The following is a 267500-nucleotide window of genomic DNA, read 5'->3' as shown; positions in this document are numbered from 1 at the left end:
AGCTGAAATCTTTATTCATTAACACATATTGTGTCTGAAAACAATGGAATCAAACTGTAAATTATCCAGCACATGCACATTTTTCTTGTTAAACTCCTTGAAGGTTGCTAAAGCTCAGCTCTCCCTCCACTGAAACATTACATCATAGCGTGCTTTGGACAACAATCTGCCGCTGCACAGCTCCAGGGTGGACTTTGTCCGACCCTCGGCTGTAAAGCAAAGCCAGTGTGGCGTGCTATGCTGAAAGATCGCTGCCATGAGTGATTAAGAGGCTTCTAGTCAGCACACTTATAAGCGTATCAGGTATGAGTGACTGGCTCGACACGTTCGTTAGTTTGCTAATCAGGAAATTATGCCAAATCAGGATGGAGGAAAACAGGGAGGGGGATCAATAAAAGAGAGCATGAAGAATGAGGATTGTGCAGAGAGAAAGAACAGGAAAAGACGAAGCAAAAATGTGAAAAATGAAGAGATTGCATGTTTTAAAGTGACAAAAAAAGATGGAGAAAGATCCGAGGTAAGGTGTGGCATTTTCTTATGAAATCTCGACAGGCTGCACATTCTGCTGCCGGTCTGAGAGAAACCGGCTCTCCACTTCCTCTTCACCCCACTTCCTGCCTCTGCTGCTGGCCTAATGCCCTTATATGGCATCCCCGGCAGCCAATCAGGGCAGAGCAGGCAGCTCATTCAAACAGCTAGTGTGTGAGAGGAGGAGAAGGGTGGGAACAGCAACCCACCGTGCTAAACAATATAGCCTGCTAGCACACACACAGACACAAACCTGGGTTGAAACAATAAAAGGGTTGCTACAATGCAACAAAGCAAAGCAATGCATGCAAACTCAGGGATTCAGGGGCACCGGGTGCATGCCGCAGCATTGGGGTTGTTTTTTTGCTGGAAAATGGAGAGGGTGGGCTCTCGGTTAATATGCAGAGGAGAGGAGAGGAGATAGATTCCTAAATATGGGAGGAGGATGTGGACAAGGGTATGACTTAGCACATCATCTAGTATCATCATTCATCTAAAAAGGGACCATGACCATTAGTTAACATGATCACATGCGTACATCATGTAAATGTGCCAGATCTTGCCATAAAAGACATTTAATCATCAGTCGACACATGACTGATGTTTGAGATAAAGACAGGAAGAGGGTGGAGATAGATAGATAGATATGATTTCTGACAGTCATTGTATAAGATTTACAAAATCTTCTTAAAAATAGAATAAAATACAATTAAAATAAACATTCAAAGCAAATATATAAGAATTCACAATATACAGAATAAATTAGAATTCTCTCTAATAAACTAATTAGGAACAGAAGCATATAAACATTGGGTACTATATACATTAACACATTGTGCACAGTAGCTTTAAATACAAGTAAACTATATCCTGTGAAGTCGTGTGAATAGGTTACAATATGTATGTACAGTATGTGAAAAATGTTCCTTATTATAAGATATGAAGAGGAAATTGAGACAGAAAGCAGCGAGGCATGACGACCGGCTGTTTTGTTATGTAAGGAACGTCCAAACAGTGCCAATGACTGCAGAGCAAAGTGCATGGGCGTGTGTGTGTAGGTGGCTGACCTCTCCCTGTGTTGGAGCGATACAGCAGAGAGGGATGAGGAAGATCAGGAAGTAAAAGCAGCACTAGGACCACTCTGGAGGCAAGAAAACTCTCCAAGACAAGCCAATCAGAAGGCCGGTGCTTGTGATGTGAGCCAATGTGAGAGGAGGAACCCTCCCACCAGACAGAGACAGATGGTGGAGGATAAATAAGCTTCCCTGGGTTCATCACCATGCAGGGGGTGAATAACGAGTGTGTGTGTGTGTGTGTGCGTGTGTGTGTGTGTGTGTGTGTGTGTGTGTGTGTGTGTGTGTGGTGTGTGTGTGTGAGTGTGTGTGTGTGTGTGTGTGTGTGTGTGTGCGTGCGTGCGTGCGTGTGTGTGTGTGTGTGTGTGTGTGTGTGTGTGTGTGTGTGTGTGTGTGTGTGTGTGTGTGTGTGTGTGTCAGGGGAGATAGATTTAGATGCAGAGATAGATAATTATGTCACTCTTCTTAAGTTGATCGGTCTGCATGCAAAAGAAACATGATTTTTTTTCATTTTCCTCGTGTGTGCTCTGTTTTGTATTTTACATTGTGCATTTGTCAGCTGTGGAATGTAACTCACTACATTTCGTACTATTTTTTCGAACTTTTTGGGAGTATTTCCATTTTATGCCACTTCACTCCTACTCGACTTTATTTTGGAGCAAATTAAGTACTACATTTGTTTTAGGTAACGAGCGATTTTACACATATCAGAATCTGCCAAATGTGTTGCCAAGTAGGTTTACACATACAAATAATTTTCTTTGGTGTGTTCTGATGCAAATATAAAACACAGTAAGATAAGGAGAAATGTAAGAAAAGGACCAAAGATAAGACAATAATAGAAAACAAATATAATTATACAAAAAACAGTATCATATTATGAAAAACTGAGAAAAATTCAATGAAATATATGCAGTATGGGGTTTCAATTGGAATCCTGCATGTGCAGATATATATGAGGTATGTGCCCGATTAACAATATTAAAATGGGGAATGTTTACGGGGTATACAAACACATGTCTCTATGTAATAATATACTCCTAAAACATCCACTATTTAAAATTACTATCTGAAAGTATCCTAAATTGGCTCAGGTTTGACAAACTATAACTATTTAAAGTGTGTTTTTTAGTGTTAAAAATATAATAATATAATATGGTTTCATAATATATTTTGCTGGTTATATTTCTACTTTAGTACGTTTATATTGTTGAGACTTTTACTTGTATTTGACTGTTTTAAGACCAATGTATTTCTACTTTTACATACATTAATGATCTTGGTATTTATTCCACCTATGGCAATAATGCCTACATTTCTGTCTTTGTATGCATCAGGATGTTGGTGCTGCACGTTCAGTCCTGACATCTCTCCATTAAAGGCATTCATCAGCCCCCGACACCTGAGAGAAACCTCACAACCTTAAAAGGCACCTCAGCCTCTGCTCTGAGCCAATCAGAGGACAGAACAGCAGGAGGAAGTGAGGTTGGTGCACAGGAAGGGGAAGAGAAGAGGACACAGGGCCTGGTGTTTTCACATGAGGAACAGAAAAAAAAGTTTCAAACAGCCTCGAGCAATACATGTGTTTATTGCATTAGTTCAGCCATTATAGAGAAGCTCTCTTTGTCCGACAACTGGGTTATACACTCTAATAATCGAACAAGCTTTATTTGATACGTACGGGTATTTGTGTTTACACATCACTTTGGTTTCAGAGCAGAATGCCATAGCTGCGGTTAAACAAGAGGTGTGAAACATTTCAAGCGTGGGTGAAGTATTTTAGGAACTTTTAATTAATTAATTAATTTGTCGTATAAAATACTCTTAACATCTCAACAGCAGTAGTTAAACCAAATGCTCCAACAAAAGAAGAAAATCCTTTATTTGTGGCTTATATCGTCCGTCCAATAATTTGTGGCATCCTGAACTAAATGTAGCTAGTTTGATAGCTGTGAGTACAATAGCTAAATTCCTTGTTTATGGCCATTATAATATGTTTAAAATCAGAATGATAATTTTGGGGGAGGGGCATTAAAGGAAAGCCTGAAATGATTTGCTGTCAGTGTTGCCAATTTAGCAACTTTCTTGCTAGTTTTATTGACTTTTGAAACTACATTTAGAGACTTTTAAAATGAGTGCTGATAGCTACTTTCGTTCAAAAAGAGATTGCAACACTAGTCTAGGTTTTCTGGTTGGATCATTAAAAATGATTCTAGCCTCTTGCTGGCTTCTCCAATGTTTCCCACCCAAGCTTTAAACGAGGAAGTGCCAAGTCTGTAAGTTAACTAAAATGTGAAAGGATCATCACACCAATACGTGCTTGTAATAATACTTGAGGCAATAGATCTACATTTCTATGTAAAAAGACATGTGAATAAGTTCTTGAAGTAAGGAGCATTTCGTGGTAAAATGTGATGATTGACAAAAGATACTGGTCAAGAAAGCCACGGTGGGGCGTGGCATATAAACTGTGTGTGTGTGTGTGTGTGTGTGTGTGTGTGTGTGTGTGTGTGTGTGTGTGTGTGTGTGTGTGTGTGTGTGTGTGTGTGTGTGTGTGTGTGTGTGTGTGTGTGTGTGTGTGTGTGTGTGTGTGTGTGTGTGTAAGGGGTGGGAGTTAAGGATCCATTTGGGCCGTAAATGGGAAGCTAATCCAATTGGAGCACGAACAGGCCAGCTGGCAGGCACAACACACACACACACACACACACACACACACACACACACACACACACACACACACACACACAGCTGGTAACTGGCCTGTGCCTTGGAGTCAGACCATCACCACGGAGACCCACGGATCAATGACGCTGCAGACAACCCATCTATAGGCTCTATCACGGGAGGGGGGGAGGTAGAGAGGAAGAAGGGACAGAGGCAGGAAGGGGTGAATAGGGCTTCCCTCGATGAAACTATGACCAGTCACAGATGGCAAACAATCGGTCAGCCAGTCACTTTTCAACTGGCTGCAAAGACAAGAGAGAAAGAGGAGAGGGTGAAAGTGCCTGGCTAGCAAGATTGGGGGATGGATGAGAAAGAAAGAAAGACAGAAAGAAAGGGGGAGGAGAGCGAAATGTCGTTGACAGCCAAAACTTTGAGTCCCAGCATCAAAAGCTAAATACATTCAAGCAAAGGATGGGAAGTCTGCTTATTTGCAGTCTGGTGGAGAGTTAGATAAACATCTCATATCTGTTGGCTAAATATAAGGCTACAACCAGCAGGTGGTTAGCTTAGCTTTACTTAGCACAAAGACTGGGAAGAAGAGAAACAGCTAGCATATTTTCAAAAAGAAAACAAACGTCTATTAACATGTTCTATCACATTTGATTAGTCTCACAAAAACCAAAATGACACTACAAAAAGTGAAGAGCTGCTTACTAAGACCTATTTGCTGTTGCGAAATATAGCGCTGCAGGGATGGCGTCTTTTTAACGCTGATGTTAGCATCACTATTGATAAAAGGCTAACAGGATTTTTCCATTGGATTTTTTCAATGGAAAAATGCTCTGTAGGAAAACATGTTTATGATACTCAAAAGTCTTGTTCAGCAAGATAATCTCCACAAATGAACAATATTTTGATTGTTTTTGGAGTATAAATGCAATCACCAAAAGTAAACGGCTAACGTCAGGCTATAAAAAACCATTTCGCCACTACACACCGATTAAGACAAATAAAGCTAACAATGTAAGTTCCATTAGGGGTATTTACTGACATGTTTTTTTGTGGTACAGTAGAACTGAAGTGAAAATATTTTAAGCTTGTGTTAACCACAAACCTAATTTCGGCATCTCCCCATAAACCCATTGACTGATACGAGATGAGGGGACCCCAAATATGCTAAATGCTAACTAATTTCCGGGTTGTATCACTCATTCCTGCAGCACTTGATCTAGCACTTTGTTTGTATTTTTACACAGAACAAGATGTTAATTAGTGAGCTTTATCGGTATTGTAAGATATAGTTTGTTACTTTAGGACAGAGCGAAACATTGTGCTAGGCTAAGCTAACTGGCTTCTGTATTTCTGTCAATTTTGCAGTTAAAGGTGGGGTAGATAATTTTGGAGAAACCAGCTTGAGTGCGCTAGAATTTGAAAATACACAGCCGGGAAAAATCTGCCCCTTCCTTACAGAGCCCCTCCTCCAACACACACGAACGCGCACATGACCAATGAGGGCACGAGATAAGTTTGTGCACAGATGGAAGGCTGACAGGCAGGTAGGCCATCCAGTTACTTTAGCCGGGCCGGCTCAGATGATTGGTCGTGCTTTTTACAGCGCCACGGCTTCCACAGACGATATTTTTTTATGGATTTATTGTCAAAGCACTTCAGATATTCATTGCTATCGGGATGTTGAGAGCATTCCATGGAATATAACAAAAAGTGTATCTCGAGCCGGTTTCTCAAACTTACCTACCCCACCTTTAAAATGACATTATTCACTCGCAAAAGAGTGAATCATGTTGTTTTTTTAAATTGACTAACTAGTCCTTTAAACATCTTAGTAAGACGAAAGTGTGAAAATCCCAACATTGCTGCATTCATCTTTACGTCACGTGACTCAGACTTTTACATTTACACACACTGATGTGCAAAGACGCAGTGAAGCAAGGATGAAACTCCTGACAGTGACGACTCAAGTGCATTTCCAACATGACATAATTCTCATCATCTTCCTCTGCTCTCTCTCGATCCACATCTTCACTCCACTCAGATCCCATTGGATGGTTTTATCTCTGACTCTCATATCGCCCTCATTGTTTCCCAGCCCTCATCTGATGTCCACATTTCCAGGCTTCGCTTTTAGCCTCACTCAAGGCTAATTGCAACTAATGTTTTTTGTATTGAGTTGCAGCCTAGCAGTCTATAGTAGCGATAAGACTAGAGGCAGCAGATGTTTAACTCTGTCTGTATGTCTCTGTGTGTGTGTGTGTGTGTGTGTGTGTGTGTGTGTGTGTGTGGTGTGTGTGTGTGTGTGTGTGTGTGTGTGTGTGTGTGTGTGTGTGTGTGTGTGTGTGTGTGTGTGTGTGTGTGTGTCATATTCATGTCAACCCCCTATGGTCGGCTTTAGGGTTAGCCTTTAGCAACAGGCCTTTCATGGTTTTTCTCCCCTCCCCCTCCCCACACCCAAAAATGCCCTTGTTGTTAGGCTCCGCTTCCCAATGCGATGGGCAGTAAATATTAAAATGTACTCAAAATAAGAGCGACAGAAACAGACATAACAGGAAATGACATAAATGTAGATATAGAGAGAGGATATAAACCGTTTGTGGGAGTGAATTAGTCAATGATGGCCTTCTTAGGTTAAGAGAAACTTGTGGCATTATAGTCATTACAGGAACAGGAAGTCATGGTGGGAGGTAACGCAGGGAGTGGCAACGCTGCAACACAGACTGTTTCTTTTGTGGTGCTGCAGCCGGCTGACTGGTTACCATATTTGAAGAGAGAAAACGCTAAGCTAATGACGTCACATGAGGGTGTCACAAGGGCTCCAATTCACTGGTAAACATTGAGGCTATACAAGTGTTTGAAAAGCACAAAGTCAGACGGTCAGAAAACACACTTTCGAAAACATACACATATGCACTCACTCATATCATATCAGTATAAAGCTTACCACAGAGTTCTGAGTTATAACCGAATGCTATCTTTGATGATATGTGCATAAGTAAACATGTCATCAAAGATAGCATTTGGTTATGATTAGATTCATTTAGAGTTCTTTGACCCTCGAACCACATATACACATATAAACACACGTGCAACTGGGTTACTGATTGACTCATCACATGGCAAAGGTAATGCCTGAATTCAGCAGGCAAAAGGCAAAAAGTCAATGGGATCACCTGTCGTTTTGTTGGATGTCTACCAATCGGAGGGTTAATGGTTAAATCCCAAGCCCCTGTAGTCAAAGTGTCCTTGGACAAGATATTTAAGCCGAATGTTCTACTGTATAAAAGTCCATGTAAGTCACTTTGGATAAAAGCATCAGCTTAATGACATGAAATGTAATGATCTTTTAGGGGTGGCTGTGGCTCTACGTTCATATTGATATCTTCTAATCGGAGGGTCAGTGGTTCGATCCCCAGCCCCTGCAGTCAACATGACAACGTTTGCTTATAGATAATGAACCCCAAATTGTTCTATACGTATGTCTACGGTTTAGAAGTGCACGTAAGTCACTTTGGATTAAAGTGTCTGTTATAGGACGAAACATTTTCTGTAAAGAAATCTTGCTATCTATCTTTTAGGTGCAGCTGTGGCTCAGGGGATAAATGTTCATCTACTAATCGGAGGGGTCAGTGGTTCAATCCCTTCGGCATGAACACAGTATGGAAGTGCATGGAAGTGATAAAGAGTCAGCTAAATGACATTTATCATATATCTAAGCTTCTGCAGGTGCTAAACACCTAGCTGTACTGTATTTCTACTGGGCTGATGACTAGGACAGAATCATTCTTAGAAATAATTTAATATTTTGGGACGTATGCTTATTTGCATTAGACGAGAAGATTGATACCACACTTAAAAGTCTGTATGCTAAATTTGAAGCTATAGTTAGCAGGCGATTAGCTCAGCTTAGCATTAGAGAAACAGCTAGCCAAACAATATCCGCCTTTTAGCACCTCTAAATCTGAATACTGACTCACTGCAAACCTGTTCTTATTATTTGTCTCAGAACATCATAGAACAAGATTCAACATGTTCATGAGTGTCAAAGTCAACCGTCTTCTTTTGTTTTTTGGAGAGCTACTTTGCTTCTTTTGGGTTCGTCTCTGAGAACAAGTTGCTAGAGTTGGCAAACCTGTGCTATTAATCTCCTCGCCTAACTTTTGGCAAGAATGTGACTAAACTTATTTCACAAAACTATTTTTACTTTTTGGCAATTGTATCCATTAATTTGATTGTGAAAAGAGAAAGGAACTGTAAGGTACGTCCACACAGCAGCTTTTCAAAAATCTTAAAAATCTTGGAGCTGGGCGTGTCTGAAAGCTTGGGGATTTCGTGACCAACAACCAATCACATGAATCTCCCGCCCCCGACATACAAAGCAAAAAACCCCGGTTCTTCTCCACTATTTCTTTTAACATTTTGAACATTTATGAGATGAATGTCTATGGTGCTATTTTATGCTACATTCCATGCTGGCTAATGATACTGTCTATGCTTGCCAGCAACGAAGTAAACTAGCAACGAAGTAAACTGGATATAAAATCCCCAAACAAGCGAAAACCTACCAGTTTCACCCACTGTCTCTGCCACCTCCCTCCATGCCTGGTTCCTCCGGTTTGTATCCCGGTAAGTAAATAGGGACTGGTCATAAAGAACTGGGGGATTTTCTACCGCAATAACTAAGTTCTCCTCCATTTTTGTGGAATATAGAAATGAACTGCGGGTCTGGTTCTCCCAGCTTGCACGCGGTTTGATTGGCTAGCGCTTGAACTGTCAGATTTGCATAAACGGATCTGATTGGCTGTCGCTTCCAGCTCAGCCTCAAAAGTTGAACATTGTTCAACTTTGGAATCCTGAACATCCTGGAAATCCTGGAAATCTTCGCCTCGCCCCCCCACAATGCAGTTCGGCGACAAGCGAGGGAAAGTGACGTCATCCCCATTCAAAGTCAATGGGCGGAGACGCGCTGGAAGCGGTGGACAAATCGCCAAAAGCTGCTGTGTGTACGGGCCGGGAATGACGTGAAGCAAACCCAGCAAGCCTGAATTCTTAGACACTGGTCACAGAACTACACTGAATAAAAATATAAACGCAACACTTTTGTTTTTGCTCCTATTTTTCATGAGATGAACTCAAAGATCTAAAACATTTTCTATATACACAAAATAACCATTTTTCTCAAATATTGTTTACAAATCTGAAAAAATCTGTGATAGTGAGCACTTCTCCTTTGCCGAGATAATCCATCCCACCTCACAGGTGTGGCATATCAAGATGCTGATTAGACAGCATGGTTATTGCACAGGTGTGCCTTAGGCTGGCCACAATAAAAGGCCACTCTGAAACGTGCAGTTTTGCTTTATTGGGGGGGTCTGGGGGGGTCCGAAAACCAGTCAGTATCTGGTGTGAGGGGTAGGGTTAGGGTTAGGGTTAGGGTAATGTTGTGAATCGAGTGGCCTGTGTTCGTCGTCCATAACATACGCCTGCCCATACCATAACCCCACCACTACCATGGGCCACTCGATTCACAACATTACCCTAACCCTAACCCTACCCCTACCCCTCACACCAGATACTGACTGGTTTTCGGACCCCCCCAGACCCCCCCAATAAAGCAAAACTGCACGTTTCAGAGTGGCCTTTTATTGTGGCCAGCCTAAGGCACACCTGTGCAATAATCATGCTGTCTAATCAGCATCTTGATATGCCACACCTGTGAGGTGGGATGGATTATCTCGGCAAAGGAGAAGTGCTCACTATCACAGATTTTTTCAGATTTGTGAACAATATTTGAGAGAAATGGTTATTTTGTGTATATAGAAAATGTTTTAGATCTTTGAGTTCATCTCATGAAAAATAGGAGCAAAAACAAAAGTGTTGCGTTTATATTTTTGTTCAGTGTAGTATTTTTATAAAGGATAAATTATCTAAAAAAGGTGATAGATCACTAATAGATAGATGTTGTTGGAAGGGTAGCCCAGATGCAGTGCTTTACCAAAAACAGCTGTTTGTTTGTGCAGAGGCCTTCAAATGCAAAGGTTAATAAGCAAAAAGTGTGTTTAATCCATGTCAGTAGTCCCAACCACTGACATGATGTTATGATACTGACTGAACCCTCGGCCTCCAAACAGAAAAAGAACAACAAGCATTGAAAAGCTAAACAATTCACCTGGCAAAAAAAACACCTTTGTACCCTCTGCCTCTGGCCCCACCAGTGGCAGCACGCTCAAGCTGCCAAACATCACTTTTGCAGGAACATACCAAAAGGTGTTTTTGCAAAAAGGGCACAGAGATTTTACAACTAAATTACAGTAATTTTCAGACGCTCCCTTAGCTCTCCATGACTCTTAATGACAGGTTTAAACCCAGAGCTTCCACTTGTTGCTCACGTTAAAGTGTCACTTAGTTTGATGAGTGGTCTATTTAGACAACCGGTAATCAATATACAAAAACACAGTGAGTATAAACTCCTGTCTGGATGAAAGCTCCTCAGGAAAATTCATTAGGTGGCTCTTCTGCAGAGAGACCTTGGCAGTAAAGGTGCAGGTTCAGAGAGCCTGGATTTTACTGGCCGGCGAGGTGTAAACACACTCTGTTATGACACATGAGAGGAGTCTTCCCGGGACAGTATTCCAAGCACTCGGATATAAATTCCCACTGAAGAGTGTTGACAACACACCACTTAACCGGAGACCTCTCACTTACTAGCAGTAAGCAGTACACACAAACACACACACATGCGCACACATATAACATGATAACGTCCTGCTTACCAAGGCTGAGTGACAGCTAGTTTTACACTGTAGAGAAATACATACATTTGATCTTTTACGACTGTCAAAATATCTACTTTTCACAACAATAGTAGAGTCTCTTTATGCCAAGAATTTGTCAAATGTGTAAATGTATAAATGCTATGTTTCTTTACTTAAAGGTGGGGTAGGTAATTTTGGAGAAACCAGCTCGAGTGCGCTAGAATTTGAAAATAAACAGCCGGAAGAAATCTGCCACTTCCTTACAGAGCCCAAGTTTGTGCACAGATGGACGGCTGACAGGCAGGTAGGCCATCCAGTTACTTTAGCCGGGCCGGCTCAGATGATTGGTCGTGCTTTTTACAGTAGCCTACTACAGCTTCCACAGATGACCTTTTTTTATGGATTTTTTGTCAAAGCACTTCAGATATTCATTGCTATCGGAATGTTAAGAGCATTCCATGGAATATAACAAAAAGTGTATCTCGAGCCGGTTTCTCAAACGTACCTACCCCACCTTTAAGTGCATTAAAGTGTTTTCTAATTTATTCTGTATATTGTCGCATTGTGTAATCCATAGATATACATCTTTCTTTTGAAATATGTATTTAATATGCGATGCCTTTTTTAACATAAGTGTGCACAAACTCCCAATTTATGATGATTAAAGTAAATCTAAATTGAAATTAACTCCAACCCAGACACAAATGCGTCACTCTTCATTTTAATTGTGCTCTTTATTCAGGAGGGAAGCTGAATGGAAATGTTTTTTTACCTGAATCAAAGTAGGCTGGGCTGAAACAATGACTCACTCACTCACTCACTCATGTATGTGGTAACATATATAGAGACTTGTACTCTGTCAATTTGAAAAGCCCTGAGGCACTCCCTTTTTAGGCCAGATTAAATATTTCCCAGCCAATCCCTGTTTGTAGTGTGTAGAAACAGTCCTCTCAGCTCTTTTCTATTTAAATCTCTGTTAACACCTGCAGGACCCACCTTTTATTTAACTACCTCATCATAGATATGCAACTTTATTACTATAATGAAACAAATACGCATGATTAGACAAGACATGGGTCAGACAGGGATGAAGTAAGTTTGAGATTTGACCCTTAACAATGAGATGTTAAGCCTGTAAATCAATAAGTGGGCCCAGTAGACCTTTGAACACTTTAAACGTACTTCCTTTAATCTGTAAAACCTGTAACGTTGCCTGCATAAAACTCAACAGAAGGTCTCTTAAAGTCATGATTGAATTGACAGGTGTAAGATTGTTTATTAAATGTTTAAAGTGTAAGTAGAAAATCATGAAAAATGCTAAATTAAACCTTGACAATTTGCACGGTTTATGGGGAAGTTACACAAGCCATCGTCATATTTCCACATTATTGCATTTCCGCGTTATACTTGGAACTGAGCTCGCTGTGGCTGATTTAAAGGGGGAGATATGAGCCATGTGAGGGTGACAATAATGTCCATTTAAAGCCAACTTGACAGCATGAATGAGGAGGAGGAAGTGAACACGAGAACAAAAAAAAAAACAGGAGTTGATGCAACTGAGAGTAGGGGAAGGGGAAGTGGTGAAGGAGGAAGAGAACAAGTTGCAGCTTTAAATGGCACTGAAAACCGGCCATTGTATTAACATGTAAGATTGTCTTTTGAGAGCACAAAATGAATAAAAGTGTGCTCCAGATGTTATATATTAAGCAGAAGATTAAGTGGGGGGAGAGACATGATAAAAGATAATCACAGCTGTGAAAAAAGGGAAAAAGGCAGAGGCATAATTCAAGATAATATGTTCCCATGGAGTGTGGAGACTTAATAAATTGCACTAAATCAGGAATGGACATTTTACTAGCCTGCAGGCCCATGGCTAAAATCTGAGATTGTGTCACATGGGCCTCATTAGTCATGATGTGAATGGAGCAGAGGTTGAAATATTTTAAAAGTCCACCCTTACGCCAATGCAGTAAACCAGGAAGTAGATAAAGCATGGGTGTGTGGCTGTGCTTTATTTGATAGAGGAGAATAAAAGCTGGTTAATTTGATTGATTAAACTGGAAGACAGGAAGTCCTGGTGGTCTTTGAAATGACATGTAATGATTAAACAATGCTAAAAACAGCAATCGAAAACATCTACTTTAACTAGTCATGTATTTTTTTGTAATTATCACATGATATAACGTCTGAAAGCCGTTATTTAACTATCTTTTTGTCATCTAATTCACTGCAAGCTGCATTACAATCTGAGACTGCTAACACATCCCAGCATTTCCTGACATGACACACCTTTTTACACTATTGAATACCAAGCAGAGAGCGAGAGCAGCCACTGGCAGGATATTAAGGAGGAGCCCTAGAACATTTAATGCCACCATGCACAAATACTTGATCAATAAGTGACCATTATCAGCAGCAGTATGGGGAAAAGGTGTGTGGCTGACAAAGAGAGGTCTTTCCCCAGCAGATCAGTGTGTTATGTGTGTCATGTGTTTGACCCAGTAATGCAGGGACTGTGAATCTTACACAGCGTGGACAGCAATATCAGACTCCCAACACTATTTGTATTGTCTCAAATAATAATAAATATATTTAAAAAATAGTTGTGAAAGAGATAGGAAGAATTTGTCTGCACAGGGAGGAGTCCTTGGCTCTTTTTATTGTCATATAACTTGGCCCTGTGCCAGACAGATATGTAACCCTCCTGTCATGTTGGGGTCGAATCTGACCGATGTAATACTTTCATTAATCATAAATATTGTGTTTTACATTTGATTGCCATTAGCCCTAATGATATCCTCCACAGTAGGCATTTAAACATATGAAACTGCTTATCATTACTTGAATTTTGAGGGGTTTAGTCAACTTTGTAACACCTATGGTGGCAAAAATGACCTCCATAGGAAATAAATGAGTAACCCTAAGATTATGTTGACCCATCAGATAGTACACACCCACTACTCGACAACCATGTTCATTTTGGAGTGTCTTTTCAGCAGTTATTCATGTAAACCAGTCGTCTGAGTCACTGTTTACAACTCAAAAGGGTGTTAAATCACATTTGGTAATGATTAATGATTTTTGTGTTAATGTAAGGGCAGTTCAAACACACCGTTCAAATTTGACCCCAAAGTAAGAGGGGGAGAAGCGAACACGACATGAGGGTTAAGCAGATATTTTCCACCCTTGTAAAAGTTTATACATCATTTAACCTGCATATAAAACAGTATATCAAGAGATTAGGGCTTTACTAGGCCTCACAGCATCAATCCCTTCCCTTTTTATTTCTCCAATCCTTTTGCTGTTATCGCCTCCCCTCTCTCCAGTGCACCACAGTGTGAGCTGCGCGACGTGCCCTAGTGAGTGACGCTGGACCAATCAGAGGCCGCCATTCCGAAAGTTTACCTTATATGGCTTGAGCCGGGCAACTGACGCAGTATAAAAACCCGCACCCTCAGTTAACGGATTCACTCTGAGCGCCGTCACACACTTGTGCGGGATATCATTTGCCTGAAACCCGGTTCCCTTAAAGCGAAAAGCCCCCCCACCCAAAAAGGTAAGAGACTGAAACATTACTTCCATATTAATACTTTTTAAAACTTGTATTTCAAGTAAGATGGCATTGTTCTTTAACGCAATTGTTTGAAATGGGTCATTTTGAATGGTGGAAAAATGGCAGGCACCACGAGGTCTTTGTCCTGTCATGCACCAACTGTACTGCTAATTAAACTTAAGGATTTAAAAAAGTAATATTAAAAGACATCTACATTTTTGCATGGCTGAGAAAACGCAGTAGCGATCGCAACACACCGCAGACTCGTGATTCTCGCAGGTGCTTTATGGGTGAAGCCGGTTTTATGTTACCTTGGCAGTTAATTGTGGTTTCACAGTGTAATTGCGTTTCTTTTGTATTCCTGTTGGCTGGCTTACTTTAACATTTCCCAGCTTTGAAAAAGGGGGTTTGAGTTGAGGGTCGTCTGGATCCCGGCTGCTCCCTTTGTGCGCCTGATGCGGCGGGGTGTGACCTACTTTAGCATAGTAGCTTAGCCACATCATGCTATCACCGCCCTTCAGACTTACAACTGTTGCCATTTTAAAACTTGAGATAAAACTATTTTTTCCTTTGACACTTTGCTTCCACTTCCTGGGCGTGTAGCAATCCACTTTACCGTCGTTGTATTGAGGCTTCCTCTTAATGGAGGACAAGAATATTGGCCCCTGCAAGAAAAAGAGCATTCACTGATTAATTGGTTGTATAGTCTTATTACGCAATTAGTTCATGTCCTGCCAACTTGCACATGAGAAAAAGAGGAACTGGAGATTGACAAATCATGCACCGTTAAAAAGGCGTGGCCTTCATGAAATGCAGTCATTCATGAGTCAACATATGAGTTCATTATTAAACTTGAGATTTGTTTTACTGCCAATTAAAAACGGTTGAGTGAAAAATGTAGACTTTCCAGTACGCAGTCGTGTCAGATGGGCACTGACTATGACGCAGTAAATCAAATATGTTCTGGTGGCCATTAAAGCTAGTTTCAATTAAGCAACAATGGGAGAGGGGGGGGGGGGATTTAAACTGTATTGAACCGGTAGGGAGTGGTCGCTCGGCCCCGGGTCTCATAATGTCGAATGTTCCTTTTTTTTTTTGCCGTACTCTCTGGCTGCCTGCCATGGCGCCGGTAGCCGCAAAGCTGCTCAAAACCGAGCCATGTCCTTATATGGTAATACCAGAATGCAGAGCCACTTCCTTTTGTCTGGCACTCGGAATGTGGCGCACGGGCTCCACCTAGTGGCAAATATAGTTAACTCCAACTAGTTTGTTAACAGGAAGTGAGAGTGTCAGGAAGCGGAAATGCGACTTGTGACTGTTTTTTCTCTTCTCAAGAAAACGTATGAACATTACTAATACACAAACGTTGAGATCAGGGGTACACATATAAAGTAAACCTCAAATAATAGGTGATATTTCAAATATATATTTGTCAATTACAGTTAGTTTTGGTTCTTAATAGTAGTGCCATATTGCAATTGATACTTAACCATCGTTTCTTTTTCCTCAACAGTTCAGCCATGGATGATGAAATCGCCGCACTGGTTGTTGACAACGGATCCGGTATGTGCAAAGCCGGATTCGCAGGAGACGACGCTCCTCGTGCTGTCTTCCCCTCCATCGTCGGTCGTCCAAGGCATCAGGTGAGGCATTGAGCTCCAAAAGAATAGAGAGAAAATGTAGACTTGATAAGCATTTGCATATGAGATTTATAACCAGCCAGACAATCAGTACACAAGATGATCCTTTATCAGTCCCTATAGGGGAAATTCATGTGTTGCAGTAAAGACCTATATAAGTACAAATATATAAAAAAAGTAAACAGACATGCAAAGCAATACATCGCATGTATTCATGTGCCTGTACTTGGACTTGTAAACTGTATGTCTATCCATGTTGTAGTGCATAATATATATAATCTAACCATCTCTGATGTCTTGATTCCAGGGTGTGATGGTTGGTATGGGCCAGAAGGACAGCTACGTTGGTGATGAAGCCCAGAGCAAGAGGGGTATCCTGACCCTGAAGTACCCCATTGAGCACGGTATTGTGACCAACTGGGATGACATGGAGAAGATCTGGCATCACACCTTCTACAACGAGCTGAGAGTTGCCCCCGAGGAGCACCCCGTCCTGCTCACAGAGGCCCCCCTGAACCCCAAAGCCAACAGGGAGAAGATGACCCAGGTACACACCCTTAACTTTAGCACACACAGAATGTAGCATACTTAGCTTATCCCGTATTATTAGCTATTTAACTCGTAGCCTCATTTCTTCCTGGGTTTCCCTCCATTCCATTCTCACCTGCTCCTTCCTCCCCCTCTCCTCCAGGACTTCTCTCCTATAAGATGATCTATCATCAACAGGTCTCTCTTGACTGTGTGCCTTTTATCTGCACTTGTGTAGCTGAGTTATTAAATCAGCACTACTTTAATAGACATCTGACATGCACAAGTGTGAAGGAATGATGACTTTCTGCACTTTGTTTCTCTACTAACTTTAATCTTAGCCTCACACAATAATGCATGTAGTGAGTGCAGTGGCCACAGAAGTTAAGTACTTTTTTTTATTGTGATTGATTATTAACATGTTCTCTTTTCATTCTACAGATCATGTTCGAGACCTTCAACACCCCCGCCATGTACGTTGCCATCCAGGCTGTGCTGTCCCTGTACGCCTCTGGTCGTACCACTGGTATCGTCATGGATTCCGGTGATGGTGTGACCCACACAGTGCCCATCTATGAGGGTTACGCCCTGCCCCACGCCATCCTCCGTCTGGATTTGGCTGGCCGCGACCTCACAGACTACCTCATGAAGATCCTGACAGAGCGTGGCTACTCCTTCACCACCACAGCTGAGAGGGAAATCGTGCGTGACATCAAGGAGAAGCTGTGCTACGTCGCCCTGGACTTCGAGCAGGAGATGGGCACCGCTGCCTCCTCCTCCTCCCTGGAGAAGAGCTACGAGCTTCCCGACGGTCAGGTCATCACCATCGGAAACGAGAGGTTCCGTTGCCCAGAGGCTCTCTTCCAGCCATCCTTCCTCGGTGAGTCCTGTTAAGTTCCAACTTAACATAACCTGCACTACATCCCTAAAAATAAGGAAAAACCCCTTCTAGTTATCCTGCAGCGACACTTGCTAACCAGTGTTTTGATTCTGCCCTCAGGTATGGAGTCTTGCGGAATCCACGAGACCACCTACAACAGCATCATGAAGTGTGACGTCGATATCCGTAAGGATCTGTACGCCAACACCGTGCTGTCCGGAGGTACCACCATGTACCCCGGCATCGCTGACAGGATGCAGAAGGAGATCACCGCCCTGGCCCCATCCACCATGAAGATCAAGGTGAGCTGAGCCTCTGCCCAGCCAGCACAGTAACATACTGCTCTGTTTGAGTCGGATGAATGCAAAAAGAAATGGTGTCTAATGCATCTTCCCCTTGTCTCTGCAGATCATTGCCCCACCAGAGCGTAAATACTCTGTCTGGATCGGAGGCTCCATCCTGGCTTCTCTGTCCACCTTCCAGCAGATGTGGATCAGCAAGCAGGAGTATGATGAGTCCGGCCCCTCCATCGTCCACCGCAAATGCTTCTAAAAAAACAGACTGTTCCTCCTTCCCCCTCCCCAACCAGACGCCCAACAACTTCAGCTCTGTGCAAAACAACCACACACACATTTCTCATACACACTCAGGCGCAGAGCCTAGACGACCAACTCATTGGCATGGCTTCAGTTATTTTGGCGCTTGACTCAGGATTTTAAACTGGAACGATGAAGGAGACAGTAATGTTTTGGCTAGGTTAAAAAAAAATCACCCCAGGGTTCTGCAGTTGCATCTGGGGACTTAAAAAAAAATGTACATTTTAGTTTTTTCTTTTGAGTCATTCCAAATGTTTGTTAACTGCATTGTTCAGACACATGATTCCAAATGTTAACTGCATTGTTCAGACACGTATTCGCCTCTGTGAAGGCTGCCCAGTGGTTGGCGCATACTTAAACATGGTTGTAGTATCGCTTGTATGTAAATTATGTCTGGGTTTTTTGTACTTTCAGCCTTAAAAATATCTTGGTCCTGTTTAATTTTTTTTGTTTTTGTTATGCAAAACCCAGTCGTGACCTCTTCCCCCTGATGGAGGTTTCATTCCCTGGGGTGGTGGGGCAAAGGGGTCTCTCAGTGATGGGGTGCCAGACCAGCGGGGCCAACCTGTACACTGACTAAACAATCCCAATAAAGTGCACATGTGTTCCGACATGACGTCTGACTCTTGTCTTCCATTAAATTAGTTTATTTCAAGGCGAATGTGACTTCCAACTGTTATTGAAAAGCTAAAAGAGCATTTGAAAAGTACACATTCATTAATGCAGCACATTTTTAAACTAGTGAAATAAAGAATTTAAAATGGCCTTTAATACAGGTCTCATTTACTTTTGTTAAATGGCAGATTTCCAGTCAAGACAAAGGCTAACTTCAATGATTAAAAGTATCGACTAACCTAAAATCTCTACTATAGATTACTTTGAATCCTTAACCCTTGAAAATCCAGATGTTTCAGTCTATAGAACCATGTGTTAAACTCAAAGTGGTCAGATCACCTTTTTAGGCATAACCATTTTGATTGTATTCCATAGGTAGCTGCTTATTGAGTTAATACATTAATGAACCAGTGAGTCACAATACAAAGGTGATGACACCAGTGGCGGTTCTAGACCAATTTGACTGGGGGGGGCCAGTGATTTTCTGAGGTGCACAATAAATGCAGGACGAAAAAGAGAACTAGACAGTATGAAGTATAATAAGAAAACAATGCAATACAGTTATTGGTATTTGTTTCAGTACACTTATTTATTTCAGATATATCTTATAGTTATTACTGTTAGCTTCAGCTTAAGTTATAGTACAATTTTTGCACTAACACCATATTTATATAAAAATAAAGGAAATGAACAGTTACATCTCTACTTTACATCTACAATTACACGGATACAATAGTTTAACTCACCTTCAATTATCCTGGTAGTCTCTCGAAACGTAGGTTTCAATCAGTCTTTCTTGGATGCAACAGCCTCTGATGATCCGAGATGAAACGTGTTTGTTTTTCACGCTCTTCAGCCGGACAGTGAAAGTGAGTGCACCGCTCTAATGGGTCTGACTAGAATGACGAATAACATTAGTTCCGCCTATTCCGTCATTCAATAAATCGTGTAATAAATCATACATTTGTTTCACTTTTCATTTTTAGGGGGGTCAGAGGTCAGTGTTAGGGGGGCACTGCCCCCCCCTTAGAACCGCCCCTGGATGACACTATACATGTGTAATATTTAGATGCCATTACAGGCAGTCATTTGGATTTATTCCACAAAACAACATTCAGTAGACTGTTGACTTCAGCAGCTTAATGTCTCCCCTCAGGGCTTTTAAAATCTTGTTAGCAGTGAAGGATTTTGGACTTTAATGTGGAACTAACATAAGTACATATTCAGTTTACAGGGTATGAAGGTGCTTTCAAAACCTGACAACTCCAAACACACTGAACTGTAGGGATGCACAATTACTTGCATTTTTTTTGTTGAGAAAAGAATATGGACAAATGCAATATTCAACTTACAGTAAGGACAATATTTGGTAAAGGCTAAATATAAGAACGTGTTTTTTTGTGGAGCTGCAAAGAAGCCCTGTCTGGTACAGAAAATAACCCCATGATCATTTCAATCTTCATCAAATCTTATTGCTAGTTCAATTCCAGTCAAAATAATTAGAATTGAGTTAAACCCAAACTACAGAGATGCTTTAAGGAAGTTAGTGCAAGCTCATGCCTAAAACTAAATGTTCTTATATGACTTAACTCGAATGCAAATGTCTTTTCAAACGTTAGCAAATGATATAGCATAAAATCCTAAATGACAGAACATAAAATGCTGTAGGCTTGTCAGAAATGTGTCAACATGTACAAAAAGTGTCATATTGCTTCAGACTCTAACCAAACAGTGTCAATTGTTTATTCCTTAATGTGTAAATGCCACATTCAGGTCTATTTAAACTATTGAAGGGATTAGTACTTGGTAATTTAATATCTTAAATGACAGAGGCCGTTTCTCAATGTCGAGTATACCTGCTGCAGAGCCACTATTTTAGTGGGAATGCTGATGCAGCATTCCAACTATCTGTTATGCTACGCACGAAATTCTTTATTATTCCGCCGGGTTATTTTGCGCCACTTCTCCTTCCACATTGGACATCGCAGAAACTCCGTTCAAACATCAAAACGTTCAGCTCGGTCGGGAATCGATGGCTATTACTTGGAAGTCAATGGAGAAACTCTTCAGACTTCAACAATCTTCATGCAACTTCAACTGCTAACTGCTCCTTCTTCAACTGCTAACTGCTCCTTCATACTTTCATTCAGAAACCTCATTCCAACTTTAAAATGCTACACATCTTTCTGACATTATTCGTGTTACACAACTTTTGAATCTGATTCTTACTTTTAGAGATATTAAACATTGTTCAGACATTGGTAAAGAGGCCTTCTTCAGATTTTAGAGTGCGTGATGTCACAGCTAGAGTGGAGGACAGATTTAATTTTGCCTTCATGGTTTCTTTTAAACCTGCCATAATTCCCAAACCCTACATTCCTGAGACATAATTTTTCATGACAAACGTAGGAAAACCTCTCGTAGCTTGAAGTCATAACAAGTGGTACAGGACAGGTAGACGACGTGTTTTTCGGATGGAAAATGAGTCAAATGCGAAAACGCAGTGATGCACTTCAACCAAAACCCAGGCAGTGATAAAGCGCACCATTTGGCAAAATATCCTTTAAAGCAGGGTCAACAAATAATCTCCATCGCCACTTAAAAACACAGTATTGTAGAGCCGATGAACGGGAGTCAGAGGCGGTGTATTCAGAATGGACTTCCACACTTTACTATTCATTAATCAAGAAGACGTGAGTACATGTGCTGCTCTGTGTAACCAGCTAGCATGAAAGACGTCCAACCCCGGTACCCTCACTAACGGGTCCGGGTTGCAACACACACGAATCACACAGTGAATTATATACCAATAATGTGTCACCACACAAGCACCCCCAGAATTCACCCATAAACAAAGTCCGCGTGGCGGGGCGGAACGACAGGCCGACCCCCACGACTCCTGAGCACAGGAGTCGGAAAAAAACGACCTCTGCCTGTGCAGCCTACAGAAGAGGCGAGACCGGAACAACGGGTCTCAACTCAGCGACCGGGATCAAGACCAGGAGGCCTTCCCGTCGTGGAGGTCGAGCCAGCACCACCGGCTGGTCCAAGTCCAGGTGAGCAGCTTTCACCCGGTCCACCGAGACGTGCTGGGCCCTGCCACCCAGGTCGACCACCAAGTGCTTGTCCCCGTGTTCCAAGACCCGGAAAGGCCCATTGTAAGGGGGCTGCAGGGGGCCTCTGTGCGCGTTGTGGCGGATGAACACATTTCCCGCCGAGCGGAGCTCCACGGGAACCCGGGACATCTGAGTTCCGTGCCGAGCAGTGGGGATCAGAGCAAAGGCCTCAGCGGCGTCCTGCAGGAAAACCCGCTGGGCCGTCTCCGACCAGGGAACCGATGCGTTGGGGAGGAAATCCCCCGGAACCCTCAACGGCTGCCCGTAGACCATCTCAGCCGTGGAGCACTGCAGATCCTCCTTAGGCGCGGTCCTCAGGCCCAGCATCACCCAAGGCAGCTTGTCGACCCAATTACCGTCCGTCAGGCCGGCCTTAAGGGCCGGCCTTCATGGAGCGATGGAAACGCTCACAAAGGCCGTTAGCCTGAGGATGATAAGCGGTAGTCCTGTGAAGCTTAACCCCCAAACCACTCACCACGGCGTTCCATAGCTCGAACATGAACTGCGAACCCCGGTCCGAGGAAATATCTGACGGGTTGCCAAAACGACACACCAACGTCGCAATGAAAGCCCGGGCTATGTCAGCCACCGATGGTGAGGAGGTAGGAAAAACCCTGAGAGGAGGGCAATGGACCCACTAGGTTGATGTTGACGTGGTCAAACCTCCTCTCCGGCACCAGGAAACATTCCAAAGGAGCTTTCGTGTGGCGGTGCACTTTAGCACGCTGACAAGCCACGCACTCACCAGCCCAAGTCATCACGTCCTTCTTCAGCCCCCGCCAGACGAACTTCGCGGCCACCAAGCGCACCGAAGGCTTACCGCCGGTGTGAGACAGGTCGTGCACCGCCTCAAAAACGGAGCACCTCCAACTGGCGGGAACGACTGGCCGCCGCAGTCCTGTGGAGACGTCACACAGGAGGGTAACGCCCGCGTCACCGAAAAGCACGTCTTCCAACCGCAGCCCCAAGCCATCCTCCTTCAGGGCCTGTACGCTGGGGTCCGTGACCTGGTCCGTCGCCATGCCCAACTGGACGGCCCAACTGGACGGCCCCGACGACGACCCTGGAGAGGCAATCTGCGACCAGGTTCGACTTGCCAGCCACGTGCTTAATGTCTGTGGTGAACTCCGAGATGTAAGACAGCTGCCGCTGCTGACGTGCAGACCAAGGCTCTGCCACTTTTGACATGAGCGGCTTGTGGTCGACAAACGCCGTAAATTCACGGCCTTCCAGCAAAAAACGGAAGTGCCGCACGGCCAGCCAGAGTCCAAGGAGTTCTCGGTCAAAAGCGCTGTACCTGCGTTCCCTGGGCGTCAGCTGACGGCTGAAAATGGCGAGTGGCTGCCAAGCGCCCTCCACCCACTGCTCGTGCTTCGCACCAACGGCATAGTCCGATGCGTCTGTGGTAATGGAGATGGGAGCCGTGGGTGACGGGTGCGCCAACAGGGCCGCCTGAGCCAACGCAGTCTTGACCTCCGTAAAAGCAGACTCAGCTTCCGCCGTCCAGTCGATCGCCTGGATGGGGGTCGTACCTTTCAAAGCCTCATACAGCGGCCGCATAATGTGGGCGGCCCGGGCGATAAACCGGTGGTAGAAAGTCACCATCCCCAGGAACTCACGGAGCGACCGGGCTGTGAGCGGAAACGCCGCAACAGCCTCAACCTTCGCCGGCAGGGGTGCTGCACCACCTTTGGTGACGCGGTGTCCGAGGAAGTCAATGTCAAACACCCCGAACTGGCACTTTGCAGGGTTAATTATCAACCCGTGTTGGCTGAGCCTCGTGAAAAGGGCTCGGAGGTGTGACAGGTGCTCTTCCACCGAAGCGCTGGCGACAAGTATGTCGTCCAGGTAGACGAACACAAACGGCAGGTCCCGCAGCACCGAATCCATCAGGCGCTGGAACGTTTGAGCGGCGTTCTTGAGCCCAAAAGGCATCCGCAGGAACTCGAAAAGTCCAAACGGCGTTATCACTGCCGTTTTAGGAACATCTAGGAGATGCATGGGCCAGAGTTCCCGTTAGAATATTTTTTCACCGGTCAACATGTCCGTTAAAGTTTAAATCTTCCGGACAAAATTAGAAAAGTGCCGGTCAAAGGTCTTCTTTGTTATTTATTGTGCTTTAAAACAAATTGATATGATTCGATATTAAACAAACTAATTATAGTAGATTAACTATTCAAAAGTGTACAGTAACTTATAATAACACGGGAATAATAAACGGAGCGCTCTCTCCTTCTCCTGACAGCCCGTCAGTATCATGCAGCTCGCGGATCAGTAATGAGTGACCCGACAGTAAAACTAAACTTATCTATAACTAGTTACGGTAGTTTGAGAGGTCATTAAAATAGCTACGTGTGATATTCTAACCTGAATGAAGAAACACACTCCTCAATGTCAGTTTCGGTACTTTAATGACAAGGATGACGACACCCTGAAACAGAGCAATGCAGCAAGATAAGCTGACAAAGTACTAGATAGATACTAGATAAGATAAGCTGACAAAGTACTACATACATGCATGTCATGACCAATACACATATATTCAATTACATAGAGTAAAGACACACCAAACAATAGTGGAAACAATCTTACATGAATGAGTGGATGAACGTCTCAACTCGAGGCGGAGTGAATGAACAATATTTGAACTAAAATGGCCGCTCGGCACTACCGGGTCAGAGCACGGCATATCCAGACAGCGACAGCAGTGACGCTGCCCTCTAGTGGCCGGCGATAAACTCTTCATCCCCCCCAGACCGGAAAACTATTGGCCGGAATAGATTAACGGTCTAAATCCAGCTGCCGGACTCGGGCTCGTAACGTGCAGGCGGCCTCCTCACGCGGCCTGGCCGAGTAGGCTGGGGCAGCGTCGGCGGCGACTGCGGCACCGGGAGCGGTGCGCCCAGGTAGGCACCCGTAGGAACGGTGAGGTCAAAGGACGCCTCACCAGCAGGTGCCGGTGGGGAAGCGCCCGTAGCCGAGTCGGCCGGCTCTGGGCAATCCCCTGGAGCGTCGCCCAGCCCGGGTGGATAGGTGGGGGCTGATGGCCCAGAGCAGCGGGCGCAGGGTGTGGCCGGCGTGTAGGCACGGAGGAAACGCCGGTTGCGCAGTGTCAAACGTCCCGAACCGTCAACCCTGACCCGATACTGGTCGTGGCCCGGCGACTCCACCACGATTCCTGACCTGTCCCATTTGTGGGGGCTCGGGCCTTGCTGGTTCTGGAGAAATACCCTTTCGCCGAGTGCCAATGGGCGGAGCGGTCTTGAGTGAGTCCCCAGAGACATACGGGTCCGAAGGGCGTCCTCCTTCGCCGCCCATGCCTCGCGCCATAGCAGGCGGATATGCGGGTTCGAGAACTTCTCGAGGCGGTTCACGAAGGAGAGCGAGCCACGAAGGGGGCGGCCGAAGATGATCTGCGCCGGCGAGAGGTTGCAGTCGGGGTCAGGCGTGTTTCGCAACTGCAGCATAGCACGCAGGAAGCGGTCCTGATCAAGGCCGCCCGACGGGCGGGTGTTGGACATCAGGAGGCGCTTAGCAGTCTTAACCGCAACTTCCGCCCTCCCATTCGACTGCGGAAAGCTAACGGAAGATACACGGTGTTTGACGTGCCATAAGCGGACGAAGTCCTCAGTGTGGCTCGCCTTGAATTCCGGACCACCGGACCACCGTCGCTCGAGAGCTCCTCCGGTACGACGAAGGTGGCGAAGAACGAACAGAGGTGTTGGACCTGGCCAGCTGAGCCCGCCAGGGCAGTACCCGCCGTAGAGCTCAGGACCTCTACCCAGCCCGAGAGATGGTCCCCGACAACTAGGTAGTGGCGGCCCCCATAGTCGAATAAGTCAGAAAACACCGCCTCGAATGGCGTGGACGGGGGTGAGGACGGCAGGGGGGGTGTAGCCGCCTGTGACGGAGCGTTGCGGTTGCAGTCTGCACACCCGTCCCTGGTGGCCTGAATGTCCCCGGACATCCCGGGCCAGTAAACTATGGCTCGGGCATGCTGCCCCATCGCTGAGGTCCCCTGGTGAGCGGCATGGAGATGCCGAAGGACTCTCCCACGGAGGGATGGGGGGACCACGACGCGGTCCCGATAGAGCAGGACGCCGTCCTGTGTGTAGACGGACTCACAGACCGATGACAGACTCGCCAGGGCAGGGTCATTTACGTCCCACCCTCCTGCTCGATGAGTTGGATGAGGTGGCCGAGGCATCCGTCAGCCGCTGTCTCCCGTGCGAGGAGGGGCCAAGAGACGGCTCCGAGCTCCCGTGCGTCGTCGCGGATGGAGGCCATGAGTGCTGACTCCACGGCGTCAGGCCCACTCGGCAGCCCCAAGGAGAGGCCGTTCGCTGAGCCCGAGGGGGAAGGATGCCTCGACGTGGCATCAGCGGCATAGTTGCTCTTGCCAGGCAGATGCACAATGTCAAAGCGCCATGGGAGGGTGCGCTGCTTGAGTCTAAACAGACGCGAGTTTGATATCTCATCCAGCGTACGGTCGCCAAAGATCTTCACCAACGGCTTATGGTCGGTGACCACGACGAGGTTGTCGGACCCCTGCGTGAAGTACCGCGTCTGTTCCAGACCCCAGGCCACAGCTAGGGCCTCTCCCTCGACGGCCGCATAGCGCTGCTCCGCAGGGGACAGGACACGCAAACCCGCGAGGGTGATCCTCCATCCACCTGGACAGCAGTCCAGTATGCCCGAGGCACAGTGACAATGTTGCTGGAGCAGGAAGTAGCCAATGCCACGCATGGACCAGTCAGGGCGGAGGCAGGTACGCTTCTGCATGTCGTAGATCTCCACGCCCTCGCGGATGGCCTCCATTATGGCTTGCTTGGACGCCTGGAAGGCCTCCTCCAGAACGGGGGACCATAGGAACACACAGCGTGGGCTGAGGAACGGCTTAAATGGAGCCATCGTCTCACGCAACTAGGCGTAGTTGGCCACCTGGTTGACAAGGCCGAAGCAACTCCTGATGTCCGTCGTGGAGCCTGGGGTGGGGAAGTCCCGGATGGCGTCCAAGTACTTCGGGAGCGGTTCGATGGTAGATTCCGACACCCTGAAGCCAGCGAAATCGACGCACCTCTCCGCGAACTGAAACTTGTCTGGGTTCAACACGATGCCCGACCGGCCGACACGCGTCAGGAAGTCGATGGTCCTCCACCAGTGTTGCTCCAGGTCGGTGTCATAGTGGATGGTGTCATCCACACAACGTTCCTTGCGTTCATAGTCCGAGAAGACGGCATCAAACCGACGGTTGTAGCCATCCCCTGATGACAGGAAACCCTGTGGTGCCCTGGTGTAGCGCCAACGGCCGAAGGGTGTGATGAAGGTAGTGAGGTGGCAATCCGACTCACGCAGGGGGACACTGTGGTAGCCGTTCCAGGCTTCCGTGACGGTCTTCCAAGTGCCCTTCGGGACGCGGCGTGCAAGGTGGAACGGGGACTCAGTGGCGAAGGTCTCACGTTGGCAGAACTTGTTGAGGGGGGAGAGGTCCACGGTCCTAAGTGGGGAACCGTCGTGCTTCCGAGTGACTACCATACGATGGCACCACGCCACTGGCTCGCCGTATGGCACACGTTCAATGACCCCAAGGGCTTCGTCCCGCAGGAGGTCATCGTGGACCCTCCGCTGCCAGTGTAGAGGCACTGTAGCCGTGGTGTGACATGCCCTAGGCGTAGCTGCGGGGTCCACGTGCATCTCGATAGGTGGCCCCTCCATGCATGGTAGTGCTCGATGGGGGCAAGTATTGAACATCGACGAGGCATATCTCCCGAGTAGCCAACCTTTCATCCGGTTGTTGTTCTCTGGCGTACAAGGGAACGGCAGTGCTGCGGGGCGCGCCGGGGGGACCGTGCGCTGAGGATATGAGCACTGGGCGTCCCGAGGGTCACCTGGCCCCACGCAGCCGCCGTTGGCTGACCTCGTCGCATTGACGTACGCCTGTCCTTGGGCCCCCCTGCAACGTCGTCCGATGGGAAGTTCCCGGGCAAGAGGCCGAGGTTGAGCAACGACTCGTAGGAGAGGTACATGGCCCGGACCGAGCTGCTCACATATACCATGGAACGGCAGGATGTAACACGCCCCCCGCTGCAGGTCGTCGAGAGCCTAGCGAAGAACGCTCCCTCGATGGTTATAGGGGAGCGGTTGGCGGCCGACAGGCTGAGGCTGACGGGTCGCAGGTCGTCCCGCGAGAAACCGCAGGCCAGGAACTCCTCCAGCGACCAAAGGTCCGACTGCGCGCCAGTGTCCGCGACGGCGGATATCCGAGCTCCGTCGGCCGAGCCCCGGTTGCCGGTGCCATCCCTCAGCCCGACTGGCATGTCCATCGAGATGGTGATTAATGCTCGGGGGTGGTCTCTCAGCCTGGCCCGTCTCCATTCGCCCTTGGAGAAGATGTGGTGCTCGAGTCTGATAGGTGCTTGCCTGTTGACACATCCGTGCGACGTAGGGGCGCGGCGTCGGCGATGGCTCCTGTGACGTCGGCCAGGGCGGGCCCCAGCTTGCACCGATGAGACCTGGGAGACCGGCTCCGACCCCATGGCGTTCTGTTGACTGTCGGATGGCGGCTGTTGACGCCGCTGTCGTCGGCGGGCCCTGTAGCAGCCGATGCACACCTGGTGAGGCTTAGGATTCCACCCGCGAGGCCCCTCCATGAAGACGTTAAAGACGCTCTTACATTCCGGGCACGAGGTACATTTAGCCCCGTCCGCAGGGCTCGGGGCGGGGCTCGTCTGTGGAGTCATCTTCAGGCGCCGGAATGACGACATGGCTGATAGGGAGGACGACGGGAGAGCGTTACGGGCCATCTCTCTGTTCTCGACGAGTGCAATTACGTCATTAACTGGCTTAACCAGGACGTCAGGTGTCCCCAGCGTCTCGCGCCGTATGTCCGAGTCATAAATGCCATTGAGCAGAACATCACGGATGATGTGGTCGGTATAGTCCACGTCCTTACCACACTCGCATACCGCATTATATGCGCATGTCTCTGCTTTACCCCGCACTCTGGCAGCGAATGCACGGAATGTCTCATCGCGTTCCTGGCGGAACTGAAGTAGCTCGGTGCGCAGGACACATGTAGCGACTGGGATGACAGCTAGGGAACGCATGACGGTGATTAGGTCTGGCAAGGGTCCGGAAGCGGCGTCGGGGACGGCTTTCAACAGGCTGTCTCCAAGTACAGACCCAGCGCACTGAAACAGCTGGAAGGGGGCCTGGGGCATCCCCTATGCCTGAGCCGGCGCGGAATACGTCCCAACGGCGGATGAACATGTTCCATTCCTCTATCGACACGCCCACATCAACTTTGGGCCGATCGAGTCTCGGGCCGTGAGGGGCTGGGGCCTGGGCTGGCGCGGCCATGACAGGCGCTGCGTGCTGGTAGCTAAATCCATGAATCGTCAATATAGCAATGACGAGTGCTTCAGACAAGTCTTCGGATTCGAACTCGCAGCCGGGGACAGGGCTTCCAACAACGACCATGGTGTCGTCATGAAGAAACACACTCCTCAATGTCAGTTTCGGTACTTTAATGACAAGGATGACGACACCCTGAAACAGAGCAATGCAGCAAGATAAGCTGACAAAGTACTAGATAGATACTAGATAAGATAAGCTGACAAAGTACTACATACATGCATGTCATGACCAATACACATATATTCAATTACAATTATTTTAAACGGACGCTTTGACCGGAGAGATTTAGATTTGCCGGTCTTCAGCATATTTTACCGGTCGTAGTCCGGTAATTACCGGCTAACGGGAACTCTGGCATGGGCACCTGGTGGTATCCGCGCACCAGGTCCGTTTTGGAAAACACCAACGTACCGGCCAGATGTGCTGAAAAGTCTTGAATGTGCGGCACTGGGTAGCGGTCAGGTGTCGTGGCGTCGTTGAGGCGGCGGTAATCCCCGCACGGGCGCCAAAAGCCGTTCGGCTTGGGAACGACGTGTAGAGGAGAGGCCCAAGGACTGTCAGAACGGCGGACGATACCCCGGCGTGCCATGGTTGAAAACTCCGCCCTCGCTACTGCAAGCTTAGAAGGGTTCAACCGCCGGGCCTTGGTGTAGACTGGGGGACCTTCGGTGGTGACGTGGTGCTCCACCCCATGCTTAGTGGTGAGCGCGGAGAAGGTGGGTAGCGTCAGGTCTGGAAATTCAGCCAACAACCTGAGAAAAATGTCCGCCCCCGACAGCGAGCCCGATAGCCCGTACGCCGCCTTGCCAAGTGTACATACGAGGGAGAAAAACGTCAAGGCATCAACCAAGCGTTTATTTTTAACGTCCACCAGGAGCCCGTGAGCACATAAAAAGTCTGCCCCGAGGAGGGGAAAATAAATATCTGCCGTCGCAAAATCCCAGTTGAACCACTGTCCTCCAATACACAAACACATAGGCCTCACGCCGTACGTGCGAATGGGGCCGCCATTAGCCATTGTCAACCACGGTCCATGTCCCCCACGAGCGACGTCTTCCCTCGACGCAGGAACAACACTCCGTTGAGCTCCTGTGTCCACACAGAAACAAGCTTCCTGAGATTCTGTCGCTGACGAAGAGAAGCCTGCTCGTGCCGCCAACGCTCAGGGCCTCTACCGAACGCCGGCTCCTCCGTTTCCCGGAGGCTTGTAACTACAGGGAGCGACACACTTCTTCGCCCGAACCGCGCGTGGTAAAAACACTCTCCTGTGTCCCCACGCTGGCTTGGTACCGTCACGTCCAGCCACCCCCAAGCCTTCTTAACTGTAGAGGGGGCGCCGGGCGTCACAGCTAGCGCCTCTGCACCGGACTGCTGGGTAGCCAGGAAAAAACGGTCGGCCACTTCAGCCAAGGCACGGGGCTCCGTAATGGACGTGTTGGCTAGTGCCGTCTGACCCCGGGAAGGGCAAGTTGCGCAGGAACGTCTCCATGAACAAAATCCGGGGATCTTCCCCCCCCTAGCAGATTTAGCATTTTCTCCATTAGCTGAGAAGGCTTGCTGTCTCCTAGGTCTTGAATGTCAAGTATCTGGCGGGCCCTCTCCTTAGCAGATAAGCTAAATGTCTTAAGGAGAAGGGCCTTAATCGCCTCATATTTGCCACGGTGCGGGGGGTCTGCGATAAATCCCACCAACCTGGATGACGTGGAGCTTCCCATCGCTGCTACCACGTGGAAATATTTCAAATCCCTGTCACGGACTTGTCGGCAGGCAAAGTGTGCCTCCACGTGTGCGAACCACGCCGCAGCGGCATGCTCCCAAAACTCCGGCAGCTTTACAAAAACATAGCGATCAGCCATGTTCATTGAGTCTTCGGAAACTTTCACGAAAACGTCAGGGTCACCGGTGTAGAGCCGATCAACGGGAGTCAGAGGCGGTGTATTCAGAATGGACTTCCACACTTTATTATTCATTAATCAAGAAGACGTGAGTACATGTGCTGCTCTGTGTAACCAGCTAGCATGAAAGACGTCCAACCCCGGTACCCTCAAATTATGTATTGAAGTCAATGGAGAGAGAAATATTATCTTTCGATCCCGTTTGAATTGTGCCACGAATTACACATATGATGTTTGTCAATTTAAAAGATAATTTTGCAAGTCAATTTTTTTTAAATGTGTCGTAAAACTGTGAAGTAAGTAACACATTTTTTTGTGTGAAACGCTTAATGAACTACATCTCTGGTCTCGCAGACTCTCACAACAACACACGTCACCAAGATGGCCGTCACTACTGTCTTGTCAAAAAAGTGATTGACGACCCTCACTATCAACCATAGTTTACAAGTAGTTCCAGCAAACATCCACTGATAAACTGCGATGTTAACAACCGCATGATAACCTCATATTTGTTTTACTTAGGATCATACCTGTGTTTAGTCTAGAAAAAGGTAAATGTGTGCATTTTATTATAAAGTTGTGTATATTTACAGACTGTTGCAAAAACTAAGAAGCTTGTAAAAATGAGGTTTAAAACTAAAAGAGCTTTACAAAAAAGTAACACAATTACAGATGTTTGGAGTTTTATTTTAGTTATTAATTTAAAATGTTTTGTCTAAGAGATGCTGATTTGAAACCGTTGTTACTTACAGTTACGGCATTTCCTGTTTCTGCCGGAGAGAGGGGAGTTTGTCCCAAAGCTTGCCGCTGTATTTACTCCCTCCATCTGACAGGAGGAGCCTCGTTGAGCTGCGAGTGGTCCATGGTCACTCCACGGAGTTCACTCCGTCACGGAGGGGGAGTGTGTAGGGGTAGGGTGTGGTTTGGGATTGGGCCTTAAAAGGTCCTTCGGCGCCACTCGATGACGCAGTATACTTGAAATAGTGGCTCTGCAGCAGCAGGTTTATTCGACATTGAGAAACGGCCCGTGTCGTGTGTAAGGTACAAACAAACTAACGCAGCTTTGTTGTTTTAATAGTAGTGCCATATTGCAATTGATACTTAACCGTTGTTTCTTTTTTCCTCAACAGTTTCAGCCATGGAAGATGAAATCGCCGCACTGGTTGTTGACAACGGATCCGGTATGTGCAAAGCAGGATTCGCCGGAGACGACGCTCCTCGTGCTGTCTTCCCCTCCATCGTAGGCCGCCCCAGGCATCAGGTGAGGCATTGAGCTCCAAAAGAATAGAGAACCGCAGTGACGCGTCCTAAAACCCGGAAGTAAACTTCTTCCGGTTCCTTCGTCGAAAACCAATGCAATTTCTCCATAGGATTTTGGAAAATAGCTCGAAATAAGGTCTGTGGTTGACACACATTTAAGAGAGGGATCACGTTTTGTTCAGCCGGATAATCTCCACATGTCAACCCTAATTTTTGAATCATAAATCTAGTCGCCAGAAGCGAAATGCTAACGTTATGCTATTAACGAACTACAAGCCAGTACAGCAGCAGGGTCGCACGACTTCAACGTCACGCCAATTTAAGATCGTTTCAACTGACTTGCACTGAAACTGCACTTTGAACACTTTAAATATATTATTAACATTTAAACTGTATACCCCGGTTATCTAGGCCCTTTTTTTGTTTGTTTAATGTATACCACGTTTATCTAGACCCGTTTTGTTTTATGTATACATGTCACACCGTGGGAAACGATATTTCTGGATGTATAACACATGTAGAATTTGACAATAAAGCTGACTTTGACTTTCGCACGCTTGCATATTTTAACAAAGCTTTTCATTTTAGCCACACTGAATTTAACTAGAAGTCATGGCTGTCAATTACCAGTCTGATATCGTTTTACAAAGATGACAAGAAGAGTGTAGATAGAGGAGAGAACCACTACAAGTCAGGAAACGTCCAACAGTGCAGCCTAGATGAAGGTGTGCTTACCGATGTTGTCAAATCAAGGGCTTCTGTGTCAGTAAGGAAGGAGTAACATTCAGCCTGCGTGAGGAACATCCTTACTGGCACCAAGTGCAAGGTCAGCTTCACCTCATTGCAAGAAAGAAGAAATTGTGAATCGTTTTTAATTTACATTTACTCGTCTTTGCAATGTTGTGGTTGTTAGAGTGTTAGTTTTCCTGTCAGCTCGTCTGTTGGGAAGATATAAAATATTCGTTTCATGGAAGTCACACCGTCACATATAAGAGCATTAAGACATACAGTACATAGGCTAAAACAAAACATCTAAAGATATAACCTTGCACTTTGATAAGTCTCGTGAACATTTTGACATTTTTATAGATCAAAATTGAAATAAATGGTAGATTAATCCATATTGAAAATAGGTGTCAGCTGCTACACTAATTAGAAGTTATATTTCTTAATTAAGATAATATATTACTGTATTGATCCCAAATAGGGAAATGTTTGTGTTGCAGCAGCATAACAAGAAAAACAAAATATAAGTTATTATATATACAAAAGTATGTGAGGGATGGAATATTAAATTGAATATAAATGTAAAATGTACATGTGATTTGACGTCCAAGAGAAGCTATGGAGCAGAGAGTTCTCTGCCAGCCAGAGGTGATTTGTTATTAGTTCAATATGTCAAACTGATCTCCCTGACTACAATCTTTAGTTACATGGTGAAACGTTATGCTGCTTGTACTAATTAGATCATATAAGCCACACAGGTTTTAATAGGATGTATTCATTATCTTTACTTATGTTGCGGTCTTTTCAGCAGCGCCCCTCCAAGACAATGGTAGGGGAAACACTGCATGTGTGTAGTCTTTAATATTAAACATGATCGCTGGTAGATAGCCACAGAACATAAGTCGTATCACAAGTTAACCTGGGCGGATCACAGCTCCACAGCTGAAGACTTCTCCACGCTGCTTTCAAACTGAGTAAATTACGTGTGCTTCACTTGTAGGCTGTCTGAAGGTGTACACAGGTCTCTGATGGACTTGGTATCACATTAAGAACGATATTCAGTAATAAGTCTGGCAAAAATAACTGGTTTAAATGATTTATTCAAGCGTGCAATGTTTTGAACAGACATCCCCAGTCACCTCATTGTCATGTTGTAGTCCTCGCTGTACGCGTCCGGATATCTGCATCGCAACCACAACCTCCCACACTGGTACTGAATGTGCATCAAAGTCTTCCTATCCAGCCAAATATAGCAAAAGATAAATGTAAACGACAGAAGAAGCGATCGAAATGTGTATTTCCTGGTTATTCGACAATGGCTCCTCAAAGTACACGCCCCTGACACATTCCTACCATTACAGAATGTCACGAGTTCCCCGCGCCACCAGTTAAACAGTAACACCTGTACTTGGACTTGTAAACTGTATGTATATCCATGATGTAGTGCAGAATATATAATCTAACCATCTCTGATGTCTTGATTCCAGGGTGTGATGGTCGGTATGGGCCAGAAGGACAGCTACGTTGGTGATGAAGCCCAGAGCAAGAGGGGTATCCTGACCCTGAAGTACCCCATTGAGCACGGTATTGTGACCAATTGGGATGACATGGAGAAGATCTGGCATCACACCTTCTACAACGAACTGAGAGTTGCCCCCGAGGAGCACCCCGTCCTGCTCACAGAGGCCCCCCTGAACCCCAAAGCCAACAGGGAGAAGATGACCCAGGTACACACCCTTAACTTTAGCACACACAGAATGTAGCATACTTAGCTTATCCCGTATTATTAGCTATTTAACTCGTAGCCTCATTTCTTCCTGGGTTTCCCTCCATTCCATTCTCACCTGCTCCTTCCTCCCCCTCTCCTCCAGGACTTCTCTCCTATAAGATGATCTATCATCAACAGGTCTCTCTTGACTGTGTGCCTTTTATCTGCACTTGTGGTAGCTGAGTTATTAAATCAGCACTACTTTAATAGACATCTGACATGCACAAGTGTGAAGGAATGATGACTTTCTGCACTTTGTTTCTCTACTAACTTTAATCTTAGCCTCACACAATAATGCATGTAGTGAGTGCAGTGGCCACAGAAGTTAAGTACTTTTTTATTGTGATTGATTATTAACATGTTTTCTTTTCATTCTATAGATCATGTTCGAGACCTTCAACACCCCCGCCATGTACGTTGCCATCCAGGCTGTGCTGTCCCTGTACGCCTCTGGTCGTACCACTGGTATCGTCATGGATTCCGGTGATGGTGTGACCCACACAGTGCCCATCTATGAGGGTTACGCCCTGCCCCACGCCATCCTCCGTCTGGATTTGGCTGGCCGCGACCTCACAGACTACCTCATGAAGATCCTGACAGAGCGTGGCTACTCCTTCACCACCACAGCTGAGAGGGAAATCGTGCGTGACATCAAGGAGAAGCTGTGCTACGTCGCCCTGGACTTCGAGCAGGAGATGAGCACCGCTGCCTCCTCCTCCTCCCTGGAGAAGAGCTACGAGCTTCCCGACGGTCAGGTCATCACCATCGGAAACGAGAGGTTCCGTTGCCCAGAGGCTATCTTCCAGCCATCCTTCCTCGGTAAGTCCTGTTAAGTTCCAACTTAACATAACCTGCACTACATCCCTAAAAATAAGGAAAAACCCCTTCTAGTTATCCTGCAGCGACACTTGCGAACCAGTGTTTTGATTCTGCCCTCAGGTATGGAGTCTTGCGGAATCCACGAGACCACCTACAACGGCATCATGAAGTGTGACGTCGATATCCGTAAGGATCTGTACGCCAACACCGTGCTGTCCGGAGGTACCACCATGTACAACGGCATCGCTGACAGGATGCAGAAGGAGATCACCGCCCTGGCCCCATCCACCATGAAGATCAAGGTGAGCTGAGCCTCTGCCCAGCCAGCACAGTAACATACTGCTCTGTTTGAGTCGGATGAATGCAAAAAGAAATGGTGTCTAATGCATCTTCCCCTTGTCTCTCTGCAGATCATTGCCCCACCAGAGCGTAAATACTCTGTCTGGATCGGAGGCTCCATCCTGGCCTCTCTGTCCACCTTCCAGCAGATGTGGATCAGCAAGCAGGAGTATGATGAGTCCGGCCCCTCCATCGTCCACCGCAAATGCTTCTAAAAAAACAGACTGTTCCTCCTTCCCCCTCCCCAACCAGACGCCCAACAACTTCAGCTCTGTGCAAAACAACCACACACACATTTCTCATACACACTCAGGCGCAGAGCCTAGACGACCAACTCATTGGCATGGCTTCAGTTATTTTGGCGCTTGACTCAGGATTTTAAACTGGAACGATGAAGGAGACAGTAATGTTTTGGCTAGGTTAAAAAAAAAAATCACCCCAGGGTTCTGCAGTTGCATCTGGGGACTTAAAAAAAAATGTACATTTTAGTTTTTCTTTTGAGTCATTCCAAATGTTTGTTAACTGCATTGTTCAGACACATGATTCCAAATGTTAACTGCATTGTTCAGACACGTATTCGCCTCTGTGAAGGCTGCCCAGTGGTTGGCGCATACTTAAACATGGTTGTAGTATCGCTTGTATGTAAATTGGGTCTGGGTTTTTTGTACTTTCAGCCTTAAAAATATCTTGGTCCTGTTTAATTTTTTTTGTTTTTGTTATGCAAAACCCAGTCGTGACCTCTTCCCCCTGATGGAGGTTTCATTCCCTGGGGTGGTGGGGCAAAGGGGTCTCTCAGTGATGGGGTGCCAGACCAGCGGGGCCAACCTGTACACTGACTAAACAATCCCAATAAAGTGCACATGTGTTCCGACATGACGTCTGACTCTTGTCTTCCATTAAATTAGTTTATTTCAAGGTGAATGTGACTTCCAACTGTTATTGAAAAGCTAAAAGAACATTTGAAAAGTACACATTCATTAATGCAGCACATTTTTAAACTAGTGAAATAAAGAATTTAAAATGGCCTTTAATACAGGTCTCATTTACTTTTGTTAAATGGCAGATTTCCAGTCAAGACAAAGGCTAACTTCAATGATTAAAAGTATCGACTAACCTAAAATCTCTACTATAGATTACTTTGAATCCTTAACCCTTGAAAATCCAGATGTTTCAGTCTATAGAACCATGTGTTAAACTCAAAGTGGTCAGATCACCTTTTTAGGCATAACCATTTTGATTGTATTCCATAGGTAGCTGCTTATTGAGTTAATACATTAATGAACCAGTGAGTCACAATACAAAGATGATGACACCAGTGGCGGTTCTAGACCAATTTGACTGGGGGGGCCAGTTATTTTCTGAGGTGTGCACAATAAATGCAGGACGAAAAAGAGAACTAGACAGTATGAAGTATAATAAGAAAACAATGCAATACAGTTATTGGTATTTGTTTCAGTACACTTATTTATTTCAGATATATCTTATAGTTATTACGGTTAGCTTCAGCTTAAGTTATAGTACAATTTTTGCACTAACACCATATTTATATAAAAATAAAGGCAATGAACAGTTACATCTCTACTTTACATCTACAATTACACGGATACAATAGTTTAACTCACCTTCAATTATCGTGGTAGTCTCTCGAAACGTAGGTTTCAATCAGTCTTTCTTGGATGCAACAGCCTCTGATGATCCGAGATGAAAAGTGTTTGTTTTTCACGCGCTTCAGCCGGACAGTGAAAGTGAGTGCACCGCTCTAATGGGTCTGACTAGAATGACGAATAACATTAGTTCCGCCTACTCCGTCATTCAATAAATCGTGTAATAAATCATACATTTGTTTCACTTTTCATTTTTAGGGGGGTCAGAGGTCAGTGTTAGGGGGGCACTGCCCCCCCCTTAGAACCGCCCCTGGATGACACTATACATGTGTAATATTTAGATGCCATTACAGGCAGTCATTTGGATTTATTCCACAAAACAACATTCAGTAGACTGTTGACTTCAGCAGCTTAATGTCTCCCCTCAGGGCTTTTAAAATCTTGTTAGCAGTGAAGGATTTTGGACTTTAATGTGGAACTAACATAAGTACATATTCAGTTTACAGGGTATGAAGGTGCTTTCAAAACCTGACAACTCCAAACACACTGAACTGTAGGGATGCACAATTACTTGCATTTTTTTTGTTGAGAAAAGAATATGGACAAATGCAATATTCAACTTACAGTAAGGACAATATTTGGTAAAGGCTAAATATAAGAACGTGTTTTTTTGTGGAGCTGCAAAGAAGCCCTGTCTGGTACAGAAAATAACCCCATGATCATTTCAATCTTCATCAAATCTTATTGCTAGTTCAATTCCAGTCAAAATAATTAGAATTGAGTTAAACCCAAACTACAGAGACACACATTTGCTTTAAGGAAGTTAGTGCAAGCTCATGCCTAAAACTAAATGTTCTTATATGACTTAACTCGAATGCAAATGTCTTTTCAAACGTTAGCAAATGATATAGCATAAAATCCTAAATGACAGAACATAAAATGCTGTAGGCTTGTCAGAAATGTGTCAACATGTACAAAAAGTGTCATATTGCTTCAGACTCTAACCAAACAGTGTCAATTGTTTATTCCTTAATGTGTAAATGCCACATTCAGGTCTATTTAAACTATTGAAGGGATTAGTACTTGGTAATTTAATATCTTAAATGACAGAGGCCGTTTCTCAATGTCGAGTATACCTGCTGCAGAGCCACTATTTTAGTGGGAATGCTGATGCAGCATTCCAACTATCTGTTATGCTACGCACGAAATTCTTTATTATTCCGCCGGGTTATTTTGCGCCACTTCTCCTTCCACATTGGACATCGCAGAAACTCCGTTCAAACATCAAAACGTTCAGCTCGGTCGGGAATCGATGGCTATTACTTGGAAGTCAATGGAGAAACTCTTCAGACTTCAACAATCTTCATGCAACTTCAACTGCTAACTGCTCCTTCTTCAACTGCTAACTGCTCCTTCATACTTTCATTCAGAAACCTCATTCCAACTTTAAAATGTTACACATCTTTCTGACATTATTCGTGTTACACAACTTTTGAATCTGATTCTTACTTTTAGAGATATTAAACATTGTTCAGACATTGGTAAAGAGGCCTTCTTCAGATTTTAGAGTGCGTGATGTCACAGCTAGAGTGGAGGACAGATTTAATTTTGCCTTCATGGTTTCTTTTAAACCTGCCATAATTCCCAAACCCTACATTCCTGAGACATAATTTTTCATGACAAACGTAGGAAAACCTCTCGTAACTTGAAGTCATAACAAGTGGTACAGGACAGGTAGACGACGTGTTTTTCGGATGGAAAATGAGTCAAATGGGAAAACGCAGTGATGCACTTCAACCAAAACCCAGGCAGTGATAAAGCGCACCATTTGGCAAAATATCCTTTAAAGCAGGGTCAACAAATAATCTCCATCGCCACTTAAAAACACAGTATTGTAGAGCCGATGAACGGGAGTCAGAGGCGGTGTATTCAGAATGGACTTCCACACTTTATTATTCATTAATCAAGAAGACGTGAGTACATGTGCTGCTCTGTGTAACCAGCTAGCATGAAAGACGTCCAACCCCGGTACCCTCACTAACGGGTCCGGGTTGCAACACACACGAATCACACAGTGAATTATATACCAATAATGTGTCACCACACAAGCACCCCCAGAATTAACCCATAAACAAAGTCCGCGTGGCGGGGCGGAACGACAGGCCGACCCCCACGACTCGTGAGCACAGGAGTCGGAAAAAACGACCTCTGCCTGTGCAGCCTACAGAAGAGGCGAGACCGGAACAACGGGTCTCAACTCAGCGACCGGGATCAAGACCAGGAGGCCTTCCCGTCGTGGAGGTCAAGCCAGCACCACCGGCTGGTCCAAGTCCAGGTGAGAAGCTTTCACCCGTTCCACCGAGACGTGCTCGGCCCTGCCACCCAGGTCGACCACCAAGTGCTTGTCCCCGTGTTCCAAGACCCGGAAAGGCCCATTGTAAGGGGGCTGCAGGGGGCCTCTGTGCGCGTTGTGGCGGATGAACACATTTCCCGCCGAGCGGAGCTCCACGGGAACCCGGGACACCTGAGTTCCGTGCCGAGCAGTGGGGATCAGAGCAAAGGCCTCAGCGGCGTCCTGCAGGAAAACCCGCTGGGCCGTCGCCGACCAGGGAACCGATGCGTTGGGGAGGAAATCCCCCGGAACCCTCAACGGCTGCCCGTAGACCATCTCAGCCGTGGAGCACTGCAGATCCTCCTTAGGCGCGGTCCTCAGGCCCAGCATCACCAAAGGCAGCTTGTCGACCCAATTACCGTCCGTCAGGCCGGCCTTGAGGGCCGACCTTCATGGAGCGATGGAAACGCTCATAAAGGCCGTTAGCCTGAGGATGATAAGCGGTAGTCCTGTGAAGCTTAACCCCCAAACCACTCACCACAGCGTTCCATAGCTCGAACATGAACTGCGAACCCCGGTCCGAGGAAATATCTGACGGGTTGCCAAAACGACACACCCACGTCGCAATGAAAGCCCGGGCTATGTCAGCCACCGATGGTGAGGAGGTAGGAAAAACCCTGAGAGGAGGGCAATGGACCCACTAGGTTGATGTTGACGTGGTCAAACCTCCTCTCCGGCACCAGGAAACATTCCAAAGGAGCTTTCGTGTGGCGGTGCACTTTAGCACGCTGACAAGCCACGCACTCACCAGCCCAAGTCATCACGTCCTTCTTCAGCCCCCGCCAGACGAACTTCGCGGCTACCAAGCGCACCGAAGGCTTACCGCCGGTGTAAGACAGGTCGTGCACCGCCTCAAAAACAGAGCGCCTCCAACTGGCGGGAACGACTGGCCGCGGCAGGCCTGTGGAGACGTCACACAGGAGGGTAACGCCCGCGTCACCGAAAAGCACGTCTTCCAAGCGCAGCCCCAAGCCATCCTCCTTCAGGGCCTGTACGCTGGGGTCCGTGACCTGGTCCGTCGCCATGCCCAACTGGACGGCCCAACTGGACGGCCCCGACGACGACCCTGGAGAGGCAATCTGCGACCAGGTTCGACTTGCCAGCCACGTGCTTAATGTCTGTGGTGAACTCCGAGATGTAAGACAGCTGGCCGCTGCTGACGTGCAGACCAAGGCTCTGCCACTTTTGACATGAGCGGCTTGTGGTCGACAAACGCCGTAAATTCACGGCCTTCCAGCAAAAAACGGAAGTGCCGCACGGCCAGCCAGAGTCCAAGGAGTTCTCGGTCAAAAGCGCTGTACCTGCGTTCCCTGGGCGTCAGCTGACGGCTGAAAATGGCGAGTGGCTGCCAAGCGCCCTCCACCCACTGCTCGTGCTTCGCACCAACGGCATAGTCCGATGCGTCTGTGGTAATGGAGATGGGAGCCGTGGGTGACGGGGTGCGCCAACAGGGCCGCCTGAGCCAACGCAGTCTTGACCTCCGTAAAAGCAGACTCAGCTTCCGCCGTCCAGATCGATCGCCTGGATGGGGGTCGTACCTTTCAAAGCCTCATACAGCGGCCGCATAATGTGGGCGGCCCGGGCGATAAACCGGTGGTAGAAAGTCACCATCCCCAGGAACTCACGGAGCGACCGGGCTGTGAGCGGAAACGCCGCAACAGCCTCAACCTTCGCCGGCAGGGGTGCTGCACCACCTTTGGTGACGCGGTGTCCGAGGAAGTCAATGTCAAACACCCCGAACTGGCACTTTGCAGGGTTAATTATCAACCCGTGTTGGCTGAGCCTCGTGAAAAGGGCTCGGAGGTGTGACAGGTGCTCTTCCACCGAAGCGCTGGCGACAAGTATGTCGTCCAGGTAGACGAACACAAACGGCAGGTCCCGCAGCACCGAATCCATCAGGCGCTGGAACGTTTGAGCGGCGTTCTTGAGCCCAAAAGGCCGCAGGAACTCGAAAAGTCCAAACGGCGTTATCACTGCCGTTTTAGGAACATCCAGGAGATGCATGGGCCAGAGTTCCCGTTAGAATATTTTTTCACCGGTCAACATGATCCCTGACCTGTCCCATTTGTGGGGGCTCGGGCCTTGCTGGTTCTGGAGGAATACCCTTTCGCCGAGTGCCAATGGGCGGAGCAGTCTTGAGTGAGTCCCCAGAGACTCGGTGGTACGGGACATACGGGTCCGAAGGGCGTCCTCCTTCGCCGCCCATGCCTCGCGCCATAGCAGGCGGATATGCGGGTTCGAGAACTTCTCGAGGCGGTTCACGAAGGAGAGCGAGCCACGAAGGGGGCGGCCGAAGATGATCTGCGCCGGCGAGAGGTTGCAGTCGGGGTCAGGCGTGTTTCGCAACTGCAGCATAGCACGCAGGAAGCGGTCCTGATCAAGGCTGCCCGACGGGCGGGTGTTGGACATCAGGAGGCGCTTAGCAGTCTTAACCGCAACTTCCGCCCTCCCATTCGACTGCGGAAAGCTAACGGAAGATACACGGTGTTTGACGTGCCATAAGCGGATGAAGTCCTCAGTGTGGCTCGCCTTGAATTCCGGACCACCGAACCACCGTCGCTCGAGAGCTCCTCCGGTACGCCGAAGGTGGCGAAGAACGAACGAAGGTGTTGGACCAGGCTAGCTGAGCCCGCCAGGGCAGTACCCGCCGTAGAGCTCAGGACCTCTACCCAGCCCGAGAGACGGTCCCCGACAACTAGGTAGTGGCGGCCCCCATAGTCGAATAAGTCAGCAAACACCGCCTCGAATGGCGTGGACGGGGGTGAGGACGGCGCGTTGCAGTCTGCACACCCGTCCCTGGTGGCCTGAATGTCCCCGGACATCCCGGGCCAGTAAACTATGGCTCGGGCATGCTGCCCCATCGCTGAGGTCCCCTGGTGAGCGGCATGGAGATGCCGAAGGACTCTCCCACGGAGGGATGGGGGGACCACGACGCGGTCCCGATAGAGCAGGACGCCGTCCTGTGCGTAGACGGACTCACAGACCGATGACAGACTCGCCAGGGCAGGGTCATTTACGTCCCACCCTCCTGCTCGATGAGTTGGAGGAGGTGGCCGAGGCATCCGTCAGCCGCGGTCACCCGTGCGAGGAGGGGCCAAGAGACGGCTCCGAGCTCCCGTGCGTCGTCGCGGATGGAGGCGAGTGCTGACTCCACGGCGTCAGGCCCGCTCGGCAGCCCCAAGGAGAGGCCGTTCGCTGAGCCCGAGGGGGAAGGATGCCTCGACGTGGCATCAGCGGCATAGTTGCTCTTGCCAGGCAGATGCACAATGTCAAAGCGCCATGGGAGGGTGCGCTGCTTGAGTCTAAACAGACGCGAGTTTGATATCTCATCCAGCGTACGGTCGCCAAAGATCTTCACCAACGGCTTATGGTCGGTGACCACGACGAGGTTGTCGGACCCTTGCGTGAAGTACCGCGTCTGTTCCAGACCCCAGGCCACAGCTAGGGCCTCTCCCTCGACGGCCGCATAGCGCTGCTCCGCAGGGGACAGGAAACGCAAACCCGCGAGGGTGATCCTCCATCCACCTGGACAGCAGTCCGGTATGCCCGAGGCACAGTGACAATGTTGCTGGAGCAGGAAGTAGCCAATGCCACGCATGGACCAGTCAGGGCGGAGGCAGGTACGCTTCTGCATGTCGTAGATCTCCACGCCCTCGCGGATGGCCTCCATTATGGCTTGCTTGGACGCCTGGAAGGCCTCCTCCAGAACGGGGGACCATAGGAACACACAGCGTGGGCTGAGGAACGGCTTAAATGGAGCCATCGTCTCACGCAACTGGGCGTAGTTGGCCACCTGGTTGACAAGGCCGAAGCAACTCCTGATGTCCGTCGTGGAGCCTGGGGTGGGGAAGTCCCGGATGGCGTCCAAGTACTTCGGGAGCGGTTCGATGGTAGATTCCGACACCCTGAAGCCAGCGAAATCGATGCACCTCTCCGCGAACTGAAACTTGTCTGGGTTCAACACGATGCCCGACCGGCCGACACGCGTCAGGAAGTCGATGGTCCTCCACCAGTGTTGCTCCAGGTCGGTGTCAAAGTGGATGGTGTCATCCACACAACGTTCCTGGCGTTCATAGTCCGAGAGGACGGCATCAAACCGACGGTTGTAGCCATCCCCTGATGACAGGAAACCCTGTGGTGCCCTGGTGTAGCGCCAACGGCCGAAGGGTGTGATGAAGGTAGTGAGGTGGCAATCCGACTCACGCAGGGGGACACTGTGGTAGCCGTTCCAGGCGTCCGTGACGGTCTTCCAGGTGCCCTTCGGGACGTGGCGTGCAAGGTGGAACGGGGACTCAGTGGCGAAGGTCTCACGTTGGCAGAACTTGTTGAGGGGGGAGAGGTCCACGGTCCTGCGTGGGGAACCGTCGTGCTTCCGAGTGACTACCATACGATGACACCACGCCACTGGCTCGCCGTATGGCACACGTTCAATGACCCCAAGGGCTTCGTCCCGCAGGAGGTCATCGTGGACCCTCCGCTGCCAGTGTAGAGGCACTGTAGCCGCGGTGTGACATGCCCTAGGCGTAGCTGCGGGGTCCACGTGCATCTCGATAGGTGGCCCCTCCATGCATGGTAGTGCTCGATGGGGGCAAGTATTGAACGTCGACGAGGCATATCTCCCGAGTAGCCAACCTTTCATCCGGTTGTTGTTCTCTGGCGTACAAGGGAACGGCAGTGCTGCGGGGCGCACCGGGGGGACCGTGCGCTGAGGATATGAGCACTGGGCGTCCCGGGGGTCACCTGGCCCCACGCAGCCGCCGTTGGCTGACCTCGTCGCATTGACGGACAAGGGCTGGTCTGGCGTGTCAGCCGTGTCAGGGCTACGCCTGTCCTTGGGCCCCCCTGCAACGTCGTCCGATGGGAAGTTCACGGGCAAGAGGCCGAGGTTGAGCAACGATTCGTAGGAGAGGTACATGGCCCGGACCGAGCTGCTCACATATACCATGGAACGGCAGGATGTAACACGCCCCCCGCTGCAGGTCGTCGAGAGCCTAGCGAAGAACGCTCCCTCGATGGTTATAGGGGAGCGGTTGGCGGCCGACAGGCTGAGGCTGACGGGTCGCAGGTCGTCCCGCGAGAAACCGCAGGCCAGGAACTCCTCCAGCGACCAAAGGTCCGACTGCGCGCCAGTGTCCGCAACGGCGGATATCCGAGCTCCGTCGGCCGAGGCCCGGTTGCCGGTGCCATCCCTCAGCCCAACTGGCATGTCCATCGAGATGGTGATTAATGCTCGGGGGTGGTCTCTCAGCCTGGCCCGTCTCCATTCGCCCTTGGAGAAGATGTGGTGCTCGAGTCTGATAGGTGCTTGCCTGTTGACACATCCGTGCGACGTAGGGGCGCGGCGTCGGCGATGGCTCCTGTGACGTCAGCCAGGGCGGGCCCCAGCTTGCACCGATGAGACCTGGGAGACCGGCTCCGACCCCATGGCGTTCTGTTGACTGTCGGATGGCGGCTGTTGACGCCGCTGTCGTCGGCGGGCCCTGTAGCAGCCGATGCACACCTGGTGAGGCTTAGGATTCCACCCGCGAGGCCCCTCCGTGAAGACGTTAAAGACGCTCTTACATTCCGGGCATGAGGCACGTTTAGCCCCGTCCGCAGGGCTCGGGGCGGGGCTCGTCTGTGGAGTCGTCTTCAGGCGCCGGAATGACGACATGGCTGATAGGGAGGACGACGGGAGAGCGTTACGGGCCATCTCTCTGTTCTCGACGAGTGCAATTACGTCATTAACTGGCTTAACCAGGACGTCAGGTGTCCCCAGCGTCTCGCGCCGTATGTCTGAGTCATAAATGCCATTGAGCAGAACATCACGGATGATGTGGTCGGTATAGTCCACGTCCTTACCACACTCGCATACCGCATTATATGCGCATGTCTCTGCTTTACCCCGCACTCTGGCAGCGAATGCACGGAATGTCTCATCGCGTTCCTGGCGGAACTGAAGTAGCTCGGTGCGCAGGACACATGTAGCGACTGGGATGACAGCTAGGGAACGCATGACGGTGATTAGGTCTGGCAAGGGTCCGGAAGCGGCGTCGGGGACGGCTTTCAACAGGCTGTCTCCAAGTACAGACCCAGCGCACTGAAACAGCTGGAAGGGGGCCTGGGCATCCCCTATGCCTGAGCCGGCGCGGAATACGTCCCAACGGCGGATGAACACGTTCCATTCCTCTATCGAACACGCCCACATCAACTTTGGGCCGATCGAGTCTCGGGCCGTGAGGGGCTGGGGCCTGGGCTGGCGCGGCCATGACAGGCGCTGCGTGCTGGTAGCTAAATCCATGAATCGTCAATATAGCAATGACGAGTGCTTCAGACAAGTCTTCGGATTCGAACTCGCAGCCGGGGACAGGGCTTCCAACAACGACCATGGTGTCGTCATGAAGAAACACACTCCTCAATGTCAGTTTCGGTACTTTAATGACAAGGATGACGACACCCTGAAACAGAGCAATGCAGCAAGATAAGCTGACAAAGTACTAGATAGATACTAGATAAGATAAGCTGACAAAGTACTACATACATGCATGTCATGACCAATACACATATATTCAATTACAATTATTTTAAACGGACACTTTGACCGGAGAGATTTAGATTTGCCGGTCTTCAGCATATTTTACCAGTCGTAGTCCGGTAATTACCGGCTAACGGGAACTCTGGCATGGGCACCTGGTGGTATCCGCGCACCAGGTCCGTTTTGGAAAACACCAACGTACCGGCCAGATGTGCTGAAAAGTCTTGAATGTGCGGCACCGGGTAGCGGTCAGGTGTCGTGGCGTCGTTGAGGCGGCGGTAATCCCCGCACGGGCGCCAAAAGCCGTTCGGCTTGGGAACGACGTGTAGAGGAGAGGCCCAAGGACTGTCAGAACGGCGGACGATACCCCGGCGTGCCATGGTTGAAAACTCTGCCCTCGCTACTGCAAGCTTAGAAGGGTTCAACCGCCGGGCCTTGGCGTAGACTGGGGGACCTTCGGTGGTGACGTGGTGCTCCACCCCATGCTTAGTTGTGAGCACGGAGAAGGTGGGTAGCGTCAGGTCTGGAAATTCAGCCAACAACCTGAGAAAAATGTCCGCCCCCGACAGCGAGCCTGACAGCCCGTCGTACGCCGCCTTGCCAAGTGTACATACGAGGGAGAAAAACGTCAAGGCATCAACCAAGCGTTTATTTTTAACGTCCACCAGGTGCGTGAGCACATAAAAAGTCTGCCCCGAGGAGGGGAAAATAAATATCTGCCGTCGCAAAATCCCAGTTGAACCACTGTCCTCCAATACACAAACACATAGGCCTCACGCCGTACGTGCGAATGGGGCCGCCATTAGCCATTGTCAACCACGGTCCATGTCCCCCACGAGCGACGTCTTCCCTCGACGCAGGAACAACACTCCGTTGAGCTCCTGTGTCACACAGAAACAAGCTTCCTGAGATTCTGTCGCTGACGAAGAGAAGCCTGCTCGTGCCGCCAACGCTCAGGGCCTCTACCGAACGCCGGCTCCTCCGTTTCCCGGAGGCTTGTAACTGCAGGGAGCGACACACTTCTTCGCCCGAACCGCGCGTGGTAAAAACACTCTCCTGTGTCCCCACGCTGGCTTGGTACCGTCACGTCCAGCCACCCCCAAGCCTTCTTAACTGTAGAGGGGGCGCCGGGCGTCACAGCTAGCGCCTCTGCACCGGACTGCTGGGTAGCCAGGAAAAAACGGTCGGCCACTTCAGCCAAGGCACGGGGCTCCGTAATGGACGTGTTGGCTAGTGCCGTCTGACCCCGGGAAGGCAAGTTGCGCAGGAACGTCTCCATGAACAAAATCCGGGGATCTTCCCCCCCTAGCAGATTTAGCATTTTCTCCATTAGCTGAGAAGGCTTGCTGTCTCCTAGGTCTTGAATGTCAAGTATCTGGCGGGCCCTCTCCTTAGCAGATAAGCTAAATGTCTTAAGGAGAAGGGCCTTAATCGCCTCATATTTGCCACGGTGCGGGGGGTCTGCGATAAATCCCACCAACCTGGATGACGTGGAGCTTCCCATCGCTGCTACCACGTGGAAATATTTCAAATCCCTGTCACGGACTTGTCGGCAGGCAAAGTGTGCCTCCACGTGTGCGAACCACGCCGCAGCGGCATGCTCCCAAAACTCCGGCAGCTTTACAAAAACATAGCGATCAGCCATGTTCATTGAGTCTTCGGAAACTTTCACGAAAACGTCAGGGTCACCGGTGTAGAGCCGATCAACGGGAGTCAGAGGCGGTGTATTCAGAATGGACTTCCACACTTTATTATTCATTAATCAAGAAGACGTGAGTACATGTGCTGCTCTGTGTAACCAGCTAGCATGAAAGACGTCCAACCCCGGTACCCTCAAATTATGTATTGAAGTCAATGGAGAGAGAAATATTATCTTTCGATCCCGTTTGAATTGTGCCACGAATTACACATATGATGTTTGTCAATTTAAAAGATAATTTTGCAAGTCAATTTTTTTTTAAATGTGTCGTAAAACTGTGAAGTAAGTAACACATTTTTTTGTGTGAAACGCTTAATGAACTACATCTCTGGTCTCGCAGACTCTCACAACAACACACGTCACCAAGATGGCCGTCACTACTGTCTTGTCAAAAAAGTGATTGACGACCCTCACTATCAACCATAGTTTACAAGTAGTTCCAGCAAACATCCACTGATAAACTGCGATGTTAACAACCGCATGATAACCTCATATTTGTTTTACTTAGGATCATACCTGTGTTTAGTCTAGAAAAAGGTAAATGTGTGCATTTTATTATAAAGTTGTGTATATTTACAGACTGTTGCAAAAACTAAGAAGCTTGTAAAAATGAGGTTTAAAACTAAAAGAGCTTTACAAAAAAGTAACACAATTACAGATGTTTGGAGTTTTATTTTAGTTATTAATTTAAATGTTTTGTCTAAGAGATGCTGATTTGAAACCGTTGTTACTTACAGTTACGGCATTTCCTGTTTCTGCCGGAGAGAGGGGAGTTTGTCCCAAAGCTTGCCGCTGTATTTACTCCCTCCATCTGACAGGAGGAGCCTCGTTGAGCTGCGAGTGGTCCATGGTCACTCCACGGAGTTCACTCCGTCACGGAGGGGGAGTGTGTAGGGGTAGGGTGTGGTTTGGGATTGGGCCTTAAAAGGTCCTTCGGCGCCACTCGATGACGCAGTATACTTGAAATAGTGGCTCTGCAGCAGCAGGTTTATTCGACATTGAGAAACGGCCCGTGTCGTGTGTAAGGTACAAACAAACTAACGCAGCTTTGTTGTTTTAATAGTAGTGCCATATTGCAATTGATACTTAACCGTTGTTTCTTTTTTCCTCAACAGTTCAGCCATGGAAGATGAAATCGCCGCACTGGTTGTTGACAACGGATCCGGTATGTGCAAAGCAGGATTCGCCGGAGACGACGCTCCTCGTGCTGTCTTCCCCTCCATCGTAGGCCGCCCCAGGCATCAGGTGAGGCATTGAGCTCCAAAAGAATAGAGAACCGCAGTGACGCGTCCTAAAACCCGGAAGTAAACTTCTTCCGGTTCCTTCGTCGAAAACCAATGCAATTTCTCCATAGGATTTTGGAAAATAGCTCGAAATAAGGTCTGTGGTTGACACACATTTAAGAGAGGGATCACGTTTTGTTCAGCCGGATAATCTCCACATGTCAACCCTAATTTTTGAATCATAAATCTAGTCGCCAGAAGCGAAATGCTAACGTTATGCTATTAACGAACTACAAGCCAGTACAGCAGCAGGGTCGCACGACTTCAACGTCACGCCAATTTAAGATCGTTTCAACTGAAAGATATAACCTTGCACTTTGATAAGTCTCGTGAACATTTTGACATTTTTATAGATCAAAATTGAAATAAATGGTAGATTAATCCATATTGAAAATAGGTGTCAGCTGCTACACTAATTAGAAGTTATATTTCTTAATTAAGATAAGATATTACTGTATTGATCCCAAATAGGGAAATGTTTGTTTTGCAGCAGCATAACAAGAAAAACAAAATATAAGTTATTATATATACAAAAGTATGTGAGGGATGGAATATTAAATTGAATATAAATGTAAAATGTACATGTGATTTGACGTCCAAGAGAAGCTATGGAGCAGAGAGTTCTCTGCCAGCCAGAGGTGATTTGTTATTAGTTCAATATGTCAAACTGATTTCCCTGACTACAATCTTTAGTTACATGGTGAAACGTTATGCTGCTTGTACTAATTAGATCATATAAGCCACACAGGTTTTAATAGGATGTATTCATTATCTTTACTTATGTTGCGGTCTTTTCAGCAGCGCCCCTCCAAGACAATGGTAGGGGAAACACTGCATGTGTGTAGTCTTTAATATTAAACATGATCGCTGGTAGATAGCCACAGAACATAAGTCGTATCACAAGTTAACCTGGGCGGATCACAGCTCCACAGCTGAAGACTTCTCCACACTGCTTTCAAACTGAGTAAACTACGTGTGCTTCACTTGTAGGCTGTCTGAAGGTGTACACAGGTCTCAGATGGACTTGGTATCACATTAGGAATGATATTCAGTAATAAGTCTGGCAAAAATAACTGGTTTAAATGATTTATTCAAGCATGCAATGTTTTGAACAGACATTCCCAGTCACCTCATTGTCATTTTGTAGTCCTCGCTGTACGCGTCCGGATATCTGCATCGCAACCACAACCTCCCACACTGGTACTGAATGTGCATCAAAGTCTTCCTATCCAGCCAAATATACCAAAAGATAAATGTAAACGACAGAAGAAGCGATCGAAATGTGTATTTCCTGGTTATTCGACAATGGCTCCTCAAAGTACACGCCCCTGACACATTCCTACCGTTACAGAATATCACGAGTTCCCCGCGCCACCAGTTAAACAGTAAGACCTGTACTTGGACTTGTAAACTGTATGTATATCCATGTTGTAGTGCATAATATATATAATCTAACCATCTCTGATGTCTTGATTCCAGGGTGTGATGGTCGGTATGGGCCAGAAGGACAGCTACGTTGGTGATGAAGCCCAGAGCAAGAGGGGTATCCTGACCCTGAAGTACCCCATTGAGCACGGTATTGTGACCAACTGGGATGACATGGAGAAGATCTGGCATCACACCTTCTACAACGAGCTGAGAGTTGCCCCCGAGGAGCACCCCGTCCTGCTCACAGAGGCCCCCCTGAACCCCAAAGCCAACAGGGAGAAGATGACCCAGGTACACACCCTTCCTTAACTTTAGCACACACAGAATGTAGCATACTTAGCTTATCCCGTATTATTAGCTATTTAACTCGTAGCCTCATTTCTTCCTGGGTTTCCCTCCATTCCATTCTCACCTGCTCCTTCCTCCCCCTCTCCTCCAGGACTTCTCTCCTATAAGATGATCTATCATCAACAGGTCTCTCTTGACTGTGTGCCTTTTATCTGCACTTGTGTAGCTGAGTTATTAAATCAGCACTACTTTAATAGACATCTGACATGCACAAGTGTGAAGGAATGATGACTTTCTGCACTTTGTTTCTCTACTAACTTTAATCTTAGCCTCACACAATAATGCATGTAGTGAGTGCAGTGGCCACAGAAGTTAAGTACTTTTTTTTATTGTGATTGATTATTAACATGTTCTCTTTTCATTCTACAGATCATGTTCGAGACCTTCAACACCCCCGCCATGTACGTTGCCATCCAGGCTGTGCTGTCCCTGTACGCCTCTGGTCGTACCACTGGTATCGTCATGGATTCCGGTGATGGTGTGACCCACACAGTGCCCATCTATGAGGGTTACGCCCTGCCCCACGCCATCCTCCGTCTGGATTTGGCTGGCCGCGACCTCACAGACTACCTCATGAAGATCCTGACAGAGCGTGGCTACTCCTTCACCACCACAGCTGAGAGGGAAATCGTGCGTGACATCAAGGAGAAGCTGTGCTACGTCGCCCTGGACTTCGAGCAGGAGATGAGCACCGCTGCCTCCTCCTCCTCCCTGGAGAAGAGCTACGAGCTTCCCGACGGTCAGGTCATCACCATCGGAAACGAGAGGTTCCGTTGCCCAGAGGCTATCTTCCAGCCATCCTTCCTCGGTGAGTTACCAACTTAACATAACCTGCACTACATCCCTAAAAATAAGGAAAAACCCCTTCTAGTTATCCTGCAGCGACACTTGCGAACCAGTGTTTTGATTCTGCCCTCAGGTATGGAGTCTTGCGGAATCCACGAGACCACCTACAACAGCATCATGAAGTGTGACGTCGATATCCGTAAGGATCTGTACGCCAACACCGTGCTGTCCGGAGGTACCACCATGTACAACGGCATCGCTGACAGGATGCAGAAGGAGATCACCGCCCTGGCCCCATCCACCATGAAGATCAAGGTGAGCTGAGCCTCTGCCCAGCCAGCACAGTAACATACTGCTCTGTTTGAGTCGGATGAATGCAAAAAGAAATGGTGTCTAATGCATCTTCCCCTTGTCTCTGCAGATCATTGCCCCACCAGAGCGTAAATACTCTGTCTGGATCGGAGGCTCCATCCTGGCCTCTCTGTCCACCTTCCAGCAGATGTGGATCAGCAAGCAGGAGTATGATGAGTCCGGCCCCTCCATCGTCCACCGCAAATGCTTCTAAAAAAACAGACTGTTCCTCCTTCCCCCTCCCCAACCAGACGCCCAACAACTTCAGCTCTGTGCAAAACAACCACACACACATTTCTCATACACACTCAGGCGCAGAGCCTAGACGACCAACTCATTGGCATGGCTTCAGTTATTTTGGCGCTTGACTCAGGATTTTAAACTGGAACGATGAAGGAGACAGTAATGTTTTGGCTAGATTAAAAAAAAAAAAAAAAAAAAAAAAAAATCACCCAGGGTTCTGCAGTTGCATCTGGGGAGTTTTTTCCTTTGAGTCATTCCAAATGTTTGTTAACTGCATTGTTCAGACACGTATTCGCCTCTGTGAAGGCTGCCCAGTGGTTGGCGCATACTTAAACATGGTTGTAGTATCGCTTGTATGTAAATTATGTCTGGGTTTTTTGTACTTTCAGCCTTAAAAATATCTTGGTCCTGTTTAATTTTTTTTGTTTTTGTTATGCAAAACCCAGTCGGGACCTCTTCCCCCTGATGGAGGTTTCATTCCCTGGGGTGGTGGGGCAAAGGGGTCTCTCAGTGATGGGGTAACATGGGGTGCCAGACCAGTGGGGCCAACCTGTACACTGACTAAACAATCCCAATAAAGTGCACATGTGTTCCGACATGACGTCTGACTCTTGTCTTCCATTAAATGAGTTTATTTCAAGGTGAATGTGACTTCCAACTGTTATTGAAAAGCTAAAAGAACATTTGAAAAGTACACAAGACATGGTTCTTCCAGGAAAATCAGAGGTATATAAACATTCACATCTTGTAGGAAGGTGAACCAGATATTTAAATGTTTCTAGTGTGTGTATACATTCATTAATGCAGCACATTTTTAAACTAGTGAAATAAAGAATTTTAAATGGCCTTTAATACAGGTCTCATTTACTTTTGTTAAATGGCAGATTTCCAGTCAAGACAAAGGCTAACTTCAATGATTAAAAGTATCGACTAACCTAAAATCTCTACTATAGATTACTTTGAATCTTTAACCCTTGAAAATCCAGATGTTTCAGTCTCTATAGAACCATGTGTTAAACTCAAAGTGGTCAGATCACCTTTTTAGGCATAACCATTTTGATTGTATTCCATAGGTAGCTGCTTATTGAGTTAATACATTAATGAACCAGTGAGTCACAATACAAAGATGATGACACCAGTGGTGGTTCTAGACCAATTTGACTGGGGGGGCCAGTGATTTTCTGAGGGGGGCACAATAAATGCAGGACGAAAAAGAGAACTAGACAGTATGAAGTATAATAAGAAAACAATGCAATACAGTTATTGGTATTTGTTTCAGTACACTTATTTATTTCAGATATATCTTATAGTTATTACTGTTAGCTTCAGCTTAAGTTATAGTACAATTTTTGCACTAACACCATATTTATATAAAAATAAAGGCAATGAACAGTTACATCTCTACTTTACATCTACAATTACACGGATACAATAGTTTAACTCCCCTTCAATTATCCTGGTAGTCTCTCGAAACGTAGGTTTCAATCAGTCTTTCTTGGATGCAACAGCCTCTGATGATCCGAGATGAAAAGTGTTTGATTTTCACGCGCTTCAGCCGGACAGTGAAAGTGAGTGCACCGCTCTAATGGGTCTGACTAGAATGACGAACATTAGTTCCGCCTATTCCGTCATTCAATAAATCGTGTAATAAATCATACATTTGTTTCACTTTTTACACTTTTCATTTTTAGGGGGGTCAGAGGTCAGTGTTAGGGGGCACTGCCCCCCCCCCCCCCCCCCCCCCCCTAGAACCGCCCCTGGATGACACTATACATGTGTAATATTTAGATGCCATTACAGGCAGTCATTTGGATTTATTCCACAAAACAACATTCAGTAGACTGTTGACTTCAGCAGCTTAATGTCTCCCCTCAGGGCTTCTTAAAATCTTGTTAGCAGTGAAGGATTTTGGACTTTAACGTGGAACTAACATAAGTACATATTCAGTTTACAGGGTATGAAGGTGCTTTCAAAACCTGACAACTCCAAACACACTGAACTGTAGGGATGCACAATTACTTGCATTTTTTTTGTTGAGAAAAGAATATGGACAAATGCAATATTCAACTTACAGTAAGGACAATATTTGGTAAAGGCTAAATATAAGAACGTGTTTTTTTGTGGAGCTGCAAAGAAGCCCTGTCTGGTACAGAAAATAACCCCATGATCATTTCAATCTTCACCAAATCTTATTGCTAGTTCAATTCCAGTCAAAATAATTAGAATTGAGTTAAACCCAAACTACAGAGACACACATTTGCTTTAAGGAAGTTAGTGCAAGCTCATGCCTAAAACTAAATGTTCTTATATGACTTAACTCGAATGCAAATGTCTTTTCAAACGTCAGCAAATGATATAGCATAAAATCCTAAATGACAGAACATAAAATGCTGTAGGCTTGTCAGAAATGTGTCAACATGTACAAAAAGTGTCAAATTGCTTCAGACTCTAACCAAACAGTGTCAGTTGTTTATTCCTTAATGTGTAAATGCCACATTCAGGTCTATTTAAACTATTGAAGGGATTAGTACTTGGTAATTGGTGTCATCCTGGACAGCTCCCTCTCATTTTCACCTCACATAAATAACATCACCCGGACTGCCTTCTTCCACATACGCAACATCTCCAGACTCCGCCCATCCCTTTCTCAATCAAATACTAAAGTCCTGGTCAATGCATTTGTCACGTCCCGCATCGACTACTGTAACGCCATCCTCTCAGGCATACCCACCAAGCTCATCAATAAACTACAAATCATACAGAACTCCGCAGCCCGGATCATCACCGGCACCAAGGCCTCCGAACACATCACCCCCATCCTCATCCAACTCCACTGGCTCCCTGTTCAATCCCGTATCAACTTCAAAAACCTACTGCTCACTTACAAAGCCCTACATAACCTGGCCCCCCCCCTATCTGGCTGACCTTCTTCAGGAGTACACCCCCTCTCGCTCCCTCTGCTCCTCCTCTGCTGGTCTGCTGACCGTCCCCACCCCACGCCTCGTCACCATGAGTGCTCAGGCTTTTAGCTGCACTGCTCCCAGACTCTGGAACTCCCTCCCCCCACACATCCGACAGTCAGACACAATCACCATATTCAAATCCCAATTAAAAACCCACCTGTTCAAATCTGCTTACTCACTGTAGTACTCCCCATTATATGTTTCATTTGTGTCCACTTGACTGTCTCCTCCATGACTTCCTGTTTGTGTTTTTATCATGTTCTGTTGCCTATTAGTGTTTTTAAAAAAAATTTTTTAACAAATTGTACGGTGTCCTTGGGTGTCATGAAAGGCGCCTACAAATAAAATGTATTATTATTATTAATTTAATATCTTAAATGACAGAGGCCGTTTCTCAATGTCGAGTATACCTGCTGCAGAGCCACTATTTTAGTGGGAATGCTGATGCAGCATTCCAACTATCTGTTATGCTACGCACGAAATTCTTTATTATTCGGCCGAGTTATTTTGCGCCACTTCTCCTTCCACATTGGACATCGCAGAAACTCTGTTCGAACATCAAAACGTTCAGCTCGGTCAGGAATCGATGGCTATTACTTTTATCATTCATAACTTTCATAATTCCAGAGATACATCCCATAATACATCACATTTTTAACATGGAAGTCATTGTCAATGAGAAACTCTTCAGACTTCAACAATCTTCATGCAACTTCAACTGCTAACTGCTCCTTCTTCAACTGCTAACTGCTCCTTCATACTTTCATTCAGAAACCTCATTCCAACTTTAAAATGTTACACATCTTTCTGACATTATTCATGTTACACAACTTTTGAATCTGATTCTTACTTTTAGAGATATTAAACATTGTTCAGACATTGGTAAAGAGGCCTTCTTCAGATTTTAGAGTGCGTGATGTCACAGCTAGAGTGGAGGACAGATTTAATTTTGCCTTCATGGTTTCTTTTAAACCTGCCATAATTCCCAAACCCTACATTCCTGAGACATTATTTTTCATGACAAACGTAGGAAAACCTCTCGTAGCTTGAAGTCATAACAAGTGGTACAGGACAGGTAGACGACGTGTTTTTCGGATGGAAAATGAGTCAAACGCGAAAACGCAGTGATGCACTTCAACCAAAACCCAGGCAGTGATAAAGCGCACCATTTGTAAAGGCAAAATATCCTTTAAAGCAGGGTCAACAAATAATCTCCATCGCCACTTAAAAACACAGTATTGTAGAGCCGATGAACGGGAGTCAGAGGCGGTGTATTCAGAATGGACTTCCACACTTTATTATTCATTAATCAAGAAGACGTGAGTACATGTGCTGCTCTGTGTAACCAGCTTGCATGAAAGACGTCCAACCCCGGTACCCTCACTAACGGGTCCGGGTTGCAACACACACGAATCACACAGTGAATTATATACCAATAATGTGTCACCACACAAGCACCCCCAGAATTCACCCATAAACAAAGTCCGCGTGGCGGGGCGGAACGACAGGCCGACCCCCATGACTCCTGAGCACGGGAGTCGGAAAAAACGACCTCTGCCTGTGCAGCCTACGGAAGAGGCGAGACCGGAACAACGGGTCTCAACTCAGCGACCGGGATCAAGACCAGGAGGCCTTCCCGTCGCGGAGGTCGAGCCAGCACCACCGGCTGGTCCAAGTCCAGGTGAGCAGCTTTCACCCGGTCCACCGAGACGTGCTGGGCCCTGCCACCCAGGTCGACCACCAAGTGCTTGTCCCCGTGTTCCAAGACCCGGAAAGGCCCATTGTAAGGGGGCTGCAGGGGGCCTCTGTGCGCGTTGTGGCGGATGAACACATGCCCCGCCGAGCGGAGCTCCACGGGAACCCGGGACACCTGAGTTCCGTGCCGAGCAGTGGGGAACAGAGCAAAGGCCTCAGCGGCGTCCTGCAGGGAACCGATGCGTTGGGGAGGAAATCTCCCGGAACCCTCAACGGCTGCCCGTAGACCATCTCAGCCGTGGAGCACTGCAGATCCTCCTTAGGCGCGGTCCTCAGGCCCAGCATCACCCAAGGCAGCTTGTTGACCCAATTACCGTCCGTCAGGCCGGCCTTGAGGGCCGACCTTCATGGAGCGATGGAAACGCTCACAAAGGCCGTTAGCCTGAGGATGATAAGTGGTAGTCCTGTGAAGCTTAACCCCCAAACCACTCACCACGGCGTTCCATAGCTCGGACATGAACTGCGAACCCCGGTCCGAGGAAATATTTGACGGGTTGCCAAAACGACACACCCACGTCGCAATGAAAGCCCGGGCTATGTCAGCCACCGGTGGTGAGGAGGTAGGAAAAACCCTGAGAGGAGGGCAATGGACCCACTAGGTTGATGTTGACGTGGTCAAACCTCCTCTCCGGCACCAGGAAACGTTCCAAAGGAGCTTTCGTGTGGCGGTGCACTTTAGCACGCTGACAAGCCACGCACTCACCAGCCCAAGTCATCACGTCCTTCTTCAGCCCCCGCCAGACGAACTTCGCAGCCACCAAGTGCACCGAAGGCTTACCGCCGGTGTGAGACAGGTCGTGCACCGCCTCAAAAACGGAGCGCCTCCAACTGGCGGGAACGACTGGCCGCGGCAGGCCTGTGGAGACGTCACACAGGAGGGTAACGCCCGCGTCACCGAAAAGCACGTCTTCCAAGCGCAGCCCCAAGCCATCCTCCTTCAGGGCCTGTACGCTGGGGTCCGTGACCTGGTCCGTCGCCATGCGGGTATAGTCCAGGCCCAACTGGACGGCCCTGACGACGACCCTAGAGAGGCAATCTGCGACCAGGTTCGACTTGCCAGCCACGTGCTTAATGTCTGTGGTGAACTCCGAGATGTAAGACAGCTGCCGCTGCTGACGTGCAGACCAAGGCTCTGCCACTTTTGACATGAACGGCTTGTGGTCGACAAACGCCGTAATTCACAGCCTTCCAGCAAAAAACGGAAGTGCCGCATGGCCAGCCAGAGTCCAAGGAGTTCTCGGTCAAAAGCGCTGTACCTGCGTTCCCTGGGCGTCAGCTGACGGCTGAAAAAGGCGAGTGGCTGCCAAGCGCCCTCCACCCACTGCTCGTGCTTCGCACCAACGGCATAGTCCGATGCGTCTGTGGTAATGGAGATGGGAGCCGTGGGTGACGGGTGCGCCAACAGGGCTGCCTGAGCCAATGCAGTCTTGACCTCCGTAAAAGCAGACTCAGCTTCCGCCGTCCAGTCGATCATCTGGATGGCGGTCGTACCTTTCAAAGCCTCATACAGCGGCCGCATAATGTGGGCGGCCCGGGCGATAAACCGGTGGTAGAAAGTCACCATCCCCAGGAACTCACGGAGCGACCGGGCTGTGAGCGGAAACGCCGCAACAGCCTCAACCTTCGCCGGCAGGGGTGCTGCACCACCTTTGGTGACGCGGTGTCCGAGGAAGTCAATGTCAAACACCCCGAACTGGCACTTTGCAGGATTAATTATCAACCCGTGTTGGCTGAGCCTCGTGAAAAGGGCTCGGAGGTGTGACAGGTGCTCTTCCACCGAAGCGCTGGCGACGAGTATCAAATCAAATCAAATCAAGTTTTATTTATATAGCACATTTATAAACGATTTTTGGTCGAGCCAAAGTGCTGTACATATAATAAAATTAGCCTACAGTGGAGACACTTTACATCAAATACAACAGCACAGATTGTTCAGAATATCAGTATGAGAAATAAAAACGACACCCTCTATCCTTAGACCCTCACATCGTACAAGGAAAAACTTCCAGAGAAAAACCCACAGTTTAAGGGGAAAAAATGGGAGAAACCTCAGGGAGAGCAACAGAGGAGGGATCCCTCTCCCAGGACGGACAGACGTGCAATAGATGCCGTGTGTAAATCGAAAAGATAATACATTTTACAGCATATAGACCGAATGTTAGGAAATGTTTTTGGTCAAACATTAATTTGTTTCACATTAGCATTGATATAATCAATAATTTTTCTGATTTAATATAATAAAAATAATAATAATTTTCGAAAAAAAGAAAAAAAAACATATTTCTTGGGGGTGCTTAGGGGGTGCTTTGGCAATCCTGGGGGGTGCTTCTGCACCCCCTAGCTCCCCCCTGGCGCCGCCCCTGCGCAGCAAGACTACAAGGAAATAGTGCTACTTGGAGATTTTAACTGGGACTGATTAACTGCAGTATCAGAGGATTTTAAAAACCTTTGTATCTCTTTAAATGTTACTCAGATTGTTGACAGTCCTACTCGCCCTAACATTAAGTAACCTAATAAATCCTCCCTAATTGATCTCATTTTAACTAATGTTCCCTATAAATACCCATCTGTGGGAGTATTTGCGAATGATGTGAGTGATCACTGTGTTGTAGCCACAATTAGGGACACTAAGGTCCAAAGGGTTAAACCTTGTATTATTATTAAGAGAGACATAAAACATTTTGTGGAGCAGGGTTTTGTTCATGATCTGTTTGGGTTTGATTGGGGAAAAATCGATCTGTTTGCTGATGTGGAAACTGCATGGTCTTATTTTTATCTTGGTTTTATGGAGATCATTGATTGACATGCACCCCTGCGTACATTTAGAGTAAAGAGACGAGACAATCCTTGGTTTTCTGCTGAACTGTCCAGTCTCCTTCATGAGAGAAATAAGGCCTGGGCAAAGGCTAGGAAATCAGGCTCAGAGGTAGAATGGCTGCGTTTTAGGCAGCTAAGAAATAGCTTCACATCGCAAATCAAAAGTGCTAAATCAAAGTATTATCTGTCAGTTACCACAAAGAACCTGAATAATCCTGGAAAATGTTGGAAAGCCATTAAATCGTTATCCACCGGTGATATCCGTAATGAGCTACCTCCGTGCATTACCACAGCATCTGGCTCTATATCGGACAAGACCACTATGCTAAATTGTTTTAATGAGCATTTTGTGTCCTGTGGCTCTCTGTTTGATTCTGTCACTAACTCTGCTTCTGTGAACACCACAGTCTGTGATCCTGAAAAACGTGTTTTGGAAAACCCTTTTAGTTTTACTCCTTTTACTGTTGATGTTGTTCGTGAAGCTTTAACCAAGTTAGATCCTAAGAAACCGGCTGGCCCGGACAACGTAGAGCTTTTCTTTTTAAAGATAGCTGCAGATTTTATTGCTCCACCTCTCACTCTTTTTAACCTCTCCCTCAGCTCAAACACAATTCCAAAATTGTGGAAGTCAGCGTATGTCCTGCCTCTACTAAAAGGTGGGGAGGCCACCTTATTAAATAACTATAGGCCCATCTCTAAATTATCAGTTCTGGCTAAGGTTCTTGAACGCTTAGTGAGTGAACAAGTAAAGGTGTTTTTATATACAAATGACATCCTGTCTAAACATCAGTCAGGCTTCAGAAAGCAACATAGCACCATCACTGCCACAATGAAAGTGATGAATGATGTGGCGAGTTTTTTAGATAATAAGCAGTTGTGCAGCTCTATTTATTGACCTTTCAAAAGCGTTTGATACCGTCGATCATCGCATCTTAAAGCAGAGGCTAGCCAGTATAGGCATGTCCAGCCATGCAGTGGGGTGGTTTGTGAACTACCTCTCTGAAAGGTCCCAATGTGTTCACTTTGATGGGCTGTCTTCTGAGTGGTTAAACATTGCAAATGGTGATCCTCAAGGTTCTGTTTTAGGTCCACTTTTATTCTCTATATACATCAATAGTTTAAGTGAAAATGTCGATGGAGCAACCTTACATTTTAATGCGGACGATACCGTGATGTACTGTGCAGGTCCCTCCATTAAGGAGGCTGTTGTTGAATTGCAAGCAGTTTTTAACATTATTCAGACTCAGCTCTCTGAACTAAAGCTTCTTTTAAATGTTGATAAAACCAAGGTAATGCTCTTTTCAAAAGCTAAAAAGACCCCAGACCCTGTTTTAGATATTGTAACTACGCAAGGAATACAAATTGAAGTGGTTACCTGTTACAAATACCTTGGTATCTGGCTTGATGATTGTCTCACTTTTAAACTTCAGGTCATTAATCTGCTTAAAAAGCTGAGGGTTAGGCTAGGTTTCTTCTACAGGAACAAGTCCTGTTTCTCGCTTGAGGCCAGGAAAAGGCTAGTCACTGTGACCTTTTTACCTGTGCTGGACTATGGTGATTTGATTGATATGAATGCACCTGCCCATTGCCTGGTCAAGTTAGATGCTGCGTATCACAGCGCACTGAGATTTGTGACAAACTGTAAAGCATTTACCCATCACTGTACCCTGTATGCAAGGGCTGGTTTGCCTTCGCTAACTGTACGGAGGCTCAGTCACTGGTACATTTTTATATATAAAGCCATGTTAGGGAAACTTCCATCCTACATCTGCTCCCTGATCTCACGGCGAATTGTAAGTGGCTACTGCCTGAGATCGCATGCTGTAGTTTTATTAAATGTGCCAACTGCTAGGACTGTCTTAGGGAAGATAGCTTTTAGATGCGCAGCTCCTCTGTCTTGGAATAGTCTGCAATTTAAATGGAAACTGAGCAATCTGGTGCCACTAAATGTTTTTAAAGCTCGGTTGGATGCTAGTCAATCGGAAGCTGTTGGTACCTGCTCATGTGGATAGTTATTGTAAATTATAATCCCTGTAATGATGCTGTAAAATGTCCTTTTTGTTGTTCTGTTTATGTTTTATGTGGAACCTACTTGAGCAGGTCTCCCTTGAAAAAGAGATTAATGATCTCAATGGGATACACCTGGATAAATAAAGGTTTGAAATGAAATGAAAGCTTGCCGCTGTATTTACTCCCTCCATCTGACAGGAGGAGCCTCGTTGAGCTGCGAGTGGTCCATGGTCACTCCACGGAGTTCACTCCGTCACGGAGGGGGAGTGTGTAGGGGTAGGGTGTAGGGCGTGGTTTAGGATTGGGCCTTAAAAGGTCCTTCGGCGCCACTGGATGACGCAGTATACTTGAAATAGTGGCTCTGCAGCAGCAGGTTTATTCGACATTGAGAAACGGCCCGTTTGTAAGGTACAAACCAACTAACGCAGCTTTGTTGTTTTAATAGTAGTGCCATATTGCAATTGATAGTTAACCGTTGTTTCTTTTTTCCTCAACAGTTCAGCCATGGATGATGAAATCGCCGCACTAGTTGTCGACAACGGATCCGGTATGTGCAAAGCCGGATTCGCCGGAGACGACGCTCCTCGTGCTGTCTTCCCCTCCATCGTAGGCCGCCCCAGGCATCAGGTGAGGCATTGAGCTCCAAAAGAATAGAGAGAAAATTTAGACTTGATAAGCATTTGCATATGAGATGTAGGCCTATAACCAGCCAGTCAATCAGTACACAAGATGATCCTTTATCAGGCCTTATAGGGGAAATTCATGTGTTGCAGTAAAGACCTAAATAAGTACAAATATAGAAGTAAACAGACACGCAAAGCAATACATCGCATGTATTCATGTGCCTGTGTTACCGTTTAACTGGTGGCGCGGAGAACTCGTGATATTCTATAACGGTACGAATGTGTCTGGGGCGTCTACTTTGAGGAGCCATTGTCGAATAACCAGGAAATGCACATTTCGATCGCTTCTTCCGTCGTTTACATTAATCTTTTGGTATATTTGGCTGGATAGGAACACTTTGATGCACATTCAGTACCAGTGTGTGAGATTGTGGTTGCGATGCCGATAAATCATTTAAACCAGTTATTTTTGCCAGACTTATTACTGAATATCGTTCTTAATGTGATCCCAAGTCCATCTGAGACCTGTGTACACCTTCAGACAACCTACAAGTGAAGCACACGTAGTTTACTCGGTTTGAAAGCAGCGTGGAGAAGTCTTCAGCTGTGGAGCCGTGATCCGCCCAGGTTAAATTGTGATACGACTTATGTTCTGTGGCTATCTACCAGTGATCATGTTTAATATGAAAAACTACACACATGCAGTATTTCCCCTACCATTGTCTTGGAGGGGCGCTGCGCCCCGCCAACGGAGCCCCGCACCCACCCTGAAATGAAAAAAAAAATATTATTTAAAAAAAAAAAAAAAATGTTTTATATATATATTGCAACTCATCTATATCTACTGTCACTTTTCACATTGAACATCTGCTCTTTTATTTAAAAAAAAAAAATTCCAATACCGATACATAAATGTATTCCAGTGCACACATGAAGTTATATGATATAAAATATGCAAATCAGGCCATGTGTAATGGATACAAAAGACCACAAAGATAAAAGCATAAACGTTAAGATAGAAACTAAAACATGTTCACAGCAGAGTAAACATGAATATATGTGTTTGTAGTTCTCAACGTATGTGAGTATCCTCTTCATTCGGTTTGTGTCGCTGTATCGATGCATAACGAAAGTTAACCAAGTAAACAGTCACATCTTATCTGGATAAGTGCTGCAAAGTGCAGAATACCGTTTTGATAAGGGATACATGTGTGTAGTCTTTAATATTAAACATGATCGCTGGTAGATAGCCACAGAACATAAGTCGTATCACAAGTTAACCTGGGCGGATCACAGCTCCACAGCTGAAAACTTCTCCACGCTGCTTTCAAACTGAGTAAATTACGTGTGCTTCACTTGTAGGCTGTCTGAAGGTGTACACAGGTCTCAGATGGACTTGGTATCACATTAAGAACGATATTCAGTAATAAGTCTGGCAAAAATAACTGGTTTAAATGATTTATTCAAGCGTGCAATGTTTTGAACAGACATCCCCAGTCACCTCATTGTCATTTTGTAGTTCTCGCTGTACGCGTCCGGATATCTGCATCGCAACCACAACCTCCCACACTGGTACTGAATGTGCATCAAAGTCTTCCTATCCAGCCAAATATACCAAAAGATAAATGTAAACGACAGAAGAAGCTATCGAAATGTGTATTTCCTGGTTATTCGACAATGGCTCCTCAAAGTACACGCCCCTGACACATTCCTACCATTACAGAATGTCACGAGTTCCCCGCGCCACCAGTTAAACAGTAACACCTGTACTTGGACTTGTAAACTGTATGTATATCCATGTTGTAGTGCAGAATATATAATCTAACCATCTCTGATGTCTTGATTCCAGGGTGTGATGGTCGGTATGGGCCAGAAGGACAGCTACGTTGGTGATGAAGCCCAGAGCAAGAGGGGTATCCTGACCCTGAAGTACCCCATTGAGCACGGTATTGTGACCAACTGGGATGACATGGAGAAGATCTGGCATCACACCTTCTACAACGAGCTGAGAGTTGCCCCCGAGGAGCACCCCGTCCTGCTCACAGAGGCCCCCCTGAACCCCAAAGCCAACAGGGAGAAGATGACCCAGGTACACACCCTTAACTTTAGCACACACAGAATGTAGCATACTTAGCTTATCCCGTATTATTAGCTATTTAACTCGTAGCCTCATTTCTTCCTGGGTTTCCCTCCATTCCATTCTCACCTGCTCCTTCCTCCCCCTCTCCTCCAGGACTTCTCTCCTATAAGATGATCTATCATCAACAGGTCTCTCTTGACTGTGTGCCTTTTATCTGCACTTGTGTAGCTGAGTTATTAAATCAGCACTACTTTAATAGACATCTGACATGCACAAGTGTGAAGGAATGATGACTTTCTGCACTTTGTTTCTCTACTAACTTTAATCTTAGCCTCACACAATAATGCATGTAGTGAGTGCAGTGGCCACAGAAGTTAAGTACTTTTTTATTGTGATTGATTATTAACATGTTTTCTTTTCATTCTACAGATCATGTTCGAGACCTTCAACACCCCCGCCATGTACGTTGCCATCCAGGCTGTGCTGTCCCTGTACGCCTCTGGTCGTACCACTGGTATCGTCATGGATTCCGGTGATGGTGTGACCCACACAGTGCCCATCTATGAGGGTTACGCCCTGCCCCACGCCATCCTCCGTCTGGATTTGGCTGGCCGCGACCTCACAGACTACCTCATGAAGATCCTGACAGAGCGTGGCTACTCCTTCACCACCACAGCTGAGAGGGAAATCGTGCGTGACATCAAGGAGAAGCTGTGCTACGTCGCCCTGGACTTCGAGCAGGAGATGGGCACCGCTGCCTCCTCCTCCTCCCTGGAGAAGAGCTACGAGCTTCCCGACGGTCAGGTCATCACCATCGGAAACGAGAGGTTCCGTTGCCCAGAGGCTATCTTCCAGCCATCCTTCCTCGGTGAGTTACCAACTTAACATAACCTGCACTACATCCCTAAAAATAAGGAAAAACCCCTTCTAGTTATCCTGCAGCGACACTTGCTAACCAGTGTTTTGATTCTGCCCTCAGGTATGGAGTCTTGCGGAATCCACGAGACCACCTACAACGGCATCATGAAGTGTGACGTCGATATCCGTAAGGATCTGTACGCCAACACCGTGCTGTCCGGAGGTACCACCATGTACCCCGGCATCGCTGACAGGATGCAGAAGGAGATCACCGCCCTGGCCCCATCCACCATGAAGATCAAGGTGAGCTGAGCCTCTGCCCAGCCAGCAGAGTAACATACTGCTCTGTTTGAGTCGGATGAATGCAAAAAGAAATGGTGTCTAATGCATCTTCCCCTTGTCTCTCTGCAGATCATTGCCCCACCAGAGCGTAAATACTCTGTCTGGATCGGAGGCTCCATCCTGGCTTCTCTGTCCACCTTCCAGCAGATGTGGATCAGCAAGCAGGAGTATGATGAGTCCGGCCCCTCCATCGTCCACCGCAAATGCTTCTAAAGAAACGGACTGTTCCCCCTCTCCAACCAGACGCCTAACAACTTCAGCTCTTCATGACGTTTGACTCTTGTCTTCCATTAAATGAGTTTATTTCAAGGTGAATGTGACTTCCAACCGTTATTGAAATGCTAAAAAAACATTTGAAAAGTACACGAGACATGTTTCTTGCAGGAAAATCAGGGGTATATAAACATTCACATCTTGTAGGAAGATGAACCAGATATTTAAAAAATATGTATATAGTGTGTATACATTCATTAATGCAGCATATTTTTTAAACTAGTGAAATAAAGAATTTTAAAATGGCCTTTAATACAGGTCTCATTTACTTTTGTTAAATGGCAGATTTCCAGTCAAGACAAAGGCTAACTTCAATGATTAAAAGTATCGACTAACCTAAAATCTCTACTATAGATTACTTTGAATCCTTAACCCTTGAAAATCCAGATGTTTCAGTCTCTATAGAACCATGTGTTAAACTCAAAGTGGTCAGATCACCTCGTTAGGCATAACCATTTTGATTGTATTCCATAGGTAGCTGCTTATTGAGTTAATACATTAATGAACCAGTGAGTCACAATACAAAGATGATGACACTATACATGTGTAATATTTAGATGCCATTACAGACAGTCATTTTGATTTATTCCACAAAACAACATTCAGTACACTGTTGGCTCTGGCCTTTCTTTCCCTCTATCATTACATTTCATTTAGCTGACGCTTTTATCTAAAGCGACTTACAATAAGTGCATTCGACCAAGAAGATACAAACTTGAAGAAAACAGAATCATATACGTACATCAGGTTTCATAGAGCCAAACCATTTCAAGTGCTACTCAACTGGCTTTAGGTAAGCCAGTCCTTTATTAGTATATAAGTGCTTTGTTAATAGTTCTATCGCTCGAAGTGGAGTCGAAAGAGATGAGTTTTCAGTCTGCGCCGGAAGATGTGTAAGCTATCTGCTGTCCTGATTTCAATGGGGAGCTCATTCCACCATTTTGGAGCCAGGATAGCAAACCCACGTGTTTTTGCTGATGGGAACTTGGGTCCCCCTCGCAGTGAGGGTGCAGCGAGCTGTTTGACTGATGCAGAACGGAGTGCTATCCTCAGGTATCTCATCATTTGTGACCACGTTCTCCTCCTGAGATCATGAGATTGTTAATGAGCTATAAAACCCCTTAATGATGAGAACATTGACAAATCAAAAAAGTGTTTTTCTTCTCTGAAGACACATTCAACTATCACAGAGACTTTAACAGCAGGGTGTTGCCATTAGTCTCTTGCTTTCATTTAATGTTTACACAGGCCACTTTATTGCATTCAGTGTGCATATTATACAGTATTAATTTCCTGATATGGATCTATTTTGAGTGACTGTTTCACATGGATGTACTTTGTTGATCCCAAATGAAATGGTCTCCTTACAGCAACGCATTGCACATGAGTTAAAAATATAATAATATAACAAACACAAATATGGGTACTGTGGGGGAAACTTCTGAAACAGGACTCAGAGAGACACGAGGAGAGCTGGAGCTTTGATGGCAAACACTGACGGTTTATTTGGAGTTACGGCCGGAGAATTGACAAGACGGGTGGTGTGTCACGAGTTGACACAGCGGTTGCCAAACCAATTCTGAAGAACTCTTCTGCAGCTCGAGGCTTTAACTAGTTCGGAGTGTAATAATCAACATTCTTCATCAGTGAGACCAAACAATTATGGACCCTGAATCTAACTAGAGCTCTGGTCCATAGAAAAGAATGTGTGCCAGGGAACCTACGTCCCTGAACAGTAAACGACCTCATGGCGGCTTGTGCTCTGTCAGACTGGCAACAACAATGCGCCCAAGCGGCTCCTCCTTAAGAGAGATAGCAGCAACACCCAAGGCCGTAGAACTATGCCATGGGGGTACCACTTTACAATAAGACTACCCGCATAAAGGGTTTACGAATAGTTTGTAATTCATTCATTAGGTTGTGAACACTCATTAATACGTGAGATAAACAGGGCAACAGTGACCGGTTGCTTGCCAAACAGTGAGCCCACATTTATCTGTACTGCTAAGTCTTATACTGGCTACCTAGCTTACTTTGTCTTCTTCATCAGCCAGCATCCTTGGTGTCTGTTGTTCACTGAGTTGATTCTCGCTAAGTAGCCAATATAAGGCTTAGTCATCTTGCCAAATAGTGATTAATAAAGTGTTTACAACCTAACCTATATTTATAACCTAATTATAAACCATTTATGAATCCTTTATAAGGGTAGTGTCATTGTAAAGTGCTACCAAAATATGTACCAACTATAGAATATACAATATATATATAAAACAGAATAACTTAGACTGTTAGAAGTAGTTTTAATTCTGAATTAGGCATCCACAGGCTTGCGTAAAAAGACATGTCATTGTACACGTTACAGTTACAACATAAACTTATCTTGTTTTATTAGAGAATTAGCAACCTGGTGTTGAATCCGGGGCACGGTTCAGACAGCAGATGGCGACACAAGTCCATTTCTACCTATGACCAAAAGCCAAAAGTGAGGTGTGACTGACACCAAATGGTCTTTTAAACTTTATTTATTTGTATATGTTTTATTTAATATATATGTTTTATTTAATTGATAGGTTTTTACTTGTATTATTTGCAGAGGTGGGAGAAGTACTGAGATCTTGTACTTGAGTAAAAGTAGAAGTCAGAGTGTAGGAATACTCTGTTACAGTAAAAGAACTAAAGTCTGATTTAACACTTGATTATATTTCACATCATTGATCCAGATCTGTAAAGTCACTTAAGGCATTACATATATGTAGTGGAGTAAAAGCACATGTATTTACCTCTTAATTGCAAAGGAATAAAAGTGAGAAGTAGCATAAAATGGAAATACTCAGGTAAAGTACAAGTACCTTTAAAGTGTACTTAAGTACGGTACTTGAGTTAATCTACTTAGTTACTCCAATTTGATTAGCGACATTCTCAAGTTGGTCTTTTGATCATTTGTTTATTTTTGATTATTATTATTTTTTAATTGTTTTATAGGTTTTTATATGTTATCGTATTAATTGCTTTGGTCTTTTATCTTACTGAGAGGCTCATTATTTAGTTCATTGCGTTTTATTTTTCATTATCATATTTACCCGAGTGTCCCTTAAAGTGTTATCCAATGCTGGATCCAATGCTGGATAACAATAGAGCTCTGTTTAAACATTGTATGGCCTCTGTTTAGAAATGGCTCTCATCCGAGGCAAGAAAGTAGAAAACATTGGATTTTATGGAGGAAATACTCCTGTTCAAATTGAGTGATTAAGACATCAACTGTACGCTCAACGGGCACTACTTTTTATTAATGAAATCAAAGTTTATATAGAAATGTTGAAGGAAGTTTTTCCATTAATTAGCACTTATTTATTAAATATTATGAATATGTCTTTATTATCAGGCTATGTTCCACAATCATTCAAAGTAGCAGTGATAAAACCGCTTCTTAAAAAGCACAACCTCGATCCAGAGGTTTTAGCCAATTATAGACCTATTTCCAATCTTCCGTTCCTCTCAAAAATTCTTGAGAAAGCGGTCGCAAAACAGTTGTGTGATTACTTAAAAAACAATGATTTATTTGAAGCTTTTCAGTCTGGCTTTAGAACACATCATAGCACAGAGACAGCTCTGGTTAAAGTCACAAATGACATTCTAATAGCCTCTGACAAGGGACGTGTCTCTATTCTTGTTTTGCTCGATCTCAGTGCTGCATTTGATACTATCGACCATGATATCTTATTGCAAAGACTAGAGCACTTAGTTGGCATACAGGGAACTGCTTTAGACTGATTTAGGTCCTATCTATTTGAACGCTCTCAGTTTTGTTAGAGATTTGGAGGGATAACTGGTCCGCTTTTCAAATCTCCGCGCGTTCCTATGAAGCTGGTTATAATACAGGAAGGAATCCATATCTACAAAGTAACCTTTAACAATAATCTACTTTAATGGCAATATGACAATGCAATACAATCATTACAATACAACATGATATATTACAGTTATATTGTAATGCTTAAGGAGTAATACCGGCTTACTCCTGCACTCGTTCGCATACTGCAGAGCTACTTTCACCCGAGGGCAGCATGTGAAGAAGAGGCCGAACGCCAGGGATCCTCCGGATATATACCAGAGTAAGAAGGAGGGGTTTGGTGTTAGGTCAGCTGGTCATCTTTTCAGGTCATCTCATTGGGAGACGCAACGCTGGCCAGCAGGAAACCAAACAGGCTCACTTTACAACAAAAGGTCTCAAGGCCTGCATACCTACACCTCCCCCACAGAGCAATAAAACCCTGTTTACTCCAACCAGCCCAGAATGTTTATAGCCATTTGTAGTCCTTACATTTATGAAAGGATAAAACAGAGAAATCAATATAAAACACAAACACAGGTATTGTTTGAACAGTATTCACTTAACTGCTACTATTGATAAGCACCAGAGAAACCCAAGGGACCTCTCTTAATATCACAACCACTGTAGCTTGTTCTAAGTTGAATGCAAATCAGGACATGCTCTCACCTTCCCCCATCTTCCTTTGTCCTCAAAAACACATGTCAACAGGCCCCATATCCAGCTCACAGTTTTACCCAAATTATTCCCATTTTAAGCTTATCCATAGTTTGCTAACATGAATAAATACAAATATAACTCTACAGTTTGTACGTGTCAATGATGAATCTTCCACGCAAACCAAAGTTAGCCATGGAGTGCCACAGGGCTCAGTGCTCGGACCTATTTTGTTCACATTATATATGCTTCCGTTAGGCAATATTATAAGGAATCATTCTGTAAACTTTCATTGTTATGCGGATGATACTCAACTATATTTATCAATCAAGCCTGATGAAATTAATCATCTAAATAAAATTCAAGACTGCCTTAAGGACTTAAAAACGTGGATGACCTTAAACTTTTTGATGTTAAACACGACCAAAACTGAAGTTATTGTACTTGGCCCGAAGAATCTACGAAACAAATTATCTAAGGATATACTAGTTATGGATGGCATTAATTTGGCCTCCAGTGAGACTGTAAGGAATCTTGGTGTTATATTTGATCAGGATTTATCCTTTAACGCCCACATAAAATCAATTTCAAGGACCGCCTACTTCCATCTACGTGACATTGCAAAAATCAGGCATATCTTGCCTCAAAACGATGCAGAGAAACTTGTCCATGCATTTGTTACTTCAAGGCTGGATTATTGTAACTCTTTATTATCAGGGTGTACCAAGAAGTCAGTCAAGTCGCTTCAGCTGATTCAAAATGCTGCGGCTCGTGTACTAACCAGAGTTAAGAAAAGGGACCACATTACTCCTGTTCTGGCTGCCTTACACTGGCTCCCTATAGAACACAGGATAGAATTTAAAATTCTTCTTCTCGCCTACAAAGCCCTTAATGGGCAGGCGCCATCTTACCTTAAAGAACTCATTATACCCTACTGTCCTACTAGGGCATTGCGTTCCAAGAATGCAGGGTTGTTGGTTGTTCCTAGAGTCTCTAAAAGTACAATGGGAGCCAGAGCCTTTTCTTATCAAGCTCCACATTTGTGGAATCAGCTTCCAGTTTGTGTTCGGGCGGCAGACACCCTATCCGTTTTTAAGAGTGCGCTTAAGACCTTCCTTTTTGATAAAGCTTATAGTTAGGGCTGATTAGATTCAGCCCCTAGTTTTGCTGATATAGGCTTAGTTTGTCGGGGGACATCTTACTTCTTCCTTCTCTCTGTCTATACCTGTGTACTCTCATTTTCCGATTAACCCAGCTTCCCCAAATGTCTTTCTTTTTGGTGTCTATATACGCCGGGATCCGGAGACATGGATGATCCTGCGGACCTGTGTCCTGGATCGCGAACCCTGGATCTTGAGTCGTGGCTGTGGTCCTGGATCATAGGTCCTGGATGGATATCCTCGTGGATTCATCTTCCTATTATACACACATGCATTTCCAAACATTTGGACTACCTATGTTGCAAATGTATTATCTTTTCAATTTACACACGGCATCTATTGCACGTCTGTCCGTCCTGGGAGAGGGATCCCTCCTCTGTTGCTCTCCCTGAGGTTTCTCCCATTTTTCCCTTTAAACTGTGGGTTTTCTTCGGAAGTTTTTCCTTGTACGATGTGAGGGTCTAAGGACAGAGGGTGTCGTATTGTCATACTGATATTTTGTACAAACTGTAAAGTCCACTGAGACAAATGTAACATTTGTGATATTGGGCTATATAAATAAACATTGATTGATTGATTGATTGAAATGTACATACACAAAGGTAACTCAAAGTGCTTCACAAACAAAACACATAGACAATTTACAAATAGAAACAATACTATCTCGCCATTCCCTGAAAATACGAGTCACACATAGGTTTGAGACTCAAAATGAACACTTATTACCAATGCATACGTATACACATATACATATAATAAAAATAAATAAAAATACACTACAGTTACAATAATATTAAAATATGAGAAGCCCTTTAATGATCTGTAAACGTCATGTTACTGTAAAGGGAGATTCAAAGGAACTGAGTGTCAATAATCTTTTTGTCCTGAAATAATTAACTGAAATATATTCCCAGTGGTCATAACACAACAAATCACTTGGCTAACAAACTGCATAAACTCCTTTCACCTCCTTGATAAGTACTAAACATGTAAGCTTTAATTCCTCCACACAGCATGAGCAATGCCTTATATAACATAATTACCTCAGGATTAAACCAGGAGTGTTTAGTAGTGCTGGGAATAGGTTTCAGTTTGTTTTTTAATTAATAGCTTTTTGCACAAACAGATACGTTCAGGGTTCCCTTTACTCTGTCATGAATTACAATGAATAGATGTGGAGAGAGAGAGAGAGAGAGAGAGAGATATAATGATATATAATGATGAACCATGCTGCGTTTTATTTGAGAGAGAGAGAGAGAGAGAGAGAGAGAGAGAGAGAGAGAGAGAGAGAGAGAGAGAGAGAGAGAGAGAGAGAGAGAGAGAGAGAGAGAGAGAGAGAGAGAAAAACTGCTTCCTTATTTGAGTCATGCTGCCTTCAGGGGCTTCTACTACATTCGCCTCCAGATCGCAAATAAGACATTTTTTGTGTATTCTCAGGTTAAAAATACAATGAGAACAACTTGTAGTAGCTTTTGATATTATAAATATTGAGTAGCAAATGTTCAGCTGGTGTGTTGTTAATATTAGAAATAAATGTCAATATTTCCATTCCTTTTCCAATTCAGGGTGATATATACAGAAGCCTAGAACGTTTGCATTGTGTAAATATACAATACACTTTTTTAGACATTCTCCATGAAACATTGATAATTGATCTTAATTCAAAAGTTTCTGGATTTTCAATAGAACAATAATGAAAAACTGTTCTTTCAGATGTCGGAATATTTCAAGTCGTACATGAATGCAGCACTCCCCAACGTTCGCTCCATGGCTCGCTCCCGCCGGCTCGCGCAGGAAGGAAAAAACCGCCGCTGTGGCTCCGCCCCCTGAGAAGGTTATAAATATAGGCAGCTCCTCTTCTCCCTCAATACTGCCTTCTACAACCGATTCTTTAGTGTCGGAGAGGAGCAGGGAAAAAAACCTACAAAAATGGTGAGTAATGAAGAAAACGAGAGCGTAGTCTAGCTTGTATTATACAAATATCGACGTTTTGGAATAAAATTGTCGATTTATTTCAAATTAACGGCATTAATTTGATTGTTTTTCGTATAAATCGCGCGTATGCGCGTACAGTGAGGTGGTTATAGGCCAAACCGTTGGAACAGTTTCAAATTCAAAATCTAACGGCTGTATAGAAATATTTGCTAAAAACTGCAGTTTATTAGGAATAAAAGCATAGATTATAAAACGGTTTGCGGAAAGCTGATGAGGCTGCGCATTACTGTAAACCGGCGAGCTAGAAGACGCCATCACGACCTGTCCGTGAACGTTACACAAAGATAGGGCTTTCCAGCAGGGAGGAGAGTCTCCCCTCCTCCATCTCTCCTCCCTGTTGCTCGGTTTGGGAGGGGCACTGGGCAGACGACAGAGTGAAGCAGGTACACGTGACTCAGCACAAAGTAACCACCTCCGGATAGAGATTATAACATGTCCCCGCCCAAAGCACCATCTAAAAGGGACTGGATTTTGAGGACACTATTGTCCATTAAATCGGCCATTTTGTAACTGTCCCACTGCGTCCCAACCTTTTTTAATCCACTCTTTTTCTTAATTTGTTCATATAAATGCAATAAATAAAATATAATGATGAACCATGCAGCGTTTTATTTGTCAAATTGACACATGGAAACTGTGTAAACTATTAAATTACGCTGTAGTACTATTGTAAGGATATTCTGGGTCAGTGATTGCACTGTATAAACTGACATGGAATGTTTCAGTTCAAATTCTCAATATGAATTATTAGGTCATTTTCATACAGCAGAAATGTTATCTGAACAAAAGACTCTTTAATATAATAATAATAACTGTTTGTCTCTCCTCCACAGCGTGAGTGTATCTCTATGCATGTCGGCCAGGCCGGAGTCCAGATGGGCAATGCCTGCTGGGAGCTCTACTGCCTGGAGCACGGCATCCAGCCTGACGGTCAGATGCCGAGTGACAAGACCATCGGAGGAGGAGACGACTCCTTCAACACCTTCTTCAGCGAGACTGGAGCCGGCAAACACGTCCCCAGAGCCGTCTTTGTGGACCTGGAGCCCACTGTAATCGGTAAGGATACACATATTTGTATTTAAACGTGAAATAATATTTTTGAAGAAGACGGGTAGGACAGACGGATAAATAGATGCTTATTGAACCCAAATTGGGAAATTATTTTGTTGCCGCAGCAGTGTGTTCAGGCATTAAAATATATAAATAATAAAATAAAATCAATAAACAGCAAATATAATATCTACAGTAGAATATACGTGTATCTAAAATATTCTGGATTATTCTGGTTCAATACCCATGACTGTACCCGTGTTGTTTCTCAGATGAAGTCCGTAAAGGAACCTACCGCCAGCTCTTCCACCCCGAGCAGCTGATCACCGGTAAGGAGGACGCAGCCAACAACTACGCCCGCGGTCACTACACCGTCGGCAAAGAGATCATCGACATGGTGCTTGACAGGACTCGCAAACTGGTGAGCTCTTCATCTCATTACATGTTGCAAGTGAAGCCTTTAAAATAAAAACATATTTCGATTGATGGCAAAACATTTAAAACCATTATCCCTTATTTCCAGGCTGACCAGTGCACAGGGCTCCAGGGTTTCCTGATCTTCCACTCCTTTGGAGGAGGAACCGGCTCTGGCTTCACCTCCTTGCTGATGGAGCGTCTCTCTGTCGACTACGGCAAGAAGTCCAAGCTTGAGTTTGCGGTTTACCCCGCCCCCCAGGTGTCCACCGCTGTGGTGGAGCCCTACAACTCCATCCTGACCACCCACACCACCCTGGAGCACTCCGACTGTGCCTTCATGGTGGACAATGAGGCCATCTACGACATCTGCCGCAGGAACCTGGACATCGAGCGCCCTACCTACACCAACCTCAACAGGCTGATTGGACAGATCGTCTCCTCCATCACCGCCTCCCTGCGCTTCGATGGTGCCTTGAATGTGGATCTGACTGAGTTCCAGACCAACTTGGTGCCTTACCCTCGTATCCACTTCCCTCTGGCCACTTACGCCCCAGTTATCTCCGCAGAGAAGGCCTACCACGAGCAGCTGTCGGTGGCTGACATCACCAACGCCTGTTTCGAGCCAGCCAACCAGATGGTGAAATGCGACCCCCGCCACGGCAAGTACATGGCCTGCTGCCTCCTGTACCGTGGTGATGTGGTGCCCAAAGATGTCAACTCTGCCATCGCCACCATCAAAACCAAGCGCACCATCCAGTTTGTGGACTGGTGTCCCACTGGCTTCAAGGTGGGCATAAACTACCAGCCCCCTACCGTGGTTCCTGGAGGAGACCTGGCCAAGGTGCAGAGGGCCGTGTGCATGCTGAGCAACACCACCGCCATCGCAGAGGCCTGGGCTCGCCTGGACCACAAGTTCGACCTGATGTACGCCAAGAGGGCCTTCGTCCACTGGTACGTTGGAGAGGGGATGGAGGAGGGAGAGTTCTCTGAGGCCAGAGAGGATATGGCTGCCCTGGAGAAGGATTATGAGGAGGTGGGCACCGACAGCGTGGGGGACGAAGGAGAAGAAGGGGAGGAGTACTAAGCCACTGAAACATCTGTGGTGAAGACTCTGACCCTCCAGAGCCTGGACGACCATCTCTTTAGCTTGGCTTCAGTTATTTTGGCACGTGACTCAAGATTTTGAACTCTTAACGATGAAGGACACCGTAATGTTTAACTAGGTTTTTAAAAAAAAAACAGGGTTCAGCTGTTGCATCTGGTGACTTACATTTTTTTTTAATCTTTCTATTTTCTTTTGAGTCATTCCAAATGTTGGTTAACTGCATTGTTCTGACAGGCATTGATGATGGGAAGCCAGGCCGGGGGAGGCAACCTGTACACTGACTAAACCATTTCAATAAAGTGCACTTGTGTTCCGACATGACATCTGCCTCTTCCATTAAATGACTTTATATCAAGGTGAATGTGACTTCTCTATCTGGTACAGAAAATAACACGATATATTTTTCAATGATGATGAGAACATTTTTTTTTTTTTTTAAAGGACCATTCAATCAAATTTTCAAATGTTATGGCGTGTGAGATCCGAGTCAAAATAATTAAAATGACTGAGTTAAACCTCAACTAAACAGACACACATCTGCTTTAAGGAAGTTGGTGCATACTCATGCCTACAATTAAATGTTCCTATATGACCCAATGCAAATGTACTTGCTATTCACTTTGCAATTACTCATTTGATTAAATATAATGTGACTATAAATAAAATACAGACAGCGGAGATAAATACTCTTAACGTTTGTCGCTTGTGCTTTTAGTGCACATCTTTCAACTAAAAGCTATTTATCTGCTTACTTTGATCAGTGTCTCCTTCAGGCTTTATGCTGACCTCTTTACTGCAGTGTTAACTTGATCAGCTTTGAAATGATCAATTAAACGCAGACCCCACTGAGCTCAGATCCGTAACATGTAATGTTTTTCCTCTCCGAACACACATACAACTAAGATCGCAGGCGTGTTCTCCGAGGCAAGAAAGTTGAACACATAGGATTTTATGGAGAAATACTCCTGTTCAAATGTAATGATTAAGACATCTACTGTACGCTCAACAGGCACTTTTTGTTAACATAACTGAAATATATTCCCAGTGGTGTACTCTACAGTCAGTGTGTAACACAACACATCCCTTGGTTAACAAACTGCACCTCCTTGATAAGCACTAAACATTTAAGCTTTAATTCCTCCACAAAGCAGGTGAGTACAATGCCTTACATAACATAAATACCTCAGGATTAAACCAGGAGTGTTTGTTTAGTGGTGCTAGGAATAGTTTTCAGTTTGTTTTTTAAGTAATATCTTTGTGCACAAACAGGTAAGTTCAGGGTTTACTTTACAATGAAAAAAATGTAGATTTATGAACAGAGAGTCCACAGCACCTGAGGCCTGTACTACGAAGCCGGATTTTCGCTTAGCAAGCTAACTTCAGGGTAAACTCTGGGTTTCCGGTCCTACGGCGCTGGTTCTCTTCTTACCGGGCTAGATCTCCATGGTAACTTATGTTCCAGGAGATCAAGTCAGTGAAAGCACCGCCTGCTGACCAATCAGAGCTCAGTGTGCGGAGTTGAAAGCGATCAAGTCATATTACAGGATTAGGAAATACAGAAAAACTGCCGTTGCAGGAAAGACGGCCGGCAAAAATCAACTGACTGAACGTGAAAATTAATAGAATGTCACCGCCCATCTTCAGAGCAATCTGACTATATAACATTAGCGTTAAGAAAGCTTACTTAAAGGGGACCTATTATGCTATATTGGAAACATATATTGTAGGGCCATACAAAACATGTCTGTGAAGTTGTTTGCTTAAAATACCAAACAGTTCACCCATTGTAGCCATGCCTCATACTCAGTGGCGTTTTTATATGTACAAAAGTGGTGGGGTACAAAAAACTTAGATGTCTATAAGCTAGGCTATAAACTATAGTGATGTTTTTATTATTATTATTATTATTATTACTGCAGTGAGGTTCATGGCTGGTGAGGCACTGGCACTGACTCTTCAGGTTTACAAATATTATATTTTGACCTAAATCAAAATATAATATTATTTTCAAAAGCTTTTTTTGTCTGATGCTTGGATTAATTTTAAACAGACAGTTCAACAGAAGGATACCCAAAATTTTTAATTTGATCATTTAAATATTGAATTGTTCTCTCTTAGTAAGATCCCATTTTCAATAAAATTGCGGTCTTACCTTGACTTGAAGATGAAGTCCATTTGCCTATCCTTCTGGACAAAAATCTCTATTACTTTTTTGTAAAAGTCCTCCTTATCTTCTTGTAGTTTCAAAAGTCTATTATAAATCTAATCTCGATAGATTTATGATTCGAAAATTATAAAAGTAGGGTAGACATGTGGATACTATCCGGCTGAACAAAACGTGAATTTATCTAACAGGTAGTTTCCCACAGATCTTATTTTGAGCTATTTTCTCAAATCCTATGGAGAAATCTTATTGCTTTTTTGTGGAGGGAACCAAGCCCCCAGGAAGTGCGCCGGAGTCTGATAAGAATATTCGTGCTGGTCAAACGGCGGTACTACACTTCATTTAGGTTGCTGGGCCCGGAAACACTTTTTCCCATTGACTTACATGGGGAAAGAGTGGTCTGTAACTCGTTGGATAATTTTTTAAAAACTAAATAAACTACCCAGTATGAACGTTTGTATAGCCCTTATTAAAAACATTCGGTCCTCAAGTTGTAAAAATGTGCTAATAACGTTATTCTGAGAGTTATTTCCCTCGGCATTATGAACGCGCATCTAACCCACGGGACCGCGCCGCCCGGCACGTTCATGTTTCTCTTTACCCATGGATGCACAATAACAACGGACCGTCACCATATCGCCTTACTGCCAGCCCACGGAGCTGTAATAATGGATATATTGCACATGTTTGCTGTAATTCATCATTTGTAAAATATTATACTACATGGGCTGTATGATGTACATCTTGTACCGTAAATGTTGTATTAAATAAAGTTAATATTACCGACGTAGATTAACGTTCCTGTAGCTTCTTATTGCACTTGCAATTGTTTTAGTTACTTGTGGGCTACTTAACATGAATAATCACAGTTACTATCCTTTTACTCCATCACATTTAAAAAAGAAATAGGCTATTGTTATTTTAACTCCACCACAGTAACTTTATCTAAAAAGTAAAGCTGATGATCAGCTTTACTTTTTAGATAAAGTTTTAACTCACAATTGATCATAACAGGCTTCAACATATACATTTGTATATATTACCAAATGGTTTCATGTACAACCCACACAAGTATCATGCTAAATGAAGCTCTGTTGCTTGGATATCACTAGATCCTGATGTCAGCGTAATATAAAAGTACATAACGATTGATGTGTAATTTAGCATAATTAGCTGCTAACTGCCGCCTCGTTAATATAAATCCAGTACCATGCTGTCATGAACGCGCGGTGCTGTTACGTGTACGCAGTGGCGTTTTTATATGTACAAAAGTGGTGGGGCACAAAAAACGTAGATGTCTACAGTATATATAAGCTTCTGCAGTGAGGTTCATGGCTGCTGAGGCACTGGCTCTTCAGGTTTACAAATATTATATTTTGACCTAAATCAAAATATAATATTATTTTCAAAAGCTTTTTTAGTCTGATGCTTCAATTAATTTTAAACAGACAGTTCAACAAAAGGATACCCAAAAAATGTAATTTTATCATTTAAATATTGAATTGTTCTCTCTTAGTAAGATCCCATTTTCAATCAAATTGCAGTCTTACCTTGACTTGAAGATGAAGTCCATTTATAATAAATCTAATCTAATCAATAGATTTATGATTCGAAAATGATAAAAGTAGGGTAGACATGTGGATATTATCCGGCTGAACAAAACGTGCATTTATCTAACAGGTTTGTTTCCCACAGATCTTATTTTGAGCTATTTTCTAAAATCCTATGGAGAAATATCATTGCTTTTTTGTGGAGGGAAGCCATGCGCAGCTTACTTCCTGGTTTTAGGACGCGTCACTGCAGCTCTCCTCGTCTCCTCTTCACACACCCACACTTTTCGCGGCACACGTACTTACAGCCAATCAGCTCTGAATGATGTGAGATGACGTATGGTGGGGATGGCAGCTCTATGCCCCTATGGTCATTATTTTGTTGCCACACACATTAAAAAGGAAAATACTCTGAGCATGCGCAGTGTAGTTTTTACAGTCACCATTGACTTAAACAGGGAGAGGGAGGGGCAGGATCGGGTTTTGTCCCACATGGCTCTAAACAGCTCAATAGGCCCACACTGTAGACACTAATTAGAAGAACACAGACTAAAACAGCAATGAGACGAATCAGATGATTAAACATGATCTTAAAATATATTTTATATATTTTTTAATTTATTTTTTGCATTTTTTTGTAATCATTACTTTTAATACATTCTGCTGACACTAGGTGGGGCTGTGCCCCACCTGCCCCTAATGACCAGTCGCCACTGCGTGTACGCAAATTCACGTGCTTAATGTGAACAAGCCTTTTGGGCGGCGTGGTTAAAGTTGCGCATGCTCTATGAGTGCACATACGGGTACTTCTCAGGCATGCCGGGTAATCTGTGACGTTTCGCTCTCTCAAAAGTTGGGCCATTTTGTCATCATGCGCTAATGAGCAACTCTCATAGGAATTAATGAGGCCCCGCCTCCCACGCTGTATCCAGTTCTTATTATACATCCATGGAGGGAACCCATGCGCAGCTTACTTCCTGGTTTTAGGACGCGTCTCTCGTCTCCTCTTCACACACCACACGTTTCGCGGCACACGTACTTACAGCCAATCAGCTCTGAATTATGTGAGATGACGTATGGTGGGGATGGCAACTCAGTGCCCCTAGGACCGGTCATTATTTTTTTGCCACACACATTAAATACTCTGAGCATGCGCAGTGTAGTTTTTACAGTCACCGTTCACTTAGACAGTGAGAGGGAGGGGCATGATCGGGTTTTGTCCAAGCGGCAAACTGTGGGGTAGAGCCATGGATGTATAATAAGAACTGGATACAGCGTGGGAGGTGGGGCCTCATTCATTCCTATGAGAGTTGCTCATTAGCGCATGATGATAAAATGGCCCAACTTTTGAGAGAGTGAAACGTCACAGATTACCCGGCATGCCTGAGAAGTACCCGTATGTGCACTCATAGAGCATGCGCAACTTTAACCAAAATGCTCGTTCACATCAAGCACGTCAATTTGCGTACACGTAACAGCACCGTGCGTTCATGGCAGCATGGTAATGGATTATTATTATGATGGATTTGATATTAACGAGGCGGCAGTTAGCAGCAAGCGGCTAGCTAGTAATTATGCTAAAGTACACATCAATCGTTATGTACTTATATTACGCTGTAACAGGATCTAGTGATATCCAAGCAACAGAGCTTCATTTAGCATGAAATAATTATTGCACTGTGTATATATATATATATATATATATATATATACACATTGCAATAAGCTTCTTAGTGCAATAATAACCTACAGGGACGTTAATCTAACGTCGGTAATATTAACTTTATTTAATACAACATTTACGGTACAAGATGTACATCATACAGCCCATGTAGTATAATATTTTACAAATGATGAATTACAGCAAACATGTGCAATATATCCATTATTACAGCTCCGTGGGATGGCAGTAAGGCGATATGGGTCCGTTGTTATTGTGCATCCATGGGTAAAGATAAACGCATGTAGTGCTGAACACGTAACTTGAACGTGCCGGGCGGCGCGGTCCCGTGGGTTAGATGCGCGTTCATAATGCAGAGGGAAATAACTCTCAGAATAACGTTATTAGCACATTTTTACAACTTGAGGAACGAATGTTTTTAATAAGGGCTATACAAGTGTTCATACTGTTTTTTTTAATTTAGTTTAAAAAAAATTATCCAACGAGTTACAGACCACTCTTTCCCCATGTAAGTCAATGGGAAAAAGTTTTTCCGGGCCCAGCAACCTAAAGGAAGTGTAGTACCGCCGTTTGGCCACCACGAATATTCTCATCAGACTCCGGCGCACTTCCTGGGGGCTTGGGTAGAGCATGGATGTATAATAAGAACTGGATACAGCGTGGGAGGCGGGGCCTCATTCATTCCTATGAGAGTTGCTCATTTGCGCATGATGATAAAATGGCCCAACTTTTGAGAGAGTGAAACGTCACAGATTACCCGGCATGCCTGAGAAGTACCCGTATGTGCGCTCATAGAGCATGCGCAACTTTAACCAAAATGCTCGTTCACATCAAGCACGTCAATTTGCGTACACGTAACAGCACCGCGCGTTCATGACAGCATGGTAATGATTTGTTATTATGATGGATTTGATATTAACGAGGCGGCAGTTAGCAGCTAGCGGCTAGCTAGTAATTATGCTAATGTACACATCAATCGTTATGTACTTATATTACGCTGTAACAGGATCTAGTGATATCCAAGCAACAGAGCTTCATTTACATTTAGCATGAAAGAATTATTATGCACTGTGTATATATATATATATATATATATATATATATATATATGTATATGTATATATACTGTGTATATATATATATGTATATATATAATATATATGTATATGTGTATATATATATGTGTATATATATGTGTGTATATATGTGTAGGCCTATATATATATATATGTGTGTATGTGTATATATATATATGTGTGTATATATATATATTATATATATGTAAGGTAACAGCCTTGACAGGCCACTAGGTGTTGCTGTTGCGCAACAAATTGTTGTTTTTTGTCCATTGTGGGACACCGTATATCTCTTGTTGTTCTGGGTGCGGCCGCCATCTTGGCGCTAATGTTTACAATCACTCCGCAAAAGGTGAGCAGTGTTAATGGCGGCAAATAATTGTACACATTATTATGTTCAAAACGTCCAAACATTCCATTTATTTAATTAATGGGTTAGTTTAAATGTTTATTTACCCGTTTGTGTATGTTTGGGAGTGAGATGTTTATGTTTTGTCTGTTCATTTGGTTATTGTATTGGTTAGCATGTAGCTAATGCGCTAATGTTTATATTCACTCCGCAAAAGGTGTGTCAGAAGAGCTGCCATTGTGAAGAATAAATCGCTACTCAGCGTCTCCACCGCAATCCGATCTGCTGTGTCCTGTTTTCCACCCCTCTGCATAACATCCCATCACCAATAACAAACACAACGCAGAGTCCCATGGTGTTCAGAGAGGCTACGGGATATTTGGGTTACATTCTTTCACACACACATACGGGTTTTGGGCCGAGGGCGACACCGTACTTCCGGTATCAACCATTTCACGCGAGGTGCATACAGAATATCATAGTCGATTGCCTTCATCAATATAGTCAACTCTAAAATACCACATATATGCATTGGCATGATAATATTATTGTGACAAGTGGGGTATTCACCTGGTGTTTCCAGAAGATAGACGTAGATGCAGCCAAAATCGACCAAAGGCCACTTTTGAGGGTCGTAATTCCATACATTGTACATCCAACAACCCACACAGCTCTAGTTTACGCTGGTAACGACCTAGAGCACACCCCTCAAGTCCAGAGATGTAATCCGAAGACATGCAGCGATTTCTTCGGTCGTTAATTCAGAAAAAAAACCTAGTGCGCTCTGCCTGGCAACATAAGCTAGCTGTTTATATTAGCATTGCCAGGATTTTTGCACCTCCAGAAAAATGGCGTCTTTATAAAAAAATATATGGCGCGCGTTGCATTGTGGGTAGCTGTGACGTCACTGTGTGTGAAAGAATATATATATATGTGTATATATATGTGTGTATATATATATGTGTGTGTATATATATATATGTGTGTGTATATATATATATATGTGTGTGTGTATATATATGTATGTATATGTATATATAGTGCAATAAGCTTCTTAGTGCAATAAGAAGCTACAGGGACGTTAATCTAACGTCGGTAATATTAACTTTATTTAATACAACATTTACGGTACAAGATTTAATCATACAGCCCATGTAGTATAATAATGAATTACAGCAAACATGTGCAATATATCCATTATTACAGCTCCGTGGGATGGCAGTAAGACGATATGGGTCCGTTCTTATTGTGCATCCATGGGTAAAGATAAACGCAACTCACATTGGTTTCTCAAACAGCATCTCTGTAAACTACGTGTATTCACTGAATTTCACTCTCTGCCTTTAACGGCTCGTTGTAGCTCCAATAGCTCCAGCCCCCACCCTTCCTGTGAGCACAGTGTGCTCTGATTGGTCGGGACCATGCTGGACACGTAACTTGAACGTGCCGGGCGGCGCGGTCCCGTGGGTTAGATGCGCGTTCATAATGCAGAGGGAAATAACTCTCAGAATAACGTTATTAGCACATTTTTACAACTTGAGGAACGAATGTTTTTAATAAGGGCTATACAAGTGTTCATACTGGGTAGTTTATTTAGTTTAAATACAAATATCCAACGATTTACAGACCACTCTTTCCCCATGTAAGTCAATGGGAAAAAGTGTTTCCGGGCCTGGCAACCAAACGGAAGTGTAGTACCGCCATTTGGCCAGCACGAATATTTTCATCTGAGTCCGGCGCACTTCCTGGGGGCTTGGGGTAGAGCCGGTGTCAGTACCAGATATGTTCGGGCTACCAGATATGTTCGGGTGTATTTCCGTCGCATCCGTCATATTCGTCATATTTTACGGCAACTCAAGAGGGCCATCACGGTCAAATTCCGAACATTTAAACATAGCCGACACTTCATTCTTTACTTTGTCCGTTATTATATGTAGAAGATTATACTTTTTCTCCGTCATGTTGTTTCCTTAGCAACAACTTCAAACAAGCATAGCCTACACTTCATTCTTTACTTTGTCCGTTATTATATGTAGAAGATATTAATTTTTTCTCCGTCATGTTGTTTCCATAGCAACAACTTCAAACAATAACAACTAACCGCTAGCCGCAAAGCTAGCATCACAGCCACTGCTCCGTTTTCGGAGACTTTGCACACGTTTTTCACAAACATGTTCACACGCTAGGAGTACTTCCATTCGCTTCGTCTTGATCTGTAGATGTGATTTGATGTGTCGTGTTTCCCCCAACTCCTCTCCAAAGTTCAGATATTTAATAAAATACTTTTCATGCCCAAAGCCAAGCACTAGGCCCTGGGTAAATTAAGAGGCTGATCTCGGGCACTTTTGTCCACTTTCCCTGGTGGTAGAAACTCAAGCCAGACATCCCTGGAATCGTCTCAGAGAGTAGATGATCAGTGGGGCCTTGTTTTTACTGAATGATGTGTTTTTTTTATGGGGAATTCAAATATGAGCTTATTTTTAGGATTTTCGGAGACTTTGCACACGTTTTCACAAACATTTTCACGCTAGTATGGGAGTACTTCCATTCGCTTCGTTGATCTGTAGATGTGATTTGATGTGTCGTGTGTCTCCCAACTCCTCTCCAAAGTTCAGATACTATATAAAAATACTAAAAGGTAAATAAAACATTAAACATAATGACAAAATAACAACCTGAAAGATATGTATTCTATCTACACATTTCGTAATTATCTAATCTAGTGGCCTTATAAAAGTGTTGGCTAAAGTAATGCAGAATATATATATTTTTGAATTGTAAATAATTAGAAACATTATTTATGTGCACAAGTACATGGGACCCCACCATGGGACCCCACCATAGCACCCCACACATAACAAGCTGTCCCGAGTTCCTCCGGCTGCAGTTCCGCAGACGGCCGGTGTGTGGCAGCAGAGCGCTGGGAGCAGAGGGAGGTGAGTATATGACGGATATGACGGATGCGACGGAAATACACCCGAACATATCTGGTAGCCCGAACATGGCTGCTTCTCAGGTCGATTAAATGAAATCCTTGCTTCCCTCACTTGCGTCGTTTCCCTGCGTTTAGTCCCTCCCACCAGGGAAGCATGGAGGGACGCAAGGAAACCACGAGAAGCAGGAACATGAGTTTTAAGAGCAATGGGACGTCCTTTCCCCCGGAGCGTCACGTGAAGCGACGTCCGTTTGTGATGACGCTGCACAGCTGATCGTCTGACAGCAGCTCTGTCCCCGTTATTTCCACACACACACCCGCCTCTGTTAGTACACATTTACTGACACAAATATTTGTATCATCTGTTGTAGATCCCAATAAATAAAATAAAATAAGAACTCATTCTCAAAAAAGATAAACGCCATTCTTAAAATGTATAAACGAACAATAGTTTGATTAATATTGATTAGAGTGCACAATAGAAATAAAATAATTGAGAGAAGAAAAAGAGATATGTTATCTATCAAAACCCAGTTAGATTAACATTCATTGGATTGCACACTTTGTTTGTTTGTGTGGATATGTAGCACATTAACATTTTAATAGCACTTAATGACTGACTGAATGGAAATGACAATAAATGAAAATGTAAAACGAAAAAAGCGATCATGAAAATGTTTCCAACAAATGAATAAAATGATTTTTGACCACTTTGTTGTTCAGATATATCACATATTTGTAACTAAATGAAACATGAATTGAAACAAAACACGGTATAAACTGAGGAGTGACTCCCGTGAGGTTCATGTATTTTCTTCACTCTGCTCTCATGTCAAGAAGCATGAGATCAGTGCATGCACTGCATCGTCCAATCAGTGAGCGATACACAGTAAGGGGGCGGGGCGAGTATCTGAGGATTTCATCGGAGGATGGTCTGGTGGTTCCTCGATTATCGCTCCTCCATGATCGCTCCTCGCTCCTCGATCCTCGGTCCTCCGGCAGAAATAAGAGCCATGGGACGGTACTCAAGATGGCGCAGGCAAATCAACTTCCGGTGAGACCGAGGACCGAGGAGCGAGGAAATGAAAATAGTCGACCTGAGAAGCAGCCCATATCTGGTACTGACTGTTGTCACTACCCGATCTGCAGCTCTGCCCGATCTGCAGTGCGCATGTGCGAGATGGTCCGCCATATTGGACAACTCCGGACAGCAACCCAAATAGGACAACATTGACACAGTGGCTTTTGGCAAACCTAAAAAGGAAAACTCGAGAGAGATGAGTTATTGTTATTACAACGTGACTTCACTATTATTTAACAACTATTTTTATTGGGTTCGTTTATTTGGGATTAAGTACATTGTCAGAATAAGTGAGAAATGGATTTAACTTCTGTTAGACAGCTATCATACTGAATACATATTTACTGTGAATGTGTGCAAAAATGTATGGCATATAACTGTCTAACAGAAGTTAAATTCATTTCTCACTTATTCTGACAATGTACTTAACCCCAAATAAAAGAACCCAATAAAAAGAGTTGTTAAATAATAGTGAAGTCACGTTGTAATAACAATAACTCATCTCTCTCGAGTTTAAGTCACGTTGTAATAACAATAACTCATCTCTCTCGAGTTTAAGTCACGTTGTAATAACAATAACTCATCTCTCTCGAGTTTTATTTTTGAGCTTTGCCAAAAGCCACTGTGTCAAGGGTCCTACTTGAGTTGCCGTCCGGAGTTGTCCAATATGGCGGACCATCTCGCACATGCGCACTGCAGATCGGGTAGTGACAGTGACACTGACACCGGGGCTGCTTCTCAGGTCGATTAAATGAAATCCTTGCTTCCCTCACTTGCGTCGTTTCCCTGCGTTTAGTCCCTCCCACCAGGGAAGCATGGAGGGACGCAAGGAAACCACGAGAAGCAGGGAAATGAGTTTTAAGAGCAATGGGACGTCCTTTCCTCCGGAGCGTCACGTGAAGTGACGTCCGTTTGTGATGACGCTGCACAGCTGATCGTCTGACAGCAGCCAGCTCTGTCCCCGTTATTTCCACACACACCCCCGCCTCTGTTAGTGCACATTTACTGACACAAACATGTGTATCATCTGTTGTAGATCCCAATAAATTAAATAAAATAAGAACTCATTCTCAAAAAAGATAAACGCCATTCTTAAAATGTATAAACGAACAATAGTTTGATTAATATTGATTAGTGCACAAAATAAATAAAATAATTGAGAGAAGAAAAAGAGATATGTTATCTATCAAAACCCAGTTAGATTAACATTCATTGGATTGCACACTTTGTTTGTTTGTTTGTGTGGATATGTAGCACATTAACATTTTAATAGCACTTAATGACTGACTGAATGGAAATGACAATAAATGAAAATGTAAAACGAAAAAAGCGATCATGAAAATGTTTCAAACAAATGAATAAAAGGATTTTTGACCACTTTGTTGTTCAGATATATCACATATTTGTAACTAAATGAAACAGGAATTGAAACAAAACACGGTATAAACTGAGGAGTGACTCCCGTGAGGTTCATGTATTTTCTTCACTCCGCTGGGAAACGGCTCTCATGTCAAGAAGCATGAGATCAGTGCATGCACTGCATCGTCCAATCAGTGAGCGATACACAGTAAGGGGGCGGGGCGAGTATCTGAGGATTTCATCGGAGGATGGTCTGGTGGTTCCTCGATTATCGCTCCTCCATTATCGCTCCTCGATCCTCGGTCCTCCGGCAGAAATAAGAGCCATGGGACGGTACTCAAGATGGCGCAGGCAAATCAACTTCCGGTGAGACCGAGGACCGAGGAGCGAGGAAATGAAAATAGTCGACCTGAGAAGCAGCCCAGGAAGCCAATACGGAAGTGCCACACACTGCAGTTCATATATTGGCCGATAGGCGATGGCTGCAGAAAGGAGCAATTTCCATAGACCCCAATGTTAAAATGCCCAATTTTACAGCAGAAAAAAACATGTTTCTACCCCTGGCTCCATACATTTTATTATCGATATAGTTAGATTCCACCTTTATGATTATGGATCTGTGAGTGAATTGTTTTCTAACGCGACCCTTTTATTTATATTAGGTCTTAAAGTTTGTGCATACATTAGGGCGTGGTCACATTGAGTGACGGCTCTGTCAAGTGCCTGCCGCTGTTAGCTTCTTGTCTCTCTGCTAGCTGCTCCGTGAAGCTAGCTACAGGGACTCTGCCTGCTCAGCTCATCCAGGAAACACAACTTGTAGCCGGCCGTGGTTGTTTGTTCTTCATGCTTATATATCGGACTATTGTGACTCGCTCTGCGGTTAAAACAGACGGTGCATGAATGCGGTAAGTGAAATTTGAGTGCTTTATTTATGTGTTAATGATTTTAATCAGCTACGTAATGAATGGTAAGGCTTGGGTTAGCATGTAAGCTAGTGGTAGCTACATCGGTGCTAACGATGCTAATCGTAGCCTCCAAGTTAAAATCATAGACTGTGTATATATAAAGGTCAGTGGCGGCGCCAGAGTATTTTTGTTGGGTAATCTATGGTAGGGCTAACCCAGAGCCATATAATAGAAGAGTTATGACATCTCCGTTCACTCCAATGGACCACTTTTTTACAGCAATGGCAGATCGTGGAGCCTCTCAATCGTTCCCCGGAAGTTAGCGCCAAGGCTAGCAGAGCTGTGGAGTTGCAGCATAATAGACCGTTCGTGACGGACTTTTAAAGGTAAGAAGTTTAAAGATTTATATTGAGGATATTATCAGTACATCTGATTCAATTGAACATGTGTATTAAAGGATGTCAGTGGATTATCCCTAAATTAGTAGATTTAGGGAACGTTTACAGATAACAGATCAAGCTAGGATACCGAAGCAAGTTAGCAACACACGTTGAACAGCCTTTTAATTGTAAATTCCGTTCTCTTAATGTCTATTTGGTCCAACGTTGTTGAATTAGAGAAGAGGGGCTTCTAAACGGGATTGTATGCGGGGGTGGAGGGAGTTAAATATTAGATAAATATAACTTTGGTGCGTGTAAGAGTGAGTGTTTTTAGCAGAGCCATATTGTGTCCTTGTGATTATGTTGATTATTACCTGTGTGTATAATGTTGCAGCTCAGCTGATTTTGGATTGATGGCAAAGGGAGAGGAACTTAAGTGAGAGTGAACACACAAGGTAAGTTTAATACTACTGTTTTATATAAGTAAGCATACTAAACATGTATTCTATCACTGTATTATATAAGTAATCTTGTTAGTAACCTACTGTATGGCAGGTGGAGGGGGCAGTGATGTTACAGGTGGAGGAGCAAAACTGCAAGACTGCAAACTCACAAGACAGAGAAATCGAAGTTTGTTCTCCAGAGAAGAGGTTGATTTCACTTCAATTTTTTCATATTTTCTAAAGATGTGGAAATGGCACAAAAAAAAACTTGAGAGCTGTAACCAAGACAACTGTAACAACATGAGTAGACAGCCACCAAGGTTTTTCAAGTCCCTTTCTTACTCCATTTTGCCAACCCAAACTTCCAGGTACATGACGGGACACCTTGCTTGTTTTTGTTGTTTGCGCTCCTCTGGCAGGTGGAGGGCAGTGATCCCTTCCCTTCTTCCCTCAATCTTTGAGACTAATGTAAGTAGAAGACATGGCACTGTAAATGTTCGAACATTTAAAATATTATACCACTTAAAAATAAGAAATATTACTTTTGTTACTAAGAGTTCATACTTATAATACCTGTGTCACCTTTCACACTATCGCTGTGATCATGAGCTATGGGCTTTGTAGATACAGGTCCCGGGGTGAATCGTGGTGCAGGGGCCCTTCTCTTTTTGACCACAGGGCGATGCACGAAGATGGTGGGTATAGCCTCTGCTCTCAGCCTAGTCTTGCCCTTTTTTGTCTTGACAAACTGGTCTGCTTCAAAATGTGCCTGCGGAGTGACTTGAGGTTACTTCACACACAGAACAACTCAGTTTTGTCTGCCCACATACATATTCCATAGTGGTTGAATACACAGTATTAGGAAACACTTTATACTTACTGGACATGTTATACTCATTACATACTGTATATACAATATGACCAAGAATGTGAGACAACTTTATAGAAATTCATATCACATATGTTACTGATGCCATTTGTCATACTTTGTTAAACTCACAAATAATAAAGTTCCATAACTTCAGTTGGGAACAAAGACCACACCTTATCTCCCCAAGGCAATTTCCATCCAATAGGTGTGCTATATAGGTGTGTATAACCCTTTCTCCTGTCTGTTACTCCCTCTTTCAGCACAAGAACCAGAGGGGGATTCAATGGAGCCTGAATACCTGCACTGAGACCCTCACCCTGCACCCTGAGTCTCAACTCTCAGTGTTTTTCAAGCCTTTCCCTGTTTTTTGTATTAAACAAAACATTAAGCTTTCCCAATGGTGTGGTTTTCGTTTTGTGAAAAAGTGCAAATGCAGTGTTTGTATATAAATCACATATTTTTTTGCTGTTGGTCGTGAAATTGCTCCTGCTTCCTCCGCTCTGTGTCAGTGGGGAAGCTGTACATTCGTACTCCTTTCTCTGAGCGATTGGAGCATCCCCAGGCAGCACAGCAAACCATGGTGGCGACTAGGAGGCAGCACAGCAAACCAGGACAACACGGAGGAAAAGGCACAGACAAACTGCATGATATGCTATTCAATGTTTATTGAATGCATGTATTTGCAATGGATGTTCCTAAAACAACACATTTAACATCATCATCATCATGCTGCTGCTGCTAGTCCTTTGATAGTCACCTGTCGGTCTCCTGTCCTTTCTGAAAGCCATAAAGATGACATTAGTCATTTAGATAACTTGTGTCCTCAATTACCATGGGATTACTGAAACTACTATGAATTTAAGAAAATGGTAGACATTAATCTAATCTGAATTTTAAAGCATTACTTTAGATCCCCTCCCTCTAAATATATCAATAAACATTAGAAAGTGATGCTCCTGACTACCATACAAGTTTAAGAAGATAATATTGGTTTTAAAGAATTCAAAGCTATAAATAAACAGCAACAGGCTCTTTAACCAAGGCACTGTTAGCCTAACATGTAAACTAGTTGTTCACACTAATCCTAATATTATCACTTAATATTAGCAAATTCTATTTTATTTTTTAAAACATATTGATGTAAATACATACACATATCGATTTTTTTGTATAAATATTGCAAATCAAAACCTTTATTCACTAATAATTACCAAAAATCGTAGTTCTATCTCCTGTTATCAATGCATTCACATTGCCCGCCATGAACTTCCGGGGAACGATCCTCGTCTCCATGAACCACGTGACGATAACCGTTTTTGGACTTCCGTTGTCGTAACTCTTCTATTATATGGCTCTGGGCTAACCCATACAGTGGTGGGGCTCAAGTCAGTATTTGTAATGTAATTACACGCTATATCGCCCCCCTTGACAGTGAAACGCCAAGCGTGAGGCTTTTATTAGCTTTTATTAGTCTCCTTTTATCAGCTAAATTACATCGAGAGCAACAGGTGTGAGTTAAACAATACAATAGCCTATTCTGCTAATTCCACGTTGTTACAACATGCTACGCAGCGGCAGAAACAAGAAAAGTTGGCATATGGAATTGACACGGAGAAGGAGAGAGAGACACAGGTAAACAGAGAGAGACTGACACAGCACACAACAAGTGTCTCTATTGTCATACAAAACACTTTTTCAAATGACTATTACAAAATATATTCAAAACTCACTATTAACTCTTCAGGTGGGTCGTGTGACTCTGGCACCTGTTCGACTTGTACCTCAATGCGAGGGCGTTTAAGAACAAATCTATCCATCCGAAATATACAATTAATCCTAGAAGTTCTGCTGTCTGTCTGCAATTTACTCGGCGACAAATCAGTAATGCATGACGCAGCAGACCCAACGTTTCGTTGCTCTGATTGGCTGTAGGTCTGTTCAAATTGCATTCGGAGGCATTTTGATCTGACCGCGGCCGCGCTGATATTATAACGCCAGAGAATTTCCACACCTTTAGTGTATAAAACTCCCCCACTACTTAGACTATTCCTTGCACCCCTCTAGCATAAGCCCGAATGGTCTCAACCAATGGTCTCAAGTAACGTGCACTTGTTGTTACAGCAGGATCAGTTTGTGTGTTATGGACACGACCGGTAGATTTTTGCAATCCGTGTTCTCAACATGCTTACTTTAACATACTTGTTCATGGTCAGGCTAAGGTAGGGCTAAGCCATTTCTTGGTATGGCTGTAGCCTACCCCAGCCATACCCTGGCGCCGCCACTGATAAAGGTTACAACGAAATAGACAAGTGTTAAGCATTAAGTGGGATAATACTGTTAAACAAACGGCTTCTGTTTGAGGTTGATAAAATAAGGTTACATCCTTGTAACTTAGAGATATTTTATTATGTAGGTAGGAACTGTATGCATCTAAGGTTAATTTAAATTGACTATGCTCAAGTATGTAGACAAGCTAATGTCGAAGTAGTGTATGTGAAATCAACCTCACAATAAGATGTGTGTATTAATATAATAATATTACAATTATTAATGTCATATTTCAAGATGATTACTTAGATATTACAATATGGTTGGTTGAGCTGGAGTTCATTATTGAGCTTACATGTTAACGTCAGTCATCTGAAGAACGAACCCAAACCTTGTTGTTTTTATTAATTGCATTAACAAATGGGTATCAAATAAACACTAAGCATTGGTAACACAACTTCCAAAGTTACAGTAAAATAAAAAGGACCCTGACTCGGACAATACACAATCCAACATGTTCAACAGAAGAGAATCAGTTATATTGTTTGTACACATGGTACTTTACATATATATATATATATATATATATATATATATATATATATATATATTAGGGTTGCCAGAAACTGACCATGATCAAAATCGATTATTCGGCAGCCCTGGCGAATAATAATTAATTATTCGACCGACCCCGGTGTGTAGCACACGGGGTCGGTGTGTAGCGTGCTGCAGCAGCAGTCTGCTCTGCACGCAGGCTTCCTCCAAGTTTACAGTAAAACAAACTGGTGGTGTGACCAATGGCCATTTACAATTATTAATACTATTACTATTATTAGCATTAGTCTATATTTTGGTTGAAACTAAGCCAGAAAAAAAAAAACAATACATAAATAATAATAAAAATATATATAAATAAAATCGATTTTTAAAAATAATATTCGATTATGGAGACTGTAACGAATATTCGAATAATCACTGGCATCCCTAATATATATATATATATATATATATATATATATTAGGGCCGGGACTCGATTAAAAAAATTAATCTAATTAATTAGAGGCTTTGTAATTAATTAATCGAAATTAATCGCATTTTTAATCGCATATAAATATTTGACCTGAGAACAGTGAGAAGCAATTGTTTTCACATGGATTTTAGTATACCATTAGGCGCATTCACACCGCAGTACTTTTCCCACAAAGGTTCATGAGAACTTAGTTCATGAGAACTCTTTGAACCTGGGGGTGGATTAGGCAAATGAAGCCGCTGACGTCACTTCTTCTTCTTCTGCTTTGGGTTTACTGGCAGGCCGCAAACCACTTCACGGCGTATACTGCCGCCCAAAGTCCCCGGCCGGAAGTCCCCGGAGTTGGGGACTGGCTTCAGTAGAAGCTGCTGGGAGTCCCAGCAGCTTCTACTGAAGCCTTCCGAGTAAATCGCCAGAACGCCGACACCTCCTCATCTCCACCGCTCCCATGTTTTATTTTGTGTTGCCATAAGTTAGTCTCTCTGCGTTTCTGCGCTGGGCTAATGCTAATAATGCTAATGCGAGGATAATAAAATGGCGGCTTCACCAAACTTTTTGGGAGTTTTACGGGGCGTGGTTTGCAATCCTTCCAGCCAATCAGAAATATAGCTCTTTTCTCACAAGAGAGCCGTACGAAAGTCCCTGCTCTCTAGCAGCTCTCTGCTCTCTAGCAGGGACTTTCGTGGGGGTAAAAAGGTTCTCATGAACTAATTTTAGTACCGGCTCTTTTTGGTGTGAACCATAGACTGTATGGTGTGAACGCGATAAAAGAGGCTAACGTCCACGCTAGCTTCCACGCTAGCTGCTATATGTTTTGCATTGAGGTGATACTTGAGGCTTGATGTGCTACGGTGATATGCAAATTCCTTTTTGCATAATTTGCACACAACCGTGCTCTTATCGACGCTTCCATCCGTCCGTTTTTTTAAAACAACATTTCCCACTGTTGTTCACTGTGGTTTGTTGTTGTCTGAAGTCATGAACGTTAGTTGGTGCTCCAGTATAATCGGTACGCCTGAAACTCATCCAGTGAGAAACGTTCCGCGGTGCAAAAATAAGTGCGATTAAAATGCGTTAATTTTTTTAACGCGTTAATTTTTGTGTAATTAATTAATCTTAATTAACGCGTTAAAGTCCCGGCCCTAATATATATATATCTGTTTGTTTAAGGTGTCCAGGTGATGCAGACAGGCTGGACCAGAGAGTGAGAGACAGAACTGGACTCCTCACAGCAGTGAACTTCAGCTCAGGTCCAAAGACTCTTTTTTCATACTGTACAAAGAATCAAGAAAGATATTGGTTTAAATGAATGAAGTATTGACTTGAATACACTGATATACATTCCATTAAACAATACTAAATACTAGATCACCTACACATCAGTTAAGTTGAGGGTTTTTTCCATGCAAAAAGTTACATTTAGATATTTAGCAATATGACTTTGTCAGCTTTCTAATTTAATGTATTGAAGGCAAAGATATTTAACACATAGTGAGAACTGCTACTATTTATCTCTCAATATTGTCTGTAAAAAACGTGGTAAAAGTTATTCTTTCAGTGAGACAACAGAGCAAGCTTCTACAGCTGCACTACGTTTTGATAACAGTTAAATATTATTTTGATAATAACATATATTTAAATGTTGATGAACTTCATACTGTTCATTCATAATCTGATTGTCTTTGTAGCTCACTGTTAAAATAAAACAAAAACATTACAATTACAAAATAATTATATCTACAGCCCCTAAACACACAAACACACCGCTTTCACAAATAACACACTTGTTCTGCAATAATATGTTTTATGTTTCCTGTCATTTTTGTTAGGAAAGGACATGCCTGAAAGACACGACATTTTCTCCTTCTCTGAGGGTCAAGAAAAACATCCAAGAGGAACATTAAAAGCTGATGTTATGAGATTTTAAGACCAGTAGGCTACAGGACATTCACTAAGAAACTACTTTTATTGTAAAAACAGTCAGCTGATCGAATGCAGCTATTTCCACATCTACACTCCATCCGCTGATTATTTCTATTTGCCTCACTTTATGAGCTTCACATCACTTGTGCCTTGTACCGCAGAGTTTGCAACGTCACAAATAAATGGGGCCAATCTTCAGTCAGATGTGAATGTGTAATCTAACATTTTCAGTAAGAATAATGGACAAAAGGAGTGCAAATACAATTTATTGAAATGTGAACCAAAAGTTAATCAAATATTTTAAATAAAAAGCACATATGGACAGAAGGTGTAAACCTATTAAATGTGTATAAGTAAACACATTTAGTCAAATAAAGTGACCGACTAGGCCTGTGCAGTTGGTATCAGCTTTGCCCAGCATGGGCTCCTTCATCAGCCCTGGTCCTCCTCGCAGAGGAAAGACCCTCAGTCCTCTCCAAACCAACAGACAGGACGTCCATCACACGGAGGTTTCTCCCTGAAGTCTCTGCTGCTCTCTGGACACCATGCTGTCTCAATCCGTCCACACTGAATATGAGAGGGGGAAAATGAAAATAATAAATGCTAGACAATAAGAAACATAAAGTTGACTGTTGAGTTGCTCAGTTTTTTTAGATTGTCAATACTATTACTGTATAACTAATATCTCAGGTTAAGAGGCACATTCAAATAAAGATTGGTCTTTAAATACATTTTGTCTTTTGAATTGTTTGTCTAAAGTCAAGGATCTAGAACTGGTACTTAGTTTTAATGATACAGTCTGGTTATTATGCTGTTTGGAGGAGGCCTCAAAGTTAAGAGCACTAACTAGCTACCATCACATGTACCTTAGCTTGACTTAAATGTATTAAACGTATAGTTAAGTGATATCAAAATATAAATAACTAATGTCATGCAAACGTATTAATATTTGCTTGATTCCAGTGTTGAATTTAGCACAATTGCATAAAAACGTTAAGGGGTTTTAAGATTCTGAAGTATTATGCTAAAAACTCAATAACTTAGATTATTATTTATAGTTTTGCTGAATAGTTTCATGTCCGCTTACCTTAGAAACGTAAAATGCGACGGCAGCGTGCAGATGGGGAGCATGTTAGCTTAGCTTGGTAGCTTCAGCTAGCTCTGGAACTTCCAGCTCGGTGGCAGGAGGCTCCGCCTCTTTGCCCTTAGGCTGGAGCAGGCTGGAGAAGGCGGGAGTTGAACTCTGACGTCACTGTTGAGCCGTTAGTGGCCGACTCCGCCTACTAAGGGCTTCACGGCAACTCTGCAGAATCCTATGGGTGACGTCACGGACCCTACACCATTTATATATACAGTCTATGGTTTTGTCCCACATGGCTCTAAACAGCTCAATAGGCACACACTGTAGACACTAATTAGAAGAACACAGACTAAAACAGCAATGTACAGACGAATCAGATGATTAAACATGATCTTAAAATATATTATATATTTTTTTGTAATCATTATTTTTAATACTTTCTGCTGACACTAGGTGGGGCTGTGCCTGCCCCTAATGACCAGTCGCCACTGCTCAAACCCCTCTTTTGAAGCCCTGTTAGAGAAACGCGGATTTTGGGTCCTTAGCTTGAACAAAACAAAAAGAGGAGGCGGAGCTAATGCCTGATCAGAATTCTACCAGAGATACAGTTAAATTCGGTTGTGATAAAACGCCATCCTGTTCTAAACCACATCAAAGATTATTTCTGAAACAGTATGGAGCTCAAATGCTTTTTCTCTTGCGGGTTACAAGGTGAGTTCCTTTTTTTATTTCCTGCTTTTTAAAAACACATGTGCTCTACAGCAGGGGTTCCCAACCCCCGGTCCGCGGAGGTGTTACTGCCGGGCCGCGAAATAGCTGTGAGTTTATCGTAATATTTGCAGAATTATAAATATATAAAAATATTTTATCATAATATTTTTTTCAAAAACTGTTTAATTTTTGCACCTATACCAGTGATATTATTTCATCCAGTAGCCTGGTTAAACTTTCACTAGAAAACTGTTAAAAATGGCTTTTGATGTTCCGAGGAATTCGGGGGACCAGCCTATAGGGTCTCAGCCTCTCGTGCGCACAAGAAAGTTACCGGTGCGCCAAGTAGAGGAGCGCACAGGAGACAACTATTTAATTACAGACTGTTATGTTTATGTGGGGAAATGGCAGGGGCGGACTGGCCATCGGGACGTATCCCGATGGGCCGGTACTGAAGTGGGCCGGTCGGACGATGTGGGCCGGCCGGTAACCAGCAGGGCTCGACGTTATAAATGGCCCGCATAACGTAGGCTACTTTCCACTTGCCCACTCGGGCCACTACAAATATTGCTTTAAAAAAAAATTGTCCTGTGGTATTGGTATTTTGACTAGCAATTTAGTTAAATTGTTTCTACAACATAGCGTTCCGTGAGTCGGTTGTCGTTGTTGGGTGAAAAGCAAACAGCCGTTTGCTGCGGAGCGCAGCGCGAGCAGGCTCCCGTGAGCAGGAGCGCGCTCCTTCACTACAGATGAGTGTAACTCCTACGTCACTTCCGGGCAAAAATTACGGCCCCGCCCACTTTTGGGGGAAACCAACGCTGTCATTTGAATGGCGGTCAATACAAATTCTGAAGTTTTTGCCAATCCGATCAAATTTCTTTGAAAACCGTGGATTTTTGGATATTCAAAGAGCTCGATTACGATGGCCAGTCAGGCAAAAAATTACATTCGATCATTGGAAATCGACAATCGGTCCCGGTAGGCGATCAGTAGGCGAGCCTGTAATTTCTCCAGCTGTTACTCTCATGAGCGAGGCGGAAGATAATAGTTTTAACATGCCAAAAAGCTGCTGTGTCGTTTATTGCACCTCAAACATTAAAACAAATCAAGAGTTCAGTGTGTCTGTACTTCCTCTAAGAAGAAAGGACAGTAACAGAAGAGCTCTGTGGCTTCAGGCTCGATCGCCATTCAAATTACAGCGTTGTTTCCCCCAAAAGTGGGCGGGGCCGTAAAGTCACGTAGATCTTACTCTCATCTTTGAAAATCGATCGCCTACTGCTATATTTAACCATATATCGAGCCCGATCGTCGATTTCTAATGGCTTAATGCAATTGTTTGCCTGTCTGGCCATTGGAATCGGGCTCTTTGAAGATCCAAAAGTCTCCGGTTTTCTTACATTTCTGATCGGATTGGCAAAAACTTCAGAATTTGTATTGACTGCCGTTCAACTGACAGCGTTGTTTTCCCCCAAAAGTGGGCGGAGCCGTTATTTTTGCCCGGAAGTGACGCATTTGTTACTCTCATCTATCGCGCCACCTAACCATTCGCCACAAATGTTTTTAATACCAGCGGTAGCCGGGCAAAAAACAATCTTCAAATAAAAGAAAGTCACCGGAGGAGTTAAAGGAGAGTGACAGGGAGCATGAGAAGAAGAGGGAGAGAAAGTTTCAGCCAGCTTGATCGATGGAGTTGGCTTCTAGTGGTGCAGTGACGCATCCTAAAACCCTTTTATAATCTATCGATTAGATTTATGATTCGAAAATTATAGAAGTAGGGAAGACATGTGGAGATTATCCGGCTGAACAAAATGTGCATTTATCAAACAGGTTTGTTTTCCACAGACCTTATTTCCAGCTATTTTCCAAAACCCTGTCGAGAAATCCCATTACTTTTTTGTCGAGGGAACCAGCAGCTTACTTCCTGGTTTTAGGAGGCGTCACTGGCTGCACCTCTCAATATGATGCCAATATAAACAAGGTCTTCTGTCGGCTCTGTACCTCAATGCCCACCTATGCTGACAAGTAAGGCAAGGCAAGGCAAGTTTATTTATATAGCACCTTTCAGCACCGGGCAATTCAAGGTGCTTTACAAAAATGAAAGACATTCAGACAAAGGCATTTAAAAACATTAAAAGAAAAACAAAAAATGAAAGACATTAAGAAAATGGCATTTAAAATCAGTCATTAAAAAGAAAAGCTAATAAAATAAACATTAAAAGTTACAGTGCAGTCTAAGATATGAATAGTTCAATTCTTTCGGTTCTTGATTTATTCACAGAACCTCCCTTTGGAAATCCGAACATTTCCGTCCCGATTGTTAATTTAGACTGATTGTTTTCACCATGTTATGCTCGCATGAAGTAGTAAGTGAAGAGACAATATAAAGGTATTGGCGAAATGTCCCAGCAGTTTAATGAAGGTTCTAATCAAATCAATTACATAGCCATTACATGTCTAACTCCTAATGACAGGAAGGCAGAATGCATATTATACAAATAATAATAGCAGACATTTTTTAACAATGACCACAATATCATTATTTTAATAAACCAAATATGAACAATTGAGGAAAATGAGGAAGAACTGATGATTAAAATGTTGTAGTACAAGTAGTAATGTGCATAAATTAGGCTACTATTGCAACACATGTGTTACGGTGTGCAGGAAGCAGGACCCAAATGCAGATTTAAGTGACAAAATAATTCCTTTATTTCAAGGCTACAATATTCAGAGACAGAACAGAACACTCACCGCAGTTTACTCACAACACAAGACGAACCGACACTGAACACAGGAAGAGACAAGACTAAATACAGGAAGGGGTAATCACAAGACGAGACACAGCCGGGCAGGGGAGGAGAAACACAAGGGCCACAGGTGAAAACAATCAGACAACTAGACACACCAGGGAAACTAACGACGGGAGGAAAAACACAGGAAGAAGGACCAGACAATATACAAGGATGAAAATACCCATAACCAGACATACAAAACTACAACACAGACAGATCCTAACAACATGTGTTAATTTTACCCTTAATGTCTACCCCTGTGGTAAGTCACTATAACACCTCCCCCCCCCCCCCCCCCCCCGTCGACAATTTACTAGCGGTATTTACTTGCGGTACCGCGGTGGGCCGGCGGTACCGGAGTGGGCCAGTCGAGAGTCCCGGGCTGATTTGTAGTCCCAGTCCGCCCCTGGGCAGTGCATACATAATTTGAGATATATTTCAAACTCGGACTTCATTTTAAGGATATGTCGGCCAGGGGTGTAGAGCTATTTTTTTAAGCACCGGATTGGCAAAACAGGAGAGTAAACCAGTCTGCCTTGATCTATGAATTCATGTCTGGGACTCTCACGGTATCTGCTGTCAACAGCTGTTTTATAGAAGGAAAACCTCCTTCACTTCATGAAATGGCTGCAGCATCAGGAGGCAGCGGGACGTATACTGCGCCTCTGAGAAGTGCAGCACCAGCGGGTAAAGATGTGCCTTTTTACGCACCGCCTTCGCTGTGTTTACCTTCATCAGAACAGCTTAAGAGTGACTGCAGGCTGCTACGTGTTAACCACACACACCTCTACACACATCGAACTGCCTGATTACTCCCCCTTTTATTAGTTTTATGAAGGAGATGTCCAGTTACCAAGGCGCATGATGTGTGTGTGTATGTGCTCTGCTCAGCTCTGTGTGTTCGGTGTGTTTGTGTCTGTCCGACACCGGCATTTGTTTTCAAATGACCATGAACAGTAATTTACACACATCTGGCTAACTCCATAGGTAGCCTATATGCGGGTGTTCCCAAAATAAATTTGTTTAATCTTAATCTCGATGTAGTGCTAAATGCTGGATTATTCGTAAATCATACAAACAAAACCAAAACGTTGATTTATCTGTTTTCCCGTTTTGGTTTAAAAACTGAATAATGTCGGTTTTTTGGTTTTCCTTTTTTCCGAAAAACCAAAAAACGACACCGGTTCTTTTTTAAACATTAATATGTTTTGGATGCATATTGTTCTAGTATTTGTTCAGGCTGTTACATACAATTAGCCTCTGTTGCTACCTGCTGGTGGTGAGTAAATATTAAAATTAATTAAAATTGACAACCGGTCCGCGATTTTTTTTCTGTAATTTTTTTTAGAAGTTGAACTTCTTCATATTTGTCTCATATTATAGTTTACTTTCCATTCAGGAAGTATGACCAGTACTCAAGTTGTAAAAAAAAATCAGGGGGGATGGTGGATTTTATGGGGACATAATTTGTGCTGATAACCCGCCGAGGGTGGGAGACCAACCAGCATAAAGATAATTATTATACTCCTAAAACAACATGCATGTTATGGATGTTCAGATACTCCTTTCATTGCTCTTGACCAGACCAAGGCACCTCAGAATTAGAGTCGGTCCCCGGGCTGCCATGGCACCACTAACATTTAGGGTCAAATGCAGAGGACAATTAGTGCAAAAATCTTTTTTTCACTTTAATTTAAAGGGGGGGAGGGGATACAAAAATGTGGTTATAATGGAAGTCTACGGTACAAATCTTGTAGGTTAACAATCCCTCATTTATTATTCAGATGGATCAACTGATTATACTAATAATAAAGTCAAAATAGTTTTTAGAATATTGAATTATAGTGTATTTTTTCAAAAAAGCAGTTACTGGTATACGATCAAAACTGGTATTTAAAGGGTTACATTTGTATCGTAATTAATTAAATCATTATGTAAATTAAACACTTCATGAACAATTTGAGGAAAACATTTTGAAAAATATTGATCCGTCATTATTTTATTGCAGTTCAAATACAAATATGTTATGTTAACATTCCCAATGTTACTTTTTTTAACAGGGCATTAAGTGCAAATTGAAATTGTTTACAACATATGAAAATATATTAAAAGATTATACAGATAATACAAAATAGGACCAATGTTGTCTCCCCCATCTCATAGAAGTTTCCAAAGATTTTCATAATCCTGCTTTTTGGTCTCAATTTGTCTGGCTCTTGCTTTCGGATTGTTAGCTTTGAAGCCAAGTCTTGACATATACATCTGGTCTGAAGTTCTGAACTTGTTCAGTGGAGGGCCAACACACTTGATGAAAAGCAAGGCTGACATGCTTTTTACCTCTAGGGAGCTTCTAGTTGTGGTTAAAATGTTCATCTGAATAAACCCACATTCACACTCAGCTGTGGAGATGACCAAAGTGTTCACTGCTTGAAGGAGGGATTTCAGCTCTTCTGGTGCTGGTGGTATCATTTCATCAACAGTTTTGAGTCTTACCAGCTAGCTAACACGAGAGAAAAACGTATAGCTAAACTCCAAACTAAGTTGTTAATGCTGCTTATGTCCATAGATTCCACCTTTGGTGACTAAAGTAATGAGTAATGACTAAGATTACTGACTCTTGACTTACCTGAAATGTTATTTTTAGTATTTTTAAATATGAAGTCCCTCAGATCGCGTTGTCCTCCTGGTCGCTTGGCCATTGTGATGACCGTTACCTGCGCTAGTGCTGCTATGCAGCTTCTGGCATCGATCAAACAGGCGCATCACGGCGCTCTGGCGCCCTCTAGGGCACTCGCATAGTAGCCTATAGCGGCAGTGACTTGGGGAAAATGTCATTGCGTGTGTGCGTGCTCACTCGCCCACAGTATTTTACTCAAAATGCGCAAAATTAATGTTGAAATAGCAGTAATACCAGTGCCACGTTCATTGATAAAATTACATAAAGGGCTGGAAAGGGGGAATGGCAGTTTTAGAAGGGGGATGATTTTGACCATTTTTATTTCAGGGGGGATGCCATCCCCCCTCATCCCCCCTCAACTCGAGTACTGAGTATGACGCTGCGATGTCAGTACGCTTCTCCATGTTTGTGATTGATCAAATGTTGCTAACCCCGCCCCTTTTGAGTTAACGAGTTGATAACCAGCGTCGTAGGACCGTTTAGCGAGAGCGTGTTTGTTTTGGATTAGGTAAACCGGGTAACTCAAACATATCCAGGTTATGTTGAACCGGCTTCGTAGTACAGGCCTCTGGTCTCACACTTCACAAAACAGGGATCAAATTCCTGATTTATGCAGATGATTTAATCCTGTTAAGCCCGACAAAAGAAAGACTTCAACAGAGTTTAAACACAGAAACATTTTGACAATGTACTGACTGAATGCTCACAACCTGGCCATATAAACAGGCAGGCACAAAAAAACATGGCTGTCAGAAGAGGCGATCATGCCAACAGTGTGAACAGGGCCGTTTCTTCCTATAGGCGGACTATGCAGATGCATAGGGCCCCTGCGGCCACTGGGGGGCCCCCAAGCTGAACGTTCAGGTTCAGCCTCAATATATTTGGGGAGAATTCAAATTAGCCGTCTTTATTGTCCCTGGTCAACATGAGGCCCCACGCAAAGTTATATGATGAGGCCCTCTGTTTCGCGAGCGTCAACGGGGGGGGGGGGGGGGGGGCTAGTGCAGCCTCGCAGCGGCGAAACCGTGCCCGCGCCACACTAATTGCGCCGCAAGCTCATAGGTGCGCCGCATTTTCTGATCAGTTGAGGCACCCTATGCAAGATGAGGCCCCCTCCGCAAGGTGAGGCCCCACGCAGTCTGCATGATCGGCCTGTGGGGGGGACGGCCCTGCATAGCGGAGCCTTAATGTTTACCTTTTTAATATAAATTGTTGTAAGTTTCAATTGCTTGGTTTTTGTGAAATTAGCCTGTTTTCAGATTGATGCATCTCCACAGATCATCTTAAAGCAGGGGTGCACAAGTCGGGAGATTCCCAGTCGATCGCGAGATGTGTCTAAAAATAGAACAACAATATTCTGTTTTATCGTTAATGTCCTATAACATAATCTTCCTGTGCCAGAATAATGCACTTGAACGCATCAAAGCTTTCTGATTGGCGTGACCCCATGTGTCGGGGCGTGGCTGGTGGGCACTAGTTAGCTGACGTTGTCCGTGTCAACAGGAGTGACAGTCCGCACACACACAAGACCGCAATTATGGCAGAAGCATAAAAGCCCAAAATATATCATTTTCACTCCGAGTGGGAGGATAATTATTTTTTTGTTTATTCCAATTCAAAGTCCATCTGTCTCATCTGCAATGCGAGCGTGGCTTTACCGAAGAAGGGTAATTTAGAGCATTTCAAAACGGTGCACAAACGCTATGAGACGGAATTCCCTCCTAATTCTGCCCTACGCTCTTCTGTTCGTTGCGTGCATATGTAACAGAGTTAAAAATGTGAATACATAATTATAAGTTTGTGAATGTTTAATTTATAATAATTTGTGAATTTTAAGAGATGAGATTGATTAATTTAATATTTTAAGTTTTGTTTCCCGTGGGAACACCTTCCCGTTGCACGTCTTTGTTTACTTCAGGTATGTATTTTCCACCCTCCATGGACTGGCCATCTGTAGAATCTGGAAAATCACAGAACGGCCGGTCGTCAAGGGCCGGTTCGATTAGCTGACGGTCGTTTATGTTTTAAATGGCATAATTTTCTCTAGCAGCTCCCCCCCCCCCTCTCTATTTGGACTCGTAGATCTCGGCAGACTGGCAACTTTAGAGTAGCTCTTGGTTCAAAAAAGGTTGGGCACCCCTGTCTTAAAGGCTTCGGAATTCCCCCATTGTAGTGAAAAAACTGTAAAGACTAGGGCCCCCAAACAGCATCTTGCATAGGGCCCCCACAAAGCTAGAAACGGTCCTGAGTGTGAAGGAACTGCTGTGGAAACAGAGCAGCACTTCCTCACACAATGCCAAACATTTGAACCTGTACAGAAACAATTATTTCCAAAACCTAAGCATCCTCGAATATTTAAAAAAGAAAATGAAAAACTAAAGATATTACTCAAAGAAAGCTGCATTCGTTTGTCTCTGCCTGCCACAGTATGAGGGAATCGGACTGACCTGCAACACCAGGTCTCACATATTTTTAATATTTTATTTTTGTATTCATGTATTATATGAATTGAATGAATGTGTGTTCCTTGTAAAAATAAAAAGTTCTTGCTTATGTTAAAAATGTAGCAGTTTGTTCTTATGTATGTATTTGTGTATAGATGTGGCTACTACACAGAGCTTTAGCAATACTGTATGTAATGTAACTATGGTAATGCTAATAAAGTGTAATATGTCATGTGAAGCGCTTTGAGCATTTGGGATAGCGCTCTAATAACTGTAATTAATTATTATTATTATTGTTATTATTATTATTATTATAATAATAAAGCTATTGAATTGAATGAGATAAAGAGAGAGCCTGCTTCCTTATTTGAATAATGCTGCCTTCAAGTGCTTCTCCTACATTCGCCTTCTGAACTTAAGAGATCACAAATAAGATTGTTTGTGTGTATTCTAGTAACTTTCAGGTTCAAAATACAATGAAAACAAATTTGTAGTTTTAGCTTTTGATATTCTATAAATTATGGGGATATGTTCAGCTTGTGTGTTGTTTAGATTAGAAACGAAATAATTCAACTCTATGTGTGTGTGATATTTTCATGCCTTTTCCAATTCAGGCCCGACATAAATAGAAGCCTAAAACCTTTGCATGGGGTGAATATATAATACACTTTTTTAGACGATGAAACAATAATTGCTGATCTTAATTCAAACGTTTCTGGAAGTTCAATAGAACGAAAATTAAAAACAGTTATTTTAAATGACACAGCTAACGTGTAGGGTTGGAATATTTCGAGCCGTGCCTGAATGCACCTCTGCCCAGCGTTTGCTCGCGCCAGAAAGACATTTAAACCGCCGCTGTGTCTCCGCCTCCTCAGAAAATTATAAATATAGGCAGCTCCTCGCTTCCTTTTCACTACAACCTTCAACAACCGATTCTTCAGTGTCGGAAAGAAGCAGGGTGAAAAATCCTACAATAATGGTGAGTACTGACGAACAAAACAATTATATAAATAATAAAACTACCGGTAATTAGATTTTTTGCCGTTGAAATCCCGTTTATGTGCCTAAATTGTGGTAGCTTTAGTCCAAACAGTTGGCGCAGTTTAAATCATAACGGTTGAAATTGGCCGTTAAAACGGAACTTTCATCGCTTTAAACTACAGTCAAAGATACTGTATCGACATCTGGGCATTTCTCTCTCTCCAGTTTAATAGGAATAAAAGCATACAGTATAAAACAGTATGCGAAAAACTGTTTTCCCATCTTTGTGGGTTTGGAAGACATAAGGCTGGGCATTACTGTAAGCCGGCGAGCTAGAAGAATGCATCAGATAACGACCTGTCCATGAACGTTACAGAAAGGCAGGGCTTTGCAGCAGGGAGGAGAGATGTTGCTCGTTTTGGGAGGGGCAGACAGGAACACGTGACTCGGCACAAAGTCACTAGGTCTGCAGCCGAATAGTCCAAAAATCAGCTCCTAAGTTCTAACCCTATCGTCTATTCCTGAAACGGTAAGGGATAGTGGATAGGAGAATTCAAAAAGGATTTAGGAGAAGAGACTGTGGTACTTTAGAGAATCCGACTGCACTTTCACTATCCGACGTGTTTATGATGCGCCAGCGGACGTCATGAATGTGCGTCTGCTGCTGTGGGGTAACTATGGAAACTACAGTTTTCTATACAGCGGACTACAACATGGATGTTTAATAAGAACGAGGGACTACTGTAAACTCATCTAGAGACTCTGCACCGTGCTCTGATGCTGTTGCTTTGCTTTATGAACGTGGACAACAGAGAAACATATTCTTCATGACCAAAGTTGAATTGAAATAAAAAAGGAAAGTGAAACTTATGCTCGTCACCCTCTCCCTCCGGTCCACATTAATACAAATGGTCCCAATACGTATGATTGAATGAAAATATCTTAAAATAAATACAAATGTATTTATTATAAACGTTGGTCCTTAACATCTATCACTGTGTATATCACCATTCAAACATCTTTTAAAAGTTGAACAAACCCCACACAGCTCAGTGAAATGTTGACTTTATTTGATCATTTCAGTAAAAACTAACGTTCATATTTCTCTTTTTGATTATAATACTGATGAACGTTCAAAACAAAGCACTTTGGCAACTTACCACATACGTTTTAAAATGCTTAATAAGCACCGTAACTTTCATGATATTATTTCTCCGTCATAATTGTTTGTTTCCGTGAACGGCCGACTGTTGAGTGATGGCAAATGCTGCGACTGCAAGGCATTGTGGGGCAGCATTTTCTCCTCTCCTTTCGGTGAGGGAGGTCCAGTGGTTCCTAAGCTAAAGGAGGTTATAAAGGAAGTTTGAAACCTCCTTTCTTATCATCTAGAGAATTCGAACGGCACTTATCATGGCTGCCACTGAGGGACTTCCGGGTCATTTCACTCTGTTAGGAAGGTTCCTAAGCTAAATGGACTATTCGACTGCAGCCCTGGGTTAGGGTTTATAACCTGTCAGCGCCCAAAACACCATTTAAAAGGGAATGATTTTTAGGGAAATATTGTCCAATAAATCGGCCATATTGTAATGTACCCCTCCCTCCCAACCTTTTTAAATGTATCCCTGTGACTGTATATCTAATAGTGTAGATAGTGTTGGTAATTGGTTAATTTAATTTGCGATAAATCACAATTTTTAAATTGAGTCCAGTTGTGTTTCATTTGTCAAATTGACACATGGAAACTGTTTGTATTAACATACGTTGTAGTACTTGTATAAGGAGGTCAGTGATTGCACTGTATAAACTGACATGGAATGTATCCGTTCAAATTCGAAAATGTAATCTGCTCAAAAGTAACCGTTTGTCTCTCCTCCACAGCGTGAGTGTATCTCTATGCATGTCGGCCAGGCCGGAGTCCAGATGGGCAATGCCTGCTGGGAGCTCTACTGCCTGGAGCACGGCATCCAGCCTGACGGTCAGATGCCGAGTGACAAGACCATCGGAGGAGGAGACGACTCCTTCAACACCTTCTTCAGCGAGACTGGAGCCGGCAAACACGTCCCCAGAGCCGTCTTTGTGGACCTGGAGCCCACTGTAATCGGTAAGGATACACATATTTGTATTTAAACGTGAAATAATATTTTTGAAGAAGACGGGTAGGACAGACGGATAAATAGATGCTTATTGAACCCAAATTGGGAAATTATTTTGTTGCCGCAGCAGTGTGTTCAGGCATTAAAATATATAAATAATAAAATAAAATCAATAAACAGCAAATATAATATCTACAGTAGAATATACGTGTATCTAAAATATTCTGGATTATTCTGGTTCAATACCCATGACTGTACCCGTGTTGTTCCTCAGATGAAGTCCGTAAAGGAACCTACCGCCAGCTCTTCCACCCCGAGCAGCTGATCACCGGTAAGGAGGACGCAGCCAACAACTACGCCCGCGGTCACTACACCGTCGGCAAGGAGATCATCGACCTGGTGCTTGACAGGACTCGCAAACTGGTGAGCTCTTCATCTCATTACATGTTGCAAGTGAAGCCTTTAAAATAAAAACATATTTCGATTGATGGCAAAACATTTAAAACCATTATCCCTTATTTCCAGGCTGACCAGTGCACAGGGCTCCAGGGTTTCCTGATCTTCCACTCCTTTGGAGGAGGAACCGGCTCTGGCTTCACCTCCTTGCTGATGGAGCGTCTCTCTGTCGACTACGGCAAGAAGTCCAAGCTTGAGTTTGCGGTTTACCCCGCCCCCCAGGTGTCCACCGCTGTGGTGGAGCCCTACAACTCCATCCTGACCACCCACACCACCCTGGAGCACTCCGACTGTGCCTTCATGGTGGACAATGAGGCCATCTACGACATCTGCCGCAGGAACCTGGACATCGAGCGCCCTACCTACACCAACCTCAACAGGCTGATTGGACAGATCGTCTCCTCCATCACCGCCTCCCTGCGCTTCGATGGTGCCTTGAATGTGGATCTGACTGAGTTCCAGACCAACTTGGTGCCTTACCCTCGTATCCACTTCCCTCTGGCCACTTACGCCCCAGTTATCTCCGCAGAGAAGGCCTACCACGAGCAGCTGTCGGTGGCTGACATCACCAACGCCTGTTTCGAGCCGGCCAACCAGTTGGTGAAATGCGACCCCCGCCACGGCAAGTACATGGCCTGCTGCCTCCTGTACCGTGGTGATGTGGTGCCCAAAGATGTCAACTCTGCCATCGCCACCATCAAAACCAAGCGCAGCATCCAGTTTGTGGACTGGTGTCCCACTGGCTTCAAGGTGGGCATAAACTACCAGCCCCCTACCGTGGTTCCTGGAGGAGACCTGGCCAAGGTGCAGAGGGCCGTGTGCATGCTGAGCAACACCACCGCCATCGCAGAGGCCTGGGCTCGCCTGGACCACAAGTTCGACCTGATGTACGCCAAGAGGGCCTTCGTCCACTGGTACGTTGGAGAGGGGATGGAGGAGGGAGAGTTCTCTGAGGCCAGAGAGGATATGGCTGCCCTGGAGAAGGATTATGAGGAGGTGGGCACCGACAGCGTGGGGGACGAAGGAGAAGAAGGGGAGGAGTACTAAGCCACTGAAACATCTGTGGTGAAGACTCTGACCCCTCCATTGTCCAACTTCAGCTCCTTTCTAAACAACAACAACACACACACACACACACACACACACACACACACACACACACACACACACACACACACACACACACACACACACACACACACACACACACACACACACACACACACACACACACACACACACATTGATGGCATGAGACAGTTATGTTTTGGCCAGGTTAAAAAAAAATCTCCCCAGGGAGCTGTTGCATCTCGGGACTTTTAAAAAAAAAAAGTTCATCTTTATTATTTTATTTTGAGTCATTCCAAATGTTACGGCTTTGTAAACAATCCCAATAAAGTTCACTTGGGTTCCGACATGACCTCTGACTCTGTCTTCAATGAATGACTTTACATGAAGGTGAATGTAAATTCCAACTCTTATTGAAAAGGTAAAAGTACATTTAAAAAATATATAGACACTTCAAAGAAAATGCATCAGTATTGCGTGTGTATTAGTGCCGCAGTTAAAGGTCGAGTAGCTTTAGAGGATTTAAACTTGTTAAACACAAAATCTTTCAAATAAAGTAAAGGCGTCAACATTACATTAAAAAAAAAACCTCAAGTTATTAGTAAAAGTAAATATTTACATCAAAATCTACTGCAAGTACCAAAGGAAAGGTACTCATTAAGCACAAGAGCCCCGTTCAGAAACCTATATATTAAATTACTGGATTATGATTCACTGATTTGTCTTTCACTGCTAGCGAGGTGGAAATAATTGTAATTACTCTATATACTTCTGCTTTATTGAAACCAATACATGTCGGTTTATTTGATTTATACTTTGTTAACAAATCTAAATCTGAAAAGTAACCTTTAATATAGCGTTAAATTGAAATACTATAATAAAATACTGGTGTGGGCACGAGATAAGTTTGTGCACAGATGGAAGGCTGACAGGCAGGTAGGCCCATATATATATATCAAGTGTGTTGTGAGTTGTGTGTTGGGGAAATGTATTCCATCGCACCTCAGCCTGTGATTCTGCTGAGACTGCTTCCCTCTGATAGTCTTTTATTGCCACGCCAGCAAAACACTCACTGGCAGGGAAGCTTGGCCTGTGTGTGTGTGTGTGTGTGTGTGTGTGTTGCATCACTGTATGATCACTGACATGTGCAAACAGTTTTGTGTGTGTAGAGCAGCCATAGTTCATTTCCCCTGTGCTTGTGGAGGTTGTTTTGTGCAGGTGTGTGAGCTCTGCAGGTGTGTGTGAGGCGACACAGGGGGGGGCATTTGTTCTGAAAAGTAGGCCTCCTGTGTTCCTGCGTTTACAGCTTTTTCTTTATTCACATGTACATAACAAGATCTATCACAAGGTTAGGGCTTTTTATGTAGATCATATATTTTGTCTTGTACTGAATCACATCTGTTCCTTTGTTTCTTGTCTTAATATGTATACTTGTTGATGTACAAATGGAGCAGAGGCCTGTACTACGAAGCTGGTTCAACCTAACCTGGATATGTTTGAGTTAGCCGGTTGGCCTAATCCAAAACATACGTGCTCTCGCTAAACTGTAGGCTACTACGACGTGGGTTATCAAGTGGATCGCTCAAGCCAGCCGTGTCCTATGTAGTTAGGTGCGCGTTCACATGAAAGGGGTGGTGTTTGGAGCATTCAACCAATCACAAACATGGAGAAGCGTACTGACAGTGCAGCGCGTCATACTTCCTGAATGAAAAGTGAACTTTAAAGGGGACATATCATGCTATATTTGAACAATATATTGTAGGGCCATACCTATATAAATTCTATAAATATAGTTGTTTTTTTAATATACCAGACAGATCCTGCATTTTAGCCATACCTCATTTCGCTCTATTTGCTCTTTCCAGCGCTGTTTTTGCAGGGGGCTGATTCTGTGAGCTGCAGCTGACCACGCCCCCCTGCAGGAGAGGGGAGCGTGCTCTGAGATCAGCTGCTGGGCTGTCAGAAGAGGGGGAGAAAAAGAGATCTCCGTCCTCCATGTTTTATTCTTATAGAAGTAAGAAGAGAAGTAATGGGGCAGAAACCCTCCTTTTTACGCAGCGGTCCAGACATAGACATCAAACGGCCAGTAGCGTGGCGTGGGAAAAAAATTAGGGGAAGCCAATAATACGTCCTTTCTTTTGGGTCGGGGGGGTGTGGTGGTCAATATAATAACGTAACCTTACCAGATGAGTGATTACAGCACCAGGTATCATTTTACACACATTTGTATCATACAGATGCAGGACTTACACACGCCTATTATCTAACCGACAGGACCGCACGCACTCTCCAGCCCAAACTCTAATAAGCATTCATTCACAAACTAAATCAGGAGACCTTTCACGTTTTACGTCCTCTGTACACAGCTCCAGTTTGGGCATCGGCCTGTCATCAGATTGGATTTGTTGTTGCTGCTGTAGCGGAAGTTTAGTCCAATTATTTTTGAGTAAATACTCTAAATCTTCACCCTCCATAATTGCACTTGCTTTAGTTGCTTGCTACTTTCTAACGGTGGTGAGAGTGGTGCAGGGACGCTATCTATCTTCTATCGATTCGATTTATGATTCGAAAATTATATTATATTATATTATAAAAGTAGGGTAGACATGTGGATATTACTGAACACAACGTGCATTTATCTAACAGGTTCGTTTTCCACTGACCTTATTTCGAGCTATTTTCTAGTGATGGCAGTTTGACACTGAAGCTTCGAACGGAGCTTCAACCCTGGACTTCCTATTCCATAGAAGCAGTGCTTCGAAGCTTACTTCAAATCACGTGACATGTGACGTCCGAAGCATCAACTGCTTCATTTCCTGAATGAATCACTTGACTGGTTCGCGGTCCATTCACGCGATTCAATGCACTACCTCGTCTCGATTCTGACAGGTGACAGGTTGAAACAGTTTCAAATTTGAGCGCTTCAACACTTTATGACCGCTCTAAACAATGCGCAATGTGTGGGTTGTTGTCGTAGTTTGCGTTGTTGCTGTTGAGTTGTTGTTGGTATTGCATTTGAATTGTAGTATAATTATAGAGCAAGCCAGGAAGAAGCCAGGTCGTTCTGGCTCGGGAAACACTTCGAAATGTGGAGAAGTTGTGAACAAAAAGACAATTATCAGTAATATAAAAACAGTTCAATATTTCAAGGAATAGATAGCCCAGTGGATAGAGCCGGCGGCCCGAATGCGGCGATGTTCTCCGCGCAGCTGGTTCAAAGCCCGGAATGGATGTATTTTAATCATTGCTTTTCAACTTTAATAACTGATAAAAGGCCCTCTCCTCCCAAAAAAATGTCCAGCACTCTCTAGTCTCTTCTCAATAACCAAATACACACAATTATCAATCTTTAATTGCAAATAGAACATGATATTCAGTCTTATGGCGCATTTCCACTGCAGCGGGTAGCCCCGTTTAAGCGTCCTTAACCGTCCTCAAGCGGCCAGGCCAGTTTTTGGTGGCCTTTCCATATAGCCTAGTACCGGCTAGCGGGTAATTTTTCCCTCTTTTTCCGGCCCCATAAAATCGTGGTTCTATCAGGCCAGGGCTGAACTAGTGACGTCAACACTCTCGACTGCTGATTGGTCAGAGAGAATCCTCACAAGATCGATTTATGAATATAGTTTTGCTGTGTTTTACACTTTAGTATTTATGTCTATAGTTAGCTTTGATATTCGCTTAATTTATTAGAAAGATTTTCTTTTCATGATCTGATATTTCCTCAAATGTTCTTATTATGGGGCAGTACTTACTGGTGCTTGAAATTCAAATATGTACTTTCCTTCTTGCTGTGATAACAAGCCACACACCAAGAAACAAGTAAACGATCGCTTCCACATCTTCCATTGTTGTGTGTGTTTTGTGAGTTGTGTCGCATTGAAGATGACGCCACTGCAGTTTTAGCCAGCGTCGCTCCGCCCAAAAAGCCCGCCAAAAAGCCGATCGCCCCGTCTACACTGCGTTCCTACCCCAGGTCCTAAACTGTAATGGAAATGCACCACGGCCTCGGACGGCCAGCGAGGCAGCCCGAGGCCTGAGCAAGGACGCTTAGGGACGCTTAAACGGGGCTACCCCGCTGCAGTGGAAATGCGCCATTAGTGTGTGTGTGCATCGAATATTTTTCAAGGCAAAGATACGTTAAACCCACTGCAGCCTTGCACTTCGCCAGGAGAGGTCGCTGTAACTGAAGCTTCGAGAAATGAACCTATTTCCGACACAATTGTCCAAGTGGTTCGATGCTTCATTCAAAGCTTCATTTTGCCATCACTACTATTTTCCAAAATCCTATGGAGAAATCCCATTGCTTTCTGTCGAGGGATCCCGAGCGCAGCTTACTTCCGGGTTTTAGGACGCGTCACTGCACCACTAAATTGGATTGTGAGGCAAGGGAAGCCAGCCGCCTCTGGCTTCCCTTGGCATGGCCCTGACTAATCACAGGTTGGCAGGGGCATCACGTGAGCCTCATCTGATTGGTCAATCTCTCCATTTTTTTTCACCAAGGGAAGCCAATTTCGGCTGGCCTCCTCTTGCAGCAGAGAGTGCAATCTACTGTTTCACCATAACCATCGCAAGATCTCCAATGTTTGAGGGGAAGGAAAACTGCAAAAGCCTGGCTCTTGACAGTACTGGTAATCACTTGCTTTTTTTTTTATTAATAAAGGAACATTTTTGTGCATAGTATTATATTGTTTGGTGACTTTACATTCAACTTTCAAATTGATTGACAATTTAATTAAAATAACAATAAAATCCAAGATTTTATGTAGCAGGGATTCTTTACTTATTTATCAATATACATAACACCCATAACATCATACCGTTTCGTACCGTATCGTTTTCATACCATATTGTATCGTATCGCAAGGCATGCTTTTTTTAGTCTCCAAGGATCAATTCAGCTTTCACTCTGCTGTTGTATAGTTAAAGTTCAAAGACATTCATGCACAAACAGGACCTGCTTTGCTTCTTTTTGCATTATCTAATGTATTTTAATCTGAAGTATGCTGCATCCTCGAAGGAGCTTTAGACTCAAGATTTTCCTATGACTATTGTGCATATGACAAATAAATCCTTTGTGGATCCTTTTGAATGCAGCTGTGCAGCTCATCCATCTGTTCTGTCACTGATCCCCCCCACCCCCCCTCCAGCATGCAGTAAACCCATAGACTAGTAAACCCCCCCTCTCCAGCATGCAGTACCCGCCTCCTCCAGCAGGTGGCGCCTGTAATCTGGGTGAAAGGCGAAGAGAATCCACTGCTGACAGAAGGAGGCCAGAGCAGAATAATTGATCATGTTCAAATACAGCAGCTCCTGTTCCTGTGAGATCTCACACACATTTGTATTCCACCCCCCCAAACACACACACACACACACACACACACACACACACACACACACACACACACACACACACACACACACACACACACACACACACACACACACACACACACACACACACACACACACACATACCATGTATACATCACTTCAGGGGACTTTACATTGTCTTACATGCATTTCCTGGAGACTTATCCTAACCTTAACCATAACCAACACATGCCTAAGCCTAACCCTTAACCTTACCCTTACCCTAATCCTAAACCTAACCAAGTCTTCACCCTAAAATTAATGATTCCCCTTATGGGGACCTCCAATTTGTCCCCATAAGGGAAGCCACACGTGACTATGTAAACAGATTTAAGTATAGTAATGCTAGACCACACATACACACACACACACACACACACACACACACACACACACACACACACACACTCCCCCTGAGTTTGATTGACTGACAGCAGATGTGTTGATTGTGTCAGTGACTGACAGGAGGCTATGAAAAGTCCTCCTCTGACGTCTAATGGTTTTTAAATATGATTTTATTATGTTATTTTATTGCAAATTCTTACATTTTATGTTCATTTAAATATTTTACATATAATTTTTTTTATAACATCTTAATCTAACTTGTTATGTCTTCTAGAAATGTCTTTATTTTACTGACAACATGATGACTACTTTAGTTATATTGTGCTTAAAATACTTATTACCTTTCAGACGTTACCTTAATGGAGTATTTTCAGACCTTTTTGTCAGCCCACCATTCTGTGCACAAGATGGTCAGTGTTCCCAAAATCATGATTAGGAAATATATGTTTTGTAGTAATAGAAGACTTGATAGAAGATATAAAATAAGAACGAGGAAGGCATTTTCTATTTTCTTCTTGAGGTTTCTGGTCCCTGACACATCGCTGCTGTATTCCCCTCAGCAGGATGATGTTCTGATGCCTCAGTGTTTCCTTCAGCTGTGGTGAGGGTGGTGTTTCTCGAGAAAAACCCCAAGATTTCTCAGAGCTGTGACCGCACATTTGGAGGAACACGAACAGGCACCAAAAATACTTATTTGCTCAAACTGCACCGTGCATAGACAGTTGAAACCTCCTTCCCCCCCTCCTCTCCACCCTCCATACCCAAGCCACCCGTCATCCATCCCCCAAAGCTTGGTTTGAAGCGCTGGCAGATGGGAAGCACTTTGCATTGACTTCCATGCGTGTCCTTGTTTTGGTACAATTTTCCCAAAATAAGGTTATTTATTTTGAATGGATTCAAACTGCAGCTTTCTGGCTCTGGGTTTGTTTGACAGGGTGAGAAGACGTCACTTGACTCAAATAGAGAAGATTCTGTGAATTCTAACAGGTTTTGTACTTGGTTATTATATGTACAAGAAGTTATTGTTCTAGATTGAGTGTGCTGGTTCAGTCCTGGTATAGCTATAATTTGTGGGAGGTACATACAGTATAAGATTATAATACATATAGACACTACAACATGCAATAATCCAAACTAGGGTGGTATATTAAAAAGAGTCTGGCGCCACGATACATATCAAGGATTCATGGTAAGAATTCATTATATGGCAATATGTTGCCAAACTGTAAGCAAGGCAATTTGATCAATCTAACTAAAGGTCAACTGTAAAAAGGAAAACACCACCATAAAATCTGAGAAATTAAAAGACTTCTTTATGCAATAAGAACAATGGTGTGTTCTTATTTCCCTGTTACATCTACTCTTAAGAGGGTACTTCCAGGGACAAGATACATGTCTTTGCAGTTTAATAAAGTATTGACATCCATGCATGTAAACTATACATTGGAAATCAATACGGTGTGTTTAAGAATCAAGAGATTCAACATCAAAACATTACAACGTGAGAGTGGTTCAGGGACGATTCCTTAAACCCGGATATGAGTTAGCATTTGGTCCCTTTTAGGTTCCTTGTCTTAAAGTCAATGGTTTTTGGAACGTGTTTATGATCGGATACCAGAAATAAGGTCTAGTTAGTGTTTCAGTTTTGATAAGAGTAAGTCAGTAAATACTCCACTGGTGAATGTCTGAAGCTTATGTGTCTTTAAAACTGTGGTTGCTAACAAGTGACTAAATGAGACGACTAAATGTCATCACTCTGAACATTAGCCGCTTTAAGCTTAGCGGTGGTGACCTGAAGTCATGTGACCCTGATGTCGTCCCTTTATAGCCTAGCTTTTTACCTATTGCATTTACGCTTCAAATGTAATGACAGTGGGGTTAATATGTGGAGATGATCCTGCTGATCAAAACGTGTAAGCATCATAAACATGTATTTTTGTATGCAATATTCCAAATTCAATGGAAAATCCCATTGCTAGGTTGTCACGGCAGCCCTTGCAATGCTAATTTCCTGGTCGGCCTACAAAAAAAACATCATCAATTCACCGATTCATAGGCTTGTATACATATTTTCTTGCACACCCACTAAAAACAGTTCATTCTATTGAAGCCACCAGTGAAACCAAAAATGAGTCAACGACCAAACCATGAAATGAATTCTCTTCACGGTGACAAATAATAATCATGTGACCGTTTTAAAATGTTCTTTGTGCATTCATGTCATCTGACCACTTTAACACATTCAGTCTTGAGAGTGGTGTGCATGTGGTCGTCCTCCAGCAAACACCCCCCCCCCCCCCCCCTGGTGATCCACCAATAAACCCTGCAAGCCACTGTCTGATGATTGGCAGGTACCCCATGAGAGCTGAATGTATGAATGTGTGTGTGTGTGTGTGTGCTTGAAGTGGGGGGTTGGTGAGTGTGTGGTGATGTCAGTTTTCTCAGACTCATGTTCATTGCATATATATTTCTCTCTGTATGTTTGTTTCATGCAATCAGAAAACATGACACTGCCAAAGGGAGAGGTCACAATCAAGATTCAACGGTATTATTGTCATACTGTACAATACTGTAAAGTGAAATAAAACACTGTTTACTGTAGTAATAAATACATTGTGAGTGGCAAGGCTGTAGGTCATGCAGTGGTTTTATGTTCCTGCAGCTTTAATAACATATAGACTTCTTCTTCTGTGATGCCTGAGACAAGATATGATGAATGATTTAGCACTGCAGGCGCACCGGTGTGTGAGAGGTCATGTCAAATGTCTTTATGCCTGCCGTTCATTTGAGGAATATTGTATAAAATATGTTTAACATGGTCGTACATTCAGGCTTTATTAGCAGCCAAAGTGAGAGGTTTATTTGTATTTGAAGGGTGGGTGCTTATGCAGGGGGACATCTTTCTGTTTATTTATTTATGTATTTATTTTCCAGAGTGGACAACCCCCCCAAACGCTGAATTAATCGATGCTGTAGCCCCGTCCCCTGTGGGTTAATGCAGCCACATGCCTCAGAAAGTCTAAAATAATTTACCTGATCCTTCAGCTGATAGACAGAATTAACCCGACGATGATGTTTGGACAGGTTTGATGTGGACTGATAAGAGGGAAAAACAACACGAGGAAAAGATAGAAAACTAAAACATCAGTCAGGGATAACAAATGTTCTCGCTCTGTAATTGTTGGTCTGCAGAATAAAAACAGTGTTAGTCGTCGTATGAAAAATTGACTGTGGTTTGTATTGACTCAGCAGTGCTTCAGGCGACACATCATGTGTTTCTTTTCCACCCACATATTGGAGCTTTAATTTGGAACAACATCAAAGAAACCCAGTTGGCTACAAAAAAAACATAATCTACCAAACGTCCCATCTGCTCCAGCACTAACGCATCACTGGGATAAGCCTAACAGAGAAATAATCACAGTGATGATGGAAAATTGGACGTAAAACACCAATTGTTCTTCTGTAGCTGGAGAGTGCAGTAATGTTATTTTTATTGGATTATTTCGTCTGAACTGCTGATGGATGTATTAAATGCACCACCATGCCAGGCTATAATAATTTAGGAAGGTCACATTGTCATAAAAGATAATAGCCAGAGAGGATTACTAGTGCCTTACAATTACTAATTACCTGTAAAACATGTAATCAGTAACCTAATCGATGTATCACAATATAAACGTAGTGTTAATTCTGCATCTGTTCATATATTGTGGTTTCCTTAGTAATCCACATTTGATGTATTCTGATTACCTATTTTTTATGAAACTGTAGCTAAAGGACTAGATTACCTTCCTAATTACGTAATCCAGTTACTTGTATTCCATTACTTCCTAAATCTGGAAATACTTAAGAAAATATCTTTGAATTAAAGCAACCATAAATTGCTGAGAAAAAGACCGAATTATGATTTTTCCCTCTGAATTCTTAGATATATATATTTAAACTTTTGGTCACATCCCAACAGTTTTTTTCTCATGTGGCTCTAATCCTCTTCCGTAGAATCATGACTAAGCTGTTTAATAAAAATGTATGCGTGCAGCAGCCACCTAGAAGTGGAGATAACACCCGCGAGCACCACAAGAAAAACAGACACGAGGAGATGAAGGCTGCCTCCTGCACGCGGGGTGAAACGACTACAGCAACAATAGGGCCCTAATAATCTCAAGGCTTTGTCTGAATTCCCAGTCCGACAGATTTTGGAGAACAAAGGCTGGCTTGGTCCCATCGGAGCCCGGGCCGGGACATCAGCTCTGATCTCCGCCGGGTGACTCCCCCCCCATCGTTAGACGCGACAGGTCGCTGCTGCAGACCCTGATTCGAGTCCCGCTCGGAACAAACATTCCCTTTCCCCCTTTAAATCTATCGATCCATTTTTTATTAACGCAAAATAGCCAAAAAATAAAGATACAATTATAATGTAATAGTACAAATAGCCTAAAAAAAAGGTTTCTGCTTCTTTTCGCTAGGTGGAACGTTTGTTTGTCCTACCGAAAACAAGGAAGTGTAACCACCGAAAGCGACCGGAACACCGAGAACCACACACCGGGCTCTTCTCTCCGCTCATGCCGTCTAAAGCTGCTGTTTCTCGGCGTCTCTTCTGCTCTCTCTCCGCTCCCTGTCCGGTTCTGCTGCCTCTGTCCTATCGCTTCCTCTCCACCTACCAAATGGGGGTTCCTTGAAACCTGCTCACTGTGGGGAGGCGGGACTGTAGGAGAGGGGAGTTTGAAACCGTCTGAGATTTTTTTTTTAATCAACATTTTTTTTGCAAATGTAACGCCGAGTGGTTAACCTCAAAGGAAACTTCTGGATGATAAAAAAGAAAGAAAAAAGAACTATGACAGCACTGCGTAAGAGGAGGGCATGTTTTGTTTTTAGAACCCCAAAGGTCGAGCTACCCCTTTCTGAATTTTAGCATAATGGCACTTTTCCTCCTCTTCTAATGCAAATGTGTGTGCGTCCGTGCGTCCCCGCTAAAACTCAACACAAGGAGACATGTAGCGCTGCTTCAACTACAGGCTGTTAATGGGCATTTGCATACCGAGAGCCTGGCTTTATTCCTGGGTGAGAATTACAAATAAAGCTGCCATTAAGGTGACGACAAATACATCTTGGTGCGTTCCTGGGTGACATGATAACAGACCTGTGATACATGCCAGAAGACTAGGTTATAACTCACAATATAACTCAAATAAATTAAATAAAGGCCATATTCTCAATGTGCACGTTTTAGCTACACGTCGTGGTGTTTAGTTTATAACATTTTTATAAAGATTACTGTTAGTGTATGGACTTTTTTCTCAGTATTCCTGGCTATGATGGACGTGCATGAACATGTCCGATGTTAGTGCTAATCTCTGTTATTGGGTTTTCACTTTTCTTCCTTCCCGTAAGAATATAGGCTTTATATTATACATAATGACTGAACCATTATGGGTAGTCTTGGGTTGGCCTATGGGGAAAACAACGCCCAAATTGTGGCCTCCCAAATTAAATTGAATAATTAAATTAGCATTAATTGAAGGGGCCTTTAGAAATCGTGAGATTGTTATCTCAAGTTTTAGATGTTTGCATACAGGCCCCTGCCCCTCGCTTGCCTTTTGAAGGGTTAAATGGAAAAGGGATGTACTGGCTATTATCTACTAAGAATGGGTACACTGAGGCCACACAACGTTACAACCATGGTTACAACCAATGTAATATTGTAACGGTAACAACACCCCCATACTTCCAAATCTTCGAGCGTCTATTATAATTAGCGTGGAAATGGGTGAGGGGGGGGGGGGGGGGGTCGCCTTGAAACTGCCCCCCCTCCCGCTAAAAGAAAAGAAACCCACCGCTTGTTTTGATCACTCAGTCTTGAAGGGAGAGGGGACCTTGAAACAGCTCAACCTCCTTGCTCCATAATTGGTTTTATAGTGCTGGCGAGCGGCCAGGTTGTTGTTTTTTTTTTAAAGCCGAGGACTTTGATTGACACTTCTCGCAGCCAAACAGAACGCAGCTGTGTGAAACGTTCTGTGCTGCTCTATGATTGGCTAGTAGCGAGAAGATGGGCGGGGCTTGTTAATACAATGCTTCAAAATGTTACTGAAGTAGAAGTGCGGAAGATAATAAGATAAGATAAGAAGTACTTTATTGATCTGAAGTTGGGACATTTTTGTGGGAAGTGTTTGCTAAATGTACTTAAAGTATTTAAAGTAAAAGTACACATTATGAACAATGGCTGTTGTGAAAGTATTATATTATAGAACATTCAATTATTCATTGTTTTAATTGCTTAACACAGACACTTAAAGACATTAAATAATATAGATAGATGATTTTAGATTTTCTTTAAATATATATTGGTAATACAGCACAGCATTATGTCATATAAAAATGTCATGTGGTATTATATGTACACAGTAGCTGGTAACTATGAGTTTAAAAATAATTGTAGTGGAGTAAAAAGCAGTATTTTTAAAACAGAGGTCTTTGATTGACACTTCTCGCAGCCAATCAGAACGCAGCTGTGTGAAACGTTCTGTTCTGGTCCCTGATTGGCTGGTATCGACGAGAGGGGCGGGGCTTGTAAAAACAATGCTGTGTTTCATTGCTGAGGAGTTTACGGCCGCGTCAGGGGCTCCCCCCCCTCCACAGTTATCCCCCAGTTTACCTTCGGACGAGCCTGTAATGGACTACTCCACTTCTCCCAGCAAACTGGACGGATTTTAAGAAAGCATTTTTTTTTAGCTCCACATTCACGTAAGCGCTCGTTTTTTTTCTTCCCTGTTTGGTTTCCCCTTTCCTCCTTGAATATCCGAGTTTTGGGTGTTTTTAAAGCACATTTTGAGCTGTAAATGTAAGTGAAAAGGGCGCGGAGGGGTGCTAACGTCATTTTTGATTTTTTAGGAGCTGTTATTGGTGTTAAAATGCTACTTTTGTAAACATTTCCGCCGAAAAAGTTGTCTGTGTGTGCGTTAAAGGTACCGTGAAAAAGTTTGAAACGTGGCTGAATTGCAGCCGTGCTCCTCCGCCGCCGAGCCGCATGGGTCACAGCTGAGGAAGGGTTACCATTTAATTTAACCTCCCCAGTGTATTTCAGAGGGGCTTTTAGACGCAATATTTGTTTCTGGTGGTGCTATTATTCACTCAAAGAGAAATACAGGTTTATTGTTATTTCTAAACCAGCCTATTCTTCAGATCCCGCCCGCCTGCATATCACGAGTCTCCGCTGTTTGCTTGAAGCCTTTGAAGGTTAACTTGTTGTTTTAAACTTAAATTCTCTAATTTCACACCGTTTTAGTGTCTATTCAAAGGTTTTATGTACAGAAAAAGGCACACAATTGTCTCATTGTCTTAGGAAAAAGTCCCAGTAGCTTGTTGTTGTTCTTCTTAAAGTAACTTTTATTCTAGTGTTTTTTTTTTAAATAGAAGATTTAGTGTTATAACCTGGTTTTCTAAACATTTTTTTATCGATATTTAACAGATTCAATACGCCTTGCTTTGGTCGATTTTGATTTTTAACACAAAATAAACTGTCGATTTATCATAAAAAAAACACATTTATATCTTAATAACAGCTTTTAATCTTACACATTTAAGATCCAAAAGGTATTATTTTTTTTTAAACCGAATTGTTTTGGTTTTGATTTATTTCCATGGGCAGCACCCATGTCCAAAAAAAGCGAAGCAGCCCGGACTAAATCGTCCTCTCTGGGCAACAAAACACCGCTCGCCCGCTGATTAATGATGCAGGCTTTTTGCAACCTTATTTATTTTTAACCCGTTTGAAATTTATATTTGATGCGCCCTTTCAGTATTTATGGTGTATTGGTTTACATAGCCTACATTGCTTCGGAAACAGCTGGGTAATCGGAAAAAGGCAGAATAGGTTGTTCAAATTTGACCGTGTGCGTTTCGGCTTGTTTTCATGGCCGGAGAGAGCAGCTGGTCTCCGGCGTCTCCTGGCTGTGTTTCTCCGGGAAGAGCTGCTCCGGATCGGCTCGGTGTAGCGCAGAGGGGGTGGGGTGCTGCTGCCACTCCAACATTAGATCATAATATTGTAGATTTAAGTAAAATATCCATTAAGATCTGCAGTTAAGCTGCACCAGGAGCAACTCGTACGCTTATTCTGTCGATCAGCTTTCTCTACGTTTAGTTTTTGAAGTGGTTTTCCAAACTGCGTCATTGCACATATGGACCGCTTGTACGCTGCAACCAGGAGAAAACCTAAAACAGTTTATTTAACATTATAGATAAAGGAAATGTGTTCTTGTATTTGTTTTTGTAGGTCAGCAGGATGGCTGAAAAGGAGCCCGAATCGCCTGGAAAACTAAAGACATTATAGGCTTTTTTTGGAATAGGGGGCATATCCGAACGGACTATTTTTTTCACAACTTTCCCCACTGTGGATAATGGATGGCAGAGATTTTGGACCCCCCCGATCCGTCCACGGTCCGCCTCCGTTGTTGGCGGGTCTCTCCATGGAGGCTCACCGTCTCGGAGCAGCAGCTGCAGCCGGGAGGATCCCTCCCTCTCCCGGCCATCCACCGCCTCTCCACTCGGGGAAATTCATGCCATCGGCCATTAACCTACATCCACACCACAGTGAGTATATGATGTTTGACTGCTTGTAAATGCCCTGCCTCGAAAAACACATCTATCAGATGATATAACTTGAAATAACGCTGCGCAAAAATGTCCAGCTTGTGCGGTCATCTACTGGAAATGTAACCAGATGTAGATTTCATAAGGAGGTGTGGCTGTTTATAAAGCTGTGGCAAGTTTCTGATGTCAAAGTATTGGATCTGGATCCTAAGCGTTTTTGCATAACATTACCTGACAACCTAACCGATGAGTGTTTTAAAAAAGAAACCCTGCTGCTTGTAAATGTGTCTCGAAAGCACATCCATTAAAATGATCTAAGTTGAAATAACGCAGCACAAAAAAAATCCCTGCACAGCTTGTTTTTAGATTCAGAATACTTTATATGTACTGGAATTGTGTCTTTGGCAAAGTACACCATACTATTCTTACACACAAAAGAGGGGAAATGCATCTTAATGAGTGGCTGTCATAATAGAAGTGCAGAGTGGTTCTTCCACTGGCTTGCGTCCATTAAAATATCAGTTGTATTAAACATAAATAATTGACTACACATTAAAATGAGGGGATTTGGTGGCAGAATGTCCTAAGAAGGATCCTTGAGGCTTGAAAATGGGGCTTAAAGGAGGGATTGTGTGGCCATTGCTCCTCTGGAAATGTAACCAGATGTAGATTTCATAAGGAGGTGTGGCTGTTTATAAAGCTGTGGCAAGTTTTTGGTGCTAAAGTATTGGATTTGGATCCTCAACCTTTTTTGCATTAGGGGAATGTTTACCTGGCAACCCACCGCTGAGTTTATTTGTGGTGTGGGTGTTGTTGCAGCAGTATGCGGGTCAGGGTGCAATGGCCTTGGATTGCATGTGGACCATTACACCGTCATTGCTGTGGGAGCAGATGCAGTGTGTGTGTGGGGGTGGTAAAGTTGCGACCCCCTCTTACCCTGTTAGTGGGAACATTTCCTGGAGTGTTTGTGAGAGGTCAAAATGGCTGTGGTCCACCCTCCTGTTTTTGGAGTAAAAGCCACTCTCATGGAACATTTGGCTTCTGCTTTTTACCTGCGTTTGTCCCTGCTGTTTCTTTAAGTACGCCGGGGGAATCTGAGTGAGAGAGATCAAGTGTGTGCTTGAGTGCGTTGGCTGCAGAAACTCGATTGGTTTTGATGTGTTTGGCCATTAAGATAAGATAAGATTTGACTTTGTTGAGCCCAGCTTGGGAAATGTTTTCATCACAGCAGTATGTTAAAACAAGGCATTGCTTATAAGGTAGGAGTGAAGAAGAGTAGACAATAAACAGAGACTTTAGACTGTCAAATATACACTATGAAGGGCTAATTACAGCTTTCAACATTTAAAATCAGGATATTATTTACCTTAACTGTGCAAGGAATACCATATTAAATGGAAAAGGAACATTGTGAACACTATATAGAGATGGTTTTAAAGACGATGTGTCGCATGATTCAGCTCCTTAAAGCAACCCCTCCATGTGTCTGTTTACATTATGTAGGGTGTGTGTGTGTGTGTGTGTGTGCGCGTGTGTGTGCTCTTCAGTCAATGGATCATCTGTAAATGTTATTGCCCGCTGAGCTTCCTTTTTCCCCTTCACTGCCACGCACAGCGATGTCTGCTCTTGCTATCAGTAATGGAAGCCTGAAATAACACCGTGCCAAAAAAATAATATGCGGATGCAAATCTTGAATGTTTGCATATGGTTTTGTGGTCAGTCAAAGGGAAAGTCAGAGCACTGTAATCTAGGTTCAAACCATATGTTGTGTGTGTGTGAGAGAAACTAGTTCTGCTGGAAAGTCTGACCAAATGCTCATTGAGTTTTTACATTCAGTGGTGTAAAGTTACTAAGTAGGTTTACTCACGTACTGTAAGTAACATTTAGAGGGGCTTTACTTCAATTCTTTGTACTTCAGTAAACCGTTCCCTTTACTTTATTCATGTTATACCTTTAGTTACTTTGCAGATTTGGATTAAAGATATTACATACAATCTGCATTTAAATAAGATTTAGTTACACCTGGATTACATTCACAAGCTACCCTGCAGTATACTTACTTGTAACAGAGTATTCTTACACTCTGGTACTTCTACCTTTTACTTAAGTACAAGATCTGAGTAGTTCTTCCACCTCTGCTTAATGATCCAGATACTATAACGGATCCTCTGTTAAACGCAGAGATATTCCAGTTTAGTTGTGTTCCCCCCCCCCGTCCTCCTTATCCTGCTGTAGCGTGGGTTCAATGCAGCACTTGTCACTTTTGGAGCGTCCTATGGTAAGGAGAAGCTGTGCTCCCGGGGCCGGGCTCTGATGAAGCGTTAATTTGACACACCGGCAGAGCCCACACACACTCACCTCGCACATGAAAAAGGCTGTCAGAGATTAAATCAACTCGCAGCGGGGAGCGGTGGCATGATTGATGGATGCGTAACGGCAAAGATGTGCCAGTTTTCAGCAGCTAGGAGGTGAACAGATTTCGGTGGATAGGTTTGTGGATTTTCTGTAAGCAAACGATTCCTGCTGAACGTCTTGGTAGCAGTGTGTGTCTCAGTGCTTCACTCCCCCTCCTGTGGCTCTGAAACGAGCTGAAAATGACTTGCGGTGTTCGGTTTTGCTCATGTGTAACAACTTGATGTGAAGCCAAAGGGGGGGGAGTTATTGAAGTGGAATTGACCCAAACCGCCTTTCCAGCCCAGATTGGTCGCTATAACACTCCTCTTTTCAAACGGGATGCATTTGATTCTGCCCACACACTGACCTTCTCACTCTCGGACTGTAATCTCCCACAGCCTCCACCCACTGAAGGGCTCCCACCGTACGATGCAGGTCATTTAGCTTTATGGCTCTCCTCAAAATCCAATCCCCACACATTACATTAACCAATTGAGATCTCAGTCCCATGCTTATAATAACCCCGTACGGCCCTGCAATATGATAATTACCCGCTAATTGCAAATGTTCGCTATGTTCCCGTTTTATTTGCAATAAACAGCGGGTCTCAGGGATCCAGCGTGCAAACAGAGAAGCTGCAACTCTTTTTGGTTTACATCATATAGGTGTCATTTATACTGGGGACGTGTCCTCACTACTTAGGGAAATAGCCAATTTCTTCCCTTCCACACAAAAGGTTCTGAAAATAGCGTGCACAAAGATTTTAACACTTGTTTTAATTGCCAAAGAGAACATCTCAAGAACTTTTCACACCTGGTGGGTGTATTTCTTGGGAGCCAAGTGGTGCAACTTGGACATATGACATATTTTAATACCAGAAAACTTTGAATAGAGAATAGTAAAGCTATTGTTATTCGCGCTTTGCAGCAGCGTAGCATAGTTACTGCGCTAGGTGTCAAAAGAAAGCTGAAAAGAATTCCTCCTTAGCCTGCTGAGTCTAAAATGTCACACAAAAGGGATGCTGCTAACAAATAGCTAGCCTTCTTTACTAGTATATTGCTAACGCCCATGGTTTACATGTGTTTCAGGGAATTCAAGTCATTGTTGTTTTTGGCTGACCTCCTGATTGCAGGGTTGGCTGCTTCTAGCTGTGCCAACACCCCCCCTTATTTCCCAGGAGTCTCCATTATTTTTCTGTTACTTCTAATGGGATTTCCACCTGACTTAACAGTGTCTTCTCTATTTCCACATCTTAAAGGGTGTGTGTGTGTGTGTGTGTGTTGGTATTCAATGCCTGGTGAGACTGCAGGGTTTGTTAACATTTGTGTTCACTCTATAAATACATCCTTTTCCATGAGCAGCACTGCAGCACCTATCCCTGTTCATTCACACCGGTGTTTATGTAAACAAGATGAGGTCTGAGTCACTGTTTATAGACGTAGACGTGCTGTAAATGGTCCTCTGTCCGGAGGAGGTTTGCCCAGCTTCCTCCACCAGCAGATTGAGGCCATCTGTCCTCCCTCTGGCACCCGAGAGCAGCAGAGGTGGGACCCGCTGAAATGTGACGGGGCCCGAGAGACTCTACTAGTACTGTTACATAGACCTTTCACAATTGGTGATCTATAGAAGACTAATCACTTCACTAATGTAATCATCTTTAGAGCAAACATGGCAGTTTCAGCCTCTTGTCCTGCTTTTCTTTGTTTGTAGCAATATCTTTACGTTTTTTACTGTTCTTGAGAAATTCAGATTTTTTGATAACACTGAATCATTAATCTAGACGGAAGATAAGATGCAGGTTAATCAATAATGAAAACAATGATTGCAGCCAGTATGTTAAAGGTTGCTTCTTATTGCACTGTGAAGGGCGTGTAGTGTGCTATGGATCAAGATTATGCACACAGTGTAACATGTGACGAGAATATCTGATTTCTCTCCATTTAAGCAACAACAAGAGCCACGTCTGCTCTGATTGGTTAGCTGGCTGGCTCCGTTGTGATTGGTCAACCACTTAGAGATGTCCCGCCCCTTAGCCTATCACGTACAATGTGTGGGAGTGCTAGCCAATAGAAGCGTGTGTAGAGAAGAGTGTGGGGGAGAGAAACTACCTCTGTAGGGCACTTTGGGATTGTAGCCTTTGCAGGCCATTTACATGCACAAAAATATAATAGGGCCTTTTTTTTAAGACTTAAAAGTGCAAAAAGAAATAGAAATAAAATGGGTCGAGTAGTAAAAGTAAATGCAGACGGTTTAGACTAATGAATTGTAATGGATTATACTTTTTTCCCCGCCAAATATCCAGTGATTTTGGCCAGTATTGGATCAGCTGATTTAACAACAACTGCTTTGGGAAACATAGCCGTCCTTGTGCACAAGAAGCTTTTTCCCCAGGTGTTGTGAATGGTAGAAACTGTAGAAGCATGAATAAACTGGGTGTAGTTTGACTCTCTGTTGTGTTAAATCAACCGGCCATTGTTGTAGAGATAATTACCTCAACTGTACGCACCGCGCCACACAGGAACAGATGCAGGTTGAATGGGGAAAGAAAGGTTGATGAGGGCGGCGTCCCTCATCTGGGAAGACTTAAGGAATAACACGTTTGAACCAGCAACTGTTCAGCTCTTTTGTCTCTCTCACACACACACACATCTTTTTAGTGTTCATTTGGGAGCAGCAGAAGATAGGAGTGAGACGCGGAGGCAAATGTAGGTGTTGTGCCGAGAAGGGAAGTCAATAAATGAAGATGAAGACAGCTCAAGACAAATGGAGAAGGAGAACTAAGTGGGCACAATCCCTAAGGTGGATAGAAAGCAGTTTTCTTTCCCAGGGATAAGAGCTGAGTGTGTGTGTGTCTGTGAGTGTGTGTGTGTCTGTGAGTGTGTGTAGATGAGAGGATTGAGTTCTTGTGTATGAGAATGGGAGCATGTGATTGTGCTTAGTGCAGTTAGAGCCAGGGTTTCCCCCTGAGACACTCTGCAGAGGGAAGAGATTTATCCTGACCACAACAACACACTCCTACACGGCTAGATAAATGTGGTAGCCCTTCAAATTTCAGTCTTACACACACACACACACACACACACACACACACACACACACACACACACACACTTCTGCGCGAGTGTAAGCATAATTCATGAAGCTCTCGGGGCAGGGCAGCGTTGTCTTGGCCTTTAACAATTTGTCTTCCACGCCACTTTGCTAGTATGCCTGCGTGTGTTAAAATGAATGTGGGGAGTGTGTGTTTATACGTATTCAACACACAGACCCCTTAGTGTGTGTGTTTGAGAAGATGTGGCTCGGACACGTCCCCTCTCAGATTAATTGAATCCTTCAGGAGAGAAAACAGGCCCCTTAAGAGAGAGCACAAGGCACCGCTGCCCCGCTACAATAAACCTGTCGGAGGTAGACAAACGACACACACACACACATGCATATGACGCACACACAGCTGTCAAATGCAGGAGTGATAGGCCAGTGTGTGTGTGTGTGTGAGGAAAACAAGCGTGTCGTGGCATGTCGAAATACTCGAAGCATTAGCTAAGTCGTTCACTCTGCCAGAAACCCTCCCTTTAAGTCAAACAACAGCCTCCGACACACAAAGGACACACACACACACACACACACACACACACACACACACACACTGCGTTCTGTGTCAGTATCTGTCCCATTACATAAGCTTTATAATATTCCTCCCGGGCATAACACATAGTTAGGATTTTAAAATGTGCAGCGACATGTTGGAGACACTCGGAACAGGTTTGAAATGTGAGGGGGAACTCTAATTTGACAGTTTTATGTGATGTGTGCGTTAGTCAGTTGATCAACCTGACCGTTTTCACACCTGCCATTTTTGTTGTTGAAAGAACTCCAAGGATATTCCAATACAGTGGTAGCGTCTACATTTGAGTAAATGCAGCTCTGAGGTTACTGATGTTTTCAATGTGCGCTGACATCCCAGGAAGAGTCTTGATTCATGGATTTCGGCCCAAAGAATATATATTTTTAATATGTTGATTCTGAATGGGTTAAATTCTTTAAATCTCGTATTTGCGTACTCTGCGCAACTATCTAACTTGGGCTGTCCCGAATACCATTTTTCGGGCTCCGGATATTCGGGAGTAATTGGCAGCGAATATTCGGCCCGCGTGGGGGGGGGTGGTAATCAGCAGCGAACCGCTTCAATACGTGTATTTCAGTTTTATTCACGGCATTCATTTCGTTATTCTACAGTATTGTTGTTTTATTTGTTAATGTAACCCAATTTGTGTTCTTTCCAATTGAAAAGGATATTGAATTGTGTTTGTTACTTTCGTTGCAGTTGTATATGTCTTGAGTGTAATTTGGCTTGGCTATTTTGTATGAACATGCTTTTATTTTGAAGGAGAGTTAGCACTGTTGACAGGAAGTTGTTGCTATGGAAACAACGTGATGGAGATTAACGGAGAAAAAGTCATATCTACATATAAAGACGGAGAAAGTAAACGATAACGTTTATGGTTAAGTGTTAGCATCCCCCGAGAGGCACAAGCTCTTAGGTAGAAATTGGATTTTTCAATAAATTCAATTTGGCAGCCGCAGTGCAGCGCGAAAAAACGAATAACGAAATTGAAACCCGAATAGTACTCCAACGAATATTCGGATATTCGGGTACAGCCCTGTATCTAACAGTAACACTTATTTTTTTTTAGATAACATGAAGAATTACACTTTTATCACAAGTCAAAGTCGGGGTTTTTGGAAAAAATAAGGAAGACGGGTCTGTTTATTGTATGCATTGTTTTAGATACTCAACTTGTTATGAAACCGTAGACCACAAAGAGTTGACTGTGCTCCTTTGGGTCTCTGGGAACACGTTGGGATAAATGTTGACATAGATTAAGTCATTACTTCCCAAAGAATATATTTAGTATAATAAGGAAAAATCTTAAGTTTTAAAATCTGGTAAAGGGCACCGTTAAAAAAAAAAAGGAACCTTGTTTTTTCACTACTTGCATAACTTTGATATTCAACTTGTTATGAGTTCAAGATTTAGAAAACTTGATTGCGCTCCATGTAAAAATGCTAAAATGTTCTCATACTAGCCAATATTTAATCTTCAGGCACATGTTGGGGTTTTTAGTTTTTTCATAAATATATGGGAAATGTCATCGTTCTAAAAGCTTTGAATGATTTTGAACATTACTTAAGATCTGTGGTTCGTCCAGCCCAGAGAACTGATCCAACAAAGGAGACGTTAGTTGAGGGGCACACATTGGTTTACCCCACTCGTATCCCTGAGAAATGTCCTGTTAACATGCATCACATATTTTAAAATAAATTCTTGTCAGTCAGCAGCACAGTTGTTTTGTCTCTTAACGCCTCTTAGGTTTATGATGAACATTAAACCCGAAGACGACCAACCTTGAGCTCCAAGTGCACATGGAGCCACCATTTGCTCCTGAATGTATGGGCATGTGTGTGTCTCACTGCAACTGTGCATGCCATTCTGTCTGAGTGTGACAATGCATGCTTGTGTGTGTATGTGTGTGTGTATGTTCTGCGCCTGTTGCGAGCGTGTTTTCCATTTGCTGGTATAGAAGAGTGTGTCAAAATAACACCTGCCGTCTTCACAGGAGATTTCTGAGCAACAGCACGGCACAGCGAGACTCAAACACACGAGAGGTGTGTTTCTATTCAAATGATCGCATTCGTTAAACATGAGAATGGTGCAAAAAGAGAAAGTATGTTAACTTTGTATTTTCTATCGTTGAGTTGAATACATTGCACTTTTTGTAGCAGACTGTTTCGTTGAATTTAAGTGAGAGATCTCCATTTAGCTGCTTTAGTTTTAGGTTCCTGTTTTTCACTCGCTTGGTTATTTAAGTGGAAAGGAGGTCTGTGCTCGGAAATGAGTTTACATTGTTTTAGTTAATGGTTCCGCTTAATTCAAAAATACACACACCACAGATAATAAATGATAAACAGTGAAGGAGGGGCAACAGCAGGGGGTCCGCGGGGTCTTAAAAAGTATTAAAGTTGATCAATTTAGCGAAAATTAAGGCTATTAAAAAGTATTAAACGGCATTTTCCAAGGCATCACATTTTGTAGCTTGTTTTCAATAAGTCTATAAATTGTCCAAAGAGGTTGTATTCTACAGTCTGCCTGAATGTAATCATGGCGTAGGTGTGTAGTGTGATTCTGTGTCGTTTATTGATGGCATCCCCTTTTTTTTTTTTTTCTTAAACTGTGGGTTTTCTCCAGAAGTGTTTCCTTGTACGATGTGAGGGTCTAAGGACAGAGGGTCTAAGGATAGAGGGTCTAAGGACAGAGGGTCTAAGGACAGAGGGTGTCGTTTTTCTCATACTGATATTCTGAACAATCTGTGCTGTTGTATTTGCTGTAAAGTGTCTCTACTGTAGGCTATTTTTATTATATGTACAGCACTTTGGCTCGACCAAAAATCGCTTATAAATGTGCTATATAAATAAAACTTGATTTGATTTGATCCCGTTGGGTTTGACGTCATCTGAACAGGACGTCGCACGCTCACTGCTTGATAGCGCGAAGCTCCGTTTACGCCGGTTGCTAAACAACATCGTTATGGGGAAATGCAAGTCTGCGTCCAAATGGTTGGAAGATACGGAGGAAGGACAATCAATACTGTGTATAGTCAATGTGAGGTAAAGTGTGTCGCCAAGGTAACCGGTTAGAACTCGAAGTGACGATGAGGTCTTAAAATGTATGGAAAGGGTCTTAAAAAAGGTCTTCAAAGGAATTACATCTGACTTCAGGATTCCTGCATATAGCCTGAACAAATTGGGATCATTTCAAATCTCCACCTAAATAATGTAAAAAATCACATTGTCATATAAAACACAAGATCAATGTACAAACAATTTCTTAAATTCAATAAAAGTGGCAAGAGTTAGCATTTTAGCACAGACTGGTTCTCTTGTGTCAAACTCAATGGTTAGTTAAATGTGTGTTTGGTTAGAAGCCTGAAATAAGGTCTGGGGTTTAACACAAGCATAAGATACTACATTACATGTGTACTTCTTGAGATTGCATTTACGTATTAAATATCATAATGTGGTGTTAATATGTGGAGATGATCCTGCTGAAGAAAACTGTATGTATCATAAACTTGTGTTTGCCACAGATATTATTTTCTGCAATAGTCCAAAAAGCCAATGGCAAAATCCCATATCTTTCTAAAGTCGAGTAATCGCTGCAATGCTAACTTTCAGGTTGGCCTATAAAAATACATCACGTTATAGGTGACATTGTCTGCTGTAAAAGGGTTATAATAAAGTCCAGGAGGATGCTCCCAAGGCTGGTAATTACTGACCATTATAGACTCCATGCTCTATACTTATTTACACCATATAACAGACTGTGACACGACTTGTTTCCATTCAACTTCTGCCTTTACATCTTCCCAACATGTCTAACTTGTTCCTGAACTTTAAACCAGTTGCCCCTGTTAGTAACAAGCAACACATGTACCTGTGTTCCAGCTAATTGTGACATAACCTTCCTTGGCATAGTCCAGATTCAAAACTCCAAATGTTAACTGCTAACTTCTGTAACTAAATAATAATGATAATAACAAGATAAGCAATTTAAGTGCTAGATTTTGAATGATGTGGAAAGCCCACTTAGAAAAGGGTCAGAGGATTGAAACACGTTAACTGAAACGTTTTGGATCATTTGGTTACATTAGCAAAATATTTGTATACCCAGAAACTACTAAAGAAATAGGTTTCTGCACCACTTGTGTGATTACATCAATGGCATGCAGCTATATGTGGCACGGGCGGCAAGACGGGTTGTTTTCTAACGTTAACTTGTTGCAATATTGTTTTCCTTACCAAATGTAGACATGTCGTAACCAGAAGTTGAGAAACTGAGCTCACAAACCACCGTTTCCTCTAAATAACTCGTTAGGCAGGACAAACAGACAAACAGACTTGTTTATGGAATCAACAACACACACACTTCTTAAACCACTGAACCCACACACCCCTCCGTCATAAAGACAGATACGAGTTTCCAGACATGATTGCGAAACCCACTGTGTGTGTGTGTGTGTGTGTGTGTGTGTGTGTGTGTGTGTGTGTGTGTGTGTGTGTGTGTGTGTGTGTGTGTGTGTGTGTGTGTGTGTGTGTGTGTGTGTGTGTGTGTGTGTGTGTGTGTGTGTGTGTGTGTGTGTGTGTGTGTGTGTGTGTGTGTGTGTGTGTGTGTGTGTGTGTGTGTGTGTGTGTGTGTGTGTGTGTGTGTGTGTGTGTGTGTGTGTGTGTGTGTGTGTGTGTGTGTGTGTGTGTGTGTGTGTGTGTGTGTGTGTGTGTGTGTGTGTGTGTGTGTGTGTGTGGAGGCGGACAGCGGGGCACAGTTTTATTGGTTGAATGTTTTTCTTGCAGGAAATAAAAACCAGAGAGATTCCGCCTCCAGCTAACCCTGCTCTGAGGACCACTGATGGATAACCGATGGGTTCACAGAGTGTGTGTGTGTGTACGCGATTCTGCTGTGTGTGTGTTTGTGACTGACATTTATACCCATGATTTCTCTCTTGTATTTTTAAGGCTTACAGTACATGATCCAGTATTGTTGTTTTTGGATGTTTCAGTGCATCTTGGATTGATCTCTTGTGATTTTCCCCGTGTGTGTGAGATTTTTCCTTCCGTATCTCCGCTTTGATCTGGAGATATGTTTCTTACAGGAATCTGAAAATGGAGACGTGTTTGGGAGTCATAGATCGTGTTTCGTGGCAACTTGTTTATCCCAATATGGCAAACTAACTGTCTTGTGAAGTGGGAGCCAAAGTGTGTGTGTGTGTTGGGTGAGAAAGCGGGCACAGAGTTGTGAGGAAGGAAGGAAGGAAAGGGCTGAGAGAAAAGAGGGGACGTAATGAAAGAGTAACTCCAAAAACATTTAAAGAAACATTTCCCTCTCAGCTACCATTTAGATGTTGTTTCTGGAACGATGAGAGCAAATGTTTTCCTTTGTGCTCCCCGCCCTCCTCTTCCTCCCTCACACGTCCCATGAAGGGAATTTGGGATTGTATTTTTTCCCCGAGCACTGGCATGAAGCGTAACTGTGTGTGTGTGTGTGTGTGTGTGTGTGTGTGTGTGTGTGTGTGTGTGTGTGTGTGTGTGTGTGTGTGTGTGTGTGTGTGTGTGTGTGTGTGTGTGTGTGTGTGTGTGTGTGTGTGTGTGTGTGTGTGTGTGTGTGTGTGTGTGTGTGTGTGTGTGTGTGTGTGTGTGTGTGTGTGTGTGTGTGTGTGTGTGTGTGTGTGTGTGTGTGTGTGTGGTGTGTGTGTGTGTGTGTGTGTGTGTGTGTGTGTGTGTGTGTGTGTGTGTGTGTGTGTGTGTGTGTGTGTGTGTGTGTGTGTGTGTGTGTGTGTGTGTGTGTGTTTACTCTTTGCACACATGGGTAAAGGGCCTGTAGGCGGCTGTGAATCTGAGATTGATCCATACTCTAGTGGGGCATCAACCAAAGTGTGTGTGTGTATGTGTGTGTTGTATGTGTGTGTGTGTGTGGCGCCTAAAGGATTTAAAAGCTGCCGACATGCTACCAAGGCTTTAGCATCCTTGACAGTAGGGCTGCACAGTTTATCAAAAATGTTATATCGAAATTGCAACAAGGCCAATGGAATATTCAAATAGCAGGAAGCTGAATATTTGTTACAATTGAATTTAATGAAGTATTTTGGGTCTGCTGAGATATACTGGCTTACAAATCTTATCCTCCATACTTGTTAAAGAGGCCATATCGTGCTTTTCTTGGGGTTTCCCTGTCCCGTAGTTATATAGGTTTTTAGTACATGCTAATGTTCTAGAAAGGCTAAAATCTCAAAGTTCCCTCCAGAGGAAGTTTCCCAAATCTTGCAGCCCTACTTGAGACGTGTGAACGTGTTCTTAGTGTTCATCGATGGGGGATATGTTGCTTTTTCTGCCTCACACACACCTGGTAACAATTAGAAATGAGATTTTAAGTGATTATAATGAGTTAGAACAACACTGTTGGCACGTATCCTGTCACACACACATGGAGGGGATGGTGGTGGGGAAAATGGGTTCAATAACTCCCATTACCCAATTATAAATAAAAGTCATGACGGGTTTGGTCATGATGAAACCTAGAGCCACGTTATGTATGACTTATGACGAGCATAAAATAATAATGTGTTTTTAACCCAGCAGAATTAAATATATACTAGTTGTCGCTTTTTATGAGAAACCATCACTAAAATGACTTTTGATGAGATTAACATTTTTATCTTTGAGACAGTATTTATTTTAATGTTAAGAAACAATATTCAGTAGAAGTCAAGTTAATAGCCATATCAAATAGGTTAAAATGTGTTTATTACAAATGCTACAGTTTTGAATTAGTATGAATTATAATGAATGTATTATAATGCGAGAGAGAGCCTTGGCTGAGGTCCATGCTTTTCCACTTTATCTATACCATCACCAACAGCATCACTGTTTGCTCTGTATCACATCTCTATGAACTCACCAAACCTCTCCTGCTGCACCAGTGTTTGCTGTAACATTAAACCTCACTGACTTTTGTCACCAGTAGCAACAGGTTTCCACAAAAGACGTCTAATCCTTTCAGTTTAAAGTCACCAAATAATGAGATGCATGGTTCTCCTTTTACAGCGACGATGCCAAAAACAGATGAGACCGGACAAAGTAGTGAAATCACTTCAGTGTGTGAATAAGTCTCCGCTCTGATGAATAATAGATTGTATTATTAGACAAAACACACCGTAAGTTTTCTGTTTTTGCTGCCTCAGCGTTCCACAAGACAGAGGAGGGGGGGTGTGTGTGTGTTTTCCTGCAGAGTTAATGTACTGAGACTAACTGAAGGTTAATCACTGTGTGTGTGTGTGTGTTTGCATATTCCCAGTAATTGGCGTGATTGTGTGGTTTCTTATGCATGTGATTTTGTGTGTGTGTGTGTGTTTGAAGCTCCTGCAGTGTCTCTGACTCAAAGGGCATTCGCTCCAAACCCACACAAAACTGACACACATGTCAGTGATCATACAGCGATGAATACATCTTGTAAGCTAGGAGTGTGAAAACATCTACCTTCACTGCATTTTTAAGAAACACACTGCATTTCTCCTGCGTGTGTGCGTGTGTGTGTGTGTGTGATTCATTTGAAAACTGCATTTGCTATTGATTTGAAAGTGTGTGTGTCGGTGTGTGTGCGCATAGGCGCTGACGGACCGTGGTTTTAATGTACTGATTTAGATGCAGTGGAGCACAGCATGTCCCACAGATTCCCACAGGACACACACACACACACACACACACACACACACACACACACACACACACACACACACACACACACACACACTCAGCCCCTTCCCCCTTCCCCATATACAGATGGCACCCTTTCCCCTACACACATGGTTAGTTTTATCAGGGTAATGGCTATGCAGTGCGTTCAGTAATGGGTGAAGGGTGTGTGTGTGTGTGTGTGTGGGGGGGGAGATAAACATGAAACCTTTTCCATCTCTCCGGACGGACGTTGTGATTGGAGGACGGTTCAAAGGTTCAAAGTTTATTAATGGTCACACGTGCAGGCGGGTGGAGCGGTCTAATAAAATAACAATCGATAGCGGCATCATGCTGAGATGTTTCACGAGGATTTGTCCTGTCGATGTTAATGGGGACGTCACTGTGTATGTGTACACACACCATCGGAATGAAAGGGTGTGTGTGTGCTTGTGTTGAAGCCAGCACTTTAGTGTTATCTTAGTCAAAGAAAACTAAGTGTTTTGGTCTAAATCAATGAAAACTGTTTTAGTCTTCAGATTGTATTGAACATTTGAGTCTAGCCAAAATATCCACCTTGGTTTTTCTACAAGCCATGCTGTCGATGTTGTAAACTTTATTAAGTAAAACAACTTCATTGCTGCTTTTAATAAAATAAAAAAACATTATAATTCTTTGTATCCTTTCTTTTCACAACTAAAGTCAACAGAGAATTTTTGTTCTTATCGAAATGTAAGTATTTTCCGTTGACATTATTGCATGTTGATATAGTCACTTTGTGTGTTTAATGATGTCAGTTTCGTCTCGCCATCATTTCCTCTTAGTCATGGGGAAAAAACCTTGTTAACGAACCTATTCAGTCATCGTTTTCTTGACTCATTGACATCAATAAAGTCTGCTGTACAGGCCGCAGCAGTCAGAGTAAATATTAGATTTGGACGTTGGTGTCCTGCTGGGCAAACAAGGTCTCATTCACGCAGGGATGGAATATCTGTGGATCACAAACGAGAAACAGTTTGAAGATACGTGCTGCTGAATAACTGTTAAAAAATGTTTTATGTTTGGATTTTTGCTCGAGGTTGACTTGATCTGAAACCATTACCTAATCTTAACAATCAGCTGGGAGAAAACAGCTATAACAGATAATGGTTTAAAAGTCATTTTTCACATTCTCTGGTTTGTGTTTCTGTAATGGAGGATTTGGTGCTTCCATCATCTTTGCTTGTAGGAGCCAAAATGCTGCGGTAGTCTGTGTTTATACTTATATTATCTTCATTATTTGTTAACACCACACACACTTGTAATTGGTTGTTTCCGGGGATTGTCACATGGTGTGGTTAATGGTATTTAGGACATGTGGAGGTTTGGTAGCATGACAATGGAGTGCCGCAGCGACGCGTCCTAAAACCCGTAAAGTAAGTTTGCATTTTTACCACTTCCGGTTCCTTCGAGAAAAAGCAAAGCAATTTCTCCATAGTTTAGGAAAATAGCTGGAAATAAGGTCTGTGGTTGAAACACATTGAAGAGACGGATCACGTTTTGTTCTACGACATTAAACACATCAGCAGTGACCCCACTGGTGATTTCTGAAGAGTTGACGTGTCTGAAAAACGATGGTTGTTACCAAGTGGCTGAATAGGACTACAGAAGTTGTGGAGGCCGTTTTACGTCATGACACCGAACACGTAAACACTCCTCTAAGTTTGTTTGCCCTGTTCTGCCTGAAAGCAAGTACCCTGCCTCCTGCAAACTGTTCAAACAAACACTTCAACTTGTTCCATTTACAATCTGTATGTTTGAATATGGATCTTAAGTTGGCGTGACGTTGAAGCAGCGACCCTGCTGTCCTTCCTTTATAGCAGGGGTGCCCAACCTTTTTTGAACTGAGAGCTACTTTTAAAGTTGCCAGTCTGCCGAGATCTACCAGTCCAAATAGAGAGGCGTAGCCATTACTGACAGCCTCCTACCAGGTAAATACACACTTCTACTTGTATAAAACTGACCTTTGTACGATGAATACTTCATAAAATACTGCAGATCCTTTATCTTACCTCTTTCTAATCTACACACATACAAGTATTTAACTGAAGTTACACAACAGTGTTGTTGATACAGAGTTGGAGTTTATTCACACGTCACTACAGTGGGTGATGTTTTCAAGAAACATTGAACAGTGCTGCCACATATGACTCAGGGAAAAAAGAAAAGACTCTTTCTTTGCCATTATATAAAAATAGTGTTGCTACAAAAGTATAAATTAGGCTTACTAATAAGACAACTCAGATCTGAAGCTACACAGGAATCTGCTGCCAAAGTGCAATAAAAAGGACAAAATTAATAGAATCAAACCCTTTTTTGTTGCATTTTAGTAGATTAAAAAAAGAAATGCCTTTAAAATAGGATGCAAGCAACACTAGTTTCTTAACCTGAATTGATAATAGACTATAATCAATTTAAACAGAACAGATCTTAATGTTTGCATTCTTATACCATTTTGTACAATAATTATAATGAATAAGTTCAAACAAACTCAAACTTACAGCTGATTAATAACGGTATCTAACTTGAGTTTTTATCATATCAAAAACCTGTTGAAATGCTTCTGTTATTTTATTACGCATCGGCAGCCTCCAGGAATGCTTCTTTCACAACTTCGCCGTCTTTGAAAGACTTCATGTGTTTCGCAAGAACGTGACTGACACGATAAGATGCTCTGGTAGCAGCCTTGCTCTTGTTGTTGGGCCTGGTGAAAATGGACTGCTGTGCATTTAGCTGTCCTTTCAGGCCCCTCCCCTTTTGGAGCGTAGGGCAGAATTAGGAGGGAATTCCGTCTCGTAGCGTTTGTGCACTGTTTTGAAATGCCGCTCCTAAATTACCCTTCTTCGATAAAGCCACGCTCGCATTGCAGATGAGACAGATGGACTTTGAATTGGAATAGATACAAAAATAATCATCCTCCCACTCGGAGTGAAAATTATATATGTTTTGCTTCTGCCGTAATTGCGGTCTTGTGTGTGCGGACTGTCACTCCTGTTGACACGGACAACGTTAGCGAACTAGTGCCCACTGCTCAACAGCCACGCCCCGACACATGGGGTCACGCCGGCCAATCACAAAGCTTTGATGCGTTCAAGTGCATTATTCTGCCACAGGAAGATTATGTTACAGGACATTAACGATAAAACAGAATATTGTTGTTCTATTTTTAGACACATCTCGCGATCGACTGGGAATCTCCCCGCGATCGACTGGTTGGGCACCCCTGCTTTATAGCATAACGTTAGCATTTTGCTTCTTGCGACTAGATTTCTGATTAGAAAATTATAAAAGTAGGATAGACATGTGGAGATTATCCGCTGAACAAAACGTGATCCGTCTCTTAAATGTGTTTCAACCACAGACCTTATTTCCAGCTATTTTCCAAAATCCTATGGAGAGATTGCATTGGTTTTTGTCGAAGGAAACGGAAGGAGTTTACTTCCTGGTTTTAGGACGCGTCACTGCGGTTCTCTATAGGGGTTAGCTTAGCTCTGATATATTTTGTTGACCGTATGATTCTGTTTTTATCGTTTCGATTTACAATATTAAATATCCTTAAAACGTCGAGTTCAGTACAGACTTCATTATTTATACGATGAGCGAAGTTTAGCCTCAGAGCGGCCGTATTGAATGGGAATAAAGCCACGTTGTTATTCTTCAGTGCTGTTTTGAGACTGACTGGCGGTCTTCTCTCTCTTTTCTCAGGCGATGCCTACTCTGCAGGCTCCAGTCCCTTCCTGTCTGGTTACCACGGCCCCTCCCACCTGACCTCTGACCCCGGGTACAGACCGGCCAATCCCAGCAGTCTGCAGATGGCTCAGCTCTGGGCATCACAAGCTCACGAAGGTAAATCACAAGAGACGCACCGATTGGTTATTTATCAGCTGATTAGGGGTGCAACAACTAATCGACTTAATCGATTAAAATCGATTACCAAATTAGTTGCCAACTAATTCAGTCGTCGATTCGTTGGTGACGTCATCACATGTGTTTTACGCGCCGTTAAGCTCCAACGTTATTGGTCTTTTTATCGGTACTGGAGACATTTAAAAAATATGTCATGTATTATTGGTACAAAAACATTATCTCGCAGTCTTAGTGTCGCCAACTCGTTTCTAACATGCAAAAAGACAAACAAATGCATCTATGATGTATTTTCGATCAGACGAGATCTCTCTCCCCGTCTGTGTGCGAGGGGGCGGGGCAGTTTACACACACGCAGCTGCTACATGCAGCGGAGCACACTGCGGAGATGGCGGAGAGAACGCGCTCCGAGGTGATTACACTTTACCCGTCTCGATGTGGAGAATGCTCGTTGCCAAAAGTGCAATAAGTGTTTAGCATGTAAGCACGAGCAATTTGTCTAAACATTTATCAAAAGTGCTCCACATCCAGACGGAGGAATGCACCGTTCCACTGTCTTTCTAGCAGCTCTGTAGCCCCATCCACGAGTAACGTTTCCACGTCAGGTGTTATGTATGCTAGCAGCAACACACAGAGTTAACTACATGATGCAAACATGGGTTAATGATTAGAGGAAACTGAGTTATTTAGTTTGTTAACATGTCAGCTATTCTGTTTACAGTCTGTCATCAGATTATTTAATACGATTTGTTAAAGGCTCAGGGCAATCTCGATGACAAAGGTCAATGTTCCCCCCCCCCTGTGAGCCAGCCGCGAGCATGGTCGCCGCGTCTTTATTACGTCATCACAACAACACGTTAGGTTACCAACGTAAACCTGTTCTGACATTCGGTGATATTTTTTCGGTGCTAAAATACTCGTTACCAAAAGTGCAATAAGTGTTTAGCATGTAAGGGCGGTAACACGAGCAATTTGTCTAAACATTTAGCAAAAGTGCTCCACATCCAGACGGAGGAATGCACCGGGTTCGACTGTGTTTCTAGCAGCTCTGTAGCTCCATCCACGAGTAACGTTTCCACGTCAGGTGTTATGTATGCTAGCAGCAACACACGGAGTTAACTCCATGATACAAACATGGGTTAATGATTAGAGGAAACTAAGTTATTTAGTTTGTTAAAGTTTCAGCTATTCTGTTCACAGTTCTGTCATCAGATTATTTAATACGATTTGTTAAAACATGTTTTCTTTTGATGTGAAATATTATTTATTTAATTTAAATAAAAAGCAATGTTAGTTTTGTTCACAATTTGTTTAGTTAATTTAATAATATGTATTTTTGAATCAAGTATTCATCTTTATTGTCTTCATTGTTAGTTTCCACATGCCTAAAACAACCTCAAGCTAAATCTAAAAGTTGATGGCTAAATAAGAGCGTTTGAGAAATTGTGCAAGGCGTAATAGTCTGAATAGTCGATTAATCGTTTCATTAATCGATAGATTAATCGATTATCAAATGAGTCGTTTGTTGAAGCCCTACAGCTGATCAATGTTTTCATAATTTTTCTGTTTCTTTTTTAAATAATTGTTTTCCCTTATGTGTCGAGGATACAGTTTTAGCTTTGAATGAACATAACTTCCTAAATATAAGTTTAACAAAAGTATTTTAGCCTGCTGTACAATAACAGACACAATGAGAAGATTTTAAGTACCAACGGTCAGGTTAGACTGTCTCCATATTTTATTACACTAAATCCTTTGTATGATAATAAGACATGTTTTAATAGGATTTCATTTCCTTTAATACAATTTAATAATTACATTATATAAATGCAGAACAAGCTCTTCAGTGTTACCCCTAGGATGGAGCGGTGCTAAGGCCCAGCAAAATGTGAGCGCGGAGCGTGTGGAATTTTTTAGTGCGTGCGAAGTGCACGCCAATATGTTTCTATGTGTCTGCCAGCACAAGAAAGGCTCTTGAAGCCTAGTGCATTGTCACGGCTGCTGTCTTCCTGGGCTGCTTCTCAGGTCGATTAAATGAAATCCTTGCTTCCCTCACTTGCGTCGTTTCCCTGCGTTTAGTCCCTCCCACCAGGGAAGCATGGAGGGACGCAAGGAAACCACGAGAAGCAGGGAAATGAGTTTTAAGAGCAATGGGACGTCCTTTCCTCCGGAGTGTCACGTCCGTTTGTGATGACGCTGCACAGCTGTTCGTCTGGCAGCAGCCAGCTTTGTACCAGGGTATCCGCTAGGATTTTTTCTCGCCGGTCAAATGTCCGGGCAGAATTTATTTTATCGGACAAATTTGAAACTTAGCGGTCATATTTCAATCATAATAATAAGAGTTGTGTAGCAGAGTTTCCGTTAGCAGGGAATTACAGGACTATTACCGGATATGCTGATGTTTAAAACTCAGTTAATGGGCTCATTTTTATATTGCTTCAGTTTATAATCGTAACAGATCGAAAAATTCAGATTCATTTTCCAATAAATTATTCCACAAACAAACAACATAATTATTACATTCAAACAAACTACTTGTAGTAGATGAAGTACATTATTCAAAAGTGTACATTAACTTTGAATAATAACACGGGAGAAACGGATCCTCTCTTTTCCCCTCTCCCTCCCTCTCTCTCCTGACAGCAGTGGGCGGGGCTTCAGGTGATTATGCAGAGCTGCGTGTCTCGGTCAGACTCAGCAGCTGATCTGATCTCTCTCGCGTGTCCGGTTATACTTCACTCGCGTTTATGTCCATATCGATCAGATCCAGCTGTCCTGATCGGGCTTTATAGAGAGCACCGATCAAACTATTAAGAATGAATATCGGCCGATAATGACCGGTGGCCGATCTATCGGAGCATCCCTAATTATTACCGGACATTTTGACCGGCAGGTTTTGAATTTACCGGTGTTTAATACATTTTACCAGCTAAAAACCGGCAATTACCGGCTAACGGAAACCCTGCTCTGTACCCGTTATTTCCACAAACACCCCCGCCTCTGTTAGTGCAAATTTACTGACATAAACATTAGTATCATCTGTTGTAGATCCAAATACATGAAATAAAATAAGAAGTCATTCTCAAAAAAGATAAACGCCATTCTTAAAATATATAAACGAAAAAAGCGATCATGAAAATGTTTCCAATAAATGAATAAAATGATGTTTGACCACTTTGTTGTTTAGATATATCACATATTTGTAACTAAATGAAACATGAATTGAAACAAAACACGGTATAAACTGAGGAGTGAGTCCCGTGAGGTTCATGTATTTTCTTCACTCCGCTGGGGTATTGCTCTCATGTCAAGAAGCATCAGATCAGTGCATGCACTGCCTCGTCCAATCAGTGAGCGATACACAGTAAGGGGGCGGGGTGAGTATCTGAGGATTTCATCGGAGGATGGTCTGGTGGTTCCTCGGTTATCGCTCCTCCATGATCGCTCCTCGCTCCTCGATCCTCGGTCCTCCGGCAGAAATAAGAGCCATGGGACGGTACTCAAGATGGCGCAGGCAAATCAACTTCCGGTGAGACCGAGGACCGAGGAGCGAGGAAATGAAAATAGTCGACCTGAGAAGCAGCCCTGGTCATCTTAACTGTGTTACTCTGGGTTGTATGTAAATGAGCTGTGCGGATGCCCTGACGTGATTGGCTGCCATCTCCTGGTCCGCCTCCTGAAGATTGTGATTGTAGCACGCCGGCCCGACGCACCCCAATCGCAGCGCACAGCCGGCGCACACCTGCTGGAGATAACTACAAAGCTGGGGACAGCTATCACTCGGGAGGCTCTGTTGCAATCAGACGCCTCACTCATCTTGTTCCTGTGTGGACACATTAAGCTAGTAGAGTGTATTTGACTATTTCTGACCCGTGTTGTGTGTTAGAGGTGTTTAGTTATGTGTATAGAGTAGTGTTATGTGTTGAGAGTAGTGTGTTTTGTTACCCCTTGGTTAGCTGCATTTCCCCGCAGCCTCCTCCGATTAGTGGTGATTGATTAGTGATTTCAGGTGTGTGATTAGGCTCACCTTTGGAGTCCTCCTTCTGTTATTCAGCGGGATACCTGCGCCCTTTTGGCTCCTTTGTTTGGCTTAGGCTAGTTTCATCTTGTTGTACACCTTCATTGTTAATTATTAAACCCTATTATAATTATAATTATAACCAAATCCATTCTGGTGTGTTGTGTTCCTCTACCCTAGAAGGGGACATAACATACATACAGTGGCAATGTCTCAAGATTTAGCAAAATACACCTTTATTGAACATACAGTAACACAAATACTACAAATCCACATAACAAACAATCAAAAATCTAAAAGGGTCGCCACATATTATTATTTGCCGCCGCTATTTGTATATAGGCGAAACACTGCTCTTAGCAAAGCATGACACATTTTTGCAATTCTCAAAAATGACTTACTGTAATAATGTTAACTAGAGATGTCCCGATCCGATCACGTGATTTTCAAAAGATCGGAATCGGGAGAAAAAAATCGGGGATCGGGATTTAAATTTTTTTTTTTTATAAAATATATTTTTTTTAATTTAATGTTACAAAACAAATATGACCATGTTCACGTCTTAAACTTATCCTGAGGCCTTAGTTTTGGTTTAAAATTACACATCATGTATGTGTTGCTTCTTTTGGGCTTGCTTTCAGACCTGGTTGCTTATCTCTCTCAAAGCTGGCAACAGGGTGGGCGCAGTGTCTAATAGTAGCCGTAAGCTAACGAGAGGCTACGTTCAGCTGGTGACTCGGGAGTCGGGACAGAGAAAATGTCAGGAGTTTGGAAGTATTATAATATTGAAAGTGAAGGCAGTGTAACAGCCGGATGCAATGTTTGCAAGAAGGAGACTTTTAAAAGGAAAGAGAAACTGCCCCAGAACAGTGAAAAGGCCAAAAAAATAACAGCCAAGATCGCTGAATTCATCGCATTGGATGGCCAGCCGTTATCTGTTACCTTTTTTTTTTTAATGCATTTCATAAAGATCGGATCGGGAAAAATCGGTATCGGCAGATTGTCAAAATCAAATGATCGGAATCGGATCGGGAGCAAAAAAAGGTGATCGGGACATCCCTAATGTTAACAGATATTGCAATTATGTTTTGTATCCCTACCGAGCAACTATAATACGGCTCGACTACAAACAAATATTCGTAGTCCAGGATATCTTTGAAGATCCACAATAATTCATTCAAAATGTTATTTTAACAACTATTCAGCCTTTTAAACAAAATTGCACATCCTGCATTTTTTATTATTGCACTACTTCACACTGTGATTTCTGTACAATGTCAATGAATTGTGCAGGCCAGGTGTGTGCATTCATCTCATCCCAGCACAACAGAGAAACACTGTAGCATGCCACCTTTTGAGAAGATGTGTCGATGAAAGCAAAACATGCCCATGATAGTCCGCTGTATCCCCATAAATCACCACACACTCTTTACAACTAGGGCTCGGTTTTTCTGGGTTGCTACAGAATCCAGTTTGTTGAAGATGCATCACATTTTCACTACATTTCTCTCACAGTTCGCTTTTGTCCAAAGCCCAGGAGAGTCTCTTCTGTCTCTCGTTGCGAACGCCGCTGGGATCTTGTTCCATTTCTATCTCTTTGCTCCGAGCCGTGTCCTATATGCATCTCGTTTCCTCCGTCCTCCACCTGTCTGGTACTTTCGCCTGCCACGCGTTTCTGTAATCTATCTTCCTCCCTCTTGTTCTTTTAGGTCCAATATGCACTTTGTCTCCATCTGTAGCTCTCCTGCCCCACTTTCCCACTACATCTCTATGACCTACCTTATGAACACAGTTTCAGACTCTCAGGTTTATATCTCTGGGTCTCTACGGACCTCTCTGTCTCTTGTGAAGACTCGCTCTGCAGGTGATTGAATCTCTCCTCTTTCCCTCGTGTCCTTCCACGTCTCCTTATCAAATCTCGCTGGAGTAGAAGGTCAGATAGATGGCAGTGTGTATCCCGCACTGCATTTCGGTAAGGTAAAGAGAGAAGGATGAATGGTTTCTATTTAGAGCTCATTTTTAAAACTGATCGCAGGGCTTACACAGATCCACTGCTTCCCAAACGCATCAGATTCGGTATGATTTCTATCTCCATTTTGCTGTGTTTGATTCACAGTTAAAGAGGGTGCACTATGTTTAAAGGGAATAATCGGAGGAGTAACTTCCTGGACATTTAGCTGGTTCCCTGGCAACTGCTCGGAGCCAAAAATAGTCTGGCACGTCTCAGTAAACCACCGTAACATGGTGAATTTGTTCCGTTACACTTTGGTTTCTGTGCAGATTATTCACTCAAGATATATAAGTGTGAAGGAGTTTGAGCTTAAAGCCACATCCACAATCATTTCCATCTATACTAACGCGGCCGAAAACCTGCATCACATGACCATTCACGTACACTGGGCATACGTGTGCCGATGTAAGCAGGACATATATTGCAGTTGGTTTCTTAGTTGCAGAACATACAACAAAGGAAGTTCAACCAGAGATTTCTTTGCCTAGAATGTAACCGCCCCTTAGCCTACATCATAGCTAAGGGGCGGGACATCTCTAAGCGGTTGACCAATCACAACAGAGCCGGCCAGCTAACCAATCAGAGCAGACTGGGCTCTGGTTTCAGACAGAGGGTGAAAAGAGGTGCTGCAGCACAGGCAGTATGAGACAAATGAAGAGCTTTTTGAACATTAAAGCATGGAGACATGTCACAGTAGAGACACTACATACTGATATACACCTGAAATTGAGCATAGTAGCGCCCCTTTTGAACTTTAATGCAATCACTGGCCCGGGTGCCTCCAAACACACATCCTGTCGCACTTTATATTCCTCCAACGAAGGGAGCGGATTAAACGCTGATGTACCTTTTAGGGCTGTGCGATAGTGGCAAAAATCATAATCACGATTATTTTGGTCAATAATTGATTATTAAATACGATTATTAATTGACTTTGAAAACATCCATTTATTGAACTTTAAAACAAATACAAATAATAATTTGAACAGTATCTTTTTACTGTTGATTACCCTGAACGTATAATTCGACTGAAAAACCAATACAAAATAAATGATACATTTATATTTACATTTAAATAAATAGTATCAAAATAATAAATACAAATAAACAATATCAACAAATATTTTGGCGCGCACTTCCACAAGCTACTAAACATATATAAATAAAATAAATTAGATCAAATATGTTGCAGTGCACTGTCACAACCTAGCAAAGCAAAATAATCGTTTTTTTCAATGATGTTGTTTTCGTAATTGTGGCAGGCCAAAATCATAATTGCGATAATTGCACAGCCCTATACCTTTTGTGCTCGACTTAAAGTTCATCCTGAGTTGAGCAGTAGGTATCTGCAGCTAAAGAAGCTACAAGCTCTTGCTGGCTAAAGGATCCTCCAAATGCTCTGATACAAAGGGAGATGTTTCACAGCCTAAGAGATTCCTAATACCTGGTGGCTGGATCTAAAAGCTACAGTTACTGAAAGCTGGAGATGTTTCCGTGCAGCGGTAAAGAGGAAGACTCTGGCTTTGTCTTGGATCAATGCTAGCTGTTAGCTGTGGTTGAAAGAAGCTTTGCTATAAACTCATCACGCATGTCCCGTCACATCATTCCTCTTATATTTCCGTCCGCTTCTCCATTTCTGCCCCTCAGATCAGGAGGAGACGGCTTGATATTTCGGCTCTGCTGCCCGGCGGCGTCTTTGATATTTCTTGGAGTGGTCTGAGTGTGGGAGCGGGGAATGTCTCGCCCCCTCTGGGTGTTTCTTTTCACATGTGGTGACACCTACCAGCCAGTATCAGAGTTTCAGTCCTGACACGCAGATCCAGAGTCTTGCACTCGGCACTAGGCTTTATCTATATTAAGACCCGTCTCTGAGAGCAGCAGCTGGCTGTCGGGCAGACTCCCGCCCAACATTACACAACATTACATTGAAATGACGTTTTTATTCAAAGAGACTTACAATAAGTGCAATCTACCATGAAAATACAAACTTAAAATGACAAGCAAGTTCATTTGCTTTTAATAAACCAAACCAGTGTAAGAATGTGTGTAAGATTTTTTTTTAAAGTTCTACCTACCTACCTACCTGTTGAGCTTCACCTACGACCAACTGCAATGGATACAACGGATTCAAGTCGGACTGGGTCCCCTTGTTTTGCAACAGTTATGAGACACAGATGGTATTCTCCATTAATCACATTTTGTTTAAGTTCTCAAGGAAGACCCGGAGAACAAGTTGTTGTAAAATCTCATCGTATTGACCTGTTCTGTTTGTGTGTCTTCAGGCTACCCTCCCATACCCAGCAGTCTATACTCCAGCCCTTACCACCTCTCCCTGGGACACCTGGACCCCTCCCCCCTCCCCCAGCACCAGCTCTACGACTCACACAAAGGTCAGCAATGTTCACAACAAACTGCTTCATTTAGTGTTCAGATTCTCTCATAATCCTGATCTATATAGATATATCCAGACGGCAAAAGTACACACCTTCTTTACTCAAGTAGAAGTACAGATACTCGTGTTTAAAAATACTCTGGTGAAAGTAGAAGTACTGACTAAACTTCTTTACTCAAGTCAAAGTAAAGAGGCTTTGAAATGTACTTCAGTAAAAAGTACCCATAACTAGCAGCTGTTTTAAAGAGTACCTGACCTCCCTTTATATTAATAGAACAATAATGTCATTGTTAGCTAATGAATGTTTCCATGCTGAACAACGGCAACATGACAACGTTTCCATTGGTCCCTCTTCTTTAGAGAAGACCAGGAAATTATGGATACACGGATCGTGTTCAAATCAATAGGCACGCAATGACTCTAAAGAATAATGATCACGCATCAAACACACATTCAGACTAAAGGAACCAGCTGTTTGGGAAATGAGAGAAGTAGAAAGTACAGGTATTTGAGTTCAACATGTAAGAAGTAGAAAGTACAGGTATTTGTGTTCAAAATGTGAGAAGTAGAAAGTACAGGTATTTGAGTTCAAAATGTGAGAAGTAGAAAGTTCAGGTATTTGGGTTCAACATGTAAGAAGTAGAAAGTACAGGTATTTGTGTTCAACATGTAAGAAGTAGAAAGTACAGGTATTTGTGTTCAACATGTAAGAAGTAGAAAGTACAGGTATTTGTGTTCAACATGTAAGAAGTAGAAAGTACAGGTATTTGAGTTCAACATGTAAGAAGTAGAAAGTACAGGTATTTGGGTTCAACATGTAAGAAGTAGAAAGTACAGGTATTTGTGTTCAACATGTAAGAAGTAGAAAGTACAGGTATTTGAGTTCAACATGTAAGAAGTAGAAAGTACAGGTATTTGTGTTCAACATGTAAGAAGTAGAAAGTACAGGTATTTGTGTTCAACATGTAAGAAGTAGAAAGTACAGGTATTTGAGTTCAACATGTAAGAAGTAGAAAGTACAGGTATTTGTGTTCAACATGTAAGAAGTAGAAAGTACAGCTATTTGAGTTCAACATGTAAGAAGTAGAAAGTACAGGTATTTGTGTTCAACATGTAAGAAGTAGAAAGTACAGATATTTGGGTTCAACATGTAAGAAGTAGAAAGTACAGGTATTTGTGTTCAACATGTAAGACAGTGATCACCAACTGGCGGCCCGCGGGCCACATCCGGCCCGCACGACGGGGGTGACTGTGGCGTTGGCGGAGTGGTTACTGCGTTCGCCTCCCACCCATTTTCTTTTTTTACAACGTCTCGCGAGTAAGGTGCAGTACCGGAGTCCAACAGAGAGGCAGCAGCTGTGGGTCAGTAGCCTGCGTACTGCGAAACCTTCCATGCCAAGAATTGATCCTTTGTTGTGAAGAGTCTGGTTAATGCGCTCCGCACCACAGCAGTAGCCACGCTGCGACAGAGTCCAACAGAGAGGCAGGAGCTGCGGGACAGTAGCCTAGAAGCAGGGTTGGGTTTTAACGGAATACATTTAACGGCGTTACGTAATCAGAATACAAAAATCAAGTAGGCTAACTGTATTCAGCTGGCGTTACATTTGAAAAACGAGTAATCTGATTACAGTTACTTTCGTAAACCTGAAGTGAATACATTTTGGAATACTTTTTGGAATTATTGGTGGAAAAGTTTCCTCACAAAATGTAATATTCATTACCGGCAGAACTGTGTGCACACTGCACGGCGCTGCATGTCTGTGAGTGAGAGAGAGATGCAGAGTGTCTGTGAGGCCCCGCCCCCGCACGCAGATGAGAGAGAGAGATCTCTTTTAAACTATATTGAAAGTTAGAAACGGAGATGGTTAGATAAAATGTGCAAGATAACGTTTATGTAGCATTTCTTTATTGTCGAAATGATGACATTTATAACGGGGTCAAATCAAAGTGAATGGCATGCTGCTGCTGAATGCATGGGGCAAGTGACTGGAAAAAGTTTTAAAAGTTATTACATCGTTTCAGATAATACATAATAATGATAATTCATTCTATTTAGGGGCGCCTTTCAAAGCACCCAAGGACACCTTACAATTCATAACATATTCCAAGGAAAGGTTTTAAGACAGTACAAAGAATGCAGTCCGGGTGATGTTTTTTATGTGGGGTGCAGATGAGAGGGAGCTGTCCAGAATGACACCAATGTTGTGTTTGAGTTCTTGATAAGCCATTAAAACAGTAAAATAAGTGTCTCCTGTTCACCAAAACATACCCATCTGTTATGGAAAAATAAAGTAATCCAAAAGTAATCTGAATACATTTTTAAGACACGTAACTGTAACTGTATTCTGATTACGTTTAGAGCATGTATTCAGTAACTGATTACATTTACAAAGTAACCCTCCCAACCCTGCCTAGGAGTGATCCTTCGTTAGCGTGAAGAGTCTGCTAAGCTTTATGCGGTCCACAGTACCTGAGCGTGCTCCACTAGCACCCCCCCCCCCCACTTCAAAATTCTGGGCTGTATAAAAATCGCTGGCCCGCGATAGTGTCTATTGGATACATTTTGGCCCTTGGACAAATGTAGTTGGTGATCCCTGATGTAAGAAGTAGAAAGTACAGGTATTTGGGTTCAACATGTAAGAAGTAGAAAGTACAGGTATTTGGGTTCAACATGTAAGAAGTAGAAAGTACAGGTATTTGGGTTCAACATGTAAGAAGTAGAAAGTACAGGTATTTGGGTTCAACATGTAAAATAAGTAGTGGAGTAAAGTACTGATACCAGAAACATTTACTTAAGTACAGTAACGAAGTATTTGTTCTGCACTACTTCCCACCTCTGGATATATCGTTTTAGACTCATTTTCTTATCCGTGTGTTTTCAGAAGGGTTTTACCTGCCAGCTTCGTTGAGCCAGTTGCCTCTCCACCCTCCGTCGGCTCCTCCCATCGCCCCGCCCAGCTCCACCCCCCCACAGAGGACGTCCCGGGACGGGGGGAGGGACCGGCCTTACCGTGGGGAGAGGGACCGGGAGCGTGAACGGGAGCGTGAACGGGAGCGGGAACGGGAGCGGGAACGGGAACGGTCCAGAGAGGATCAGAGGCCTCACAGTGTGGTGGACCTGACGCAGGACGGGAGGAGCGAGGAGCGGGAGAAAGAGAGGGAGAAAGAGAGGGATACGGAGAGAGACTCGTGGCCCTTCCATCATCACCCTCACCCCCACCAGCAGAAAACTCACTCCACAGAGCCCCGATCCAGACCCTCACCCCCTCTTCACACCTTCCCTCAAAGTGGGGTTCGGGAAGAATCCAATAACCCGGACCGACAAAGGAGAAACGACTACGGCCACCATCACCCTCCTCCCCCCGCGTCTCACCCCTCTGCCCAGCCTCACCCCTCCACACACAGAGAGACTCAGCGGGTGAGTGCACCGACATATGTGCCTTCTGTGGAGGTTTACGACGAGCGGGTCGGCCCGATCCAGATCGCCTCTCAGGCCCGGGACAACAAACAGAGGGAGAGGGAGAGAGAAAGAGAGCGAGAGAGAGAAAGGGAGAGAGAGAGGGAGAGCTACAGGTTTCCAGAGAGGAGCCTGCCGGATCACCCTCGACTCTCCCAATCTGGCGATTCAGGCAATCAAAGAGAGGAAGGGTCGGTCATTTGTTCCAATGGATCAATTGGAAAACGAAGCCAGGAAGGGTCGTACCCTTCCGGCCAGTCACGGTTCAGCCCGGATGTCTCCAAACAGCCAATCAGATTGGGCACAGAGCGGGCGGGGGCGGAGCCTAAATGGAACACGATTAGCCCGCTAACTAATTATGCTACGAGTCACATGGCTGCGCTCGCAGCTCAACACGGACACACACTCCCCTCCCCCGCACACACACAGATGTCAACGACCCACCGGGCAGGAAACACCCCGCACTCCCCCCAAACTCACCCCTCTCAAACTCACCCCTCCCAGCGGCCGGGGGAGGAGGGGGGTCAGAGACGCTACCTGGACCCCGCGACGCTCTACAGACCTGGGGTGTCGTTGGCGGGTGAGCGAGGCGGGGTGGCGGGGCCGGACCCCTCTGAGGTCTCAGCCATGCAGAGTCTCATTAAATACAGCGGGAACTTTGCTGCTGAGGGGCCCGGGGCCTCCAGGCAGACAGGGGAGGGACGAGGGCCCTTTGGGGGTCTGGCTCACGTGGTCTCAGAGGGTGACAGAGAACGAGAGAGGGAGAAAGACAAAGACAGAGACAGAGATAGAGATAGAGAGAGGCTTTCTGTGGGATCCATGAGGGTGCCGCCCCCCCTGAAGAGGGAGCAGGAGAGGCCGGACAGCGCCCGCTCGTTTGGGCGGGAGGCGGAGGGGGAGGTACGCCACCCCCCTGTGGGCATCGCGGTGGCCGTCGCCCGGCAGAGAGACAGCAGCAGCTCCAGCAAACAGAGCGGAGGAAACTCAGACTCCCAGAGAGCAATGCTGCAAAACGCTATCAAAGGTAATGTCTTTGAAAAGTCACTGCACCAATCAAAGACTACATGATCAGATCAGCAGCAAACAATCTTTAACTTACTTGATCATCAATAAGTATTTTTCATGCATAACTGACGCAACACTCTTCTTAGCCTGATATATACGAGATGACCAACTTTTTACCGGCTTTTTATAATATTAATGTGAACATATTTGGGTTTCTTTGAGATACCACTCACACAGCTACCGTGATTAGATCAACTATTTGGATAATTGAGGTCAATTGCAAAAAATAGTTTTTGCAGAAATGACAGATAATTCTTTCCTTAGCCTCTTATTTTATTTTGTAAAGCACATTGAATTGTCGCGTGCTGAAAGGTGCTATATAAATAAAGTTGCCTTGCCTATATATGAAATGACCAGCTTTTGATCTGCTTTATGTTAAAGTTGATACATTTGTTTAATGTTATTTTAATCATTTATTTGGCGGGGACAATGCACAGTAATGAACACTTAAAACATTAAAATGTGTCAAGCGTAACATTGCCAGATTTAGCTTTGAGCTCATTTCCATCCGCAGTCCCTCACATAAAACATTTAAGAAGTTTACATTTTACAAACATAGCAAAAACAAAATACATGATATGCAAAAGGTGCAAGAGAGCAAGAGCAGCACACACGAGTATTTATGACATGGTGATACAATATAGCAGCAACGACATATAAAGTACAAGAGGAGATACAAGAGGAGACCCCTGTGTTAAAGTGCATTTAGCGGTGATTGCACGTCTGTTTGTTTCTCAACCATTCTTTGAGTTGACCTTTGAAGCTTTTGAGAGTGGGACGATCCCGTATCTCAGTTGGGAGGCTATTCCACAACGAGCTGCCTTTAGTGGAGAGGACATTTTGTCCAAAAGTGGTCCGTCTACGGTGGACCTCACAGTCTCCTCTGGTTTCTGACCTACTGCAGCGTCCAGTGTGTTTTCTGTGGATGAATTCCCCTAAGAGAGGGAGGGGGGGGGGGGGGGGGGGGCGGGGGGGGGGTCGGGGGGGGGGGGGGCAGTCCATGTAAACATTTATAAATAAAACACATACTTTTAAAAGACTTAAAATTGTGAAATCTCATGAAATTGTGTTTTTCAGTCAGGGTTTGAGACTGAACTAACAACATCACCTTGGACCTTTTAGGTATTTGAATGTACATTTCTTTGTAGACCAAATGGAACATATTCTGCAAAATAATCTATATTGAAAATGATCAGTCAACTGCTAAACAAAGTTAAACAGAAACTTGTGTTCAATGCTTCGTGCATCTTCATTGGATACAAGTTTGAGATGCTCGTCGCAGTCGTGTGGTGACCATCACACTGTCACAAGTCATTTCCCATCCAATAGTTTCTGGCAAGTTAAACCAAGTGTACTCAAGTCATTTGAAACCTCATCCTGATGTATTTCCTCCTCCTCTCAGAAACGGCTCTGCAGGGAGCGTAGATCCCCTCGGCCAAACGAACCAGAGCAAATGATTCCTCATTTTGCTGCATGAATAATTGAGGTTTCATTTTCTTTTTGGATCAAAGTCATGTTTCCTCAACCTCCTTGCACAAATGACTAATTATGTCATGGGTCGTGTTTCATTGAAAGCTCCTTTTGGGCTCTCTGTGCTGCATAGCAATGCCTCTGTTCTCGTACGTCAAGGTCATTCAGATATAGTTCTCCCTCTCCATCTTTCTCCTGTTTCCCCCTCTTTTCATTTGCTTGAATGTCTCTCTCCTTCCCTCTTGTCCCACCTCAGGCCCCCTTGCTCTTTCTCCACTCTTTTCTTCAGCTCTGTATTAAACATGTCATTACAGAGTGCTGCTAAAAGCTACAAACAAGCCTTGAATTACAATAAGACCATGGGTGCGTTGCTAAGCAATGGATCACTCTTGAGACTGACGGACCGTGTGTGTGTGTGTGTGTGTGTGTTGGCGCGTCCACGTGAGATGTTTGTGTATTTGTATGCGTGCGTCAGGATGGGCGTTTATTCATTTCCTTGCTCAAGCAGAGTGATTGGTTTAATAGCAGAGAACAGCTCTAAATAAACAGCGGAGGATTTATGCAGAGAACACACACACAGATGGATGAACGAGCAGAGGGGTGGAGGAGGAGAAGAGGGATAGGCTGACGTAGATCGATAGGGTGATAGACGGGAAGAGAGGGAAGTATGTCAGGAAGTAAAAGAGAGGAGTGTGAGATGGAGGAGCAGCGATAGGAGGAAGAAGGGGGGCGTAGCAGTGCTAATCGCTAGCTTTACGCTAGCATGTGGGACAGGCTCCCTGTAACCTTGGAAACAGTCTTGAAACCTCTTCCCGCGGAGCATGTCAGGGATTGTTAAAGTCCCTCGTCACTTTACACACACACACATACACATATACACACACACACACACACACACACACACACACACATACACACACATATATACACACACACACACACACACACACACACACACACACATACACATACACATACACATACATATACACACACAGACAGAGACACACATACACACACAGACACACACACACACACACACACACAGACACAGACACACACACACACACACACATACACACACATGCTTTCAGAGCAGAACTGAAGGGTTCAGCACACTCGTATAAAACCTTTCTGCTGCTCGGGGACCTTCAGTCAGCTTCGATGAGACGGAAGAGGGTTAGCAGGGAAGAGGAGCAGAGCCTCATGTTTATTCGGTGCTGCTCGGTTGAGTGCTTTCCCTGTTTTTTTAAAACTCTCCATCTCTGTCTTTTGCCATCGGGCCTCGTAGTGAGCAGGATGGGTTTAAATGGGACATATTCTGCTCATTTTTAGGTTCATATTTGTATTTTCTGCCTCTACTGTGACATGTCTCCATGCCTTGATGTTCAAAAAGGTCTTGATTTTTCTCATACCGCCTGTGCTGCAGCAACTCTTTTCAGACATTTCAGGCGGGGGGGGGAGTTTGTGGGAGAGTAACTCCCTTTGGAGGGAACATTGCAGACCATTTACATGCACAAAAAACAATATAACACACTACAGGAAAGAGAAAACCCCCAAAACATGTAAATACTATTATTTTAAACTTCTGATCAATCATCATCCTATTATTATTATTATTGTGATTAACACCATTGTTTCTTTTAATCGACTGACGGCACTAGGTTAAAAGCGTGTGGCCTCCTGATTGCAGGGTTGGCTGCTTCTAGCTGCCCCCTTATTTCCCAGGAGTCTCCATTATTTTTCTGTTACTTCTAATGGGATTTCCACCTGACTTAACTGTGTGTGTGTGTGTGTGTGTGTGTGTGTGTGTGTGTGTGTGTGTGTGTGTGTGTGTGTGTGTGTGTGTGTGTGTGTGTGTGTGTGTGTTGATATGTTCACACGTCTCTTGTGGCACCAGACTAATAACTGAGAAGAACCGTCACCCAGAGGGAGAGCTGTCGCTGTGTGTGTACAGTATGTGTGTGTGCTTGTACACTACAGTGTGTGTGTGTTCAGTATGTGTGCACACGCGCGTTGTGTTCAGGCTGCGGCCCAACATCGTATTTTTAGTTTCTCCTCCCGTTTTGACATGCTGTGTGGTGTCACCGTTATAGAGCCAGTCACCTTGTCCTCCCCTCTGCTGTCATACTCTCCTCTTTCACTCTCTCCACATTATTGCTTCCTCTTGCTTCCCAGTCATGCGCTGTATTGTCTTTTACAGCTTGTATCCGATTTTATAAATATATGTTGCACCCAAGCGCTCTTTATTATGCTTAAGTAGATATAAGCTACATAAATAACTTACTTTACACTGGAATTATTGGGTGTTTTGGTTCATGTTTTTCAAAGGGTTTACCCGTTTTAAGGTGAATAATGATACCCTGCCACTAAATAAAGAAACTAGCAAACTTAGCAATTAAATAGCATCATAATGAATGAAGACGATGGTAATGCTCTGGTGCTTATGATTAAGCACCAGAGCCCCCCCTCCGCGGCATTATAATGTCCGTCTTTTCACTGAATTGTCGTCTTGAAAAGGATACTCACAACAATTCCGCAACAACTTCATCTTCACCTGTTGCACTTGCCATTTCAACGTTAAAAACAATAAAACGGCATGAATTGCTTGGTCGCATTCATCTAGATCAGTGCTTCTCAAAGTGTGGTCCGCGGACCACTGGTGGTCCGTGAGCGCCCCCTAGTGGTCCGTGAGAGCCCCCTAGTGGTCCGTGAGTATATTGGTAACATTTCACATTTGAAATTAATTAATTAATTAAAGTTTTCCGCACTCTCCCGGGAATATCTCCGCAATGGAGCGAGCTTAAGTTTCACTTTCGATTGCATGATATAGCCCAGATAAACACCTTCATCACACATGCGGCCACTTGTTTGTACCATTTTCAGGCGATTTGCCAAAAACGATGTGTTTTTCGATATATGTGGAGTTAGGTGGTCCGCAAGTGTTTTTTTATTGGTTAAGTGGTCCTTGGTATGAAAAAGTTTGAGAAGCACTGATCTTGATCCTCTACCTCGAGCCAGTTAACTAGCGGGCCTTCTAGAATACCCTGGAACCGAGGGGAAACTCTGAAAGAATACGCCCATTGGCTACAAATCAATATGTGATTGGTTGATCCAACTGTCAGTCCAAACGTACGCTCATTCAGTGCAACGGCCAGGGCATTCGATCAAGGATGTAGAATACCTTGTTGAAGGATATTCTACCCAGAGACCCAGAACAAGATCTGATTGGTTGCTTTCTTTTCTACTGAAATGCGTAGTGCATGGTCCGAGAAGGACAAACAAATCAACGTAACACTGTAATATTACAGATCAACAACACGGATACGATTCTCATTTATTCATTTTATATACATTTTATTTATATAATTAAATAGATTTTTTGTTTGTTTTATCTGAGTGTTCCAGGGTATTCTCTGAATACCTTGAAGGCCCTGACGGTTCGCCACTGTTTAAAAGGTCAAAAACGAAATAATTTTAAGTTTAATTCCTTTTCTTATTTGGAACTAACTCACTTTTTTCCACCAGGACTGCATATATTTCACATTTGAAATCAGGGTTTGAACACACTAAGCTAACACACATCTCTCTCTGTGAACTCGTTACAGATGAGGAGCGAGCCGAGGACCGCGGGCGTCACCATGACGATCGGATGCTGGTCGGCCGACTGGAGCGCGATCAGGACAAAGTGCTCAGGTGAGCGACTTCATGCTGACTTAAATGTTTGTCAATTGTAAAAGGGTCAAATGAATGTCACACACTTGAATGTCACACACTTGCTTCTGCAACAAAATTATAATTTTTACAAGTGAGACTTGGATTATACTGCAGAAGGTATGTTAGATTTGTTATATGTTAGATGTTTTTACAAGTATTGCTTTCTTAAACACGGCCCCCATTTACTTAAATTCATTGAGAACTTTCTTGTGTGAAAAACAAAGCATTCTTCATAAAAAGGGGTGAAAATTGATAAACAAATGATCATTCTCTGAGTTTGTGCGTAAGAAGTCCTTTAACCTTGTCAAAAATACATCTATTTGTTCAAAAGATTCACTCCTAAATACACAGTAATAAATAAAACTATCTTCCAGAGAGTCCAAGGAGCTGGCAGAGTTCACTCAGATGCATCCCCCTCCTCTGTCAAGCGGCATGACGCCCAGCATGATGGCACCCAGCCTCATGACCTCTAACCTCATGGTGACGGGAGGGGCTGCTCTGGCCGGGGCGGGGCGATGGCCCCCCGACCCGCAGACCCTCACCTCTCACCCGTGGATGCCCCGACCCGGAGCCCCCCCAGTCTGGCTCTCCAGCTCCCCGTACAGTAAGTGGATGAACACCAGAGACACTTGCTAACCAGTACATGCTTCTAAATGTTCCCAAAATTGGACTTTAATGTTCCTTGTGACATTGTTTATTTTTTTAACATTATATTTATTGGGGTTTTAACATAGAAAGAACATTCACACATACATACATACATTAACACATGGGTAAATAACACTCCCCTCCCCCCACCCTCAATATCGAACAGTCAGGGAAACCTCAGATTGAAATGAAACGGGAGTAAATACAATCAGATTAAGAAACAATAATAATAATTAAAAAAAAATTAAAGAATAACTTGTTTCTATATTTAGAAAGTTATTATTATTAAGACCAATATAAGACAAATAAAACAAGCTGAAAAATAATAACATGGGAGTAAAATACAAGAATAATAGAGTGCAGTGTAATATATGAATAGTTATTTGATTTAATAAAAGGCAGCAGCCAAAATACGTATGTGTTGCATCAGAATTTGTTTCAGATATTTGGAGCAAAGTGAATAAACGCTGGGGACAGAAAGCAGACCTGGATAACTCAACATATAGTTTTCTTATTCATTTTTCAGTAATTTTATTGTCCAACATTACCATGTTCTATCTAACCTCTCAGTTGAGAAAGTCATTATTTTATGTGTTAGTAATTTTAATATAGGTTGGTGTTTAACTATTTGTTGGAAAAAAACAAGCATCCACATGCATAAGAAATGTAAGAGTCGAGGGATGAATGACCTTCCATGTCTTCATGAAGCTGCCACTTCATGTGTTCACTGAGTTGGACTGACAGATGTGGACAAGTACAGACGTCGCACGCCACACAAAGCATTAGTAAAGAAGTACCAGCAACTCCTTTGCCCTTTTCAGTAAGAATCTACCTCTTACTCTCGTCAGCAGAGTTATCCTACCTTGTGCTTAAGCTTTAAATCGGGTCAACACAAGAACGGGGCGTGCTTGCAAAATTCTACATGCTCCTGTGTAGCCTTTAGTGGTTAGTGCAGCAGAAAAAGTAGATGTTGTCTGTCCGTCCAGTAACAGCCTCCAGGGGTCAAGTTCCTCAGACATTCCTGATCTTTGCAGGACATTCCTGCTCCGCCAACGCTTGCTGTCCAGAAATAACAGCATTGAGACACAAACACACACACTTACATAGTTTTACTGTACACATAACATCTGAGTAATATGGAAACAAACATATTTTGCACCCTAAGGGTAAGTTCTGTCTAGACACAAAGGGCAAAAAAACAATATCACTCAAAAAGCAGCTTAATTCAGTGTTTGTGTGCTCAGTGCTGTTATGGCTGGGGTATAAATACTGGGTGAGGAATGGCGCTGAGTCAGTGTTAGTTTTAGATTAGCTGGGAAAATGTTTTCTCTTTTTTAAAATCAACTTTTCAAACATTTTCTTCTCGTTCAGGCCTTGGTCCATCCTCTCTCCACCAGGCTCTCCCCCAAGGTTACCCCCCCTCTTTGCAGGGTTCAATGCCTCCTCCATACCAGTTAGCCCGGGACCCTCAATCTGGACAGTTAATTGTCATCCCCACTGAACACCTGCAACACTACGGTATGAAAGCCATTATCTTTATGTGCATATGAAATCTAAAGTATGGGGACATAATGTTGGTGTGCCGATTTTATCACTTTTAGAATAACTATTTATTGTGTTGTTGCACAAATAAAAGCTTATCATTTTCATTTTGTAACAGATGTCAGTGTTGATAATTAATGTAAAAAAGTGAGACCATTTCCAACAAGTTTGACAGCCTGCATATGTTTTTGTATTAAATATATCCACATATTGAGTCAGCTGTAACATTAATCAATGTGTAATTAAGAGTGGGTTGAAAACTAGTTGACAAGCAAGAACAATAGACACAATAAATAACTTATGGTAATGGGTAAATAGTTTAAACAGTTGGTTAACAGTAAACAGTTGAATAAGTTGCTAAAAGTGAATCGTTAAAATAATTAGCTAAATGTTATTATTTGAGAAAGTTGGCTAAAAGTATACATTGCAAAAGTTTAGCTAAAAACAAATAGTTGGAATAATAAGCTAAAAGTACAGTGGATAAAGTTAGTTTAAAGTTAAAGGTTAGAAAAGATTAGCTGAAAGCAAACAGTTGAAACAGTTAGCGAAAAGTAAACAGTTAAAATAGTTAGCTAAAAGTTGACAGTTGAAACAGTTAGCTGACAAACAGTTGGCTAAAAGTAACAGTTGAAACAGTTAGCTGACAAACAGTTAGCTAAAAGTAACAGTTGAAACAGTTAGTTGACACAGTTAGCTAAAAGTAACAGTTGAAACAGTTAGTTGACAAACAGTTAGCTAAAAGTAACAGTTGAAACAGTTAGTTGACAGTTGAAACGGTTAGCTAAAAGTAACAGTTGAAACGGTTAGCTAAAAGTTGACGGTTGAAACAGTTAGCTAAAAGTAACAGTTGAAACGGTTAGCTAAATAGTTAACAGTTAAAATAGTTGGCTACAAGTAAACAGTTGAAACAGTTGGCTAAACATAAATAGTTTAAACAGTTAGCTCAACAGTTGAAACTGTTGGTAACAGTTTAAATGGTTAGTTGAAAGTAATGAATAAATAGTTTAAACATCAGTGCTGTTAGTGTAGTTCGTGTGACAGGGGAACATCTCACAAAAGATGTTGGGCAATAGAAAATCGATGTTTGTCCTTCTTCTATAAGGTTGTGGAAGACAACCACCATCATTTCTTCATCCTTAATATGAAAAAGGTAATGACAAAGAAGGCTACTTTAACTTTTCCTTCCCCATGACTGTGCAGGAGGTGATGTTATGGATCGTGGAGGCCCGGTGTGGCCGGGTGTTTACGGTACGAGCAGCTCCCTGCAACATGCTGCCCAGCTCCAGCTGCTCTCTCAGCAGCAGATGCTCCGGCAACAGGAGCTGCTGATGATCCAGCAGCACACAGCGCAGGTCCTGGAGCTGCAGAGGAACGCACAGCTAGTTGTAAGTAGACTTTGTGTCGTTAAATGGTATCAACAACAACAACCATACATTATTCAAACAACTCCATACATTTACACACCTGTCCATGTAGACATCCCATCTCCATATTCAACACAAACATAAAACACAGCAGTCCTTCCTACACACATCACATAAATAATAAAAATGCACATATCCTGGCTGTGTAGAGGAACAATGAGCTACAAGTGAGGCAGAAAATATTGCATATACACATAAACCCAGATTTTACGACTTGGTGAAGAATTACATAAAGTCAACAAAGATCAAAAACAACAATCCCCCACAAATCTCAATAATCTACTTGAGCCACAAACCCACTGTGCCAAATATATTTTACATTTGAAAGTACAAATTCTGTTCAACTTCACACATATACAATACTACAGCGTAAAAATACTTGGTTTCAAGTCCTGCATTTATAACAGTGACGTGCGGTGAGGTTCATGGCTGGTGAGGCATTGACTCTTTCAGAGTAAGATTTACAAATATTATATGTTATTGACCGTAATCGAAATATTCGGTTATTTTCAAAAGCTTTTTTAGTCTGATGCTTCGATTCTTTTTAAACAGACCGTTCAACCAAAGGATACCCAAAATCTAAATATTGGATTGTTCTTTCTTAGTAAGATCCCATTTTCATTACAATTGTGGTCTTACCTTGACTTGAAGATGAAGTCCACAAAAGAAGTGCCCGCATTAAATTAGTGCCCGCGCTCCAGCCAGTTACTGTGGGTTTACGAGAGGCAGAGCTCGTCCCTGCCTCACTTCTCACCACTACCCGTAGTTGTAGCGGAGCTTGGCAAATTTGCTGATTTTGACTATAAAAAGCGATTGGAATCATACATACACAGATCAGTGGAGACATTTTATTATTATTACTATTTAGTTTTTCTTTAGTTGTTTTTCCGTTACATTGGAGTATGACAGGTGAGGCTCTGCCTCCCCTGTCATACTACTACTCATAAATTATTGGCATTCAAATATACTTCATGTACAAAAAGTACTTATGTCCCATTTTAGAATCAAGTATGTTAAATTACATGATTGTTTTTGATGCTCTTAAAGCTGGAGTTACTTTTATTTACTTATAAAGTAGAATTTTACATTCAATAAGAGCACTCATGAACTGCAGCTGCAAAAAAACACACACTCCGGGAAGTGTAAGCAATGTAAACAAACACTGATATTAATAAGGTTGTGACATCCCCTGTGTTTCAGGAGCGATTTAAGGCTAGCGAGCACCGGCCGGAGATGGAAGACAAAGCAGACAAACGTCACTCCGACCCCAAACCCCGGCGTTCCTCGATATCTTCCCCGTCTCCCTCACCCATCCTGCATCCCCGCAAACTTCCTCCTCACTCTCGCTCGCCCACCCCGTCCACCTCCTCTCTCACTCCGCTGCCTCCGCTCCCCTCGCCAGTGACTGCCCTGAAGTCAGAGGAAGGCGGGCATAGAGTTTTGTCCCATCCGCCAACGCCCCTTCCTCACCCGCCTTCCCCGCGATCAGCCTCTCCTCCCCCGTCCTCCCCACGGCGGCCTAAACTGGAGGAGGGGGAGGTGGGACGGAGGGTTCAGAGAGAGGGACAGAAGCCGGCCTCTGCTTCCTTTCAAGGCGTCTACTCTGGTGAGTGTGGAGGAAGCTAACAACTGAACATACCTGTAGGAGCCATTTAACTGAGTTTATTATATAAGTTTTGTTTTTATTTGTATTGTTTAACATGTGTAGTTGTTTACGCCCCCAAATATATTTGTTGACACCCCTTTATTTACTATAGTATGTCTGTTTATGGGGAAGGGGTTGGATTTAGACGGGGGAAGGTAAACCAGTTCCACCACACACAGCAGACACACTGAGAAGGAGAGATGTATGCTGCAATGGATAAATAAATGGATTCATCTTGATAAAATGGATTATGGTTATGGATTATTAGTGCGTTGGAATCACACCCCTGTATGTTGGAAGTGGCTGCTCTATAAACTTTTAAGCCACTACAATACCTGTCGAGAGACCTGTGTATAAAATTGGTAATTCTAATTTCTGTATTTCTGCTTTACTGTTACAGATCTCCCTCCAGGTTACCCTTACCAGTCCATCACCGCCCCATTTGGCTCACCTTTCCCCCCTTATCACATCCCAGCACCCTCAGGGGCAAACACAGAAGTCGTCCCACCTCACCGCTCCCGATCTCCTTCCTCTGCTGCCCTTTTGCCCTCAGCCCACCTCCATCCAAGGCTGCAGGACACAGACATTAAGCCCCCAAAACAGACCGGATCTTTCCTGAAGCAGGAACCAGGCGTGGAGCAACCTCCGCTCGACACGAGGCCCAATCCTCTGGGTGCTCTTCATCGAAGCTGCAGCCCTGTTCCCTCCAGAGAGGAAGCCCGGGAAACACAGAAGCTTCAGACGCTAACTCCTCGTGTCCCTAGCCCTCCATTGCTACAAAGGGAAAGACTGCAAGGAATAAGAGAGGAAGACAAGGAAGGAGGGCAAATAAAAATGGAGGTGTCGTCTTATTCTTGTCAGGCCACATATGGCCTGCCTCCTGAGTCTGAGCCCAAACCAGATGTCATGAAGGATCCAGAACATTATCCATCATGCGTCGCTGCAGATTCAGACAACGAGGAGTTACAACATATCACCAGCGCAGTGTGTGAACAAGAACAGCCACACACTCCCATCAACTCACACACTCCCAGTCAGAAAGAAAGTGTCACAGAAACTCCCGTTTATCATCTGTCCGCTTCCAACTCGCCGCTCCCGCTGATCGTCGGCCCTGAGGATCCCATGGCGGGGATGTTCGCCCTGCTGGCAGCCAGTGAAATAGTCCAGGCTCGACCAACAACTCCACCCGCTCCAACACTCTTACCGCAGATAGAAATCCACTCGTTGGGTATGGATTGCAGCGGTGCCGGTGCTCTGGAGATGGTGGCGCTGGAAGGGATGGCCCTGCTCAGCCAAATGGCTCAGAGGGAGATGGAGCAAATCAGCATGGAGCAAGGTGAGGAAATATGAAGGAAACTGGGGCCAGGCTTTATGGAGAAAATCAAATATCACAATATTTCGGATGCAATATCTCAATACCTATATTATAGGATTGAGCATTGTTTTTTTTTTAACTGGTTTTGCAAATGCGATATTATTTACGATATTGGATTGTGTTAAACTTTTGAGGATCTGTACCAGCAAGACTTTTTAAGTGTACCACAATACTTCATCCAAATATTTTCACAGATTCCTGATCATTACAGATACTGAAATGTGGATATTTCTCTCGTCTATATTGCGATATTGCGAGTCTTTTCAACTCTGTTATATTCTCTAATGTTTTATTATCCTCTGTGTCCCATTCAGATCTGACATTAGAGGGTCTGGACGGTCTTCTTGAAGCAAGCCGGCAGATTCTGTTGGAGGCGATCGAGAAGCAGTCGCACATCGACCTGCCCAGAACGCTGGACCCCAACAAGAAGTACAGCTGGAGGCAGAGGAAGGAGCCGGTGAGATGAATAAAAAATGACTTGGGACGCCCAGAGATGGAATAAAGTATAAAATGTACTGACACATTTTCTCTCCTCTGTGCAGCTGTACAGTAAAATGTCTGTGGACGTGTTGGATGCCGTGGAGGTGGAATATCGCGTTCACCTGGCCGAGCTGCAGAAGACTTACAAGGAGAAGCAGAGAGATCTGACCAAGCTGCAGAGACGCAGAGACAAACGGTGAGCTAACGCAAAAACACACATAAGATGAATTCATTCCACACTGCTGCTATTAGTCTATTTTCCATCTCATAGAGTCCTATTCTATTGTCGAGTACTCAGGTAGAAATATCTCATAAAGATCCAGAAATTGTCTATCTGATAATACAGAGCCACACAGTAAGTTGTAAATTAAAACATATTATTGTGTTATGAAACAGTTAGCTAAAAGTAACAGTTGAAACAGTTAGCTAAAAGTTGACAGTTGTAACAGTTAGCGAAAAGTTGGCAGTTAGCTAAAAGTAACAGTTGAGACGGTTAGCTAAAAGTAACAGTTGAGACGGTTAGCTAAAAGTTGACATTTGAGAAGGTTATTTACTCAGTGCAATGCAGTTATCATTATAATAATACAATTTTTTTACAAAAAGTAACAGTTGAAACAGTTAGCTAAAAGTTGACAGTTGAAACAGTTAGTTGACAGTTGAAACAGTTAGCTAAAAGTTCACAGTTGAAACCGTTAGCTAAAAGTTGACAGTTGAAACGGTTAGCGTTAGCTAAAAGTAACAGTAGAAACAATTAGTTGACAGTTGAAACCGTTAGCTAAAAGTTAACAGTTGAAACAGTTAGCTAAAAGTTAACAGTTGAAACAGTTAGCTAAAAGTTAACAGTTGAAACAGTTAGCTAAAAGTTAACAGTTGAAACAGTTAGCTAAAAGTTAACAGTTGAAACAGTTAGCTAAAAGTAACAGTTGAAACAGTTAGCTAAAAGTAACAGTTGAAACAGTTAGCTAAAAGTTGACAGTTAGCTAAAAGTAACAGTTGAGACGGTTAGCTAAAAGTAACAGTTGAGACGGTTAGCTAAAAGTTGACATTTGAGAAGGTTATTTACTCAGTGCAATGCAGTTATCATTATAATAATACAATTTTTTTACAAAAAGTAACAGTTGAAACAGTTAGCTAAAAGTTGACAGTTGAAACAGTTAGTTGACAGTTGAAACAGTTAGCTAAAAGTTCACAGTTGAAACCGTTAGCTAAAAGTTGACAGTTGAAACGGTTAGCGTTAGCTAAAAGTAACAGTAGAAACAATTAGTTGACAGTTGAAACCGTTAGCTAAAAGTTAACAGTTGAAACAGTTAGCTAAAAGTAACAGTTGAAACAGTTAGCTAAAAGTTAACAGTTGAAACAGTTAGCTAAAAGTTAACAGTTGAAACAGTTAGCTAAAAGTTAACAGTTGAAACAGTTATCTAAAAGTTAACAGTTGAAACAGTTATCTAAAAGTTAACAGTTGAAACAGTTATCTAAAAGTAACAGTTGAAACAGTTAGCTAAAAGTAACAGTTGAAACAGTTAGCTAAAAGTTAACAGTTGAAACAGTTAGCTAAAAGTAACAGTTGAAACAGTTAGCTAAAAGTTAACAGTTGAAACAGTTAGCTAAAAGTAACAGTTGAAACAGTTAGCTAAAAGTTAACAGTTGAAACAGTTAGCTAAAAGTTAACAGTTGAAACAGTTAGCTAAAAGTTAACAGTTGAAACAGTTAGCTAAAAGTTAACAGTTGAAACAGTTAGCTAAAAGTTAACAGTTGAAACAGTTAGCTAAAAGTTAACAGTTGAAACAGTTAGCTAAAAGTTAACAGTTGAAACAGTTAGCTAAAAGTTAACAGTTGAAACAGTTAGCTAAAAGTTAACAGTTGAAACAGTTAGCTAAAAGTAACAGTTGAAACAGTTAGCTAAAGTAACAGTTGAAACAGTTAGCTAAAAGTTAACAGTTGAAACAGTTAGCTAAAAGTAACAGTTGAAACAGTTAGCTAAAAGTAACAGTTGAAACAGTTAGCTAAAAGTTAACAGTTGAAACAGTTAGCTAAAAGTTAACAGTTGAAACAGTTAGCTAAAAGTAACAGTTGAAACAGTTAGCTAAAAGTAACAGTTGAAACAGTTAGCTCAAAGTAACAGTTGAAACAGTTAGTTGACAGTTGAAACAGTTAGCTAAAATGTAACAGTTGAACAGTAAGTTGTAAATTAAAACATATCATTGTGTTATTTGGGAAAGAAGGACTCTATCATGTTTAATAGACTTGAATAAGCAAAACACAATAAAAGGACATTTCTAATCTAATTTTAACATTTCTAATACAGTACACCAAAGTGTTATGTTAGAAATGTTAAGTAGGGGTCCCCAGCAATTAGAAACTGCCGGATGCTAACTTGCACATGTTGGGCAATTTGCATATTTAGCATAAGTTGTGTTAATTTGCATTAATTAGCGATATAGCCTATGCAGACAATGGTTTTAAGAAAAGGCTTTTGGCGATTTGGACAACTTTTTGAGGATGCTGAATCCATTTCTGACATTTTAGGAATCTAAATGTGCAGTTATATTAATACTCACACACTAAGTTCTACACCCCAGACAAACACACACTTATATCCTCTTTAATGTATGTTTCAGTGAGCGGCAGCAGAACGAGGACGAGAGGCAGAGTCTGACCCGACGGGGCAGAGGGCGACCCCGTAAGAGGAAACATTTAACGACACCGACCAAACTGGACAGCAGGCCTGGAAAGTGAGTCACACCTCCATCTTTATTTGCTTGTTTGTTTTTTTCTGTCTGTTTGTTGTTTCCCTGTAAAAACAACTCTCTGGGTGTTTCAGGGTGGGTAGGACAGTGCAATACTCCGAGGACTCTGAAGCCGGGGAGGGACAGAGGAAAAGGTTCAGGGTCTCCAGAGAAGAAGAAGAGGAGGCGGAGGCGGCGATTGGAGGAGTGAAGATAAAAAAGAAGAAGAAGAAAAAGAAGAAGAAGAGCTGGAACGACCAGGAGCCATCCACCAGTCACGCTCTGGAGGTAAGACGCTGTCGAGTTCTTTTTTAGGATTTCGCTCAATGTTATCCTGAAATATGAAAGTCTGCATGACAACAGAGGAATAATCGCATAACTCAATTACTTTGAACTTGTCTTTACTTAAAGGTGGGGTAGGTAATTCACTTCAGAAACACGTTTTGTTATATTCCATGGAATGCTCTTAACATCCCGATAGTAATGAATACATTAAATGCTTTGGGCAGATTTTTTTCGGCTGCGTACTTTCAAATTCTAGCGCACTCGAGCTGGTTTCTCCATACTTACCTACCTTTAAGTCTTATAGACAGTTTTTGACTTTTTTAGATGGGTACATTTGTTGATTTTCAGGGAGAAAATCTTTGAAAATAACACAAAATAAAAATTTGACAGCCACAGCCATTATTAACATTTTCATGTAATTTAATTTGTCAAAGACAAAAACATTTCTGAAATATCAGTTATCACATTTCAAATCGCTAAATGTATTTAAGACAGCCCTTTTAAAAAGAACATTATTAAATACATTACTACATTATTTTTTTTAACTCACATTTCTGGTATTAAAAAGTCGAAAATAATAATACATACAAAATTATTATTATAGTTGTTTCTATCTTTTATATTGACTTTTGACCTCAGTGTGTTTTATTTTTGTCCACAATGTTGCTCCATGTTTCAGATTTAATTTACTAAGTGTGTTTTTGTGTTATTTGTCAGGTGTTGAAGTCGAAGCGTGGCCACGTGTGTGAGCAGGAGCAGCTGGCCTCAGATCTGGACAGAGCTCTGTCGCTCTCACAGCTCGGATCACTCGCAGCTTCTCATAAACTCAGCTCCAAATCAGACAAGTCGAAGGTCAAGTCTGGGGAAAGTCGGATGAAGGAGCGCAGCATCCACCCGTCCGCTAAGGCTGGGAAACACAAGATGGCCACCAAGGTTTCCTCTTTGGACAGCGCCCTGAAAGTGAAAGGTCAGAAGAAGACGACGACGACTTTGTTCTCTCACGTGAGATCAGAGCTCAGCAGCTGCTCCAACAGTGAGTACCTGGAGACCAGAGATCTGAAATAACTGCTTATTAAGACCAATGCTGGCAGAGATACGGTTAATGGTTGTTGGAAAATCTGCTGTTTGATCTACATAATCACTTATGTAAACAGTCTTAAATATTTTAAATTACACAGTCCCGCCTTTTAGATACATTTGTGGGTGTTTCTTGCGTCTCACAGCGGATGTCGAGCGAACTGGAGCTAGCTGAGCAATTAATTATCACAATCAAAACATGCTATTTTAGTTAATATGAACAGCTGGTAAAATAACGCAAGTTATACAATATAAATCGATTGCTTTAGGATTTCTGTAAAGTAAATCTTTCGCAATTTCATTTAACGTAAGGCTTTGAGAATCTGGACATTATTGGTTTTAGTACCTTGAAATGCTTGAGTTTTGCTCTTAAAAAGCTGTTTAATCCCTGAATAATTGACCATAATAGAACCCAGTCCTGATGGTGTCGAGGTGTGTTTGCATGATTCATTAACCGTCCTCTCTCTGCACCAGACTCAGACTCAGAGGATCTCACTTCTTCTGCTCGAGGGGGCTGGCCCTCTCTCTCAGGGATGCCCTCCCACGAAAACCCGACCAGGAAGAGGTCCACGTCACCGCCGCCGTCCGGCCTGAAATCCCAGAAGAAGAAACACAAGCACTTATCTCTGCTGCTGGAGGAGGCCGGCCTCAGCTCCTCCGACGACTCCTTTGACCAAGGTTACTGAGCCAATCTTAGCAGAAACGCAGCTTGTGTCTCTGTTCGCGTCTCGACTGTGCTTTAGCTCGACCATCTCTACCTCTCTTGCTGCTGTTGCCTTTTGTTTTTTTAAAGAGTATTTCTATGGTGTTGTTTTTGTTGTTTTTTTACATTGCCTGGATTGCAAAACCAGTTTTTTGTAGCATTTTGTATATTGAAAAATTGTGTGAATTGTGAGATAAAGTTGTATTGCAGTTTTGGTACCTATAAGCTTTATTAAAGGTGTTGATCTGATTGGCACAGAAAGTGAAGCGCTGTGGTCCTTGTGTCTGCTTCATCTGTCTGTCTGTCTCCGTCAGTGTGCAGCTCACATCCTGAACACTGCTCTGTTCCTCAAATATCCCTTCAGTCCTGGAAACCAAAAAATAAAAAATGTAGAAGACTTATTTCACAGCAGCTGAATCTGATGGGACGGGTATTTATTGCCTAGTCAGTTTTTTTTAAGGTAAATTTTTAAGGTAAATTAATGGAATTTTAAAGCAGTCTTTTGTGGATTTTTTTTAAAAACTACTTGTATAGATTCTTAAAATAAATTTTTGTGGATTTTTAAACTATTTTTTTGTGGATTTTTTTTTTAAACAAAATTTATAGATTTTTAAATAATTTGTGGATTTTTCAGGTAAATTTACATCAGATTAAGTGTTTTGTTTTTTTTAACAATGTGGTCTATTTTCTCAATGTTGTGTGGGAAATAAAATCTACTCATTCTAAACTTCTTGACAGCACCAATCAAATAACACGCTGGGGATATTTGGATAATAGAGCCCCTCCTCTGTCTACTAAACCTTCAAATAACCCTTCTCCCTTTACGTTGCTCTCTCCGACCCCTTGCTCTGTCCTCTCACCTGTCCCTCCCCCCTTTCCTTACCCATGATGCTTTGCGTGTCTCTCCGCCTGTTTCCATGTGCTTTGTGCTGTTGCGACATTACAGAAGCTTGGCAAGGACTAGCGCAGCCGTGAGCCTATGCTACTTCGCTGCGGCTAAAGCTAATGCTAATGCTAGGCTGAGCTACAGCTAGGCTGCGCTCTGGCCGCTGCCCCGCCCCTGCCTGAGGCCACACCCCTGTCACCTGCTCTGTAAGTAGGACGGTCCCCTCCCTCTATTCCTCATCCACCGCTAACATGGACCACGCTGAAATTACATTTATTTTTTGTTCTCACAAATTAAAATTCTTTTTTAATGGGAGCCATGGTTACTTCCACTTTACCAACGATTTGTCTTATGTAAAAGTTTACGGGAAGACGTAAAAGAGGATGTAACCATGGTAACTCGTAAACTACATCATCATACCAAGGGGCCTCACAGGGCTGTCCTCTCAGTGCCTGCCTGTTTTGTTTTGTCTGCCTGCTTCTGTTAACACATCGTGGATCGACAGTACAACAAACGCTTCAGATGTAGCTCTGAAGTTTGACCCGAGAGTTTGAAATTATTTTATTTTAATATTCTGGTCTGGATCATCAATAAATTAAACAATTGATTTACTTAAATAAGTATTGTTTTGGTTAAAGAGGACACTTAATTTTTTGCTAACCTTCTCGCCTTGTAGTGCAACCCTGTCTCCTTAAAATTACATTCACGTATAATTAAACAGCTTTAACTAGTTTTAGAGAGACATTTATTTATTTGTTTTGCAGTTTTATACACATGGTTAAAGTAATGGGTTGAAACAAAACAAAAAGCCAAGAAAAAAATGTATAAAGTCAGTAAAAATCTATGATTTGACTTAAAATAAGTACATTTGTTATATAACTTGAGCTGCATACAGAATTGCATGCAAAACAGATTTTGGTTTCAAACGGGACACAAATAACATTCACGAAATAAAGTCCTGTGTTTACCTTTTTTACTTTTTTTAATTCGGGATAAAATACCTTCTTCTGAAATCAATATTTTACAATTTAGATTCAATATATGTGAATGTAATTTTTGGAGCGAAGACTCACAGATATCACTACTTACTTACGTACACTTTGCTAACTTCTCACCAGAGAGGGCAGCAAAACACGGACTCTACCTGGTGTAACCTTTTATTAAAAACCTTTGTAAACACACAATATTGCTAATCCTATGAAAGCAATTATATGCTTTAATATAATAATAAATAAAACATATGTTGTTGTACTGTGCATCCACCCACAATGTTAACACCCTTTAACCCCTGAGGAGACGCTCCTCCTGCTGCTATCGAGCTAACTGCTAACTCCTGCTACAGCTAACCAGTGCTTCAGTGTATAAATGTGTGTGTTGTCTGTGTGTGTGCCTCTGCCTTTTTGTGTGCTCTTCTGGCCTGTTAGACATAAAAGGACGAAGGAAGCAGCTTTTCTCTCTGTCACTTTCTCTGAGGGGTTTCGTTTAAATAATTAATGAGACCTGAGTCAGCTCACAGGGTCTCAGCAGCTGTGTGTGTGAGCGTGGCTAATGCATGTATGTGGTACATGAGCGTTTCTGTACCTTGCTTACACAGCATTACGTGGTGAATGCAGGCGGTGGATTGGACAGTCGTTATCCTTTCTCTTCACTAATTTCTTTGATTAGTGTGTGTGTGTGTCCTTCTACACGGGGCTTAAATCTGTTTTTTATTTACTTTAGAAGGGATATAGGTCGATAATTTATCTTCCGTTATTTCATCTCCTCAGTGGTGCAGGCTTTGTGTCAGTAGGAAGTGATTTGACCTTTGACCCCTGTGCTGCTGCAGACACGTTCATCCCTGAAAAGCTAACAGTCTTTTCTCTGAAACAGAATCCTCGGAGGACGAAGAGGACTACGAGGATGTGTCGGACTCGGAGGATTTGAGCGGGCTGGGTCTGCTGGCCCGGTTCGCAGCGAGCGCGACCCCCGTCCCTCCCACGCCTCTGAGCCTCCTGCACGACGGCAAACACCGCAGCAGGCAAAGCACTCTGGGTAAAAACACAGCAGATACGAAAGCGTTGTGTATATTGCATCACATTTAGCTTTTATCCAAAGGGACTTCGAAAATGTGCAATAATCCATGAAGATACAAACTTGTGCATTAGTTCATCAATATATTATAGGTCTCAGATATATACAAAACATGTCTCTGAAGTGTTTGGCTCCAAACACCAAACAGATCATTGCAGCATTACCCATAATCCCCTCTGTTTCAGCCCTGTTTCCAAAGTGCTTGATTCTCTGTCTGTTACTTTAGATGAAAATAAGAAGCCCCTCCCCCACGCCCCTCTGAGAGACATTGGTTACAAGAACTCAATGGTGCTCTAGGAGGAGATTCAGGTGATAAGGTGTTGGGTGGGGGGGGGGTTACCTTGGTGATTGGCTAATGGTTACACAAGCCAAAACATCGTTATGACATCGTGGCGAAAATCTGATCAGCTCATTTTCAGACAGGTTTTTATAGAAATGGATCCGGGACAAAAAGAGAGAGAGAATCTTTGTTCCTGAAACTTTCAGAGTCAGAGCTCTGTCACAGAGGGGACACATGTTGATGTCGAAGAGACATGGAGAAGATAGGACACATGTTGATGTAGAAGAGACATGAAGAAGAGGGACACATGTGATGTAGAAGAGACATGAAGAAGAGGGGACACATGTTGATGTAGAAGAGACATGAAGAAGAGAGGACACATGTTGATGTAGAAGAGACATGAAGAGAGGGGACACATGTTGATGTAGAAGAGACATGAAGAAGAGGGGACACATGTTGATGTAGAAGAAGACATGAAGAAGAGGGGACGACATGTTGATGTAGAAGAGACATGAAGAAAGAGGGGACACAACATGTTGATGTAGAAGAGACATGAAACGAAGATGGGGACACATGTTGAGTGGCTTAGTACTAGAGACATGAAGAAGAGGGGACACATGTTGATGTAGAAGAGACATGAAGAAGAGGGGACAGCATGTTGATAGTAGAAGAGACATGAAGAAAGAGGGGACACATGTTGATGTAGAAGAGACATGAGAAGAAGAGGGGACACATGTTGATGTAGAAAGGAGACATGAAGAAAGAGGGGGACACATGTTGATGTAGAAGAGACATGACAGAAGAGGGGACACATGTTGATGTAGAGGAACATGAAGAAGAGGGGACACATGTTGATGTAGAAGAGACATGAAGAAGAGGGGACACATGTTGATGTAGAAGAGACATGAAGAAGGAGGGGACACATGTTGATGTAGAAGAGACATGAAGAAGATGGGGACACATGTTGATGTAGAAGAGACATGAAGAAGAGGGGACACATGTTGATGTAGAAGAGACATGAAGAAAAGGGGACACATGTTGATGTAGAAGAGACATGAAGAAGAGGGGACACATGGTGATGTAGAAGAGACATGAAGAAAAGGGGACACATGTTGATGTAGAAGAGACATGAAGAAGAGGGGACACATGTTGATGTAGAAGAGACATGAAGAAGTGGATTTTGCATAATAGGTTACCTTTAAAGCAATACAACTTTTTATTTTGTATAAAGTAAATATAAAGGGTATTTCTGTGCAAATAAACTAAACTAATATGGATAATGTTTTTGTGGAAGTTGTTCAACAAATAGAAAAGTAGAGAAAAAAAACAATGATCATTTTTATATTTAAGTCTGTCTTTGCATTCGCTCTCCTGACAGCTAGTCTAGGATGATATCATAACATTGAGAAAAAGACTTAAAGTCTTGTTAAAAAAATAGAAAAACAGACAAAAATGTTGGCCTGAGATTAAAAGCCTGATATATTTAATCTGGGAAAAACACAACATGTATAAATGGGTCATTTGTATCTGTGCAAATAAACCAAATAATATTGATAATATTTCTTGTGGAAAGAAGCAAAAACAATGCAAACTGAAGAAAAACACAAGTTTCATTATTATATTTAACCAATATTCGTAGAAGTATTTTCTTTGCTCACACACTCTTCTGCTTTTACTCATTTCGCACACTCCCCCGACAGCTTCACGTGCTGTAATTGAGTTTTTCTTATTTGCGGTTGAGCAGGTCCATCGAGCGTTTGTTCAGGATTATTTTATTGATTCCTGGTTAAATATTAATTTATGCCTAATTGTCTCGGCAGGGTGAACGTAATGATTCACTTTTAAATTATATATGAGTTTCAAATTGATCAATAGTCCTATTTACAGGGTTATTGATTTCAGCGAATATGAAACCTGAGTTTATTACTGCCTGCAAGTTTATTTTCTGCAGTGTACATGTGAGTATATTATATGTTGCAGAGATGACAGAAATAATCCTTTAATTTAGAAAAAGTAAAATTACATTGGTCCTAAAAGACTCAATTCAAAAGTAAAAAACCTGAATCAAAATGTTATTTAAGTAGAAATACAAAAGTATGATCAGCTAAATGTGCTCAATATACACAATAGCCCTACAAATATATTAAAGGTCACCTATCATGCTATTTTTAGGCAATAGCATAGGTCTCAGATATATACAAATATATAAAAAACATGTCTATGATCACCCATTCTAGCCATGCCTCATATCCCTCTATTTCACTTCCTGATTCACAAGTGCTGATTTTGGGTATAAAGCTTAAAAAAAAGATAAAAAAAAAAAAAAAGGAGGGGTCTGAGCTCATTCGGGACCCGGCAGCTACTGTCTAAACTAAATACTGCGCTGATGAAACGCCATATCATGGATTATCAAGGATTCTTTCTGAAACAGTATGGAGATCAAAGGCTTTCTCTCTTGCCGGTTATACCACAAGGTGAGTTCCTTTTTACTTCCTGCTTCTTCACACACATGCTCTCCAGTACAGGTTAGCTCTGAGTGTTAGCGATGCTAACACTCGGGCGGTTTTGGCGCAGTGGTTAGAGCGTTGATCATCAGATCAAGGGGCGTTGGTGAACTCTAGAAACCCGCCTCGGCCGCCACTGCGTCAGGCCGTTGTGTCCTTGGTCAAGACACTTAACCCGCATTTGCTCCTGTGGGTAATGTCCACAGTAATGACATTTACAATTGTAAAGCGCTTTGAGCACCTGTAAAAGCGCTCTAATAAAAAATGTAATGCATTATTATTAGGGCCGGGACTCGATTAAAAAAATTAATCTAATTAATTAGAGGCTTTGTAATTAATTAATCGAAATTAATCGCATTTTTAATCACATATAAATATTTGACCTAAGAACAGTGAGAAGCAATTTTTTTCACATGGATTTTAGTATACCATTAGGCGCATTCACACCGCAGTACTTTTCCCACAAAGGTTCATGAGAATTTAGTTCATGAGAACTCTTTGAACCTCGGGGAGGATTAGGCAAATGAAGCCGCTGACGTCACTTCTTCTTCTTCTGCTTTGGGTTTACTGGCAGGCCGCAAATCACTTCACGGCGTATACTGCCGCCCAAAGTCCCCGGCCGGAAGTCCCCGGAGTTGGGGACTGGCTTCAGTAGAAGCTGCTGGGAGTCCCAGCAGCCTTCCGAGTAAATCGCCAGAACGCCGACACCTCCTCATCTCCACCGCTCCCATGTTTTATTTTGTGTTGCCATAAGTTAGTGTCTCTGCGTTTCTGCGCTGGGCTAATGCTAATAATGCTAATGCGAGGATAATAAAATGGCGGCTTCACAAAACTTTTTGGGAGTTTTACGGGGCGTGGTTTGCAATCCGCCCAGCCAATCAGACATATAGCTCTTTTCTCACAAGAGAGCCGTACGAAAGTCCCTGCTCTCTAGCAGCTCTCTGCTCTCTAGCAGGGACTTTCGTGGGGGTAAAAAGGTTCTCATGAACTAATTTTAGTACCGGCTCTTTTTGGTGTGAACGCGATAAAAGAGGCTAACGTCCACGCTAGCTTCCACGCTAGCTGCTATATGTTTTGCATTGAGGTGATACTTGAGGCTTGATGTGCTGCGGTGATATGCGAATTCCTTTTTGCATAATTTGCACACAACCGTGCTCTTATCGACGCTTCCATCCGTCCGTTTTTTAAAACAACATTTCCCACTGTTGTTCACTGTGGTTTGTTGTTGTCTGAAGTCATGAACGTTAGTTGGTGCTCCAGTATAATCGGTACGCCTGAAACTCATCCAGTGAGAAACGTTCCGCAGTGCAAAAATAAGTGCGATTAAAATGCGTTAATTTTTTTAACGCGTTCATTTTTGTGTAATTAATTAATCTTAATTAACGCGTTAAAGTCCCGGCCCTAATTATTATTAATGTAAACACCATATTACGTCCAAAACAGTCGGGCATTGTTTCTGATAGCAACGTTTCTGATTGGGCCGTGGGTCCACATTTCCGATATTACGTCATATCGGACGCAAATCTGGATCAGCTCCGTTGTTCCCCCGTTTTTAGAGATTTGGGTACGGAGGAAAAGAGAGAGGGTTTTATTTTCTGACGCTGCGTGAGTTCCCCGACACACCGGGGACACATCTTTATGTATTAAAGACATCAAAAAGTGCATTTTGCATGATGGGTCCAATTTAAATTTTTACTATATCTTAATACAAAACAAATGTATTCTGTATTTATTACAAAAAAAGACATGTTCTCGGCCAATTTAAGATCTCATATAAAACTTAAAAAGTGTTTTAAGGGCAAATTAATGCATATAATCCTACACAAATGTTGTGTGAGGGAACACAGGGATTTTAGCCTTTGCAAACCATTTACATGCACTGAAACCTATATAACACACTAGAGGAAACAAACAAATACATGTATAAAATGTCGTTGTTTGTCAATGTTCAGCCAACTTTAGATACTATATAAAGTTATATTCAAACACTGGGTGTATTAGGAAAAACATACAATATTTTCCCGCCAAAATAAAGGCAAGTAGAAGTATAAAATAGCATAAAATGTAAATACTTTAGTCAAGTATTAAAGTTTGCCAAAAATGTAATCGCCACCTGTTTCTACTGCACCTTGGTCAATCTCATCATCCACATGAAGCTAGTATACCTGCATGACTCTAGCCCTCTTAAGTTGGTATTTTCATGGTTGATTGAACATATTGTAAGTCCCTTACAATGTAATGTAGTAATTAAGTAACTTGAGGAAATGTAATTAATTACCCTCGTGTGTTTGTAGTTTTTACACCATGTGACCCTCTCCCCCCCCCCCTCAGGGTCTTCAGAGTGTGAGTGGTCGGACTCGGGCTCTGATCTTCGTCTGAGGAAGTTTCCGTCTCTTCTTCACGGGAAACGCTCCGCCCCCGAGCTCCCCCTGTTGCCCCCGGTAACGCGCCGCATCGACCAGAGTAGCCCCTCGAAGCGAGACGACCCTCTTCTGCCAATCAAGCGAAAGCCTCTGCCTAAGCCCCGCCCCACGCTCCAGTCGCCACGGCAATTCAGCTTCGACCACCCCTCGGGCTCCTCGGGGTTCGGGGGCTTCAGCGAAGACGAGGGTTGGACGAGGCGCCGCAGCGAGAGGATCTTCCTCCACGACGCCACCACGACAACCAATCAGATGCCATCGTTGGTGTCAGCTTCCACCAATCAGAGCTGCTCCTCCTCTTCCCCCAGCTCGGCTCCGCCTCTCACACCGAAGCCCCCCGCCCCCCCCCAGACCCAAACCCTCCCCGCCCAGCAGAGAGGGGAAAGACCTCATCAAAGTACGTCAATTATATTTACATTTTCACTTTTTATTTATTAATTTAGTTTAACATGAACTTTGCTTAAAACACAAAATCATCTCCTTACAGTCATTCTTCTTTTTTTTTAAACTGCTATGGCGATACATTTTTCTTTTATAAGACATATAATATATCATTTGAATAGTTTTTTAATATGGAAATCTTTGTTTCTTAAAGGTCACAGTCACTTGTATTCTCTGTTACTGTATCACTCCTCTCCTCCTCCCTCAACACTGGTTCCCTCACATCCTTTTGTCCCCTCTGACACCTCTGTTGCGGCTTTCACACCAGCGCTTTTCCCTTTTTAGCTCCGAGCGGGAGCTTTTCTGGTTCAGCTCCGGTTTCCCTTTTCTGCTCCCGCTCTGTTCACACCGCCCAGAGCTGCCGCTGCTGCGTCATGACGTCACCGTTTACGTGCCTGCTTCATAAAATCCAAACCGCGCGGAAATCCCTCACATCGACAACAACAACAATGGCCGATTGTATTGAAGCGCTGTTCGCTTTGGTTATCCTCTTACGAAACGAAATGGAAGACATCGGACGACTTTACAAGGGACGACTTTACTTGGAACTTTACAAACATCACATGCGAAATGCAAGACTTCTTTGTGGTCTTCAGCATCTAGGCCTACTTCAACGACGAATCTGCCCCTGCCCTGCCCCTGCCCCTGCCCCCGCCTCGACGTAAGAGAGACGTAAGCGACGCCGCCTCTTAGCTCCGAAGCTCTTGCCTCTAGACCGAAACATTTTTGGAGCTGGAAGTGAACCGGATTCCGGAGCTAAGAGGCGGCGCCTCTGCGGTGTGAACAGGAAAAACCGTGCGTGCGTGCGTGCGTGCGTGCGTGCGTGCGTGAGCAGGGTTTCCCAGTCCTTCAGTCACTGCAGCACTCCCCTGCTGCCTGTGTCGCTGACAAGAAAGGACAACTGCAGGCAGTCTGGCCTCTGTGTCTGTGTGCGAGAGTGTGTGTGTGTGCAAGAGTGTGAAGATGTCCAGTACATCCTCAGTGCAGTGATACATATGCATGCTTTCAGCAGAAGAAGAAGCTGAAGGAGTCTCCGGTGAGTCTGGCTCCACCCTGCAGCCTCTCAGACCCTCCTCCTCCTCCTCCTCTTCCTCCTCCTACTCCTCCTCCTCCTCCTCCTCCTCCTCTGAGCCTCAGTCCGCAACGCAAGAGCCAACCCAAAGCCAGACCCAAACCCAGAGAGGTCAGTGAGAATCTGCTGTGTCATCAAGGATGTGAACCTAACCCTTTTGCCTTTCTTTTAGGCTTTATTACGTCTAACAATAACTGCAATAAATAACGACATATACACACTCTTTTGCTTTGTATCTATATAATAATAAAAACACATTTCAAGACAAGGATCCAGATCTAAAGTCTGATATAGAATGCATGACTTTATGCTTCAATAGCCAGGGGATTACCATTATAATTTTACTTGTTTAGAGCTATTATACAAGATGAGTTCAAAATTGTATTAAAAAGAAAACGTCATCCCGTGCCAAATGCATTAACAGCCTAATTGATTGAAAAATAAAAAAATGTCCCCTATGAGGCACAAGGGTTAATTATCCTGGCAAGAACAAAATTGGAACATTTAAGTGATGTTCCCTAAATGTGCACACATCCATTTTACCTTTTATGTGTCAGGATCACACACACACACACACACACACACACACACACACACACACACACACACACACACACACACGCACACGCACACACAGTGACAATACGTGTGGAGGTTGTTGCTGCTGTAATTAACACTGATCTGTTGGTGAGAGAAGAAGTGAACCTCTCAGAGTGTGATTTCTGCGCTCCATCTGCCACCAACACACTGCAGCTTGTTTTGGAAACACTACAGGCAGCCGGAGTGTGTGTGCAGAGTTCTTGGTGGTGGCAGAACATCAGATAAAGAAGATTGTGTATAAAACAGCATAAGCGTTGTAATATGTTGCCTTTTTATCTTTGAAAAGTTTGCGGTGTGTCTGGTGGTTTGGTGAGCGGCAATAAATTAACTTTACATAGCAGTAGTAGAGGAACAAATACAAAAAAAAGTCTTCAGTTTTTCAATGGAGCAAAGCACATCCATGTTTTATCATTAGTCTAAGATGTCTAGTTTAAAAAATATAGCTTGTATTAGAATATTTTACTGCAAAATTAGTTGTTTTGTTTGGATCCTAACTAAAAATGTTGAAAATGTAAGGGGAACGTATCTGCTTTATCGCACTTATCTCCGGAAATAAAGATCAAAATATCACTAAACTTGTAGGAGATGTTTCCAGATAGACATTGTATATAATAAACCCAATACTTCATCAATACCTTTGACCATATTTTGAATATATACACTTTAACACACATTAATTAAAGGCGGAAATGGAATACAGGAGCCCCTTCCAAAAGAAAAGTTTCAAATTAAATATTTTCTAAGACAGATGTGACTTATTGGTGATTTATTGGATCTTTACTGCTAGGAAATCAAAGCCTTTGTGTGTTTTCTCTGCAGCCTTCCAGGGGGGCGGTGAGCCGGCTGATGGAGAGCATGGCGGCGGACGAGGACTTCGAGCCGAACCAGGACAGCAGCTTCAGCGAAGACGAATTGGTCACACCGCGAAGCAACAGCGTGTCGGAGAGGGTCTCCACACCGGGTCAGTACACAGACAAGAAGACAAGGAATAATAGATATTGACAGCTTCAGCTAACAAACAATAGTCAGTTCTACTGCAATGGCTGAACAACAGCTGTGCACGGAGACAGTAATGTAACTTAAAATGAGGGAATACTGTGTTCCTGTTAGTATTTACTTCCTGTCTGTCTTCTTCGGCTGTTCCCTTTAGTGTTTACTTCCTGTCTGTCTTCATCTGCTGATTTCTCGTGTTCAGCTCTCTGTGTTTTATCCTCTTTCCGTCTCTTGTTCTGTTTACTTGTCCTCGTTTCCTTTGTCTAGCGTGTTGTGCTCTTTTCAAATATGAAAATAAATATTATAAACACACAGTTATTTGACAGACTTACAGAAACTAGTGGGTTTTTTTTGGCCACTGCTGATGTTAAAGTGACCCAACTTCTTTCTGCAGATTGATATGACTGCACATCGTCCCTTAGTCAGAACAGCCGTAGCAGATTTTGAGATTTTTTTTAAAGTAACTGACCGCTAAATGTCCAAATCGACCAATCAGAATCCAGTTTTCTTGTACAATATGCTTATATACTGCATGGTTCTGTTGTGTTCAGCTCCGGTGCAGTGTGTGTTGGATAAGGACTCGCTGGTGGACGGACTCAAAGTTTTGATCCCGATGGACGACCAGCTCCTGTACGCGGGACACGTGAACACTGTACACTCCCCCGACATGTGAGTACACATCTCAACCTCAGAGGGTAAAACAAAAAGACACAGTGGAGCCTTTAATAGTGGACACACACATCTGGTGGCACTATTAAAAGCAGCGAATCAATCAGTATGCTCCAATTTTGGTTCCAGCTGAAGTTTGGTGTCCTTGACTTTAGTAGTGCCTGATTTAGCTGCACGCGCGCTTGGAAAGCCACCAGAGAATAAAAGTAAAGGAGAGAATATTTTAGGCTCTCTGCAGGTGCGAACCACAGTTAAAAAGCTTTGATGATTGATTGATTGAATGCTAAAATAAAGCTGAAACGATTAGCTGACTACTAATCCATTTTTTAAATAAGAAATTATTCACCAAGTAATTTTTCATGTCAGAAAGAAAGCCTTCAGCCTCTCAAATATGGAGTTGTCCTGCCTTTCTCTGTTTTATGTCAATATGTTTTGCGCTGTCAAAACAAGACATTTTAAGCTAGGCCATTACCTAGCTTTTTTCCAGTCGTTGTGCTAAGCTAGGCTAATCAGCTGCGGGTTGCTTCATATTAACCATACAGTCGTATGTGTTACTCTTCTCATCTAACTCTGGGCATTAAAACATAGGCATGTTATCCCAAACAATGTCAAACTATTCCTGTAAAACTGCACAAACCTGCATAAACATTTTATGATAAACATTAAAATCTAATGAGTGGCCTCATTAAAAGAAAACAAACCCACTAAACCCTGTTCAGACGGGATTAGTATTCCAGGGGGGATTCAGGTATTAACAGTGCTATGGTCTGAAAAGTATTTTTTGACAAAGTACTGCAGTGTTTGTTAGTTATAAACGACACATCCCCCACCCCCCACAAAGCAGTCATAATCCAGATACCGGTTGAGTGCTTTCCCTGGAAAATACACATGTACACTGCAAAGACAAACGTGAACTTTCCCACTGATTCCCAGACGTTTAACCCGTCCATTTTCCCACATTTCCTCCCTGCAGATACAGCGTGGTGGTGGAGGGGGAGCGAGGGAACCGACCACACATCTACTGCCTCGAACAACTGCTGCAGGAGGCTGTGAGTCAACACAATTCACATCTCTGTTTCTGGTGAAAACTGAAATGTGAAACACTTGGAAAATAAAAGGATTGCATGCAGTGGGGAAAAATAACTCAGATATTTTACTTGAGTACTAAAAAAAACTATTTTTGCCACCAAATGAAAGTGAAGTAGAAATATATAAAGTAGCTTAAAATGGAAATACTCAAAAATGTACTTAATTATGGTCACTTATTATATGTCTACGTAGTAACTCCACCACTGGTTACATGCATATGGCTTGACCTGTGCAATAATGTATATGATTTTTGTGTGCAGATCATCGATGTGAAGCCTCCGTCTGTCCGTTACCTTCCTGAGGGAACACGCATCGCCGCCTACTGGAGCCAGCAGTACCGCTGCCTGTACCCCGGCTCCGTGGTCAACGGTACAGAGCCAGCATCACACACACACACACACACACACACACACACACACACACACACACACACACACACACACACACACACACACACACACACACACACACACACACACACACACACAAGATGATATAATAGATCTTTACAGAGTATAATGCAAAAGGGTTAAGGCCAGCTAGTAATGGGAGCATATTTGGTATGGGTTTGTATTCTTATTTCCATTCAGTGAACGTAATTAGAATCCGATACTTTTTTTTTTGAGTCTTTTTTTATTTTCACCCTTAACAGGAAGTTCAGATATCGACGAGAAGGATGATCTCATCACGGTGGAGTTTGACGACGGAGACACAGGACGCATCCCGCTCTCACACATCAGACTGCTGCCGCCTGACTACAAGATCCACTGTGAGCGCACACACACACACACACACACACACACACACACACACACACACACACACACACACACACACACACACACACACACACACACACACACACACACACACACACACACAATATCACGTCTATCTGTTTGCATGGTTGCTATTTGAAGTGTTTTCTCAGTACAGTGCCGCTATCTTAAAGCTATTCCGGTACACAGCTACTCTTTAAACTGCTGTGTGTATATACTATAAATACTATACCTAAACACTCTTCCTAAGTGTGTGTGTTGTCCACTTAAGCATGGTTCAGCCTTAATGGTTGTCCACATCAACTACAGTGAGGAAATGATGTCCTCCGAAAGGAGAGAAACAACATGAAGCACATACAAATTATATGTATCTAGCACTCAAAACACCTTGTGATATTTCAGTCGTATTTCTCCGTGGGTGCTACTGTTGACTTTGGCAGAAGCTGGTGTAAATATTTTCCTTTTTGCCAGCAAGGTGCTTCTAACATTTAACGAAGGACTGCACAGAGAAGACACAATCTGATCATTCAGAATTGAGAGGTTTGAGGGTAACAGACAAGAACACGCCTATATTCAGGTGCTGCTTTTCTTGTTAAGAAGCCTGAGTAGCTGCAGTCATGGGGAAAGCTTGAGAAATGTTAAAGGGGCCCTATCATGCTTTTTGAGGTTTACCCTTTCCTGAAGTGTGTTTATATAGGTTATGTAAATAGTCTTCAAAGGCTAAAGTCCCAAACTTCCTTAAGCTTAGATTGGACTTCTTTGATTACTTTTAACAATAGTTACTCCACTATGTAACACTCATGCTTATATTGGCCAGCGCTCCAACCAAGCCCCCAGGAAGTGCGCCGGACTCTGAGGAAAATATTCGTTGTGGCCAAACGGCGGTACTACACTTCCGCATCAGTGGCTGGGCCCGGAAACACTTTTTTTCCCATTGACTAACATGGGGAAAGAGACGTCTGTAAATCGTTGGATAATTTTTTTTAAACTAAATAAACTACCCAGTATGAACATTTGTATAGCCCTTATTAAAAACATTCGATCCTCAAGTTGTAAAATTTGCTAATAACGTTATTCTCACGGGACCGCGCCGCCCGGCACGTTCATGTGACGTGTTCAGTACTACATGAGTTTTACCTTTACCCATGGATGCACAATTAGAACGGATTATATGAATACTTTCGCGACGTTTCGCTCTCTCAAAAGTTGGGCCATTTTGTCTTCATGCGCCAATGAGCAACTTTCATAGGAATGAACGAGGCCCCGTCTCCCACGCTGTATCCAGTTCTTATTATACATCCATGGCTCCAACACATTGTACATGATAGGCTAAGGGGCGGGACATCTCTAAGCGGTTGACAAATCACAACAGAGCCAGCTAACCAATCAGAGCAGACTGGGCTCTGGTTTCAGACAGAGGGGGAAAAGAGGTGCTGCAGCACAGGCAGTAATGAGAAAAAGAAAGAGCTCTTTGAACATTAAAGCATGGAGACATGTCACAGTAGAGACACTACATACTGATATACACCTGAAAATGAGCAGAATATGTCCTCTTTAATGTCAAATGTTTAAATCTTCTGTTTTCCTCCAGGTGCCGAGCCGTCCCCTGCCCTGCTGGTGTCCAGCTGCTCCCGGAGGAGAGTCCGTAAATGCAGCAAAGAGAGCAAAGAAGCGGGAACAAAACCTGAAGATAGCGCTCCGAAGATCAAAGGGAAACCTGGTCGCAAACCCAAACCCAAACCAGGTGAGCAAACCGCTTCCTCCTCTCCTGCAGCTTCTATTGCTTCATTTGGGCTTAACGCTTGACTTTTAGTATCATCATTATTCAACTCACTAATTGTTATTACCAGCCCACGACCCGCTGCTCATCCTGCTAATAGATGATATCCTCTGAGTCTAATTTCACTCGACTCTAATGCATCAGTGAAATCACCTGAAGGGACAACGAGTCTCTCAGAAGTGATTGAGATCTGTTAGAATAATCAAAAAGTGAAAAGGTAATGTTTCCTAAGGGAGGTAGAAATAAAAGAGGGGTTGCTTAGTAACACTGTACTGCCATCACGTTCGAGTTTATTCCACAGAAGGTAACGCAAAGTGCTTCACAAACAAAAAATGAAGATAATACCATGGTCCCCTTCCCTGGGAATAAATACCAAGTGACACATGACTTTGGGATTGCTAAAAACTCTCTTAAAAATCTGAATAAAATGTATAAATTAAATAAGAATTAAAAAAATAAGAATATAAAAATGATTAAATACAAAGAAAATAATAATACAATAAAAATAAGAGTTAGTTGAGATTTGCTGCCTTCTTCTCTCCTTTGAGGAATTCAATAGCCGCTTTCACACCAAGCACTTTGCCGTACTTAGTTCCCAGCACTTAGTTCCCCCATGGAACTAAAGAGACGATCGCGTTCACACCGGAATAAGTTCCCTGAGGGAAGATTACGCAAATGAAGCCGCTGACGTCACTTCTTCTTCTTCTGCTTTGGGTTTACTGGCAGGCCGCAAACCACTTCACGGCGTATACTGCCACCCGGAGTCCCCGGCCGGAAGTCCCCGGAGTTGGGGACTGGCTTCAGTAGAAGCTGCTGGGACTCCCAGCAGCTTCTACTGAAGCCTTCCGAGTAAATCGCCAGAACGCCGACACCTACTCATCTCCACCGCTCCACCGCTCCCATGTTTTCTTTTGTGTTGCCATAAGTTAGTCTCTCTCCGTTGGTGCGCGGGGCTAATGCTAATAATGCTAATGCAAGCAAATACGACTTCAAAAAACGTTTCCGAGTTTTACGGGGCGTGGTTTGCAATTCGCCCTGCCAATCAGAAATTGGAACCCTTTTCTCCCCAGGAAAGTACCACCTCTCTAGCAGGGACTGAAAAGGGGGGTAAAAGTTCTCATGAACTAAGTTCTCGTTTTGGTTTGAACGCAAAATCCCAGGAACTATCGGAACTAAAGGGAAAAGTACGGGTAAAAGTACTCCGGTGTGAAAGCGCCTAATGGGACCAGTAAAGGACATCTCTGGCCAAATGTGTCAACACCAGTGTTGTGCTAGTTATTGAAAACCAGTAACTAGTTACCATTACTAGTTACTTCATGTCAAAAGTAACTCAGTTACTTTACTAGTTACTTACATCCTAAAGTAATGCGTTACTGTGAAAAGTAACGTTTTCGTTACTTGAAAAAGGGCTCCCATTAATGCCCTTATAGCCTTCATTTCAGTACTGTTATTGCATTGGAGAATAATACAATCTGTTGATCAACTTGACATGCATTATATGCAATCTGGATTGCATCGATATTAGCTGGCTTTCCATTTTTGTATATTCTTTCTCCAGGTAGTTGGAAAAAGTGTTCCGTCCCATATGCCGTGTGCCGCCCGGACATGCTATCATGCTAACTAGCTCCCTGAAAGCGGGTGACTCCACTGTAGCAATAGCCTGCATGTGTTCTACAACATACCGTGCAATGGCTTTATCGACTTTTCCCTGGCCAGCAGTCCCTTGGTTAAAATCCAGCCGCTGTTGCTTAGGTGGAGGTGGAGTGGCGTCGGCTGAGTCTCTGTGGTCTTAGCTACTAGCTTCGTCCCAGCATGTTGTTTTTGCAGATGTTTTAAGAGATTTGAATGACTGGTTTGGGCAGTAGATAGGATCTCTGACCCGCCAAGACACAACTTACATTTAACAGAAACTTTCTTTTCTTTGTGCTCGACAAAAGTAAAATAGTGAGAATATCTCCAGGTGGAGAAACTAGACTTGAGCTCCGCCGCCGCCGCCATGATAGTCTTGTTAGTAAACAACACAAACACGCCCACAGCCCGTCTCCGCATGTGACACAGGAAGTATCTAAGTACATTTACTCAAGTACTGTACTTAAGTACAGTTCTCATCTCTGTTCGCCTGGCTGTTGACTATATAAAAAAACTAACGCAGTAACGGAGTAACGCACCATGTAGTAACGGTAACGGCGTTACAGTAACGCGTTACTTGTAACACGTTAGTCCCAACACTGGTCAACACCTCGTATTAAAGAGAGATGTATTTCACATCGAGGACAATGTGTGCCCTACTTCTTCTCCATTTTTAGGAATACTGATAGTAACATGCAGATTGTTGATGTCCTTATACAAACTATTTATCATAAAGACCATTTAAAGAAGTCAAATCAAATATGCTTTTCCGTCGACTTTTGATTAATCTTTTGAAAACATCAGACCCAAACAGAAATAGCTCCACACTCAGAAAGATCTTTCATCAAACATCTCATACTTGACTGTGACTGTCATCTCTGTTGTCACTTTAATGAAGACCTCCGTTGTTGTCCAGAGTCTGTTCCTCTAACAAGGGATGTGTTGTGTCTAATTTGCTGACGCTCGTCTTGTTTCTACTGACTAAGCAGTTCTTCGATGCAATGCTTTCATTTTTAGAATCGTCTCCTTCATTTGTCTACTTTTCTCCGCACATCACCACAAAAGTCCCAGAGCCACCCCTTGCTTCAATTTATACAATTCATACTTCACCAAAGGTCAAAAATGAAGAGGGATGATCTTTTAAATATACATTCATACACACATATATACCCACTTGTACCAATGTTCACTTATACACATACACACGTACCTGTATACTTATACATACATAGGCAATAACGTACATGTGCAGACATACAGTAAGCAGAACTGAAAATGATTGCATGGAAAACGTGCTCATTGTTTTGGCCGTATTAAAGTTGTATTTATTTTTCCATATTCAATCCATGTTCTCCATCTATTATCAGCTATGTGTTTTTGTTCTATCTTTCTTTCCACTTGGTAAGCAGTTCTTCAGAAGTTTTCAGAATCATTTCCTATTTCATAATTTCTACTTTTCTCCACATACAACCACAAAAATCCCGTCACCACAGAAAGAAAACATCATGGTTTCCAGTAAAGTCTAACCTTTGTATTGTTTTTCCTCTCAGAGACCTCCGTGAACCCAGACGTCCGGGAGAAAGCTGATCCTCCGTCTTCCTCCAGCGCGCCCGCAGAGAGACCCCCGCCTCCACCCAAGCCTCCCCAGGACAGACCCTCCTCTGTGCAGAAGAACTCTCCGGAGAAACCTCGTCCCGCATCACGCCCCACGATAGGACTCCATCAGAAACCGGGCCGCAAAATCTCCACTACGTCCCCACTAAGTAGCCCTATTCTTCCACAACCGATTTCCAGGAAAGCCCCCCCACCTTCTGCGGTTAAACAATCCCGCTCTCTGCCTCCGTCCCTCTACCCCTCCACCTACGGAAAGGTCCTGAAGGTGGATCTGTACAGTGAACCCAACCTCAGCTCGTACACAAACCAGCGCAGAGATCGAGAAAACGGGGTCAGTCCCACCTCAAACCGACCCTTAATTAGACCCAATATTACATCACCCAAGTCTTCATCCAGGCCCTCTTCAGTTTCCTCGCCCAAAACCAAACCCTCCTCGGAGCATCACAGATCGAGCCACAGCTCCGGACTCATACCCGCCTCCGGACTCATATCCGGCTCTGGACTCATACCCGGCTCCATCTCCAGAATGTCATCAAGCAAACCTCTGACTTCCAGACCTTCTTTATCGTCATCCTCCGCCCCCAGACCCAAACTGAAGATGGCGTCCGACCATCTTTCCTCCAGACCCGGCGCCGTCTCGCGGCCCATATCCAGCTCCGGACAAGGGGACTCTCTGATGAGGCGCAAGTCTTTACCGGCAGAGCCTCTCGTGAAGCTGGACCACGAAGGCGTCACCTCTCCAAAAACCAAGAAGACTAAAGCTCTGATGCTGCTGGAGGGTCGGAACGTCAGAGCAGATCACACGCCGATCGCCTCGACCAATCAGAAGCTGATGAAGGTGAAACCGAGAGTTGATAGAGAGTGTGTTCTTCCAGAGAAAGACGCTCACTGGAAAGCGCCGATTCTAACAAAGGAGAAGTCGGAGAACCGTGGAAGAGGACAGGAGACGAGGGAAGACAAAGGTAAAAAGGAGGTAGAGAGGAAGGCGAAGAAGGAGGAATCTCACAGCAGCAGCAGCTCAGAGTCGGAGGAGGAACGTGACAAGGTGAAGAAGAAGAAAAAGAAGAAGAAGAAATGCACCTCCAGTTGCTCGTCCTCTTCTTCGTCTTGTTCCGGTTCCTCCTCATCTTCTTCATCAGGGTCCTCGTCCTCGTCCTCTTCGTCCACCGATGACTCCTCCTGCAGCTCGGATGAAGAGAGGACCTCCACCCCTCCTTCAGTGCCAATCATACCTCCTCCAGTACAGGAGAAAGCGAAAGAAGAACCGGAAGAGGAGGAAGTGAAGAAGGAGGAAGTGAAGAAGGAGGTGGTGAAGAAGGAGGTGGTGAAAGAGGAGGAAGAAGAAGAGATGTCGCCTCCTTCAGAATCTCCCTCTCCTTCGTCCTCTCCGACGCCTCCTGCTCCCGTCAAACCTGTGAAACCAGCGACCGGGAAAGGCTCCGGGCAGAGGGGTCGTCCTCCCAAACCGAAGCCCAGCGGAGGGGAGGGGAAGGTGGGCAGGCCGAAGAGGAGGGAGGGGGTCCACATGCCCACCACCAAGGAGCTGGCCAAACGTCAGCGGCTCCCCAGCGTGGAGAACAGACCCAAAATATCTGCGTTCCTTCCAGCCCGACAACTCTGGAAGTGGTTCGGAAAACCCACTCAGGTGAGGAATTATTTGACTCCCATTATGTGATTTGATATTGTATTTATTGCCTGTAAAGCACTTCGGTCAACTGAGGTTGTTTTAAAAGTGCTATATATATATAAATAAATAAAGATTGAGATTGAGGAATAGTAGATAGAACATTCCAGATGTGGAACAAGTCCGACAGTGGCACAGTCAGTAGGGGCTTGGACTGTGAGCCGGAGGGTCGCCGGTTCAAGTCCCCGAACAGACCTGAATATGGAGTGTGGACTGCTACTTGGAGAGGTCCCAGTTCACATCCTGGGCCCTGCCGTGGTGCCCTTGAGCAAGGCACCTGACGTAGAAGTATTAAGTAGCATAAAAGAAAAAAACTTAGTTAGTTTAATGTACTTAAAGGGGACCTATTATGCAAAACCCACTTGTTCTTGTCTCTTCTACATCAACATGTGTCCCCTCTGTGTAAAGAGATAAACACATTTAAATATTGTATTTTTTCAAATATGCCAATTTAAAATACTGAGTGTATTAGAAATGCATCATTTGAAAATGTGCTTTTATAACTTGAATATTTTAAGAGCTTGTATGAAATGAACCTGTTTAGTGAGACAAATATAAAAAGACCTGCATCTATCTTTACATACATCTCTTATTAGATGTTGTATTCATTAAACTCAGTGTTGTTCACATAATAAACGAAACAGATAACGGTATATAGTTTAGTCCCCAACATATCTAATAATAATAATAATTACCGTATACAGTACATGTTCGCTCAGAGAGACTGACATGGAAGTTTTTATTTTTGTAATTAAATGTATTTATTTTAATTTTATTTTTAATGCAGGCAGCATTCAAAATAAAATATGGCTGTCGCTTCAGGTTCCTCCATCTTTTTCTTCTCCGTTTCTTGCATTTTGAAGATCACTTTTGCTGTTCTCCCAGTTGTTTCTCCTGATCCATCTCTGGTGGTTTTCGGCCAGGTGTTTTGAAGAATATTTCTTCCTGCCCCTTCAATCTGGCCTCCAGCTGTTGGACTTCAGCCTCCCTGCTCTGTTTCAGAGCCACTTCTTTGAGGACCTGCTTCTGCAGAGAGCTGCAGTCGAGCTGCCAGGCAGTAATGCTCTGACGGAGCTCAGCGTTGGTGTTCTCTGCCTCCAGTCGCAGGAACTTCTCCTTGTCCAGGCTGTCGGATTTCTCCTTGTTGATCTGGTCTGAGATCTCTTTCTCTGCCTCAAAACTTGTGATCATCTCGTCCAGCTGCTGCCTGTGTTGGCTCTCCGCCTCCATCTTCTCCTTCTCAGCGCTGCATTTATCCTCCAAGATTGTAATGAACTGAAGGAGATCTTCCCCTTTCCTCATCAGCATTCTTGCGGTCTCTGTTTTGGCCTGCAGGAGACCACCATGTTTCTGGCTGTCGGATGTCTGCTGGTGGCTTTGTTGGCACAGACTTTCCCTCAGATATGAGATGTCTTCCTCACGCTCCATGATGGTGTCAAACTGCTTTATATGCTCTTCGGAAAATCCTGTGTCCCTGTAATCCAGGAGTTCCTCGAGATGTTTGATTTTTTCTTTCTCTGCTCGCACCCTGTGGCAAAATGTATTCCTCTCTCTGTGATACTCAGCGTATAACTCAGTCAGGCCAGATATCTTCCCGTTGCTGCAGTGGATCTGCTTGCAGGCGAGTTCCACGCGATCCACAGGTTTCCCCCTGTTGGGCTGGAAGCCTCGTCTGTCCATGGCACAGTGTGTAGACTTGTGCGAGTGTAGAAGAGTGTAGTTGCCTGACGAAGCAGTGTGTTGTGTTTGTTAGACTGACTGGTTTCTGACTGAATGCGTGTCTATGGCTGACTGCTGGCTGTAGAGTGATTGAAGTCCTCAGAAGAGCCTTCCTGTTTACGTTCAGTGCTCGGTTGTCATGAGAACCAAAGTTCTAGAACTCCAGGTCAAACTCAAATGTTCCATTGGTCCTGGTGCCATGTGTGTCCATGGCAACAAACATCCAATCAGAGAGCTTGATGGCAAAACAGATTTTTATAATTAATATTCAATCTATTTGTCCGACTTTATCACTTTATAAGCAACATAAATGCATTTGTTTCAAATACTTCACATGTACACGGTGCAAATATGTCATTTTCATTACTTATTCCTTAATTCATTAATACCTGACTGCTATGGCTGAGAGGATTTTCTGTTTCAAACAATGATGTTATTTTATAAAAAATAAGGTTCTTTGTCAGTTTAGAGAGTTTGGAGAGAGGAGTATCACCGTTGTCAAAGTTTGTTGTCTGGGAGTACAGAAGTTATATAATTAGCGTCTAAAAGATTTAAAATCTCATGACTGAATATTTCCACTATGTGGAAGCAACATGAGATTTCTTGCTGTTTGAGACTTGGTTAGGCATGAAAACAGAGCAAATCAAGTGTATAGGGTATATAAATAACATCAGGGTCCTTTTCTTATTATGAGTCACATTGCTCATTCCTCAATTCTGAAGCCCTTTAAAAAACGGTACTTAGACACAAAAAATGCGAAAGTAGGGTCCAGGTGAAAAACAAAACAAAGTTACATTTAATAAATGAACAAAATATGTAATTGTGAAGACCAAAAACTAAAAATGTTAAGCTTATCCAGACAAAGTTTGAGAGCAAGTATCTTCCTGTTGGTTGTAATGCTGAAAAAACCGATGTCAAACAAACAGAAACAGACAAAACAATCCATGGGGTAGAAGCAAGTATGTCATGTAATACACTGTCAAGATACCATATGTCATAGAAACAATAAAAAAACAGCTGTGAGCGTTTCAACCCTGCCAGTAAAAGGCACTATGTAGACACAGGCCCCTAATGTACCAAATCCCCCCCTCGTTTTCTCTCTCTGACCTGTCTCTCTCCTCCCCACAGAGACGGGGTATGAAAGGCAAGGCGAAGAAGCTCTTCTATAAGGCCATCGTGCGCGGCCAGGAGATGATCCGCATCGGAGACTGCGCCGTCTTCCTGTCTGCCGGACGACCCAACTTACCGTTCATCGGACGCATCCAGAGCATGTGGGAGTCGTGGGGCAGCAACATGGTGGTCCGGGTCAACTGGTTCTACCACCCTGAGGAGACAAACCCCGGCAAGAAACTCATCGACAAGAAGGTTGGTGTTGGGAAAATACTGAATGTACTCTTCCAATATCAGAGTCACACATGATAACAAAGGCCCTACGCAACTGTGTACGTGACAGGATGTATGATTACATAGAAGAAGCTCATGAGACACCGTGTTGAACATACGATAGCTAACGATTAAACAAGATGACAGCCCCTAGGGCAGGGGTGGCCAACCAGTCAGAGGTTAAGAGCCACATTTTTTCTATGTTACTAAGAGCCACATCAAACACACAGTCACTGATACCGCTTGTTTCAGTTTTTTGTTTTCTGGAGACAAGATTTCAACCACGTCACTGATGCATTTTTGTGGCATTGGGATATATTTTTTAAATCCTCTGGAGCAGAGAGAGGAGCTGTGGATTATTGTTATTGATTAATGCATCAGTGTTTCTTAGGGTCAAAAACACTAAACCCACAACTTAAGATGAAAGCGTTTAGTTTATTTAATAAAAGAGCACATGTTCAATGTGAAAAGTGACAGTAGTTATAGATTATTTGCAATTTGGTGCTATATATATATATATTTTTTTTTATTATATATATAACACCTTGAATTCCAGGGGGGGGTGCGGGGCTCCGTTGGCGGGGCGCGGGGCTCCGTTGGCGGGGCGCAGCGCCCCTCCAAGTCAATGGTAGGGGAAACACTGGATAGTGTTTAATCAACGATAGGTTTCCCCCCCCTCAAAGGTGATTGGTTCACTGCATCGCAGGTATTATTGTGATTGGCTCTTGGGCCACATCAAAATTAGACACGCTGTCATCCTCTCATACTGACACCTGACACCACACATACACACGTAGGGAGAGCCGGGACGAATGTAACACGGGACGAAAGTAACACGGGACGAAAGTAACGGAGCTATTTTATCCGAGCCCGAACAACTTTGACCTGCCAAATTACGTCAGAATTATCAGCATTCAATACTTAACAGACCTACTAAATATCAGGTTTAACTGTCAGGAGTAGCTAGTGTTGTCACGATACCAACATTTTGGTTTCGATACCAAGTCAAGAATTGCGATTCCGATTCTTTTTCTTAAAAAAAGGGAAACAGTCTTAAATGTAATTATTGTGCTTTAGTTCACACCAGAACCATAACACAAACTTTTAAACAATGAGAACAATAAATAAAATAAATGACAAGAATTCGTATTAAATAAAATTAATACATTTCTTACAGACGGGCCTCGTGGTGTCCGTAGGCTTGCCCTCACTGTCAGAGATATAGCTAAAATACTTCCACATTTCGCTTCTGGCGTCTTTTTTCTCAACAAGCCGAGGCGCAGCGGCAGTTGCACTCCCACTTGCAGCCATGCTTCTGGTTTTCTCACATGCTCTGGCAGCTAGCGCGTGCACGAGAGAGGGGAGGGACTTAGAGCGTGCTTGAGAGGGGAGGGACTTAGAGCGTGCTTGAGAGGGGCGGGACTGCAGGCACAGCTGCAGAGCAGGGAGTGGAAGCAGAGCGCTGAACACACACGGCTCTTATTAAAACGGCGCTTTCTCACCGGAGTACTTTTCCCCGTCATTCTTAAAGTACCGATACTAATGAAACGGAGGAATCGTAACGTTTTTAACGGCAGGGTATCGCGGTATACCTTTCAAGTATCGGTACACCATGCAACACTAGTCAGGAGTCAGTGTCTCTCCCCCAAACTCACACATATAAAATTCGATATGAACTGAAGAGTCGCATGAAACTAGGCAAAGAGCCGCATGCGGCTCGAGAGCCGCGGGTTGGCCACCCCTGCCCTAGGGAGATAGACATATGACTGTCATGTTTATTGCTTACGCAGGTCTTAGCTAATCTGAACTAAACATTGTATACTGCTTTGAACCGGTATTCCTCCATCTTGTGACTGTGTAACTCCCTCTCAGTATATCAGCATGTGAAGGACACAGTTCAGGAACTAGTTGTACCAAATGCTCTGTATGTGATGACTACTGCCATTCTTGGGAGGATAATAAATACATGGATCCTGATTATTGAAGCTCAAGCCGGTGACGAGTGATATTTTTCTAACAGTAGGCGTCAAAAAACTCCATGAAATGATCCGGTCACAACCTGTACATCCTCTCTCTGGATGTCCTGATGCCACAGATCTTTCCTTCATTGTCCTTTTCTCTTAAAGTATAGAAAACCTGAACTTCGGATAATTTCGTTGTTTTACGTGCAAATCGCGACACAGCAGCTTTTAGGCATGATTAAACTGGGGTAGTGACGTAGTGCTGCTTTAATATAAAGACTTTGAGGCGGGATCCTGTTTATTCCAATAAAAGTTGCTCTGTGGTGCATGAAGCCAAAATAACCTCTTTTTCCTTAAGCCCCGCCCCCAATCAGCTCCACCACTCTGTCTAGCCAGGTGAGAGGAATGGAGGTTTCGGCTTTTTTAAATGTTACAACTTTTCGTCCCTTATGAGTTAAATAAGGGCTTTTCAATAATTGTTGTTAAATATATACGCTGATTTAACAACGTCCCTTTCCTAATGTAAGTCAATGGGAAAAAGTATTTTTGGCCTGACACGTGTCAAGCTGTAGTAACACCACCATATGTTCAACGATTAAACATCGTTGATTAAAATTTGATGGCGCACTTCCTGGGGGTAAGACAATTCTTATTGGTTATTCAGTCAAATATATTTGTGTTTGTTAATTGTTTTCATCTTGTGGAGGTTTCAAACCCTTTTTAATGTGAGGGAATGTAATTAATGAAAGGGATTTATTTTAATCCAATCTCATAACTAATAGAGTCTTCCTCCTCTCTTATTTCCTCAAAGCATCTATCATTGTGCTGTGTCATTAAAAAACCATTAGACTTTTTTAGGATTGTATGCACGATTCTTTCATAGCTGTAAAAGACTGAACACACATTTAAAAGATTAACACTCTGTCCTCTGCAGAACTGGGATCAGATGTGCGGTCTGTCGTTACCTTCAGCTCTGCACTCCTCCATCAAGAGGAAAGACTTCATGGAGGTGAGAGAGAAAGCGTTTTATATACCTCTGATCTTCTAGCTTTAAAGCCCCGTTAGATTTTATTATAACCATAAAGCTGAGAGAAGCTATACTTAGAAAATATGGAGGTGCAAAACGGACTTAAAGGTCACCTATCACGCTATTTGTAGGCAATAGCATAGGTCTCAGATATTACAAATATATAAAAAACATGTCTATGAAGTGTTTTGCTCAAAATACCAAACAGATCACCCATTCTAGCCATGCCTCATATCCCTCTATTTCACTTCCTGTTTCAAAAGTGCTGATTTGGGAATAAAGCTTTAAATAAAAAAGGAGGGTCTGAGCTCATGCGGGACCCGGCAGCTACTGTCTAAACTAAATACTGCCGTGATGAAACGCCATATCATGGATTATCAAGGATTCTCTCTGAAACAGTATGGAGCTCAAAGGCTTTCTCTCTTGCCGGTTATACCACAAGGTGAGTTCCTTTTTATTTCCTGCTTCTTCACACACATGCTCTCCAGTACAGGTTAGCTCTGAGTGTTAGCGATGCTAATGTAAACACCGACCATATTACGTCCAAAACAGTCGGGGATTGTTTCTGATAGCAACGTTTCTGATTGGGCCGTGGGTCCACATTTCAGATATTATGTCATATCGGACGCAAATCTGGATCAGCTCCGTTGTTCCTCGTTTTTAGAGATTTGGGAACGGAGGAAAAGAGAGAGGGTTTTATTTTCTGATGCTGCGTGAGTTCCCTGACACACCGGGGACACATAGTTATGTATTAAAGACATTAAAAAGTGAATTTTGCATGATAGGTCCAATTTAAAATAGTAGTTAAATGTTGTGAATATATACCTGAATACATCAATGAACAGTGATAGTAGCTTAATAGACAATGGGTGTGTTAACGGAAAGCTTTATTTATTCACTGTTTTATACTTTAAACTTTAATAGGTTAAGAAAAATTACTTTTTTTAGGGCCAACTATCAAAACGTTTTAATTATCATGTTATACATATTATAAAGTGCTTTACAAATAAAATGTATTATTATTATATAAATAATTTCACAATATTCATAGTTCAACAAAATAGTTTTTTTTATTGTTTTAATTTATAATAACAAATACATTTCTGAATAAGAATATGTATATGTCCCGGGGAAAGCTCCATTTTAAACTGAAATAAATAAAATAGGAAATATTTATAAAAACATAAGAAAGTGAAATAAAGATTTGAAATCAAAAGAAATAAAGATATTTAATATAAACATAAAAAGTAAAATCTCCAATAAAAGATCAAATAAAAATAACAAGTTAAAGTAGTTATTTAAACATAAGAAGTTAAAGTCACATTAGTAACAAATCTATTACTATTTGCATATATTTAATACAATTCCTTTTCCTAATACATTACTCTTACCATGATCTGATTGGAGTTAAATGAACAACACAAACGTGTTTGGGACTCCAAAGACACGAGACATTGCAGTGAATTATCTAGTTGTGTAGAAAAGTAGCATGTTTTTGATCCACACTATATGAAAAGTATATTATTGTACTATTTCAATTCTATTTTATTTGTTTTTAGTAGTATTTACTTGCACTATTTAATCTGTTTTATTGTGTTGCTCTGTTGGAGGAGCCTGTGACCTTAGACTTTCATCGACATAACTACACTGTAGCTATTTCTAATAAAATCCTGTGTTACCTCCACAGCGCGCCCTCTACCAGTCGTCCCACAGCGACGAGAACGACGTGCAGACGGTGAGCCACAAGTGCCTGGTGGTGAGCGTGGAGGAGTACGAGCAGATGACCCTCACCCGGAAGTACGCCGACAGCGAGGACCTCTACTACCTGGCCGGCACCTACGAACCCACCACCGGCATGATCTTCAACACCGACGGAGTCCCAGTCATCTGCTAAACACACACAAACTCCCAAAATCATGAGTCCAACACTGAATCATGATGGATCTTTTAATGACAACACGACAGACTGTTAAACACACCTTCTACTACAGAAAAGGAGACACTATAGACAGTATTACAAGGACATCAGTCTCTTTTGCACACACACTCTCTATTTACATTTACTGGTGCTGTGTTGGTGGGAAATCTTGAACACACACACCAGCCTCTTTACTGTAAATATACTCCCCGTAAACACACGTGTAAATAATCCACACACACACACGTTATATAGAGGACAAATACGTGTTTTATTTTCATGTAACAGATTTATGTCAGAGTACTTTTTTCTAAACAGTGGAGAAGCTTTAATGAACTGTGAATGATGAAGAGAGACGGTTGTTATGATGTTGCCGTGGTGGTGTTACAGTCACGTTACAGTCATGTTAATGTACAGAACAGCAGGAGCGACAGACAGAGAAACAGACGCACAGGAAGAGACAGAGGTACCCTTTGCTGTCCTACAGAGAGCTCTTAAACAGATTTTTAAAATAATAAAACACTTATTTTAACCGATTCAACTCCCCGTGACAATCCTAACTAAACGCAGGCAGACTGTTTGTCCCTCAGGATTAAAAAGAGAGGAAGGAATATGTTTAAAAGCACTTCCCATTTTCATCCTTGAGTTATTTGTCTTAAAGGGATAAATCCACCCGAGATCACAATCAAACCAGCTGCTGTTCAAATGTCCTGGATTTTATTGAGTGCTCATTTTTGCTTTTAAAACAATACTTTGACAAAAAGAGCTACAAGATTCAGGCTGCGGTCGAAAAGTAAAAAGAAATATCAGGACAAAAATGGTTTCCCTACCACCTTCAAGATTTCAATTTTAACAACGCTGTAAAACCAGAGCAGTGACATTTTCGCACCAACGCAGAACAAATCAGGGTTTCTGGAACTGATCTGGCAGAGACAGTTTCTAACAGCTCTTATCAAGACTGCCACGTAGGTACTTCTGGGTAATTTCCCCCCCCCAAAAAAGACCGCAGTTTCCAAAGCTGGAATTCTGAAGAAACGTAGGAAAAATGGGCAACGATGCAAAGTAAACACTTGATCATAAAGTGACCGAACAAGCTGAGTGTCGGGTGGATTTATCCTTTTCTTTAAACTTTTTTTTTTTTAAAGCTGTTCTTCAAGGTTGTAAGCATTTCAGTCCGAGCCGCATCAAGGTCATATCTCTGATGAAGCTGCCAGCAGTGATACCATCATGAACATAATTAAATTTTTACAGTTCCACACTTTGGCATCATGTCGACTTGGCTGCAGTGTTTTCAACCTCTAAATGTCCTGTCTTAGCAATATCTTTTTACTTTCTGCTTCTAGGCGTCTATCTTCACCCTGTTCGATCACATTTCGACCCTCTGAGCTATCACGTTTGAAATGAGTGCACTTTTTAATGACTGGGAGTCTTGTATGTCTTCCTAAATTATTTACCTAACCCCCCGATCGTACATAAAGATAAACAAACATTTTCTCCCCTCTTTTAGCTGCTTATGAATATTTTTCAATGTGCCTAGTTTAACCGTTTTTTAGGGTGAGACTGTTGAATGTCGTGCTCAGGGTTGTGAGCATTTGGGCGGCCTTTTTCTCTCCCAGGCCTTATGATGATTCGCCAAATCTCTTTAGGTCCCGCCCCCAACATCAAAGCAAGACTGCTGATTGGTCAGATTGGCGGTTTCCCCCAAAATGCCTTTCTTCTTTGCGATTTAAAGTCCAAACAACCCTCCGTTTACTGAGCTGTTAACCCACTTTGTTACACTATTGTGTATAGAGTTTGTATCAGATCTATATACAGTATATTGTATGCATAGTATATATCTGTGATTATCATGTTGATTTTTCTCGTGCCACGTTGCCCTCTCTCTGCTTTGCCGCAGAGATTGAAGATTGTCTTGTTGATATTCAATAGTTTTAATATGTTCTACTCTTTTGAGATCTCTTGGTTGTTTTATTATAGTCTATATCATGTTTTACTCTGTGAAGGCTTGCGTGACGTCCCAAGATGTTAATGTGATTTATATCCCAGATTAAAAAGGAAAAAGACGTCTGCCAGTATAGAAGCGTTTCAGTAAAGGAAAAGTTAATTTGCTGCTAGTATTGAAAGTGATTTACCAAGGTACAGAGTGTAGTGTTTTCTGAGATCACTCGATCGATTGATGGCAGACAAAAAATCCTATCTGCTAAATCCCCCCGTCTTCTCCTTCAGGCTGACACACACATTTCTTCAGACAAAAACATCTTGAGTGACAGTCGGACAAAATGGATCTGCTCTGGTTTATCTGAGCAGTAATGGGTACACAGGTCGCGCCGGTGTTTGCAGAGTGAACAAGTTATGAATGTTTGTTTACCCCTCGAGCTGCTAAAGCACTTTTTTTCCCCGTGTGTGTTTAATAAGATACACAATCTTACACACCTTAAAAGTGTGTGTTATTGCCTTCCAATCTCTATTTGCGCCCCTATCTCCATCCAAAGCCCAGCCTTAGGCCTTCAAACAGGGTCCAACACACACATCAACACTTATCGCCTTCATTTTCATTTGTTTCTTTGTAAAAAAATTCTTTTTATCACATTTTTCTTTAAAAATGTTTGTTTTGCTGTGATTTATTTTTGTAATTCTTGTATATATATATATATTTCTTTTTGCATGTTTTTGTCATTAGTTTCCCCCTTTTGCTTCCCCTCTTTGAACAATCGTCCACACCTCGCAAGCAATACTGCTAAAAGGCAGAGAGCTAGCTGCTAGAGAGAGAGAGAGAGAAAGAGAGAGAGAGACTATAAGAGAGAATGGGAGACAGAGAGAGAGAGGTGGACTGGAGGCTGGTTCTTCGTCTGCTGTTCCTTCAGTATCGTTATTGTCCTGTTACAGACTACAAAAAAGATTATTTTGAAAATAAATATTAAAAAAATCCTCTACGTTTTGTAAATGATCCTTCACTGTCGAGTGGAGTAAAAAGCTATCAGAATATACTTTGTACACATGTCTAATCTTGTAAAAATGCAAAAAATGAATACATTTTAGAGATGAATCTGAATCATGATATATTCTGTCACCCTATACTGTATGTGTAAGGTTTTTTTTTTTTTTTTTTTACAGACAGCAACCACGTTTATCAGTGTTTCTTTCAAATTGTTTTAGTAACTCAATATTTTATAGTTAATCAATAAACAGATGGAACTGTACCTTTGGTGTTTATGTGAGTCTCTCTTGATGCTAAAATACTGCACTTTATCCTGTCGTCCCACTTTTTTTGGCAGGTTTTGTTCTCTTAAGTCATTCATTAGCAGTCGATCAGCAGTTACATACTTAAAGATTTAACATTTTGGGAAAAGCGCTTATTTACTTCCTTGCCAATAGTCAGATGAGAAGATTGACACCAGTCATGTTAGGCTAATGTCAGATGTGTTAGCTGAGCATAACTACTGGAATTGAGAATTTTAGTTAGTGAGCTTTTTGTTAACTTTGCTAACAGTCCTGCTAGATGTTTCCACTCTTTATGCTAAGCTAACCAACTTGCTCTAAATTCATACGTAAATTATACATTGATAGTATGTAAAAAAATTACTTAAAATAAGTCACTGTAACCAGTTTTCTTCCCGATACACAGACAGCTGTTTCCTTTGTGAAAAACGTGTTTGTTTGATGTATTATTTGTTTATACCAGCCTACTTCACCTGGCATCCTGACAGGAAGCCCTCCTGCTTCCAGATAACGTGGGTTGTATTCTAATAAGAGAGCTTTACTTTTCCACTACAAACAGTGAAGAACAGCCTAGATATTCAGCTGATTCCTCCTTGTTGATATTCCTCCTCCATCTCCTCGTTTCCTGCTGCTTTCACTGCCTGGAGAAACTGCTCGCTCACCTTAATGAGCTGCTCTCATGTTAGTGTTTCCTGTGCTGTTGTGCCTGGGTTCAGTTTGTGTGATCTGCCCCTTTAATCGTCACTGGACTCCATCAGGCCTCCATTTTGGCAGCCCAGTAATGAAGCTGCTGGTTGTGATAAAATGGAGGAAAGTTCAGCTTCCTCTGCTGCAGAGCTGACCGCGGGAGACACATTTTCCATGCTGACCGTTCATGACTCTGCCCTCAAAGAGCTGGCAAGGGTGTGTGTGTGTGTCAGTGTGTGTCTTTTGAATTCCTGTATGCCCATGTGTAATCAAATCTTTGCTGACATGAACGGAGTGTGTGTTCCTGTTTCACGGTGAGAGCAGCAACAGTCAGGGGTTCGGCCGCCTCTCTGCTTCCCCCAAAGGACCAACATCAGCAAAATATCAGAAACTGCTGGGAGCTTCCTCTGACTGACACACACACACGCGCGCACACACACGCGCACACACACACATTCTCCATCCTACCTCAGCAGCGCCTCACACACCCTCTTGTGGGTGTGTCAGCATGCAGCGTTCTCATTGGTCGACATCACAAGAACAGAGGCATTATATTGGCTGAAGTTTCAATGCAACCTAAACACAGCGAGTGGAGGAGTAGAGATGCGTGTGTGTGTGTGTGTGTGTGTGGTGTGTGTGTGGTGTGTGTGTGGTGTGTGTGTGTGTGTGTGTGTGTGTGTGTGTGTGTGTGTGTGTGTGTGTGTGTGTGGTGTGTGTGTGTGTGTGTGTGTGTGTGTGTGTGTGTGTGTGTGTGTGTGTGTTGGTGTGTGTGTGTGGAGTGTGTGAACTCATTGCCCCACCTCTCTTTCTGTCTTTGCTTCACTCCTCAGCTCTTTCAGGCATCTGTGTGTGTGTGTCTTGTTATTGGTGCATGATGAGGACAAGTTAATTACACTGACAAAGTGAGGACATTTTTAGAAATTGAGGATATTTTTGACCGGTCCTTGTTTCTCCAAAGGGCTATTTGAGAGTTGAGATTTAAAGACGACATATTCTGCAAATTTTCAGGTTCATGTTGGTATGTAGTGTCTCTACTCCTGTGACATGTCTCCATGCTTTAATGTTCAGAAAGCTCTTTATTTTTCTCATACTGCCTGTGCTGCAGCACCTCTTTTCACCCTCTGTCTGAAACCAGAGCCCAGTCTGCTCTGATTGGTTAGCTGGCCGGCTCTGTTGTGATTGGACAACCACTTGGAGCCTTTTAGCGTTCAATGTCAAAGTCAACTTATTTCAGCACTAGCCAATAGAAGTGCGAGTTTCAAATAGTGTTGTCACTGTTACAGGAGTAAACAAAGGAGTCCAATGGAGGCATTTCAGGTAGTTTGTGGGAGAGAAACTCCCCTTTGGAGGGAACTTATGGATTTTAGCCTTTGCAGACGGTTTACATGCACAAAATCACTACACACTACAGGAAAGGGAAAACCCCAAAAAGCATAATAGGGCCACTTTAAGTCAGGGTAAGGTATTTATTTGTGTTGGTTAAGTTTCGGGTTAGGGGCTAGGTAATGCATGTCAATGATCACAAAGATAGAAGAACAGGAATGTGTGTGTGTTTGTGCACACCGGTTTCCCAGGAGACAGGTATGGGGGCGTTCAAATGCAGACTGAGCACAAGCAGTTTGTGAGGCTTGTTTTTCTGTCTGCTCTCAAACTTTCATAACACTGTTTGTCCTTCAACTCTAAAAAGAGTTCATTCCCTCGTTCTATCAGACTGTCTTTCTTTTATTCACACATCAGACATTCTCAAATTACTTGTGTGTTTTCTCCCTCTGTTTTCCTCCTTGCTTGTGCAATCAACATGGAGACAACTGAAGCATATGTGTGTCATAGTGTGGTGCGGTAATGAGTCCTGAATCTGGACAATAGTACGCTTTTTAGCACTTCTGGTTCCCTTGTCTCTTAAGAAATGTTGACATTTAGTTCTACAACGTAAAATCCATTAGTAAAAATCCGACAGGTGAACGTCTGAATGTGTTTTAAAAGCAAGTGGTTGCGAACAAATTTCTGAATGAGTCTTTTCAACACCAACATGTCAAACATTAGCCGCTGTTAGCTTAGCGGTGGCGACGTGAAGTCATGTGACGATGTAGCTCCGCGTTAGCATTTTTACTTCTGGTGATTGCATTTACGCTTCAAAAATCACAAAGTGGAGTTAATATGAGATTATCCTGCTGAAAATATTAGTATCATAAATGCGTGTTTGCCACATAGGCTAGTTTATTTTCTTCAGGTTTCCCAAATGAAATGGAACAATCCCATCGGCTTTTTTTATACTTTGGGGAGAAAAACACTATTTAAAGTTGACAACCACTGACATTGTTAAATAATAGTAATTATGACACATTTGATACAATAAATGGAGCTTAAATAGCAAAAAGAAAACAGATAAAGTGTTGCAGAGGAAGCAAGCCATTAAGATCATACAGCAAATAAAAAGGCATGTGAAGGCATCAATCCATATTTTAACACAGACATGAAGAATAACTAACATATTAAATAATTATTTGTATATGTAAGCTGTCTTTATAAAGCCAACTAACCCGTGTGTGCGTGTGTGTGTGTGCGTGTGTGTGTGTGTGTGTGTGTGTGTGTGTGTGGGTGTATATATGCGTGCTCTTGTATTTGTGTGAGTGTATGTTTGTGTCTGGCTTTTGATCTTTTGCCTCTTGTGATGAATTTGAATGTGAAATGACAACCGAGCCTTACAAATATTAGTTCAGTGTGCGATCACACACACATGGAAGTGTGTGCGTGTATGTGTGTGTGATGTAGGCTACTGCATATCAATCAGCTATCTATTATTCATACTGACAACGCAATGAATGAAACATCACAGTCTTTGTATTTCCAGGCATGTTTACTTCTCTCTCTCTTTCACACTCTCTCTTTATGCCTGTCAAGCAGACACACAGATGCCAGTGTGAGTATTTAGACAGGAGTGACAGTGTGAATGAATTTGATTGTAGCTGTGAACACACGGTGATGCCCACTGAATACCTGACAGCTGAAGAATAGCAGCTCCTGAAGAGAGACATGATTTAGTTTTAAAATCTCTCTAAACACTTTACTCGTCACTTTTTCCAGAATCCAGACGACAAAAGAGTTGATTAAAACGTTGATATGCTCCTCTGGTCTGCCTTCTTTTGTTACCCGTCGCCCACAGTAATCAGCTTTGTGAGGCAGCAGCTTTGTGGACTTTCCCCTGGGTTTTGCCTAACAGGACACAGGCTGCTTTCTCTGATGATGTGGAGGTTGTTTTGACCACAGCCTGACGGGAAGCTCTGCACACATTACATTACTCATGGCTTATAACAGATGGAGACATTTCCAGTGAAGATTATGTTATAATTTATTCATTTATAGCTAATTTTATGTATTCTTTTAGTGCACATTTTGACTATATTCTTCTTTAAATATTTAAATGTATTGTATTTGATCTTTTTATTGCACATTTCAATTTTAACTTTGTATGTTTAGTTTAGTATTATTTATTTAAGCCTTTTATCACCTGTTATTTTCTCATGTTTCTATAAATATTTTAATTTTAATTTGATCTTTTAATTGCACATTTTGACTTTCATTTCTTGTGTTTATGGACATTTTTGTATTTATTTTAATCCTTTTATTGCAACATATTTTTATTCAATTTAATGTTATCTCTTTTGCACATGTATACTCAATACTAATGTTTATATATCTATACAGTTTGAGGCTAGCTGCAGGAGACGTCTCCCCACCGCCCGAGAAGCTCTCCGTCATATTTCATTTTTATTTGTTGTACGCAGGGACAGGCTGTGTTTATCGTCCTCTATCCATCCTACTTACGAGACGTATCTGAACATCGTGTCACTTATCAGGATGCCATTGTCTGTTCTCATGGCCAATCCCCTGTTCTATGTTTTTTTACCCCCATATCATCCATCACCTCTCCATACTCTCTCTTGTCATTCCTTCAGTTCTTCATGTTTCGCCAATTTTCTCCATCTCTCTCTTTCAGCCCTTCTCCTTCCTCCTTCACCGTGTATTTGTGTTCTCCTTCTTAACCCTCTGTCTCATAACCTGTATTTGTTTTTCTCTCTCTTCCTCACTTTTTCTCTAATCCAAGTCAAGACAACTTTACTTATATCACCTCAAATCATAGGTCTGCATCAGAGGGCTGCACAAACAGACCCAACATATACTGTATAAGAGGCACTATCATGCTAATCTCCAGGTTCATATTTATGTGTTGTGTCTCTACTGTGACATGTTTACGTGCTTTAAAGCAGGGGTGCCAAACTCAAATACACAGTGGGCCAAAATTAATAAATGGGTGCTACTCGAGGGCCGGACTGGTTCAATGTTTATTGAATGAACTTATTGAAATTAACTTATTGAAATGAACTTATTGCACATATTAAACCTGGAACTAACAAAGCTTAAATGATTGCCTATAAAAACAACATTAAATAATCAGTTGCATTCATTTCTTATGGCTCTATCTGCAGCTTCTCCAGAGTCATTTCTTAGGATTACATTTTCCCACAGGCCAACAACAGCTTCAACAAAACTATTTCCCTCAAAGAGAAAACCAAACATGCACTGTTGTCGTGAGAGAAAGTGCAGAAGGAAACATCCATTAAACTCAGTGTGCTGCTCTGTGATGCTAGTTCAGATACTTGGCATCTCATCTTGGGTGCAAGGTCATCAATGTTTGGGCTCAGGCTCTGAACTGAGGAGACCCTCAGGATGGAGTGAAGGTGTGCGGGCAATATACTGGCGGGCCAGATCTAATAGAAATTACAAATTATCCTGCGGGCCGAAATTAAATCCACCGAGGGCCTGATTTGGCCCCCGGGCCTTGAGTTTGACACATGTGATCTAAAGTTTGGAAAATGTCATTATTTTTCTCACACTGACTGTGCTGCAGCGTCTCTTCTCATGTTTTCTTACTTGCTTCCCTAATAGGGTTTCATCAACACCACAGAGACAGTAAAGAAAAAGAGAAACCATTTTAATGACATGCAGCATTTTCACATCAATGAACAACCCTTATTTAGCCTATAGTTAAAAAGATTGGCTGTTTTGCTTTATGGCACGAAGTGAAAAAGATTTATGGAAAAAATGTGTTTAAACTCACATAGTTATTAAAGTAATATACAGTAATCTATTTTAGGAAGCATGATGGAACAGGAAAGAGCACACACATCAGTAAAGGTGTGAGTTTATCATCATGTGTTTCCTCATAATGAGACATCACAGTGAAATTGAAGAGTATTGACCTTTAAAGCATTAAAACACAGTCATAGTGTTTCACCTTCCTCTATCTCCTCCATCTCTCTCCTCCCTTCCTCTCTTGCAGTATGTGGAGCAGCATGACTAATGATCAGTTTCTCCGTCACACACCAGAGACTCTCTTCCCCTGCAGCCACATCCAGAATTAGCACACGAATACACACAGGCATAAAAACACCCAGACATTCATAGTTATATGTACACACACTTTGACCTCCATTACACCAAGAACACCATGATAAGATAGAAAATGGCCTTGTATGGTTGTACAGAAGCCAAAAGAAGCTAGGAAAAAAAAGTGGGTTTCTTTTCTGTTTTTAAGAATTGGGGGAAAATAGGTTTGCTATGATAGTCTTTCTTACTTCAACATTTATTGGTAAGGATCATTCTTTAAAGAACATCATGTGACATAAAACACTTTAAATGTACCCTGTGTTCAGAGTGCAGAGGTGGGAGAAGTACTCCGATCTTGTGCTTAAGTAAAAGTAGAAGTACCAGAGTGTAGGAATACTCTGTTACTGTAAAAGTCCTGCATTCAAAATGTTACTCAAGTAAAAGTCGAAAAGTATAAGCATCAAAATATACTTAAAGTACAACAAATTAAAAGTAGTCATTGTGCAGATTGGTCCATTTCAGAATAATATATATGATATGTTTTATAATGATTGATCATGAAAGTGTTCTCAAAGCTGGTGAAGGTGCAGCTAGTTTGAATGACTTTGTATACTGTAGGGTAGCTGGTGGATTTACTCCAGGTGTAACTAAAGTCTGATTCAACACTTGATTAGATTTCACATCATTAATACAAATCTGTAAAGTAACTAAAGCTATTAAATAAATATAGTGGAGTAAAAGTACACCATTTACCTCTGAATTGTAGGGGAGTAGAAGTAAAGAGTAGCATAAAGAGGAAATACTCAAAAATAGTACAAATACCTCAACATTTAACTGAAGTATTTGAGTAAATCTACTTAGTTACTTCCCGTCTCTGTCAGAGTACATGGAGAAATAGTGGTGCAAAATTAGTGTAACATTAACTTTTGTATTCTAATGTTTGAACTATTCTTATTTTCGGTGTATTAACTACGGTGGCTAACACTTCCAATAGGAGACACGTGCTGCACTTTCAAAAACGATGCAAACATAAAAACAGACTTTTACATTACATGTCACTTGTTACACGCTTTTATCCAAAGCGACTTACATACTCAGTACTGGGCAATCCCCACAGGAGCAATTTGGGGTGAAGTGTCTCAGGGACACAACGACATGCTGACTGCAGTGGGGTTTGAACCTGTGATCCCCTGATCCGAACACCAACGCACTACCCACTGCGCCACACGCCTTTTCCTTCACACGTGCTTCTTTCTTTCATCCTCTGAGGCTCTCTCACACAGGTGTTTAGCTCAATACAGACACTGACCTCTGATCTGTAATACAAATAGTCTTCACTTGAGTCTATTTGAACCTGAACTGCTGTAACTGCTCACTGTCTCAGGATGTTTTCTGAGCTGCAGCGCTCTCTGCTGGACAGAAGCTGTAAATACAGATTACATTTAACTTCCCTGCAGGATGAAGTCACATTTATCTTGTCCCTGCACAGGCAAAGGCATTCAAAAAAATTGCTTACGGATTGTCACTACCCGATCTGCAGTGCGCATGTGCGAGATGGTCCGCCATATTGGACAACTCCGGACGGCAACCCAAGATGGACCCTTGACACAGTGGCTTTTAGAAAAGCTCAAAATTAAAACGAGAGAGAGATGAGTTATTGTTATTGTTATTACGACGTGACTTCACTATTATTTAACAACTCTATTTATTGGGTTCTTTTATTTGGGGTTAAGTACATTGTCAGAATAAGTGAGAAATAGATGTAACTTCTGTTAGACAGCCATCATACTGAATACATATTTACTGTGAATGTGTGCAAAAATGTATGGCATATGGCTGTCTAACAGAAGTTACATTAATTTCTCACTTATTCTGACAATGTACTTAACCCCAAATAAAAGAACCCAATAAAAAGAGTTGTTAAATAATAGTGAAGTCACGTTGTAATAACAATAACTCATCTCTCTCGAGTTTTCCTTTTGAGCTTTGCCAAAAGCCACTGTGTCAATGTTGTCCTACTTGGGTTGCCGTCCGGAGTTGTCCAATATGGCGGACCATCTCGCACATGCGCACTGCAGATCGGGCAGAGCTGCAGATCGGGTAGTGACACGGACAATTAAGACACTAATTGCACTGAGGATGAGAAACCCTGTTGCATTTCTTGTGTTAAAGTAGATCAGTTTATACTATGTGGCGCAGTGGGCTAGTGCGTTGGTGTTCGGATCAGGTGGTCACAGGCAGAGTTGGGTGTAACGCGGCACAAAGTAACGCGTTACTGTAATAATATCGGTAACGGGGTAGTGTAACGCGCTACTTTCATAATTCAGTAATCACACTACAGTTACTAACATTGCCCCGACACGCGTTACTTTGTTACTTACTAAAATCAGTCATAATCAAACCTCAACAAACACCTGCAAGAACACATGCTAAGGTGAAGCTAACGCACAGCTATTTGTTGTTTGTTTATATCACGTAGTCTGTTCTTCTTCTCTGTTTTCCGGTTGTTGCCTGTTTTGAATGACGAATACACACTACCGCCGCCTGCTGGTAAGGAGAGTTATTGCCACTCACGCATGCGCAGTTCGTACGTGCTCGGCTGAAGTCTTTGCGGTGTGCTCCAGTCTGGTTCCAGTGCAACACATGGCCAACACGCAGGAGAACACGCCGACGCAACAGCGTGAGCAGAGATAGACATGTGCAAAATATACAGATAGCAGGAGACAGAGGACAGCCATGGTCAGATAGGAAAACATTCAGGAACTATCTGGATCAGTGGCGTTGCGCAATATTTCGGGGCTCCCCCGCAGGTCGGACCATGGGGCCCCGCCCCCTCCCCTAAATCAATAATAGAGTGACATGGGATAGACATCGCGGCCACTTTTTTAAATGTTTATTTTTTCAGGCATCTTTTGTAAACAGTAGGCCTATAGGTCAGTAGGAACTCTCTGTATAATATACATCTGATTTAAACAGTAAGGTCAGTAGGAACTGTATAATAATATACATCTGATTTAAACAGTAAGGTCAGTAGGAACTGTATAATAATATACATCTGATTGAAACATAATTGACAAATACAAACAAGTGGCTGTGTATTTTTTGTAACATGAAGGTATATTGTAGAACGTTATAGCCTATCATCATTGGAGTTCACACAACGGAACGGTTCACATAACATTCTGTATAAAAGAAAAGTAGCCTACAAAAAACAAGCAAATAAAACACATCCTATATAGGCTACAAAGAGGATGCAATCAGGAGCTGCTTTGTAGGCCTATTCTTTTATACGAGCACGTCTCCTGGCATTCTTCTGCGCAAAGTCCTGTATAACAGTCTTTAAATCTATACTGCGCGCGCGTCGGCTCTCAATACTAAGGACTGCTAACCCAGACAGTCTCTCTTGCGACATTGTGCTCCTCAAATATGTCTTTATTAATTTAAGTTTTGAGAAAGATCTCTCAGCACTGGCAACAGTCACGGGTATAGTTAAAAACAATTTCAGTGCTGTGGCAACATCGGGGATACTTGGCAAAATGGACTGATTTTCAATGAGCAGGGTTTGTGCAAGGTCTTTGATTGTTCCACGCTCAATGTTCTTTATAGTAGGCCTAAGAGCATTCCGGAGGGACAGGATCTGGAAAGGAAACTCGGCTGACAGGTCGTCTTTATACTGGCCTGATAAAGCACTTGCGGACTCAGACAGATCCTTGTCTGTTGCGCGCAAAAGTTCGCGGGGAAGCAGAAAAGAAAATCGCTGTGCAACTTCGCTCATTCCAACAAATCGATTTTTGAGTTGGGCAACGACAATATCGATATTTGCGTAAAATACCGCCACTCTAAAATGCTCCCCTGGGTCTTGGAGCCGCTGGTCCTCGCAAAGCTCTGAAAAGTGCCTCTTTGTGCGCCTTGCGCGTCTGTCTTTGAAGAGACTGTGGACACCCCATGAGGATGCCAGGTCTTGCGCATGCGCTTTTAAGCCATCAAACTCTCCTCGGAGTTGGGCAAGTGTATCGGTTGCGTTACCAAGCATTGCTGTCGCCTGTAAGAGGTCCACGTCTTTGCGCTGGAGAGCTTGGGACACAATGTTGACTGTTTCAAGGACCTTGCCCTGTATTACAGTCATTACAACAAACTCAAAGCTCTCCATGGCCTTTTTCAAGCCAGTCGCCTCGGCACGTTCCTCGCTTTTTTTGGAGAGCAAGTCTATCTTAGTTAGCGCTTGCATAATGAGATGTCATAACGGAACCGCAATGATTGGACGGCGTCTTGTCTTGATGCCCATCGTGTCGGGCATAGTCTCTTCAGTGTAGGCTGGCCAGCCTTGGGCACTGAGAGGCGTGTTTCCAAAAGCTCCCATCGTTTGATGCTTCCACTAAAGAATACATATAGCCTTTCAACAGTGTCGTAGAAGTCTTTTATCTCAGGTATATTTTGGCATGTGTCATTGAGTACAAGGTTTAAATTGTGCGCAGCACAATGAATGTACACTGCGTTGGGCTCTTTATCCCTTATGCGTTTTTGTACACCGGAGTAGACGCCACTCATATTGCTAGCCCCGTCATATCCTTGTCCACGGCACTTCCCAAGTAGTATCCCCTTTCTCTCCATCGATTCGAGAATTTCTCTCTCTAGACCTGCAGCAGTTTGGTCTGCGACTGCATGGAAGCCCAAAAAACGTTCGTTTATTTTCACCTCTGTAGGGTTTCCATTTTCATCATTTGCTATAGTAACATATCTGAACACTTGACTCAGTTGGTCTACTTTTGAAATGTCCTGGGTAGTATCCATTATAATCGAATAGAATTCTGCATTCTGTATGTCTGTAATGATTGTGTCCTGCACTTTTTTCGATAGCAATGAAATTATTTCGTTTTGAGTTTGAGGACTTAGGTAGTGCACCTTCTTTTTGCTTTCAATAAGCCTTTGCAGAACTGGATCATAACGCGCCATAAGTTCTATGGTAGATAAGAAATTACCATTATCTATATCACCTATTTTCTCTCTGTGACCCCGGAAAGCAGAGTTGCGAGAGGCCAGTGTTAGTGTAACATCAGTTATTCTGGTTAGGACCTCGGTCCAAAACCCCACCTCTCTCTTAAACTCAGATGATATTTGCGCGTCAATGGTCAGATTATTTTTCCACGTATCATACACGACACATGCTGCCAAATGAGAGCGAGAGAATTCGTGTTCCTTAATCTTTTTAGAGAGACCCTGCCAATCATTTATTCCTATTCTCCACGCTTGGTGGAGGTGATGGGCAGACGGTCTGTCACCGAACAGCCAGCACTGCTCACAGTACACCCGGTCCATAGATGGCGAGTAACATAGCCACTTTCGTGGAATTCTATATCCAATTTTGGATGTTTTGTTATAGAACTCTTTTGAAAAGCACCTTCCCTTCCCATCCCTTTTGAATGGCCCTTCAGGCTTGCATGGCCCGTTATTCAGAATGTACCGTTTGTAACGGGGCTGCTGGGGTCTGTGGGGGCACGGCTAGCTGGCTGGGCAGCCTTGTCTATGCCTATGTCTGAACTGGCCTCGGAGGGGGCACAGCTGACTTCTTGCTGACCTGCAAAAATGAACGGATTAGATTCCAATTCCAATGTAACCTGTAGCATACTGGTTATGGCGAATAAAACTTTATATTATTCTAATGTCTAACCTGTCTCGAAGCGCGAGGCACGACTAGCTGGCTCGGCTGTAACGGGGCTGCTGGGCTGTCTGCCTGGACTCGGAGCTGACGGCCGGGGGCCGGGGGGGGGTTGCTAGCGGTCTATCTGCAGTAACGTTAGAGTCTACGTCTACCTTTGCTGCCTGCCGGAACAATGACGTTATTTTAGGTAGTTTTGCCCTCTCCTGTTCGGCTTTCGCTCTCATTTTGCTTTTCTGAGCACCGCTTGGGTAGTGGCGCTTCATTTTTCATGTTTACCGGCAACGCAACTAATGAACGTTATTTATATGAGCAATGCTTCCCGCTTTGTTTTGAACGCTGCCCAGCCTGCCAATGAACATTAGTTATCAGCCGGCTAGCCCTATCGCAGATGAGCAAATAATTATAATGATACACTGTTGTACTACTACAGGCAGCGTACACATGACGTAGCAACATAGCAGGGAGGGGGGGGGGCCCGCCCTCTGCACCCTGTTCCCGCGTTACGAAATCTAAGAGGATAGCCTACAGTGGGGGCGGGGTCCCCTAAGCTCCGGGGCTCCCCCGCACCGCGGGGGGTGCGGGGGCCTCCGCTACGCCACTGATCTGGATCAGTCTTATGCGACAATGGAAACTGAACTAAAGAGAACATTTGAAACTTTAGCAGTCTGCGTGATCTGCCTGCAGGGAGGCGCGGGTCGGCCCTGCGAGTAAAGTAACGAGTTATTTATGTAGAGAGTAACAAAGTAGTATAATATATTACTTTTAAAAAAAAAGTAATATGTAATATATTGCTTTTTTTTAGTAACGACCCCATCTCTGGTCACAGGTTCAAACCCCACTGCAGTCAGCATGTCGTTGTGTCCCAAGACACTTCACCCCAAATTGCTCCTGTGAGGATTGCCCACAGTATTGAGTATGTAAGATAAAAGTGACATGTAATGTACTCCAGTTCTGAAAGAAGGGATTAAACCTGCTCCTAATGTTTCAGAAATCCTTTATAAGTCTGACAGCTGGGAAATGAACTGTTTTACAGAACAAACAAAAGGACAAGGCAGAAACAAAGTCAAAAATTAAGTTAGTAGACTAACATACTCAATAGAGAGGCAAGCAAATGTTACAAATTATCCAAAATGTACATATCCATGGTAGGAAAAAAGTAATAACAATATAAAGAAATAAGTGAACAACGAAAAGGTGCAACACATTGTAGAAAAGTGTACAATACACGTAACAGTATTTATCATGTTTCATGTTTGAGTTAACACAGATCATAAGATTATCAAACGTCTGTGGAAGTGTTTTGTTTTGTTGTCTCAGATCTGTTCTGCTCAGAGCTGTTTAAAACCGACAGACTGGATGTGGTCGCTTCCTGCTTTGACAGACACAAAGGAGCTCTGATCCAAACCTTTTTTTGATCTACTTCCATGCAAATAGGATGCAGCAGAAATAGCAACAAGAGACAGATGTGAACAAATGTTTTATTAAGATCTGATGATGGGCACAGACCCAAATCATATGACATATTTACAAACAAATTAAACTTAAAGGTGGGGTAGGTACGTTTGAGAAACCGGCTCGAGATACACTTTTTGTTATATTCCATGGAATGCTCTTAACATCCCGATAACAATAAATATCTGAAGTGCTTTGACAAAAAATCCATAAACAAATGTCATCAGTGGAAGCCGTAGTACTGAAAAAAGCACGACCAATCATCTGAGCCGGCCCGGCTAAAGTAACTGGATGGCCTACCTGCCTGTCAGCCTTCCATCTGTGCACAAACTTATCTCGTGCCCTCATTGGTCATGTGCGCGTTCGTGTGTGTTGGAGGAGGGGCTCTGTAAGGAAGTGGCAGATTTTTTCCGGTTGTGCATTTTCAAATTCTAGCGCACTCAAGCTGGTTTCTCCAAAATTACCTTTTCCGAAGAAATGCTTTGCTGTTGGTTAGGAGGAAAGTGACTGGTATAAAAAAACAGAAGGAGGAAGTCACAAGATTAAATAGAAGTGATAGTAAGTGCAAAAATGTTTCTGAAATGATGCAGATTTTCATAGCTCATTAATATGATTTAAAAGTGTGAGTTTTAAACAGATCAAAGTGTCATCAGGGTCTCATTTTTCAGGATACATTTTCTGGAGTACAGCTTCAATAGACACTTGTGTCATGATGTTTATAATGTAGCCTACTATAATTTACTCTTTATTTCATGTATTTTAAACTCACATGAAGCAAATGGCAGGAAAATGCCACTGCAGTAAATTGTTCATCTTAAAGGGCCCATGTCATTTCTACTGATCATATTTCCATTGTTGAGGTCTACTAGAATAGATTTAAATTGTGCAATTTTCCAAACTCACATTGGTTTCTCATCCAGCATCTCTGTAAAGTATGTGTATTCACCAGGTATTCACTCTCTGTCCTAAACGGCTTATTGGAGCTCCTGCCCCCCCCCCCCCCCCCAGGTTTCCAGGTCGGCGATACAGCGAGAACAAGCAAAACTCATCCTGAGCACACAAACACTCACAGCCAAAGTAAAACCAATAAGTGTGGCTTGATATTGAGTAAGAAAAAGGTTTATATAACGCTGTGAGAATGGGTCTAGGGAGAGCATTTCTCCGTGATCCCAACTCGTCCATTACCAACGTTCAGGGAGCTCTATGCAAGTCAATGGGGACTCCCTGTTAGTTAGCCAAGGGATCCTGGTGTGTGAGGTGCTCCGCGGATTGGTCCATTTGTTGTTGATTTGGGTGTTCACACGTCACAGAACCCAGGAAGTAAACAATGGAAAAAGAGAAATCTCCAACGAGGCGTTCTGGGGCAGCTAGACAGGTCTTTTCTGTGTTAGAGTTTTACTCGCTACAGGGTGTACTTTGAGGGTTTTTGACTCTGCAGACCGTTTACATGCAGAAAAACCTTCATAACCGGAAAAGCATGACATGGGCCCTTTAAAATATTTGATCAACCTTTTGGGGACGCTTATTTACTTTCTTGCAGATAGGGATACAACTCTTCATTATGGTAAATACAAAACTGGAGCCAGGAGCTGGTTAGCTTAGCATGTAGCCTTTAAGAGGGTGAAAAAGCTAGACTGTAGTAAACAAATAAGATTTAACATGTTCATTTGGAGGTGATAGATTTTGTAACCTTTGCAAAGAGCCATGCTAGCTGTTTCCTTGCTTGATAGATTAGTTAAGCTAACTAAAGCTAACCGGCTGTTAGCTGTAGCTATATTTAAAGTACAGACATGCGTGGTATCAATCTTCTCATCTAACTCTTAAACCTGGAAATGAGTTAGCATTTTAGCAGTTCTGGGTTCCCTTGTCTCAAAGTCAATGGTTTTTTGAATGTTTTTTATCGTAAGGTAAACGTTTTGTTCTGGTTTACACTGATGAATGTCTGAAGCTTACATTTTTCTTAAAAACAGCGGTTGCTAACAAGTGTCTAAAACGAGACGACTAAACTTCATCCCGCTCCAAATTAGCCACCTTTAGCTTAGCGGTGGTGACATTTATAATTTTGTTAGCTATTTACTTCTGGCGATTGCATTTATTCTTCAACAATTAAAAAAGGAGTGTTACAGTGGAGATTATCCTGCTGAACAAATTGTAGAAATATTGTAAATGTGTGTTTGCCAATGATCTTAATTTTTTTTGCACTGCTCTAATACCCTTACTTTGCTAACCTCCAGATCATCATGGAAAAATATCACAGCAGTGCTCTATAAATGTAAACCTTTCCTTTAAATTAGCTTGAAGAAATACACATAACTTAATATTTCATGAAAGTGGGATCTCCCTTGTTGAAGTATAACATACAGTATTACTGTGAATCATATTGTTTATATAAGTAGCTGCGACTACTACTGTGCTCATTGGGTAGGGCTGTGGCACATGATTCTGATGTCACTATCTGGGGTATAGAGAGGCAAAGTCCCGCCCATCTACTTCCACCCCATGGGACCTTATTTCGGAAAAATTATGTATTGAAGTCAATGGAGAGAGAGATTATCTTTCGATCCCGTTTGAACTGTGTAACGAATTACACATATGATGTTTGTCAATCTTAAAAAATCATTTCCATGTCAAAAAAGTCAGTTTGTCGTAAAACTGTTGAAATAAAAGACTATGAAAAATACGCAACTAGAAAGACTACAAATCCCAGAATCCCGGTCCCGCATGCTGGCTCTCACGGAACCAACTAACTCCCCTTGTGTGTGTGTACAGCTCTCAACGTGCCCAGACTTGGAGTGATTTTCACCTCTTTTAATACTTTTTGCCTCATTCTGAAAGAGAGAAGTGAAATGTGCCAACGTGACGGCCGTCTTGGTGTGTGGTGCGAGACGGGAGATGTAGTTCATTGAGCGGTTTCACACAAACAAAAGTGTTACTTCACAGTTTTACGACACATTTTTTTTTTTTTGACTTGCAAAATGATCTTTTCAATTGACAAACATCATATGTGTAATTCGTGGCACAATTCAAACGGGATCGAAAGATAATCTTTCTCTCTCCATTGACTTCGATACATACTTTTTCCAAAATAAGGTCCCATGGAGCTCCCCCGGAAAGGGAGGGACTTCGCCTCTCTATATGACAGTTGGAGTCACGCCCCTTCTTTGTCAGTTCTCATGTCTCTTGACCTGTGTGCATCTAATAAACAACGCCGAGATGAATGGCTAAACTTGAACTGTGAAAATAGTCACCTTCCTGCTGCAGATAGACAAAAGGTACTGTATATGTCTAAATCTGCTAACATCCCTTCTCTCCTAAGGTCTAAGGTTTCTCCCAAAGAGAGAGACGAAGAAGGAAAAAGGCTTTTCATGTCCTTTAATGTCACACCTGACCAAAAATAACTCAAAACACCTTCAGACCCAGGAGTTCTCTGAGAGGTGAGACGCCTCGGGCACAGAGGGACATACATACAGTAATGAGGTTATCTCCAACACGGCACCCTACCATTCTTCAAACAGCTCGGACAATAGGCCCCATTCAAGCTGTCACCTACATAATGTAGTGCACTCTGAGGCCTGTTATCTTCATAATGCATAAACTCTGGACTGTCAGGAGATCCTCAAATGAAAAATGAATCCGAAACGTGGAGAAAATAAGAAGCTGGGGAAGCTGAAAAAATAAAGGATGTTAATATTTATCAGATAGAGGCTTTTGCGTGAGTAAAATAAGAGCTTTCCACGGCATTGAGAGCATTTAATTCTGTATATTTACAACTTTTATCTTACATTCAGTCTTTTTACAGCTGAGCAGAAACAGGTAGACTTTTTGGCACATAGTTGACTCCCTCATATTATCCCACATCATTACATGGATGTTACACACAGACACAGTTCAGAGAGACACAGAGGGGACACAAAATATCTCTTTTTTTAAACAACAGCTATCATTATCTCATCTGGTACACTCATACCAACATTTGGTTCTCTTTACAGCCATCAGAGGGTGCAAGAAGTAAAGTCACTGAACAGACAGAAATCTGCTTTTTCCTCCTCTTTTTTTTTTAGCATTTTGGTGAAATACAAGACCAGAGAGCCGCAGCTGCTGATGCACATAAACATAATGGAACTTATTTTCTTTTCAGATATACAAGTTTGAATTAAAAGTTAAAAAATAATGTTCTTAATATTGAAAATAAACACAACTCATGGTTTTTTTTCTAACTGCGACACAGTAAACCAGATGAATGGAGCCAATCAAAACACAGTTGAATCTTCTATTGTCTACAAGAAAGATGGATTTTCATAACATTTTAAGTAAAAAAAGTTTTTGAAAGTGTGTTGTTTCTCATCCATGAAACTGTAAACTGTAATTCATTTAAAGGCACGATAAAACAAAAAGTAAAAATGTGTTTCCAGGTTCTAATTCTATATTGCAGTGTGAACTGTTAATGATCAATGTATCTATTATAAATACATGTCAAATAACCTTTGTGGAGTCAAACTCAAGGCCCGGGGGCCAAATCAGGCCCGTGGTGGATTTAATTTCGGCCCGATTAGATCTGGCCCGTCGGTATATTGCACGCACACCTTCACTCCATCCTGAGGGTCTCCTCAGCTCAGAGCCTGAGCCCAAACATTGATGACCTTGCACCCAAGATGAGATGCCAAGTATCTGAACTAGCATCACAGAGCAGCACACTGAGTTTAATGGATGTTTCCTTCTGCACTTTCTCTCTCACGACAACAGGGCATGTTTGGTTTTCTCTTTGAGGGAAATAGTTTTGTTGAAGCTGTTGTTGGCCTGTGGAAAAATGTAATCATAAGAAATGACTCCGGAGAAGCTGCAGATAGAGCCATAAGAAATGAATGCAACTGATTATTTAATGTTTAATTTTGTTTTGATAGGCAATAATTTAAGCTTTGTTAGTTCCAGGTTTAATATGTGCAACAAGTTCATTTCAATACGTTCTGCAATAAACATTGAACCAGTCCGGCCCTCCACTAGTACCCATTTTTTTATTTTGGCCTACTGTGTATTTGAGTTTGACCCCCCTGGTTTAAATACTCAAATATTTAAACTCTGTCTTTGCTCTTTTTGTGTGTTTTTTCAATGGATTCTGGTAGCTTTGAATACAGCATTGATAAAGGCTTTAATCTCCCTTAGGAACGGGCTGTATGACAGCAAAGTAAAGCGGTAAGAATCCTCAAAATATAGCACTCACTTAACCTGATATCGCTTTTTTAGATGGGCCTTTTATTTGGGTGTCTAAAACACGTTTCGCTGTTATCCCGACTGCGTAAATAAGTTAGCTTCCTTCCAATAAATAACTGGGGGCTTTCAAAACAACATCTACATTTGTGTAGATAAAACACTAACTGTGGATAAGTAACTCATACAACCCCACTTTAAAAAATCTAAAACTATCCCTTTAAATCGGTCTCAATTCCATGACAATCGCAAATAAATCATCTTAGATAGGAGGTTCTGTTTCACTGTGAATATAATTGGGTTCCTTTTAAGTAGCTTTTGTTTTTAAATGATCCAAGTTGTCAAAGATTATAATCAAGAAAATAAAATCTGAAATAACTGATCCAGAAAAATCACACTGACATATTTTCTCCACATGATGAAATGTAACATATGTGACCCGTCGTTATGAAAGCTGTTTCTTTCCCTGCAGCGAAAAGCCGCTTGACTTTACACCGTACAAAATGTCAGCCGGTGTGTTCACACACACTCAAAGGGCTTCTGTTGGCTTCCTGACAGCTCCTCTCCTCCGGGGAAACAGAGACGTGACATTTGAAGGTCAGTGGACCAACAGAGCTACGTTTTCACTGTTTTACATAATATTCTTCATCTTTTCTTCCACTTATTTATCCAGAAAGCCAAATCGAAGAATGATCTGGACAAAGAGAATCAATCTCAGAGTATACACATGAACTTTAGAGTTTTTTCTTCTCCTTTTCTGCAGCTCAAGTCCACCAGTCTGCTTCTTCTGGATGTTATGTGTGTGTGTAAATGGCTGCAGGTATGTGTGTGTGTGTTTTTATTGTGTGTAGACATTCAGTACCCGGTAGCATTGGCATGTATGCTGAGTGTGGAGAAGGGTGGTTCTGATGCTGGAGCGGCGAAGCTGTAGGCAGCGTACGCCACGACGGAGCCCAACATCAAACCCGACATGTAGGAGACCGTCATGGTGTTTCCTGCAGAGAAACAGAGAAGAGAAGTGATAGACAAAGAGAATAAATAACCTGCTTATCCGGAGAGAATGCTACTTAAAAAATCTAACTTTTTCTCTTTCTTATAATGATATTTATCAATAGTCAGCAGTGGAAGAAGTAGGGTAGGTAAGAATGGAGAAACCAGCTCGAGTGCACTAGAATTTGAAAGTACGAAGCCGAAAAAAATCTGCCCCTTCCTTCAGACTTCCTCACAGAGCCCCTCCTCCAACACACACGAACGCGCACATGACCAATGAGGGCACGAGATAAGTTTGTGCCCCGATGGGAGGCTGACAGGCAGGTAGGCCATCCAGTTACTTTAGCCGGGCCGGCTCAGATGATTGGTCGTGCTTTTTACAGCGCCACGGCTTCCACAGATTAAATGTTTTAATGTATTTATTGTCAAAGCATTTCATGTATTCATTGCTATCGGGATGTTAAGAGCATTCCATGGAATATAACAAAAAGTGTTTCTGAAGTGAATTACCTACCCCACCTTTAAGAACAACTGTATAGTGTAGAAACACTCTGTTAGTCTGGCATTCAAGTAGAGCACAATTACTTCTAAAATGTTCAGTACTTGAGGGAAAGTATTTTTCAACCACTGAATCTGTTTTGTTTTGGTGTGACTTACAGATTGTTGGAGATGTCTGCCTGCTCTCCAGAATAATGGAACAAAATGGTGCTCATTTGTAAAACTCAACCGAAATGTCTCCATGACCCGGTTACTCAAGATAATCGACAGACCTTGTTTCGAGCAGTTGAGTCAGGTAGTGTTAGAAATTAAAATCAATGTTTTGATGGCATAATGTACCTTAAATGTACCTTCAGTTTAAATGCTGTTTTATACTGAAAAACCAGAAAATTATTGTGCACAACCAGTTAAGCTTTTATTCTGAAAATCCTTCATCTCCGATTAGCAGTTAGCATGTGGCTAGTTTACCATTTCTTATAGAGGTTAATTTAGTAGCGAAATGACATGGAGTGATGCACACCGAAACCTACTGATTTTAACACTGCAACTATAGACGTATTATTATTGCTGAATATTAAATGAAGGTATAGTTTATTTGAATAAAGTTATTGTTTACAGACGTGGGTAAGATGTGACAACATCCGGAATGACCAGAAACCAAACCAGCCGTGAAGTATTTTCTGTATTTTTTAGAATATTAACTACAACGTTTAGAATGTGTTAAAGGAAAAGTGATGAAAGACAATATGAGGAGAAGAGGCGTGTTTAAGTATGTATTGAATGTACAATGCCTGAATCCTCTGTTTAAACGTAACAACGGACATTAAGATGTGGAGGGCCGGCCCGCAGGGAGGAGCCTACAGAAGCTATATAAGAGCAGCACCTGAGCGGTTCGGCCTCTTTTCTCTGCTAGCGAGGGCCAGAGACAGCTGCTTTTCTGTCGGACAATATCCTGTTTGTGACTGTACCGCGCCTTTTATTAATTAAAGTACCAATTTGAAAACATCTCAGAGATAGGCCGCAAGGTGAACCTCGAAAAGTCCTTTAGAAAAGAAATCCCGCTCCACAGAAGTGAAACTACACAATCTTTAGTTCATAAAAAAGAACGAGTCATGCTTATCCACCAAAAAAAATATCGTCGCTAAAATTCCTGCCAATTCTTCTAGGCACGTAATTATTGGCTGAACTAGTCCCTTCGAAGCGTAATAATATCTTGGTCCAAAGTCGTGCCACGGTTCATCACGTGATCGTGCTACACCAATTGGGTAGCTGCATATTGTCAACAGAAGTGAAAGATGGCGGCCGCCATGGTTTCATCGAGTAGCGGAGACGAGGAAAACGCACCAGAAAGTCTCAAAAAGTCAAAATTGTCAACACACAAACATTGTTACATGCATATTACGTCTGTGAAGCACGAAAAGGTTGATTGTTTTACCAATACAAGATGGAATACGTACAGGACAAGCTTACAACGGTCGCTCGGCTTGAAGGGAGACTCTCGGAACGTGGTGGCTGAAAACCACAAGCACTGTCTTGATTTCGAGTTCGAAGATATTCCTGAGGACGCTGGCTTCCACCACACATGCTACATAAGGTTTACCGACACAAAGGCCATGACGAAGGTGGAAAGACGGCTCGCACGTGAGGGAGATCAAGACGTTAGGGAGGACCTTGAGGTCGAGCCCATCCCATCGACGTCTCGCAGCACGTACCGAAGCCAAACAGAGAAGCTACGATCAAGGTCAGGCCTGCCAATCGCAGGCTCTGGCCCCGTCCTTCCTGCCCTGTGCATTATATGCAAGATGAAGGAGAAAATGATCATCAAAGCAGGCAAGCGACAAAGGGATCAACTGTGTAAGGCTGAAACATTAAAAGCAGGTAAGCAAACCCCCTCCCCCACCCACACACACACTACACACACACCACACACACACACACACACACACACACACACATTCTCTGTGGTTGAATAACTGAAAGGTACAATTATGTGTGAGAGATACGTCAACAAACTCATTGAGTTGTCCTTTTTTTCCGTTTAGGCAAATTGCAGAAAGCTGCTGAGAAGAAAGATGACCAAAGTGTTCTTTTACATATAAAAGACAAAGACTGTGTGGCTCTGGAGGTGCGGTACCACAAAAGCTGTTACAGTCAGTACACCATGTTTTTGCTGAGACCTGACAAACCAGAGACAGAACAGTAAGTTATTTCTCCTTGGATTGCTTTACCTATTTGCACTACCACCAGACTGAAGTCCAGGTGTGTGTCGGCGATGGCTATATATATATATATACACATACACATACTTAACATTATAAGTAAACATCCAATTTCCTTCTGTTATATGTGCACACAATCACAACACTTATTCATTTATCCATTTATTTACTTCTCATTCATGTGTTGTAGGGATGAGGCAATGTTTGATGCCAGTTACAAGCTGTTCTGTGAGAGGATCATCCGCCAGAGGCTGCTTGTCAACAATGAGGTGCTTAGAATGGGCCAGCTGAGGCAGGCCTTCATTGACATGGTGAAAGCAAACGAAGGTGTTGATGCTTCAAACTACAGGTAACTGCAATGTAATACAAGTCTTATTATTTATCATGTGCAAGGCCAGCTTTAAACAAAATGTGTATGACAGGCCTGTTTGGAGAAACCCCCATGATGTGTAGTGTGTAGTGTTGTTTGTGATGATGTGGGCCTTTATTTGGCTTCTTTGGTGTTAAATGTGCTGTATGGCAGATAGGTTCTAGTCTGTAATGTCTTGTATCACCTCCACCACTCTGCTTTTGATGGTACTCCTGTGACTCGTAATTGTCACTGTTTTGTTGTGTTACAGACAGGATCTGTTGAAGAAGAGGCTGGCTAGAACGGTCCCGTAGAGCTGATGCAGGGTCACAACTAATAACAATCTTCAGCCCAGATCAGAGAACTCCAACCCAGTGGAAGAAGTTTCTCTCTGACGGAAAAAATAAGGAAGCACTGGCCGAATTCCTTTATGTGGCATGGACACATGCAGACCTCACAACAGTGGGTAAAAACCTCAGCTTGTACATTGCCCATCAAAATCAATGCCACTGTGTAACTGTCATGGAGGGTGTACAGTCTGTTGATGTTGTTGAAGACCTGCAGTGTGATCATGAGGAATGTGACACACGGGTGTTTTTACATGCCCAACATGCTGCACAGGAGCACAAAGCTGTCATCATCAAGAGCTCGGACACTGATGTGGCAGTCATTGCTGTAAGTCTGCAGGCAGATTTGCCATGCAGCTTATATGTGTTCACAGGGACTGGCAACAGGACACGGATCATTGACATTGCCATGGTGTCATCAGCTCTCGGAACCAGTGTGTGTTCAGCCTTGATTGGAATTCACACGTTCTCTGGGTGTGACTCCACAAGCGCTTTCTATGGCAAAGGCAAAAGAAAGTCATTTGCTGTTGCATGTGAGAAAGATGACTACCTTAAGGCTTTCAGAAGTTTAGGTACTAACTTTGACTTGGAGCAATCAACATTTGCACTTCTTTGCCGGTATGTATGTCACCTGTATGATCAGCCAGCAGCCGAACATGTAAATGATGCTAGGTACAAGGCTTTCTGTATGGCATCATCGGCCTTGCCAGAATTAAGCATTCCCCCTACTCATGATGCCCTCCATCAGCACTGCAAAAGGGCAAATTACCAGGCAGCAATAATGAGGTCCTGTCTCAAAAGAGAAATGAATGCTCCATCACCTGCTGGATATGGTTGGGAAATAGAGGATGGGAACTTACACGTCACCTGGATGACAAGAAATCCTGCCCCTGACAGTGTGTTGCATGTGATACACTGCAGCTGCAAAGAGTCTGCCTGTGAGAAAGGCAGATGTTCATGCTTCTCTGCAGGACTCTGTTGCACAGACTTATGTCGTTGCTCAAATTGTGCAAATAAAAAAGAAACAGAGGAAGAGAACGATGACTGCCCTGACACTGACAGTGAGGAATAGGAATAAAAGAGCCTTCTTTCCATCTTTCTTAAGCTCTTTTCTGTTCTTTTGGTTTTAGTGCCTGGCCGACGCGCTCACACATCACTCATAGATACGTTTGTTTTTGGTACTAGAACAGAGTATAATCAGCAGGACTCTTTTAACCAGCTGAGGCAATCACAGCACCAATCAGCCGCTCCGCCCAGCCTGACACCAATCAATTATACTACATTACATGTCCTTCTACTGTTTTCTATGTCATACCTTTTATATTTGTAATAAATCTCGTTTTTATGGTTCATCAGTGTTGTTTTCATTTGTGGAGGGATGAATGAGTAAATAAATGAATCAATGGACATTGGTATAAGTAAGGCAAGGCAAGTTTATTTATATAGCACTTTTCAACACAAGGCAATTCAAAGTGTTTTACAAAAAATGAAAGACATTAAGAAAATGGCATTTAAAATCAGTCATTCAAAAGAAAAGCTAATAAAAGAAACATTAAAAGAAAAAATACATGGATAAAAGTTACAGTGCAGTCTAAGATATGAATAGTTCAATTAAAAGCAGCAACAAAAAGAAAAGTCTTCAGCCTGGAAGTACTGCATTTTATTGATCTAAATTACTTAACGTAACAAGTTAACCTTCTTCTTGGACGCAGAAATCAAGTCATGTTTATTTTAAGAGTGCATTTAACGTGTACAGGGTAACAACAGACAGACAAAAAGTCCTCAGTCTAATGGAATAATCCCAATGAACCTAGCGATGTGAACATGGCAGTCCAGGAATGATAGTTTGATAAATATGAGTTTGATATACTTTATTAATCCCCGTGGGGAAATTGTTTGTAGCTGGAGTTGGCTGATAAACGCTGCTAGTCAATGTTGATTCGATGGTCAACTCTGTTCCCAGATAGTAAAACCTCTCACAAATACCGCGTATATAACGCAAATACCTCGGACTTAGTGATGTATTAAGACATATGACAAAACATGACATAAAACAAGCATACAGCACTGTTTAGAATCCATTTGGTCTGGTTTAGCGTAACCATGGCGGCCGCCATCTTTCACTTCTGTTGACAATATGCAGCTACCCAATTGGTGTAGCACGATCACGTGACGAACCGTGGCACGACTTTGGACCAAGATATTATTACGCTTCGAAGGGACTAGTTCAGCCAATAATTACGTGCCTAGAAGAATTGGCAGGAATTTTAGCGACGATATTTTTTTTGGTGGATAAGCATGACTCGTTCTTTTTTATGAACTAAAGATTGTGTAGTTTCACTTCTGTGGAGCGGGTTGAAACGATAACAGGGTTCACCTTATGGCCTAAGACTCCATTTAGTCTCCTTTTTAAGCTTCTCTTTCCTGGACGCGAGAATAACCATCACAGTTAACAATTGGTGCTCCGCGACGTGATTCTCGTTGGACAGAAGAGACTACACAACCAGCTGTTTTCCGGAGACGCGGTTTCCGTTCGACACAACGAGCTCGAATACTTGGTAAGAGGAAACCTGTTAAATCAAATTCTTCATAGTTTATGCAGTACAAAATAGGTTTGTGTTGGACGGAGGCCAGCGGATCCTGAAAATAGCTGTGTATTTAATGTTAAAACAACCAAATTTATAACAATAAGAATTCCATAACACGTGGCGTTGCATTTTCACAATCAGGGTGAGTTCAAATTTCTTTTTTCATATATCTAACCCTGCATGCTATTAATTTGTGTGTGTGTAGTATTTTAAAATATAAATGTGTGTGGCCATTGTACTTTGGGTAGGTGTCTTGTTGTGTTTTCATGTAGGTGTCCCTTGTTACGTCAGTAGTTAAATTAGCCTATGACGTAAGGATATATAAGTCCATTTAACGATTATTGTTAAGATCTATGGGACATAGCGAATTGATTAAGGATCAAGTAATTGAAAACCAACAAGGCATAGCGAATCAACTTAGGGTTGAGTAACTGAAGACAGTGCTAGTCGAAAACAGTTGAGAACTGTTTTAAAAAAGTCCTTTTGAGGAAAGGCTTGATTAAGGTGTAAGCTTTATCAGTGGTCATAACTGTTCTAGTTTCAACCAAGATATTGCGGGTGGAATACGAGATGTGGAGTTACAACAGCATTACGTTAAATTGACGACGGTCATTTAATGGTCGCTGATAAGTTACCATAATACTCCCACCTAGCGTGTCGAAATGGCAGCAGTTGACCAATAGTGGACTATAAAGTCAAATAATACGTAGATAGGTTTATAGCTTATGCGTAAGGGTTCCTAACTTTAAGTGATGATATCAATAAGATAAAGCCCATTTTTTTCATAGTAAACTAGATAGAAATGTTATTTTAAACTGCAGTGTTGTTTTGTGTTCAATTTTCTTGACAAGATTACACCCCGCCATTATTTAAACTCCCCTCTGAGAGCCACGAGGTGTTTTCAAATCCCTTTGTTCTTCAGGTCAAAGGTTGGAAAATCAGTTGCCATCTTGTCTTGTCCTCATGCTGAAAATAAGCCACACGGCAGCCGCCATTTCGTGAAATGCTAATTGAAAGTACTCTGTTTGTTTTGACACACAGTCCCACTCACATGAGGCTAGGCACTCCATATTGAGAAGGACAAATCATATTTATTGGCAGAAGTTGGAACTATAAAATAGACAGGTTATCTTACCGTGGGAAGTTTGGTATTTGTAGGAGTCTGGTTTTGAAAATATTGTTGTTTGCAAGTGTGTATTGGCGGTTTATTTGAGATATTCTTGTTTGCAAGTGTGTATTGGCGGTTTATTTGAGATATTCTTGTTTGCAAGTGTGTTTTGGCGGTTATGTGCTGTGTTGTTTAACCATATTCACATTTTCTTCCCATTTTTAAGGAAATAAGCTTCTTCTTGTTAAAAAGAGGTCAGTTTTGCAACAGCTATCCCTAGTGGATTAAGCTGGAAATTACAACAGCGCACTCTGCTGGTAATACAGAATTATTACAAAGATATTATAACATTTTGAAGCTTAATTTTGAGTGTTATTGATGAACACATTCGCCGGGACAGAATTACAAAGTGGTTTCTAATTAACATATGAGAAACTTTACATCATAGACTTTCAAACTAGACTGTAGAATATTCAAACACCAATTGATTAAATCTAACACAAATTATGACATTTACATAGTTCCATACATTTCAGTATGCACTGTACACAGTAGATTTAGATTTTCACAAGACTTCGATTTTCTTATCTCAAAGTCAAAAGCGATACACTGTACAATTTTTATTTTAACATTTCAAAAAAAAGTTATCTTTTAATTTATTAATATTTTACAACAACAACAAAAAAAAACTTAAATCATAAAAAAAAAAATATTCTAAAAAAAAAAAAAAAAAAACCTACCCAGATTTAAAGTTAAGTTCGGATGACATAGGATATTATTTATCAGGAACGAAGGTGCTAGTCGGAGGATTAGTGTTTCAATCTTTGATAACTTAATAATATTCATTCGAATAGTTAGAGAACATGTCACCAAAAGAAACTAAATTGAGACTAGACGCAGAGCCAGGCTCAACCGCAGATATCAAGGAAAGGGTAATAATCTGATCAGATGCTTTAACCTTTCCAATTAAAAGAACTATCTGGAGTGAAGATGAAGAAAGATTTATAAGAGTTACAAGTCTGATACTCCATCTGGAATATGCCAGCCTATTGGCACACAGCATAAATGTGGTCCGAGTAGCAGACCCGCCAGTGAGGGAAGACATAGCAGAAAAAAACAAGACACCGTAGCTTGTAGGAACAAGACAAGGAGAAGGGAGGGGAAACTTCCAGAGAAGGCAGGGCAGACACCTCCAACAATTCAAGCTCAGGAAGAACCAGAGAATGCAGAGCAGACACCTCAAACAGTTAAATCTCAGATAGTGCCAGAGAATCAGATGCAGAACCAACAACCAGGAGGTTTCCAAGGAGGCACAGGCAGAAGACGTTTACGGTTTGAGGGATGTTACCATTGCAACCAAATGGGCCATTGGACCAGAGATTGCCCGCAACTACTAAGGCAACATGCACCAAACAATGGCCCTCCATGTAGTTACCCTGGGGGAGGTTTCCATGACTACGACAGAAGCAGGGGGTCTCAGGGATGTCAAAGACGAACAGCATTGCCAAACATGACCCAAATGCCACTGACACCCTGGTATCAACCACAACAATGAGGAAGCTCAGAGGGCCAGACCACCAGGTGATGCATCTTCAGCACAAGGGTATTTTGAAATCCAGCTACATTGAGCCATATATGTCACCACAGAAGGGAGAGGTTTAATGTTTAATGTAAAAACAGAATCGAGAGTAGCATTTGCATTTACACATAAAGCATCCACAGAATAGAACATTTAGCAGACTATTTTTGTAATTATGAGAAGGAAAGAGATTACGAGTGATGTTGTTCCCCCACACAGAAAACTATTGTGTCCACACAGCTAGTGAGGTCAAGACGATGGGGTTTCCACCCAAAAATATGAAGACGGAAACCTAGTACTCGCCCAAGACGGAGGATCCATACCAAATCCTCCTGTTTACACCGACTGCAGTTCAAGGGGCGGCGATACACCTGACGTGGAGCTGTTGAGACCTAAAAACAGAAACTCGCTTCTGCTGTGGTGAAGTCTGGCTACAAAGGGAGGTGTCCGATAGGGTCGCTTGTCTCAAACCAGTGAAGAAGTCAACAAGAACCCAGCAGAACTAGAGAGTGACTGTTAGCGGGAGAACAGTGACAGAGCGACAGAGACTGGCACAACATTTTCCAGCCAGTACATAGATAGACCCCGTCAGAAGACCGGGGCTGTGTTTAAAGGGGAACTTCATTTATTGTTAGTGGAAGTGTAGTTTTTTAGTCAAACAATTATGTGATTTATGGAGTCAGATTACATTTTTCTCAAACACAATTTTATAATCGGTCTGAAGTATCTGTTTTAAGGCAATGAGCTGCAGATTAAATAACATAACACTGATTGAGAGCTTGGATGAAGAAGTTGTAGGGTTTTTAACAACAGTTTAAAGAATCAGTTTTTATTATATATTCTTGAGTAATTTTACTGATTTATAGTGTAGTGCGTAAGGCACTATCTCATTTTGAGAGAGGGCCACCAGCCCTTCATGCATGTCACCCTCTGTGAGAATGGTTCGTATGTTTCCCTCTAGTTTAGATAAATATTATTTTATTATATCTTTGTTCAGCAGTATCAAACAATCCTCTAATCCTAGAATTATTGAGACGCATTAGCGACACCAGGGGTATTGTTTTTAGCAGCAACAATGATGCATAATACCAGGACAAAAGCCATTATTGCAACATGTAAACCATTTTTGTGCTAATGGCAGATTTGAGTGAATATGTTTTTATACCATCAGAAAACCATACATCATACGATATTTTGTGCGCCTTATGGGTACACGGAGAAGTTATATTTATTTAATGCAACGTTATGGGTTTTACATGTCCTGTTCAGAATAGGGTAATCATTGCAATATTAATTGAGCATGTTCTGCTCAAAGGAGGGAGTGTCATGATTATACAGATATGTTGATTTCAGTGACGTTGTAGTTCATAAATAATAACATGTAGTTAACAATAGGTCTCATAACGACAAAAGGTATGCCGACGCTTGGGCCTCCTCCAAGGAGGGAGTGGTCCAGTTCTAGATATTAGACGAATAAAAGTAATGAATATGTCAGAACTCTGAGTAATATTATCCAAGTTTTGTCTACACAGGCTAAGAAAGCTACAGAGATACCAGACGAGACACCAGAAGAGACTCCTGTTCGGCCAGGTGATTGGGTGAGGGTGAAAGTTCACAAAAGACAGTGAGCTGATCCCCGGTGGACGGAACAGTGAGAAGTTGTAACGAACTTCACACGCGCTCCGGTTTAAAGGTAAAGAAAAAGGAGCAAATTGACACCACCTCACACATTGTCACCCTTCACTGGCAACTTCCAGAACATTATTGGGAGTTAGGACTGATTTGGCAGAGCTGGAACAAAACAATAAATAGAAATAAGATAAAGATAGAAACAGCTCAAAAGACGAATTGTCTATAGATTTTTATAGATAGTACACTAAAGTGAAAACCTATTTTTGTTTTACATCTGAAAAAGAGTCAAATTTTAGTATACGTTATTATAGTACTCATTATTTAAATTCTGTAACTGACACCAAGGGAGAAAATAGAGATGATGTCAAGAACAAAGCCAAAGCTATTGTGGGGTCCCCTAGGGATAAGAGTCAGAATAGCATTGTTGATTGTGCTCATTACACTTGGCACCTTTCTGGTTGGATGGGGAGTACAATATCAAGTAAGACATGGATCCATTAGTCCACTCATAGAGAATGCCCACATCACTAACAAAACTCCAGCTGTGTTTCAGAGACTTTCACTTATCCCCAGAGCCAAAAGATCAGCTGAGCTACAAGAGGAGGAGTTAGAAATACTTGGTCCCAAAGGTGAGGCGATTACAATCAAGATGATTCACCCCCCATATATGCAGTTCTTGTATCAAATGATGAGATGGGTTTAAGTGATTGGGATATGTAGGTGATGGGAATTTACAGATTAGGGGAATCTAAAAATACACTGGATCCATGTTTTAGTCTGTGCCAGAAACACCCCTGTTAAGTTTATGGACAACCAACCGGTGAACTGAGCACAATTATTGAAAAATGATTACAGTAGAAACAGGCTACTAACCCACAAGTACAGCTTTGTACGTACAAACTCTATGAACAAAATTCCCCAGCAGATTGTGGCGACATTGCAGATATGTCCAGTCACAAAAGTTACTTATGTTCTAAATAACAGTGATATTTAAAATGATGGAGAAAATATGGGGACGTTCTTTTATAGTGTGTGAAATATGTGGTGCTTGAAACATGTAGGTATTTTTAATTTATAGAAGAAAATGGTTTCCTGAAAGAGTTATTTGGAGTAGCCATGTTACAGTGGGTGGAAACAATGTTTAGGGATATGGCACAACCATTAGTAGACATTCATTGGGTTTAGATGACATTTAACATCTAAGACAGATAGTAAGATTAGGAAAATAGAGTGGAAAGGATTGGATATATTTTACCTCAGTGTGTTCGAATTAGCTATAGGTAATGCCTCCCGAGATCTCTCTCTCTCTCTCTGCCTGTCAGACTGCTACGACCCCATCTTCAGACAAATGACCTCACCACAGGAGACTCCTCCTCCTCCGGTTTAAAGACAGACAACCCGAGCTGAACCAACAACCACCTGAGGCATCCAGAACCATCTCCACCTGAGGCATCCAGAACCATCTCCACCTGAGGCATCCAGAACCAAACCAGCATGCTGACAAAGAGGCAAACTCTCATCGGTCCCTCAAACAGGACATGAAGTTCCAAACTGAGCCGCGAGATTTGGCACAAGAGCAGAGTGTGGGACATGAGAGCAGAATACACCACTCCATGCAACAGCCAAGAGACTGAAAAGGAGGAGATGAAATGCAAAGCAGTTGGGCCACTGAAAAGAATTACAGCGGGAAGATCCAAGTGCGGATGGACTGAGGAGAAGACAGGATGGAGGAGAAGACAGAACCAGAGGAGTTGGCATGGGCCAGCAGAACGTGAGGGAGTCGTGGCTTGACGACCAGAGGGGGAGAGAAGGAACACAGGAGTGAGTGAGTTTACACATAAACACACTTATTAGAAAATAATCCTAAAAACACACTGAGGGTAGAACATATTATTCAATCTTTTCATAATATAAACAAATTATTCTTATAGAGATTCTTATTCATGTGAGAATTTGGGGAAGATTTAATTTGTTACAATATAGATAGCAGGCAAATCTTTATTTGAATGGAAAATGTTAAAGGTAGAGCTGGAACCAAGCCAAAGAAAGTATTCCAATCTAGAGTATTGGTTTCTCCATTGTAGCATGGATATTACCACAGGAGAACTGTTAAGGTGGAAACAACATTTGTTTGTCGTCCAAGATGTAGAGTTTTAAAAAGACACTAAACAAAGAGCGATTGAAGATTTTAATTTTGAAAAAACTAGTACAATTGGGAGTAATACATGCGGGACCTTGGATCACTCATTTTAATGGTGCATATTTTCAACAATAAATATCGTTCAGGGAGAAGGGGTTGCTCAACCCACCCTGCAGATGTTTTAAATCTTACTTGCAGCTTCAGAGGGAGCGCACGGCACCAGAGTATGAGTTTTAAAAGACAAGTGCCACCACCTCCTAATGCTCCTCCATTTAATCAGTGATGACCTGACATTTAGAGATGTTATTTAAAAGGAGAAACATATCTGCCATGAGTGAACATTCCTGAATTGAACTACAAACCATTAATGAAATGACTTCTGTTTTTAAAGTCCTTGTTAGAGCACCCAAGGTTCCACACACTGTTAAAGGGGGTTAGCATAGTTATTTAAGTAGACCAGAAATGAAAATAAATTAGTATAATGAGTTATTGATATTCCACCGGTTTTCACACCATTTCAGGGACTTTATCACTGCATTAGAACAGACCACCCCAAAGCCAGTAGGGCTAAGAGACCAGTCCCAGGGGGAGTTTAGGCTCCAGGGTACAAGGATAGCATAGGGGCGACCAGGGGAGGCCTAAATGTAGCACTCATTCCATGTCCTAAAATACCGATTGATCACGACGGCCTCTTCTAGAGAACATATTACTTTCATACCTTAAATGGTATGAAAGGAGGGAGGGTACATTTCTCATGAGGAGACAGTTACAAATGCTAGTAGAACAAGACGGCCCACCCCAATACAGATGTTGATGAAAATGATGAGTTAGTTTGAATGATGTTAAACGATATGGATGTTCAGAGATGAGGTTGTTCAATGAATGTCCAGCCGATGTGATTCTTTAAATGATGAAATCATGTGAAGAAGTGAGCAAAATAAAATGCTAAAATGGAGTGAATCCATTTCAATGTACTTATACCATATTACAAGATAGTGTATTTTTATTTAAATTTACTCTATACTATTCCAAGATAGTTTATTTCATTTTTATTATTTTTCACTGTTCTATATGGTAGATTTCATGTATTTTCGAATCATTACAATTCTAAAATGGGTAGTTTCTTTTCACTTTGTAAAAACAAGTGACTTAACACTGAGCGTGGTATGAGAACGGTTTCTGTGAAAGGAGGGAGGAAGAAATGTTCTGATACCAAGCCATTCCTGCTATTTTGAAGAACCATATTGAATGTTAACACTAGAAGTTATGCACAAGGGAAAACTTTTATGTTTGAACACAGTCAAAGTATTTTTGTATTTTTGTAAAATTGAGGATATTCGAACCATTCCATTTTGATTGTATGTTTTTGATATGAGTTATGTACTATGCAGAGTTCAGATGAAGAACTCATTGATTTCAGTATTATACACACCTTTTAGGTGTGTAAGGAGGGATTGTTAGAAATTAAAATCAATGTTTTGATGGCATAATGTACCTTAAATGTACCTTCAGTTTAAATGCTGTTTTATACTGAAAAACCAGAAAATTATTGTGCACAACCAGTTAAGCTTTTATTCTGAAAATCCTTCATCTCCGGTTAGCAGTTAGCATGTGGCTAGTTTACCATTTCTTATAGAGGTTAATTTAGTAGCGAAATGACATGGAGTGATGCACACCGAAACCTACTGATTTTAACACTGCAACTATAGACGTATTATTATTGCTGAATATTAAATGAAGGTATAGTTTATTTGAATAAAGTTATTGTTTACAGACGTGGGTAAGATGTGACAACATCCGGAATGACCAGAAACCAAACCAGCCGTGAAGTATTTTCTGTATTTTTTAGAATATTAACTACAACGTTTAGAATGTGTTAAAGGAAAAGTGATGAAAGACAATATGAGGAGAAGAGGCGTGTTTAAGTATGTATTGAATGTACAATGCCTGAATCCTCTGTTTAAACGTAACAACGGACATTAAGATGTGGAGGGCCGGCCCGCAGGGAGGAGCCTACAGAAGCTATATAAGAGCAGCACCTGAGCGGTTCGGCCTCTTTTCTCTGCTAGCGAGGGCCAGAGACAGCTGCTTTTCTGTCGGACGATATCCTGTTTGTGACTGTACCGCGCCTTTTATTAATTAAAGTACCAATTTGAAAACATCTCAGAGACTCCATTTAGTCTCCTTTTTAAGCTTCTCTTTCCTGGACGCGAGAATAACCATCACAGTTAACAGTAGCAACTATTTTCTATTTCTACCGAATTACACCGGCAAATCCTATCACCGTGCCGAAGGAAGCGTACATCTACTCATGCTAGCATTCTTCTTTCTGCGCATCGATGCGGTTCAACAACAGTTTATTGTATCAACGCATCGGTTTGGGATTCGATTCAAACATTCGAGGTGTACAGAAACTTCTTCTTTGTCTTTGTTCTTTGTCCAATCAAAATCTAAAATCTACTCAGTTTGCATTGATACAAAGCAGAGCAGAGCGGCACATCCTCACATTTGAGAAGCTGGAGCCAGTGTTGTATTTTTTGGATACATTAATGTAATCCATCTAGAGTTTGGTTATTTATTTCCTGTCCGGTTTTACACTTAAATTAGACCTACACCTACCTTCTATCTATATTTGATTTCATATTTAATATTCCATGCCTCACATACTTATATATATAATAACTTGCTTTATGTTTTGTTACTGTCCATTTGTAATTCATCATGTATATTTTCTACTTTCTTGTTTATTTCTAGTCCTTACATTTATATTGTACAATGCCATGTCTTGTTATGCTGCTGCAACACCAACATTTCCCAAATTGGGATCAATAAAATACATCTTATCTTATCTCTACAGAAAATGAATCCCCACTGAGGTAATGTCCCCTGTTACAGTCCTTTTGTACTGTCTTAAACCTTTCTTTAGGATATTTTATGAATTGTAAGGTGTCTTTTGAAAGGCGCCTCTAAATAGAATGAGTTATTATTATTATTATTATTCTCACCTGCCAGCTCTCTCTGTTCGGGCGGCACTTTTCCCGCGGCCTGGATCATCGGCACGGACCCGAAGTATCCGTTGGTGACTCCCATGAGGAGGGAGAAGATGCAGGGCCAGGCGGGGTGAGACAGGGTGGGGGCGCTGGCCGGGTAAACACACATGACGAAGAGGGGGATGAAGACCACCCTCAGACTGCAGAAGAAGAGCAGGCGGCCTCCGGACCAATCAAAGGGCAGCGCTGCCAGGATCTGAGCAGAGAGAGAGAGAGAGAGAAGTGTGTTTTAGGGATGAGAGGTCTTACGCTTTTTGTTTGTAGTTTACAAAAAAATAATATATATACAAAAATAAAAAGTTCAACAAGAATATGACAAATTCCTCTGAAAATAAATGTGTGAAGTATAGCAGAATTTGGGGGGAAAAAGGTAGCATTGAACGAATGTGCAGAGTAAATGTTAGCAGGACAAGTTACACCTTTATCTTCCTCATTAGTGTCAGGACGTTGTTTTACTTTCCTTTTTCTTAATCTCAATACTTTTTTAAAGATTAGGTTAAATCAGCTATAATCTATAATTTAACATGAACAACTATGGAAGAGGATAAGTGCAATTTGTGGGTGATTTGACCAAAACAAAAATCTGAGTTCTGAATTTTTTCGTTGAGATTTTTGCTGAGAAAAAATACTTTACATTTTTTTTTTCCAGAATTCAATAAAAGTCAGAATTGAATTTCCGTTTGACTTTTGGTTACATCCCGGAAAATGTCTCATGTTGCCCTAATCCTCTTCTGTACACAATGGACCTCCAGCAAACACTCAAATCAAACAGTCAAACCATTCCAACTAGATTTGATTTATAATAATTAAATATTAGTAAAGTAAAGTGAAGCTTAAATAATCCCCATCACGACACACAGTTTACTGACTAAATGTAACAGTATTTGCACTCAATGTACCAAAGTGAAAATCTATAAAGAGTTCTTAAAAAGTGAACAGGACATCCACCTCCGATCCCACGAGGACATTTGCCTTTGAATACAAAATACACTTGATCAACAAGGACACAAGCATTCATCATTTCTCACTATGACCTTGTCTTCGTGTTTTCTTATATTCACATGGTAGCCCTTGGGAGATTTAATTGAGCGTCTCGGCTCTACAGAGGCAGGAGGAGTCTAACACCACAGCCGACCTTGTGGAAATCTTAAAGGAGTTGCCCCATTTTATTAAACCTGGGATATATTTTTTGGATCATTGCACTTTGCTCAAAGGCTTTATGTGAATAAAAGAAAGCTTATCTGGTGCCCTTAAGGTATAATTTGACATTGAAAGGAAGAAAGTAGCTTGAGTTAACGCCATCTTTTTAAAGTTCAGGTTCATTTGTATTATCTAACAAATGGCCGGGATGTTAAAAGCCCACACATTTATATCATAAGTTTGTTTGTTGATGTTATGTTATAAGTGTCTTTCCTTTAATGCTCCCGGTTAATTGAGCTGACGTAATTTTTTGTTGTTATATTTTTCATTAGTTTTACCAAAATAACTTGATTTAATTGTATTTAAAATAACATTTCTAAAGAAATAAATCCTTAGAATCTGCCTGTTCAGTTTCTGTTGGAATGTGAAGGGTTAAATAAAAGAAGCTCATCTCTGCAGGTGAAGATAGGAGCTGATGGTCCTGCTGTCAACTCACAGAGGGCCAGCTAGGGTAACTCAACGGTTGCGTTCCAATAATCCAAAAATCAGCTCCTAAATTCTAACCCTATCTCCTATTCCTTGACCTCTGAGTGAAACGTCACGGGTTAAGGGATAGTGGATAGGAGAATTCAAAAGGATTTAGGAGAAGAGACTGCGGTACTTTAGAGAATCCGAATGCACTTTCTCTATCCGACGTGTTTATGATGCGCCAGCGGACGTCATGAATGTGCGTCTGCTGCTGTGGGGTAACCATGGAAACTACAGTTTTCTATACAGCGGACTACAACATGGATGTTTAATAAGAAGGAGGGACTAAACTCATCTAGAGACTCTGCACCGTGCTCTGATGCTGTTGCTTTATGCTTTATGAACGTGGACAACAGAGAAACATATTCTTCAGGACCAAAGTTGGAATTGAAATAAAAAAGGAAAGTGAAACTTATGCTCGTCCCTCTCCCTCCGGTCCACATTAATACAAATGATCCCAATACGTATGATTGTATGAACTATGAAAAGATCTTAAAATCAATACAAATGTATTTATTATAAACGTTAGTCCTTAACATCTATCACTGTGTACATCACCATTCAAACATCTTTTAAAAGTTGAACAAACCCCACACAGCTCAGTGAAATGTTGACTTTATTTGATCATTTCAGTAAAAACTAACATTCATATTTCTCTTTTTGATTATAATACTGATGAACGTTCAAAACAAAGCACTTTGGCTACTTACCACAGACGTTTTAAAAAGCTTAATAAGCACTGTAACTTTCATGATATCATTTCTCCGTCATAATCGATTGTTTCCGTGAACGGCCGACTGTTGTGAGACGTCAAATGCTGCGGCTGCAAGGCATTGTGGGGCAGCACTTTCTCCTCTCCTTTCGGTTAGGGAGGTCCAGTGGTTCCTAAGCTAAAGGAGGTTATAAAGGAAGTTTGAAACCTCCTTTCCTATCATTCTAGAGAATTCGAACGGCACTTATCATGGCTGCCACTGAGGGACTTCCGGGTCATTTCACTCCGTTAGGAAGGTTCCTAAACTAAATGGACTATTCGACTGCAGCCCTCGGAATGCAACCCATGTGTGCAGTGACGCGTCCTAAAACCCGGAAGTAAGCTTCGCTCGGATTCCCTCGACAGAAAGCAGTGGGATTTCTCCATAGGATTTTGGAAAATAGCTCGAAATAAGGTCTGTGGAAAACGAACCTGTTTGATAAATGCACGTTTTGTTCAGCCGGATAATATCCACATGTCTACCCTACTTTTATTATTTTCGAATCATAAATCTAAACGATAGATTTATGATCGATAGATTTATAATTAGCATAAGTTCGTTCATGATGGCTCACTTCAGTGATAGTGATGACATCGTTTGCAAAATTATTAACCGAGTCATTTTCAAGATTGAGTTCCAATGATAAACTGGAGTGGCAAAGGATCAGCTGAATGACCCCGCCATCAAGTGCTTCATCCAAAAGGACAGGAGGATGGACTTTGTGTTTAAGTGATTTGATCATCAAAGGTAGGCCTAAGTCATTTTCAATGCGGGCCGCCGTGCCGACTTAATTCATTTGTAATTGTTACTTGGCTGTGGGTGCCCTGTCATGATAGGTGTTTATATAAATGGTGTTGTTCTGTGTGGTAGAGGGTCGCTGTCATTGATGCGTTTTGCACCCCGGGCCGCTGTTTTGATATTCCGCTGAAGTATACGCTGTGACGTAATATCTCTTCTTTTTTTTCGAGGGAAGGGGGGGTCAGAGGGCCTAGGTATAAAAGTCACGGCTCGCCACTGCTTAGTAGGCAGTAATGTCTCTAGTTTGTTAGCGGTGCTGGATGCTAGTGGTAGCTTAGTTGCTAACTTCTTTGTATTTGTGTATTTCACTCGCTTATGTAATTCAATTGTATTGATTCTATAATTGTTTATTATAGATAATTGTGATTATTATTAATGCCATTCCTTGTTTGTACTATTGTTACAGACCACACATGGCTAACAGCAAGAACAAGTATAATTAAAGATCTAAACTGGGAAAGTCTGTTCTCCGTGTTCTTTTACTGGGACACACCCATCCACACCGTGCCATCTCTAAACCCAATGTCCTGGAGACCCCGTCTCCTTTACACGGGACATTTGTACAATTATTTTTATTCAGGGAATCTTTCCACAATAAACTGTATTTAATTGTGTCTTAATTTACATTATTTCATTTAATATTCTGTTCTTGTACATATCATATTCTATTGACATGTATATTGACTTTTTGCACACATTTTTATTTTGTATTTTATTATATATGTTGCATTGTTGGAGGAGCTCAGGTCAGAATAATTTCATTGCCATTTCTACACTGTAGTTTGTGCATGTGATAATAAAACCTTTGAATCTTGAATCTTTCTTTACTTCATAAAAGGTTCCTCTCACCTTGCCCACGAAGTCGGACATGTTGAAGGTGGCCATGATGAGGATGGGGAACCACTCTCCTAACGTGGGGTTTCTGATCTCGGACTCGAGGCCGGGGAACAGACACAGAGTGATGCTGTAGGTCACCGCGATGCTCAGCATGTAGGCCCAGATCACCCGGGAGACCACATAACGATGCAGGATCATGTCTGGAGAGAGAACACACACACTATTTGAAAACCCTGAAGCTCTCACTTAAAGGTCCCCTATTATACTGTTTTTCATCAATATATTACAGGTCTCAGATATATACAGAACATGTCTCTGATTGGCTGAAACACCAAACAGATCATTGCAGCATCCCATAATCCCCTCTGTTTCAGCCCTGTTTCCAAAGTGCTGATTCTGTGTCTGTTACTTTAGATGAAAATAAGGAGCCCCTCCCCACGCCCCTCTGAGAGAGATTTGGTTACAAAGAACTCAATGGTGCTCTAGGAGGAGATTCAGGTGGTGGGGGGGGGGGGGGTTACCTTGGTTGCTGATTGGCTAATGGTTACACAAGACAAAAAATCGTTATGACATCATAAAGTGGCCAAAATCTGATCAGCTCATTTTCAGACAGGTTTTTATAGAAATGGATCAGGACAAAAAGAGAGAGAATCTTTGTTCCTGAAACTTTCAGAGTCTCTTTCCACAGAGGGGACACATGTTGATGTAGAAGAGACATGAAGAAGAGGGGACACATGTTGATGTAGAAGAGACATGAAGAAGAGGGGACACATGTTGATGTAGAAGAGACATGAAGAAGAGGGGACACATGTTGATGTAGAAGAGACATGAAGAAGAGGGGACACATGTTGATGTAGAAGAGACATGAAGAAGTGGACTTTGCATAATAGGTGACCTTAAAACCCTGAAGCTATCACTTGAGCCGGTGCAGATTCACAAGGAGTCCTCGGCCCAGGGCATGCATTTAAATTCCACTTCCATCTGTTGGAGTACTAGGGTTTTAAAGTGGTGCAGGTATGAGTCCTTAACCTGGAAATGAGTTAGCCTTTTTAACACTTCCTGGCTCCCTCATCAGTTCAAGTCAACAGTTTAAATGCGTTTTTGGTTAGATGCCTGATGCCCATTCTATTTAGAAATGAAATTCTATTATATTTTATTTTATTTACTTGCACTATTATCTGTTTTTATTGTTGTTTACTGTTTACTGTTGGAGGAGCCTGTGACCTAAGAATGTCATTGACATAACTACACTCTATGTACAAATGACAATAAAAGCCTTGAATCCTTGAAATGAGTATTAAAAGACAGGGTACCTCGGACCCTGGGCCAGCTCCTCCTTATCTTTGCTTTCGGGGCGTCGAATCGAACATACGTCCCGCCCTCAAAGTCCTCAACGACTTCTTCTGCAGAGGTCGGCGCTGTGGCTCCATTTCCCTGAAGAGAGGGACATACAGAGGGAATATTCAATTGTTTTTAAATCAAACAAACAGGCAGAGAAAAGATTTGACTCCAGTCATCTATATTACTTTGTGTTTTGAAATGGTTTAGGTTACAGATTTCTAGGTGACGTTATAATAAGTAATGTCAGTATTTCGATTACTTCATGAGAACAATGTCACGACTCACGTGTTACATTATGACTTATTGAAATGTAAAAGAAGATTTAATGAGTGGGAAGGCGGTAATATTATCATTATTATTATTATTATTATATATATCTCCAAGATTACATTCAAGAGAAAGAAAATCTTCTGAGATTATAAAAAGACGTGGAAGAATAGTGTTGTGGTTCTTTTGTCAAGAAACCACCTGCCTTCACTCAGGGCCGGCTCTAGACAATTTGCTGCCCTAGGCGAGATTTGAGCTGGAGCCCCCCCCCAGCCAGAGAATCGTACAATAGAAAAGATAAAGGTCAATAGATTATCCAAGGAATACACAATAGAATGGGGGGTGGACGTCACATCCTCTAGGGGGGTCCGGGGGTATGCCCCCCCGGGAAGAAATGTTTGAACATTTTTAAGTCAAATGCTTCAATCTGGTGCACTTTGAGCAGAATTACTACTAGATCTAGGGGGTACAACTCTAAAACACCCATATGAAAAAGATCGGTTTACATTTTATTAATCAAATAAGTATGCGAACATAACCAATAACCCATAGCCAATGACAAATAAATGTAACATATTTTATTTTTGTTGTTCATTCATATCTTATTTTACCTAGTTAACATTTATTTATTTATGCTTTTTTTTTTTATCTCTCCAACTTTAAACGATATGTCTGGTTTACTGTCCAATAGTATAGATTGGAATGATTTCAAACCTGTTTATCCCAATAATTATAAAGGAGTGCCTTGGAAATATGTGTTTACATAAATTGTGATCAAAACGTTTGAGACCCACTGAGATAACTTAGACTAAAGTTAACTATCTAAACACTCAGAGTCCTTTACCTCACTGAGCCTCTCAGTCTGACAGGAGAGAGCTCTCCTCCACATTATTGTAGAAACATCTTCTTCTAATATCCGTTAGCGCAGCTAGCACCAGATTCTAATAACAACAGCGCCGGTACCGGTGCGCCCTCTCTCTCTCTCCCACGCTCGCTCCCACGCTCACTCGTACTTTGGCTGTGAGCTGCGGACGCCTGATAAGCCAACATCCCCCATTTTCATCACTTACAGCGCCCATGAAATGGAAAAGTGTAACCGTGGTTAAAAGGGTGTTACGTTTACTTAATTATGAATGTTGTTACATCAAGGCCGAAAATTAGGATGAGCGCCAACGGTAAAAAAAAATTGTTTCCCTCCCAGAGCTGTCAGCGCAGCGCCTCCCCAGATCTGGCGCCCTAGGCGAACATCTATAACGCCAGTGCTACGGGCCGGCCCTGCCTTCACTTTGCATTTTCTGAACATAATTTCAAGGCTTTTTGAAGTACATTACCAGTTCATTAGGACAACACTAGATGTAGCCGTCACACAGTAAATAAACAAAATTCTCTTACAGTGAAATGTATCTTTTTTCACTAAGAATGGCTTCCTGGCTGCATGACATCAGCTGTTTTTGTTTATGGGGGAGAGACCATCACTGGGAGTGGCTGGAGGTTGACATAATGATGTTGGACACACACACACACACACACACACACCACACACACACACACACACACACACACATACACACAAACACAGGCATAGAAATGCAATTTTTTTCCTGCTTCTTTCATAACACACACGTCTTCATATGCACATCACACAGAGACACACAGGTGTGCACAGGCAATTACACGTGCACACACACACACACACACACACACACACACACACACACACACACACACACACACACACACACACACACACAGCGATCTATTAGTTGATTAGAGGGGACTTGCAGGGCCAGAAGGCACCACTCTTCTTGATTATCCCTCAGCAAAGAGCCACGGTTTCCCTCGGCAACCAGAACAAAGAGCTGCCTGAATCATCCTCCAGACACACACACACACACACACACACACACACACACACACACACACACACACACACACACACACACACACACACACACACACACACACACACACACACACACACACACACACACACACACACACACACACACACACACACACACACACGGAATATTCACTCCATGTCTTCAGGCTACAAGTGATGCTTGAAGCAGGAATACAAAGTGTCTCCACCTCCTCTTCTGTCATTTCTCTTTCTCTCTTTCTGTTTTTCTGTCTCACCTCCTCGCCTCAACAGTTTTCTCCCAACCTTGTTTCCTCTCAGAGTCGTGACTCTCATGTTCTGTCTGTTTGCAGGAGCCTCCTCCTCTTCCTCATGTGTCTTTATCTTTTTTTTTTTGGCGTCCAAAAAGCAGCCTGTAGCTTAAATAAATGATTCTGCACAGCCCTCGATCCCTGAAGAGGATACGCTCCTCACAGACTTCGACATGAAGTGGGCGGTGCGTGACAGCTCAGTTTAAACGGCTGACATTTCCCCTTCCTGAAGAAACAGTCTGTGGTGGAATCATTAATAACGGGTTTAAAGGAGGGGTAGGTAAGTTTCAGAAACCGGCTCGAGATACACTTTTTGTTATATTCCATGGAATGCTCTTAACATCTCGATAGCAATGAATATCTAAAGTGCTTTGACAAAAAATCCATTAAAAAAATGTCATCTGTGGAACCCGTAGTACTGTAAAAAGTACAACCAATGGATTGGATTGCCGCCCTGTCTGTCAGCCTTCCATCTCGTGCACGCACAAATGTATCTCGTGCCGTCATTGGGCGTGCCGTCATTGGGCGTGCCGTCATTGGGCGTGCCGTCATTGGGCGTGCATTGCAGCAGTACTTCAATGACTCACCAGCAACAGGCGGCCACTTTCACCAGTCTGCTGACGTCATGTGCGCGTTCATGTGTGTTAGAGGCAGGCCCGGTTCCAGAACAAAATGACTCATGGTGCATCTGAGATTAGAGAGGGTGCAGTTGTAAAGTGCTATTGGAGTGGACCTAACCTCCTCTAGGAGGGTCCTCACCTCCTCTAGGGGGGTCCGAGGGCATGCTCCCCCGGGAAGATTTTTTTTTAAATATTGAAGTTCAAAGCATCAATCTGGTGCACTTTGAGAGCAAAATTAAGAGATCTATGGATCTTTGTGCTCTTTGCTTGATTCATGCCTTCCTAGTCCCTTATCACGTAGCCTATAAGAGCATGGCGCCAGTTGTTGTAGCCAGTTGTGGTGAAGGCATCTGACTTACTTGAACCGAAATGTCTACATGCATAGCAGAAGATGGCATCTTTTTTACATGAATATTCCAGCCAATCTCTGTTTTGAGACCATGAGCTGTAAAATGAGCGCCTTACCCCACTGTACAGGCGAGTTGGGTACTTTTTTAAATATACCTGGGCAGGCTCTGTTTTGCCGAGGTCCTCTGGCACTTGCGGGCCGCTGAGGGGTGGCGGTGTTTGGGGTAACGAAGAGAGCTGCGGCTGCTCCGCCTCCGTGGGCGAGGCGGGCAAAGCCGGCGAGTCGGGCGTTAGTGTCCACGACAGTGTAACGTAATGTCCCCATGATCTGAACTGTTATTACCTGCAGTAGATGCAGTGTTACTGCTGGCGATTAGGGCTGGTTGTTTTAACCATTTTCTGATGTCCATCATTGACTGCTGTGTAAGCACCTTGCAGATGACGAACGCGCACGCGGCACATGTCACGCGCACCTGACATAATTACGTTACTTACCGTTTAAATTGACCAAATAAATGCAGCAGACAATGTTATTTAACCACAATTTATTTTATTTCAACTATATTCTTCTTCTTATTATTATTGTTATTATATATGTAATATTTTTCACTTTTCATTTTTTTCACTTTTCTTTTCTTTTTTTTTTACTTTTCATTTTTCAAATGAGGGTGCAATGCACCCTTATGCACCCCCGTAGAACCGGGCCTGGTTGGAGGAGGTGCTCTGTAAGGAAGTCTGAAGGAAGGGGCGGATTCTTTTCGGCTGTGTACTTTCAAATTTTAGTGCACTCGAGCCGGTTTCTGAAACTTACCTACCCCACCTTTAATGAATGAGAGAGAAGCTTTAATGAGAGGAGCTCGTCCAGTGTTAAGAGGTTTCAGCTCAAATAAGTGAGGGGAGTAGGGGAATAATCAGAGTAAAAACTCAGAATTTACAAGATTAAAGGTGGGGTAGGCAATTTTGGAGAAACCAGCTCGAGTACGCTAGAATTTGAAAATACACAACTGGAGAAAATCTGCCGCCCACTTCCTTACAGAGCCCCTCCTCCAACACACACGAACGCGCACATGACCAATGAGGGCACGAGATAAGTTTGTGCACAGATGGAAGGCTGACAGGCAGGTAGGCCATCCAGTTACTTTAGCCGGGCTGGCTCAGATGATTGGTCGTGCTTTTTACAGTGCCACGGCTTCCAGAGATGACATTTTTTTATGGATTTTTTGTCAAAGCACTTAAGATATTCATTGCTATCGGGATGTTAAGAGCATTCCATTGAATATAACAAAAAGGGTATCTCGAGCCGGTTTCTCAAACTTACCTACCCCACCTTTAAGATGTTCCATTTATAATTGAAAAAATAGTCAATTTGAAGAAAAAATCAAATAAATCCTGATTATAATAAACAATGTCGAAAGATGGTGTTCTTTTATTGTCAAGGAACGACCTGGCTTCACTTTGCAAGGTTGGATCGTGTATCGTGGCTGTAGTGGAAGACCTAATTCAATTATACTTTGCAATCAGATTTAACATTTAGAAAACATAATGTGATTTAAAGCTCAGAATCAACATATTATCATCAGCATCTGGACTCGGAAGAGACATCGTTTTGAATTGGGCTTTTTTATTATATAACATACAGTGTTGGGTCTTCCATAGTGTTGTACCAAAATGGCTACTAAATTAAATGAATTTAGTAGCACAGTACACACGGCATCTATTGCACGTCTGTCCGTCCTGGGAGAGGGATCCCTCCTCTGTTGCTCTCCCTGAGGTTTCTCCCATTTTTCCCTTTAAACTGTGGGTTTTCTCCGGAAGTTTTTCCTTGTACGATGTGAGGGTCTAAGGACAGAGGGTGTCGTATTGTCATACTGATATTCTGTACAAACTGTAAAGTCCACTGAGACAAATGTAACATTTGTGATATTGGGCTATATAAATAAACATTGATTGATTGATTGATTGATTGATTAAATAAATAATCTCCTGCCTCCATACATTATTTATTTTTGTACCTACATTGACCCTGATATGCCATCATAGGATTCATCCTCAGAGGATCATGAATGCCTCTACGAAATGTAAAAGCATCCAATAGTGGTTGAGATATTAGCAGAACAATCAACCAACATCACCATCCAATACTTTTCTCATTTCTATTCTCCTACATTTCTGGGAATAACCGACCCCTCTGTACACAGCTCCATAAAGATTGACTCTAACACGGCATTGTAGGATTCATCCTCAGAGGACCATGAATGCCTCTACCCCAGCGTATCCTAACCTGTGGGCCGCGGCCCGAATGCATTGCAACTGGCCCGCAAAATATCTTGCAAAACATTATAATTTGTGTGGAAACATTCCATTATTAAGATTTATTTTTCTCTTTGTTGATCCTCCTTAGCAAGGGTCAGTAAAGTCCTTGACAGCGGTCTGTACTACTGGATTAACAACGTGTCACATGTTCTGAATGGACCAATCAGAACTTTATTTAGCCTCCGTATTGTTTATGGTTGAATGTGGGCCGCACATTTTTTTTAGATTCTTAAATGGGCCCTGAGTTGAAAAAGGTTGCTCTACCCAATCCATAAAACAACTGTTGAGATATTCAGCGGAACAATTGAATAACATTGCCATTCATAAAGCCACTAGCAAAGACCATCCATACACACTAGACACTTATACAACCAGTATAGTCGATTATCTCTCCACAAACTTACAAATCTTACTTCCTCTGCGGTGACGTCGTGGTGCACTCTGTATCCGGTGCCGTTGTCTCGTGCGTCGGGAAGTTTCCCCGCTTCTTTTCCCTGGGCGTGGCTGGTGTAGTAACGGACGAACTGAGAGCGGCGCACCAGCAGGTGGAGCAGGAAGCAGAGCATCTCCATGCTGATGGACACCAGGAAGAAGATGAGCGTGTTCCTCCTCTCGTCCGGGATCAGCAGCTTGGTGAAGATACGCGACAGAGAGATGATCACGCCTGCTGTGCCTGGAGGAGAGGAACGGGAACAGGAAGTGAAAGAGAGCCTCAAAACTCACCTGTTCAGATTAACCTACTCACTGCTGTGCTAAACATCATGTTTGCTTCTTCTAAATGTCCTTGTCTCCCCCTGTGTGTCTGCTTCTAATGTTTTTCTCCTATGTTTCCTTTCTGTCTATCTGTGTTTTTTTGTTGTTTTTTCTCACATTAGTTTTTATTGTTTTGAATTATTAACATGTCAAACAGCAGTTGTACATGTACATGCCAACAAATGGAAAAAACAATACAGCTCTTGCGATACGCTAAGACACGATGTAAAAAGACGATATAATACGATATGATTTGACACAAAATGATACAGAGTATGATACTACATGATGCGATACAAGACGATATAATATTATAAGATACAATACGAGACTATATCATATGATAGTACAAGATGAGATACGATACGATATGCTACGATACGAAAATACTTTATCGTCAGAACAAATCTGTAATTCTTTTCTTGCATCGCAGCAGCTCCATTTGCGTCAACAAAGACACATATCAAGACAAGAAGCAAGAAAACAGATATTTGACATAACATAACAACCACTGAAGACAATAGGTTCAAGACCCTTTAACGTACATTTGAACTGGGATTTAACTCTGCATTTAATCTTAGGATTGACTCATGCACCACAGGAAAGGGAAAACCCCCATAGAGCTTAATAGGGCCTCTTTAAATGTCTGTTTTTTCTTTTTTTTTGTCGTAATATTTGCCTTTTTAGATGTGGAATGGAAGCTGCTGTGATGCAAGAACAATTTAAGACCTTATCTGAGAGTAAAGTATCATCATATTGCATCGTGCACATTAATGAGTCAGTGTGAGCGTACTTACTCTCTCCGGTCATCACCCCCTGTGTGTACCTCTTGGGCAGCATCCCCATGTAACCATAGAAACTGGACTGCTGCACTGAGGAGGGAAGACGAAGTGTTTTTCAAACGGTTAAACACTTTAACAATACTATTTATTAACACGACTCCTAGACCTCACACACTGGGGAGGAGACTCTCTGGCCTCGGCTAATGAACCTGTTACTGCTGCTGGCTGGAGGCTGAGTCACTGCGATAATCAGTGAGAAAACATTAGACTGCAGACTCCACTGAGTATCTGACAGCTCTGACTCAGCACTAAGAGCACCAAAATGTTGCATTATTCTCTTCAGTGGGTATAGAAACGATGGCCAGATTATCATCTTCGTTAGAGCCTCCCCATGTAACAGGGACATTTGTTTTACTGCTTCAATTTCTTATTTGTTCGATATTTGGCTGTGTTGCTGCATACATTTTGGCAACAGTCGTAGATTGTTTTGTTGTTTTTTCCCCCAAAATGTGATTGTTTTAACCACAGCTCCTATAATAAGCCTGTAAAACAATGTGTCACCAATACACACAGTTAAACATACTTTAATTTCTTTATTTTTTATATAAATATCCTCATTTCACTTTACCTTTTATAACATAGTCTTACTTTTACTTTCTATGTTTATATAAATATTTTTTTCTTTACTTTTTCTAAAGTGGAGCAACTGTCACAAAACCAAAACCCCCCCGGGATGAAATAAAGTATTCTGACTCCGATAGCTGGTAGGGAAATATGGGAGGTAGATATGGACGTAGAAAAAGCATTATTATTATTATTATTATTATTATTATTATTATTATCCATCCATCCATCTTCTCCCGCTTATCCGTGGTCGGGTCGCGGGGGTAGCAGTTCCAGCAGAGAGCCCCAAACTGTCCTTTCCCTGGCGACATCAACCAGCTCTGACTGGGGGATCCCAAGGCGCTCCCAGGCCAGCGAAGAGATATAATCCCTCCACCTGGTCCTAGGTCTACCCCTCGGTCTCTTCCCAGCTGTTATTATTATTATTATTATTATTCTGTAGTACCTGTACATCCGAAGGCCACCACTCCCACTGACACCAGGTTGACGACGTAAGCCTGTCCTGTGGTGAACTTGGCCAGCCACACATCAAACACGCTGACAAAGAGCAACGGCCCGAGAGCCAGGATGTAACCTGCAGACACACACACACACACACACACACACACACACACACACACACACACACACACACACACACACACACACACACACACACACACACACACACACACACACACACACACACACACACACACACACACACACACACACACACACACACACACACACACACACACACACACACAGTGAGGAGACCAGGTCATGTTAGGATCGCATGACTGAGCACATTTGACAGCCGTATCGTTTCCATCTGACGTCCGACGGGACTCTCTGAGCTCCAGAGACTCTCCAGCAGACAACACACTTCAAAAGACATTTCCTCCAGGATGCAGGCGGAGCTATTTTAGGCTGCAGAGGGATGTGGAGGTGGTGATGGTAAAACCTCCTAGGGGGGACATACATTTTTAAAGAGTTTCTATTTTCTTCATATCGGAAGGCTGAACAGCTTTAATATTAGCAAAGGCGTGTAGCAGCATTATAAAACAGATTTGTATTGAATAATTTAGAGCCAAATTAAAATTTCTCCAGTGTTATGCTTAGTCTTTAAGAAACCTGAAGCATAATCTGCCTGCATTTTAAGAGGTTGTGTTTTAAATATGGGTTTTTGGTTTGTTTGTTTGATTACTTTAAAGGGGCCCTATTAGGGTCACTTTCAGGTGACTCTACTTTAAAGAGTCCTCTCCTGCTGATGTTCAGGTGTATATCAGTATGTAGTGTCTCTACTTTAAAGAGTCCTCTCCTGCTGATGTTCAGGTGTATATCAGTATGTAGTGTCTCTACTTTAAAGAGGCCTCTCCTGCTGATGTTCAGGTGGATCGTCAGTAAGTAGTGTCCTCTACTTAAAGAGTCCTCATCTGCTGATGTCGTGTATACAGTATGAGTGTCTCTACTTTAAAGAGTCCTCTCCTGCTGATGTTCAGGTGTAATATCAGTATGTAGTGTCTCTACTTTAAAGAGTCTCTCCTGCTGATGTTCAGGTGTATATCAGTATGTAGTGTCCTCTACTTTAAAGAGTCCTCTCCTGCTGATGTTCAGGTGTATATCAGTATGTAGTGTCCTCTACTTTAAAGAGTCCTCTCCTGCTATGTTCAGGTGTATATCAGTATGTAGTTGTCTCTACTTTAAAGAGTTCCTCTCCTGCTGATGTTCAGGTGTATATCAGTAATGTAGTGTCTCTACTTTAAGGAGTCCTCTCCTGCTGATGTTCAGGTGTATGTCAGTATGTAGTGTCTCTACTTTAAAGAGTCCTCTCCTGCTGATGTTCAGGTGTATATCAGTATGTAGTGTCTCTACTTTAAAGAGTCCTCTCCTGCTGATGTTCAGGTGTATATCAGTATGTAGTGTCTCTACTTTAAAGAGTCCTCTCCTGCTGATGTTCAGGTGTATATCAGTATGTAGTGTCTCTACTTTAAAGAGTCCTCTCCTGCTGATGTTCAGGTGTATAGTCAGTATGTAGTGTCTCTACTTTAAAGAGTCCTCTCCTGCTGATGTTCAGGTGTATATCAGTATGTAGTGTCTCTACTTTAAAGAGTCCTCTCCTGCTGATGTTCAGGTGTATATCAGTATGTAGTGTCTCTACTTTAAAGAGTCCTCTCCTGCTGATGTTCAGGTGTATATCAGTATGTAGTGTCTCTACTTTAAAGAGTCCTCTCCTGCTGATGTTCAGGTGTATATCAGTATGTAGTGTCTCTACTTTAAAGAGTCCTCTCCTGCTGATGTTCAGGTGTATATCAGTATGTAGTGTCTATCCGCTGATTTCAGGGTATTCGTATGTGTGTCTCTACTTTAAAGAGGTCCTCTCCTGTGATGTTCAGGTGTATATCAGTATGTAGTGTCTCTACTTTAAAGAGTCCTCTCCTGCTGATGTTCAGGTGTATAGTCAGTATGTAGTGTCTCTACTTTAAAGAGTCCTCTCCTGCTGATGTTCAGGTGTATATCAGTATGTAGTGTCCTTCTACTTTAAAGAGTCCTCTCCTGCTGATGTTCAGGTGTATGTCAGTATGTAGTGTCTCTACTTTAAAGAGTCCTCTCCTGCTGATGTTCAGGTGTATATCAGTATGTAGTGTCTCTACTTTAAAGAGTCCTCTCCTGCTGATGTTCAGGTGTATATCAGTATGTAGTGTCTCTACTTTAAAGAGTCCTCTCCTGCTGATGTTCAGGTGTATATCAGTATGTAGTGTCTCTACTGTCTCCAAGCTTTAATGTTCAAAAAGCTCTTCATTTTCTCATACTTCCTGTGCTGCAGCACCTCTTTTCACCCTCTGTCTGAAACTAGAGCCCAGTCTTCTCTGATTGGTTAGCTGGCCGTCTCTGTTGTGATTGGTCAACCGCTTAGGGATGTCCCGCCCCTTAAATATCACGTACAATGTGTAAGAGGACTAGCCAATAGAAGCGTGAGTGTTACATAATGATGTCACTAAGTTCAGGATGTAAACAAAGAAGTCAAATTGAGGCGTTTCAGGCAGGGGGGGAACCCTGTAAAGAATAGGACCCCTTGCTTGGGCCAAGGTATCTCTGTTATGTTGGTTACTTTATATATTAACGTACGTCATAATGCTGCTATTTATATTCTTTTCTTACTATGTATGTGCACATATTTGATTTTAATCTTGTGTGCTTGCCTCTTAATTTATTATGTTCTCCAATTCTCCAAGTGGCATTGAAGTCTGAAAGGTTTACTTAAATAGCACAGTAAGTTTGCTTTAAGAGAAATTGACAGCAAGATTTTTAAAAACAGCCCCTTGTGAAAACACTGTCAAAGCTTGTTCGAAACATTTTATGAATAACACAGAGAAAATAAGACGTTTCTTTCTCGATCTTTTATACCGTACTCACAGTTTTTTGCTCTGTGTACTCTGCTCTGATAAGCGTCTTGCTTCCCAGAGGAGATTAATTAATAAATGACAGCAGAAGTTTCCATAATGAGAACTTCTTCCTGATTAAAGTGTGTTCCTGACTCACCCACAGTGATCCTGGTGTGCAGACTGAGCCGCTCCACCAGCACGTTGTTCAGGATGACAGCCATCAGAGCCACCAGGATGTACGTCAGACTCAGGTCGAACACGATGGACGTCCCTGAAACACACACACACACACACACACACACACACACACACACACACACACACACACACACACACACACACACACACACACACACACACACACACACACACACACACACACACACACACACACACACACACACAGAAGTTTGATAGGAGTTAGGACTGTAAATTAGCTACGAGGCAAAAATCTAGAGTATCATCTGTTCTGTATTTTATGCATGGTCTTTGTTCATCAAAGACATAAAGTGAAATACAAAAATGGAACACTAATTGGTAAATGGACTGTATTGATACGTATAGCCTTTAACTAGTCCGTGCGACCCCTCAAAGGGCTTTACAGTTACAACACATCATTCAACCGTTCAAACAGAGAAATGTGCCACTTCGCGGAAGCTAACATTCACACAACTCACACAAAAGTAATTTGCCCAAAGATAGTTAACGCCGGCATATTGACTGGGATCTAACTAACAACCTTCTGATTGAAAGACGACCGCACTACCTCACAGCCACAGTTGCCAAACCTTCTTATTGCATTTGCCTTTTTATCTCATTTATCACATTTCCAAGTTTGACCCCAACTTCCTCCCGGCTTTGTTGATGCTGTTAGAGTCCAAATGCTTATTTAGCCCAATTTTTCAATTGTTAATAACTTGGGTTACTGGGTGTGATTTAATGGGATTTAGTCCATCTATTGTAGGAGATGTGGACGACATAGAGGGTTAACTTATTCAGAGATTGTTTATTTACTTCGTTAAACATCCTAAAACGAGTGACAGTGACGAGCCTAGTTCAGCCTTTAACCCTCTGGAGTCTAAGGGTATTTTCTAGATTTTTAGATGTTTTCTTAAATCACCTTTTAAATGTATTTCTTCTAACATGATATGATTAATTACGTAAAATTATGTGCACCTGGCCACCGACTCCAGCGGGTTAAGATGGCTTAAGCTAAATGTCGGACGTCATGCCAGTAATTCAGAAATCACATATCCAAAGCGACTTACATACTCAATACTGTGGGCAATCCCCACAGGAGCAATTTGGGGTGAAGTGTCTCAGGGACACAAGGACATGCAGTGGGGTTTGAACCTGTGACCCCCTGATCCGAACACCAGCGCTCAAACCACTGCACCACATGCCTCGAATGATGCCAAGATGTTTATTAGCATTAAAAAAAACTCAGATTTTTCTTAACAGTTTAATACACACATGTATTTGTTTAACTGCCCCCAAAGAATAAGTAAATACCTCTATGGTAAATACTAGTCATTTCAAATTGAGATTAATTAAGATTAATACCTGATTATTGTTGTGATTCATTTACATTTTTGAATCGACTGTCACCCCCAACATGAATATACGTGCACTCAGGGGCGCCGCCAGGGATTTTGGGCCCCATGAAAAGATATCACATTGGTTATTTAAAAATGTTTTTCTTAATGTTCTAAAATTGTTTGGGGCCCCTGTCAGTCACGGGCCCTTAGAATCGTCCTCACTTTTCACCCCCTTACGGCGCCCCTGCGGTGCACTCTGCAGGTGTGCATGTACAATTCCTGCACTCTCCATAGGTGCATGGCTTGGTTCATGCATATTAATACCTTGAAACTTATGGTGCAGGTAGTCCACGTCGGTGATGAAGCTGTTGTACGGGAGCAGGAAACCCACGCCAGCCAATAGCATTGCAAAGTAGATGCCATGGTAACGGTCGTCAGGGATCGGCTCCTCAAAGTCTGAGCGGGGAAGCAGAGTCAAGGGTTAGAGAATCGCAACGAGGCTGAAATCACACTCGAACAGTGGGGATAGGAATTATCAAAATGTCTGAATTAGGTCTAAAGCAAACACACTCCATCTTCATTAACACTAATCAGGATGAATGGAGCTGTAGCAGAGAGACGCTGATTCAGAGGACTCTGCTCCTGCAGCTGATTCATCAGAAGGGCTTCAGATGGTGTTAGACTTTTGCAGCTGAGTCTGTTTCATGGTTAAAGTGAGATGAGCAGGTTTATTATATAACTGTGTCTAATCCCGTGATCCCACTATTAAACGCTCAAAATCATGTTTTTATTTATTCAACAGCTGGCTCTTAAAGGTGTTCTGTAGATATGCAATGTTACTGAGCACAAGTGTTGTACTTCATTGCTATTGTATGCTGAACAACAGTTTAAGCAAACTTAAAAAGCCAGATATAGGCAAAGATACAAGAGCAACAGTAGTAATTGGTGAAAGATCTTGAAATACGATCCTTTTTCAGTGTGTGTCAATACCTCAAACTTCACAATAAAAATAAAGGGTAAGGGTCTAGACTTAGCACTATTGGAACTTGATCAGGGAACGTCAGCTGAACTTGGACTGACAGATCAGTTTAAAGGTCTCATGCTTTTCCGGTTATCACCCGTCCCCTTGTGTGTTATGAAGGTTTTTCTGCATGTAAACGGTCTGCAGAGTCAAAAACCCTCAAAGTACACCCTGTAGCGAGTAAAACTCTAACACAGAAAAGACCTGTCTGTGCTGCCCCAGAACGCCTCGTTGGAGAATTCTCATTTTCCATTGTTTGCTTCCTGGGTTCTGTGACGTGTGAACACCCAAACACCTCAACAACAAATGGCCCAAATGGACCAATCCGCGGAGCACCTCACACACCAGGACCCCTTGGCTAACTAACAGGGAGTCCCATTGACTTGCGTAGAGCTCCCTGAACGCTGGAGATAGATGAGTTGGGATCGCGGAGAAATGCTATCCGCAGACCCATTCTCACAGCGCTATAAACCTTTTTCTTACTCAATATCAAGCCACACTTATTGTTTTTACTTCGGCTGTGAGTGTTTGTGTGTGCTCAGGATGAGTTTCGCGCTGTCTCGCTGTATCGCCGACCCGGAAACCACACCAGTAAGCCAGCTCACTGAGCAACGAGCCTCGCAACGTCCCGACCAATCAGAGCACACTGGGCTCACAGGGAGGTGGGGGGGAGGGGCAGGAGCTCCAACGAGCCGTTAAAGGCAGAGAGTGAAATTCAGTGAATACACGTAGTTTGGAAAATTGCACAATTTAAATCTATTCTAGTAGACCTCAACAATGGAATTATGATCAGTAGAAATGGCCATGACATGGACCTTTAAACATCTTCAAGCTCGCCACTGATTGACTGCACAGGGCGCAAATAAATACTTAACTAAATATTAAAAGCCCACTTGCATGATGCATAATGAGACTTTTTTTGGACACATTCAAAACGAAACTGTATTCAGGGGAAGTTTTTCACAATAGTTTTCTCCACTGATATGCTTACTGTAAGGACATCAACTTAAACACAATTGTGATCATTTAATTTGTCTTTTTGGGGCAAAATATATCTATCTTTCTAGACACACACTTTGCAATTCATGCTGTTTTTGGAGTGGGTGAGGGAAGACTTTTTGATGTTTTTTGGTCCGACATTTTCTTTATATTCAGTGAATTTGATGCATATTGTATATAAATTGCACACACACACACACACACACACACACACACACACACACACACACACACACACACACACACACACACACACACACACACACACACACACACACACACACACACACACACACACACACACACACACACACACTGTAGAGAGTCTCCCTCACCGGGTTCGGACAGCGCCAGCACTCCTCGCTCTGGGGCGTCTTTACTGATCTCCTCCTCCTCCAGCTGGTACGAGTCGAAGCTGAAGCTCTGCACCACGCCGCTCTCCCTCCCCTCCCTCCACCCCTCCCTGCCTACCTCCCTCCACCCAGCTCTCCCTCCATCCCTCCACACATCCCTCTCCTCGGGCGTCTGAGCCGGCGTTGGCCTGCGCCGCTCAGCTCCCACCGAGCCCATCTCTGCGAATCAAGTAACACACGGAAAAAAAAAACCTTCCTCTTGACTCTACACACTCTTGGGAGCGTGCATGTTTAAAAAAACAATCCCGAGACAAGCCCAGGAAGAGAGGCCTTCAGATGATGGAGGATCTGCAGGGGCAAACAACAGGAGACAGAAGCAGAAACCAAATTAAAATGTGACAGAAGAGGCAGCGATAGGATAAAGAAAACAATCTGTCAGTGCCTTGCTGAAAGTGACAAGACTCAAGGTTAGACACTCCAAAGAAATGCAGTTTGCGGCGTGTGTGTTTGAGTGTGTGGATGTGTGAGAGGCATATTAAATGAGGGAAACAGAGTGACAAAGAATGCATAACTAGGTGGCAGAGAAGGTGAGCCAAAAGGCAGCTCTGCATTCAACCAACAGGCACGGCAATATACATCACTGTACAAGGTATAGGAGCGAAGAGATGATAAAACCACAATAATCGCAAATAACAAAAATACAAAGACCTTTACCGGTTCAAGCTTCCTGGTTGCGAGGACTTGCTCTTTAATGAATATTGTGGTTTGTTTTTACTGTAACAATACCAATAAACAGTTTAGGCCTCCTTAAAATGTAACCATAATAAGATAAGAGTTGTAGTTTAACAGAATATGAAAACAGAAATGTTAGGAAAATATCATTCGACACCGGGATGAGAATCAATAGTCAGGTACTAATTTATTCTTGCAAGAAGGAGCAGAGTTAAGTCACTTACACAGATCGCTCGCCTGGTACAGACTGCTATGAAAATGATGGGGGTTAAAAAACACCCATCTCTCCAAAACATATACGAGCAGTCCATTATCAGACAGGCAAAACAAATGGTGTCTGATCCCACCCACATACTCCACCCAGGATTCAGGGTTCCCAAGAGCAGGCTGAACCACTATAAGCACTCATTCCTACCTATGTCCTTTAAGCTTCTTAACATTCACATGAAATGAAATGTAGTCAAATGTACTTTTTAAATGTTGGCCATGGGGGTTGTGCAATAGGTCGCCATTGTCAGTATGTGCGTCTGTGTATTGTGTTTGTTCAAACGGTGTATGACTGATGATATGTGTATGCCTCTTAATGTCTACTATGTTTGTATATGTACATGTATGCGGAACTGCAGGACGGAGTCCAGAACACATTTCCTTACGGGGACAATAAAGTATATCGTATCGTAACAAAGGATATGGTTCAACTCACACACATGAGGTATTTCTGCTTTGAGCAGGAAGTAACATCAAGTTTATTATAGTCTAAAGTGAGGAGGTACCAAACAGTGTCGTAAATCGGTTTGGCGTCAACAGGTGTCGGGAAGGCGTCGGGACATCTCTGGAAAGGCAGTGTTGCTCTTTGCCCCTCGAAGAGGAGAGGAGACAAAGTGTGTGTACTCTCATTGGGATCAACAACATGAATTATGCCCTGCCTTCTCCTATTTACGAAGAGGCAGCTGCGAGGTCACACAGTGCAAAGTCGTACACAGTATCATGCCCATCAGAAAACCCATAATAAAGAAGACACCTTGTATTTTCTCCAACAAGAAACATACATTTGTTTAAAATAAATCAGCTGACAGCAACTTAATTAGCTAATGCATTCTGGGCAATTCAAGGTAAAGTAACACAAAATACTAGCTACAAGTGTAAAAGGCTGCTGTGGTTTACTATACATTCATCATCATGCCATACAGCCACTTAATCTGACACTATTTTCATGATTAACGATGTAATCTTCTGAACTATAAAACCTTAGGTAATACTGCAAGATGTCCTTTAAAAAGTATTCACATATTTACATTGCTTGTTTTTTATTGTCCAACTTTACGGTGGCCAGCAGGTGCCAACGCGCTACAACGGCTCAACACATTTCCATTAGCAGAAACGTGCTGCAGTTTGAGAGACGATGCCAAAATAGAAACACGAATGTGACAAAACACATGCAAAGGAAGAAACATCTTCATCGACTTGATGAAACGTGCAGCGTTTACAGCAGCAATACGTAAACAAAGCAATGCAAATACAAAATTCTGCAAATAAAAAATGTGAACGTCAACAAGTGCTTCAATTTTTTGTTTCCCTGGTTTTGTTTCAAACTTCTTGCAGCGTTTTGTGTTTGCAGCATTTCTTGCATGCAACGCTTTTAGTAAACCCTGCGCATGTTTCGTCAACTTCGGGAAGATGTTTCTTCATTTGTGTTTTGTCACATTCGTGTTTTATATTTGCATTGTTTTTTAAACTCCAGCGCGTTTCGCCTAATGGAAATGTTTTTGGGCCGCTGTAACACGTTTGCACCGGTCGGCCACCGTACATTCCCCAAATATATTGCAGTTACTTCAATAAGAAATACTTACATTGGAAAATCAATTAACCAAATAACTTCTGATAATTTTTATGAGCATTAATTTATATATTCATCGACGTAACATTCAGCGAAGTAATCCAACACCTTCCCCCAATATTAAATGACAAAAAACGAATACAGGCTCCTCATAAGGCCTCTTCTCTGTCATTACAGCAGCTGAAACATGGCTCAATAACCGGGCTTCATTCACTCGAGTCAACAGGGAACTCTTATTGTTACAGGGTGGATCAATAGAAATGGGTATTGACTTTGCTCCATCTGCAAACATGCAGACTAAAAAGCTCCTCGACACTCACACCTGTACGGTTACACAAACACATCTCTGTCACCAACATCCAGCCTCACCTCTGATGCCCTGCAGGCAGATTGCCCTACAAAATAAAAGCAACACAGTCATGGGAGCTTCTTAGTGAGATCCTATTTTAAAACCCCAGCTGCAGCATGATGTAAGAAGGTGTTCATCTCTTGTTTTGCACTCGTGGCTTCCGTGCAGAAAAACAGTGTGATATAAACCCTGAAGCATATTGAGAAAAAGCTTGTGTGTTTTAAATCTAATAATGATGCCAATTCACTTCTCACATACTGAGCCACCTGCAATTTCCGGTTCCAGACTAGAGGAGGCGCTCTCTGCCTTCCTGCATTACATTAAAAAGCTCCAGCCTGCGACCATAATTAAATTGCAGTCTAATGTCACGCTGCAGTTTCTATTGTTTTACTCCAATAATGATAACATGAGCTTAAAGAGTGAGCAAAAACACTTGATTTTACAAAAAAAGCAGATACCTTGTAAATAGTATATTTTTACATTTGTGTTAAATCTCACTCCAAATTAATTAATCTTTGTCTGTTTTCCTCGTTACTAAACAGCAACATGAATTGTAATTGATTACATGTAAAAACACGACGTCTGAGCTGTGGATCACACACACACAGATCTACTCTCAGTTTATTCCGCTTCTTATTTTTACTAAATCATCATAAAACAAGATACAAATCAAGTCCAACAAGGTTTAAATATCGCTTTGTATCTCCATCCGTGTGTGTGCCTCCCGTCGCGACTCAAATGGAAAATAAAAACACACCAACAACAGGTTCCTGATGCCCCCCCATTACCTCCAGTGGCTCCCCGGTTTCCTGCCCGCTCCTCCCGGCTTTTCGCAGCCGCAGGTCGGGGTCTGTGCTGCGGGATCTTCGAGGGTCTCTTCCGGTCGGAGCTTGTCCCTCTTCAGCCCGGATCCATCAGACAGAAACCCCCGTTGTAGTCCGTCCTGTAAGCGCTCCTCACGCACCATCCAGAGAGGAGGAAGCGTGGAGGGATGGAGGAGGACAGCGAGAAGGGGGAGGAGAGAGGGTGAGGAAGAGGAGGAAGAGGAGGGGGTTGTTTCCTCTGGCACTGGTTCATCTTTTGCAATCAGTCTCTTCAAACGCACTATTAGAGAGGAGGATGAAACCAGCGAAATGTTTAATAACTTTTTCTCCCCTCAGAAAACACTTTGCATATCATGCTTTTGAATTATTAACAGTGTTTCTGTAGTCATCAGAGTAAGTGGGATGCTATCAAACTGGGATTAAAAGGCAGGAAAAAGACTAAATGTTTTAATAATGTGTCTTACTTATGATCAGCAGTTTAATTCACCATTTAAACCACAGCAAATATTCCTTTGTTATGTTGCATTCATTTAACTATAAGGCTTTATTATCACAAGCTCCTCCAACAATGCAACATACAATAAACGAAAGAAAATAAAATAGTGCAAGTGACATACTGGTGCAAGCAGTGGCGTAACTATCGACGGTGCAATGGCATTGACCGGTTCACGCAGTCTTCAAAGTAACCAAGCAACCTAAATTAATTTTCTAATTTGTCTGTTCAATGACCTTGCTCCCTTTCATGTCATGTGATACCTTGCGTGACGACCGAACCGTTTAATCAACCTGTACTGTAGCTAGCAGCAGCAATTTCGGCAGCATTATAAAAAATGCAAGAGCTTGCATTTATAATGTACAGCAAACCAAAGCACAAGAGCGGCGCTCAAAAGAGAAAGGACAAGAGAGAGTGTATGTCCGTGCGGGTGTGAGTGCATCAGCGAGCGCTTATGTTTTGGGGCGATGGGGGGGAGGCCCAAAACAATATTTGCACCGGGGCCAATCACAACCTTGTTACGCCACTGGGTGCAAGAATAAGAAAACGACATGCAAGTAAAATGAAAAGTGCTGCAGCAGTAAAACATACTGTAGGCTATATTGTAATAATATAAAATAATGGGTGGACTATAAAGGGATTTGCACAGCAATAGTGCAAGTGTGAATATTGTAGTACATGACTCATTCACTGTTTGAACTTATGAGGAAACTAATCATCTGTAGACACGTCGTGAGCCTCCATTTGGATTGGATGTATACAGGGAACTGAATCAGCGTTTTTAGGAAAGTTGCTCTGTGGCGCTTTATGACAAATAAGTTTGCCTTCAGAGTAAAAATTATCCAGAATTGTTGCAGATCTTCCAAATCCATGGAGCCCAAAGAGCAAGCACCTGTGTTTTCATTTGAAGGTCCCGATGTCATGGCCATTTCTACTGATCATAATTCCATTGTTGAGGTCTACTAGAATAGATTTATATTGTGCAATTTTCCAAAATCCCATTGGTTTCTTACACAGCATCTCTATAGTATGTGTATTCACTCTCTGTCCGAAACGGCTTGTTGGAGCTCCTGCCCCCCCCCCCCCCCCTCGTTGCTGCTCGCCGCTGCTGCTGCGAGGAGCAGACAGGTTTCCGGGTCGGCGATACAGCGAGAACAAGCGAAACTCATCCTGAGCACACAAACACTCACAGCCGAAGTAAAAACAATAAGTGTGGCTTGATATTGAGTAAGAAAAAGTTTTATAACGCTGTGAGAATGGGTCTGCGGAGAGCATTTCTCCGCGATCCCAACGTAGTCCGAAACACGTTTACCCATTTAAACAGTCGTGGTAGGTACCTTGTTTGTTTTAAACATCATAAATACACAAACAACACTGAATGCTTACAGGTTGTGTACCCGAATCTCCCGCTGGTCCAAACAAAGTAGGAACAGCGTCGTTCTTCAGTGCCCTACGCGGAGCATATCCAGCATGAATCGCTGAAAGGTTTGGGAAGCTTTGTTTCGTGAAATGCTGGCAGAGGGTGTGGCCTCTGGGTGTTCACACGTCACAGAACCCAGGAAGTAAACAATGGAAAAAGATAAATCCCCAACGAGGCGTTCTGGGGCAGCACAGACAGGTATTTTCTGTGTTAGAGTTTTACTCGCTACAGGGTGTACTTTGAGGGTTTTGACTCTGCAGACCGTTTACATGCAGAGAAAGCTACATAACACAAGGGGACGGGTAATAACCGGAAAAGCATGACATGGGACCTTTAAATAAGTCGATCTTTGACTTGCTTTATGAAATATGAAACCAAAGCCAGGTAAGTCATGTACGAAACGTTCAGTTTTTAAACCAAACCACACGCGTTTCCCTAAACCAACTATGTCTTGTTTTGTTGCCTGAACAGGTGAATCGTTGTCATCGCAATGATCATTTTTGCTTGACTTTGGAAGAGAAAGCAAGAACAAAAACTTTTCGTAACAGATATATGAACCTCTGTTTGACGATACTTTGCATACTTATGATAGACGGCCAGGAGGTCCTGCAGGAACATTATAAAGCGGAGACATTCAACATTTTCTCTTATCTAATATCTATCTTTCATATTGGGATGGTGTGACAAAACATGTGAGCTGCAGCGAATAGATAAGAAACAATGGATACAAAAGAAAAAAGAACCATAGAGATCACACACACTCACACTCACACTCACACACACACTCACACACACGCACACACACACCACACACACACACACACTCACACTCACACACTCACACTCACACACACACACTCACACGCACACACACACACACACTCACACACACACACACACACACACTCACACACACTCACACTCACACTCACACACTCTCACTCACACTCACACACACTCACACACACGCACACACCACCACACACACACACACACACTCACACTCACACACACACACACACACACACACACTCACACGCACACACACACACACACTCACACACACACACTCTCACTCACACGCACACACACACACACCACACTCACACACTCACACACACACACTCACTCTCACACACACACATGCACACACACACTCACACACACACGTACATACACACACACACACTCACACACACGTACATACACACACACACACACACACACACTCACTCACTCACACACACACACCAACACACACACTCACATACGTACATACACACACACACTCACACACACGTACATACACACACACACTCACTCACTCACTCACACACACACACACACACACACACACACACACACACACACACACACACACACACACACCAACACAATGCTCTGGCACCGTAGCCTGTGTGATTGACAGTTTTATCAGGTCAGTTCAATATGCTAATGCTGTATTATCGGCAGTGGCTCCGTGATATTGCACCCCCCCCCTCTACCACAGAGGAGCAAAGCCTGATGGGAATTTGCTAAATGTCGTAGCTGTCTCTGTAGGTGTGCAGCATCACAACAGACCCAGGATCTGCTGCTAAACTGCAGGATGTGGGTTTGAATAGAGCCTCTGTGTTTGCATGCAGTGTGTCAGAGAAACACTTTT

General features: G+C 42.8%; 8 protein-coding genes across 12 annotated transcripts; 7 read left to right on the top strand and 1 right to left on the bottom strand.

The window, feature by feature from the left end:
- The first annotated feature begins 14438 nt into the window (after positions 1–14438).
- On the top strand, positions 14439–18845 carry LOC117534604 (actin, cytoplasmic 1). Its single transcript, XM_034198846.1, has 6 exons — positions 14439–14588; positions 16099–16228; positions 16533–16772; positions 17195–17633; positions 17754–17935; positions 18042–18845. Exons 2-6 carry the CDS (start codon positions 16106–16108, stop codon positions 18183–18185), a joined length of 1128 nt encoding a protein of 375 aa, XP_034054737.1. The 5' UTR covers positions 14439–14588; positions 16099–16105; the 3' UTR covers positions 18186–18845.
- Positions 18846–32406: 13561 nt separating this feature from the next.
- On the top strand, positions 32407–37059 carry LOC117534622 (actin, cytoplasmic 1-like). Its single transcript, XM_034198869.1, has 5 exons — positions 32407–32532; positions 34745–34984; positions 35406–35844; positions 35965–36146; positions 36255–37059. The coding sequence occupies exons 1-5, from the start codon at positions 32410–32412 to the stop codon at positions 36396–36398; spliced, it is 1128 nt and encodes a 375-aa protein (XP_034054760.1). The 5' UTR covers positions 32407–32409; the 3' UTR covers positions 36399–37059.
- Positions 37060–49400: 12341 nt separating this feature from the next.
- Positions 49401–53009, top strand: LOC117534613 (actin, cytoplasmic 1-like). Of its 2 annotated transcripts, XM_034198865.1 has the most exons (6): positions 49401–49418; positions 49508–49637; positions 51155–51394; positions 51821–52259; positions 52371–52552; positions 52659–52802. In XM_034198865.1, exons 2-6 carry the CDS (start codon positions 49515–49517, stop codon positions 52800–52802), a joined length of 1128 nt encoding a protein of 375 aa, XP_034054756.1. In that variant the 5' UTR covers positions 49401–49418; positions 49508–49514. The 2 variants fall into 2 exon arrangements, with proteins under 2 accessions (XP_034054756.1, XP_034054749.1); XM_034198858.1 differs by lacking the exon at positions 49401–49418 and having other exon boundaries at positions 49515–49637; positions 52659–53009.
- A 9719-nt stretch (positions 53010–62728) lies between these two features.
- LOC117534596 (actin, cytoplasmic 1-like) lies at positions 62729–66594 on the top strand. Its single transcript, XM_034198835.1, has 6 exons — positions 62729–62784; positions 62874–63003; positions 64849–65088; positions 65509–65947; positions 66059–66240; positions 66349–66594. The coding sequence occupies exons 2-6, from the start codon at positions 62881–62883 to the stop codon at positions 66490–66492; spliced, it is 1128 nt and encodes a 375-aa protein (XP_034054726.1). The 5' UTR covers positions 62729–62784; positions 62874–62880; the 3' UTR covers positions 66493–66594.
- A 7407-nt stretch (positions 66595–74001) lies between these two features.
- LOC117534588 (tubulin alpha chain-like) lies at positions 74002–77120 on the top strand. The gene is made up of 4 exons (XM_034198824.1): positions 74002–74130; positions 75027–75249; positions 75516–75664; positions 75767–77120. The coding sequence occupies exons 1-4, from the start codon at positions 74128–74130 to the stop codon at positions 76742–76744; spliced, it is 1353 nt and encodes a 450-aa protein (XP_034054715.1). The 5' UTR covers positions 74002–74127; the 3' UTR covers positions 76745–77120.
- Positions 77121–107320: 30200 nt separating this feature from the next.
- Positions 107321–111436, top strand: LOC117534575 (tubulin alpha chain-like). Of its 3 annotated transcripts, none has more exons than XR_004567255.1 (5): positions 107321–107465; positions 109346–109568; positions 109835–109983; positions 110086–111133; positions 111217–111436. XR_004567255.1 is itself a non-coding variant. In XM_034198809.1 (4 exons), exons 1-4 carry the CDS (start codon positions 107463–107465, stop codon positions 111061–111063), a joined length of 1353 nt encoding a protein of 450 aa, XP_034054700.1. In that variant the 5' UTR covers positions 107321–107462; the 3' UTR covers positions 111064–111434. The 3 variants fall into 3 exon arrangements, 1 of the variants encoding a protein (XP_034054700.1); XR_004567256.1 differs by having other exon boundaries at positions 111231–111336; XM_034198809.1 differs by having other exon boundaries at positions 110086–111434.
- A 13759-nt stretch (positions 111437–125195) lies between these two features.
- Positions 125196–202655, top strand: tnrc18 (trinucleotide repeat containing 18). The gene is given in 30 exon segments (XM_034198800.1): positions 125196–125388; positions 142807–142947; positions 151277–151384; positions 154269–155867; positions 160987–161074; positions 161470–161699; positions 163115–163261; positions 164486–164670; positions 165910–166315; positions 166755–167690; positions 168044–168186; positions 168272–168405; positions 170828–170941; positions 171031–171223; positions 171938–172253; positions 172772–172975; positions 175756–175917; positions 181072–181508; positions 181510–181557; positions 182614–182784; positions 184093–184234; positions 184818–184935; positions 185909–185984; positions 186285–186393; positions 186677–186793; positions 188395–188547; positions 191763–193471; positions 196358–196594; positions 199508–199582; positions 201288–202655. Coding segments are annotated over 30 exon segments (8898 nt in total). The 3' UTR covers positions 201495–202655.
- A 20081-nt stretch (positions 202656–222736) lies between these two features.
- Positions 222737–264098, bottom strand: slc29a4 (solute carrier family 29 member 4). 2 transcript variants are annotated; one of them, XM_034198945.1, is made up of 11 exons: positions 263889–264098; positions 260165–260530; positions 258134–258265; positions 256429–256542; positions 253349–253477; positions 252295–252369; positions 251158–251417; positions 244997–245117; positions 243696–243883; positions 239584–239824; positions 222737–224123 (listed from the first exon to the last, which is right to left on the bottom strand). In XM_034198945.1, exons 2-11 carry the CDS (start codon positions 260397–260399, stop codon positions 223984–223986), a joined length of 1635 nt encoding a protein of 544 aa, XP_034054836.1. In that variant the 5' UTR covers positions 260400–260530; positions 263889–264098; the 3' UTR covers positions 222737–223983. The 2 variants fall into 2 exon arrangements, with proteins under 2 accessions (XP_034054836.1, XP_034054827.1); XM_034198936.1 differs by having other exon boundaries at positions 222739–224123; positions 251149–251417.
- Between the last annotated feature and the right edge of the window lie 3402 nt (positions 264099–267500).

Source organism: Gymnodraco acuticeps, unplaced genomic scaffold (assembly GCF_902827175.1).
Source record: "Gymnodraco acuticeps unplaced genomic scaffold, fGymAcu1.1, whole genome shotgun sequence".
NCBI classification, from domain to species: domain Eukaryota; kingdom Metazoa; phylum Chordata; class Actinopteri; order Perciformes; family Bathydraconidae; genus Gymnodraco; species Gymnodraco acuticeps.
The sequence above is the reverse complement of the archived record's forward strand: the minus strand, read 5'-3'. Positions and strand labels throughout refer to the sequence as shown.

What these genes read in the sequence shown, in the direction of transcription:
- LOC117534604 (XM_034198846.1), top strand. Translation starts at nt 16,106, where the DNA reads ATGGATGATGAAATCGCCGCACTGGTTGTTGACAACGGATCCGGTATG. An exon ending in TCGGTCGTCCAAGGCATCAG is followed by an intron (nt 16,229 to 16,532) that starts GTGAGGCATTGA and finishes TCTTGATTCCAG; the next exon opens with GGTGTGATGGTTGGTATGGG. An exon ending in ACAGGGAGAAGATGACCCAG is followed by an intron (nt 16,773 to 17,194) that starts GTACACACCCTT and finishes TTCATTCTACAG; the next exon opens with ATCATGTTCGAGACCTTCAA.
- LOC117534622 (XM_034198869.1), top strand. Translation starts at nt 32,410, where the DNA reads ATGGAAGATGAAATCGCCGCACTGGTTGTTGACAACGGATCCGGTATG. An exon ending in ACAGGGAGAAGATGACCCAG is followed by an intron (nt 34,985 to 35,405) that starts GTACACACCCTT and finishes TTCATTCTATAG; the next exon opens with ATCATGTTCGAGACCTTCAA. An exon ending in CATCCACCATGAAGATCAAG is followed by an intron (nt 36,147 to 36,254) that starts GTGAGCTGAGCC and finishes GTCTCTCTGCAG; the next exon opens with ATCATTGCCCCACCAGAGCG.
- LOC117534613 (XM_034198858.1), top strand. Translation starts at nt 49,515, where the DNA reads ATGGAAGATGAAATCGCCGCACTGGTTGTTGACAACGGATCCGGTATG. An exon ending in TAGGCCGCCCCAGGCATCAG is followed by an intron (nt 49,638 to 51,154) that starts GTGAGGCATTGA and finishes TCTTGATTCCAG; the next exon opens with GGTGTGATGGTCGGTATGGG. An exon ending in CTTCCAGCCATCCTTCCTCG is followed by an intron (nt 52,260 to 52,370) that starts GTGAGTTACCAA and finishes TTCTGCCCTCAG; the next exon opens with GTATGGAGTCTTGCGGAATC.
- LOC117534596 (XM_034198835.1), top strand. Translation starts at nt 62,881, where the DNA reads ATGGATGATGAAATCGCCGCACTAGTTGTCGACAACGGATCCGGTATG. An exon ending in ACAGGGAGAAGATGACCCAG is followed by an intron (nt 65,089 to 65,508) that starts GTACACACCCTT and finishes TTCATTCTACAG; the next exon opens with ATCATGTTCGAGACCTTCAA. An exon ending in CTTCCAGCCATCCTTCCTCG is followed by an intron (nt 65,948 to 66,058) that starts GTGAGTTACCAA and finishes TTCTGCCCTCAG; the next exon opens with GTATGGAGTCTTGCGGAATC.
- LOC117534588 (XM_034198824.1), top strand. An exon ending in CCTGGAGCCCACTGTAATCG is followed by an intron (nt 75,250 to 75,515) that starts GTAAGGATACAC and finishes GTTGTTTCTCAG; the next exon opens with ATGAAGTCCGTAAAGGAACC. An exon ending in TTGACAGGACTCGCAAACTG is followed by an intron (nt 75,665 to 75,766) that starts GTGAGCTCTTCA and finishes CCTTATTTCCAG; the next exon opens with GCTGACCAGTGCACAGGGCT.
- LOC117534575 (XM_034198809.1), top strand. An exon ending in CCTGGAGCCCACTGTAATCG is followed by an intron (nt 109,569 to 109,834) that starts GTAAGGATACAC and finishes GTTGTTCCTCAG; the next exon opens with ATGAAGTCCGTAAAGGAACC. An exon ending in TTGACAGGACTCGCAAACTG is followed by an intron (nt 109,984 to 110,085) that starts GTGAGCTCTTCA and finishes CCTTATTTCCAG; the next exon opens with GCTGACCAGTGCACAGGGCT.
- slc29a4 (XM_034198936.1), bottom strand. Translation starts at nt 260,399, where the DNA reads ATGGGCTCGGTGGGAGCTGAGCGGCGCAGGCCAACGCCGGCTCAGACG. An exon ending in CCGCAGAGGAAGTAAGATTT is followed by an intron (nt 245,118 to 251,148) that starts GTAAGTTTGTGG and finishes CCCTCTCTTCAG; the next exon opens with GGAAATGGAGCCACAGCGCC. An exon ending in GAGCTGGCCCAGGGTCCGAG is followed by an intron (nt 243,884 to 244,996) that starts GTACCCTGTCTT and finishes TTCTCTCTCCAG; the next exon opens with ACATGATCCTGCATCGTTAT.